This window comes from Rhinolophus hipposideros (assembly GCF_964194185.1).
Source record: "Rhinolophus hipposideros genome assembly, chromosome: 13".
Classification (NCBI taxonomy): Eukaryota; Metazoa; Chordata; class Mammalia; order Chiroptera; family Rhinolophidae; genus Rhinolophus; species Rhinolophus hipposideros.
Genome location: NC_138059.1, coordinates 37,587,606 through 37,864,094, shown reverse-complemented (window position 1 = coordinate 37,864,094; position 276,489 = coordinate 37,587,606). Strand labels below are relative to the sequence as shown.

At 40.9% G+C, this 276,489-nt stretch overlaps 2 protein-coding genes and 3 pseudogenes across 12 annotated transcripts; 1 reads left to right on the top strand and 4 right to left on the bottom strand.

Annotated features, from left to right (window-relative positions):
• Positions 1 to 71,072: 71,072 nt before the first annotated feature.
• Positions 71,073 to 71,792, bottom strand: LOC308506650 (small ribosomal subunit protein eS6-like; annotated as a pseudogene). The gene has a single exon. The product of its transcript is annotated as a small ribosomal subunit protein eS6-like (transcript).
• Positions 71,793 to 78,046: 6,254 nt separating this feature from the next.
• PLEKHF2 (pleckstrin homology and FYVE domain containing 2) lies at positions 78,047 to 214,374 on the top strand. Of its 3 annotated transcripts, XR_013994733.1 has the most exons (3): positions 78,047 to 78,282; positions 207,819 to 207,952; positions 212,125 to 214,374. XR_013994733.1 is itself a non-coding variant. In XM_081070087.1 (2 exons), the coding sequence occupies exon 2, from the start codon at positions 105,172 to 105,174 to the stop codon at positions 105,919 to 105,921; it is 750 nt and encodes a 249-aa protein (XP_080926213.1). In that variant the 5' UTR covers positions 78,148 to 78,282; positions 105,158 to 105,171; the 3' UTR covers positions 105,922 to 107,770. The 3 variants fall into 3 exon arrangements, 2 of the variants coding, with proteins under 2 accessions (XP_080926213.1, XP_080926214.1); XM_081070087.1 differs by lacking the exons at positions 207,819 to 207,952; positions 212,125 to 214,374 and adding an exon at positions 105,158 to 107,770 and having other exon boundaries at positions 78,148 to 78,282; XM_081070088.1 differs by lacking the exons at positions 78,047 to 78,282; positions 207,819 to 207,952; positions 212,125 to 214,374 and adding exons at positions 78,442 to 78,559; positions 105,158 to 107,770.
• Positions 214,375 to 217,778: 3,404 nt separating this feature from the next.
• Positions 217,779 to 219,608, bottom strand: LOC308506489 (maternal embryonic leucine zipper kinase-like; annotated as a pseudogene). The gene is made up of 3 exons: positions 219,561 to 219,608; positions 219,359 to 219,474; positions 217,779 to 219,226 (listed from the first exon to the last, which is right to left on the bottom strand). The product of its transcript is annotated as a maternal embryonic leucine zipper kinase-like (transcript).
• Positions 219,609 to 228,902: 9,294 nt separating this feature from the next.
• Positions 228,903 to 252,129, bottom strand: CFAP418 (cilia and flagella associated protein 418). Of its 6 annotated transcripts, none has more exons than XM_081070947.1 (7): positions 251,630 to 252,129; positions 246,807 to 246,894; positions 244,048 to 244,112; positions 243,436 to 243,501; positions 236,011 to 236,124; positions 230,951 to 231,093; positions 228,903 to 229,537 (listed from the first exon to the last, which is right to left on the bottom strand). In XM_081070947.1, the coding sequence occupies exons 1-7, from the start codon at positions 251,788 to 251,790 to the stop codon at positions 229,533 to 229,535; spliced, it is 642 nt and encodes a 213-aa protein (XP_080927073.1). In that variant the 5' UTR covers positions 251,791 to 252,129; the 3' UTR covers positions 228,903 to 229,532. The 6 variants fall into 6 exon arrangements, with proteins under 6 accessions (XP_080927073.1, XP_080927075.1, XP_080927070.1 ...); XM_081070949.1 differs by having other exon boundaries at positions 236,011 to 236,106; XM_081070944.1 differs by lacking the exon at positions 228,903 to 229,537 and adding an exon at positions 249,875 to 249,935 and having other exon boundaries at positions 229,736 to 231,093; positions 251,630 to 251,812.
• A 14,757-nt stretch (positions 252,130 to 266,886) lies between these two features.
• On the bottom strand, positions 266,887 to 268,429 carry LOC308506545 (large ribosomal subunit protein uL1-like; annotated as a pseudogene). The gene is made up of 2 exons: positions 268,384 to 268,429; positions 266,887 to 267,528 (listed from the first exon to the last, which is right to left on the bottom strand). The product of its transcript is annotated as a large ribosomal subunit protein uL1-like (transcript).
• Between the last annotated feature and the right edge of the window lie 8,060 nt (positions 268,430 to 276,489).

Sequence of the window (276,489 nt, the reverse complement as noted above, 5' to 3'; positions counted from 1 at the left end):
CTGGGTACCATTTGCTTGGAGTGTCAATTTCCACCCTTTCACTTTGAGTCTATGCTTGTCCTTGTAGCTGAGATGTGTCTCTTGTAGGCAGCATATGGTTGGGTTTAGTTTTTTGATCCAATCTGCTAGTCTGTGCCTTTTTATTGGTGAGTTCAGTCCATTTACATTTAGGGTGATTATTGATACGTGAGGATTTCCTGTCATTCTATCTTTAGTTTTCTGTTAAGGCTGTGTCTCCATTGTTTCTTTGCCTTTTTGTTGTTGTCTATTATTTCTGTATGGTGGTATTCTATGATGTTTCCCTTTGTTTCTTTTTTTATTACTGTATATATTTCAGTTCTGGATTTTTTTTGAGTGGTTACTCTTAAGATTATGTAAAAGAAAGTTTGATATTTAGAGTATTCCAGTTTCTTCAGCACGCTTACTTTCTCCATTCGCATATTCCGGTTCAGGCCTTTACGCTCCCCCTTTTTATGTTTCGGTTGCCACAAATTGTCCCTGTTGATGGTGGTCGAATAGCCTCCTTTAGTATTTCTTGTAGTGCAGGTCGTGTATTAGAAAATTCCCTCAGCTTCTGGATGTCTGGAAAGGTCTTTATTCCTCCTTCATATCTAAAGGATATCTTTGCTGGATATATTATTCTTGGCTCATGATTTCTCTCTTTCAATAGTTTGAATATTTGGTTCCACTCCCTCCTAGCTTGTAGAGTTTCTGCTGAAAAATCTGATGATAATCTAATGGGCTTTCCTTTGTAGGTTACCGTCTTCTTTTTCATGGCTGCCTTGAGGATTCTTTCTTTGGTGTTAATTTTAGACAGCTTCAATAGAATGTGCCCTGGAGAAGGCCTGTTGGGATTGAGGTGATTAGGTGTTCTATTTGCTTCTTGGATTCAAGGTTCCAATTCTGTCCACAAATTCGGGAAGTTCTCATTAACAATTTCTTTGAGTATATTCTCTGTTCCCTTCTCTCTTTGTTCTTCTGGTATGCCCATTATTCTTGTATTGCTCTTTCTGATGGAGTCAGAAAGTTCTTGTAGAGTTCTTTCATTTCTTTTAAGTCTCAAGTCTCTTTCTTCTTCCATCTGTGTAAATTCCAGGTTTCTATCTTCGATGTCACTGATTCTTTCCTCCATCTGGTCAACTCTACTACCTAAGCTGGTTATTTCATTCTCAATTTCTTCTATTGAGTTCTTAATCTCCAGAAATTCCATTTGGTTCTTTTTCAAAATTTCAATCTCTTTCGTAAAATGCTCATGTTGTTCTTTGATTTCGTTTCTGAGTTCATTAAATTGCCTTTCTGTGTTTTCTTGCATCTCTTTGAAGTTTTTCAGAACTGCAATCTTAAATTCTCTATCATTTAAGTCACATATTTCCATATCTTTAAGTTCCTTTTCTGGAGACTTTTCACTTTCTTTCTGAGCTGTCTTGCTGCCTTGGTTATTCATGGCAATTACTGATTTATTATTTCTCTTCCTAGACATCTACAGGAGTGGCTTCTGCAATAGGTTGATAGGAAGAGGTCTTTCTTTTGTTTTCCAGTACTTGTTGGAAGAATGTTTTATTTTATTCTGACTGCAGCCTTTTTTTTCCTCTCTCTCACAGTAGTGCTATATTTTCTCTGCACTTTTCCGGCTTCTCACACAATGGGGGGATTCCCTTGGAGACGGGTCTCTCCTCTGTTAACAGTTCACCTGGGTCATAGGGCACCACGTCCCTGTGGGGGTGCGGAGAGCTTTTGATGTTCCAAAGCTCTTTCTGCACCCGATTCAGAGCCCGTATATTTCAGCAGTTCTGTTTACTCCTGCAGGGATCCACCCAGATAGGTGGGGCCAGGGGCGGGGTGAGTTGTGAGAGGTGGCCCAGAGTAATGGCGGCGACCACCACCACAGCCGGACCTGCTTCCACAGCTCCCTCCCCTTTGCCGGAACTAGTTGGGCTGCGAATCTGTTTCTGCGATCCACAGTTCTCAGAACAGCAAAAATCTTGTCCTTTGATCTGACACTGCTACTTTATCGCTTCTAGCACCGGGCAGGTGGGGGTGGGGCGAGCTCTGGGAGGGGAGGGAGGGGCGGCTAGCCTCAGTGCCTAAGGCTTCCGTTCTCTGCTCGGCAGTGAGGGCTCAAACCACAGTTTTCAGCCTTCTTCCCTCAGACTTTGCTCCGAGGTGTCTGCCGGGAGCTTTGGGTTCAGCCGTGTTATATGCTGCCCCCTCAGCCCTGTGGGCCGTAAGCGGAGCCCTAGCTGTCCGAGTCCTTCCCTCTCCCGCAGCTGCGGTAGTTCCGGGATGCAGTGAGCTCGGAGCACTGAGCTAGGTCTGCGTCCTGCGCCCGTGCGGCTCCGTCCTTGCACTTCTCCCTTCTCACCTCCCCGGCTCGCGCTTTTCGCCCACCTGGAGATGAATTCAGTAGTGGACCTGTTCGTCTTGCCTGTCTGCTGTGCAGGGAGTCCTTTGTGGAGTTATTGTTGTCCGATTAGTTGTAAATTCCAGGAGAGCTTTACAAAGGCTCACCTCACGCCGCCATTTTGATCCGGAATCCCAATGCACTCTTGTTGGAACTTTGGAGACAGTTGTGTCTGGAACAGCAATTCTGATGAAGCCTAAAGAAGTCTGGAAAAGTGTGACCCGTGTCCCTCCAGGACTTCATGTGGCCGCTTGAGGCCGAATCTTTTCAGCTTGATTAGGGGTGGGGCCGAGGTACCCAGTCAGAGGGGACAAGTGGGGACCGGAGGGGACACGTGGAACTGTCCGTACTTTGGTCCCCTTCTAATGTGCAGAGGGTTTTGGCCCTAGTTGACACTGGTCAGACTGCAGTCTTGTTTATGGAAATGCTGACTGTGCCCAGGAAGTCTGGCTGTGCCCAGAAAGACTGGTGGTACCCTGAAAACCCTGTGGTGCCCTGGGAGCTTTGGCTGTACCCAGAAAGTAGATGGACATCGAAGAACACCCCCTGGGACATTACTTGAACCGGAGTTAAAGTTTTTCTCATGACTGGGTTCCTGACACCAGGCCCCTCGCAGAAGACGCTCGTTGTGTAGATTGTTAGGCAAGACCCTGGAGGAGTGGAGTGTGGGGACAGGGTCCCAGAGGGCAGTTTCCAGGCTCTCAGCTTCATGTGGAAAGGTACTGGCTTGGGTAGTAGATAGCCATCAGCTGTGACTGGTTGACTATCAGCTGTAACCAGTTAGCCAATTAGCCACTGGTATAATTGCTGTGGCTGCGTTGGTTGGTTGGTTGGCAGGTAGAAGAGTGAATGGCGGATTGCAAATAATGTGGATCCTACTTCCTTCCTGTGTCTCGCCCGGCCACCAGAGAGACTGGGGTGCAGGACAACCTCTTTGTTGGGGTACTGGCGGATGTTTGCTTTTGTATCTCCAACCCAGCTGCCAGCGAGAATATAGTGGTATGACTCCCCTATCTATGGCTCTGTTGGTGTTCCTTTTTGGCCTCACCGTATCCTGCGTTCTTATGCATGGAGCAGGAGCTGAGACCCCACATGACACTCTGCATGACATATGCTTATGTTGTTTATGTGGTGTACATGTCAATTGTTTTGTGGATATTGGGCCAACCTTGCTTCCCAGGAATAAGTCCCACTTGATTATAGGGTATGTATTGCTGAATTTGGTTTGCTAACATTTTGTTGAGTATTTTTGTATCTATGTTCATCAGGGATATTGGCCTATTTTTGTTTTTTGTTAATGTCTTTGTCTGGTTTTGGAATTAGGGTAATGGTGACCTCATAAATTGAGCTTGGGAGCTTCTCCTCCTCTTGAACTTTTTTGAATAATTTGAGAAGGATAGTTGTTAATTCTCTGAATGTTTGGTAAAATTCACCTGTGAAGTCAGTCAGTCCAGGACGTTTGTTGGGAGTTTTTTGATTACTGGTTCGACTTTGTTAGTAGTAATCAGTATGTTCAGGTTTTCTATTTCTTCTTGATTCAGTATTGGAAGATTGTGTGTTCTAGAAATTGATCCATTTCTTCCAGAGTGTCCAATTTGTTAGCATATCGTTTTTTTTTAGTATTTTCTTCTAATCCTTTGCATTTTTGTGTGTCAGGTGTCACTTGTCCTCTTTCATTTCTGATTTTATTTATCTGGATCCTGTCTCTTCTTTTTTTTTTTTTTTTGATGAGTGTTGTTAAAGATTTATCAATTTTGTTTATTTTTTCAAAGAACCAGCTCTTAGTGTCATTGATCTTTTGTATTGTTTTTTTAGAGTATTTCATTTATTTGTACTCTGATCTTTATTATTCCTTCCTTCTACTCACTTTGGGCTTTGTTTGCTGTTCTTTTTCTAATTCCTTTAAGTGTAAGATTAGATTGTTTATTTGAGATTTCTCTTGATTCTTGATGTAGGCTTGTATGCTAGGAATTTCCCTCGTAGAACTGCTTTCACAGTGTCTCAGATTTTTGGGTGTTGTGTTTTTATTTTCATTTTTCTCAAGGTATATTTTGGTTTCTTCCTTGATCTCATTGTTGACCTATGTATTGTTTAGTAGTGTGTTATTTAGCCTCCATGTTTTTGTGTGTTTTCCCCCCTTTTATCCTTGTAATTGATTTCTAATTTCATACCACTGTGGTCAGAGAAGACGCTTGATATAATTTCAATGTCTTTAAATTTATTGAAACTTGTTTTGTGGCATAATGTGGTCTGTTTTGGAAAAAGAATGTATATTCTGCTCCTTTGGGATGGAATGCTCTAAAAATGTCAATTAAACTTATCTGATCTAATGTGTCATTTAAGGCCATTGTTTACTTTTTGATCTTCAGTTTGAGAAATCTGTCCATTGGTGTCAATGGGATGTTAAAATTCTCTATTATGACTGTATTACTGTCAATCTCTCCCTTTATGTCCATCAATATTTATTTTATATGTTTAGGTCCTTTTATGTTGGGTGCATAAATGTTTACAAAGGTTATATCCCCTTGTTGGATTGATCCATTTATCGTTATGAAATGTCTTTCTTTGTCTTTTATTATAGACTTTGTTTTAAAGTCTGTTTTGTCTGATATAAATATTGCCATCCCAGCATTTTTTCGTCTCTACTTGCATGAAATACTTTTTTCCATCCTTTTACTTTTAGTTTCTGTGTGTGTTTCAATCTTAAATGGGTCTTTTATAAGATAGCATATTCATGGGTCTTATTTTCTTATCCATTCAGCCACCTTATTTTTTTGATTGGAGCATTTAATCCATTTACATTTAAAGTGATTATTGATAGTTATATAATTATTGCCATTTTATTATTCACATTTATGTTCTTTTTTCCTTCCTTCTTCTTCTTAATGAAATCCCTTTAACATTTTCCATAATACTGGTTTGGTGGTGATGAACTCCTTTAGCTTATTCTTGTCTAAGAAACTCTTTATCTCTCTATCAATTTTAAGTTATAACTTTGGTTGGTAGAGTAATCTTGGTTGTAGTACTTTCTTTTTCATCACTTAGAATATTTTGTACCAATCCCTTCTAGCCTGAAAACTTTCTGTTGAGAAATCAGCAGACAGTTTCATTGGAGCTCCCTTGTAGGTGACTAAGTGATTTTCTCTTGCTACTTTTAAGATTCTCCATTTGGGAGTGGAGTCATAGGAATGGCAGCAGTGAGGTGGGCTTCTTGAATTCTCCTCTGGAACTTACCACAAATTGAACATCTGTAACCCATCAAAGGATTCTCAGCTCATCACATAGAACAGGTAAGAGACTCACAGGTGGATTACTTGGAGGTGGGCAAACTGGGCGAACAGGGGAAGAAGTAAGCAAGCAGTGTGGAGAAGCGGCCCACATCCACAGCTGCGGGGGATGTGGGGCTCCAGGATGCAGACCAGAGATTGCAGCAGCCAGGCTCTGGGCACTTTCCCTGTGTCCCACAACTGATCTCTCCTGCCGAGAGAGCAGCGTATACAGCATTTGAGGCATTAACCTCAGCTGAGATCTCCAGCTGGGTGCTAGGTCAGATAAAAGGACAAAAAGCAAACTCCATACCTGGACCCCTCCCCCCACTCTCCCACAGCAATCCTATCCCCACCCTTCCAGAGTCTCAAGCTAGTCCCTGAACTGAGGAGTAATATCAGATGACAGAGTTGCTGTAGTGCTCAGGATCTGTAAAAAGCCAGTGTGGGGACAGAGTCCCAGAGAAGAGTTTCCAGGCTCTTGGCCTCATGTGGAAAGGTGCTGGCTCAGGTAGTAAATGGCTATCACCTGCGATCAGATGGCCATCAGCTGTAACCAGTTAGCCATTAGCCACTAATATAACTGTCATGGCTACACTGGAAGGGGGGTTGGTTGGTTGGCAAAGAAGCGGATGGCAGATTGCGGATCGTGCAGCTCCTGCTTTCTGTGTCTCCAACCCAGCTTCCATAGAGAATATAGTGGTATGACTCCCCTATCTGTGGCTCTTTTATTCCTTTTTGGCCTCACCGTATCCTGCGGGAAGCGGGAGCTGGGACCCGGGATTACAGCCGGTTTGCAGCTGTGACCTAGGGAAGAAGCCGGCCAGGAGACAGAGGGCACCTGCCTTCCCAGCCCCCACCTTTTCTGGGTTGCTCATGGGCAGAGCAATTACAGCTGCGGAGACACACACAGCGGTCAGCAGCGGGTGACATAGGCAGTTCTGGGCTTTCAGCAGCTCAGATATTTTAAGCTCTCCAAAACCCCCGATGGAAGAAGTGCCCTCAGACCCAGGAGACTGAGTCACAGGGAATAAACCAACCTCTCAGTGGCTCACTGTGGTGCTGCAAGCACACGTTTGGGCAGATGAGAGCAGAAACTGCACTGACTTTGTAAAAACTACCAACAACACCCTATAGCCCCACTCATCTAGAAATACAGTGCCAGGATTACCAGGTGGCCAGCTCTGTCTCCACAAGATGCAGAGGAGTCTTTGTACAGCAGAGGACAATATGGAGATAGACTGGTGGGCTTAAGCCAAGACCGGCGCTGCTTGTTAAGATTTTTTTTTATTTTTCACTTTAGCATTATTATCATTTTTAGCATATATATTTTTGGTAGTTTTGATATTTTTGTCTGGGTTGAGTGTTGCTATTCGTTTTTTTACATGTGAGTGTATTTGTTTTTTTCTTTGTTGTTGTTGCTGCTGTTGTGCTTGGTTGATTTGTTTTGTTCTGAAAGCACCCTACACCAGAGTCCAACCCAAGAGGCACAAGATTCAACACACCCAGAGGCCAACTCCAGACCAAACCAGAGTGTTATTGCGTTTGACCTACAAGTGACACACACAGAGGGAATTCTCTACAGGCACAAGTGCCCATAGGGGTGAAACCTCATCTGAGGGGACCAACCCTCATACAGCAGCTCATCCAGTGTGGGAATAGCCAATTCTCACAACTAGTCAGCCTAGGAGTCAATCCCTCCTAGCTAACAAGCCAAAAGCAATTGAAGCTCAACTTTAATAGGCGAATACACACAAAACAAGGGTCACCTCTGGAGCACATGCACAGGAGATTAGGGAAGTGGTGCACTTCAAATATAAAGAACACATACTACATAAGACCACCCAGCAAAGACTGAGAACCGTCGGGGATCTACTTAATACATCAAAAAGAAAAAACACAGAGTTAACCAGAATGGGAAAACAAAGAAAAATGTCCCAAATAAAAGAACAGAAGAAATCTCCAGAATTGGAACTAAATGAAACAGAGGTAACCCAGCTATCAGAGACAGTTTAGAACACTGATGGTAAGAATGTTTAAGGAGCTTAGTGACGTCATAAAGAAGGACAGAGAAATCATAAAGAACAACCACTTAGAATTAAAGAATACAATAACTGAAATAAAGAACACATTTGAAGGAATTACCAGCAGGTTAGATTAGGCAGAGGATCAAATCAGTGATTTAGAAGACAAGTTAGCAGAGATCACCCAAGCAAAACAACAAAATGAAAAAAGAATAAAAACAATGAAAATATTTTAAGAGCCCTGTGGGATAACATCAAGAGCAATAACATGTACATCATAGGAATACCAGAAGGAGGAGAGACGGAGCAAGGGATCGAGAACATATTTGAAGTAATAATGACCAAAAACTTCCCTAACCTGGTGAAAGAAATCAACATAGAAGCCCAGGAAGTTCAGTGTTCCAACCGAGATGAACCCAAACAGGCCCACACCAAGACACATTATAGTTAAAATGGCAAAAGTAAAGACAAAGAGAGAATCCTAAAAGCAGCAAGAGAAAGACAGTGGGTTACATACATGGGAACTCCTATAAGACTATCAAATGACTTTTCTACAGAAACTTTGCAGGCCAGAAGGGAATGGCAGGAATATTCAAAGTGATGAAAAACAAAGGCCTACAACCTAGATTGCTTTATCCAGCAAGGCTATCATTTAAAATTGAAGGAGTTTCTTGATCACTGCACTATACACCTGAAGCTGAACAATAATTAATGAATGTCAACTATAATTATATACATATACAAGAAGTAGAGTACAGCATTAGGAATAGAGAGAGTGGAAATGTAATGGCTGTATGCGATGTCAGAGGGGTAGTAGATGGGGGGAGGGGAGTTATCACTGTGTGAGGGATATAAATGATAAATGTCTATTACATTGTTTTGTACACCTTAAATTAATAAAAAAATAAAACAAACTGAAGGAGGGATAAAGAGCTTCTCAGAAAAGAATAAGCTAAAGGAATTTATTACCACCAAGCCAGCAATGCAAGAGATGTTAAAAGGGCTTCTGTAAGCAGAAGAAAGATGAAAACAATCTAATTAATGAAGACTAGAAACACAAATAACGAAATGGCAATAACTAAGTACCTATCAATAATCACTTTAAATGCAAATGGATTAAATGTTCCAATCAAAAGACATCGGGTGGCTGAGTGGATACGAAAACAAGACCCTTACATATGCTGTATACAAGAGACTCAGCTCAGATCAAAAGACACACACAGGCTGAAAGTGAAGGGATGGAGTAAGATATTTCATGCAAATGGCAATGAGAAAAATCTGGAGTAGCAATACTTATATCTGACAAAACAGACTTTAAAATGAAGAATATGTTAAAAGACAAAGATGGGCACTATATAATAATAAAGGGAGCGATCCAACAAGTGGACATAACCCTGGTAAACATCTATGCACCCAACATAGGAGCACCTAATATATAAAACAGATACTGACTGACATAAAGAAAGAGATCAACAGTAACACTATCATAGTAGGGGAGTTCAACACACCACTGACAACAAGGGACAGTTCCTCCAGACAGAAAATCAATATGGAAACAGCAGCCTTAAATGACACACTGGACCAATTGGATTTAATCACTATGTTTAGAGCATTTCACCACAGAGCTGCAGAATACACATTCTTCTCACGTGTACATGGAACATTTTTCAAGATAGATCACATGTTAGGCCACAAAACAAGTCTCAATAAATTTAAGAAAATTGAAATCATATTGAGTGTCTTCTCTGACCAGAGTGCTATGAAATTAGAAATCAATTACAAGAAAAAAACCTGAAGACATACAAATATATGGAGGCTGAATAACATGTTACTAAATAATGAATGAGTCAACAATGAGATCAAAGAAGAAATCAAAAGATATCTCAAAATAAATGAAAATGAAAACACAATGAACCAAAATCTATGGGATGCAGCAAAAGCAGTCACAAGAAGGAAATTCATAGCAATTCAGGCCTACCTAAAGAAACAAGAAAAACCTCAAATCAATAGATTATCCTTACACTTAGGGGATATGGAAAAAGAACAGCAAAATAATCCCAAAGGGAGTACAAGGAAAGAGATAATAAAGATCAGAGCAGAAATAAATGAAATACAGGCCAAAAAAGCAATACAAAAGATCAATGAAACCAAGAGCTGGTTTTTTGAGAAGATAAACAAAATCAACAACTTTTAGACAGAATTATCGAGAGAGAGAGAGAGAGAGAGAGAGAGAGAGAGAGAGAGAGAGAGAGAGAGGACCCAAATTAATAAAATCAGAAATGAAAGAGGAGAAGTGACAATAGACATCACAGAAATACAAAAAATTTTAAGGAATTACTATGAGCAACTATACACCAACAAATCAGACAATCTGGAAGAAATGGATAGCATATAACCTTCTAAGGCTAACTAAAGAAGAAATGGAAAACCTGAATAGATTGATTACCACCAGGGAAACTGAATCAGTAATCAACAAGCTTCCAATAAACAAAAGCCATGTATATACCAATAATAAACTATCAGAAGGAGAAATTAAGAAAACAGTTCCATTTACAATAGTTTCAAAAACTATAAAATACTTAGGAATAAATTTAACCAAAGAAGTAAAAGACCTATATTCAGAAAATTATCAAATACTGAAGAGAGAAATTAAAGAGGATACAAATAGATGGAAACACATACCATGGTCATGGATAAGAAGAATTAATATAGTTAAAATGTTCATACTGCCTAAGGCAATATACAGATTCAATGCAATTCCTATCAAACTACCAAGGACATTTTTCACAGAAATAGAACATATAATCATATAATCCTAAAATTTATATGGAACCATAAAAGACCCCGGACAGCATCGGCAATCTTGAGAAATAAGAATGAAGTGGGAGGTATAATGATACCTGACATCAAATTATACTACAAGCCTACAGTAATCAAAACAGCATGGTACTGGCATAAAAACAGACATATAGATCAATGGAACAGAATAGAGAGCCCAGAAATAAATCCATGCCTATATGGTCATTTAATCTACGACAATGAAGCAAGAATTTACACTGAGGTAAAGACATTCTATTCAATAAATGGTTCTGGGAAACCTGGACAGACACATGCAAAAAAATGAAGCTGGGTCACCTCCTTACACCATATACAAGAATAAATTTAAAATGGATTAAAGACTTAAATGTAAGATCTGAAACCATAAACTCCTAGAAGAAAATATAGGAAGAAAGTTTGCAGACATTACCCTTAGTAATATTTTTACTGATATTCCCTCAGGCAAGGGAAGTAAGAGAAAAAATAAACATATGGGATTGCGTCAAACTAAAAATTTTTTTCACAGCAAAGGAAACCATCAATAACACAAAAAAAGGCATCCTACTGAAAGGGATAAGATATTTGTCAATGATATATCTGATAAGGGGTTAATATCCAAAATTTATTAAAAAAAAACTCATTCAACTCCACACCAAAAAACCCCCAAACAACCCAATTAAAAAGTGGGCAGAGGACATGAAGAGAAATTTTTCTAAAAAGGACATATAGATGGCAAACAGACATATGAAAAAATGCTCAACTTCACTAACCATCAGAGAAATGCAAATAAAAACCACAATGAGATACCACCTCACTCCAGTCAGGATGGTTATCATCAATAAATCAACAAACAGCAAGTGCTGGCAAAGGATGTGGAGGAAAGGGATCCCTCATGCACTGCTGGTGGGATTGTAGATTGGTGCAGCCAGTATGGAAATCAGTATGGAGGTATCTCAAAAAACTGGAAATGGAATTACCTTATGACCCATCATTTCCTCTACTGGGTATCTATCCAGAGAAATTCAAAACACTAATTTATGTTTATTGCAGCAGTACTCATAATAACCAAGACATGAAAACAACCAAAATGCCCATCGGTAGATGACTGGGTTAAAAAACTGTGGTACACTTATACAATGGAGTATTACTGTGCCATAAAAAGAATAAAATCTTACCATTTGCAATGATATGGATGGACCTAGAGAACATTATGCTAAGTGAAATAAGTCAGACAGAAAAAGACAAATACTATATGATCTCACTTACATGTGGAATCTAAATAAAAGAATAAATGAACAACAGTCATTTATTATCTATGAGAAACAGTCTCATAGATATAGAGGAAAAACTGAGGGTTGCTAGATGGTGGTGGGGATGAGGGAGAAGGTGAGGGGATTAGAAAGCACAATTGGTAACCACAAGATTGCTATGGGGATAGGACAGTTTAGAGAATATAATCAATAACATACTGGTTTTGTAGGGTATCCAATGGACACTTGTCTTATGAGAGAGACCACTTCATGGATGGTGTAGGTGCCTGACCACTGCAGTGTACATCTGAAGCTGAATAATAATGAATGTCAACTATTATATATATATATATATATATATATATATATATATATATATATATATACACACACACACACACACACACACACACACACACACACACATATATATTCACAGGAAGTGGAATACAGCATAAGGAATAGAGACAGTGGAAATGTAATGGCTGTGTGTGATGTCAGAGGTGTAGTTGATTGGGAAAGGGGGTTAACACTTTGTGAGAGGTATAAATGTCTAATACATTGTTTTATACACCTGAAACTAATAATAATAATAATAATAATAATAATAATAATAATAATAATAATAAAGGAAACCTAACTTAAAAAAAAAAGATTCCCTTTTTGTCTTTAACTTTTGTCATTTTAATTCTGATGTGTCTTGTTCTGGACCTCTTTGAATTCATCTTGTTTGAAACTCTCTGTGCTTTCTGGACTTGTATGTCTCTTTACTTCTCCAGGTTATGGATGTTTTCAGTCATTATTATTTTCAAATGTGTTCTCAATCTCTTGCTTTCTTTTTTCTTCTGGTACTCCTATAATGCAAATGTTTTTGTGCCTGATGTAGTCCCAGAGGTCCCTTAAATTATCTTCATTTTTAAATTCTTTTTACTTTTTGCTGTTCTGATTATGTATTTTCTGGTAACTTGTCTTCTAAATCACTGATTTGATCCTTTGCTTCATCTGTTGTTGATTCCTTCTAGTGTATTCTTCACTTCAGTTATTGTATTCTTCATTCTGACTGGTTCTTTTTTATGGTTTCTATGTCTTTTTTTTATGCTTTCCATCTCTTTATTGAAGTTCTCACTAAGTTTCTTGAGCATCCTTATTAGCAGTGTTTGAACTTTGTATCTGGTCAGTTGCTGGCCTCCATTTTACTTAGTTCTTTTTCTGGAGTTTTCTTCTGTTCTTTTATTTGGGACATATTTCTTCGTCTTGTCATTTTGGCTGTCTCTCTGTGTTTGTTTTTATGTATTAGGTAGACCTGTAAGTTCCATTCATGGTAAATGCTCTATATAGGTATACTATTTTTTATCTTTTATATTGCATTTTACTTCACCTTTTCTATGTTTAGATACACAAATACTTAACATTGTGTTACAGTTGCTTACAGTATGCACTACAGTAACATGCTGCATAGATTAATAAGCTATACCATATATAGCCTACGTGTGTAGTAGGCTATACCATCTGAGTTTGTACACGTGCACTCTATGATATTCACACAATAACGAAATCACCTAACAATGCATTTCACAGAACATATCCCTATCAGTAAGTGATGCATGGCTGATTGTATTTACTCATAATTTTTACTCTTTCTGTTGTTCTTCCTGATAGTCCAAGATTCCTTCCTTTTTCATTTTCTTTCTCTCAAGTTTGCTAATGACAAATTCTCTTAGTTTTTCTTCAGCTAATAATGTCTTTATTTCCCCTTCATTCTTGAAGGATATTCTCACTGGACGTATCATTCTGGGTCAACAGTTCTTTTATTTCAGCACTAGAAAATTGTTGTGCTTCTTTCTTCTGGTCTCCATGGTTTCTGATGGGAAATTGCTATCATTCAAGTTGTTTTCTTCTAAATGTAAGGTGTTGTTTCTCTCTGATTTCAAGATTTTTTCTTTGTCTTTAGTTTTTATTTTTATGAGCTCCAAATTTTATTATAATATCAGCAGTCATAAAATTACATTTAAAGAAATATAAGAACAAGTTCTGTCTTTAGTTTTTAGAAGTTTGACTTGGTATGGATTTCTTTGGGTTTGTCTTCTTTGTGATTTCTTCAATTTGTAGATTTATGTCTTTTGCCAAATTTGGCAAGTTTTCAGCCATTATTTCTTCAAGTATTTTGTTCAGCCTTGCTCTTTTCCTCCTCTCCTACTGGGATTCAGATGACATGAATGTCAGTTTTTTGTTGTTGTTGTTATGGGCCTATACCTCCATGAGACTCTGTTCATTTTTATTTTTCAGTCTATTTTCTCTGTTGTTCTGATTGGGCAGTTTGTATTGCTCTATATTCCAGTGCACAGATTTTTCTCTCTCACCCCTCCATTGTGCTGTTGAACCCATCCACTGAGTTTAAAACATTAGTTATTACATTTTTCATTTCTTAAATTTCCATTTGGTTCTTCTTTATAACTTGTATTTCTGTGCTGAGACTTTATATTTCTTTGTTGAAAATATCAATTTTTTTATGTTTCAAATATGTTTGTAATTATTGAAACGTTTTTAAGATGGCTGCTTTAATCCAAAAATAAAACAAATAAAGCAAAAACAGACTCACAGAAACCGAGACCAAAGGAAGGGATGGTTACCAGAAGAGAAGGAGTGGGGGGATGGGTGAAAAGAGGAAGGGGAATATAGTAAATTATATTTTGATAAGTTTTGATAAGTTTACACAGTGACAGATGATTACTAGAATTAGTAGGTTGGTCACATTGAAAGGTATAAGAATGTTGAATCACTACATTGTACACCTGAAACTAATATAACCAATATAAGATTGTATAACAACTATATTTAAGTAAAAAATAAATTAAAAAAATTATATCTTAGAAAAAATGGCTGCGTTAGAATATTTGTCAGATAATTCTAACATCTCTGTCATTTTAGTATTGGCATTGATGATGTTTTCTCCTTCAAGTTGAGATTTTCCTGATTCTCAGTGTGATGTTTGATTTTCAGTTGAAACCTGAGCATTTTGGATATTATGACTCTGGATCTTACTTAAACCTTCTATTTTAACTGGCTTTTCTGATACCAACCTGGCAGTGGAAGGGAGGAATGCTGCCTCATTACTGCTAGGTGGAGGTAGAGATCCAGTTGGCCTCTGTTGACCCTGGAGAGGGAAGGGGTAGGAATCTGTATCCTACGAGGCATCCACTAATACCACTCTGGCTGGAAGAGGTAGGAGCACCTTGTGGCCCATGTGGCCTACTGACACCACAGGAAAGTGACCTTATTACCTCTGAGCAGTGGGTGAAAATTCAGACTCCCCATGTGGTCCCTGCTGACACGAGGGTGTAGGAGCCTTGCTACTATAAGTTGAGGGTAAAAGTTATTTGAAGGCAGGCTTCACCAGCACAGTGCCCTACCATCAGGCCAGGCTTGCAGACTCACACACCACCAAGGGCTGTCCTAGGGGCTTCTGGCCTGCAGGGGGATTTAAGAGGTTTGTCATTCACCAGGTTTGGCCTAGTAACCTTTGCAGCTTCTCTTGAGGGCTTCAAAGGACCTTCATCCTGTTCAATGGGCATGGGGAAAATGGCTCATGTTCCGGAAATAGCCAGCCTGGCTCTGTTTGGCACTAAATAGTTCCCGGCAGAATTCCTCGTCATGAGTTTGGATGGTGATGGACACGTGTCTCTCCTACTTTCAGATGTTGACTGAGTAGCCTGTGGGAATCTTAAACGCAGTGGCCTGAAGTCATTCCTGGCTCTGGGCTCAGCTCCAGCAATGCCCCAGCGGACCTCATAACCCACTGCATCAACAGTGCCAGCCCTATGCCCTGTGCCTTGTTGGAGGCTGAAATCCTATTAGGGGGCTTTGGTGAGGAAATGAGTTGCATGGCAGAGCGTTTGGTGCCAATTAGAGGGGGATTTCCTGCTGCTTATGCCCACTTCTTCCAAGTCTTTTTTCATTCTGTACAGACTGGTTTTATCTTCGAAGGAAAAGAGTAACAGAAGATGCTGCTTCACATCTCAATAATTTTTAACTGCCCTCCCACCCCCAAAGTTGATCTTTGCATGTATCTCTGAACCAGCACAAGGCCTGTCTCAATGATCAATAAAATGATAGTTTCCTTCCACCATCCTAGCCATTTACTAAGACCCAGGACCTTCATGTTGGGGTGCCCTACATTGCAACCGCATTTAGACCTGTCCAGGGCTGCTCCCCATGCTAGAGCACTCTCCACTCCCATCAGAACCTAACTATTCTTTGTTCCATTCCCTAAAAGTCTTAATTTTCATGGTTGAAGCTACGGTATCCTTTATACTAATCTACATTTTGTAGTTAATGAATAGCATTGGGTATCTCTTGATACTGAGTTAACCTTGTTTCTGGGGCCTTAGATGCCAAAGCAAAGCAGTAATTGATGCTGAGTTTTGGGTATCTGGGCAGTTAGAGAAGGGAAGGGTGCTTCTCAGCTCACAGGTTTCCTATTAGGGTTCAGAAGCCCTGACCAGCATTTCCTTCTGAAGGGAGACCTTTGTGATGGTCTTGCCTCTTTGCAGTACTTTTCAGAACTGCGGGCGCAGGGGGCACTGCTTACTACGCCGTCTCACCTGCTACAGAAGACAACAGGGTGCCCCGCCTCTCCTCTCCAGGAGCTCTGGCAGTCTGGGGAGAGAAAGCGGGCAGAAACACTGCCCGGGATGTGTGACAGGGCAGGAGACTCAACGAGCCCACTGGGGACTGAACACGCAGAGCGGCTGGAATTCATCCCGCATCCCTCCCTTGGCAGGACACACGCACCCCTCCGCTCCCCCAGAGAAGGATTTGTTGCTCCTGGCTCTGCAGTGAGGCTGGACAAAGAAGCCAAATGGGCATGCGGGGGTACAGGTGGCCAAACTGGCCTGACCCACCGACCTGAGACCAGGTGTGTCTCTGTGGTGGTGCAACTCACTGCTTTTTCAGGCTGGTACTGCAGGATGGGAGAGTCCAAAAGTTATATTATTGAAGGCCCAGAACAAGGGTGACTACAAAAGCCTCTACAGGCAGCAAGAAAGTGGAATACGGCAGTGAGGACAGTGTACCTGTAGTGAGGACACTTTGAAGAAGAGCAGGGCCCCAAGTAATGAGGGAAAGCAGGCCAATCACTAGGCTCTCTCCAGCATCTGAAAGCAAAGGCCAGGAACAGCGGGAGACACATGAGCCCTCTGCAGGGAGGAGAACCAAGGACCCGAGTGGGCGAAGGTGTAATTGCAAAGGTAGCTTTGGTAACTGTTTCAAGGGATGGACACGCTGAGGACCAGGAGGACATGGCCTAGCCTCGCCAGACCAGTGGGCATCCAGCCGCTAGGTACCTCAGTCTCGGGACTGGGGTCGGGGGCGTCGGGCCAAGGGATGCGTGATGGATTGCAGCGACTGTGCGTGTTCATTCCTCAGTCAGCTCTTTGAGTTTCGTCCCCTCGCGCACGCATCACCCGCAGTGGTTCCGCGCAGTTTTTTCTCCCCAGACTGCCAGAACCTCTGGAGAAGAGAGGCGGGGCGCCGGGTTGCCTTCTGTGGCTGGTGAGGCGGGGTAAGCCGCGCCCCCTGCGCGGGCAGTTGGGAGGGACCGGGTGAAAGAGGCTCGCTTGATTCCCAGAGAAGGCAGGGTCTGCGATCCAGCCTCAGCCTCGCCCTGACTGCTCTTCGCCTCTCCTGCTCAGGTGGCTTTTTCTCTGCTTGCACCTAGAATGTCTCCCTTTTCCTGGGGTCCGTTCTCAGAGCCCTCTCACTTTATACTCTTTCGTGCTGATCCTATTCACTGCAGTAGCTCCTTTAACACCTTCATTGGGCATTTTTTTGTATAACATTTAATATAAAAATGGGTCTGGATTTGATCAGGACTCCCAATTTACAGGACATATAAAGGACAGAGGAATGTGTTAAAGTATACGAAGGGAGTGCAACTAGCAAAACCCAGAGTGTGAGGAACTCTATAGGCAAACATCTCCATTTCTTCAAAAATAAATCACAAGGGAGAGGGGGAGCGGAGTGGAGAGGGAAAATCCACAGAGTAAAAGATCCTTAAAAGCCAGTCAGCCAAACTCCAACCTGTGGTCTAATATGAATCCTGATTCAAAGAAACTTTTTTTTAAAATGGAAATTTAAATCTGACTTGATATTAATATATCACTGTTAATTTTTAAGGTGTGATAATAGTATTGTGTTTCTGTTAAAAAATAGTCCTTGTCTTTTGAAATTCATAGTGAAATATTTATTGTGAAAGATGATGTCTGGAATTTGCTTCAAGATAATAATGCAGGGAGAAGTGGGTGTGGGTTGGAATGAAACAAGATTGGCCAGTATTTGATCATTGTTGAAGCTGGGTGATGGGAATATGGGGGTTCATCATATACTTTCTACATTTTTTTTTATTTTTAAAATTCTCCATTATAAGAAGTTAAAAGAAAGAGAAATAAAAGGAAAGAAAAAAGAATATATTCCAACTGATTAGTCTCAACATTGTCAGGACTGCCTGCAATTATATGAAGATAACCAGGGAGACCTTTATGCTACGCACTTGTATGGCTCCTCTGCTGCTTTCTGACCCCTAGCTGGATTGATCTTTGACTTGGGACTGGAGTTTCTACCTCTCTGCATTCCCCTCCTGAACATTAATTAAAAGTGGTCCTTAGTTTCCAGCACCTGAAAGTGGCTTTTTATCTCCTCTAATCTCAATATGTCTAAAAGTGGTCAGCTCCAACCTCTCACTCCAAATTCTCCATTTCTGTTAATGGCTGAGCATTTCTTCTGCCTCTACAACAAACTAGAAACTATTTAACTATCTTTTTGACTTCCCTCCTTTCTGTACATCCATTTAGTCAGCAGGTTCTACAGATTATTTTTTCACAGTGTTTCTCAGACTCATCTCTTCCTTTCCACTCATAGCTATCATCTAATCCCAGGTGTGGATTCTCTCCTGTATGCATTTCCTGACCATTAGAGAGTACCATTAGATCAAGAGCCTCCTGTTTAATCTGAAGCCAAAAATGGGGGAATCATGATTTAGGCTTTGCCAACCCCAAATTCCTTTCCTGCAATCTCAAAGGAGTCTCATTCAAAGAAAGTTGGGATGATGATTATCAGGCAGTCAGCAAAAAGGGCTATTGTGGAAAACATTATTTCTCTATTGTTAAGCAAATTACATCCTTCACAAGTTGTCGGTAGGTCAACACCCCAGATCTAGATGATAAACAAACAGAATCAAAGGTAACAAGGATGCCATTCAAGTGGGTCACTAGACAAACAAAAGAGCTCAAACAACAAAAGGAAGATTGAGAGAGTTCTGCTCTCCAGTGTGCTCTATGGTAGAGCAATAATATATCAAGATTTCTAAACCCAGGACACAAGATTTGACAAATGACTTTCAGATTTGTTCATTCATATGAAGTTGTAAACAGAACAACTAAATCATATTTAGAAATACACTTAAAAATAATCTTTTTTTATGGCAAAATTACATTAAATGAAATTGGGACCATCCAGGGAAATTTGGGCTCTCAGATCACACAGCCTTAAAATGGTTGGAAATAAAAACAATTTATTTGAGGCCCCCCCAGACAGACGTTCATTATTTTACCAGCCTAGATTAGCATCCTTGTTTTTGAGGAGGGATTTTTCTCCTCCTCAGGTCAACCATAAGCATCTCTTGGGGCAGGGGTGGATAAATGACCCAATCAGTGTTTACCTAGAATTTATTTTCTAGGTTTTTCTGGTAAGGAAGCTCTTTCCTTTTTGGGAGGAATTAAAGATGTACCATTCATGATGTGAGTTTTGCACAGCCAGCCAGCCAGCCTGAAAGAATAAAGCCAACAGAAGAGAGATTTGAAGGACTGGCGTCCCTGGTTCCAGGAATGACTGAGGCCAGCTGCACCCCTACCTGTCCAGTTACTTGAGATTAGAAAGCTTTTTGCTTAGCTAGCTCTAGGGCGTTTTGTCAATTACCATAAGAGGCTCTTTGACAAACTCAGATCAGTGATAGTGTGAGCAGGACAAGGTAACTGCAGGAAATCAAAACAATAAGAAAGAGCCACTTGCTGGGGTATCACAGAGGGCTGGTGGGATGACCCCCACCCTTGTTAAAAGCTCTAAACAAGGGTGGTGACTCACCCCTCCTAGAAACTGACATAAAACAGGTCAAATTTTAAATGAGGTCTCAATGGTCCTGTTACCTAATGTCATTACATCATTAGAAAAATCAACCTTTGACCAGAAAGAGGCAGTTTTATCCCCCCTGCACAATTCATGATTTTCTGGAATTCTTAATAAAAAATGCCTATCTCTAGGCAGAAGCTCTCTAATGCCAGATTTTTCACTACATTCAAATGTCATTTCCCTCAAGTTCTTCCTCTGCTCATGACCTCTCAGGGAAGCTGTGTTGCTTTCAGAGTAAATTCCAAGTGCTCAGCTGGATACTCAGGGCTTCAAGAATTGGACCTGAACTTGAACTTCATTTCCCACAGCTCAACAAAATAAAGATTTTGCCCTGGTCATGGCATTCTCTGTATTCCTTCACACTGGTCATGCTCACTCCTATTCCACAAGTTGGTTTAAGCTGCTGATTCTGCACCACCCCTTCCATACGTGTTCTTTCCCTTCATCTTTCTCCCTTTTCCTTTTTTCAAAAAAATTGAGTGCCCACTGCGCACCAGTTGCAGTCGTGAGTTCTGAATATAAAATGACTCCTAGCATATGGTTTTGTCCTTGAGGGATATTTTGGGCTGAATCACATCCCCCACAAATCACATGTTAAAATTCTAATCTCCAGTACTTCAAAATGTGTATTTGGAGAAAGACTTTTAAAGAAGTAATTTAGGTAAAATGAAGTTATACAAGATCTGACAATTAAGTTAGTGAACTCATCCCAGAGAAAGTGCTACATACCTCATTGCTGAATATCACTATGGTCACCTTCAAAGTACTCCCCTAGGGAAGCTATGCATTAATGCCAGTGTCTAGTCCATCCTTCAAAGAAATTTTGGAACTCTTTTTCTGGAATGGCCATCAGAGCTGTCGTCGTATTACCCTTTATGTCCTGAATGTCATCAAAATGTCTTCCTTTCAATATTTCCTTTATCTTTGGGTAAAGAAAGAAGTCATTGGGGGCCAGATCAGGTGAGTAGGGAGGGTGTTCCAATACAGTTATTTGTTTACTGGCTAAAAACTCCCTCATAGCCAGTGCCGTGTGAGCTGGTGCATTGTCGTGATGTGAGAGCCATGAATTTTTGGCAAAAAGTTCAGGTTGTCTAATTTTTTTCATGCAGCCTTTTCAGCACTTCTAAATAGTAAACTTGGTTAACTGTTTGTCCAGTTGATACAATTTCATAATGAATAATCCTTCTGATATCAAAAAAGATTAGCAACATCATTGCAACAAGGCTGTGAACTTAATTGTCAGACCTCCTATGGGTGAGCCATAATCCAATATTACTTGAGTTCTTAAAAGAAGAGATTAGGACACAGACACTTTACAGAGAGAAGACTTTGTGAAGACACCTGAAAAAGACAACCATCAACAAGACCAAGGGAGAGGTCACAAGAAAACAAACCCTGCCAACACCTTGATTTCAGACTTCCAGCCTTCAGAACTTTCCCGAGGGAAAGTTATTTTGGGTTGTAAAGCTCTTGAGAAGTGCCTGTTCCTCCAAGTGTGCAAAGATGCTCAGAGGCAGGCCTCAAACTCAAGCGGTCTTTTTTTTTTTTTTTTTTTTTTTTTTTTTTTTAATTAATTTATTTATTAGTTTCAGGTGTACAAAACAAGGTAATACTTAGACGTTCATCATTTATATCCCTCATACTGTGAACCCCCCTCCCCCCATCCACTATCCCTCCGACCTCACACTGAACCATCACATTATATATATACAATTATAGTTGGCATTCATTAATGTTTAGCTTCTGATGTACAATGCCATGATCAGGTATCCACAGTATCCCTGAGGTGGTCTCCCAAATAGGACACATGTCCATCGGATACCCAACAAAATCTTTACAACATTATAGAATACCTTCCCCAAATTAATTTTCAAAAGAAAAACCCTGAGGCCATCTTGTGGTTACCAGCTGCTTCCAAATCCCTTCACCTTTCCCTTTATCTCCAACCCCCTCCCACACACCCATCTAACCACTCTCGGTTTTTTCTCTGCGTCCCCAAAACTGACTCTGATTAGTTCATTCACATAGTCTTTTCTTTAGATTCCATATATAAGTGAGATCATATGGTACTTGTCTTTCTCTTTCTGACTTATTTCACTTAACATAATGTTCTCTAGATCCATCCATGTTGCTGCAAATGATAAGATTTCTTTCTTCTTTATGGCTGCGTAATACTCCATTGTATAAATGTACCACAGCTTCTTAATCCAGTCATCTACCGATGGGCATTTTGGTTGTTTCCATATCTTGGCTATTGTGTAAAGTGCTGCAATAAACATAGGAGTGCATACAGATTTTTGAATTGGAGTTTTGGATTTCTCCGGGTAGATGCCTAGGAGTGGAATTACTGGATCATAGGGTAGTTCCATTTTCAGATTCCTGAGATACCTCCATACTGTTTTCCATAGTGGCTGCACTAATCTGCAGTCCCACCAACAGTGCACTAGCGTTCCCTTTTCTCCACATCCGCGCCAGCATTTGTTGTTTGTTGATTTATTGATAATAGCCATTTTGACTGGAGTGAGGTGGTATCTCATTGTGGTTTTTATTTGCATTTCTCTGATGGTTAGTGAGGTTGAGCATTTCTTCATATGTCTTCTTGCCTTCTGTATGTCCTTTTTAGAGAAATGTCTCCCCAAGTCCTCTGCCCATTTTTTAATTGGGTTGTTTGTTTTTTTGGAGTTGAGTTGAGTAAGTTTTTTATAGATTTGTGATATTAATCCCTTATCAGATATATCATTGGCAAATATCTTTTCCCATAGAGTAGGATCCCTTTTTGTTTTATTGATGGTTTCCTTTGCTGTGAAAAAACTTTTTAGTTTGATGTAATCCCACATGTTTATTTTTTCTCTTACTTCGCTCGCGCGAGGGGATATATCAGTGAAAATCTTACTCCGGGTAATGTCCATGAAGTTTCTTCCTATATTTTCTTCTAGATATTTTATGGTTTCAGATCTTACATTTAAGTCTTTAAGCCATTTTGAATTTGTTTTTGTATATGGTGTAAGGAGGTGGTCCAGCTTCATTTTCTTGCATGTGTCCGTCCAGGTTTCCCAACACCACTTATTGAACAGACTATCTTTACCCCATCGTACATTCTTGCTTCCATTGTCATAGATTAGATGGGCATATAGGCATGGATTTACGTCTGGACTCTCTATTCTGTTCCATTGATCTATGTATCTATTTTTATGCCAGTACCATGTTGTTTTGATTACTGTAGCCTTGTAGTATAGTTTGAAATCAGGTATCGTTATACCTCCCACTTTGTTCTTATTTCTCAAGATTGCTGAGGCTATCCGGGGTCTTTTATGGTCCCATATAAATTTTAGGATTATATGTTCTATTTCTGTGAAAAACGTCGTTGGTATCAAACTCAAGCGGTCTTGATGTGCATCTCACTTTCCTGATTTTACCTGAGCTAAATGCAGCCACTACAGCCAGTCCACGTCCTGTAAGCCAGTTTCAAGTGCATGCCTGATTTGGGGCCTTGAGCTTATGGAGAGGGATCATTTGAGCCAAGCACATCTCTGTCAGTGGGTGGAGCCAGTAGGATAGGAAGAAGCTGAGAGCCACTGAAAGGTGGCAGTGAATAGCTGCCCTGAGATCACAGAGGCCACTCATAAACCAAAGTGGTGAGATACAGAAAAGGTCAGAATAAGCACTCAGCAGGGCAGAAGGAGCCAGTGGAGAAAATCAGAGGCAGAGGCGGCAACCACAAGCACTGTGGGGCTGATGCAGTGGACAGCTCTCTGAGGATTCCTATTGGGACAGTTTCCACGCAGTTGGCTCTGCTGCTGACAAGTCTGTTTGGATGGAAAGAAAGGATTTCCAGTGTGGCTAATTAAACTTGAGACTCTTGTCTCTTTTCTCAAACTCAGCACATCAGGGGACCTAACTAGATGATAGGAGAACTGGAGAGTAGGCAGAGGCCAGGTATAGCAGTTTCCAGGCTCTCAGCCTCCCGTGGAAAGATGCTGGCTTGGTTATTAGATGGCCATCACCTGTAATCACATGGCCATCTGCTGTGACTAATTGGCCATCAACTGTAACCGGTTAGCCATTAGCCACTAACATAACTGCCTTGGCTACGCTGGCAAGGTGGTCACTTGGCACAGAAGTGGGCGGCGGATTGCGGATCGTGTGGCTCTTGCTTCCTGTGTCTCCAACCCAGCTTCCAGCGAGACTATAGTGGTATGACGCCCCTATCTATGTTTCCATTGGTGTTCCTTTTTGGCCTCACCATATCCTGCATTCTTATGTGGGGAGCGGGAGCAGAGACCCTGTGTCATGCAGGCGGCCTGCGGGGTCTCTGGTCCCGCTCCCCACATAAGAACGCAGGACACAGTGAGGCCAAAAAGGAACACCCACGGAACCATAGATAGGGGAGTCATACCACTATATTTTTGCTTTTGGCTGAGTTGGAGACACGGGAAACAGGAACCACACCATCTGCAACCTGCTGTCCACTTCTCTGCAATCTGCAACGCGCACTCTGCCGTGCTAACTGCAGTCCGTGCTTGCTAGCTCAGCTACCATTTTCTTGCTAGCCCCCATTTTTTCTGCTCTTGTAGCCACAGCAGTTATATTAGTGGCCAATGGCTTGTTGGTTACAGCTGACAGCCAACTAGCCACAGCTGATGGCCATCCAATCACAGTTGATGGCCATTTACTATCTGAGCCAGCACCTTTCTATGTGAGGCCGAGAGCCTGGAAACTGCTTTCTGGGGCTCTGTCCCCACACCCTGCATGTCACCAGGCCACCTTGCTCATCATGTTTCCCTGGGCACAGGGCCTCACGTGTCTTCCCTACACTTGGCAGGTCTTTTTTTCCCATCCTTTGACTGCTGCAGAGCACCACTTTCCCCTGGGCAACTTCCCAGACCTCAGGGCAGCACACACCCTCCCTTGTTCCTTGGTAGTGTGTGTCTCAATTATTTTTCTTTTGTTTATTAAATAATTTGATTAATTAATTAATTATTGCAGAGTGTAGGGACAGAGTCCCAGAAAGCAGTTTCCAGGCTCTTGGCACCAGGCTCTTGGCTCTTGGAAAGGCTCTTAGAAAGGCTCAGGTAGTAGATAGATAGCCATCAGCTGTAACTAGTTGGCCATTACCTGTGGCCAGTTAGCCATTGGCAACTGATAACTGCTGGGACTGAGTTAGCAAGCGTGGATTGCAGTTAGCAAAGGGTTTGTTGGTTGGCAGAGAAGCGAATGGCAGACTGCGGATCGTGTGGCTCCTGCTTCCTATGTCTCCATCCCAGCTGCCAGCGAGACTATAGTGGTGATTCCCCTATCTATGACTTTGTTGGTGTTCCTTTTTGGCTTCACCATATGTCGTGCGGGGTGTCCGGCGGGGCGGCCTGCGGGGTCTCTGTTCCCGCTCCCCACATAAGAACGCAGGACATGGTGAGGCCAAAAAGGAACACCCACGGAGCCATAGGTAGGGAAGTCATACCACTATGGTCTCCCTGGAGGCTGGGTTTACATGACGTGCGATCTGCTGTCCGCTTTGCTGCCAACCGACCAACTGTCCTCGACTCTCCTTACTCTCCTTCAGTCTCCTCCTTCACTCTCCTCGGCTCCCCTCCGTAACCGCGGCAGTTATATCAGTGCCCAATGGCATAATGGCTACAGCTGATGGCCAACCAGCCACAGCTGACGGCCATCCACTATCTGAGCCAGCACCTCTCCACATGAGGCCGAGAGCCTGGAAACTGCTTTCTGGGGCTCTGTCCCCACACCATATCCTGCATTTTGGTGCGGGGAGTGGGAGCTGAGACTCCTCATGACACAGACCATAAGGTTCGTGGGCACAGAGCCCACTTTGCGCTTCTTTGTATGTGGGGAGCCATGATTCCTTGTTTCTCAGGAGTCTTGTGGTCTGGCTTCTAAAACATTATCTCTGCAAAACACCTGGGGAGCTTGCAAGTTGCTGAGGAATGAGGTGGGAGTGGCCGGTTTCCCGGGACACAGATAACTGATGGCTATCAGGGCAAATGGTAGTCTCTTTCATATGTTAATTACTTTGGGGAGTTTTGTAGTGACTCTGTAGTTTCTTTGAAGTTAGAAATTTACCTTCTGTGAGGTAATGCACACATGTGATTGTTAAACTGCATGTACCCATAGGGTATATATTGGTGAAGGTAATTAAATCAAGTGCTCCAGCATCTCTGGAGACCAGCCGCATCATCATTTGTGTGAGTGTCTCTTTCTTACATTCCCACTCCCCCTTCCAGGAACCTTTCGACTCGTGGCGGCTGGCCCGTCACATTTGTATGCCCAGGACTTAGCAGAATGCCTAGCACACAGTAGATTTTCAGTACATATTCACGGAGTGAAGAACTACATTCCAATTGTGCATATAAGGGAAAGTTAAGTAATTTGCTCAAAGTCGTACATCTAACCTGTGACCTGAGGGGAAAGTCAGATGAATACTACTTAACCAGCACTTAGGCACACACACACACACCCAAGCAACACCTCAGCTCCAAAACCCCACTCAAAAGAATGGAAGGCATTAAGATTAAAGTAATTAACTGACAAATGGAGGCGAAGGGATCCATTTGTGGCAAATGCTGCTCTTAATTTTTAACTAACGATGATGTAAAGCTTTGACAGTTTAATCATATAAACCCTAGATGAAAACGTTCTAAGTTGAAATTAATCAGGAAAAAACTGTCTTCAAATGTGCTGGTGGAAGTGAAGTAAAGCAGGGGTTTTCAGCCCCCCTTTTTTTTTTTGGAAAGGAGGGAGCAGAAACCCCCTTTAAAATAATAAGTTTTAATTACCATATTTTGCCATGTATAATGCACACTGTTTTGCCCAAATTTGTGAGGGAAAAATAAGGATGCACATTATACATGGGTGGTACTAATTCTGTATGTATATAAATGTTTTTAATTATTTTACTTATGCTTATGAGTTAAAATTGTAACTCTAGAAATCAATAATGATATCCATATGCAAAATAATACCCTGGAATACAATAGTTGTTTTTTTTTTTTCTTTAATTAATTTTATTGGGGTGACAATTGTTAGTAAATTTACATAGATTTCAGGTGTACAATTCTGTATTACATTGTCTATAAATCCCACTCCGTGTTCACCACCCAGAGTCAGTTCTCCTTCCATCACCATATATTTGATCCCCTTTACCCTCATCACCCACCCCCCACCCCCTTACCCTCTGGTAACCACTAAATTATTGTCTGTGTCTATGAGTTTTTGTTTCTCATTTGTTTGTCTTGTTCTTTTTGGTTTATATACCACATATCAGTGAAATCATAGGGTTCTCTGCTTTTTCTGTCTGACTTATTTCACTTAGCATTATTCTCTCGAGATCCATCCATGTTGTCACAAATGCTCCTATATCATCTTTCCTTAACGCCGAATAGTATTCCATTGTGTATATGTACCACAACTTCTTTATCCATTCATCTATCGAAGGACATTTTGGTTGTTTCCATGTCTTGGCCACCGTAAACAAAGCTGCAATGAACATTGGAGTACACGTGTCTCTATAGAGAAATGCTTTTATATTTTTGGGGTAGATACCCAGGAGAGCGATTGCTGGGTCATATGGTAATTCTATTCGTAATTTCTTGAGGAACCTCCACACTGCCTTCCATAGCGGCTGCACCAGTCTGCATTCCCACCAACAGTGTATGAGAGTTCCTTTTTCTCCACAGCCTCTCCAACACTTGTTACTATTTGTTTTGTTGATGAAAGCCATTCTGACTGGGGTGAGGTGATATCTCATTGTGGTTTTCATTTGCATTTCTCTGATGATTAGCGATGTTGAGCATTTTTTCATATGTCTATTTGCCATTTGTATATCCTCTTTGGAGAAATGTCTCTTCAGGTCCTCTGTCCATTTTTCAATTGGGTTGTTTGTTTTTTTGTTGTTGAGTTTCATGAGTTCCTTGTATATTTTGGATATTAGCCCCTTATCAGAGGAACTGTTTGCGAAAATCTTCTCCCATTCAGTTGGTTGCCTCATTATTTTGTCAATAGTTTCTTTTGCTGTGCAGAAGCTTTTCAGTTTCATATAATCCCATTTGTTTATTTTAGTTTTTACTTCCATTGCCTTTGGAGTCAAATTCATAAAATGCTCTTTGAACCCAAGGTCCATAAGTTTAGTACCTATGTTTTCTTCAATGCAGTTTATTGTGTCAGGTCTTATGCTTAAGTCTTTGATCCATTTTGAATTAATTTTGGTACATGGTGACAGATAGCAGTCCAGTTTCATTCTTTTGCACGTAGCTATCCAATTCTGCCAGCACCATTTATTGAAGAGGCTGTCTTTTCTCCATTGTATGTTTTTAGCTTCTTTGTCAAAAATTATCTGTCCATATTTATGTGGTTTTATTTCTGGGTTCTCAATTCTATTCCATTGGTCTATGTGTCTGTTTTTCCGCCAATACCAAGCTGTTTTGATTATTGTAGCCCTGTAGTACAAGGAAAAATCAGGGAGTGTGATACCTCCAGTATTGTTCTTTTTTTTTAATATTGCTATGGCTATTCGGGGTCTTTTGTGGTTCCAAACAAATCTGATGATTTTTTGTTCTATTTCTTTAAAGAATGCCATTGGGATTTTAATGGGGATTGCATTAAATCTGTATATGGCTTTGGGTAATATGGCCATTTTAACTATGTTGATTCTTCCAATCCATGAGCACGGAATGTCTTTCCATTTCTTTGTGTCTTCTTCAATTTCTTTCAAAAATGTCTTATAGTTTTCAGCATATAAATCCTTCACATCCTTGGTTAAGTTTATTCCTAGGTATTTTATTCTTTTTGCTGCAATTGCAAAAGGAATTGTTTTTTCTATCTCTTTTTCTGAGATTTCATTGTTGGTATATAGGAAAGCAATGGACTTTTGTACGTTGATTTTGTAGCCAGCAACTTTACTGTATTCATTGATTGTTTCTAATAGCTTTTTGGTGGAGTCTTTAGGGTTTTCTATATATAGCATCATGTCATCTGCAAAGAGTGACAATTTAACTTCTTCATTCCCAATTTGGATGCCTTTTATTTCTTTCTCTTGCCTGATAGCTCTGGCGAGGACTTCCAACACTATGTTGAAAAGCAGAGGTGATAGGGGACAACCTTGTCGTGTTCCTGAACGTAGAGCAAAGGGCTTCAGCTTTTCACCATTAATTATGAGATTAGCTGAGGGCTTGTAGTATATGGCCTTTATTATGTTGAGGTATTTTCCTTCTATACCAATTTTAGTAAGTGTTTTAATCATAAATGGATGTTGTATCTTATCAAATGCTTTTTCTGCATCAATTGATAGAATCATGTGATTTTTGTCCTTTATTTTGTTTATGTGATGTATCACATTGATGGATTTGCGAATGTTGAACCATCCTTGTGCCCCGGGGATGAACCCCACTTGGTCGTGATGAATAATCTTTTTAATGCATTGTTGTATTCGATTTGCTAGAATTTTGTTTAGGATTTTAGCATCTGTATTCATCAGAGATATAGGTCTGTAGTTTTCTTTTTTTGTGTTGTCCTTACCAGGTTTTGGTATCAGGGTAATGTTGGCCTCATAAAATGAGTTAGGGAGTACTGACTCTTCTTCAATTTTTTGAAAGAGTTTGAGCAGGATTTGTATTAGATCCTCTTTGAAGGTTTGGTAGAATTCACTGGTGAAGCCATCTGGTCCAGGACTTTTGATTTTGGGAAGGTTTTTGATGACTGATTCAATTTCGTTACTGGTGATCGTCCTGTTAAGATTTTCCAGTTCTTCATGATTCAGCCTTGGAAGGCTATATGTTTCTAAGAACTTGTCCATTTCTTCTAAGTTATTAAATTTGGCGGCATATAGTCCTTCATAGTATTCTTGGATAATCCTTTGTATTTCTGTGGTGTCCGTGATAACTTCCACTTTTTCATTTCTGATTTTCTTAATTAGTGTCTTCTCTCTTTTTATCTTAGTGAGTCTAACCAAGGGTTTGTCGATTTTGTTAATCTTTTCAAAGAACCAGCTTTTTGTCACATTAATTTTTTCTATTGTCTTTTTGTTCTCTATTTCATTTAGTTCTGCTCTGATTTTTGTTATTTCCTTTCTTCTGCTGACCTTGGGTTTCGCTTGTTCTTCTTTTTCTAGTTTTTTAAGGTGTAACATGAGGTTATTTATTTGGGATTTTTCTTGTTTCTTGAGATAGGCCTGTAATGATATAAATTTCCCTCTTAAAACTGCTTTTGCGGCATCCCAAAAATTTTGGTAGGATGTATTTTCATTGTCATTTGTTTCTATGTATCTTTTGAGCTCACCTCTAATTTCTTCTTTGACCCAGTCGTTCTTTAAAAGTATGTTGTTTAATCTCCATGTATTTGTGTTTTTTTCTGCTTTCTTTTTGCAGTTGATATCCAATTTCAAAGCTTTGTGATCAGAGAATATGCTTGGTATGATTTCAATCTTCTTAAATTTGCTGAGGCTGATTTTGTGTCCCAATATATGGTCTATCCTTGAGAATGTTCCATGTACACTAGAAAAGAATGTATAGTCTGATGTTTTAGGATGAAGTGCTCTATATATGTCAATTATGTCCAATTCATCTAATGTGTCATTTAGGGCTGCGATTTCGTTATTTATCTTCTGTTTGGATGATTTATCCATAGCTGTCAATGATGTATTTAAGTCCCCTAGTATAATTGTGTTTTGGTCAATTTCTCCCTTTAGTTCTGTTAGTAGTTGCTTGGTATATTTCGGTGCTCCCTGATTGGGGGCACAAATATTGAAGACTGTTATGTCTTCTTGTTGTATAGTCCCCTTTACCATTATAAAATGTCCATCTTTGTCTCTTGTTATCTTTTTCACCCTGAAGTCTGTTTCATTGGAAATCATTATGGCTACACCTGATTTTCTCTGCGTACCATTTGCTTGGAGTGTCAATTTCCACCCTTTCACTTTGAGTCTATGCTTGTCCTTGTAGCTGAGATGTGTCTCTTGTAGGCAGCATATGGTTGGGTTTAGTTTTTTGATCCAATCTTCTACTCTGTGTCTCTTTATTGGTGAGTTCAGTCCGTTTACATTTAGGGTGATTATTGATATGTGAGGATTTCCTGTCATTCTGTCTTTAGTTTTCTGGTAAGGCTGTGTCTCCATTGTTTCTTTGCCTTTTTGTTGTTGTCTGTTATTTCTGTGCCGTGGTATTCTATGATGTTTCCCTCTGTTTCTTCTTTTATTACAGTATATATTTCAGATTTGGATGTTTTTTGAGTGGTTACCCTTGAGTTTATGTAAAAGAAAGTTTGATATTTAGAGTATTCCAGTTTCTTCAGTACGCTTACTTTCTCTATTCCCATATTCCAGTTCAGGCCTTTACGCTCCCCCTTTTTATGTTTCGGTTGCCATAAGTTGTTCCTGTTGATGGTGGTCTAATAGCCTCCTTTAGTATTTCTTGTAGTGCAGGTCGTGTATTAGAAAATTCCCTCAGCTTCTGGATGTCTGGAAAGGTCTTTATTCCTCCTTCATATCTAAAAGAGATCTTTGCTGGATATATTATTCTTGGCTCATGATTTCTCTCTTTCAATAGTTTGAATATTTGGTTCCATTCCCTCCTAGCTTGTAGAGTTTCTGCTGAAAAATCTGATGATAATCGAATGGGCTTTCCTTTGTAAGTTACTGTCTTCTTTTCCCTGGCTGCCTTGAGGATTCTTTCTTTGTCATTGATTTTAGACAGCTTCAATACAATGTGCCTTGGTGAAGGCCTGTTGGGATTGAGGTAATTAGGTGTTCTATTTGCTTCTTGGATTCGAGGATCCAGTTCTGTCCACAAGTTTGGGAAGTTCTCATCGACGATTTGTTTGAATATATTCTCTGTTCCCTTCCCTCTTTCTTCTCCTTCTGGTATGCCCATTATTCTTATATTGCTCTTTCTGATGGAGTCAGAAAGTTCTTGTAGAGTTCTTTCATTTCTTTTAAGTCTCAAGTCTCTTTCTTCTTCCCTCTGTGTAAATTCCAGGTTCCTATCTTCGATGTCACTGATTCTTTCCTCCATCTGGTCAACTCTACTACCTAAGCTGGATATTTTATTGTTAATTTCTTCTATTGAGTTCTTAATCTCCAGAAATTCTATTTGGTTCTTTTTCAAGATTTCAATCTCTTTTGTGAAATGCTCATGGTGTTCTTTGATTGTGTTTCTGAGTTCATTAAACTGCCTTTCTGTGTTTTCTTGCATCTCGTTCAGTTTTTTCAGAATTGCGATCTTGAATTCTCTGTCATTTAAATCACAAAGGTCCATATCTGTAAGTTCCTTTTCTGGAGACTTTTCACTTTCTTTCTGAGCTATCTTGTTGCCTTGGTTATTCATGGCAATCACTGATTTACTATTTCTCTTCCTAGACATCTACAGGAGTGTCTTCTGCAACAGGTTGATAGGTATGCGAAGAGCTTTTGGAGTTCCAAAGCTCTTTCTGCACCAGATTCAGAGCCCATTTGTTTCAGCAGTTCTGTTTACTCCTGCAGGGATCCGCCCAGATAGGTGGGGCTAGGGGCGGGGTGAGTTGTGAGAGGTGGCCCAGAGCAATGGCGGCGACCACCACCACAGCCAGTCCTGCTTCCACAGCTCCCTCCCCTTTGCCGGAACTAGTTGAGCTTCGAATCTGTGTCTGCAGTCCACAGTTCTCAGAGCAGCAAATATTCTGTCCTTTGATCCGACACTGCTACTTTATCGCTTCTAGCACCGGGCAGGTGGGGGCGGGGCGAGCTCTGGGAGGGTAGGGAGGGGGCGGCTAGTCTCCGATCCTAAGGCTTCCGTTCTCTGCTCGGCAGTGAGGGCTTAAACCACCGATTTCAGCCCTCTTCCCTCAGTCTTTGCTCCGAGGTCTGCCGTGAGCGAGCGTTGGGTTCAGCGGTTTTGTATGCTGCCCCCTCAGCCCTGTGGGCCGTAAGCGGAGCCCTAGCAGTTCGAGTCCTTCCGTCTCCCGCAGCTGCGGAAGATCGGGCTCCGAGCACTGAGCTAGGTCTGTGTCCTGCGCTCGCGCGGCTCCGTCTCTGTGCTTCTCCTCTCCCTCCCCCCCGCTCGCGCGATTCACCCACCTGGAGGTGAATTCAGTAGTCGGCCTCTTCGTCTTGCCTGTCTGCTGTGTAAGGAGTCCTTTGTGGAGTTATTGTTGTCCGATTCGTTGTTAATTCCAGGGGAGCGTTACAGAGGCTCACCTCACGCCGCCATTTTTTTTTTATCTCTCCAATAGTTGGTTTTGTTGAACTGACTTGCAACAACAAAGAGTTCTTGGCCTTCTATGATGCATAAATACTGTGAATTTGTTACTGGTACATAAAATTTCTTGTACCTTGTATCTGTTCTTGTGTTTTACAATCATTTGTTACATAAAATTTCTTGTACCATAATTGTTAAGAATAAATGTGATAAAAGTGAACTGGCATCTTAAGATGATTAACCATAGAGCTGGGAGGACCATGGGTGGAGCTGGGCCCCTTGTTAACTCTTTAGTCCTGACTTCCTGTTAAACTTCGTGGTAACTTCTGGAGGAGAGATGCTAATAGAGAAGCCATCTTGGAATCGGAGCTTTTTTGCATGTGTGTGGCCAGTTGGAGCATTGGTCGGAAGTCTGCATTCACACACTACTTGGGTGACCTCGTTTCTTTTTTCTTTTCCCAAATAAACTGCTCTTTTGGTGGATTTTCTGGAGAGTTATTTTGGCCAGTCGACAAATGCTAAAATTCCTTTATAACACACAAAACAAGTACTTAAATGTAAACAAAAATTTGAATTAAAAAATTAAAATGAAAGACATTTTTCCCTGAAAGTTTGGGCCAAAAACATGGGTGCACATTATACACGGGAGTGCATTATACATGGCAAAATATGGTACATTGTTATTAACTAAAGTCCATAGTTGATTGATATTTCCTGATTTTTTACCTAACGTCTTTTTATTTTCCAGAATCCCATCCAGGATACATTACATTTAGTCATCACATCTCCTTAGACTCCTCTTGGCTATGACAGTTTCTCAGACTTTTCTTGTTTTTGGTGATTTTTACAGTTTTGAAGAGTTCTGTATTTTGTAGAATGTGCCTCCATTGAGATTTATCTGATATTTTTCTCATGATTAGATTAGGGTTATGGGTTTTCAGGAGGAAGATCACAGGAGTAAAGTACCATTCCCACCATTTCATATTAAGGGTATATCAATATGACTTACCACTGTTGATGTGGAACCTGATCACCTGGCTGAAATTTCTTTGTCAGGTGTCTCCACTGTAAGGTTACTCCCCTCACCCCTCTTTTCATTCTGTACTCTTGGAAGGATGTCACTATGCACAACTCACATTTCAGGAGTAGGAGTTACATTCTACCTCTTCATGTAGAGTAACGTTCTATATCTTCATTTGAAATCCTTCTGCATCAGAGATTTGTCTATTCTCTCCCATTTTTTTATTTATTCAGTCATTTATTTATATCAGGACCTTTTTCTCATCCCATCATTTGGCTATGAAAATTATTCTCTGCATTTTTCTAGCTGCTGTTTCATTTCTCTATTTTTGTCCCCTTGAATTATGCTTTCCATTTAAACTTTGTGCAGCCAAGAAATCTATTTGCTGTTTAAAACGTTTCTTTGACTTTCTCTTTTTCTTAAAAACATTTCTCCTTTTATTTTAAAAACATTTCTCACCATTCTGTGCCTCCTTGAAAAGAGATCCAAATTCCCTTCCCTGTCCTTTTATTTTACTTTGCTTTTCATTTCCTTCTAACATACAGTTGCTAAATGCTGGATGAAGTTGACCCATCACTTGTCTTTTCAGACCTTCCACTCTTACCACAGAATTGCAGTGCCCACAAGTCTTCCAAGTTGCATTTCACAACTTCCAGTCTTTCTTGCACATTTGACTCAGGGCCAGGAAGTGGCACACACATGATTACAATAAAACCCACTGTTTCTCAAGCTCTTCCTCCCCATAGCAAACTGTGGAAACCTCAGCCTCCACCCAGGGCACTGGGAAAGGAGGGTGGACTCTCATAAACTCTCCTTGGCAGTGCCTAGTAATTAATCTTGCAGGTGCCATGTGGGGCCTGGCACCTTGGGCCAGCTGCTCACCATCACCAGAGGGGCTCCACTTAGGTGCCTGCACTCCAGGCCCTAAGGTATGCAGCACCATCTGTAGCCCTGTTGCTACAAGGACAGTAGATTCCTACAGCTGCTACTACTTCTCCCACCTTTGCTGCAGACTCGCCCAACTTGGACCCCTGGCAGGATTAGAGAGGGCCATGCATGTCCATTAGATGGAGTCCTAATGTGAGGCTGCTCCTTGCCCACTCTAGATTCCTTCCAGATTCCTTCTGGAAACTGGAATTGGAAGAATCAGTCTTTTTTGGCCCCATGTTGGGCAAGAGTCGATGTTCTTCCATTGTCCATTGCCTGGCTGGATTCTGCTCCCTTCTATCCCGACTTCGCTTATTCCCACTCCCAACACTCAACTACTCCCTGGGCAGTTTCCTACACTTTGTAAACCTACCACAGTGGATCTGCAGGGGTGGCTCCTATGTAACTTCCTTTTTTGATGTGTACATTGGAAGTTTTGACTTCTGTATTCTCACATATGACTTGTCACTTAAAATTTACTGCCACCAGTCCAATGCTAACAGGAGTCCTCTATCTGGAGTGTGGTAAAAGGAGAAACTTTATTCAGATGAACAGTTTGCAAGCTGGGAAAACACAACCTCCGTAGAAATCTAAAGTGCTCTCCAGTGAGACAAAGGGGAGGCCGCTTTATAGAGAATGTGCCCATCCTAGTCCCTGATTGGTCCATTTCTATGCAAATGAGGAATCCAAATTTGCACAGTGTGATTAATCCAAATTCACTGTCTTAATTGGTCAGGATCACATGTCCTAATTGGTTGTTATGAAGCCGTTCTGATTGGTTGGCAAAGATGCAAATTACTGTGCAGTTCCTATTGGACAGGGCAGGTCTCCGCCCATTGATTAAAAGATGATTCCAGGAACCCTTTATAAAAGGTGTCTCAGCCAGCAGGAACACAGTGCAAGAGGCTTGGCAGCTTAGTCTTTGGCTTTTCCCTGGCATGCAGCATGAGAGGACCCTGTAAACAATGGCTGCTAGACACTGGTTATGAATTTGGGGCCTGTTAACCTCAAGGAGTCTTTTTTGGCAGGTATACTCCTTCTCAGGGACAACAGACCTTCTTTGGCTTCATAAGTCAGCTATAGGTTATTTTCAGCTGAATCACTTTTCTCAAGATTCCTTTCAGTATCACTTTTTACAGAAGTGTATATTCAGTATAAACTGTATTTAGAAAAAGACAGGGGGAATTGTCAATATTCTTACTTTTCATATTTCACAATAGTATTTTTCCCTCCACAATTTATATCTTCAACCATTTTTTTTAAATATCAGAGCTTTAGCATATTTATAGTGGATGGAAGTAGTAATTCTCCAGGAAGTTACTCTCTGACTGTACCAGCCGCTCACACTCTCAAACCCAGTGAAACCCTCCATAAAGTGACCTGAGATATGCCACAATGGCAATGGGTGCCTCTCTCCCAAGCAGGCCAGAGTTCCTATAGTGGGGGTGAGGCTAGGTGAGTGGCTCATTGCCTAGGGATCATTTGCATTTGCTCAGTTCAGTGTGTGGTTAGTTGGACTCAGAATAATCTTCTGTATTTCATGTGCTTTTGTGAAAGCCCAAATTGAAACATTATTCTTAATTAACTTCATAACAGTGGGGCCCATGTTTTGTGTTTAAATATTGGATTAATATTATTAATATTATTAATATTATTAATGTGATTAATGGTAATCACATTATTGTGGGCCTTTACTGTACTTTCCTACTGGTTGGGTAAATATCTGCCACCCTGAGTGTCCTCCTTACCTCAGACATTTCCAAGTCCTTCCCCTGGACTGCCTTCCCCCACCTTTGTGTCCTTGCATATCATGAAGGCTCCAGGACCTTGTACCTTAGTAGGTGTCTCTTCTAATTGGTGTGGGAGGTACTACTTGTTAAATATTTCAGGTTGCACCTGGTTTTATCCAATGTGCCCCCTTTTCCCAAATAATTCACTGTGGGAAGAACACTTTAGCTGTCTGTGCACAGAAAGTGGCCCTCTGTGCATCATATCGGAGTCCTCTCCTTTTGAAGCTCTGTCTCTAGAATTTCCCATTCCTAGTCCACTTAAGTAGCATGGCCCCACCTGCTACTTAAGTGTTATAGTGTTTACTTTTTCTGTAGTTCGTGCTCTGGATTTCTCTTCTGTATTTAACTTATCCTCTTCTGCCTTTATCTCATGTTCTACTCATGTCTCCAGCTCTGTACTCTAACATCTCTTTTCTTGGAGACTTGAAAGTCCTACAGTGAACCACTTATTCTTATCCTACCTCATCTTTTCCTTATTACTTCCTCTAGGTGGTATTCCCTCCCCCTTTTTCTAGTTGTGAGACAAAGTTAAGTAACGGTCTTCTCATTTCCTCTCAAGAGCTTTCTTCTCCCACTTACTATTTTTTGCTGCTGCTGTTGTTCATTGCTTAACATTATTAAAGTCATCTGTTTCATTCTCCAAACATTTCACTGCAAGCTGAAATTTATCTTTTTTATTTTCTTCTGGAAGCTTTTCCAGAAAACCTCCTATTCTCTTATGCACTTCCTCCCTACCCCCAAAACTCTTCCCTGCATTCATTTAGACCAATGAAAATAATTCATTTGTTTTTCTTCCCCTGTTATACGCTCTTAAAGTAAGCCCAACTCTGTCTATCTTCTTACTATTATGTCATGCTCTTGGGCAATTGGCCTAACTATATGTTAACTGTAGCCATTGATGTTCACCTTTCATATTTACACGTTTCTCATTTATATCTGGACTGGTGTTACCTCTTGAGTGCACCTCCATATTGCACTCAAGACTTTTGAATCAAACCTGTGTGTCTTCCACTGTCTTTATATGGAATTATCTAGCATGTGGTTAACCCCAAGTTCTCCTCTGACATAATTTGATTCCACACTTGTCCCCTCCAGGCCAGACTCCAAAATGGTGAGCATTTTTGCTCTGGTTATTTAATACCTCATGAAGCCTTTTAAAATAAATAACAAAGTCTCCTATATCCAACCTTACATGCAGAAATAGTATCCAAATAAATCCATTTTCTCTGCTGATCTGCAACTTTATGAGAACACTACTAAACACCTGAGTTATAGAAAACATATGTTGAGTTTACTGAGTTTGTTCTAACTAAATTCTTAACCATCGTGCCCATTCTATACTTCTCACTGGGTAGCTCTCCTTATCCCTGGTACAGCCAACTGGGAAGTGTGATGTGGGGGCAGAAATAGGTGTTGCTTAGGTTCTAGTTGGCCTTGGTGGGCTAGCATTCTGGCCCTCTACTAGCTGCAGGACCTTGAACAATCAACTTCGTTTATGCTTCCGTTTCCTCATCAGTAAAATCAGGATGATAAAATGTCTATCCTTTGGGGTTTGTTGGGAGGTTTGAATGAGAAAATATATACACTGTCTTTAAAACAATTCTTAACACATAGTAAGTGTTCATTAGATGTCAGCTAGTGTTACTATTGCCACACATCTTCCCTTCAAAGAGTTGACATATTGTTCTTCCCTCACTTAATTAGCCTAAGTTATTTTCTTCCGTTTTTCATTTCTCAAGTCCTTCTTTAGATCTTACAAAAATACCTCTTTTCCTCTTCCTCCTCCAGTTCCTTCTGGTCACCCTGCCTCTTCTTTCCCACATCTTTCCATAAATTTTCTCCTAAAGTTGTTTTCACCTGACAGGCAGCAACCACCATCCAATTAGACAAAGTCTGGGGAGAAGAAAAAAGTAAACTATGTGGACTCCAAATGTCTGATGTTGACTCACTATTGTAGAGGATTCCCTCTCTCTTGCATGCAAGCGTCTATGTTTAATTTGCATAATATGCCTTGGGATGAATGAGGAGAAAGTCAGGTGCTTTGACAAACACAGAAACTTAGGGTGGAGTGGACCAGAAGATTGGCACCAGGGAAGGAAGGACTTCAGGGTTGGGTGGAACATGGCCATCTTAATGGGGAAAGGGACCAGGGTCAGTACCTCCTCTACCCTCCAGACCACTTCCTGTGCCCAGTGGCCTCATTCTCTTAACTAAATGACAATCTAAAGGTGAGTAACCTTTGAGCTGGGAGTGGAGATTCAGGGCAGGCAGGGGCCATGGAAGTTCAGTTCACCAAGACTGTCCCAGCCTCTGGTCCCAGGCAGGTAAATCCCCTGGGGCTGACTGCTTCTCAATCCCTCCTATTTTCCTTCCAAATTCTGTGTGATTTGTGTTCCTCCTTCCCTCACCCCGCCAACTTTACAGTCAATGTAAGGATTTCTTGTGTGTCTGCAAAAAGCCTATTTAGTCTTTTAAATTTAAAATGGACATTCTGTGTATTATAGTATAATACGATATAGTATATTATATTATACTATATAATATATAGTATAACAACTCCTAAAACCTAGCTCCTCAAGTTTTTAAGTTTAGCTTACAAATCATTATATAAGTATAGCAGATTTTTGCAATCACTTTTAAGGGGTCTTTGATAGTTGGCACAATTTTCAAATATTTTAATTCTAATAATCAGTCAAATCAGGAGGCAAGTGTTCCTTATTTAGAAGAGTGTAATGCAGAGACTTAGCTCCCGCTCCCTGCATAAGAACACAAGATATGGTGAGGCCAAAAAAGAACAACAACGGAGCCATGGGTAGGGGGTTCATACCACTATATTCTCACAGGTGACTGGGTTGGAGATACAGGAAGCAGGCTCCACACAATGCGCAATCCACCACTCAATCCACCATCCGTTTCTCTGCCAATCAACCAACTCCCTAACATAGCCATGGTAGTTATATTAGTGGCTAATGGCTAACTGGTTACAGCTGATGGCCAGCTAGTCACAGCTGATGGCCATCTACTACCTGAGCCAGCACCTTTCCACAAGAGGTCGAGAGCCTGGAAACTGTTCTATGGGACTCTGTCCTCACAAAGAGTATGAAAATTTGGGAGCAGTGGGCACAGAAACTTGGGATGGGAGAGGGAAGGGTGCTGCAGCCAGGACTTGGAATTACTGGACCTCACAGTGGGTCAGGCAAAGCAGCTCTGTTCTTCAGCCACCAGCAACATAATAGCTCAATGCCTGGGGTCACATGCGCAGACCTGAATCACCTGGGAGTTTATAAACAATCCAAGTGACCAAAATGAAGAGATGAAAAGGAGTCCTTAGTTACCAGACCAAGAAATAATAGCTGATGAAATAATAGCTGAGAATTAACATTATTGAGCATACGTTGTTATTAGGCCTCCTAATGCTGCGAAGTCAACATTAATCTTTATTTTATGGGTGTGGAAACTGCACCTCAAACCATAAAGCTACTAAGTAGTGGGGACTGGATTCATTCTGTATCATAAATATTTATATATGTTTTGTTAAAAACTACTTATAAATTTTCATGCAGGCTCTCAGTTCCTACTCCCCACACAAGAATGCAGGGTATAGTGAGGCTAAAAAGAAACACCAACGGAGCCATGGATAGGGGGTTTGTGGGGACAAAGCCCCCAAAAAAACAGTTTCCAGGCTCTCGGCCTCACATAGAAAGGTGCTGGCTCGGGTAGTAAATGGCCATCAACTGTGATCAGATGGCCAGCAGCTGTGGCTAGTTGGCTGTCAGCTGTAACCCGTAGGCCATTGGCCACTAATATAACGGCTGTGGCTATGCTAGCAGGAAAGAAATGGGGGCTACAAGAAGATGGTGGCTGGCAAGCGCAGACTGCTGTTAGGCAGATTATGTAGATCCTGCTTCCTGTGTCTCCAGCCCAGCCACCAGCGAGAATATATTGGTTTGATTCCCCTACTTATGGCTCCATGGGTGTTCCTTTTTGGCCTTACCATGTCCTGCGTTCTTGGGCGGGGAGTGGGAGCTGAGACCCTGCACGACAAATGGCGCAGTGAGCAGGGTCACCTGCGTGACAGGGTTCATACTACTATATTCTCACTGGTGGCTGTGTTGGAGACACAGGAAGCAGGAGCCATACCTGATCCTCAATCTGCCATCTGCTTCTCTGCCAACCAACCAACGCCCCCTTGCTAGAATAGCCATGGCAGTTATATTAGTGGCTAATGGCTAACCGGTAACAGCTGATGGCCACCCAGCCACAGCGGATGGCCATGTGATTATAGCTGATGGCCATCTAATAACCGAGCCGACACCTTTTCACGTGAGGCCGAGAGCCTGGAAACTGCTCTCTGGGACGCTGTCCCCACATAAACGTCTTGCAAAAGTGTTGCAACTATCTAATCTGAATTCGATCATATGGTGACTTTTTACCTTATCATCTTGTGGCTTTTTACCTTTATCATCTTCTCTGCCCCTAGTCCACAACAACTTTTTCCCAAACTGCCAAATCAGGCTTATTATTGGAGTCTCCACAGAGCAAAAACAGGCAAGTCTAATTTGAGAATTTCTTACGAGGGAAACTACAGGAAGGAGCTGGTTCTGCTATCACTATTGTTACTGCAGTTGTGGAAGTAAAAGCAGAGATGTGCACACGTGGAGATGGAGGCGGCCTCCAGTGCTCAGCTGGGATCCTGGTACTAGCTCATCAGTGGCAATGCTGATGGAGTCCTACCAAATGAAGCCCAACAGGGAGGGAAGAACATGTAAGCTTGGCAAGTCCCAGCGCCCCTGGGTCCATGAACAAACCCATTTGTCCATTTTTATCTTTAGCTGGCTGTGTTGTCCCTTCTAAAAGCACTTTATGAACTTAGAGAGAATGTCTCTTCTTTTCAAGCATCCATGGGGAATTACCAAAATATATGATGCATTAGCCCTCAAATTTCCAAATAGAGACTAGGCCACATTTCTTGACTACAAATGAAACAAACCTAAGAATGAATAACAAAAAATTAAAATAAGACATCTCAATTTGAAAAATTTAAAGTATTTCCCATATTGGTAATGGATTAATTGGTAAAAGAAAAAAATTGGAAGCAACCTAAATATTCAACAATAGAGGACTACTATGCAGTCATTAACATAATGCAGAATCCATCTTCTGCCTATATTGTTGACTCCTGAGTTGAAAATTAAGCTTTTAGAAGTTGGTGTGCCCCTGAAAGAACTAACTTCTAAAGTTGTAAAGCACAGACTGGGGAGCTTAGGATCTGGTAACACTAAAATACTCTGGAAATTCCTCCTAAGTGGTGACTCATCTGTTGCTAGTTAGGGATCTCTGGGCCAACTATATATCCATTACCAAGGTGTACTTTGTTTTCTGAAGTCAAGTGCTGGATTGGATTAAAGACTGATATGTTTTGGTGTTTGGGGGAGATTTCAACAGTTGGTTCTGAATCCCTTTGTCTGTGGTTGTTATGTAACATTAAAAAGATAAGAGGAAGCTCCTTGTTTGTCAAGGGTGTCAGGTGAGTGCAGTTCATCCTTAGTGGTGATGTTCTAATTTGCAGTCTCTTCTGCATCGCAAAAATTTTCTTATCAGATTTTTAAAAAATGAATGCCTGTTGCTACATCTCGAGTGCTCAGAATTGGGGAGAGACATCTAGAGCGCTGGACAGTGGGGAGAGATATATAGAGCACTAGACATTGCAACAATGAAATAGACTACAACATAGTGGAAGGTTGGAAACCTCATCTATTACTCTCTGCTACCACTTCTTACCCCACTAAGAGCCGAGATGGCGGAAAAATGCAGAGAAAATTAGCTGGGCAATAGCCCATGGGGAAACTGAAAAACCTTATAGGTATAGCGACAAAACTTTTAGAATTAAATATTGATGTTACAAGAATGACAGTGAAACTGGACTCTCTTGGATTATTTGGGATATATGGTTTCCTCATTCCATGAAATCCTAATGGGAAATTAGATTGTGTCCCAGAGAGAAGAAAGCTTACTAGCTGTGTGTCGTGCGGGAGACCCTGCTCTCTCCGCCATTTGTCACGCGGGGCGGCCTGTGGGCCCTTTAGTCCTGCTCCCCACATAAGAACGCAGGATATGGCTAGGCCAAAAAGGAACACCCACAGAGCCATAGGTAGGGGAGTCAGACCACTGTAGTCTCACTGGAGGCTGGAGTCACACGACCTGCAACCTGCTGTCCGCTTCTCTGCCTGCCAACCAACCAACTGACCAACCAATGCAGCCATGGCAGTTATATCAGGGGCTAATTGGTTAACTGGTTACAGCTGATGGTCAATTAGCCACAGCTGACCGTTATCTAGTACCCGAGCCAGTACCTTTCCACGTGACGCAGAAAGCCTGGAAACTGCTTTCTGGGACTCTGTCCCCACACTGTGCTTGGAAAATCTTGAGGAAGTTGAAAAGTAGACTAATTGTTTGAGAAATCTAAGAAAACTTAGGTGCTTAAAATTATTTTTTTATTAAAATATTTATTGTAGAATGTTTAGAATATACAAAATAGTATAAAGAAAATAAACTACCTGTAATCCCACCACTGTGAAGTAACATCCTGGGATTTTGTTGTATTTTCTTCTAATCTTTTAATATTGAATATATAAAATTATTGTAAAAAATACATAAAGTTGATCATTTTAACCATTTTTAACTGTGTAGTTCAGTGAAATTAAGTACATTCACACTGTTGTGCAGACATCATGAGCATCCATCTCTGGAACTCTGTACCCATTAAACACTAATTCCACATTCTCCCCATCCCCCCAGCCCCTGGCAACCACCATTCTACTTACTGTCTGTAATTTTAATTGAACACATTTGGGGATAGAGTCCCAGAGAGCAGTTCCTAGGCTCTTGGCCTCACTGGAAAGGTGCTGGCTCAGGTAGTAGATGGCCATCAGCTGTAATCAAATGGCCATCAGCTGTGACTGGTTGACCATCAGCTGTAACCAGTTAGCCAATTGGCCACTGATATAACTGCCGTGGCTACGTTGGTGGGTTGGATGGTTGGCAGGCAGAGAAGCGGACGCTGGGTTGCACATTGTGTGGATCCTACTTCCTATGTCTCGCCCAGCCACTAGCGAGACTGGAGTACAGGAAGACCCTTGTTGGGGTACTGGCGGATGTTTGCTCCTTGTGTCTCCAACCCAGCCTCCAGCAAGAATATAGTGGGATGACTCCCCTATCTATGGCTCCATTGGTGTTCCTTTTTGGCCTTATCATATCCTGCGTTCTTGTGCTAGGAGTGGGAGCTGAGACCCTACATGACAATATCATTTTTATTTAAAACTGAAATTATACCTTAAATAAGGTTTTGTGCCCTGCTTGTTAAAATTAATATTATATCCCTCATTTCATTAAATGTCTTGCCAGCATAATTTTGCATTATAATCTGCTACATGGATGCTCCTTTTTTTAATATCTTTTTCTTTTAAAATTGTCCATATGTATACTTACACACAAAGTTTTGTGAGTAAGGGAAATTCTGTAGAATGTAGTGACTCCATGAAATTAACAGCTGTTGAAACATGTTTGACAAAAAAGATAAATTCTGTCACAGAGCTTCTTATTTTTTTATTTTGGTAGAGAACCTACTTGTCACGCAGGGGACCCTGCTCGTTGCGCCATTTGTCGTGCAGGGTCTCAGCATCCACTCCCCGCCCAAGAACGCAGGACACGGTAAGGCCAAACAGGAACACCCACGGAGCCATAGATAGGGGAGTCAAACCAATATATTCTCACTGGCGGCTGGGCTGGAGACACAGGAAGCAGGATCTACATAATCTGCCCAACAGCAGTCCGTGCTTGCCAGCCACCACCTTCTTGCTAGCCCCCATTCCTTTTTGCTAGCATAGCCACAGCCGTTATATTAGTGGCCAGTGGCTTACGGGTTACAGCTGATGGCCAACTAGCCACAGCTGCTGGCATCTGATCACAGTTGATGGCCATTTACTACCCGAGCCAGCACCTTTCTATGTGAGGCCGAGAGCCTGGAAACTGCTTTTTGGGGCTTTGTCCCCACACTACTCTTGTTAGAATAGAAACAAAAGGAAAATACTTAACTAATCTATTACTTAGTCAATTTTCTCAGACCATCTTAACATGATAAATATGTGTGCCATCATTGTATAAATTTTCTTGTATGATTGTTTAAATAGTAAAATAGTGCACTATTTCCTAGAAGAGTTATAAGATTTTTGTCCTTACCTCCACCATTTCTTGTTTGGACCATATTTAGACTAAATGCAGAAATACCTGGGTGATAGGGGGCAGCTGGTTGGCTCAGTTGGTTAGAGTGCAAGCTCTGAACAACAGGGTTGCCATTTCGATTCCCAAATGGGCCAGTGAGCTGAGCCCTTAGAGCGCGAGCTCTCAACAACAAGGTTGCCTGTTGAATTCCCGCATGGGATGGTGGGCTGCACCCCCTGCAACTAAAATATTGAACAAAACAAAACAAAACAAAATAAACTTAAATACCTGGGTGGTGGTTGCTTTTACACTAAAACACGTACCGAGAAGAAAACTTTTTGCTTGTGACCTGAGAACAGGAACACAGGAAAGTCTTTCTTCAGAGGCTCTGGCTACAAGGCAGAGGCCTGTTTTGGCCCTGCCCCACTCCCAAAACCCCTGGCTCAACTGTTAAGATGTTAACATGCCGTTCTGTGTGGTATCGGGATCTCTGTGTGGCAGGCACCAGGATGCTTGGTACCTGGGACCTGGGACTGGAGTGCCTCTCCAGAGGGAAAGAGCCAAGCTTACAGCTGTGGCGAAGGTGGGATAGAATCCCTACTCTAAAAATCCCTTTATATGTCAATACCACAACATTGCCAATTTGTGGGGGCACCACCACAATCCAGAGAGATCAGTTTTACTTGAATACTGGCTTTCCTCTCGATATCTGTTCTTATGAGCCATCGCCAGCCACCACCAGTTTTCCTGGGTTTCTGGCTAGCCGACAAAAATGGCTGTGCTTATCGTACCAGCCTCCACATCCTCTCTACTCCCTCACTTCCCCTGCCTGGCCAAAACTTCTATGGTTCATGAAAAGGGTTGACTGTGACAAGTTCCTAGTACTTTCCCTATCCTAAACAGAGAGGAGAGCTCTTCTAACAATTGTGTCCGGAAACCAGCCTCTTGAATGTTCCACCTTTTCCATTTCTTCACTCCTTGTTACAGAGCCCAAACCTTCTCACTGGGTCTTTCTGGAAGCACACACTCACTCCTGCAGTTCAGTTCTACTCATTCCTAACAACCCCATCTCTACTATCTCATCTCCAAAGCATTTCCTATAAAAGAGCATATCCAAGTGCCTATAAAATATGAGTAGAAGTGTGGCCTCTAATGCTCTTTTTGGTGCTCCTTTCACTGTTCCAGGCTTCAGGAGAACATCTGCAAATGTGTTTTCCCAAACCTTTTCCTTGAGCTGGAAAGTGTTGAGGCTCTTTTGTGTTGGTCTGGGCTGCAGATAATGGTCCCTAAGTCATACACGAGGCTTTGGAATTCGAATATGGATGGGTCTATCCGATTTAGAAACTGATTTTAGCCCACCAGGGAAGTCAAACTCTAAAGACTCAATTCCAGGGTAGTCCTTAACCTTCTTGGCGCCTCATCAAATCCTGCCTGCCCTTACTCTGTGTAAGGAATAAACAAGCAGTCACAAAACATCCCTCAGATGAGGATATCCGTAAGAATTAGGTTTAAAAATGATTTCCTCCTCAGAAGGCAATCTGCATATAAAAAAATAAATAAATAGAATAATAGCAAGTAGAAAGACAAAGCAAGTGATTAAACTTGAAAGCAAGTTTTGCTCCACAAAAACTGTGATGGCGCTGAGTTTGGATTTTTTTCCTCATAAAGAAAAGAAAAATTATATTGGTAGTGAAAAGGAAATTATCTAATTTGCTCAAATGTTTGGTCTAGAGGACTACCCCATATAAAGTCAGATGTAATGTTGCCTCTGAGTTCCTGAATATATTATGGTTTTGAATAAACTGTTACTGATTTTCTATAGGTTTTAGTTTCACTTGCTATGTTTTTTTGGTATATGTTAAACCAACTTATTCTGTATGCTAGAACTAGCTAGTTTTCGATTGGATATCTTTAGAAGTTATATTAATTAAGAGGGTGTTGGGAAATAATTGGCTAAATAATGCAAATTTTAGTATAATTTATGCCTAGAAACCTTTGCATTAAAACATTTTGACTCAAAATATCTATTATGTACATAGACAAATACATTGTTTCCTATTGTTGTAGGCATTTCATGTTTAACTTTTACAAACTCTGTGATGTAGGTGTGACTATTTTGTTGATTCTTGTACTAGGACAAGCCAAAGCTCAGCAAAATCAAGTTCTTGTTCTTTTTCCCACCCACCTTGCCCCAAGGTCACTATAAAAAGCAGGAATAGAATCGATGTTGGCTGCCTTCTAGCTTAATGTTCCATACTTTGGGTAAAGCCGGATCTTGGAGCACTTTTCGTTTACCTACTCATTTAAGCAATCTAATTCTGAGTCAGGTAAATATGCTTGAGTCAAATTAAAACCAAGTGTTTAATGTGCTTTTTTTCAGAATGATTTTATTTACAAGAACTGCTTTCCTGTTTTCTGTGAAATACATCGTGTTCTTAGCAGGGCAAAGAAGTCTATTTAAACACCTCTATCTGATGACAGTCCATTTTCTTTGCATCTGATGATAACATTTGGCAGTACCCCAAATTCTAATCCCGAGTGACTCACATGATGCACAATGTCGCCTTTGTCTGTCTTTCTTTTAGCTGGGACTATCTAATAGGATTTGGGCTAAGGAATGTCCATAAACCTAATAGTAGAATCTTAGATTTGGGAGGAACTTAATAGGTCATTTAGTTGTATTTCCCACCAAATGCAATAATCTCTTCCATAGCATACCAGTGACTGTCACTCCTTGTCCCCCAACACCACCAGGGACAGGACCCTCACAATGTGAGACGTAGTTCATTCTACCTGTAAAAACACTAAATTTCTGGAAAGTTCTTCCTTATGCTGTCATGATGAACTGAAATTTTGCCTCTCTATAACTTTTACCCATTGGTCCTATTTTGATTATCAGATGAGAAATTATATTATGGTGATACAATTCAAATTGACTATAACACTCGAATTCTTTCACACAATGAAAATGTAAGTAGTTTTCATACTGCCTTCTAAGAAGATTACTTTTTTATGGGTAAACATTTCTTGTTCCTTTAACTGTTCCTTCTCCTTTTGTAGTTTATGTAATTGAGATTCTGCCAGAGGCAGAAACCCAAATCAAAATGGCTCAACTAAAGAAAAAGTAGTATTGGCTTATGTAACTGAAAAGTCCAGAAAAAGAGGTGGCTTCTGGCCCAGCCAATGACATCAGGGCCTGGTCTCACTTGCCATCTGTGTCACTCACAGTCCTATCAAGGAGAAGCCACATGATCATTTGAACAGGGCAAGTTTAATCTAAAGAATTATTAAGTATAACAAGGGATAGGAGTAATGAAGGATTGGCTAGCAAGATGTAAAGTGAGTTTTAAACAATCCAAGAATAGCAGATATAAGGAGCAATACTCCCCTTGGGGCCAAGATAGAGTACCCAAGAAAGAGCCAGGCACTCCCATCCAGCCACCCCAAGTTGAGATCCAGACTTTGTGGGAGATGGCACAGCTGTGTCTCACTGATTGACAGACAAGGCACTGTCAGGCCATTTCAGTGGAACTTGCTGGGAATTCATCCCCTAGGATGCTGGGAAAAGCTGTTCATGAGAAAGTGTACCCAAGGGAAGTGCCAGGTTAAGCTGCTGGCCACTAGGTGCTTCTGGCACTGAAGGAGTCAGATGCTAGAGAAGCCATTGATGTTGCAAGAGCCAGACTTTGGAGAAGTGACCAGCATTCCCAACAAACACAGTGGAACCAGGAAGCAAAAACCCTTTTCTTGTGCTGTTTCTCCAGTGCCCCCTACTGACAAAACGTGACATCATGACAGCTAGTAAAGAAAAATATTTAAGGGCCCACTGAATTTTTGCAGAACAGACAATAAAGGGTAAGTTTGGAGCTAAGAGATACTTAATTAATAACTAACACACCACCTTTATATTTCATTCCTCTCTCTAGGCTCTATACACACTCTCCTTATGGTGGCAAGATGGCTGTCAGCAGCTCCAGGCTTTTATCCCTTCCTTTTGGTGACTTCACTGGGAAGAGAATACTTCTCTCCCCCAATATTGTAACCAGATTAAGTTTAATTGACTCTAGTTTGTCAAGCATGTATCACGTGTTTATTTCTGAACTAATCACGGTATCCAGGCGGCTCTGTTGCGCTGATTGTAAAACGCTGAAGTATCCTACCCCTGGAAGCAGGAATGAGTCAACCTCACCCCTATCAAATATAAAGTGAAAATTCCTAGTGAAATGAGGCTGTTGATGCCAAAAGAAGGAGGAATGGTTGATAAGAAGGTAAAAATAACACTGGTATTGTTAGGAGCAGAGAGTTTGGGACCAGAGAGATCTCACTTGATTGCCTTCCTTTTCTCACCTCTAAAATGAAAATAATATTACCTATTTGAGTTGGAAGGGATACATAAATGCCACACCTTTATTCCTGCCCAAATTTGGAAACAATTGAGAAATAAATTCAAGAATCTGTAGGATGGAGAATAACATGTCAGCTTTATTACTGAGGAAGGTTGATATTGAATAACACTCGGGGGCTGACATAGTCTCTGGTAGTGCTAAACAGCCCATGGACTCTGTTCTTCCACCCCACCTGTGATTTAGCTGCTAGAAAACTTATGGCATAGACATTGAGGAGTAGAGAAAATCTTGTGTTTTTTGTAGGTAGACAAATCTCAAAGAGAAGAAAGGAGTGAGTTGATCCAGACATGCACAATTCCTTTTTCTAAACTTCCTCCCAAATTCCTTTCCTGGGAAAGAATAAGTGAGGGTGAGGCAAGAGGACACAAATGTGATTCTAGCAGAACGCCACTCACGTTTCCTAGCTTTTTGTTCTCAACCCATTGGATTTACTCATTAAGACTATGGTCAACCAAAATATTAGCTACCCCCTTGAAGGAGGAAATCAGGTGTCTATTAGAGCTGTCTCTTGCTTTCATGAGGCTCCCTCAGTTCCAGCCACAGCTCATTTGGGTTATTTCCTGGGTACTTGTACTATTTTAAGTTTGAATTATTTGCCAACATTTAAGGAGTGAGTGATATCATATAAAAATCCCATTTCCAAGTTCTTTTGGGGGAAAAAAATCAAGCAATTGTGACCCTCATTATCACATGGAAATGATTAGTTGGAGCTGAGTAGTGGCTGCCAACTTCAGATAGAGCAGGGTCTCTTCTATTTGCTGTGGTCCCCACTACTCCCAATTATTACAACTGGCTATCTCACTCATTTACCTACCTGCCTGGCCAATGTAGGCATTTAAATTTGTAACCCCCAGTGCTAGACCCCCTGTGATTGGTGCCTTCCCTGCCATTCTGGGTAGTTTGGTTCAACCAGGTGGACACCTATCTGTATACTTTTATGTGAGGCTGGTCAATACTTACCAAGTAGAGCCTAGAAAGGCCCAGGCAATGGCTGGTTTTTTCTATGACCCTAAAAGAAGAAAATGACAATAGGCATCTTACTTTTGCGTTTAAGCATTACTGCAACGGTCTATTATAACCCAAAGTAATTTATAATGTATATTCACATTCATGAACATCAGATCACAATAAAATGCTATGATCCTCATAATATTTATACAAAAAGGTGAGAAAGGGAATTTGTTGGTAACTACTGTTGGGAGATAATTCTCTATGGATCTTTTGTGTTTTTCCATGGCTTGCAAGCAAAAATTCTGACTTCCCTTTATTCTGGATTATCTTCCTTAGCCTCATTTAAGGATGTTTATATAGTGTACAGCCTTGGAAGATATAGTGTCTCCCTGCTGAGCAAAGGCATCTTACTGAACTGTATAAGATGCAAAGTATAAGATGCAAAGGCATCTTATACTGGATTGTAAGCAAAGGGTAGGTATGCTTACAGTCCAGTATAATAAAGATAATGTCTGCTCTGGTGCTAAAGGGAATTATCACTGCCTATTATAAATGATTTGTGCTTCCTAAGCTTAGGCTTCTCATCCTGCAAATCACCCCACTGTGTGTGCAGTTGCCATCAGGCCCTCTTCTCATCACCCTGACAGCTGTGTTTCTTTATTATGTGACCTCAGTCCACTCATGGCAAAGTAAAATGGGCCAGGCTGGGCACCTGATCCTAGGGCAGCATTACATTGATTGGTCAGGACTTATTATGTGGCCCAGCTGGTAAAGATAAGCTGGGTCAGTCAGAATTTCTCTCTGAGAGAATGAAGTTGTTAGCAGTGGGAGAGGAAAGGAAAGCATGCCTACAAAGAAGGAAGAAGAGTTCAAATTGCGGCCATGAACAGCAAGAACAATTCAAATTTTGAGTAGAACAGATGCACACAGAAAAGCAATGATGTTGTGAGAAACAGAGAGACAAAGATAGTATAGCCCAAGAAAAAGAGAGAAAAGGTAGATTTGATTTTCAATAGTAGATTTGATTCTCAATTTTCTGTTCACAAAGATTTTTTTTATCATAAATGCCACTTTTCTAAGGACCCGAGTCTTTGTTTTAATCAATCAAAAGAGCCTGACCAAAACAGCTGGCCATGCTTGTAAGTAGATGTCCAGCTGAGGAATGGTATTCTATTGCTTTATCACAAAATACTTCTCTTCCAAAAAGTGACCATGAATTTAGGGCAACCATCTTAATCCCCCTAGGAACCAGAAAGTTGCCTTCAAAAATATTTTACTTTAATGGGTGAATTTTTATAGTGTGAATTATACCTAAATAAAGCTATCATATAAAAATATTTTTTTAAAGTGTAAGTACAGATTATTGTATTTTTTTCAAGGTATCAGGGAAGTCATTAAGGACATAATGTGTGGGACAGATAGAGCCTGCTTTTCAGGAGCAAGAGGAGCTTGGGAGGGTATAAGCGAATGCTGTGGAGTCATTTGGATCTGTGACCTAAGACCTTGGATAGTACCAGAAGTAGATAGATGGTGGATGCCTGAGGTGGGTTTGAGGGGCACTTTCTGACTGTAGCATTAAACAGTCTGGGAAGCAGGTGTCTGGTTAGGTTGTGTTGGCAAGCCATCCCACCCAAATTATCTGCTGGCATTTCCCATTCATTACGACGACTATTAAAAGAAATAAGCACACAACAAATGTGGGTGTGTGTGTGAAGAAAGTGGAACTCTTGTGCATTGCTGGTTTGAATGTAAAATGGTACAGCCACTGTGGAGGAATCACTATACTGTTTTCTGTAGAGAAGGAAATCCAGTAGCACCGAGGCAATTCTCCTGAGCAGTGATGGTGCTGGAGGTAGGGTGGGGATGCAGAATGCCTGAGAGGGAATGCAGTGAGATTAATCCAGAAAGGGCATTAAATATCCCAGAGACCATCACCCAGGTTGTGTCAAGATAAAGGACCCAGAAGAATTGAGTGGAGGCTTAAGATGAATTCCAAACCAATATGGAACACTTAGGGGCTCTCCTCTCTCTGCCTCCAAGCTTATTCATAAATATTCATATTCATAATGTATGTAGAGTCTGTAAATTGGAATAGCCTAAATGGACATAACACCTAGACCCAAGGGCATAAAGAAGGGCTGAGGGGAGGTAGTGCTCCTTGAGACTTGGAAAGGAAACCTTTGTCTGAGCCTAGTGAGTAGCTGCTGATGCCCTGGGGGCATAGTAAACGAGACATTCCTCATTACAGATCCTCTAGGATAGTGTTTCTAATGTGTCATGTGAGATTCTGGATGTTCCATGTAAGAAAGGATTTGCTCTTCCAATAAGGCTGATCTAGCTCACTATCTGTCTCCCTCCCTACTTTGCTGATAAGGAAACTGAAACCTCGATTGATGTAGTGAAAATAACTTATCCAAGGTTATGCAGGTGGGCCTATCTCTGACTCTTTTTATGAAATATTTTGCTACACTTCCAAACAATTTGAAGTTGTGCATCAGTATGCCCTTATAGAGATTCTTTTTCCTCTCTGTCTTCTTTGAAGTACATTTATTCAATTGTGTGGATGATAGTAAAATGAATTCTTATTAATTCAGGAAGGGGATCCTAATGACCCATTATATGTTGTCCATGAAGCTGTGGCAATTACTTTAATAATAGTGCCCTTAGTGCAAAAATAGCTAATAAGGCATCCTTAGGGCCAGTGATATACCTCAGAGATGGTTGAGAAGCAAAAACTTCAGTTTGGGGTCATAGAATAAAATGAATGAGTATATTTAACTCTATAGCTGTGGTCTCATTAGCACCTTGCCTCACCAACAAACTATGTACCAGACAAAGTATGTTTCAGCCTCCTACCCAGCAACCACCTAGATACTTTGCAGAGCTCTGTATCGACAGACACAATTTCATTGCTCCGTGAGGATCAATTCATGGGTGCCACTTGCTTAAGAAGCCGATGGGCTATATAAGCAGTTTCCAATAGCAGTGATGTACAGAGTTGGACACATTCCAGTAAAAATGATAGTAGTTAACACACACTGAAAGCTTGCTGCATCCCAAGCACTGTTCTAAGTGCTTTTTATATGTTTATTCATTTACTATTCAAAACAACCTAATAAGGTAGGTACTATTATTATCCCGACAGAGCAGATGTAGAAACAAAGATGAAGAGCAGTTAAGTGACTTATCCAAAAGCACCAGGCCATAAATGGCAGAGATGGGGTTTGAGCCCAGAAAATCTGGATCCAGAATCTGTGTTTTAAAATCGTTATGCTATTCTGCCCTCCCCTGATCCCACACTGTATAGTTTTATATAATGGATATTATACATCAGAACCGTGTTGTCTTCCAGGCTCCTGAAGGACATGGTTGTTTGTTTGTTTGTTTGTTTTTCTCCATCAAAGTGTCATTGGATAATATCCTTTCCGAATCACAACATTTAGTGTCAGCTCTAAGATTTCTGTTGCTGTGAAAAATTTCTGACCGAATGCAGTTTTTCTTATGCTGATTGGTAAATAACTTGTAACGTTTTCAGGCAATGTGTTTATGGAAAGAAATGATCATCCGTTTTCTATGATACCCTACTTGGAGTTGAAGCCTGGTGGGCTGGTCTGGCTTGTCTGACCCTGGTGGGCTGGCCTGATTTGTCTGACCCTGAGCAACCTGGGCAGAAAGTCTGAGCTTTTTACCCACAGCTCTGAAGGGGGAACCAAGACTTCCAGATTGGCTGGGACTGCCAGTGAACACTGGAATTTTATTTTAACAGGTCAACTGAACAAGGTAGCAATGGGGTAGGTAAATAGAGCTGAAGATGAGAGGAATGGGATCAGAAATCCAGTGAAGACAGGAGCAGAAAGAGGCAAGCCAAAAGTAGTCAGTGGAGGAGTTCTGAGCAACTCTGTTCAAGATCAGAGACAGGAAGCTGTTGCCAGAAGCACAAGCATGTTTGAATAAACTTCACAGACTTCGTAGAAAACTTAGAACTCTATCCAATTCTTCATTAATTTATTATCCCTTAAATAACATGTAATCAGTACGAACAATTCTGTGTACTCTTTCTACTTAGTGTTGTGAATAAAGCCTTTCCAGGAATCAGCATAGTCCATATTCTTAGATTTCTGATACTTTTATGATATTTCTTCCTATTGCCATTTGGCATTTCCTTATTCTTGAATTGGTATTCTGGTATCTTTCTCTACTGGGTGATGCTTTGGTAAGGTGTAAAACTGTGCCAGCTAAAGCAGCATTCCCTCAGGTACACATACGATTATCTGGGTGGGGTCAATGTAATCAAAAGGGTCCTTATAAAAGGAAGGGAAGATGTGATGACTTAAGCAGAGGTGGGAGTGAGGTGGTGGGGGGAAAGGGACAGGCATGAGCCAAGGAATGTAGCAGCCTCTAGAAGCTGAAAAATACAGGTTCCACCTGTCAGGTTCCACAGGAGCCAGAGCAATAGAATGGTGCTGAGGAACATTTCTGGGTAAATACCAAGCCTCCCACATTATTCTTTTCAATGTAGGATTAGTCTTCTGAAAATCATCAAGCATAATGAAGACATGTGACAGCCACAGTATTCATTAAGTGCCCTCTGTGTGCAAAGGCCTCTGTTTTTATGTATTATTGTATTGGGTTGATACAGAATAGTGGTCCCCCAAAAGATATCTTCAAGTCTTAACCTCTAGAACCTGTAAATTTGACCTTATTTTGAAAAAAGTTCTTTTCAGATGTAATTACATTATAGATCTTAAGATGACATCGTCTTAGACTTAGGGTGGGCCCTAACTCCAATGACAGATGTCTTTATAAGAGAAAAGCAGAGGGAGATTTGAGGCACAGAGACTCAAAGGGGCAAGAGCATGTGAAGACGGATGCAGAGATTGGAGTTATGCTGCCACAAGCCAATGAATGCCTGGAACCACCAGGTATTAGAAGAGACAAGGAGAGTTTTCAGTGGGAGCATGGCCCTGCCAACACTTTCAGAGGGAGTTCAGATGTCTGGCTTCTCAAATTGTGAGAGAATAAATTTCTTTTGTTTTTAAGCCCAGTGTGTGGCATTGTTATGGCAGCCACAGAAAACTAACACAACAATCTTCCCTTCATTTGTCTGTTGTGTCATAAGCCATTAGGATCCTGTTTTCCTATCATGTTACAGACAAAAGACACCACTTGCCATTCTGTACCCTCCCAACCCTCCATGCTTTTTCTTGTGATTCCTGTCTCACCCCCCTGTGCTTTAATGACCCAATACACACACTTCTCTGTGTGACTTTGCTTTCAGTACACATAGTACAACCAACATTAAGATTAAAAATGTTTAGCAACCAGGATAGCACAGGTGCTGAGCAATTGGAATTGATGCTGGCTGTGCTGATGGAGCAAAGTCCAGGAGGCCCCTGCCGTGCCAGGCATCACCCCTTTAGGTGCTGGATTGTGGCTACCAGATGTTGGCAAGAGTCCTGATGTTAATTCTTACTATGTACTGAGAACTTTGCTAAGTGGACTATGTCTCTTAAACCTCACCACAACCTGATGGGTGAGGAAATTGAGGCTTAAAGGGGTTCAGTAATGTGTCCAAGGTCACATAGGTGGTAAAACAAATGCAGGGAAGAGGTGAGCTCCATGCTCATGATACAATCCAGCACTCTTGAGTTCTAGAGAACTTAAGAGTATGCGGAGGCCCTGGACTTCCGAGAGTCAGGGATTTCGGCCAGGACCCAGAAAGTGAGAGCCTGGTAAGATTTCTTGAGCCCTGAGGCTCCCCCCATACTTGTTGCTCTTTCCCTGCCCACTTCCATGAGTTGATCCACAATAAAGCCTTGGCATGGAAAGGACACATGTGCTTATGTGAGGAACAGAGACTAGGGAAAGCAAAAAATCCTGTATCTCCAGCCCTGGAGGGGAGAAGTGAAGCCAGAGAGAAAATGAGTGGTGCTGGCTTGTAAGATGAAAGGGCCCTCAGCAGCCTGAGGCCTGCAGAAGACAAGAAAGGTGAACCAGGGAGATTTGCCTCAGCCTCAGCCAGAGACATGGCCCCAGGGCCTTAACCACTGAATACTTGTGCTCCCCAGAAAGGCAGGGGATGGATTAAAGCAAGGGGGCAGGGAACTCATTAAAGAAGGGGCAGGTGGTGCTGCGGAATTTACCGGTGGCTGACCTCCTTGCTTTTCCCCCTGTACGTTGATAGTCATGTTCGCTGAAATTCAGTGTCATTTTCTGGTACTACATATGTAGGTGTACTTTGTAGAAACTTTTAAATAAATTTAGTCCCAAGTGAATCATTATTCTATTACATTAGTCGTTGGCAGATCTGTCACACATATACAAAGCTGAGCTATTTCAGGGCTTGTGCTTATGAGTCATTTGCCTACTTTCTGTATATATTTTCAGCACTATTCTATAATTACATTCTTCATTTAGTGTATACAAGTAACAGTTACATTCTTTTTTTTTCTGAGATAAAATAGCACCATCAATAAAAAAGGCAGATGTGGTTTTCATTAATATTTCATGGAGATTTATAAAACTAACTTTGACACTAGTTTCAACTTAGATTTGAAATTACAAATTAGCTAATATAAATGCTCTTCTGAGATTTGCAATAAGCAAAAGTACACATGAAGATAGCTTGCATTTGAAGTGTTTATCAAATTGTATGCCAATTTTGCCAAATTGCCAACTCCAAAATTTTTTTTTATGTTTAATCAATCTACTTCATCCATCATTGCTACTGAAGTCTAAAAAGTTCATGTTGAACACCTCAGTTTTTGTCAACACCAAGAGGGCTGAAGGAGAGAGCGGGGAAAAAGATAGTGACCCAAGAAAAATCGATTGTTATGACTGAGAACACCAAGTGTTTCATTTACTACACTATTTCTGGAAGATCTCCCTTGGTAATTTTTAAATGTTGTTATATTACTTTTCTTGGAGGTTTCTCTAGCTGTTTGATTGTGGTGAGACGATAAGAGAATTATAATACAAAGGGAGAGTCTGGCTCCCCTGATTGAAAATGTTTCTCTGTTACCTTGAAACCCTTTCCAGTTAACTCAGCCACACTGTTTGGAGCTGTGTTGAGCTGGGGAAGTGACACACACTTCCCCATTCATATGACCACATCAGGAAGTTAGAAGTGTAACTTTGACTCAACAGGAGTTTTTCTATCCACATGCTTTCCATGCAGGGTCTGTCAGGCTGCTGATGAGTGTTTTTATACTTCCAACGGGTGCCCAACCTGATTGCTTAGCAGATAGTTTTGAGAGAAGCTTGGACCTCAGAGAGCTGCCCACGTACATTTATCAACTCAGATGCCCTAAAATTACAGATATCTACAAGTTAACACTTAAGGATTGACATTTCTCAACAGCTGCAGTGTTCTCAATTTTCAAAAATTTTCCTAGATGCTGCCGATGGTGATTTTGTTCTTCAGTTGTGACAACAGGTTCCCAGATCATGCCTTTTATGGTGATCATTCTCCATATTTGGGCTGGGTTTAAGCATATTTTGAAATGAAAACACATGTATTTTAGAAAATTGAAAGTGATTCAAGGTGGCTGGAACAGAGTGTTGGTATTATGCATTAGGAGTTTTTTGGTTGAAATCAACAGAAAACCCAACTTACATTGACTTAAACAATGAAGGGAATTCATCATCACACCTAAAAGTCCAGAGATTGTTCAGGCTATAGGTAAGTCTTGATGGCGTTAAGCTCTCGTTTCTCTTCCTCTCTCTTTTCTGGCTTCTATTATATGAGCTGCCTCCGAGGGCAGACTTCCTTCATGGTCCTGAGGTGGCTGCCAACTGTCCTGGGGTTATGTGGTTCCAATATTTCACAATTAAAAAGTGAAAGTAACATAAAGCCATGGTAGACATTATCAGTGTTCACCAGTACATCATTTTTTTCTCCTTCCTGGATGCACAAGAGACTATACTTCCTAGCTCACCTGGTGCTGACCATTAGGCTGTGAGCAAAAATGACATGTGTACCTTCTGAGCTGAGGCAGTGAAAAGTCCTGCGTGAACTTTCAGCTCTCCCTTCCCCTTCAGTATGATAGTGGGGGCCAGGTACTGAGACAGTGTAGCCACAAAGAGTAAGGCAGCCTGGATCCCTCAGTCAGTGCACAGATGTCGGCTGTCTTGGAGAGTCGTCAGATGTTCTGGTTACTGATTTCTGTGTGTCAAATCACTTCAAAACTTACTGGCTTGAAATAACAATTTACTATTATTTCTATGGTTCTGTGTGAACTGACTGGGCTCAGTGGTGCAGTTCTCACTAGGGGTGTCTCATACTATTGCAGTTGGTTGTGGGCTGGAGCTGTAGTCATCTAACAACTCACCTGAGCTAGGTGTCCAAATGTCTCACTTGGCTGGCTAGAACTGATGCTGGTTATTGACTGGGTGCTCTAGAGCTGTTAACCAGAGCACCTATGTGGCGTAGGCTTCTCATTGCATGGGTCCTAGGCTCTAAGAGGAAGCATCCTAAGAGAGTGTGTTCCAAGAGACCCAGGAGGAATTGAAAGGAGGCTTCTTCTTCTTCTTCTTCTTCTTCTTCTTCTTCTTCTTCTTCTTCTTCTTCTTCTTCTTCTTCTTCTTCTTCTTCTTCTTCTTCTTCTTCTTCCTCTTCCTCTTCCTCTTCCTCTTCCTCTTCCTCTTCCTCTTCCCCTTCCTCTTCCTCTTCCTCTTCCTCATTAGGTAACGGTGTTTTTTTTTTCCCAGGGCCCATCAGCTCCAAGTCAAGTTGTTGTCCTTCAATCTAGTTGTGGAGGGTGCAGCTCAGCTCCAAGTCCAGTCACAGTGTTCAATCTAGTTGCAGGGGGCACAGCCCAACATACCATATGGGAATTGAACCGACAACCTTGTTGTCAAGAGCATGCGTTCTAACTAACTGAGCTAACTGGCTGCTCCTTGAAAGGCTTCTTATGATATGGATGTCTTGAACCATCATTGCTGCCATATTCTGTTGGTCAAGGCAAGTCACCAACACCAGTACAGTTTCCAAGGGGGGGGAATTACACTCCTACTCTTGATGCAGAGAGTAGCATATGGTACAGGGACAGAAAGTATTGATAGTGGCCATTTTTATCATCTACTATACCTGACCTATAGCAGACTGTGGGTGAACAAGAAACAAATTTTATGTGTTAATCTATTGAAATTCTGGAGGCTATTTGTTGCTTTAGCATAAGCCTCGCCGAAGCTGACTAATAGAATAGGAATTGCAGAAAAAATGGAAAAGACTGAAAATAATAATGACTATGATTAACCTTTCCTATATTCCCTTTTTGTCTTTTGTATATATTTTTGTATAGTTATCATGCCATGTACACATATTTGTAGTGTTTTTTCCCCACTTAGAATTATAATATAAACATATCTCTTTCTTATCAAGAAGTTTTAGTAAAGACATTTTTTCTTGGTTTCTTTTTATTTATTTTTCAATTATAGTGAACATTCAACATTATTTTATATTAGTTGCAGGTGTACAGTGTAGTGTTTAAACATTTATATAATTTATGAAGGGATCCACCCGATAAGTCTAGTACCCACCTGGGACTATGCATAGTTTTTGCAATATTATTGACTATATTTCCTATACTGGACTTTACATCCCCAAGATTTTTAATTATTGAATAATATTTCATTGTGACAAAATACTCAACTGATCCCAAATAGACATTTAGTATTTCTCCATTTATTTATATTCTAAATTATACTGTAATAAATATCTTTGTGCATAAAGCACTATCTTTATTAGATTGTATTCATTTATCTTTAGATCCTTGGTTTTGGAAGGTTTTATTCTAATAAATTTCTTTTTTTTTAAATTTATTGGGGTGACAATTGTCAATGAAATTACATAATTTCAGGTGTAAAATTCTGTATTACATCATCTACAAATCCCATTGTGTATTCACCACCCAGTCAGTTCTCCTGCCATCACCATATATTTGATCCCCCTTCTCATCTCCCTTTTTTTGTGTTGTCCTTACCAGGTTTTGGTCTCAGGGTATTGTTGGCCTCATAAAATGAGTTAGGGAGTACTGACTCTTCTTCGATTTTTTGGAAGAGTTTGAGCAGGATTGGTATTAGATCCTCTTTGAAGGTTTGGTAGAATTCACTAGCGAAGCCATCTGCTCACGGACTTTTGCTTTTGGGAAGGTTTGGATGACTGATTCAATTTCTTTACTGGTGATCAGTCTGTTTAGATTTTCCAGTTCATCTTGGTTCAGCCTTGGAAGACTACATGTTTCTAAGAACTTGTCCATTTCTTTTAGGTTATTGAATTTGGTGGCATAGTATCCTTGCATGATCCTTTGTATTTCTGTGGTGTCCGTGATAACTTCCCTTTTTTCATTTCTGATTTTGTTGATGAGAGTCTTCTCTCTTTTTATCTTAATGAGTCTAGCCAAGGGTTTGTCGATTTTATTAATTTTTTCAAAGAACCAGCTCTTTGTCACATTAATTTTTTCTATTGTCTTTTTGTTCTCTATTTCATTGAGCTCTGCTCTGATTTTTGTTATTTCCTTTCTTCTGCTGACCTTGGGTTTCACTTGTTCTTCCTTTTCTGGTTCTTTAAGGTGTAACATGAGGTTATTTATTGGGGATTTTTCTTGTTTCTTGAGATAGGCCTGTAATGATATAAATTTCCCTCTTAAAACTGCTTTCGCGGCATCCCAAAAATTTTGGTAGGATGTATTTTCATTGTCATTTGTTTCTATGTATCTTTTGATCTCTCCTCTAATTTCCTCTTTGACCCAGTCATTCTTTAAAAGTATGTTGTTTAATCTCCATGTATTTGTGTTTTTTCCTGCTTTCTTTTCGCAGTTGATATCCAATTTCAAAGCCTTGTGATCAGAGAATATGCTTGGTATGATTTCAATCTTCTTAAATTTGCTGAGGCTGCTTTTATGCCCCAATATATGGTCTATCCTTGAGAATGTTCCATATACACTCAAAAAGAATGTATAGTCTGATGTTTTAGGATGAAGTGCTCTATATATGTCAATGATGTCCATTTCATCTAATGTGTCATTTAGGGCTGCAATTTCGTTATTTATTTTCTGTTTGGATGATCTATCCATAGCTGTCAATGGTGTATTTAAGTCCCCTAGTATAATTGGTTTTGGTCAATTTCTCCCTTTAGTTCTGTTAGTAGTTGCCTGGTATATTTTGGTTCTCCCTGATTGTTGGCATAAATATTGATGACTGTTATGTCTTCTTGTTGTATAGTCCCCTTTACCATTATGAAATGTCCATCTTTGTCTCTTGTTATCTTTTTCACCGTGAGGTCTGTTTCATCTGATATCATTATGGGTACACCAGATTTTTTCTGGGTATCATTTGCTTGGAGTGTCAATTTCCACCCTTTCACTTTGAGTCTATGCTTGTCCTTGTAGGTGATATGTGTCTCTTGGAGACAGCATATGGTTGGGTTTAGTTTTTTGATCCAATCTGCTACTCTGTGCCTTTTTATTGGTGAGTTCAGTCCATTTACATTTAGGGTGATTATTGATACGTGAGGATTTCCTCTCATTCTATCTTTAGTTTTCTGGTAAGGCTGTGTCTCCATTGTTTCTTTGCCTTTTTGTTGTTGTCTATTATTTCTGTGTGGTGGTATTCTATGGTGTTTCCCTCTGTTTCTTCTTTTATTACAGTATATATTTCAGTTTTGAATTTTTTTTGAGTGGTTACCCTTATGTTTTTTTTTTAATATTTAAATTTATTTATTGGGGTGACAATTGTTAATGAAATTACATAATTCAGGTGTACCATTCTGTATTACATCAACTATAAATCCCATTGTGTGTTCACCACCCAGAGTCAGTTCTCCTTCCATCACCATATATTTGATCCCCCTTACCCTCATCTCCCTCCCCCCACCCCCCTTACCCTCTGGTAACCACTAAACTATTGTCTGTGTCTATGAGTTTTTGTTTCTCTTTGTTTGTCTTGTTTTTGGTTTATATACCACATATCAGTGAAATCATACGGTTCTCTGCTTTTTCTGTCTGACTTATTTCACTTAGCATTATACTCTCAAGATCCATCCATGTTGTCACAAATGCTCCTATATCATCTTTCCTTAACGCCGAATAGTATTCCATTGTATATATATATACCACAACTTCTTTATCCATTCGTCTATCGAAGGACATTTTGGTTGTTTCCATGTCTTGGCCACTGTAAACAAAGCTGCAATGAACATTGGAACACACGTGTCTCTATAGAGAAATGCTTTAAATTTTTTGGGTAGATACCCAGGAGAGCGATTGCTGGGTCATATGGTAATTCTCTTCGTAATTTCTTGAGGAACCTCCACACTGCCTTCCATAGCGGCTGCACCAGTCTGCATTCCCACCAACAGTGTATCAGGGTTTCTTTTTCTCCACAGAGTCTCCAACACTTGTTGCTATTTGTCTTGTTGATGATAGCCATTCTGACTGGGGTGAGGTGATATCTCATTGTGGTTTTTATTTGCATTTCTCTGATGATAGTGATGTTGAGCATTTTTTCATATGTCTATTTGCCATTTGTAAGTCCTCTTTGGAGAAATGTCTCTTCAGGTCCTGTGCCCATTTTTCAATTGGGTTGTTTGTTTTTTTGTTGTTGAATTTCATGAGTTCCTTGTATATTTTGGATATTAGACCCTTATCGGAGGAACTGTTTGCAAAAATCTTCTCCCATTCACACGGTTGCCTTTTTATTTTGTCCACAGTTTCTTTTGCTGTGCAGAAACTTTTAAGTTTCATATAGTCCCATTTGTTTAATTTAGCTTTTACTTCCATTGCCTTTGGAGTCAAATTCATAAAATGCTCTTTGAACCCAAGGTCCATAAGTTTAGTACCTATATTTTCTTCTATGCAGTATATTGTGTCACGTCTTATGCTTAAGTATTTGATCCATTTTGAATTAATTTTGGTACATGGTGACAGATAACAGTCCAGCTTTATTCTTTTGCACATGGCTATCCAATTCTCCCAGCACCATTTATTGAAGAGGCTGTCTTTCCTCCATTGTATGTTTTTAGCTTCTTTGTCAAAAATTATCTGTCCATATTTATGTGGTTTTATTTCTGGGTTCTCAATTCTATTCCATTGGTCTATGTGTCTGTTTTTGTGCCATTGCCATGCTGTTTTGATTGTTGTAGCCCTGTAGTACAAGCTAAACTCAGGGAGTGTGATACCTCCAGTATTGTTCTTGTTTCTTAAGATTGCTTTGGCTATTCGTGGTCTTTTGTGGTTTGAAACAAATCTGATGATTTTTTGTTTTATTTCTGTAAAAAAATGTCATTGAGATTTTGATGGGGATTGCATTTAATCTGTATATTGCTTTCGTAATATTATCATTTTTACTATGTTGACTCTTCCAATCAATGACCGTGAAATGTCTTTCCATTTCTTTGTGTCTTCTTCAATTTCTTTCAAAAATGTCTTTTAGTTTTCACCATATAGATCCTTCACATACTTGGCTAAGTTTATTGTTGGGTATTTTATTCTTTTTGCTACAGTTGCAAAAGGAATTTTTTTTTGTATTTCTTTTTCTGAGATTTCATTGTTAGTATCCAGGAATGCAATGGACAATTGTACTTTGATTTTGTAGCCAGCAGCTTTACTGTATTCGTTGATTGTTTCTAATACCTTTTTGGTGGAGTCTACCGTTTTGTATATACAGCATCATGTCATCTGCAAAGAGTGATATTTTAACTTCTTCATTCCCAATTTGGATGCCTTTTATTTCTTTCTCTTGCCTGATTGCTCTGGCAATGACTTCCACACTATGTTGAAAAGCAGAATGATAGGGGACAACCCTGTCGTGTTCCTGAATGTAGAGCAAAGGGCTTCAGTTTTTCACCATTAATTATGACATTAGCTGAGTTCTTGTCTTAGATGGCCATTGTTATGTTAAGGTATTTTTCTTCTATACCTATTTTATTAAGTGTTTTAATCATACATGGATGTTGTATCTTGTCAAATGCTTTTTCTGCATCAATTGATATAATCATATGATTTTTGTCCTTTATTTTGTTTATGTGATGTATCACATTGATGGATTTGTGGATGTTGAACCATCCTTGTACCCTGGGGATGAACCCCACTTGGTCGTGATGAATAATCTTTTTAATGCATTGTTGTATTCGATTTCCCATAAGTTTGTTTAGGATTTTTGCATCTGTATTCATCAGAGATATTGGTCTGTGGTTTCCTTTTTTGTGTTGTCCTTACCAGATTTTGGTATCAGGGTAATGTTGGCCTCATAAAATGAGTTAGGAAGTACTGACTCTTCTTCAATTTTTCATAAGAGTTTGAGCAGGATTGGTGTTAAATCCTCTTTGAAGGTTTGGTAGAATTCACTACTGAAGTCAGTTGGTCCCTGACTTTTGCTTTTGGGAAGATTTTGGATGACTGATTCAATTTCGTTACTGGTGATCGGTTTGTTTAGATTTTCTTCACGGTTCATCCTTGGAAGGCTATATGTTTCTAAGAACTTGTCCATTTCTCCTAGGTTATTGAATTTGGTGGCATATAGTTCCTGATAGTATTCTTGGATGGTCCTTTGTGTTTCTGTGGTGTCCGTGATAAATTCCCCTTTTTCATTTCTGATTTTGTTTGTTAGTGTCTTCTCTCTTTTATCTTAGTCAGACTACCCGAGGGTTTGTCAATTTTGTTAATCTTTTCAAAGAACCAGCTCTATGTCACATTCATGTTTTTCTATTGTCTTTTTGTTCTCTATTTCATTGAGCTCTGGTCTGATTTTTGTTATTTCCTTTCTTCTGCTGACCTTGGGTTTCATTTGTTCTTTTTTTTCTAGGTCTTTAAGGAGTAACATGAGGTTATTTATTTGGGATTTTTCTTGTTTCTTGAAATAGGCCTATAATGATATAAATTTCCCTCTTAAAACTGCTATCACTTCATCCCAAAAATTTTGGTAGGATGTATTTTCATTGTCATTTGTTTCTATGTATCTTTTCACCTCTCCTCTAATTTCTTCTTTGACGTGGTCGTTCTTTAAAATTATGTTGTTTAATCTCCATGTATTTGTGTTTTTTCCTGCTTTCTCTTTGCAGTTGATATCCAATTTGAAAGCCTTGTGATCAGAGAGTATGCTTGGTATGATTTCAATCTTCTTAAATTTGCTGAGGCTGATTTTACGTTCCAATATATGGTCTCTGCTTGAGAATGTTCCTTGTACACTAGAGAAAAATATATAGTCTGATGTTTTAGGATGAAGTGCTCTATATATGTCAATGATGTCCATTTCATCTAATGTGTCATTTAGAGCTGCTATTTCGTTATTTATTTTCTGTTTGGATGATCTATCCATAGCTGTCAATGGTGTATTTAAGTCCCCTAGTATAATTGGTTTTGGTAAATTTCTCCCTTTAATTCTGTTAGTAGTTGCTTGGTATATTTTGGTGCTCCCTGATTGTTGGCATAAATACTGATGACTGTTATTTCTTCTTGTTGTATAGTCCCTTTTACCATTATGAAATGTCCATCTTTGTCCCTTGTTATCTTTTTCACCCTGAGGTCTGTTTCATCTGATATCATTATGGCTACACCTGATTTTCTCTGGGTACCATTTGCTTGGAGTGTCAATTTTCACCCTTTCACTTTGAGTCAATGCTTGTCCTTATAGCTGAGATGTGTCTCTTGGAGACAATATACGGTTGGATTTAGTTTTTTGATCCAATCTGCTACTCTGTGCCTTTTTATTGGTGAGTTCAGTCCCTTTACATTTAGGGTGATTATTGATACGTGAGGATTTCCTCTCATTCTATCTTTAGTTTTCTGGTAAGGCTGTGTCTCCATTGTTTCTTTGCCTTTTTGTTGTTGTCTATTATTTCTGTGTGGTGGTATTCTATGGTGTTTTTCTCTGTTTCTTCTTTTATTACAGTATATATTTCAGTTCTGGATTGTTTTTGATTGGTTACCCTTAAGTTTATGTAAAAGAAAGTTTGATATTTACAGTATTCCATTTTCTTCAGCATGCTTACTTTCTCCATTCCCATATTCCTGTTCAGGCCTTTACGCTCCCCTTTTTTATGTTTCGGTTGCCACAAATTGTCCCTGTTGATGGTGGTCGAATAGCCTCCTTTAGTATTTCTTATAGTGCAGATCGTGTATTAGAAAATTCCCTCAGCTTCTGTATGTCTGGAAAGGTCTTTATTCCTCCTTCATATCTAAAGGATATCTTTGCTGGATATATTATTCTTGGCTCATGATTTCTCTCTTTCAATAGTTTGAATATTTGGTTCCACTCCCTCCTGGCTTGTAGAGTTTTTACTGAAAAGTCTGATAATAATCTAATGGGCTTTCCTTTGTAGGTTACTGTCTTCTTTTCCCTGGCTGCCTTGAGGATTCTTTCTTTGGTGTTAATTTTAGACAGCTTCAATACAATGTGCCTTGGAGAAGGCCTGTTGGGATTGAGGTAATTAGGTGTTCTCTTTGCTTCTTGGATTCCAGGATCCATTTCTGTCCACAAGTTTGGGAAGTTCTCATCAACTATTTGTTTGAATATATTCTCTGTTCCCTTCTCTCTTTCTTCTCCTGCTGGTATGCCCATCATTCTTATATTGCTCTTTTTGTGGAGTCAGAAAGTTCTTGTAGAGATCTTTCATTTCTTTTAAGTCTCAAGTCTTTTTTTTCTTCCATGTATGTAATTTTTAGGTTTCTATCTTCAATGTCATTGATTCTTTTCTCCATCTGGTCAACTCTACTACCTAAGCTGTTCATTTCATTCTTGATTTCTTCTATTGAGTTTTTAATCTCCAGAAATTCTATTTGGTTCTTTTTTTAAAATGTCAGTCTCTTTCGTAAAATGCTCATGGTGTTCTTTGATTGTGTTTCTGAGTTTATTAAATTGCCTTTCTGTGTTTTCTTGCATCTCGTTGAGTTTTTTTCAGAACTGCAATCTTGAATTCTCTATCATTTAAGTCACATATTTCCATATCTTTAAGTTCCTTTTCTGGAGACTTCTCACTTTCTTTCTGAGCTGTCTTGTTGCCTTGGTTTTTCATGGCAATTAGTGATTTATGATTTCTTTTCCTAGACATCTACAGGAGTGGCTTTTTCTACAGGTTGATAGGAAGACTTCTTTCTTTTGTTTTCCAGTACTTGTTGGTAGAATATTTTATTTTTTCTCTGACTGTAGTCTTTTATTTCTCTCTCACACGGTAGTCCTATGTTTTCTCTGCACTATTCCAGCTTCTCACACAATGGGGGGATTCCCTGGGAGACGGGCTTTTTCTCTGTTAAAAGTTCGCCTGGGTCACAGGGCGCAGTGTCCTTGTGGGTATGCGGAGAGCTTTTGAAATTCCAAAGCTCTTTCTGCACCAGATTGAGCCCATATGTTTCAGCAGTTCTGTTTATTCCTGTAGGGATCTGCCCAGATAAGTGGGACCAGGGGCGGGGTGTGTTTTGAGAGGTGTCCCAGAGCAATGGCAGGGACCACCACCACAGCCCTCCCTGCTTCCACAGCTCCCTCCCCTTTGCTGGAACTAGTTGTGCTGTGAATCTGTGTCTTCTGTCCATAGTTCTCAGAACAGCAAATGTTCTGTTCTTTTGATTTGACAGTGCTACTGTTACACTTCTAGCACCGGGCAGGTGGGGGTAGGGTGAGCTCTGGGAGGGTAGGGAGGGGGGGCTAGTCTCAGTGTCTCAGGCTTCCATTCTCCGCTCGGCAGTGAGGGCTTAAACCACCATTTTCAGCCTTCTTCCCTCAGTGTTTTCTCCGAGGTGTCTGCCGTAAGCATTGGGTTCAGCCGTGTCATATGCTGCCCCCTCAGACCTGTGGGTCATAAGCGGATCCCTAGCAGTTTGAGTTTTTCCCTCTCCCGTAGCTGCGGTAGTTCCGGGATTCACCGAGTTCAGAGCACTGAGGTAGGTCTGCGTCCTGTGCCCTACCTCAGGTGCTGCTCCATCTTCGCACTTTTCCCTTCCCACCTCTCCTCCCACCCTCACGCTTGCACGATTTGCCCACCTTTAGGTGAATTCAGTAGTGGGCCTGTTCGTCTTGCCTGTCTGCTGTGCAGGGAGTTTTTTGTGGAGTTATTGTTGTTCAATTAGTTGTAAATTCCAGGGTAGCTTTACAGAGGCTCACCTCACACCGCCATTTTGATGACCCAATTTTATTTTTACCTCTCTTGCCCATTTCTCTTTTTTTTCAAAGCTGCCACCCTGGTCCCAGCTATCATAATCTTCCCGTGTGCTACTAAAGTGACCTATTGCGAGATCTTCCTGCTTCTACTTTTGCATTCCATTCTGAGTTCAATTTGTTCAAACTGTGGATCAAATAGAATCATGCTCCTGCTTAAACCTTTTAATTCAAGCCCTTCTGGTTCAGGCCAGAACTATTCTGGTCTCTGCCTACCTCACTCAGATTTTTATAACTGCTCCTCCCTCAGCCACATTGATCTTTATTGTCCACGTTCACTATAGAGTCTTTCTGCCTCAGGGCCTTCACATGTTCTTTTCTTGGACTAGAACAATTTTCTCTAGCTCTTCCAAGAGTCCCCTCTCTCAGTTTTCTATTGAATTTCTATTGAGAGGCTGTATAAAGAGTCCTATTTAAAATAGACAGTTACTGTCCATTCAATACCCTGTGATGGCTACAGAACTTTTATAGGAGAGTAGTTTAGGGTCAATTATCTGGTTGAGAGTATGTGATAGTGGAAGGGGCTGGTGGCTAGGATACTTGTCTTGAAGATGTATTTGCATAGCAATTTACATGAGATGGAGAGACTGCCAATTGTCCTTCTCAAAGACTAGTAGTGGTGGTGGGATTGATGAATATTATGGGGCTAAATTACCTCTCACCCTAAACAGCCCTAAGTGATGTCATGGTATTTACCATGTTTATTTCCTTTATTGCACTCATCACTGTCTGCAATTATCTTGTTTATTATCTGTGTTTTCTCCTCTTACTAGAATCTGGGCTCCATGAAGACATGGTTCTTGTCTGTCTTCCTACAACTCTGTCATCCCCAACTCTAAAAACAATACCTGGCTCATAGCAGTCGATAGATATTTTTTGAATAAATGAGTGAATTGATATATAAAGAAATAAGACTAATTCACACTATCTTTTCTTTCCACCCTAAACTTATCCTTAAGTGGAAGATTTCCAGTCTTCATATCCACAATGTACATATTTTTATTTCTATACATATACATCATACTCCATTTCTTGGAAAGTAGAATGTGTATCAGGAGTCTCCTGCAGGAAAGGAGAGGTTAGGAGAAAATAAGGTGAAGATATGCTAGAAATGATATGGGAAAAAAATAAGAGGAAAACAGTTTAGTACTTGGAGAAAGTGGGAAGAAGGTGTTACATGGCAGGAAGAGGCCATTTATAACTTCAAGTCACCACCAAAAAGCTATTCAATGTTTTCCAGGTCTACTTGTCCTTTCCAACCCTTAGGAGTTTGACCGTAGCTTTAGAAACAGTTCCCTGCACCAAGTCCTACGGTCTCTGCAAGCTCATGTCTCTTGCCTCTGTTCCCCATTTCTTGGCTGCTTTGGCTGCTTTGCCACTCAGTTTCATTTCCAAATTTAGGTTTCCTAATGTGTGAGTCATAATGCAATAAATAGTGATTATATGTGCTGAGGCCCAGTTGAGATGGAGCAGGGAAACTGCTCTGCAAGTTTGGACCTTTTCTCCAGGGTACTCTTGTTCCACCCACCTTGCCCCTCTTCTAGAACCAGGTGCTTTGTTCTATCTGGCCATGCCTACCTGTCCTGGTGCCCACCAGTCTTAGTGGCTGCACTTATGTGGGTGGGTTTGGGTAGAATCTGGGCTGGGGATGGGTGTCAGGGAAGGCTCCATACAGAGTCAGAGGAAGATCAGGTGAGGAGTGCTGTTGGGTGGTAGCAGCTGAATGACAGCTTGTTTATATAGGGTTTATCTTGCTTGTGAACATTTCTTATTTGTTCTCAACTTAAAGTGTGTAAAGAGTCATTAGAAAAGCACAAACATGGAGGAAGAATCTTTGCAAGAATTGGCCAGGGAACTGGAATCAGGCATATCCAGTTTCAGTTTACTATTTCCTGCTTTTTCACATAAGTGGTAAAAATTTATATTTTATTAATAATTTCAATAACTGCAACATGTACTACTACAACTATTACCACCACATTCACTGTTTATTAAGCACCTACTATTTGCTACATGCTTTACTTATATTATCCCTAATATTCATAATTCTAGGGAGTGGGAGTTATTTTTCCCATTTTACAAATTTTACTAGTAACAAAATTGAAGCACATTTACACAAGACTGTACAACTAACAAATTGCAGAATCAGAATATGAATTCAAGTCTATCTGGCTCTAAACTATAAATGTTTTTATTTTAATTTTAATTTTTAAATTAAATCATGCTTAAATTTCTTCTCTTTACATCAAAGTACAAATGACCTCTGTATACCAATATTTTAGAAAAATATATTGCTTTTAAAAATAGATTCTCTTGATAATATTTGGATTTAAAATTTCTGTTGAATTTTATTTAATCTGGCACCAACTTTTAAAAACTTTATCCAGTGTTCTAATTTTGCAGGTTGTAAACTTATTTGAGTTAGTTTTATAGAAGGCCAGCTCTTTTTATTTTTAATGTCAGATCTTATTTATATGTTACTCTTAGAAAATCTCATTTTTGACTGGACTCAGAGGTAGAAGCTCTCAGAGAAGACAGCCTGTTTCTCTTAGCAATCTGTTCCTTGGCATTTTTCTTTGGCCTCCTTCATTTTCTTGGTCAAAAGTGAGCATAGTCCCCGGCCTCTTTCTTATTTTTCTTAGTATGCTGTTTCTTCAGAGCAATATGCCGACATTTGTGCTGCAGGATGCGTGGAGTAACAAGACGCTGAATCTTGGGTGCTTTGGTCCTAGGAGTCTTACAGGCTTTCTTAAAATATATTATCAGACATCATCCTCTTTTGAGGCACTGAAAAGTTTGCGGATTCTGCTAGCTCTTTTGGGCCCTAGGCGATGAGGCACAGTATTATCAGTGAGATCAGAAATATCTTTCTACCCTTTTTTTACAGTGACCAAGTTGAGAATACTCAGATTGGCATCCACAATGCAACCCCGAAAAAGGTTTGTGCTTTCTTTATGCAGTCCTCCTTGGTCTACAACAGGAATGCCCCTTATTCAGTAGCAGGTAGACATGGCCATGGTCAAGATTCCATGAGGAAAACTTGTCATCCCCACCACTGATTCGAACCACATAACCCTTCCGTTCTTCACCCAGAGCAGCAGCAGCAACTTCTGTGGCCATACATGTCTCACAAAATGTATGAAGTTTGTATTTATTGTCCACTTCAATGAGTTTCTGGCAACCAGTGACTGGGAAAGAGATGGTCAGCTTCATCCTAAGGCAGCTGACCTCCTCCGCGCCACAAAAAAGAGCCAAGGTAGGCTTTTAAGATAACTGCTTGTTGAGGTTAATATTTTATTTGTCATTTACAGGAGTTAATGTTGAGGAATAAGGCATTTGTTGTATTTCCCTCTGCTGGCAGGGAAGGTTCTATGCAAATAATTTAGGAATTTTCTACAGAATAAAGCAGCCATTGTGTCCTTTTGTGTATGAGTACTTGAATATTTCTACTTCATTGAAAAAGTTACCCATGATTGTGCCTTTTTTAAAAAACAAAACAATACGTACTTATTATAGAAGATTGGTAAAATACAGAGAAGAAAAAGGGTCATGGATAATCCAATCAAAGATAAAATATTAATATAGTTATGTGTTTTATATGTCTTTTTTATATAAAAGTTTATATATTTTACATGTAATTCATAAATCTACCTGGAATTTATTTTAGCGTGGGTGTTAAGCCTTATGTTTCTGAAAAGACAAAGATGAGCATGAAACTAGTTTATTGGTTTTCAATATGACAAATAAATTATGTTCCTGTTAGAAATATATAAACTTAGTTTGTAGTGAGGTAAATCGTGATCAATTTATGTCCATTATTGGGCAAATACACAGGATTCTTGATGTATACTAGGTTTATATGTTAAAACTCCCAAGATTAAGATAAAATTTCTGCCAAGAAAATTTCATTTTGTAAAATATGGATAAGCTTCTCTGTTCAAATTTAAATGTCATTTTTTGATTCTAAGGTAAGATAGCTTCACAGATGGTTAAAAGAGCAGTAGCATGAGAAATACGATTTACAATAAATCTTTCAAGAAATGAATTAAAATGCCTGCCAAAAAGCTTTTCAAATAACTCCCCAACCTTAAATTCCAACCTCTCCAAGAGACATATGCAATAATTTTTTCCCTTTGCTTTTTGAATCAACTTTATTTTTTAGAGCAGTTTTAGGTTCACAGCAAAATTGAGTAGAAAAGTACAGAGTTCCCATATACCCCTGCCCCCACACATGCACAGCCTCCCTCACTATGAATACCCTGAACTGGAATGGTACATTTGTTACAACCAATAAACCTACATTAACATGTAAATATTACCTAAAGTCCATAGCTTACATTAGGGTTCACTTGTGGTGTTGTATATTCTGAGTTTTAGCAAATGTAAAATTACATGTATCCACCATTAGATAGTATCATACAGAATAATTCAATTGCCCTAAATACCTACTGTTTTCTTCTTATTCATCCCCCCCACCCTCCAACACCTGGCAACTACTGATCATTTTACTGTTTTGCAATATTTTTAATGTAATCTTCTATGTCATTTAATTGGGAAACTTTTCTAAGTGATCTTCTAAGAAGTGAGTACTTGAACATGGATTTATAAGGCACTTTGATAAAACATCATTGAACTGTATTTCCATGAGCCCTTCTTGTTTCAAAGCAAAAAGTGTGCAATACTGCAATTTAGGGATGTGGTTATAACTTGGTTTATTCTCTTTAGATATTGAATTTTTATAGAGTATACAGTATCTGTTCCCACTTCCTGCAGACCAGCATCTGCAGCAAAAATAATTATGCCAAACTGGTTTGTAGGACACAGTGGCCAGCAAAGCCACAAATGTCTGCATCTAAATGTTTAGGAAGACACCCTCTGTATGATAGGTTGTTTTCTCGTAGCCAGGGCGCATCTTGTTCTTCTGCAAGAAGAGTAAAATCACTTTTTATTTAGAAAAAAGTATAAAATGTATTGTTTTTAATCATGTAGCTGTCAGTCTAGAACTATTTTGTGACTGGATATTTAACTTTCATGGGAGGGGGGATAATTTCAAGTTTACAGTTTTCAAGAATAGAAATAGCACCAAAAACATCCATATACTCTTTACCCAGATTCACCTACTAACATTTTACACCATTTGCTTTATCATTTATGTAGATGGTTTCTCTCTTTTATATATTATATTTAAATTATATGTTACATGTGAAATTTTTTTCTGAATCATTCGAAGGTGAATTATATACATCATGGTCCTTTACCTCAATTACTTTAGTGTGTATATTCTAAGAATAGGGATATTCTTTTACATAACCAGAACAGTAAATTTAACTTTGGTACAACACTTTTACCTAATTTTCTGTTTACATTCTAGCTTTGACAATTCACCTAATAAATCATTTGTAGCATTCTCACCTTCTATTACAGGATCCAGTCTCGGGTTTGGGATTGCATTTAGCTGTTTCTTTCATCTCTTTTAATCTGGAACATTTCCACTGCCCTTCTTAAGAATATAACACTCATCCCCCTTTTAAAAATAGAATATTCATTTTTTCAGGTTTGTCTGATACTTTCCCAGAAGTCTAGAGAAAACAGTCCCCTGTGATCTGAGCTGCTTGTTTGAAGCTATCCTGGAGAGTATAATTTCTTTTCATCTGTCTTTTGAATCTCACATATGTGTCTCCACTGGCAGAATTTAACCTGAAACCATTCAGGGAAAAGTCTTCTGGAAAATAGAGTTCTAAACTTTCTCCCCACAGTGAGAAGGAGAATATAGAAAGGGGTGGCAATAATGCTGACAAGCTGGCACGCACTCCTGTGAGGATCTCAGGATAGAAAGGAGAACAAGACAGTAAGCTGCCTGCCCTCATGGAGCTTACAGTTTTCAGGGAGATCTGGAAACACTGTGGAAATACATAGGGCTGTGATCTAGAATAACAGTGGCACTCTCTCAGGATACAGCGGCCTGAAAGATGACAAGGAGCCACAGCTCTGTGAAGGGCAGGGAGCGGTGTGACTGTCTTGGTAGAGAAGTGGCGAGGGCAGTGGGACACATAACAAAAAAGAGCTTGGTATATTTTAAAACTGACCAAAGGTCCACACAACTGAAATTTGGTGGAGCTTGGCATCATTTTAAGGTGGAGAGGATGGCAGAGACTGGATTGTGCTGGTCTTTATAGGTCCTGGTGAAGAGCTGGCATTTTGTTTCCAAGTGAAATAGAAACATTCCTACCCTATGTGGCACCTTTGGGCAAATTAGCAAAAGGCATCCACTCCTCAAGACATTTCCATTTTGTTGGAAAATTGTAAAATACTTTTATTAGAACAAATCACTTCACCAGAGAATATTTGTAATAAACATAAAATTTACAATGCTCCAATGTGAAAGGCACTCTTGCATAGGGTTGTTTTACTACAACCTGTTCAACTGTATATGGCAGCCTCCGTGGGGAACTACGGAACAGTTTCTGCAGAGGAATGACATGATCCTGTGTAGAGGTGAGAAAGGAGAGCAGCAGTGTTTTGGAGGTAAATTCTACAATATTTTGGAGGCAAAGGGATTGGATGAAGGAGATGGGAAAGAGGACAAGATAGCAATTCAGTGAGATAGGCATGACTGGGAAAAGACCAGGCTCTATGGGTTAGGGAGTGCAAGGGACAGAGAAATCAAGGAGTAATTAAAATCCAGGTATTTGCCATTTTCCCTTGAATGCTCTGTTTTCAACTAAAAGTTAACCAAATTCTTGTCTTTTCCAAAATCGGTATTCTTGACAAACTTAGCCAGTAAAGGACAATAACAAGATTTTTGCCTTTTAGGCTTTTAGAATTGGGTTGATTTAAACTCAAATTTTACTAACATTTTCAAGTTCCTCTACATTTTCTGCACTCTGCCAGAGACTTTACACACCTTATCTCATTTCCTCTGCTCAGCCGTCCATGAGGTAGTTACTATTTTTACCTTCATTTTACAGAGGAGATGTGAGGCTCAGAGAGAGATCTTATCACTTGATTTGGACAAGGTACCACAGTACCTGCAGGTCTGAATCAGGAGTTGCTCCTACTGCCTGTGTCCCCCTCCCCCCTTTTTGTTTTTACCAGCTGTGTCAGTGCTGTCCAATAGAACTTTCTGCAATGATGGAAATATTTTGTATCTGCACTATCCAGTAGTCATGTGGCTATTACGCATTTGAAATGTTGTCAGTGTGACTGAGGAACTGAATTTTTAATTTAGATAATTACATGTGGCTAGTGGCTACTGTATTTGTCAGCACAGCTCTAAATCAATGGTCCCCAAATAGGGTTTCACACAGCCCAGGGATGGTACAGAATATACAGAGAGCAGAAAGAAAACACATGCGTGCAGGCACACACACACACACATTATAAATAATTATTTCTGATTTTGTGGATGTTTTGTAATGTACCTAACATATTCAGTGTAAGAGATGTGTATATACACAGAGGATGCTAAAAAAAATATACACATTTCAAGAAAGGAAAAACTATTAAAATTGTAATACTCAATATATACCAATAACAAGATGAATACAAGTCATGTTTAATTTCTGCAATTAAGAGATGCTCAAAGTGGTTACCATCAGTGTCCAGACACTTCTCATTACAGCGAACTACTGTTTGAGCAACGTTGACCAAAGTGTCCCACTTGTATACATTTTTTGGCACCCCCAGTATATATCTACTATACATATAAATTATAGGGTATATATAAATTATATATATTTAATTGATTATAGATATATTTAAATAATTTTTATTTAACACTTATATAGCACTTACCATGTGCCAGACTCTTTGCTTTATAAATATTAACTCATTTAATGTTCATAATGACATTGTTGGGTAGATACTTCTATTAACCTCATTTTATAAATGAAAAAAAACCAAGGCAATACTTGGATATGGCTAAGCACACAGAAAGTTGGTGGCAAAGCCAAGATTTGAGTACATTTTAGCTTCTAAATCCATCTACTTTAGGGTAAGCTAGATAAGTATATAGCAAGCCGGAAGAGGGCAAACAGTTTTACTGATGGGTGAGTGACCAAAAATGTTTGGTGTCTAATGCTCTATAGACCTTAACTAATGAGAAATACCAATTCCTAATCTCAAAATTTAAAAGGATTTTTGAGATGATCAAATCCATCCTTTTTTCCACTGATAGATGTTGCTCTACCTGTAGAGAGGTATGAGGATGAATGAAGGTGGGATAGGGTGATGGTTGAGTCAAGAGTCCTGGGAACATCTGTAACTTGTTTACAGAGACAACTATAGCTAACATGAGTAAAGAATTGTGTGATCATAATTCTTTAAGTTTCCTTATTTAAAAAAAAGAGTTCATCCTTGCCAGTTTTGTTCTAGTTATTAATAAAAAAAAAAGATTTGCTTATTTCTGAGACATTGATGTAAGGGAGAATGGGGGTCCGAAGATCTGGAGGGTCTAGAATCTCAGACCTAAGATCAGGTGGCAAGAAGGCGGGTTGGAATCTGCTCCTGTTCTCTCATGGGGCTTGTTACTCTCATTCAAGAGTAATCAAAGGGAAAACATCTCTGAAATAACAGATCAATGAGGAAGATAAATTTACCCAAGTCTAATTTCCACCTACACAGTTTTTATTTTCAGTGAGTATGTCCCCCGCCACACCAACACCACCAATTCTTTGTCTATCCTAGAAATCTTCGTCATCTCTCCAGGTACCCACCAACGGGTTTAGCAAACAACTGCTATGGTATAAATGAAAAAAAAAAAAAAGGGCAGGATTAACCTTACATACTATCATTACAGTTTCCAGGTATGTGAAGTACCTAGATGAGGTTTTGCGTCGTCAGAGAAAAGTTTTACAAAGAGCAAAGTTCTAAGGCAGGTAATAAAGCCACGCACTTAAAGGGCTGTGAAGAGTACGTGGGGGTTATATGTGTTGTAGCAGCCGCTCTCCTGGTTTCAAACCTAGGAGTTTTAGGGAAAGCAAATGGAAGACGTGCCGAGCAGTATCTCCTTGCTAAGTGGGGAGCAGCAAAAAAATGTCCCCCCCGGGGACCTCTGGGCACTTAAATCCAAAGCCTTTCTTTCCCTGCTGCAGAAAGTTCTTGGGTTCTGTTTGATGGTGGGAGACGGGGACCCAGCCTTCCTTCCATTGTTCCAGTCTCCCTAAGAACTTCGTAGTGAGAACAAACCTTTTCAAAGGCTTGCGCAAGCCCAGATGGCCAGGTAAGACGTTCCAGGTTCGCCCAAACCCATCCTGGGCCGCGCTCCCCACAGGGGGAGGAGGAACCAATTCGAGGCCGGGTTGCCTAGGTGGGTGTGGCCTCCGCTCGGCCCCGCCCCCTAGAGCGCGTCGCGCGGGGCCGCCAGAGCTGGGCGAAGGAACTGACAGGAAAGGGCGGGGAGCAACCAGTGTGGGTGTGCTCGTGCCCGCGCGCTCGCGCCTGGAGTGTGGGCGGCGGCGCGCCTCTGCGCGCGCAGGGGAAAGGCCAGTCTAGGCTGCGGTGGTGGGGTTCGACTGGAGGGGCGGGGGTGTCACCTGCGAGCGGCAGCGCCGGCTGCCCGCCCGCCACGTCCGGATCGCGCCAGCTGCCCGGGGCTGCTGGCCGCACACACCCTGGGAGGCCGGGGCAGGGGAGTGGGCAGAGTCCGCGCTCGGGCCCCGGGACGAGGAGAAGTCGGATTTCGCCGCTGCCCGCGCCCGACCGGGTAAGAGAAGCCCGAGTTAGTTGTCCGCCGGCCTCTGGCGGGCCGGGAGGAGAGAAGCGAAACTTTTCGGCGCTCCTCCGCGCGGTCTCTAGGCCGTCCGCAGCGCGGGGAGGTGTCGTCGTCGCGGGCGGCGGCGGCGGACGCCATGTTGGGGTCTGTGAAAAACGGGGCGCTCCCAGGCCTCGCCCCTCGTGCTGGGGCCAGCCCGCGGTCCGTCGGAGTGGGTCGCGCTCCCGGCAGGATGCCGCCGCCGCCAGGCTCGAGGGCCGCCGGAAGGGTCAGCGCCAATTTGTGGCTGGTTCGCGGGGCGGTGGCCGGGCGGACACGCCAAGGGAGTCCCGAGGTCGGGTTACAATGTGCGGGGCTTGAGGACCCTGGTCCCAGTCGTGGCCAGGACTTTTTAGGGCCCCAACATCTTTCACTCCAAAAGTTTTCGGAGTCTTGGGCATTAGGGACGTTGTAACTTAAACAGCATATTTTTATGTGACCTGGGGCAAAAAATGGCATCGTAAAATTTGCTCTGATAGAAGCGATGGCTCTTACACATTATTTATTTGGAGTCTTTTAAAGTTTTGTGGTCTTTTGCCAAATATGTTTTTCTTTTAAAAATTTTATTGAAGGCCGACAGCTTGCTGCTCGTGTTGCTTGAATAACATGTGTGCTGCTCTTGGTACATGATAGCAACTTGTGTGTACTCTGGAAGTAATAGTATTAAGGTTGTGGATAACTAAGTCCTTTTCTGTAATTCATGGACTCATAAAGTATGTAAGTTGATAAATGCCTTTTTGTACGTGACTAAAGAAGCTCATTAAAGAAAGACTTAGACAGGAACATAGACTGAGAGACTTGAAGGCATATGTTGTTCTGTTAAGAACAAGGTGAAGTGATCTGACCTCTCCCCCCACTTTGTTTCTTTAAAGATGCATGCCTACCATGTTTTGAGCGTTTACTTTATTCTGTATTCTGGTAGCTCATGGGGTCCTCAGATTAATTCAGTATTAACGAAGGCTTCTATTTTTAATCTCTTCTGGTCCTGACAACACTGGAGGTGGTGAATGGTATTAAGTTACTTATTTGGAAAGCACATATAATCGCCTCAAAAAATAAAACTTGTACCGAGCAAGGCATTAAAAAAGATTCAGCTTGACTTACCTCAATAAATGAATGTGAATTGCAAATTAAAAAAAATAAAGGTATCTTAGCGTTAGAATTCTTTTAAATTAACTGACAGGACTCAACCACAAATAAGATAAACCCTAAAACGTGTCTTGAAGAATTTCTTAATCTATAGGTAAAAATATTTGATTGCTAATTTTCTTTTTAAAATTTCCTTTTGTTTTGCTTCACTGTCAAGTAAATGCCATTATACAGATTTGTTTTTCTGGATGAAGAATTATCTATAAATGAGGTGACTTAACTAACTTAACAAATCTAGCAGCCAAACTGGTATTTAACTTAAGTCTTATGACTGAAGCCTTCTCATTTTTCCTGTAGCATAACTTTGTAGGGTGCATATCACATTCCTGACTACCATGTTTCCTGTGTCTTCACTGCTCTTTCTTATTTTAATTTAGTTTCTCGGTATAAATACTTATTTCCTAGAGAGCTGATTAACAAGGAAGGGTTCTTGTACTGAAATTTTTCCTCTTAAAAATATATTCACTTAAGCCTGTATACTCTTTGAAGCCTTTTCTGCCCTTTTTTCCTTAACCCCACACACCTATTATCCCAAAGAATAATTCACTTATCCCATGGCATCCTCATAAATATTACATTGACCTGTCATGGCCCCTCCTTTACAGCATGCTTTGTGGATCTGATTTGATTCTTTATCCCCAGTGTGGTGAGAGCATAGCAGATGTCCAGGAAATGTATGAATGGATGAGTATACATGTTCCTAGTAAATATATTTTATGGATTTCTTCTTGAATTGCAATTTCCGTGAGCATAGTACTTAAATATTCTTTCTTTCCTTTTTTTTTTTCTTTTTTTTTTTTTTTGAGAATTTACCTTAATAACTCAAATTTGGCCTGGGAATACAGAACTTGAATGTTTATGAAATTTCCAAGTAGAGAATGGACTGAAGTATAATCGAAGAAGAAGCCATGGTTCAACAAAAAGATAATCATAATCTAATAATCATAATCTTAAAGTATGATTGAATTTATTTGTGCTGGATGGAAATAGAGTTAATGCCTAAACATTCTGAGGCAAGTTTATACATTTAAGCTCTTTGATAGAGCAAATCTCAGTTGTTGTCAGAATTGTCTTAAAATTTGTTTTAGAATGTCTTGCTGAATAGAAAGCATGTAAAAATTTCTTTTCTATAGATAAATTTATTTTTGAGAACCGGCTTTCTACACCAGCTGCATGCTAATAGCAATGTGCATGTTGGCTTAACTGAATAAAATGTACTTCATAGATACACTTTCAGAGTGCTATTTTAAAAGTTGCAAGACCTCTATAGTGAAGGTGTTTTTGTAATTTTTTAATGACATTACTAGGTTGGTCCAAAGTAATTGTGGTTTAAAAGGTTAAAAATAGGGCTGCCAGTTAGCTCAGTTGGTTAGAGCCCCGTTGCTTCTAACACCAAGGTTGCTGGTTCTATCCCTGCATGGGCCACTTTGAGCTGTGCCAAAGGGGAAAGGTTAAAAATAATTGCAAAAACCGCAATTACTTTTGCACCAACCTAATACTATAGAATTTGGGGTTAATTCTATGCCTCCACCCCTGGTATCTTTCTCTTCAGTGAATCCATAAACACAAACTGGTGTGCTCAATTTGGGAGGTCCTGGGAAGAGAATAGAAGACATTCAGGTAGTTTCTGTGAGTGCTGGAGAAAGCAAGTTGCGTGTAGGGTGGACTTGAACCAAAAAACAAACCTGAATCCTGGCTCTGCTCCTTTTTAGCTTGTGACTATTGAACAAGTCCCTTTACTTCTCTAAGCTTCACTGGATTCATTTGTGAAATGGACACAAATATTTGCCTCACAGTGTTGTGAGGATTTACTAAGGTGTTGATGGAAGTGCCTGGTGTATGATATGCAGTATGTTACATTAATGAATTAATAGAGTGGTCTTGATCTTTGCTGTTTATAACTGGTCAATTCTCAACTTGTAAATATCACCATTTACTTTTCTACTTCTGTTTCTGCCTAGCACCCTGAAAATCACAACTGGTGACTGTTAAGTACTTGTTTTCCAGTTACCTGTGTATGTGTACTTAGTTGCTTTCTAATCCTTTTCTCCCCAAGTTAACTCCTTTTTTCTATTGCTTTTCCATTCTAATTCAGGTTGCTAACCCCAATCTTGAAACACTTGACTGTCAGTAGATGATCTTACTTCCTTCTAAAATAATTTCATGATGTGAATTTTCTGTTTTCTTCTTTGCATCAACTTTTTCTTTCCATTTTCATAAGGAGAACTATGCTTAGTTCTTTATATTTGTTTCATTTAAACAGTAGTTGGGGAAAAATCAAAATGATTTTTGTATTCTTTGTTCATATTTTGATTAATTGTACCTATAACTTTGTATTTGCTTATTACACTTATATTTTTCTACACATTCTTCTTTGCATTTTGTTACTTATTTAAAAAGCTTTTTTATTTGTCTGTGAGAGACTATGTGATCATTATAAAATTAGGCAGTATCAAAATACTTCACCCTAATACATAGATATAACCAGTACTAAATTTTTGGTGTGTATCTTTGCAGACTAAGAAAAGTGTTTATATATACTTTTTAGAAACCTTTATTTAATAATACATTGCCTCATTTAACAGTTTTCCACATTAAATATTAATCTGTGTTCTCTCAAAAACTGTCTAAAAATCCATTATATGGACATGCCATACTTTACTTAACCCATCTTCTATTGTTGAACATTTAGGTTATTTCTGGATTTTTAGCATTATAGACAAAGCTACAGTGAACTTCTTTATGTGAATAACTTTTACAGTGGTCTAATTATTTTTTGCATGCATTCTTGGAAATAGAATTGAAGTGTAAATGGTCTAAAGTGCTTATTATATAACCAAAAATGGCATTTGGAAACATTCCAGTGTATACTCTTAAGAATATGAGTGCCTCCACCTGAAGCTGAATAATACTAAATGTCAACTATAATTTAAAAAAAAAATATATATGTATATATATAATAAATATATATAAAAAATTTATTATATATATTATTAATGTTTATATATTTATTATATATATTATATATTATTAATATATATAATTATATATATTATATATATTATTAAAATTTATATATATATTATTAAAATATATATATATGTATATATATGTATATATACATATATATGTATATATGTATATAGTCACAGGATGTGGAGTACAGCATAGGGAATAGAGTCAATTGAATTGTAACAGCTGTATAGGATGTCAGAGGGGTAGTAGTTCCCGGGAGGGGCGTTATCACTTTGTGAGAGGTGTAAATGTCTTAACTATTACATTGTTTTGTACACCTGAAACTAATAATAACAACAAAAAAAAGAATATGAATGCCCATTTTCCCCACATCTTACGTGAATAATATATCTTTTTACTTTTTATTTCTTTGATTAGCATGGAGAGCCAACATTTTTCTATTTATTAGTCATTTTCATTTGTTCTTTTGGAATTGCCATTTGTATCTTACCCATTTTTCTTTTGGGATATTCCCCCCTTTTTAATTGATTTACAGGAACCCTTTATATATTAAAAATATCGACCCTTTGTCATATGTTGCAAATATTTTTGTTTAATGCTTTCCTCCCCCCTTGATGTTGAAGTTTAAAATTTTTATGTGGTAAAATGTTTTCTCTTATGATATTTGATTTTTTCATGTTATATTTAACCTTTCCTCTCCATGGCTAGAAATTTAGGTTCTGTTTTTCACTCTTAGAATTAATGCCAGAGGGAAAACTTTTTATATACAGCTCTCCCCCCAATAGTTTATTTCTCAGGATAAATTTCTGTGGTTAAAAATTGCATGGTCAAAGGACAGTGCTTTCTGAAATATTTTATTATACATTACCATTATTTTTCAGTTTTTTAAAATGTATTTCACTGTTTATTGTGACCTTTTGGCATAGTAAGGTTATTTAGTCTCCGAGACTTGTGAAACAATGTTGAAAAAGTGCTTTGTGCTCTCTTATCTCCCCTTCTCTCTTCTCTTGCTTCTCCTCCTGCTTTCTAAACTAGGTGTTCCCCAAACTTTAGTCCTCTGCCCTCTCTTTTTCACAGCATCAATAGGCATCTCCACTTGGATGACCACTAAGTGGTCATTTCTGTCCTGGAGCTCTCTGTTCATCCTGGCATTTCTATTTGTCTGACAAATGCCTGCTTTGTAGATGCCCTGAAGGTACTTCAAGAGAAATATGTTCCAAGCTGATTTCTTCTGCCTCCTAGCATCTGACCGATGGCTTATACTTAAACCTTTGAATTCATCTTACACTCATTTTTATCCACATATTCAGTTGGTTCCTAAATCCTATCTGTTGTACCTCAGTGACCTCTTAACTTCTATCTTCCTCTTTTTATTTCTGTTGTCATTTATTGTGACTCAGGCTTTCGTTACCTTTCACATAGAGACTGTTGTCATACCTTTCTGATTATTATTTTTTCCTTCAATTTTACTTCTTCTGTAGTCTCTCCAGTGTACTGCTTCTTTGTACTAATTAATATTTTCCTATTTAAAAATCTTTGTCTTCCCGTTGCCTATATAATAAAATCTAAACTCTTCAATCTGATGCTTACTTTCCTTTGTTGTTTGGCCTTTCCCCATCTTACCAAATTTCTGTTCTGAACTGCTATACTTATTCCTGGTCCTGCCTCTTCCAGTTTGGGTTCAACTCTTTCTTCTCTGGAATGTGTTTGTATATCATCATCCACTCTCCCTCTTCCTCTCCCCCACAGTCTGACCTACTGCTTTTGCTATAAGGCCCAGCTTGAACTTCTAGTCATTTAACAGTTGTTCCTAGATCTAGTTCCCCCTGGTCAAAATTACCTCCCAACTAAACCTTTTGGTCCTAGGCTGCATCACTTTTTTAAATTAAAAAATATATGTACATTTTTGGTTTGTTTTTCCTGTGCTCTCTTAAACTTTGAGTCCACACATTTGAGTTAATCATATTCCTTGGTCCATAACACTACATGGGTACCAAACCCTTTTCTTGTTTTGTTTTTTCCTTATCAGTCACTTCTGTAATACTCTTTCCGACAGAAACACACTTTAATGTATAATACATGAATTATACGTGGGGGAGGTGCCAAAAAAACGTATACACATGATTTGTATTCATCTTTTGTTATCAGTATGTGTTGATTATTACAATTTTAATACAGTTTTTTTCCTTTCTTAAAATGTGTATACATTTTCTTTGGTACCCTCTGTATGTACTTGTGTGTATAAACTTCGGAATATAGCCATCTTTCTCCTTCACAAAGATGGTTAGTTTTGAGTGCTTCTGTCTTTTAATCCTACTTTGTAAAACAGTAAATAGTAAATGGCCAATAAATGTTTAGTACTTTAAAGTTATTGAAAATTATTACTGGTTTTACTAACTTCTATATTGCTTAAACTGAAACCTGGGGATTTAATTTCAGTTTTACTCTTCCACATCTAGTTATGGAAATTCTGAATCTGACCTATTCTTTCTTTTCCTGTTGCAAACTAAAGACTCTAATCAACTACCCCCCCCCACCTTTTCAATAATTTTTCAACTGTATTCTGCTTTTAGTCTCCCTTCTCAGTTTATTTTTCATGGTTTCTACAGTTATCTTAGAAAAATTCAGATCAAATCAGGCCACTCCTTCCAAAGCTTCAGAAAGAACTCTTAGGAACCAACAAGATCTCGTCTTACTTTTTTCTCCCCTGGTTTTCTACTAAATAATTCCCTACAGCCTCAACTGCAGCTACACGTGACATTTTTCTTAACACATTTTTACTTGCAGAGCTTTGGGCCTTTACTTAACCATTTTTTGCCTTTGAAGTTTCACTTATTGTTAACAACCTTTTTCAAGTATTCAAATGCTACATTCTCCTAGCTGTCCCTTCACCTTTTCCTTTTTTAGCTTCCTTACCACTTTGTTAATACTTTTATAATAGTACTTATCTCATTGTGCTTTGTATTAAAATCTTGTGATACGTGTCTTAATTCCCAGTGTCTGGTTCATTTGTTTTTCTCTCTAACACAAAACATAAAGCCTTGAATGTAGTGAGCAGATTGTAACTGCTTTGAAAAATACTAAAGAAAATTTGTTAGGGATGTGATGGGTAACCAGTTCTACAGTAGTATTTCATTTAAGCTGTGCCAGCTTTATTTTTCAGGTATTACACAATGATTTCTTACAGCTATCAGCACTGTACAGCTGTACAAATACTTTTTGAAATGATGCAGTTTTTATCTGAATTTTGTTGATAATGAAAATATGTACACATTATCGTTTTTTATTTGCTAACTTAACAGCCGTGCTTTTTGGCTAGAGGAGAAGAAATCATTTTTATACATTATCATGAGATTGAGGCTTTCTTAAAAACAAGATCTACCATGCTAAATACATAGGGTTTATAACTAGCTACTATAGTTAAATGGGCCAGACCTTTGCAAATTTAAATTCTGTGTGTCTAATGAAGCAGTTGATGTAAGTGTGGGGGGTGGTGTAGTTCCTGTTTTCTGTGAAAATTAGTATAGACATCAAAAATAAAGAGTTTGATTTTTGTCAAACTCCAGCAGTGGAGAAGATGCTGCCACTTTTAACTACTGGTCCTTCAGCTCAGTGCACACTGATGGCATGTATATGCAAGCATTTTTGTAGGTGCTGTTGGGAATACAAAGTTGTAGGAAATAATACTGTTTTCAGGAACCTTCAGATCTGTTGGCAATAAGCAGGTACACAAATCTTTATAAAGCATAATAGAATGTAAATGCCATGAAGTTGTATGAGGATTTAAAGATAAAACAATATCTAGCTGTGACGCTGCTGAACTGACTGCATTTTGGAGGACTGGTAGGATTTCAAAATAGCAAAGGAGAGAGGACATACTGAGCTCAGGGAGGTAAGGTGGGAAGCCTAGAGCATATTCTGGGGAATAGCTAGTCGTCTGGTTTGACTGTAACAAAGAGAAAGTATAGAAAGAGGTAAAACTGGAGAGAAGACTGGGTCAGGCTAGGGCTGGACTGTGTAGGGCATTGAATACCAGGTTAAGAATTTGGGATTTAATTTGGCCAGGGAACCTTTGGTTTTCGAATAGAGAATTACCTGATCATAGTTGTAGTTAAAGAATATTAATCTTGGGCCAGCCCGGTGGCCCAAGTGGTTGGAGCGCCGTGCTTTTAATGCCGAGGACGCTGGTTTGATTCCCACATGGGCCAGTGAGCTGCGCCCTCTATTGCTAAGATTGTGAATAACAGCTCTCCGTGGGCTGCCGTGAGTGGTCCACCGACTGCCTCAGCCGGGAGAGCGCAAGGCTCATAATACAGCATGGGCCAGGGAGCTGTTTCCAACACAACTAGACTGAGAAACAACGGCTTGAACCGGAGTGGGGTGGTGGGGAAGAGGTGGAAGAATGGGGGAAGAAAAAAGAATATTAATCTTGCATTGTGTGTAACTAGAGAGGACTTGTTTAAAACTCGAGGTCCATATTCTTCCCTTCTCTAAAGAAAGACCTTTTGTAACTCCCAGTGTGGCTCTTCTGGTTTTCCAAATTAATTTTCTTAAATCCTCAACTATGGCTTAGTTGTTCTTAAATACCTTGGTGAGTTTCTCTGTCAAGCCTAACCTATTTGAAACTGCCTGTACTGACACCCTAAATTAATCACAGCTTTACTCTCATTTCCTTCAGTATTCGAAGAATCATTTTGAGTATATTTTATACTTATTATTATTACCATATGTTTTAATTTTTTTTCTCATTTTTCAATGGTTTTCCCAAAATACGTAATAAAGTCCACGAGTGAACTGGTTCTAGAATATTTCTGAGGTAGCAAAATATAATGGAAAGAGCATGCATGCATTTTTACAAAAACTAGCTGTGAGACCATGAGAAAATTGCTGAACTAGCCCATGACTCAATACACTTTTTTGTAAAATGGATCACTTAACAAATTTGAAATTATTTAACAGAATAGTAAAATATGGACGTGCTTAGCACATGTGTAGGTGTTGAGTAAATGTTAGTTTTTCCTTTCTTGTCTAAGACTAGAATAATGCATGTGAATCTACTTTTCAGTAATAGGCACATTTGGTTTTTTGGAGAGATTTTTAAAAAATTACTATGGGTTCTCTCTAAATGTGATTCAAAATTTGAAGTTTCAATTCTTCTCAGTCCAGATTTACATGAATTTAAAATTAAAATATAAAAGCTTTTTTTCCCCCCTAAGAAATGAACTTGTTAACAGCGATCCTTTATCACTGTTAATTTCTGCAATGCATGTTGTATGGTTGATTTGCTACAGTGGCCAAAATCCTAGTGGAAAGGGGAGGAAATAATTTTGTTATCAATGGAATAAGTAAAATTTACTAAAATTTCAAATTTAATTTGCTGAACTTTCAAGTATTTTTTCTTTATTACCCTACTATGTTATTGAAAGTCTTACCTAGAATTCCCTGATTATTATCGTGCTTACTAAACTATAGAATTTTTGAAATTAAGAACTGTCTTGTCCTGTGCATATGTATGGTAGGCACTCAGAATGGTTGTTCATTTGACTTAGATGCATTAGGAGAGGGTGTCATTTGCTCTAATACTTACATAATTATTGTGTTTCCCTAAAATAAGACCTAGCCGAACCATCAGCTCTAATGCGTCTTTTGGAGCAAAAATTAATATAAGACCTGGTCTTAATATAATGTAAGACTGGATATAATATAATACCGCCTCTTACATTAATTTTTGCTCTAAAAGACACATTAGAGCCGATGGTCAGGCTAGGTCTTATTTTCGGGGAAACACGGTACCCAGGAAGGGTGTACCTCTGATAGTTTATTACTGTTTGGTTTTACCTCTTCTTTCCCCATTTTTAAGGTACCCAGGAAGGGTGTACTTCTGATTGTTACTGTTTGTTTTTACCTCTTCTTTCTCCACTTTGTTGCTCCCTTTCCTTTTACAATTTCTGAGAAGTCTCAATTCATCAGTAACACAGATTTTAAAATCTTGATTCCTATTAAGACAGTAAAAAGTTTGATTGAAAATTAATTGTAGGCAAGTATGGCTTGCTGCTGCTGCTTCTCCTCCTCCTCCCCTGCCTCTTCTCCCTTTTTTCCCCTCCTCCTGTCATTTGTGTGAAATCTATTCAGTGCCTGAGCTGAGATTAGAATCCAGCTCTTGTGGTTCATAGTTCATTAGTTTTTCCAGTATAATGCACAGTTGAATACTAAAGCTCACTGATACCAGATGTCATGGGTACATGTAAGAAATTAATTGATGATTTTTTGTTTTAAACTCACCTTCAAGGATGAGATAAGGAGTATTGATTTTCAGTAAGAAGAACTGGGCCATAATATTTTGTGACAGTTGGGCTCTCTTCTCAATTGTAAAAAGTATTCTTTCTCTTTTTAAAAAGAATTTTCACCTCTTCTAGTATTACATTTTTAACAGGTGGTATACACTCCACTGAAGAACATACTACTTTAGAAACAAGATGTTACTAAAAGACTAGGGTGGAACATGGACAATTCAAATGCAGTTCTTGTCTATAGTTGTGAAGGAAATAACTTGAAACTTTAGATTGTTTAATTTTTTAAAATTGATATATAACGCTGGCTTTATGAAAGTTAAGAGATTTGGGGCGGGGTGTGCTTTTGCTGTGTTTGTTACATCTTTAACTATGAATTAAGACTTCCAGACACTATTTGCTGGAAAAGAAAACAAAGGAAGCGAATTGGAAAACTGTTAGAATTTATAGAGTCCTGTGAAGAAGAAAAAAACAAAAACCAGAAATGTCAATAGTTTTCTTATTAATAGTAACAAATTAATTTAAAAATATAATGTGAAAAGAGATAGATTCAAAATAGCAACAGAAAGTATAAAATATCTGGGAACCTACTTACAAAATGTAACACTCTTTCTGAGATGAAACCTACAAATTTAACTGGACCATAAAAGATTTGAAACCTTGAGAAGAGATGCTGTCAGCCTGACTAGGAGCACTCAAAACTATAAAGGTGTTAATTTATTCTAAATTGATTTATGGGTGTAATGTAAGTTCCATCAAAAGTTCAGTGGATCTTGTTTATTCTTTCCTTTATTCATTGTAATTGAAAAATGGTTCTAAACCTTAGCTGCACATTACAATTACCTGAGGAGTTTTAAAATATTCCAGTGCCCAAACCATATACCACATACCCCAGACCAATAAAATCAGACTATCTGGTGGAGGACTCTAGGTATCAGCTTAAATCTTTATATTTATTATCAGAGTCCATTGGTTTCAATATTGGTTTTTGAATATCTGTTTTAAGCAGTTTTAATTGTAGTAATTGATGTGTTATAACTTTTATTATTTCTTAGATCTTCAAAACAAAAAGGAAATTTGCTATTTTTTAAAAAAATAGAATAAAACTCATTCTAACCAGCAATTACCATGGGTTAATTGGACATGTGTAAATCTAAGATATATTGTGGGATCTTAGTGATCTTGTTTTTGTTTTTCCTATATCTTGAAGCATTTTGGTATTTCATTCTTAGGAATTATTTAACCAAAAAAAAGAAAAATGCAAGAGTGATGTAATTGCCTGGATGGCGATGCAATAATGAAATAAATCATCACTTTTGCATAATTTTTCAGTTATATTATTGCATTGTCCAAAGCATTTCATCATCTTCAAGAAGATAAAAAAGCAATTTGGAGATATCCTTCTTAGTCTTTTTTATTCAAGCTTTCATTTAACATATTTGAGAATTTAGATTTCTTCATTTTCAATTTTCCATCTTTAATGGGAAAGAAAAAATTGGCAAAGGTAGACATTTCAAAATTGTTAGACAAGTCAGAAGATGAGTGCAAAGAAACAACAGCACTTAAACTAATGGTGGTAAATCATTATAAGTGAAATCTCATAGACTGAGTCTTCAGATGATGATTTTCTAGCTGAGTTTTCTCAAAACTCAGAATTAGGAAGTAAACAATATTCCTAAAGACAGAAATGGAAATACAGTTGACCCTTGAACAACATGGGTTCAAACGGCTTGTGTCCACTTATACAAAGATTTTTTTTTTCAATGAATAACCTGTACTGTTTTCAGTCTGAGGTTGGGACTCAAATGCGTTGATCTATGACATTTTATATAAGGGACTTGAGCATGGATTTTGGGATCTGGCGGGGGGGGGGGGTCCTGAAATCAGTCCCCCTTGGATACTGAGCAACAACTTAAGCTTTTGGGGAGTCAAAAGTTATATGCTGATTTTTGACTGTGCAGGGGATTGGTGCTCCAACCTCTGCGTCATTCAAGGTTAATTGTATTACAGGTTCATGCATGATAGCTTATGAGCAGTTAGTTGCATTCAAAGGGTGCTGCTATTTTGGATATACGTACCTTCAATACAAGAGAAATATGAAATTATATGTTTAAAGTTTTATATTTAGATTGCTCTTAAAGATGTATTTTTTGCTATCCTTTTATTTCTGTAAATTAGTCATAAAATGGCTTAAAATATTAAAAATAGGTAGATTTTATCTATTAAAAATAGATAAAAAGGGTATTTTGGACCCAGATAGTAAATTGGGATGACTGTTTTTTTCTGGTATAATGAAGATGAACACTTCCCTCTGTTCCCAGTGTTTAGCTAAGGTTGAGAACCATTGTTCTTAGTAGACTTCTTCCTGAGAAAAAAAGAGATTAGGTAAAACAGTTTTGAAAGTTAAGTAATGGGGGATAGTCTAGACTAGTTCTACCAGGTGCATGGTACTGACACAAGAATTACAAAACAGATTAATGTATTAGACTAGACAGCCCAGAAGCAAATGTTAGAATATATACAATTTATTATGCTAAATAATTAGGTTTGATTATTGTCCCGACCCGCGGGACACTACACGAGGGACCCCGAAGCACCTAGAAGGGAGGAAAATGGGAGACACAAAGACCGGAGACAAGACAGGAGTTCTGATCAAGTCTCTCTTTATTGCAGCTCAATCATGGGTTATATACATTTTTTTTGCTGGGTGGAGGGGCATTAATGTAAGCAGAGTTGCCGCAGGATAACGGTCTTAAGCCATCTGGACACACCCTACAGAATGTGGGTGTTATCTAAAGACCCAAGTAACTTCCTCTATCTCATGCTTCTCAGTCATGTGATGGTGCCTTACAGGCACCTGCCCTCTACAGGTCCCCCTTTTCTGTTTTATAAAAAGGAGCTCTGAGCCCCTAGGGAACTGTGCCTGTCTTAGGTTGGGACAGTCCATCTCTGTGAAACCTGGTACAGCGACAGGTTTTTGATTTTTTTATGTTACTTAGAGAGCTGTCCTCTTACCCGTCATTGGCTATCCAGTTCATCTCACAGGGGAGGAGTCCTGTTTTATGACTTCTGTTATTGGAGATAGGGATCTCCTCGCTCTTGCATCTCCAGTCGGGTGTAATGGACCTGTATGGGGTTGGCCTGCAAGGCCTCTGTTTGTTGTCTGAGAAAACACATGAGTTTATTGAGGAGGATGGGTCCCAGTGATAGTAGGATAAAGCACCCGAGTATGGGGCCAAGCAGGGGTAGGAAGTAGGGTAAAAGTCCATTGAATCCGGTCCAGAGAGGGTTGGAAAGGAGGTCTCTTCTTCTTTTTTCAAGGTCTTCTTGTCATTTTTGATTCTGTCACGAACAATTCCAGATTTGTTAGCATAAAAACAACATTTTTCTCTGAGGGCCAGGCAGATGCCCCCTTTTTCTGCAATAAGTAAATCTAATCCCCTCCTGTTTTGGAGGACAACTTCTTGTAGAGAATCAACCTGATCTTGAAGATCTTGGATAGTTTCTGAGAGTACCTGGACATCTGATATGAGTTGCCCAGATAATTTATGGTATTGTACTAGGGAATGTCCTATCCCCGCGGACCCGGTGGCAAGTGCGGTGGTGATGCCTAGACCCGCTAATGAGGGAATAAAATGGACTGCACGTTTAGTGCGTCCTGCAATATGTTTGAAAGTCGGGATAGGGACTGGCTCATCTCCTGGAATGATGGATACATCTGGGAGGAGGGAGCCTAGGGTACAAACTCCTGTCCAGTTTTGTGGTAAATAGGTGTAGGCATAATTATTTCCACAAATATATACCGATCCATTGGGTGCACACATAGAAGAGGATACATTAATGAAGGAGGAGCAATTTGTAAAGGAGAGGCTTCCTAAAATAACCTCTGTAGTATCGTTTTGAGTGGGAGAGAGGATGCACGGGGTATTGTTAAAGCCAAGGGGTTGGACTAAAAAAGGGAGAGCTATGTTGCATGAATTATTGGTATTAGAGGTGACAAAGGGGTAGGATATAGCTAATGGTAAAGGGGTGCCTTGTAGTAAACACAGCCAGCAGTCTGTGGCATAGGATGAATTAACAGAAAGCAATAACTTGTGGGTAGGACTAAGAATGTCAAAAGTCTGAGGATCAATGTCCATGTGACCCGGTTTTTTAGGGTGGGCCAAAGGGTGATAGGTAAGTTTAGGGTTAAGGGTCTTTTGTATTTCAGCAAATTTTTTAATGCGTTTTTCATTGGATTGGAGATCGGCTGGACCCCCGCCGTCAGAAACATATGGTATAGGGGATTCGATCTGCCAGCAAATATTTTTTCCTAACATATTAGATGCCGCGCAGGGTGCGGGTTTATAGGAGCCAATGCCAACCGCAGCAGGGGTATTGGGGAGAGGAAGTACAGACCCATTTGGTTGTGGATGCAGTCTCAGATGTGATGAGGTATGCTATTTTGTCTTGACAACTTACGGTTTTGAGGACCGAGGTAGATGGTGCCCCCCGAAGGTTACCTCCGTCGCAGTCACATGGGGGTCGTTGTCCCGTTAGCTGTCTGAGCTTGTTGATGTCAACTTTTCCAGGGTCAAGACCAGAACGGACGAGAGGCAAGACCAGTAGCAGGAGCCAGAGTGTAGCAGTCATTTTTGTGCCTGTCGTGAAAGATGGCTTCTCAGGGAGCGGGGCTGTCCCTGGAATGGGGGTTAACATCTATTTGTTTTATAAGTCTCTCGGGAAGTCACCGGGCAGCTTGGGTTTTATTATCGAAAATGCAGACTGATCCTCGTCCCCAAATGAGGACGGGATCTGGGCCTGACCATCGATTTGTTATGGGGTCTCGCCACAAAACGGAGGCGAAATTGTCAGCTGTGGTTGGATGCCAGAGGCGCTCAGCGGCAGTTTTTGAGTTTTGGTCGAGTTGCAGGAAGTTTAGAATAAAAAGTGCATGAGCAACAACATTTTTGGGGGAATTTTTTATAGTGTACAATTCTCCACTTTTTAACTTATTTATAGTGATTTTGAGTGTTTGGTGAGCGCGTTCAACAATGCCTTGGCCCTGAGGATTATAAGGGATGCCAGTAATGTGATGGATCTGTAAAGTGGAGCAAAAGGATTGGAAATTTTTTCCTGTGTAGCCTGGCCCATTGTCTGTTTTGATAGTCTTAGGCTTGCCCATTACTGATAGGCAAGTGAGGACATGAGAAATAACATGTTTGTTGGCTTCACCTGTTTGTGTGGATGCAAAAATACGCTGAAGGTATCAACTGTAACATGAAGATATTTAAGTTTGCCAAATTCAGGGACATGGGTAATGTCCATTTGCCAGATTTCATTGGGAACAAGGCCTCTAGGGTTTACTCCTAAGTGAGGGGTAGGTAGATTTGTGACACAAGCAGGGCATTGTTTTACTATTTGTCGGGCTTGTTCACGTGTGATCTTAAACATTAATCGTAATGTCTGAGCGTTGAGGTGGTGTATAGAGTGAGCTTGTTGAGCCTGATCAACAGTGGAGACGAAGGAAACAGTTGTTTTGTGGGTGGCTATATCTGATAGATTTCCTGTAGAAAGGGGGCCTGGAAGCCCGGTGTGGGCTCTAAGGTGACCTATAAAAAATGGATAAGATCGGGCATGGATGGCCTTTTGAACCTGTAAGAAAAGGTGTATGGCGGTGGAGGTGGGTTTAATGAATGCAGTAGTTTCTAGTAAAGGAAGTGACTGTGCAATATAAGCGCTGTCTGTGTAAATATTAATTGGATTGTTAGAGAATTTTTGCATAACTGAGAGGACAGCGAAAAGCTCCACAATCTGGGCTGATTTATAAGGGGTTTGAATGGCCTGAGTTTGATTGTTAACAGTGAAGGCAGCTATGCCTGTAGAAGATCCATCAGTAAAAACTGTAAGAGCATTTGGTAATGGTTTTTGAGAAGTATTTTTTGGAAATATAAAGGGATGAAACCTAAGAAAATGTAAGAGCTTATTAGAGGGATAATGGTTGTCAATGTGCCCTAAGAAGGAGGCGCAGGCTAATAACCACTGGTCTGTTGTTTGTAAGAGCCAATTAATTTCTGTTTTTGTATAAGGTTGAATGATTATGTCGGGCTCCTTACTGAAGTATCGGCGTCTGTTTTCTCTGCCAATTGTGATAAGTTTTGCAACTAACAAATAATATGGTATTATAGTTTTTTCGGGGGAGGCAGGGAGATGCGACCACATCAAAGGTGCTGTTTGCCAAAAGACACCGGTGGGTGTGTGTGGCGTGGCACAGATGATAAACCTAAGGGGCTGAGTATAGTCGATAAAGGTGATAAATTGTTGACTGATGGCCTCTTCTACTCTTTTTATCGCAAGCAGACCTTCCTTAGTTAGCTTGCGTGGGGAGGTTGGGTTTGAGTCTCCTTGTAATATATCAAAGAGAGGTTTTAGTTCTCCTGTAGTAAGTTTTAAGTATGGACGGATCCAATTTATATCACCTAATAATTTTTGGAAATCGTTTAAAGAGTTTAAATGGGTGGTTTTGAGTTGAATTTTTTGAGTTTTAATATATTTATCCTGGAGTTCAAAACCAAGATAGGTGTAGGGATCTTTTAACTGAATTTTATTGGGAGCTATTTGTAAGCCTTTGTTTTGTAGGCTTATTGACAAGAGCGTCACAGCATAAAAGGAGGTCAGATCCATTCTTGCCAGCTATTAAGATATCATCCATATAATGAATAATATAAAGAGGGGGCCACTGAGTTCGAATGGGATCGATGGCCAGAGCAACAAATTTTTGACAGAGTGTCGGGCTGTTGGCCATGCCCTGAGGTAAGACCTTCCACTGAAATCTCTGCATGGGCCCTTGGAAATTAGTTACAGGTATGCTGAAAGCAAAACGTTGTCGATCTTGAGGGTGTAGAGGGATAGTGAAGAAGCAGTCTTTGAGGTCAATAATGATTTTTAAGGATCCCGAGGGAATAGCTACAGGGGTAGTTAGGCCTGGTTGAAGGGCGCCCATAATTATCATCGTTTTATTGACTTCCCTAAGGTCTTGGAGAAGTCTCCAATTTCCAGATTTCTTTTTTATGACAAAGATAGGTGTGTTCCAGGGGGAGTTACTGGGCTCTAGATGCCCTGCCGCCAATTGTTCCTGCACTAACTGATTGGCAGCATTTAGTTTTTTTGAACTTAGTGGCCACTGATCCACCCATATGGGCGAGTTGTCTTTCCAGGATATAGGGTCAGCATGGGGTGCAGGTTGGTCAGAGGCCACTAGTGAAAATGTCCTAAGCCTAATCGAGGCAGGCGCTGGGCAGTAGACAGGAGTCTTTTAATTCCCTGTCCTTGTTTTCCTAATCCCTGACCTGGGAGAAACCCTTGTTTTAACATCTGGGTGGTTATCTTGGAATTGGGGCTGAACATGATTACTCCCATTTGGGATAATATGTCACGGCCCCACAGATTTACTGGGAGGTTGGGTACAACGTAAGGTTGTACTGTGCCAGAGTTATTTTCTTTATCTAGCCATGTTAGGAACTTGGCACTTTGTTTGGGGTTAGTTGTTTGTCCTATGCCTTGTAGGTGAGTAAGTGTGTCAGAAAGGGGCCAAGAAAGCGGCCAGTCTTCTTGTCTAATAATGGTTGCATCAGCACCAGTGTCAATAAGGCCTTTAAAGGTTTTTCCATCAAGTTTTAAATCTAGCATGGGCTTATTGGGGGAGAGATTTTGAATCCAATAAGCATCTGAGGATCCAAAATTCTTTTTGTTTCTAGGCTCATTGCTGGCAGATTTATGGGTGGTCTGGAGTGGGAGAAGGAGTAGCTGAGCTATTCTCTGTCCCGGTTGTATAGAAATGAGAGAGGAAGTGGAGGAGGCTACAGTCTGTATTTCTCCCGTAAAATCATTATCTATAACACCAGGGTAAATATATAGGCCTTGTAGGCTCGAATTACCTCTTCCGATTATTAGACCAAAAGTGTTTGGTGGTAGGGGTCCGGTGACACCCGTAGGTAGTATCTGAGGTCCCATGTCAGGAGTTAATATTGATTTGGAGGAGGGACTGAGGTCCAGTCCTGCACTGCCAGGGGTTGCTCGGAGGAGAATTGAGACGGGACAAAGTTTTGTTGTGGATGAACAAACCGAGTCGCCCCAAGGTTTGGATTCTCTGTAGGGGCCTGGGGCTGGCCCCTCAGGAAGTTTCCCTGCTGGGGCAGGAGAGGATTGCCGTGGGCATCTATTTTTGATATACATTGATTGGCCCAATGTTTGCCTCTCCTGCATCTGGGACATACTCGTGGGGGCAATATGGGTGTGGGAGTGGGTTGGCCTAATGGTGTCTGACGAGGGGTTGGGCATTGTTTGGCGAAATGTCCGGGCTTGCCACATGAAAAACAATTGTTTTTGCCTTTAGACGGATTAAATAATGAATCTTTTAAAGCTGCCCCGATAGCGAGGCCCATTTGGTGACCAGGACCAATATCAGTGCATAGGCGAATGTAATCAGAGAGTGAACCCTTTTTTCTGGGGCGGATGGCTGCCTGACAGGCAGAATTGGCATTTTCAAAAGCTAATTTGAAAAAATCACTATCAGTTTCTGTGCTACCAAGGAGTCTTTCAGTGGCGTTGGTTAGGCGACTGATGAAGTCAGCATAAGGTTCATCTGGCCTCTGGCTAATACTAGTGAGTTGAGTTGTGGCCGGCCCCTTAGGGAGACGTTTTTTCCATGCCTTAGTAGCGGCAAGGTGAATTTGAGAAAAAAGGCCAGATGGATATTGTAGTTGAGCTTCATTTGTATCGTAGGGCTTAAAGCCCCTGAGCTTATCATAGGTCCAATCAGTGCACTCGCCTCCCGCTTCTGCGTTGCGGCGTGCAGTTTCTTTACAGGCCTCAGTAAACTCAGATTTCCAGAGAACATAATCGCCCCCCGATAGGGTGGCATGGGCCAAATAGTGCCAATCGTGGGTGGTTAACCAGAGGTCATCTAGGGATTGTAAAATTGAGAGTGTAAAGGGGGCCGTGGGGCCATATTCGTCCACCGCTTTTTTGAGTTCTTTTGTGGTTTTTAAATCAAGGCGCTTATCGTGTCTGGCAGGTTCTTTATTGTCTCTGTTGGGGTCTTCATCACTATCTGCACTGCCTCCTTCAGTTTTTATTGGGGGGAATTCAATAACAGGGAAAAGATTAAGAGGGGTTTTTTTATTTGAGATGGGAAATTTTTTTGTAGGATTTATGGAAAGGGGGGGGAATTTTTTGAGTAGCAGCAGAGGAGAGTTGTAAATCTAACTGTTGAAGTCGTTTAAGGAGAGTTAGATGTTGTTTTTTGAGTTGAACGGTTCTTTGTAATTGTTGGACTTGGTGGGAGAGGAGAGTTTGATCAGGATCGTGGATAGGAGCTAAAGGCATTTGGGGATTATAAGGAGGGGGCAATTGATTAGAGGCCAGAGACTGCCAGTCAGGATTATGATATTTAGCGGCAGCTTCCTCTAAATCAGCCTCGTCCTCAGGGCTTAACTGATCGTCCTCAGGTGGGCTAGAATTTACATTAAGATCAGGACAATTAGGTGGTAGGGGAGGATATAAGGGCTTACTAGGATCTTTTTTGGTGGTCTCAGGATCTTCAGGAGGCATTGAAATAGAAATAGAATCTGAATTGTGGGGGGACTTAGAAGAGGGGTCCTGTAAGGAGGAGGAGGGGCGGGAAGCGTTTTGTAAAAATGTGTTTCCTTCTTGTAACACTCGGTCGATGTCAGGGGTGTAGCGATCTACCATAAGTAGCTCATTAGTGCAATTCCAATAAGTGAAAGCAGTGATGGGGATTTTTTCAGGGCCAAAAGTTTTATAAAAGTCATTAAGGGCATCTCCAACCCTTTTCCATCTTTTGTGGTCTATGGTTCCTTCCTGAGGGAGCCAAGGGCAAACATCTTTTAAGAAATTAAAAAAGATAACTAAATTTTTTTCTTGACTTTAACTCTCCTTATTTGTAAGGACTCTTTTAGTCCTGAGATAAACTTGTCATGAACACTAACCTCTTGTCCCATTATGAGAAGGAATAAAGACTCTCCTCACGTAGGCAGTCGGTTGGTACAATCCGCCAACACGGACCCAAACGAGACGGCACGGATGGTAACGACCCGCAGACGAATGTCTTTTGGGACTCACCCGGCCGGAGCGACGGGGGTGTTGGGGTGAGAGGAGAGAAAGCCCTTACGTGAGCAATCGGTTGGTATAATCCGCCAACACGGATCCCGAGAGGCGTCGCGGCTGGTAACGACCCTGAGGCGAAAGCCAGTAGGGACTCAACCGGTCGGGAAATCCTCTGGGTGGACGATTGGAGCTCAAAGTAAGCAGGCCAAATCTCGCTCAAACGGTCCCAAACACCTAGAAAACTGTCTTGTTGGTGAACGACTAAAACCCAAAGTGAGCTGAGAGCAGATAAAAAGGGAGGCTGGGACAACAGGTGTCTAAGTGTCTGAGGGGAAGCCTGTAGACTATACATAAGACTAGAACACAAATATATGTCCCATTTTTTGAAGGAGTCGTCCGCTTACCTGTACAGATCTCCCACAAGTTGGGTAGTCTTATGGTGATCAAAGAAGAAATATGCTGCAGCTCCTTAGACCAGACGAACTCAGGTGTCTCGTCTTCTAGGAGACTTCAGGCCCCACGTTGGGCGCCTGTTGTCTCGACCCGCGGTACACTACACGAGGGACCCCGAAGCACCTAGAAGGGAGGAAAATGGGAGACACAAAGACCGGAGACAAGACAGGAGTTCTGATCAAGTCTCTCTTTATTGCAGCTCAATCATGGGTTATATACATTTTTTTTGCTGGGTGGAGGGGCATTAACGTAAGCAGGGTTGCCGCAGGATAACGGTCTTAAGCCATCTGGACACACCCTACAGAAGAATGTGGGTGTTATCTAAAGACCCAAGTAACTTCCTCTATCTCATGCTTCTCAGTCATGTGATGGTGCCTTACAGGCACCTGCCCTCTACAGATTATTAATACTTTTAATAAGAGCTACCCTTGTTCACTACTTGTTGAACATTTTATATGCATTATCTCATTTAATCTTTTATGTGCATTATCTAATTACTCCTTTCCCTGGCATAACTGCTATTATTATTTCCATTTATAAGTGAGAAAACTTGAGGTCATATATAGTGCTTAATGAATCTGGGCCAGTTAATTAGTTCTTTTGTGATGCAAATATTTGAAAAGAAAAAGGAATTTTTTTCCTATGCCAGAGTAAGTTTCAGATGGATGCAAGAATTAAATGTGAAATTCATATCATAAGACATGGATAATAAATAGGTATATCTGAGATCTGGATAAGGGAAGCTTAGGAGTAATGGAAGAAAATCACAAGAGGAAAAGATCTATAAGTTTAACTACTTAAGAAATAAAACTGCCTCTGTCAAACACCATAAACAAAATTATAGATTAATATAGGAGGGAAAGTAAAGAAATAAATGGTTAATAGTCTTTATATGTAAAGTAGTCATACAGATTAATAACCCTTAAATAATGATCTTAGAAATATAAGTGGATATTAAACACATTAGAAAGTGGTTTTAAAAAAAAAAGGAAAGTGGTTGACCTTACTAGTAGCTATGAAATAAAAAATTCAATTAAATTGAAAGTACTATTCTTTGCTGTCTTAGGACCTTTGTCCATAGTGTTAGTTACCTTTGTATGACTGGCTGACTCTTCATACTTTAAGACGTAGTATAGACCATGTTTCCTCAAAAATAAGACCTAGCCGGACCATCAGCTCTAATGTGTCTTTTGGAGCAAAAATTAATATAAGGACCGGTCTTATATAATAACCGGTCTTATAGGTCTTATAGTAAAATAAGACCGGGTCTTGTATTAATTCTTGCTCCAAAAAACGCATTAGGGATGATTGTCCGGTTAGGCCTTATTGTCTGGGAAACACAGTAGAACCACCTCAGTGAGGCCTTTTTGAACTATAGCAGGTGCATTTCGTTATAATGTTGATGAGATTAGTGTCCTAGGAACTAAACTCTTGTTTATGATAAAATTGGTTTCACTTAAAGTCACAGAAGTGTACTCAATAACTTTTTCCCTGTATCTTGGCACCTTGCTGATTTCCTTCTTTGCACTAACCTTTCAGAATCACCTATTTGTTTACTTATTGTCTTTCTCCTCCACTAGACTGTATGCTCTGAGAGGAAAAGAATAATATCTGGTATGTAGAAAGTGTTCAATATATAATTGTTGAATAAACAAACAGAATGAATAAAAGAGAAGTGAATGATATGAATAAAATGAGATACCATTTTTAAAATCCCGTTTGTCTAAATTTTTAAAGAAAAATACTTGCTGAGGCGATGGGATAGGTACAGTGATTGTGCTGCTTGGTAAATTGGTGTTACCTTTCAGAATGGAAATTTTGTAAAAGATAGCAAAAGCCTTAAACATTCATGCCTTTTGACCCAGTAATTTTACTTCTTGGAATCTGTCCTAAAGAAGTTATCGCTCCCAGAGGGTGGGAAACTTTCTTCCTAGCTCTTCCTATATTCCTTCCTCAGAAAAGTAGACAGCTCCTATTGGACCACTTTTATAGTTGTCCTCTGCTTCCTCTTTATTGTGTGGCTCAGTGAGTAAGATATGCAAATCTTTGGCTAAGTCTGGTAATCTTGTATTCTAGCACTCTCACAAAAGTCTTTGACATTCTTAACTGCTTGGGGCATCTCAGTGTGCTGGTGGTAAATTTTGATTTGGGCTTTGGGAGAAGGCCCAGAGACTCTGCTTAAAGGGTAAAGCCCTAATCCAGTTTACCAATTTATTGCCTGGGGTTATCAAGCAATAATCCAACTAAAAGTGGTGCATTAATTTCCCTTTTGATAACCTCCACCCATTCACCCCTTCCCTCACTGTACCCCCGACCCCCAACCTTACATTCTTGCCAGTAAGAGACATATATTTTTATATGGGTCACGGTCAGAGTTTGAAAGCTATTCTAGCCAAATACCAGTTAATAATGCCCCAGATTTCTCTTACGTTGAATCATTCTTAAATGGGGGAAAGATTTATGAACAGAGATGCAGGCTTAATATATTGCAAAATTTGAACAATGAAACATTATCAGGAGACTCACTAAATCATGAAAACCTGTCCTTTCAGGTTGTTTACTTAAGATTGTATCCTCTTATCTTTCTTCAGTATTTTTAGGGTTTGCAGTGAAGGTTCAGAGGTTAGCAATAGGTTTCTTAGTTCTTGTGGAGTCAATGGAGCCTTGGGGAATAATTAGCATATTGTAATCAACTAGTAACAGCATAAAGGAATCAGATTTTAGCCCCGGTTCTTTTTGGGCAAGTTACTTAACTCCTTTGTCACTGTTTACATATCTATAAAATGGAGCTAATAGTGTATAATTATTTATAAGGCTACCCTGACTAGGAAATACGGTAATGCATGCAAAGAGCTCAGCTCCTAGCTTGGGCTCCCAGTGAATAAAGTTAATTCCAGGCTGTTTTGCCTTAGTTCCTCCTTCAGCTCACATTTCAATTAATATTATTAGATACATCTTGGGGAGATAATAAAAACTTCTTTAGTTACTTCACAGGAGTTTGAGACAGTTAAAATCAGGATATAATACATGTGAAAAGCACTGCACAAATTTGTGGTGGTATATTATTCCAGTAGTAGCAATAATAAGTAAACCTATTTGCATTGCATATGAGCTGATTAATAATTGTCCAAATGAGTAGAATCAGCAGTTGATTCAGATGGGAAAGATACTTTCAGTTCTATAAAAGTACCAACCAACCTCTTTTCTGCCTTTGGACCTTTGCAGTTATTTCTTTTGCCTGGAATATTCTTACTCTCCCCACCCTTCATGTCTGCATGTCTAGTTCTTTCTTATCAGGTAAAATAGTACCATTTAAGAAAGGCCTTCCCTAACCATCCAATCTGAGTAGCTTTCAGTTGATTTTTTTAAAAATCACTTTAAAAAATCATAACATTAATTACTACTTGGTTCTTGATTTTGTTTTCTGTTTGCCCCTCACCCAACTAGGATGGAAGCCTTGAAGAAGGGGGACCTTGCCTGTGTCATTCATTTTTTTCCCTGCACTTAGATTAGTGCCTAACAGAATTAAAACTTGTTGAATGTTTGAATATAAAGTACGAAAAATTACCCATAATTGTACTTCCCAGAGATAAATAACCATTGTTGGTATTATGTTATATAGTTTTCTAATTTTATTTTCTGTACGTGTGCTTACATATTTACAAGTGTGTATGATTATGCATTTATACCATATTTCATTGAGTCTAAAGAGGAACATTGTTTTACTATATTTTATGTCTGAAATTGTGATTCATATAATAAAGGGTATGCTGTGATTTAACTGGCAGCATTTTTTTTTTTGGTGGCACATAAAATGAGGATGTGTCTTAAAATGTAAAGCATCTTAGATTTGATGAAATATGGTATATATTTAAAACAAAACTGATATAATGATGTTTAGTTCTTTCCACACCTAAATGTCTTGAGTATTTCCCCATATTGCTATATTTAGAACTCATTCTTAACAGATATGCAGCATCTCATTCAGGGTGTATCATAAATTGTTCAACCAATTCCTGTTGATGGACATTTGGACCTTTCTGATTTTTTTTCCTGTTATAAACAGTGCTGTGTTGAATATCCATGCACATATTTTTATGTACTTGAGTGAAATTTCTTTTGGTTAAATACTTAGATCAGTTTTTCTATGCACATATTTTCTATAGTTATGAGGGTGCCTGTTTCCCTATACCCTCAGTATGGTATCTTTGGAAATTTAAAATGTTTTGTTAATCTAGTAAATGAAAAAATATCCTAATGTTTTAATATAATTTCTTTAATTATGAATGACATTGCACCTCTTTTCGTGTTTATTAGCTGTTTTTATTTCCTCTTCTATGATGCACTTGTGCATAGGATAGTAGACTTTTAATTGGCTGGCAGATTTGTCTTAAATAGAAAGAGAAGGCATCGCAGTTTGGAGCCATGTATTATCATATTAATTCTTAGGAACAACTTTCAGGGCAAAACCCACTGTTGTGGAGGGCAAGAGGACTTACAAGATTAGGGTGAGACAGAATTCAAAAATAATTAGAATTGTTTCCTTTATAATGGAGACCAAGAAGGGTTACAGTATCATCAATTTGTGAGCCGAATACTGGAATTTAGACTATGCTGTTAGTCTATAAACTTTAAATGCTCCTCTTCTCTTTAATATGACTTGGTTGTAGTATAGTAGTACTAGTTAGTAGGTCTGAAATAGGGCACGACTCTGGGACTTGAGTGAAGTCAGTATTGGATCTAGAGATTAAATCTACGCTTGTTTAAGATTAGATTAATATGGGTGGTTTTTTTTTTTTTTTTTTTTTTTTGCACATTGCCAAAATGTTCTTGTCAACATTTTTGAGCACCTTTGCTATGCCAGAGTTTCAAAGATAGATATTGGATGGTCTCTGCCTCTTAGGTTCCACGGTAGCCTGTGGAGGAAACAGATTTCAGTCTTTTGGTAGGACTGAAGCTAGAAGGTACATAGAATATGAAGGACACAGAGAAAGGTGTTTAGTCTAATAGGGTTTAAGGAAGGGCTCCTGGAGTAGATATGGTAAGCTAACCTGAATATTGAAAGATGAGTAAGAATTAGCTGCGGGGTAGTAAGTAGTAAAGGATACAACAGCAGCATGGAAGAAGACATGCATGGATGAAATGGACTACAAGTAGTGGGATATTCTTAAGAACATAAAGTCTGAAGTGAAGAGTGACTATGATGAGTCTGGGGAGACAAACAAGAAGCAGATAATGAAAGGCCTTAAATGCCATGCTAAAGATTCTGCATTTTATAGGTTAATGGGAGTCATATTGAGTAATGGCATTGTCAAGTTTGCGTTTAAGAGATCATTGCCTGAAGACTGATTGAGGGGCAAGACCAAAGGCAAGGAGACTTGTCGGGAAACAGTTCTGGTAATCCATGTGAGAGAATTAAGGCCTTAGCTCAATATAATAGCTTATTAGAAAAATTATAGTCATTTCTCTTAGTCTATATAATATTTGACCCTCTTGTTCAGAAGCCCTCTGAGATTAAATTTTATGGAACTGGGTTTATTATTTTGCAGAAATGACTTATAGTCATTGTTCAATTGTTTGTTCCTTTATGTCTGGAAGAATTTTATATTTTTATAAATACCTAACTGGTATGGTGCTATGTGGAGATAGTTAATAAATGTTTCTTATGATTATAAAAATTGGGAAGTGTTAGCCCTTTTGGTATGCTTAGTGGTTATCTTAGAGGGAAACAATTTTGGAGAATTTTGCCTTTTGGGTAAAAGTAATGATTTGTTAGATAAAATTTAGGTTACATAATTTCTTATATTAATTTACAACTTGTGTTCTAATTTTCTTTTTCTTTTTTTTTAAAGGCTATTAGCAAAACATGGTGGATCGCTTGGCAAATAGTGAAGCAAATACCAGACGTATAAATATAGTAGAAAACTGTTTTGGAGCAGCTGGTCAACCCTTAACTATACCTGGACGGGTTCTTATTGGAGAAGGAGTATTGACTAAGTTGTGCAGAAAAAAGCCCAAAGCAAGGCAGTTTTTCTTATTTAATGATATTCTTGTATATGGAAATATTGTAATCCAGAAGAAAAAATATAACAAGCAACATATTATTCCGTTGGAAAATGTCACTATTGATTCCATCAAAGATGAGGGAGACTTGAGGAATGGATGGCTTATCAAGACACCAACTAAATCATTTGCCGTTTATGCTGCCACTGCCACTGAGAAATCAGAATGGATGAATCATATTAATAAATGTGTTACTGATTTGCTCTCCAAAAGTGGGAAGACACCCAGTAATGACCATGCTGCTGTCTGGGTTCCTGATTCTGAGGCAACTGTATGTATGCGTTGTCAGAAAGCAAAATTCACACCTGTTAATCGTCGTCACCATTGCCGCAAATGTGGTTTTGTTGTCTGTGGGCCCTGCTCTGAAAAGAGATTTCTTCTTCCCAGTCAGTCCTCTAAGCCTGTGCGGATTTGTGACTTCTGCTATGACCTTCTTTCTACTGGGGACATGGCCACATGCCAGCCTACTAGATCGGACTCTTACAGTCAATCATTGAAGTCTCCTTTAAATGATGTATCTGATGATGATGACGATGATGATAGCAGTGACTAAGGACATATTTTGAAATATTTAAAATATTTCAAAATTTTAAAAAATTTTGTGACTATCTGAGAAATCAGCTTTGGGGGGAATGTAGAATTAATTCTGAGTTCTCTTTCAGTTTTACTCTAGCCATGAATTAGCCTGAGAAACTTTTAACCTTCGTGCCTCAATATATTCTATAGAAAATAGGTCCTATTATCATCCCTCCCAACCCCACTGCTGCCACCACTCCCTCTCTCCCCCCGAACTCTCCACTCTTCTACAGGGATAGCCTATTACAAGTATAACAGATAAATTTTTGGTTTCTTATTCTTGTTTAATTCTAGATTATTTTCTTGGAAGGTTGGGAAAAGATGTTTATTTAACAGATCATGTATCATCTTGTTGTTTATTATATGTTCTGTTATATGGAAAAACTAAAAGCAAAGAATGATGGAAAAAGGAGTATAAGGTGGTTGGTTAACATTATTAGCTTTTTTTCTAACCATTCTATCTGATGGTTAAGACACCAATAATACAAATACATGATTTGGAAATACTTTTTGGCTTTTTCATACACCACGTGGTGCCTTATTGTAGCGCTGTTACATGAAATAAGTCCCTACCTTCTCACTTTATAGTATGTTTTAAAAATACACTGGTGCTCTTTGAGGTGATAAAATGAGTGTTTATGATTGGGTATAGTTAGAAAATACTAGTCATCTGATAACTACAAATAACTAAATTTAGAGGTTCTTCATTCTATATGAATAAATATTTTTCCATAAAATAGTTGTGATTATATTTTTACATTTTATAGTTACCAAATTATAATTGTCAAATATAAATTTCAAATTAATAGGTTATTCTTAAGAGTTTAGTTTGAAATTTATCAAATACAGAATTGCATTGCATTAGTTTCTATTTTTAGTAAGACATTTGTAGGTATAAATTCATCTGCTGTAATATTATTTCCAGAATGTAAAAATCTTATAAAGTTGTTGAAATTAATCTGTTATAAAAATCCTGTGGTAGAGCACAAATCTACTTAAGCTGAGATTTGGAAGAAATAATATGTAAGAATGGTCAAGACAGACCAGTTAAGTTTGACTAGACTTCATATCTGTGGGAGTATTGTCTATTTCGGTGTGAAACTATCTTGGATTTACAAATATAGTGTTATATTTTATTAAGTTTTGTAAAGTCCCAAACAATATTTCTATTTTTGTAAAACAATTGTTGATCTAATTCATTTTGCAATGTATGGAAATAGAGTAGCAATTGATCTTTCTAAATTGTGAACTTTACTGAGTCAGTCTAGATTGCTTTTGAGAAGTGGTAATTTTTCACTCTGTTTTTGAGGCAGCCATTAGGTTGATATTATTTATCATATAAAACTTGATGCATTTTGCACTACTTTCTCCATTTGTATGCTGCAAATAACGAGTCTTTCAAATACAAAAAAAAATCAATCTATAAAGATTGTTTTAAATTCTAAATTCTTTTGTTTTTAAACCTTTAAATCTGGATATATTGTATATGTTATGAGAAGTTTGATTCAGTAACTTGTGTTGTAGGATTCTTTGGTTTGGTTAAGGCACTAGCTTTACTGTTAAATTGTGAAAGCATCTGAGACATGTAGGAGATGTGAAAGAAAAGGACAACAGGTTTTTTTTGTTTGTTTGTTTAACTATCAGGACTTTGTGTCCAAGCAATAGATCATATAATGAACATATCTGAAAAGGACCATGAAGTGCTAATGGAGACTTGCTGGTACATAGAAACTTAGCAAATTCAGGAACCAAGGGGAAATGTTCTGCGATAACATTTGCATTGTCAACCTGTATTGACTTTTTTTTTAACAATAAAAAATACTTTACTACTTACCTTCTGTTTTGTGCGTATTGTAACTTGAAGATTTTTTCCCTCTTGCTAAGGTAATGGAGAGGTTATGCATTTTTCCCCTCATTCAACAGCTGTGAGTACCTTCTGTGTGCCAGACATTGTTCTAGGCCCTCAGGGTAGAGCAGCGAACAAAAATTCCTTTTTCATGGAGTTTACACGCAAATAGAATCCAAGATGTGTTTTCTTCCATAATTTTTTCTTGTAATTTTTAAAGATTTTGTAAATCTTAATTATATATAAAGTTCAAATGATTTTGGTGCTGATTTTTCATGCCATTTCTCATGAATGAAATTTACATGGACTGTACTGGATTCCTAGTGCATTAACCAAATTGGTAACTATTGGCATAAAGATTCTGTAGATGCCAAGGAAAAGTATGAAGATGAATACACCTTATACAGGAAGGAATTCATGCCTTTGGGTCAAGTGCATATAATGGCCATAATTAATGTAATTTGTTTATATATCTGTATCATTTTATGCTGAAATTCTTAGGTATCATTAAATTATATACCTTATAATTCTTGAAAGGTCCCAGTACTTGAGCTAGCTGCAGTTTCCTTTCTCTCGGATATGGTAATTTTGTTCTCAAATATATGTTGTAACTTTAAACAATATATTAGCAGTTATCTACATGTTCACATGTGTTAGATTGCTATACATTTTACAAGATAAATAAAATTTAATAGTGAAGTCTAGGATGTAAATACATGAAATTTTGTTTATTGATAGTAATTTTAAAGTTTCTTTAAAAGCTAAATCATTTTAGGGCTGGCCCGGTGGCTCAGGCAGTTAGAGCTCCATGCTCCTAACTCCGAAGGCTGCTGGTTCGATTCCCACATGGGCCAGTGGGCTCTCAACCGCAAGGTTGCCAGTATAATTCCTCGAGTCCCGCAAGGGATGGTGGGCTCCGCCCCCTGCAACTAAGATTGAACATGGCACCTTGAGCTGAGCTGCCTCCAGATGTCTCAGTTGGTTGGAGCGTGTCCTCTCAACCCCAAGGTTGCCAGTTTCGATTCCCAGAAGGGATGGTGGGCTGTGCCCCCACAACTAGCAACGGCAACTGGACCTGTAGCCGAGCTGCACCCTCCACAACTAAGATTGAAAGGAAAACAACTTGACTTGGAAAACGTCCTGGAAGTACACACTGTTCCCCAATAAAATCTTAAAACAAAACAAAAAAGCTAAATCATTTTAGATTCATTCAACATTTATTGAGTATCTTATGTCAGACTTTAGTGCTGGTGTTGGGTGTTTTAAACTTTTTAAAGGTACATTTCTACTGTAGTTATTATCAATGGCATTCCCTTATATATCACAATTTCTTAAAAATTACTTTGTACTTGAAAATTTTTTTTACAACTATATACCTCATATATCAAATTTCAGCTATAGAAAGCAGAACTTTAAACCATATAACCAACAGTATTTCTCATTGTGTCCACTCTAAGTTCAGTAGTTGGCAAACACAAAAACGCAACAGTAGAATTGCTTGGCTTGATAATTCTATCAATTTATCAAGAACAGAAAGGTACAGAAACTTAGTTGATAATACTGCTAACACTATCTTATCTTTACCATCCAAGCTGTTATTGTATTTAATTATTCACACTAGTTAAAATGATTGCTGTAAAGCTTTGATGGTATTATCTAAGTTTATGAAAAAAAGTGTATAGTAAGTACCACTTCAATCAGATTTTATGTCTGCATGCTTCTGTCAGCTTATTGTTTAGAGGTAAATATATGCTTTACCATTTAGTTTTTAGCATCTTTATTGGGATAAATTTATGAATCATACAATTCACCCATATAAAGTGTACAATTCAGTGGTTTTCAGTATAGTCGCTAAAACCATCGCCACCATTTCCAGAACATTTTCATCGCTCCCAAAAGAAACCCTGCACCCATTAGCAATCACTCTCCAATCCCCTGACCCTAGGCAACAATCTGCTTTCTATCGCTGTAGATTTGCCTTATCTGGACATTTCACAAATGAAATCATATTATGTGGTCTTTGGTGACTGGCTTCTTTCACTTAGTATGTCTTTAAGGTACATTCATGTACAAAAAGAAGCATGAGTACTTCTATTTATTGCCAAATTATATGGATGTCCTACATTTTATTTATTCATCAGTTGATGTTTGGATTGTTTATACTTTTGGCTTTTATGAATAATATTGCTATGAACATTTATGTACAACTTTTTGTGTATACGTGTTTTCATTCCTCTTGGGTATATACCAGGAGTGGAATTGTTGGATTATATATGTTACCTCTATGTAACTTTGAGGGACTGCCAAACTTTTCCAAAATGGCTGCACCAATTTACTTTCCCACCAGCGATGTTGGAGAGCTCCAATTTCTCCACAACTTTCCCAACACTTAACTATCTTTGATGAGGACATGTGGAATATCTCGTAGTTTTGATTTGCATTTTCCTAGTGGCTAATGATGTTGAGGGTCTTTTCAAGTGCTAATTGGTTATTTGCCTATCTAATTGGAGAAATGTCTATTAGGATCCTATGCCCACTTTTAAATTAAGTTTTCTTTTTATCATTGAGTTGTAAGAATTCTTTATATAACCTGGATACAAGACCTTTATCACATACATGATTTAAAAGTATTTTCTTCCATTCTATGAATTATCTTTTCACTTTCTTGATGGTATTGTTTGAAGCACAAAAGGGTAATTTTGATGAAGTCTAGTTTATCAATTTTTTCTTTTGTTGCTTGTGCTTTTGATGTCATATCTAAGAAAACCATTGCCTAACTCACAAAGATTTTATGTTTTCTGAGTTTAATGAGGACTCTTGATTTGATATGCAGAACATATCATTAATAATTACCTCCAGAATTAGAGTTGGAAACTATTTTCTAATAAATTAGATAACTCATTAGCAAGATTTCCAGTCAAGTAAAACATCAATGTGTTCACATCAGCCATTTCTTTCAAATCAGTAGGGTAAAACTATACTTTTGGTTATACTGCAGGCATGTTCAGAAAACAAACATTCTTCCATATGCTAAAGACATGGTTTACTGTTATTGGAAGCTGCTTTAATATAACTTGGTTTTGTAGTTCAATTACTGTCAGAAAGAATGATTCAAGATAAACTATTCTGACTTAAGATCAACTGTTATAAAAGTAATAGAGTAAAATTGTAAGTTTAGATTTTATGTATGTCACGCTTTTTTATAGGAACATTCTAATAATAACTTGAAGAAAAAATTCCAGAGCTACTTAAGGCAAACTTTTTATTCCATAAATATTTATTGAGTGCTTCTAATGTGTCTGCTACTGTTGGAAAGAATGAATTGGAACAGCAACTCATTCATTCCTCGCTTTTCATGACCTTGATATTTTTAAAAATAAAATTTTACAGAATGGGATTTTGTCAAATGACCTTCAGTAGGGGTTTGTCTAATGTTACCTCATTATTAAATTCAGGGTATACGTCAATGTAACAGGAGTATCTTAGAAGTTAGGATGTTTTTTTATCACATCTTATAAGGTGATGCTCAATTTCAGTTTGTACCGTTATTTATGTTCACTTTGATCAGTTGATTAAGGTGGTGTATCCCAGACTTTTTCATTGTAAAGTTACTCTTTTTTCTGTTTACAATATTTTGTGAAGTGGTATTTTGGAGACTGTAGACATATTATTTCTATCAAACTTTTACTTGTTTCTTCTATGGAATTTTGGTTTCCTAGCGCAGTGGTTCTCACACTTAAGTGTGCATGAGAATCTCTTGAAGGACTTGTTAAAACATGGACTGCTGGGTCTTATCTCCAGAGTTCCTGATCCTGTAGTTTTGGGGTGGGACCTGAGAATTCGTATTTCTAACAAATTTCCAGGTGATGCTATTGCTGCTATCCCAGGGACCGTACTTTGTCACTCGTTATTTTCATAGTTTATTTTGATGCTCAAATTTTCCCTAGTTTGGCCAGTGGTAAGCTGGCTTCTGTGGCCTACTGACAGATTTTCATTGTTTGAGTCCTCCTTGACTTCTTTGCTACAAAGGGTGTTCTAGACTTACCTTGAATTTTCCCTTCCCCAACGCAGGAATTGGCTATTTCTCCAAAGAACCCTGTTTTCTTTTAGTGGAGAGTGGTATTTAGAAGCAAAGATATGGGCACTAGGTGTGTTTGTTGCTTTGGGGAAAGTACTACTCCTGGGCCCTTTCACAAGACACATCTAGGGAACATATATATGTACATAAATGTATACACACATTTGTATCCAAACTTCTACACCTATTTCTATTGAAATCCATGACTTCATACTCATACCTTCAATTCTAAGAACACTATAGGCTTCCTTCTCTGACAGTGAAAAATTAGGTCTCATTAGCTTTAATATGTTTAAATTATTTGATCAGTTTCCTGTATGTAACCTACCTCTTATCACCACTGCTGCCTCTCTCCCACATGGATACCCCCTCACCCCACTCAGGCTCTGATACTTCATACCAGGCTGCTTCTATCATGGGTACCCTCCTTACCCCACTTAGGCATCAACACTCCATGCTGTACCTTCCCTGTGGATATATTGTTCTCATCCTGTTTGGTCTCCAGCACCTCATTCTGGGCTGCCCTCATACATGGATAGCCTACCCTCCATGGCTCACTTGGGATCCAGCATTCAGCAGTGGACCCCTTCTGTGAGGATGCTTTCCTCATCCTGCCCAGCTCTGACATCCCACTCTGGACCACCCACACGCAAAGACACTTTACCCTGCTTGGTTTCTAACTCTCCTCACGGGGTTAGTCCTGTACCTGAGCAACCTCCTTACCCTGCTTGAGCTTTGACACCAGGCCCCAAGCTTTACCCATGTGGGTGCCCTCCTCACTGTGCTTGGGATATAGAACTGTACTCTGAGCTGCCCACATGGGAGGATGCCCTCTCCTCACTCTGCTCATGCTCCGACTACCCATGCCAGGCCGCTGTCCCATTTGAACACATTGCCCTCTTTGGGCCCTGACTCACTTCACCAGGCTGGCTAGCTTCCCCCACAGTGGTTCCCCCCCCCCCCCCCCCGCGCCGCAACCTCTGGTTCTGAAACCCCACACCAGGCCACTCCTCTGCACTGACTCCTATCTTTCTCTAGGCCACTTAATGGTTTTAGGACTGAATTGTTTAGATGGAGAAGGGAAGGGCTATGCACATGATATTAATTTATAGAAAACGAAATTGGGATGGAGGCAGAGACAGAAAAGCAAGCAAGCAAGCAAGCAGGGGAATGTTTTTTTTTTTTTTAAAACAAACTCACCTGGTGTCATGTACAAATAAGAGATAAAGCCAGAGCTCTGAGCTGCTCTGGCTGAAGGGAGGGTTGGAGCACCAAGAACCAGGCCAGACTCTTGCTTGTCCTCACTCCACCTTGCTAAGACCCCCAGGGGTTTGAAAACCACTGCTCTCAATCAAGTCAGTTAACATTGGCCATAGCACCCAAGTTCTAAGTGGCCCAAGATAACCCAAATGGTTTCCAGTTTTTATTTAATGATGATTTGAAAACAAAAGTGTAAAGTTATTTTTAGACTTAGCATAACTTATAAATAAATCATAAATCAACTTGTTTTAACAGTGGTGTGACCCTAACACAGAGTAAACTTGAGGAAGGAGACAGAACCTCAATATGAATGAGGAATTCACGAATGGAATTTATTGGATTTTAAGAGAGTTTTAGTAAAAGAAGTCAAAAGTAATGGGTTTGAAATATACATTTCTCCAGAAATTTTAAAATTTATTTCTGTATATGAAAAATAAGCGAGCACTATTATCTACATTTGTTTGAGCCAATATGGCAAATTATATTTCAGAAAAATAAGATATGTAAACAGAAACTTTGATATTCACACTTACAAAGAAACTATTGCTAATTAAATAAAAATAATCACACAGTAATGTGTCATCAAGAAACAGAAAAAGTAAAGCAAACTGTTAGAGGTAAGACAATGGGTTTAAAAGAGATTACATTTTTTGAATACCTGTTTCTTTTGAAAACCAGTTTACTTTTAAATTGGTACAGTAAAGCAGATTTTGGGGTGTACTGATTCTTAATTTCATAAGCTTTTAGCTTTTAAAAGCATTTCTTGGGGATATTTTTATCTAAATCTCTGGGCATAGAAGCTGAAACCTGTGCTAATAAAACTGAAAATTTTCCTCGTTGCTTTGCATGAATAAAACTAAAAAACATGCTTGATGTATAAACATAAGCAAATGACTTATAACAATTTTTAGTGGTTTCCTGTAATTTCTTTTTCATAATAGTGAAACTTTAATGGTAACGTCATTAAGCTTACAGTGATAATTTGACATTTTTACATCTAATGGTTTAGAAATAGCTTCTGTGATTTAGACTATTTAGTAGTAGCTTTTAAGGACTTAAAAGCAGAAACAATGACAAAATGTTAAAAGTAGCTTGCACTTGGTCAGTTACTAAGACACCAACTTATCTTAATTCCAACCAAAGCAAGTTGTAGAGTCTGGGCTGAATATTATAAATTCATATAATTCCTTACTTCCATTGGGAGCCTCCCTTCTATGTAATGTCTATTATCTGAACTCATGGTGTATATGTGTGAATAACTCAATTAGATTTCCCTTTATATTAAAAGCTGTGCTGTGTGTGTTAGGGGCAAGATTTAGCTGAACTGTTAAAATTGGCCCATACCTCATCTGGTATGGGCCCAGTTGACCTTACTGCCTAGGGTGGAAACTAGAATTGCCTTTAAATCATAATTATTTCATCCTTAGGCATGGTATTTCGTTCATAACAATAACAACAGTGATAGTTATTCCTTTAGTAACAATAATAAAAATAATTACAACATTTGATGTTACTCTGCATGATAGGCCCTGACCTAAGTACATTTATTAAGTCAATTCTCCTGTTAAACCTGTGAGGGAGGTATAAATATTATCCACAACTTGTAGGGATAACAAGGTAGGTCACACATGTAATAAGTGGCAGGCCCGGATGTCAACTCAGGCAGTCTGGTTCAGAATTCCTGCTTTTACGTCTAACATAAAGAGGCTATACAAAGTTGGGGAAGTCTTATGAGTGTTTGAGAGAACTACTGAAGATTTTTGCAAATGGGGAACACTGACAAATTCCCACTCTTACAGTAAGCCTCTGCGCGTATGTCCTCATCTGTCTTCCTCATTTTGTTGTTGATTTTCTTGGGCTTCTCTAACACTTTATGTATGTTTGCATCCACCAGGTTTGTCATATCTGTTCACCCTATCAAATGTGACTTCTGAAGGGAAAATATCTGTGTAGGGATGGAGTCCCAGAGAGCAGTTTCCAGGCTCTCGGCCTCACGTGGAAAGGTGCTGGCTCAGTTATTAGAAGGCTGTCAACTGTAACCAGCTGGCCATAGGCTGTAACCAGTTGGCCATTAGCCACTATTGTTTTGTATATAACTGCCGTGGCTACGCTAGCAAGTGCAGATTGGTTAGCAAGTGTGGATTGCAGATCGTGTGGATCCTACTTCCTATGTCTCGCCTGGCCACCAGCGAGATGGTGGTGCAGAAAGATCCCTTGTTGGAATATTGGCAGATGTTTGCTTCTTGTGTCTCCACCGGCCGCCATCGAGAATATAGTGGCCCTACCTGTGGCTCTGTTGGTATTCCTTTTTGGCCTCACCATATCCTGCATTCCCTGCCAGGAGTGGGAGCTGAGACCCTGCGTGACATTTGGTGCAATGAGCAGGGTATGGTGCTGGCCAAAGCCCTCCAAAGGGCAGTGGAGCAGTTTTTGCACATGGACACTCAGTCTCAGGAAGCTTGAGAGGAGCTGCGCCAGGAGCAGGAAATGTGATCTGCCTGGGAGAAACATGACCCATCAGTGAATTGGTGGTCCTCTTGAGCCTCCAGATGGCACACCACCCTATTGGCCATAGCAGGCATCGCCTGCTTTTTGGTAGTCCGCTGCTGCCGTAGGCTCCCAGAGTCATGGACACCCTACATTGGGGCCTCCACCTACTTGGACACCTGGCACAGTGAGCAGGGTTCTGGACAGGTAAGAATGATGTCTGACTCTAGGCAGGAGGACATGTGGCCCCCACACAGTGTGTGGTACCTGGTAGCCAATGTTCTCAGGAGTTAGATCCCCATGGAGGGGTGGGGAAGATTTGGATGGCTCTCCAGCCAGCATAGAAAGGGCCCTGGAGGTTTTAACTGAGCAGTTGCCAGAGAAGGTGAGAAGCGCAGCCGCCGTTTGGGCTGGATGTTCCTCATCGCGTTGCATCATAACTTGGAGGAAGTGCTTACTGAAACAACCCACGTACAGGACCTGCAGTCCCAGGGGGAGGTGCTGAAAGCTCTGTCTGTCAGTTAGAGGAGGAGCTCCATGGTGGAGACTCTGAGACAGAGGCGGATGACGCGAGTGGAAGCGATGTAGCTCCCCACCCCCACGCCCAGCCCATCCTGCAGCAAAAGGTAAAGCATGAGCAACTTTTGTGCCACGAGGGCATTGCTGCCAGCAACCCAGCAGTGACTGAGTTGACAACCTATACCCCTTACACTCCCACTGAGTTGCGGGAGCTGGGGAGGCAGTGCCGACAGTGCCCTGGAGAGGCACTCCCAGCTTGGCTGCTGCATTTATGGGATGTGGGGGCAGACAGCATTGTGTACTCCCCAAGTGAAATGGAAAAGCCAGCCTCCATGACGGGGCATCTGTCCCTGTGACAGTTGTTGGCGAACTGCCGTAGGTTGGCCCAAGGCCAGGGCAACCACATTCTAATGGAGTGGTTCAACACTGCAGTGTACACGGTGTGGGGAGTGGCTTGTGAACTGCCAGAAACTGTGAGTAAATGGCAATCTTATGCTGAACTTGCTCAAATCATCTGTGAAATGGGTATGAGACATGTTATGTTCAACTCTAATATGTGGGGGCCGGATGACGAGCGTTTTACAACCAGCATGAGAGATCTGGTTTTGGATACTGCAAGTGCTTTTGGATCCTTGGTTGCCATTCTTGCGCCATACATGGGACGGCGGATCCATGAAGTTACCACCGCCATGGCTACCCTGGGGGAGGTTGAAAGTCGGTGGCGGGAAAAGTTATGATGTGAGATCCAAGAAGCCAAGACCAGGAAGCCCAAATCATAGGCAAGGGGACAAGGTCACGGGCCTCAGAAAGTAACGCACATGCATACGTGGTATGATCTCGCGGCAGCAAGGGTTGATCAGAAAAAAATAGACCGACAACCCAATGCAATCTAGAGCTTTGGAAACAGTTGCATTTGAAACAGCAATTCTTTCAAAGCCCCAAGGGGAAGTCGGAAAGTGCGACTCGTGTCCCTCTAGAACTTCATGGGGCTGCCTGAGGCCGGCTCCTTCCAGTTAGATTGGGGAGAGGGCGGGGGCAAGGTACCCAGTTGGAGGGGATGACAAGGGACCAAGGCCCCATGTGGAACTGTCCATACATTGGTCCCCTTCTAATGTGCAGAGGGTTTTAGCTCTAGTGGACACTGGCGCAGACTGCAGTCTTATTTATGGGAACCCAGAACTCTTCCCTGAACAAGCAATCTGCATTGGTAGCTACGGGGAAAAGACTGTGACGGTAAAAGCTGTTTTCTTACCACTGGGTATAGGAAGGCTTCCCCCGTACCTACATGGTGTATGTCTCCCCCATCCTGTAATATATTCTAGGGGTGCATGTGCTGCATGGCCTCAGTTTACAGACGACGGTCGACGGTTGGAGAGTTCTGCCTTTGGATCCAGGTGGTGAAAGTGGTGATACGCGGGCATGCTCACCACCCTCCTCAAGGGTTGCCCCAGCCCCAGCGCATGATTACAGTGCGACAGTAATGCCTGCCAGGAGGGCAGGAGGAGATTGGTCGTACAATTTTGGAATTGGAAAAGGCACATATTGTGAGGCCGACGCATAGTCCCTTTAACTCCCCAGTATGGTTTTTCAAGAAGCCAGATGGGACCTGGCGAATGACTGTGGACTATAGGGAGTTAAATAAGGTGACGCCACCTTTGCCCGCTGCAGTGCCTTCAATTCATGATTTGATGGATCATCTGACTGTCCTCCTAGGAACGTATCACTATATAGTGGACTTGGCAAATGGCTTTTTCTGCATTGACACTGCACCTGAGTGTTAAGAGCAGTTTGCTTTCACTTGGGATGGGCGGCAATGAACTTTTCAAATCCTTCCGCAAGGATACTTACAATCCCCCACTGTCTTCCACAAGCTTGTAGCCCAGGACCTGGCACAGTGGGATCACCCGCCCTCTGTGGCCTTGTTTCACTATGTTGATGATGTTTTACTAACATCTGATTCTTTTTCAGATTTAGAGCAAGCAGCTCCCTCTCTTCTCTGCCACCTGAAGTCACTAGGCTGGGCGGTGAATGAGGAAAAGGTCCAAGGCCCTGGCTTATCTGCCAAGTTTTTGGGTGTTGTGTGGTCGGGTAAGACAAAGGTCATACCTAAAGCTGTTATTGATGAGATACAAGCATTTCCCTGGCCAACCTAGGTCTCCCAACTGCACACGTATTTGGGTTGGCTGGGATATCGGTGGGTGTTTAGCACAGATAGCACAGATAGCAAGGCTCCTGTGTTCCACGGTAAAAAACGGGGCCTCATGGGATTGGACAGAAACTATAGAGCAAGGTTTTGTTGCCGCAAAGCGGGTAACGTAGCAAGCACAGGCTGTACAAGTAGTAGACCCTGGTCGCCCGTTTGAACTTGATGTTCATGTAACCCAAGAAGGCCTCTTGGTCACTGCAGGAGCGTCTTTGGTCGCCAGTGGGATTTTGGTCCCAACTGGGGACAAGAGCAGATGTCCGCTACTCTCTAATAGAGAAACAACCTGCTGCTGTGTACGCAACCCTAGTGGCCACAGAAGCCATCACAGGGATGGCATGGGTGTTGGTTCACACAACCTATCCCGTCCAGGGATGGGTGCATACATGGTCCCAGGGACCCAAAACGGGGGTGGAACAGACCACCACCCTCACCAAGTGGGGTGCCTACTTGGAGCAACATCACACCCTCAGTTCAAGCCCTTTGAGCACAGAGCAACAACAGGTCCTGGGGCCTGTGGAGGTTGTAGCCCAGGCCTTGCCAAATGATCCACCTAGAGGGGAGGACTTGGAGCCGTCACCCTACAAAGGACAGCCCCCAGTTCCTGAGGATGCCTGGTGTACTGATAGCTCTAGCCGGGGAGCTGCAGTCATTTGGATGGCTATTGGCATGCAGCTCAAAACAGACACCATTTGGTTTGATACTGGGATAGGCCAGAGTAGACAGTGGACTGATCTACGAGCTGTGTGGATGGTAATCAGCCATGAGCCCCGGCCGGTGATTATTTGTACTGACAGCTGGGCGGTGTTCCGGGGCCTAACCTTGTGGCTCCCTACATGGAAACACCAAAACTGGTTGGTAGGACACCGTCCACTGTGGGGTCAAGCCATGTGGCAGGACCTCTGGGACCTAGGGCAGAGAAAGGAGGTGACCCTAATACATGTCACAGGTCACTCCCCCTTAGTGTCCCCAGGTAATGATGAAACAGATGCTCTAGCACGGGTCCGATGGTTAGAACGGGCTCTTGCCACTGATGTGGCCCATTGGTTGCATGGGAAACTGTGGCACGTTGGACGCCGAACCATGTGGCAGGTGAGCAGATGCTGGGGTCTGCCTTTAAAATGGCAGGAGATAGCAGATACCTGCTGTGACTGTGCCATCTGTGCCCAGGACAGCCCCAAACAGTAGAAGATCTCCTGGGAGACACAGCAGATTACGCGAGGGAGGGTGCCCCTCACTTGCTGGCAAGTGGATTACTCTGGACCCCTGCCTAAGGCCCGCAATGCTGTGTAGCATTCACAGCAGTGGACACTGCTGTGGGGTTGATGTTTGCTTGGTCGTGTCTTGTTGCAGATTAGCAACATACAGAAGTCGCTCTTACACGGCTGTGTGCCCTCTATGGGCGCCCCCAAGTCATTGAAAGTGACAGGGGTACTCATTTTACGGGGCAAGAAGTGCAGCGCTGGGCTGTCAGGACAGATGTACAATGGTTGTTTCATACCCCGTACAATCCACATGCAGCTGGCATGATTGAACACTACAACGGTCTTTTGAAGTAAGTCCTCCAGGTGTCAAAACACCCTCCCATGATGCGCAACTGGGCCTCACGTCTGTGGGATGTCCTGAGAATTCTGAATGAGAGATCACGGAAGGGAGGCCCTGCACTAGTAGAAGCTCTGCTGCATCGAAAGGCTGCTCCCATTCAATTACAAGTTACCACAAGTGAGACTCTGTTAAAGCCAGGCTACGGCAGGAATGGAAACATTTTGCTGCCAGCACCCACATGCTTGACAGCAGAGGAACGCAATGGACTTGGCCCTGGCAGGTCAAAAGCCCCCACTGTCAGTGGTTGGGTCTGATATCCCCATGGGGGGCTGGTTTGACCCATGATTTGCCAGTGATGCCAGGGGTGGTGGCCGAGTGGCCACTGCAAATGACTGTGGTATATGGAGATCCCAATGCCGGGACAATTTTGCGGGTAACCTTTGATCTCTTGCTATGGCCTATTATGGGGTCCCCTGTTTTGTTACATGTTGAAACCGTGCAAAGGACCCCAAGCACTGCCACAAAGGTCTGGTACCACAAACCGGGAAAGGTGCTGGTGGCAGCAACCCTTCTTTCCCAGGACATAAAGCTAGCATGTATCCTTCCAGGTGGAAGGGATTTGCCATTGTTGGTTCCTATGACTACTACCATGTTTCCCCGAAAATAAGACCTATCTGGACCATCAGCTCTAATGCATCTTTTGGACAAAAATTAAGACCGTGTCTTAATTTAAAATAAGACCGTGTCTTATTCTTGGCTCCAAAAGACGCATTAGAGCTGATTGTCTGGCTAGGTCTTATTTTTAGGGAAACACAGTATTTCTTTCTGCCCATAGGTGCCTATGCATTAATACGATAGTGGATTGGGCCCACACTTATACTGATGTGGCGAATCAGTCATCTTGTCAGACCAGCATGGAACTGCCCATTAGTTTAGCTCCTGGGTTGCCGCTCCAGGTGGCAATGACTGTACAGGTGGGCATCAAGGGACACCCCCTGGCACATTACTTGGACTGCACTGAAACTTTTTCTTGCGGGCTGGGTGAATCAAACCCACCCTGCTTGAGGTACTGAGGGTGGATGATGGTGGTTTGGTGCAGCAATTGTTACTATTGTGACTTGTGGCTATTGTATTCACCTTTAGGTTCCTGGCAGAGGGCCCCTAATAGAAGATGCTTGCCACGTAGACTGTGAGGGGAAACCCTGGAGGGGTGAAGTTTAGGGATGGAGTCCCAGAGAGCAGTTTCCAGGCTCTTGGCCTCACGTGGAAAGGTGCTGGCTCAGTTATTAGATGGTTATCTGCTGTAACCAGTTGCCCTACTGCTGTAAGTAGTTGGCCATTAGCTACTATTGTTTTGTATATAACTGCTGTGGCTATGCTAGCAAACAGGGATTGCGGATTGTGCAGATCATGTGGATCCTACTTTCTCTGTCTTGCCTGGCTGTGAGTGAGACTGTGGTGCTGGAAGACCCCTTGTTGGGGTATTGGCAGATGTTTGCATTTTGTGTCTCGATGGGCCGCCATCGAGAATGTAGTGGTATGAACCCCTTACCTGTGGCTCCATTGGTGTTCTTTTTGGCTTCATCATAGCTTGCATTCACCTGCTGGGAGCGGGAGCTGAGACCCTGCATTACAGCCTGCTATGGCCAATAGGGTGGTGTGCCATCGGGAGGCTTGAGAGGTCATGTTTCTCCCAGGCAGATCACATTTCCTGCTCCTGGTGCAGCTCCTCACGGGCTTCTTGAGACTGCATATTCATGCACAGAAATTGCTCCACCACCCTTTAGAGAGCTTTGGCTGGCACGATAGCCTGCTCGTTGTGCCAAGTGTCATGCAGGGTTTTAGCTCCTGCTTCTGACAGGTGAATGCAGGATATGGTGAGGCCGAAAAGGAACACTAACCAAGTCACAGGTAGGGGGTTCATACCACTATATTCTCGATAGCGGCTGGTGAGACACAAGAAGCAAACATCTGCCAATATCCCAACAAGGGGTCTTCCTGAACCACAATCTTGCTGATGGCCGGGCGAGACACAGGAAGTGGGATCCACATGATCTGCACCATCCACAATCCATGCTTGCTAACTGCAATCTGCACTTGCTAGCTTAGCCACAGCAGTTATATACAAAACAATAGTAGCCAATGGCCAACTAGTTACAGCTGATGGCCAACTGGTTACAGCTGATGGCCATCTAATAACTGAGCCAGTACCTTTCCACATGAGGCTGAGAGCCCGGAAACTGCTTTCTGGGACTCTGTCCCCACAGATGGCATGCATGGAACAAGATAACAATGAGGGGTTCTGTGGTCTCCTGCTCTGATGGGAGGTTGTGCCCTGAGGTGTCTGGAGAAGGAAATTACTCTGACATTTCAAAGGTATGTTATCTTAGAAGCAAAAAGACAATAAACAGGCTCACTTAAGGTAAAGTCAGACCTTTGTCAAGGAAACTACAGGCCAAGGATGTGACTATTCTTCATGACCCACTTTTAGTTAAGAATTTTTATGTTCAGACCATCCTCTGAGGTTAATTTCAGTCTCTGAGTTTGTAGGGCCCGCCATCCTGGCCTCCCCTGAGCTTGTCAGGGTAACTATGTAGCCCCTTTTTCATCTGTGTTTGCATCTTTTAATTAATGAATTTGTTAATATTTCCCTTTGAGGACTTGTGGGGACAGAGTCCCAGAGAGCAGTTTCCAGGCTCTCTGCCTCACGTGGGAGGGTGCTGGCTTGGGTGGTTGTTGGCCGTTGACTGTAGCCAGTTGGCCAATTGGCTGCTGATGTAACTGCCGTGACTGCGTTGGTTGGTTAGTTGGTTGGCAGGCAGAAAAGCGATCGGCGGATTGCGGATCATATGGATCCTACTTTGTGTGTCTCACCCGGCCGCCAGCGAGAAGATAGTGGTATGACTCCCCTATCTATGGCTCCGTGGGTGTTCATTTTTGTCCTCACCATATCCTGTGTTCTTATATGGGGAGTGGGAGCTGAGACCCTGCATGACACCCCGCATGACAGGACTACTCAAGAAAGATTTATCTTGGGATGACAAAGAGAAAAAGAATTATGAGGGAATGAATTAGTCATGCCAGCAATGGTGATAATTGTGGTGCTAGCAAAATGTAGTGCAGCCAGAGTTTATTCTCATTTGAAGTCATTCTGTGTCCTAGTCTGTCGTCAGATGAAAGGCTTTGAAGTCTGTTGCCCAGCCACCCTGTTTGGCTTTGGAGGACAGCCACTAATTAGGACTTTATGTATTTAAAAAATGTAGCTCTTTCCAAGTCTTTGTGAGTTCTTAGAACAATGAACTTTGAAAGATTGGGATTTGCTTCCTCACTCTGGAAGTTTGGAGAAAACCCAGTTCAAATGTGACCACTTCTGAGCAGCTTTCCCAGCACTCTTCACCCCTCACTTTCTCCACAACCCACCTCCCAGAGAACTGTAATTCATCCACTAGTCCTATCTCACAGTTGCTTTATCGGTGCCTGTTTCTTAGGCTAGTTTGGGACCGATTTGGGGCTGGGGACTGCCTTGTTCATCCTTTTATCCTCAGCACCTGACACAATGCCTGACATATGGTAGGTGCTCAATAATTGCTTGTTGAATTGAATGTGATAAAAGTGCCAAATTGAGCATCCTCCCTGAGGAGAAAGATAAATGCCTTCTGAGTCTGCATACATACACTATTCTCTTTAAGCAACTCTTGAAAGCTTAAATGAAGTGCTGCTGCTTGTTGATGATTTAATTCATATAGTGCAAGTGTGCCAAAGAATGCCAGGCCACCTGTTCCTGTTTAACGGGATGGTGGCTTGCCCTGCCAAGTGCCAGAAGGAGAAGCCCACTGCAGGGATTTCCCTTTGAAAAGGCGTCTGTGTCACTTCACCATTCTGTGCTCAGCCTTTGCTGAGCAAGGGCCTTTTTTTGATTTTCACATATATGCAAAAGAAGGTTCAGCAGGTTTTTCCTTTTCAAAGTCAGATTTGGAAATGACAGAATCTGCTCTAGCAAATGTGAAGAATGTCTCCTCCTCAACTCATCCAACATTTTCTTACTCTCTTACTTAGTTACTCAAATCCTTTCTCGAACAAGTCTAAGAATACTAAGCTTTCAGCAGACTTCTAATTGGTATCCACTTCCTCTCAGGAGGAAAAGCTTTTTTACTAACTTTTCTCTGGGAACAAATTGAATCTGTTTATCTAAATTTAGAGGACTCACTACTATGCTTCCTATGAAGTAAAAAAAACCCAAAGTTGCCTCTTTTGAAGCTTGTGGCGGGTTTTTAAGTCAGCAGAGGCCAGGACTATGATCAACTGGCAACTTCAAAAAAATATGCACATTATAGGGATATGGAAGAGAGAAATACAATTTTTTCCCAGCGACTACTAAAGTTTTTGTCAATATTCTTTTTTTCTTTTTATTTGTTTATTTATTTATTTTTAAATTTATTTATTGGAGTGACAGTTGTTAATGAAATTACATAATTTCTGGTGTACAATTCTGTATTACATCATCTATAAATCCCATTGTGTGTTCACCACCCAGAGTCAGTTCTCCTTCCATCACCATATATTTGATCCCCCTTAGCCTCTTCTCACTCCCCCCAACCCCCTTACCCTCTGGTAACCACTAAACTATTGTCTGTGTCTATGAGTTTTTGTTTCTCATTTGTTTGTCTTGTTTTTGGTTTATATACCACATATCAGTGAAATCATAGGGTTCTCTGCTTTTTCTGTCTGACTTATTTCACTTAGCATTATACTCTCAAGATCCATCCATGTTGTCACAAATGTTCCTATATCATCTTTCCTTAATGCCGAATAGTATTCCATTGTGTATATATACCACAACTTCTTTATCCATTCGTCTATCGAAGGACATTTTGGTTGTTTCCATGTCTTGGCCACTGTAAACAAAGCTGCAATGAACATTGGAGCACACGTGTCTTTATGTATAAGTGATTTCAAATTCTTTGGGTAGATACCCAGGAGAGGAATTGCTGGGTCATATGGTAATTCTATTTGTAATTTTTTTTGAGGAACCTCCACACTGCCTTCCATAGCGGCTGCACCAGTCTGCATTCCCACTAACTGTGTATGAGGGTTCCTTTTTCTCCACAGCCTCTCCAACACTTGTTACTATTTGTCTTGTTGATGATAGCCTTTCTGACTGGGGTGAGGTGATATCTCATTGTGGGTTTTATTTGCATTTCTCTGATGATTAGTGATGTTGAGCATTTTTTCATATGTCTATTTGCCATTTGTATGTCCTCTTTGGAGAAATGGCTCTTTAGGTCCTCTGCCCATTTTTCAATTGGGTTGTTTGTTTTTTTGTTGTTGAGTTTCATGAGTTCCTTGTATATTTTGGATATTAGCCCGTTATCGGAGGAACTGTTTGCAAAAATCTTCTCCCATTCAGTTGGTTGCCTCTTTATTTTGTCGATGGTTTCTTTTGCTGTGCAGAAACTTTTAAGTTTCATATAGTCCCATTTGTTTATTTTAGCTTTTACTTCCATTGCCTTTGGAGTCAAATTCATAAAATGCTCTTTGAACCCAAGGTCCATAAGTTTAGTACCTATGTTTTCTTCTATGCAGTTTATTGTGTCAGGTCTTATGCTTAAGTATTTGATCCATTTTGAATTAATTTTGGTACATGGTGACAGATAGCAGTCCAGTTTCATTCTTTTGCATGTGGCTATCCAATTCTTCCAGCACCATTTATTGAAGAGGCTGTCTTTCCTCCATTGTATGTTTTTAGCTTCTTTGTCAAAAATTATCTGTCCATATTTATATGGTTTTATTTCTGGGTTCTCAATTCTATTCCATTGGTCTATGTGTCTGTTTTTCTGCCAATACCATGCGGTTTTGATTATTGTAGCCCTGTAGTACAAGCTAAAGTCAGGCAGTGTGATACCTCCAGCACTGTTCTTTTTTCTTAAGATTGCTTTGGCTATTCGGGGTCTTTTTTGGTTCCAAACAAATCTGATGATTTTTTGTTCTATTTCTTTAAAAAACGCCATTGGGATTTTGATGGGGATTGCATTAAATCTGTGTATTGCTTTGGGTAATATGGCCATTTTAACTATGTTGATTCTTCCAATCCATGAGCATGGAATGTCTTTCCATTTCTTTGTGTCATCTTCAGTTTCTTTCAAAAATGTCTTATAGTTTTCAGCATACAGGTCTTTCACATCCTTGGTTAAGTTTATTCCTAGGTATTTTATTCTTTTTGCTGCAATTGCAAAGGGAATTGTTTTTTGTATTTCTTTTTCTGAGATTTCATTGTTAGTATATAGGAATGCAATGGACTTTTGTACGTTGATTTTGTAGCCAGCAACTTTACTGTATTCGTTGATTGTTTCTAACAGCTTTTTGGTGGAGTCTTTAGGGTTTTATATATATAGCATCATGTCATCTGCAAAGAGTGATATTTTAACTTCTTCATTCCCAATTTGGATGCCTTTTATTTTTTTCTCTTGCCTGATGGCTCTGGCAAGGACTTCCAACACTATGTTGAAAAGCAGAGGTGATAGGGGACAGCCCTTTCGTGATCCTGAACGTAGAGCAAAGGGCTTCAGTTTTTCACCATTAATTATGAGATTAGCTGAGGGCTTGTTATAGATGGCCTTTATTATGTTAAGGTATTTTCCTTCTATACCTATTTTATTAAGAGTTTTAATCATAATTGGATATTGTATCTTGTCAAATGCTTTTTCTGTATCAATTGATATAATCATATGAGTTTTGTCCTTTATTTTGTTTACGTGATGTATTACATTGATGGATTTGCGGATGTTGAACCATCCTTGTGCCCCAGGGATGAACCCCACTTGGTCATGATGAATAATCTTTTTAATGCATTGTTGTATTCGATTTGCTAAAATTTTGTTTAGGATTTTTGCATCAGTATTCATCAGAGATATAGGTCTGTAGTTTTTTTTTTTTGTGTTGTCCTTACCAGGTTTTGGTCTCAGGGTAATGTTGGCCCCATAAAATGAGTTAGGGAGTACTGACTCTTCTTCAATTTTTTGGAAGAGTTTGAGCAGGATTGGTATTAGATCCTCTTTTAAGGTTTGGTAGAATTCACTAGTGAAGTCATCTGGTCCCGGACCTTTGCTTTTGTGAAGGTTTTGGATGACTGATTCAATTTCTTTACTGGTGATTGGTCTGTTTAGATTTTCCAGTTCTTCATGGTTCAGCCTTGGAAGGCTATATGTTTCTAAGAACTTGTCCATTTCTTCTAGGTTATTGAATTTGGTGGCATATAGTCCTTCATAGTATTCTTGAATGATCCTTTGTATTTCTGTGGTGTCCGTGATAACTTCCCCTTTCTCATTTCTGATTTTGTTAATGAGAGTCTTCTCTCTTTTTAGCTTAGTGAGTCCAGCCAAGGGTTTGTCGATTTTATTAATTGGTTCAAAGAACCAGCTCTTTGTCACATTAAGTTTTTCAATTGTCTTTTTGTTCTTTATTTCATTGAGCTCTGCTCTGATTTTTGTTATTTCCTTTCTTCTGCTGACCTTGGGTTTCACTTGTTCTTCTTTTTCTAGTTCTTTGAGGTGTAACAGTTATTTATTTGGGATTTTTCTTGTTTCTTGAGATAGGCCTGTAATGATATAAATTTCCCTCTTAAAACTGCTTTCGCCGCATCCCAAAAATTTTGGTAGGATGTATTTTCATTGTCATTTGTTTCTATGTATCTTTTGATCTCGCCTCTAATTTTTTCTTTGGCCCAGTCATTCTTTAAAAGTAAGTGGTTTAATCTCCATTGATTTGTGTTTTTTCCTGCTTTCCTTTCACAGTTGATATCCAATTTCAAAGCCTTGTGATCAGAGAATATGCTTGGTATAATTTCAATCTTCTTAAATTTGCTGAGGCTGCTTTTATGCCCCAATATATGGTCTATCCTTGAGAATGTTCCATGTACACTCGAAAAGAATGTATAGTCTGATGTTTTAGGATGAAGTGCTCTATATATGTCAATGATGTCCATTTCATCTAATGTGTCATTTAGGGCTGCAATTTCGTTATTTATTTTCTGTTTGGATGATCTATCCATAGCTGTCAATGATGTATTTAAGTCCCTAGTATAATTGTGTTTTGGTCAATTTCTCCCTTTTGTTCTGTTAGTAGTTGCTTGGTATATTTTGGTGCTTCCTGATTGTTGGCATAAACACTGATGACTGTTATGTCTTCTTGTTGTATAGTCCCCTTTACCATTATGAAATGTCCATCTTTGTCTCTTGTTATCTTTTTCACCCTGAAGTCTGTTTCATCTGATATCAGTATGGGTACACCTGATTTTTTCTGGGTACCATTTGCTTGGAGTGTCAATTTCCACCCTTTCACTTTGTTTCTATGCTTGTCCTTGTAGCTGAGATGTGTCTCTTGGAGACAGTATATGGTTGGGTTTAGTTTTTTGATCCCATCTGCTACTCTGCCTTTTTATTGGTGAGTTCAGTCCATTTACATTTAGGGTGATTATTGATATGTGAGGATTTCCTTTCATTCTATCTTTAGTTTTCTTGTAAGGCTGTGTCTCCACTGTTTCTTTGCCTTTTTGTTGTTGTCTATTATCTCTGTGTTGTGCTATTGTATGATGTTTCCCTCTGTTTCTTCTTTTGTTACAGTATATATTTCAGTTCTGGATTTATCTTGGTGGCTACCCTTAAGTTTATGTAAAAGAAAGTTTGATATTTAGAGTTTTCCATTTTCTTCAGCATGCTTACATTTTCCATTCCCATATTCTGGTTCAGGCCTTTACTCTCCCCTTTTTTATGTTTTTGTTGCTAGAAATTTTCCCTGTTGATGGTGGTGAAATACTTCCTTTTTTATTTCTTATAGTGCAGGTCGTGTACTAGAAAATTCCCTCAGTTGTGTATGTCTGAAAAGGTCTTTATTACTCCTTCATATCTAAAAGACATCATTGCTGTATATATTATTCTTGGGTCATAATTTCTCTCTTTCAATAGTTTGAATATTTGGTTCCACTCCCTACTGGCTAGTAGAGTGTCTGCTGAAAAATCTGATGATAATCTAATGGGCTTTTCTTTGTAGGTTACCGTCTTCTTTTCCCTGGCTGACTTGAGGATTCTTTCTTTGTTATTGATTTTAGATAGCTTGAATACAATGTGCCTTGGAGAAGGCCTGTTGGGATTCAGGTAATTAGGTGTTCTATTTGCTTCTTGGATTTGAGAATCCAGTTCTGTCCACAAGTTTGTGATGTTCTCATTGACAATTTGTTAGAATATATTCTCTGTTCCCTTCTCACTTTCTTCTCCTTCTGGTATGCCCATTATTCTTATATTGCTCTTTCTGATGGAGTCAGAAAGTTCTTGTGGAGTTCTTTCATTTCTTTTAAGTCTCAAGTCTCTTTCTTCATCCATCCGTGTAATTTCCAGGTTTCTACTTCGATGTTACTGATTCTTTCCTCCATCTGGTCAACTCTAATACCTAAGCTGTCTATTTCATTCTTAATTTCTTCTGCTGAGTTCTTAATCTCCAGAAATTCTTTTTGCTTCTTTTTTAAAATTTCAATCGCCTTCATAAAATGCTCATGTTGTTCTTTGATTGTGTTTCTGAGTTCATTAAACTGCCTTTCTGTGTTTCTTTGTATGTCATTGAGTTTTTTCTGAACTGCAATCTTGAATTCTCTGTCATTTAGTCACATATTTCCATATCTTTAAGTTCTTTTTTTGGAGACTTTTCACTTTCTTTCTGAGCTGTCTGTTGCCTTGGTTATCATGGCAATTACGGATTTTTATTTCTCTTCCTAGTCATCCACAGGAGTGGCTTCTGCTATAGGTTGATAGGAAGAGGTCTTTCTTTTGTTTTCCAGTACTTGTTGGTAGAATGTTTTATTTTATCTCTGACTGCAGCCTTTTTCTCTCTCTCACATGGTAGTGCTGTGTTTTCTCTGCACTTTTCCAGCTTCTCACACAATGGGGGGATTCCCTGGGAGATGGGTTTCTCCTCTTAATAATTCGCCTGATCACAGAGCTCAGTGTCTGTGTGGGTATGCGGAGAGCTTTTGAAGTTCCAAAGCTCTTCCTGCACCAGATCTGAGCTTGTATGTTTCAGCAGTTCTGATTAGTCCTCCAGGGATCCACCCAGATAGGTGGAACCAGGGGTGGGGTGAGTTGTGAGAGGTGGCCCAGAGCAATGTAGATGACCACCAGCACAGCTGGTCCTACTTCCACATCTCCTTCCTCTTTTCCAGAACTAGTTGGGCTGTGAATCTGTGTCTGCAGTCCACAGTTCTCAGAACAGCAAATATTTTGTTCTTTTGATCTGACAGTTCTACTGTTCTGCTTCTAGCTCTGGGTAGGTGGGGGCAGGGCGAGCTCTGAGAGGGTAGGGATGGAGCGGCTAGTCTCAGTGCCTAGGGCTTCCATTCTGTGGCAGTGAGGGCTTAAACCACTGTTTTCAGCCTTCTTCCCTCAGTCTTTCCTCCGAGGTCTCTGCCGTCAGCACTGCGTTCAGCTGTGTTATATCCTTTCCCCTCAGCCTTGTGGGCCATAAACGGAGCCCTAGCAGTCCGAGTTCTTCCCTCTCCCACAGCTGTGGTAGTTCTGGGATGCAGCGAGCTCGGAGCACTGAGCTAGGTCTGTGTCCTGCACCCACTCGGCTCCGTCTCCGCACTTCTCCCTTCCCTTCTTCCCCGCTCACGTGATTCTCCCACCTTTAGGTGAATTCAGTAGAGGGCCTCTTCGTCTTGCCTGTCTGCTGTGCAGGGAATCCTTTGTGGAGTTATACTTGTTTGATTAGTTGTAAATTCCAGGGGAGCTATACAGAGGCTCACCTCACGCCGCCATTTTGGTGACGTGTCCCAGCCTGGCATTTTAAATATCCAAAAATAAGGATCATTGTTTAATATCTGAAAGTGGCAGAAGTGTTTTGGGATCTTCCAAATATATTGTCCCCGGTGGGGAAGAGAGAACCAAAAGCAAATGTTTGAAAGGCATGGTGGGAGGACAAGTCAAGGAGATGCTGAGTTATACCAGCCCAGTCAATAAACTGGTTATAATCTCTTTACCCAATCATTGCTCTCTCCTCTTTAATTGCACCCATCATTTCTGGGAAGAGTGACTCCCGTACCATAATTTTACTAGATTTCTTTATTCCCTTGGGCCAGAAAAGATGACCATGCCCCACAGTGAGGGGAGAGAGTGAGGAAAGGGGCAGGAATTCCAGAGGGTGCCTCAGGAATAAGAAGGGCCACATGTAAACTTGATGACCTTTCGGGGCCTGGCCATCTCTTAAGAGTGCCTGAGCAGCTTTGGTGAACCAGTGCCAAATTCTACCATCAAAAAGGAAAATATGGTGAAGTGCAGTGTTATATGCTTGGAATTTTCTGGACAGGTCTTGAGAAAATTTCCCAGAGCAGGGCTCTCGCCAGAATTCACTGTGCTGGCGGCAGTGAACTGCTTAGACCATTTATCCCCACCTGAGTTTTCTTCACCTAAGCAGATGTGAATGGCTTCTGAGCCTGACCTATTTGTGAAATGCTTTCTCTACAAAAAGCTGGAGAAAAGTACTGAGAATTATACGTTTATAATTCTAGCATAGACAGGATTGTCTGACCCTCTCATTTTAGCTGCTCCCTATCTGGCAATGGTAGGTGAATGCTGCAAATGTTGGCAAGTGTCTAATGGCCTAAACTATTTGCTCCAACAGTAATTGCCAGGAAGGTGGGGTGGGGTAGGAGATAGAGAGTGGGGAAAGGGCATGCAAGTGCCAGAGTGGAGGACTGGGGGAGGCTGTGAGGGCCCCAGGTATCCATTTCTAATTCTGCCTCTACTTCATGGTACACCAGAAACCTCTTATGGACAAGTGGGCTGCGATGAGGTACCAGCACAGCAGGGCATTGGCTTCGTAAAGGGGGAAGAATTGGGACTTTGCATTCAGATCGGGGTTTGGATTTTTTCTGCCATTTTCCTTGCTGTGTGATAATAGTGGCTTTTCATCCTGTCTTCCAGAACCTGTTTCGTCACCTACACAGGGACATAGTGATCTGCCTTTCATGCCTCTCAGATTTCATATAAGAGTAAATGAAATATTACACTGCAAAGTGCTCTACAGAATTTATTGAAAGTACTTGGAGAGCATTAAACAGGGTTTCTGAAAATTTGCCTTTTTCATGGATAGAAGGAGGAGAGGGGGCTGAATTAATTCCAAATGAGGGCTGACGCTCACATGATTTGGACTGGCTGGGTCAGCCTGAAACCTCCAGTCTGCCCAGACTCTCCCACTTGACACCCTGTCAGGGTTAGGGCACGGGAACCCAGTGGGCCCTGGGTCACTCTGCGCAATAATTAGAACTGCCACTAGTAATATTGAGAGCTGCTGGTATAGTGCCCCTGAGAAAGTCCCCATTTCCATCTCTGCACCCACAGATGAGGAGGAGGGAGCCCTCTGGCGCTGAGTAGAAATGGTGGTAAAGAGAAACTTGGTGGGTTCTGCCATGGCCACCCACCCTCTTTTGCCTGTCAGCAGTTACTGAACATGGAGCCTTGAGGGGGATTTGGAGGCAACCTTGTTCAGATGACACACTTGTTCCGGAGTAGCTACCTACAAGGGAAAGTATGGGCCTTTACTATGGCAGAGGTTGGGGTTGTAGCTCTCTCCTAAAGCTCCCTTTAGCTCCATCTGTGAAAAGAGAAGATGTGATATGGTGACTGAGTCATGTACTTGGATTCTAGCTTGTTTCCTTAAAGATTTAACTTGTCACCAACTGAACCTTGGGCAGAGGTGGAGCTGGCCTCCTCTGCATCTGATCTTCTCAACTCCTGATGTTACCAGGATGCCTGAATTACAGGGACTTCCCAGGACTAGCTGGACCAGTTCAGATAATGCCCAGTATCTGCAGTTAGGCCAGCAGGCAGGTCAGGGAATATATAGGCCATGGAAGGCACAAGGTGAGGAGGTAGACCCAGCCTCAGCCAGAAACGTGCAACATGCTTTCTGCTACGCTCTGCTACCTGTCCCAGGGGTGCCCGGCCTGGGCCTGCAGATGAGCTGCTGTGAGGTTGTGGAAAGTGGGGAAACTGGCCTCATTGAGTAGGAGAACCAGAGCCAGGTGCACTCACTGGCTGAAGCAGCTAAGGCCTTCAGATAATAGTCTCTTAGGATGTTATAAGTCATCTTTATTGACATTTGACATACAAAATTATAAAGCCATTTTCATCTTTGTCTTTTGCTATGATCATTACCTGAAAACACCCCCAGCACATGAACAGGATCAACATAGGATAGTGGTATTTAATTATGCAAGTTTTGGACCCAGACTGCCTAGATTCAAATCCTGACTTTACTCCTTACTACCTGGACAGCAGTGTTGAGAAGGATTCTGAGGCTGCAGTCAATTCCAGCAAGGGGGAATTATGTGTCCCACTAGCAGGGTCTGCCTCAGTGAGGGAATAAGGAAAAAACCAGCTCTTCATTGTCTCTGGATAGAATTCAGGGGGTTTTGTGACCTTGAATGGGGAAAAAAGGTAGATCTTTCATTTTCAGTAATAGGGCATGAGTGTCATGTTGCTTGTCCTGCTTTTAGGGTTTTTTTCCTACCTCTGTCCCAGTCCTCCCTCTCCCTCCCTATCTCTGCAAGGCATCCTGGTCTTTGGATGGGCTTTCCTGCCAATAGCCACTGTAGAATCTAGAGTCCATTCCAAGTAGGCACCTTCTGAAAATTTTTCCTTGGGAGAAAGCAAAGCCCACCTGGGCTGGTATTGAGGATGCTGCTAGTAGCTCAGTGGGGAGCCTATAAGTTCCTCTGTATATAAACAAGGGCTTTCTTAGAGAAACAGGAGGAGGTTAGTCTTTTGTGACCCCCGTGGTTCTAGAATCTGAACACTAATATTTAGCACGAGAAATTCTTCATGGCCTCAGCAATCATTGACTTGTTAATCCAGGCAGGACTTTATGCTGAATTATCTCCATTTCCATTCAGTGGTCAGTTTTTCTACCTGAACACAGGAGAACCACTGTGGTAAAGCCATGCAGTGGAACGAACCTCTATGGCCACCTTTCTTGGCAGAGTGCCATTTTGCCATTATTTTGTGAGCTATGCTCATGAGTCAAAGACTTGGAGTTCTTATTCTATGAATTAGTAGCATTATAATTTGAGTAAGTTGCTTAAACTCTCTAAGCCTCACTCTCCTTGTCTGTAAAATGGGAAGAAGAATAGACCCACCTAATCAACATTTACATGAGGCCTAAAGGAAGAATGCGTTGAAAGTACTTGGCATGAACCTGATCCATATAAAGCATACCAAAAGAGGTAGCTGTTATTTTTTTTAACCAGAAAGCTTATCTTCATTAAGTGATATAAAAATAATGGTTCAAATTTGTATGAAATTTCTACATTTATTATGCCTAGCACAAAGCAAGTGTTCAGTATTAACCACCGTGTTTCCCCGAAAATGAGACCTAGCCGGACCATCAGCTCTAATGTGTCTTTTAGAGCAAAAATTAAGACCCAGTCCTATTTTACTATAAGACTGGGTCTATAATATAATATAATATAATATAATATAATATAATATAATATAATATACCAGTTCTTATATTAATTTTTGCTCCAAAAGACACATTAGAGTTGATTGTCCAGCTAGGTCTTATTTTCGGGGAAACAAAATATTATTATTTATAATACTGACATCAGCAGCTCTACTCAAAGAGCTATAAAGGGTGAGATTATTGTCTAAGCCATTATCCAGTCTCCTCAATCTGGGACCCATGGACCCCTCAATGGTGTGTGGATAGAATTTATGGGGTCTTGGATGGGAAAAAAATTAGACCTTTTATTTTATTAATTTTATTTTAGACCTTTTATTAACCTCTAACTGAAATTTAAAATCTACTCCAATTATAAATGTAAGCAACAAAATTCTTTAGTAGTAACAATACCTGTGACTTGACACGACTAAAATAACACATTTCTATATAGTTTCAGATATCTTAAAATATTAGCTACACTTGACACTACTTCAAAACTAGATGTTAAATCTGCTGTCAGAAGTTGTTATTTAACATGTTAAAGAAGCGCATATTTTGGTACTTACACTTCAACAAAATGATTTTCTTTGAACTTTATATTTCATTTTATTTATTTAAGAACATTATCCTGAGAAAAGGTCCATAGGCTTCACCAAAGTGCCAGAGAAGTCCATGACACAAAAAAGGTTAAGAACTTACAGAGTGTGGAGGCAGTCCCCAAGACCACCCTCTTGGTTATGATAAATTACTAGATAAATTATGATAAATTTATGATAATGAATTTGATAAATTACTAGAAGGACTTACAACATTTACTGAAAGTTATTATGCTTATGGTTACAGTTTATTACAGTGAAAAGCATCAGCCAAGGGAGAGACATGGAGCAGAAAGTTCCAAGGGTGAAGCGTCTGGCTGTCCTCTCCCAGTCGTGCCATGAATAGCACCACCTTTTCCTGGCAATGCTCTGTGACAATACACGTGAAGTCTTGACAATCAGGGAAGCTCACCTGAGTTTTGGTGTCCACAGTTTTTACTGGGAACTCAGTCAGGTAGCCACAGCGGACTACCTGCTTGGCTGAACTTTAGTCTCCAGCCCTTCTGGGGGTCAAGCTGATACCATGTGGCAAAAGCCCCACCATAAATAACATTGTTAGACTATCCAGTGTGGTCCAAGGACCCCAGATAAATCTTATCAGGCAGGACATTCCAAGGGCTTAGGGATACCTTGCAGGAGTCAAGGGCAAGGGCCACACCTCTCTTCAGGTAAGGCTTTCCATGTTAACACAAAGACTGACTGTGTGTAATTTACACCTTCAGGGTAAGGTCATAACTGGGCTTGCTTTAGATGAGTCAAAACAGGGTGGGCCTCAGAGATTCCATACCCTGTCTTTCCCACATGTAATTGGTCACATGGGATAGGCAGTGACCTCATGGGATAATCTTGACTCCACAGGGCTCCACTCTGGACACTGCCATGGAGCTTCAAGCTTAGAGGTGGGGTGGGGCTGGAAGGGTAGGGGGTTTGGGAATCAGCTAACACACACTGAGGTGGCTGAAACACACTTTAGAGGATATTTTTATTTTTGTGCTCTCCAAAGATAACATCAGATTTATTGTTACTAGAGATAACTAAATAATGCCAATAATTAAAAACATCGCTTGACCATGGCTTCACACTTAACACTTTTCAAAGTGTTGCCTCATTTAAACCTCAAAAGAAATGGAAAGGAAAAGTATTGTTAAGCCTCTGAGATGAGGGAGGCATGGGAGGTTGGGCAGAATGTGGACTGTCTTGGTCTCCTCCCTCCTCCCTCACCTGACGTTGCTCCATGCCTCCTCCTGGGTTGTTCAGACAGGGTGAGTCCTGTGGTCATTGAGCAGAATTTTGCAGAATCTGTTATCTGGTAATGCCAGGGTGGTGCTAGGAGCTTAACCAGCTTTGGAAATGGCCCATTCTGGAGCATACCACCTAAGGTGATTATATGAGGTCACTGCCTGCCCCACATGACAAATTACACGTGGGAAAGCCAATACATGGAGTCACTGAGGCCCAACGTGTTTTGACTTATCTAAAGCGAGTCAAGTCATGACCTTACCCTGAAATCGGGTGTAAATTACATACAATCAGTCTCTGTGTTAACATGAAAAAGCCACTCTCTCCGGGCACTTTCCACTGTGTCTTCCCCAGGGCTAAGCTGTTTCTGTGGGCCTGCCAGTGGCTGTATCCTGGCTCTCTCTGCAGGAGTAAGTGCATTGAGTGGGGCCTCCCACCAGTCCCCTCGGACTGCACTGTCCCCGCAGGAACCGGATGCTTTCGGGGGACCTAGAGAGCTTTGTGTTTTTCTTGAAGAGCACATTTGTTCTCATAGGTATACTTGTATACACGTATAATTTGTGCAGAAATTGCTGCTATTTTATGGAGTTAAAATACCATACATAAAATGTGTAGGATTTTTTAAAGCTACTTTAAAAAAAAATAATTTAAAACAACATTCTCTCCTCCTCGTCTGTGATTTTGTCATAATTATTAGGAGCAAGCACTTTCAGGTGATCGTCTGCACGCCCTTAGGCCCCCGCCTTAGCTGGACTGCAGCGCCACAGGTCAGGCTCGGCCCATCCCGTTCATGGATGCTTCTCAGCAGCAACAACAATGCCTGGCATATAGCACTGTGTTTCCCCGAAAATACGACCTAGCTGGGCCATCAGCTCTAATGCGACTTTTGGAGGAAAAATTAATATAAGACCAGGTCTTATATTATAATAAAATAAGACTGGGTCTTATATTAGTTTTTGCACCAAAAGACGCATTAGAGCTGATGGTCCAGCTAGGTCTTATTTTTGGGGAAACACAGTAGGCACTTGGTAGATGTTTGTTGAATGAATAATAGAAATGAATCCTATGAGGTTAAGACAGGATAGGTAGCCTAGGAAATAGACAGCCCCCTCCAGGATACAACTTGAGGTGCCTCACTGGTTACACAAGTAACAAGTGACTGTATCCAGTACCTACAGCTTGAGAAAAACAAAAACCGGTTTCATCCAGCAAGGCTGATCCCTATGACCAGAACCTGATCTTTAGCTAATTATAATGTTATTTGCATTATGGTTATTATGACTCCCATCATGCATCTGATGCCACGATAGTTTCAGAAGAACCAAATAAGGAAGAAAAAACGAGAAACAGAATCCTGTCCAGCAGGAGGAGATGAATGAACCATGTCAATGGGATGTCGTCAATTCCCACCCAGGAGGGATACATACCCCTGATTGTGACTTACTCTGCATGACTAGTTCTCTGAGTTCGCCTGCACTTTCCTTTCTAGTATGTACTTTCATTTTAATAAACTTTCTGTGCTTTCCTGCATGTTTTGCTCTTGAATCCTTTCTTGTGTTGAGACAAGAACCTGCCCACTGATGCTCCAGGTTGAGTCCTCTCTTGGACCTCCCTGTGAGCCTCCAGCGACAAGGTCACTCACTATATTAATTTCCTGTGGTTCCTGTCACAAATTGCCAGAAATTGGGTGGCTTAAAAAAAATAGACATTTGTTCTCTCCAGTTCTAGAGGCCAGAAGTGAAAAATCAGTGTAACTGGGCTGAAATCAAGGTGTCAGCAGGGCCACACTCTCTCTGGAGGCTCTAGGAGAGAATCTGTTCCTGTTTCTTCCAGCCTCTGGTGGCCGTGGCACTGTTGGCTTATGGGTGCATCACTCCAATCTCTGCCTCTATAGTCACATCTCCTCTTCCGTGTGTGGCAAATCTCCATTTTCCTCCTTGTAAGGATACATGTGATTGCATTTGGAGCCCACTAGGAAATCCAGGATAATCTCCCCATCTGGAGATCCTTAATCACCCCCACAAACTCCTCCTTCCCGCCCCCTTTTTATTATGTAAGGTAGCACTCACATGCTCTAGGATTAGGACATGGAAATCTTTTGGGGGCCTATAAGTGTTCAGAGGATATAAACATGAAGAAGGTTTGGGCAGTATCTCTCTGAGAGACATGCTCCTAAACACTGCTGATTTAGGGAGAGGGTCAACAGAGGACTCTGGTTCATGAGGAAAGCCATCATGCCCATATTTTGGAGCCTATATTACTATGGAAATCATAAGAACCAGGAATAACTATCTCTTTACGCCCTCAAAGTTCAAGCTTTCAGCAGACCTGCACTCACCCTCCCCAAAGCAGATTCCTGGACTTGAACCTCAGGGAGCAGAGGCACATGTCCTGAAAAGCAGGAGGAGAAAACCCTTCCTGGGGTCCACCCTCAGGAGGGCTCCTTGGGTGTATCTGGGAGCCCATTTCTTCCCCTTTGGTGTAAATTAGTCACTCTTCCCCTTGGCTGCAACCTGCTACTGAGACCTGCCAGTTGGTAAGTGAGGGAAGCAGATAAAGGATAGTGAAAGTTTGGAAAGGTCAGATACCAGATAAGGAAGATCAGATAAGGAGGACTCCTCTCACGCAGTCCCCACAGTCCCTGATAATCCTGCAGCAAGTGTGGTAAGATTTACTGTTTGTGCTCCTGTAGATGCTGCTGCTGCCCTCTCCCCAGACAGATCATGAAAAAGAAAGACTAAAACAATGGAAAGGGGCTGATGCCTGAATTGAGCAGGTTTATCTAACCCTATGCTCACACCTCCCGCACATCACCCTCTTGCTGGATGCCCCTGCCCCCAATCGTTCTGAATAATTTTTCAACCTATTCTAGGGCCCTTCGTAATTGAGATCTTTTGTTCTCCATTCTCCAAACTTTCTCTAAAATTGCCCTAATCTCACTGTTCCTGACCTGCCAGAGTGAGTCCTCAGGTAAAGGTGGGAATAAAGCAGATTGTAATTCCAGGAGCTCTCTGTTTGGGTCCCTGTTACCACCCAGCTGGATGGAACTGAAGTGAGGGGTAGGGTGGGCACAGATTCCGGTTCCTTCCTGCAGGTCTTGTCTGTCTCCACCTGGATGGGCTGCCCTCTCTGGGAGCCTTGCCTCTGATGAGCCCTGGTCAAAGTCTTCATCCATTTTTGCATAACTCTGTTTCATCTGATTCATCCCCTGTGGTCACTAAGAGTTAATGGAGAATCAGGTGGCCTCAGGTGTACTTCTGCCCTAAATTGCTGAGTCTTCACAGACAGGAAAGCATCTCTGGATCTCTATTTGCTGGTCTAAAATGGGACAGGCTGAAACGGGCTGATCATCAAGGATCTTTTCAGGGATGCCACTCTGGGCCTCTGTGGTATTAGAATTGGCTCAAGGACCCAGCCTGGATCTCATAGCCTAGGTTTTATTCTGTCTGTCTCTGTGGCTTTCTTTAAAGGGCCAGGGGTGAACTAACTAATTTAGCGGCACATGGCTCTGTGCCTGTCTGAATTTGTAGCCACTATGTTTCATTTGTTCCAGGACCAGTGAAGGATGGCCTTGGTCTTGCATTTTTAGAGACAGGGGAGCAGGCTCTCTGGGCACACTGAGTGGGGAGGGGCAGGCAGTGGCACTGAGGAAGGAGGCATAGTTGGAAGTCTGCCTGCATCCTCCCCTTCTACAGCACCCTCGTTAGCTGGATACGTACATTCTTTTGCTGGGGAGAAGAACCTGAAGGGTATGGCAGGAGGTGGCTGCTATAACAAAATACTACAGACCAGGTGGCTTAAACAACAGAAATATATTTTGCACAGTTCTGGAGGCTGGAAGTTGAGATTAGGATGCCAGTCTGTTCAGGTTCTGGTGAGAGCTTTCATCCTGGCTTGCAGAGGATCTCCTCTCTGTGTCCTCACATGGTGAAGAGAAAGAGTATCTTTTCTGTCTCTTTCTATAAGGGCACTAATCCTATTCATGAGGGCTCCACCCACATGACTTCATCTAAACCTGAACACCTTCCAATGGCCCCACCTCCAAATGCCATCCCATTGGGGATTAGGTATCCATATATAAATTTGGGGGAACACAGATATAGCACTGTTTTTGGAGGGCAGTGATGGCAGAATCACTCCTGCTGCCCATAGGGCAAGTCTGGGCATGGACATGAGAATAGGTACAAAAGGGGCTTTTTTTGTACCCACTGTATCCCCAACCCCTTTCCTGGGGATAAGCTTGCCTGGACAGAGAGGCTCCAGCCTGCATGTGACACCTTTGTCAGATCCGTTGGCTTCTTCGTTCACCTGAAATCCCCTGAGCTACTCCTGGGTGCTGCATCCTGCAGCAGTAAGAGATGGAGGTGAGTTGGATGTGGAGTCCACCATCTAGGGGCTTTTCCCAGTGAGAAAAGACCAGCAGGTGAACCTGGTGTGTGTATGCGTGTGTGTTTGTGTGTGGCGGAGGGTTGTCCAGTAAGAGAAACTAAACCCCCTCTCCCATTTGAGCTCCTATTTATCCCTCAGGTGCCCATGCACATCTTCCCTGAGGCTGTTCCCTCTTTATTTCAATTCTTCTTGGTATCTCATAACTTTGTTTCTTTTTTCTCTTTCTCCTGTAGGGCAGGGACTATATCTATTGTGTTCCTTGTTGTACCCCAGTGTCTGGCATATAGCAAATGCTCAATAAATGTTTATTAGGTCATTGAAGGAAGCTGTTGCACAGAGGAGGCGCTGATTAACTTTATCAGGAAGCAATCAGTGAAGAATTTCTGAAGGAGGTGATGACTATGCAGGGGTTTAAATGAACAACAGAAATTTGCTGGATGTTCCAGTCAGTGGGAACGTATGTGCAAAGATGAGGTGACATCAGATGGAAGGTCAATATTGTTGGGATGCAGAGTCAGGGGAGAATGAGGTGAGATGAAAATGCAGCATAGCCTAGCAGGTGTGTTCAGAAGCTGGGGGATGTGGACAGGCATAATGTGACTGCTCTGGTAGCTGTGTCAGAAAGATTGAGGACTCACAGACTAAAGCAAGGAGGCCAGTTAGAAAGCTATGGTGGTGTAGCAGGAGAGAAATGATGAGGCCTGAACGCAGGCAGTAGCTGTGAGGATGGGGAAGATGGATGCATTTGAGTTTTCAGTCTAGAGTCCCAGAGTTTGATGACCAATTTGATACCGTAGAAGTCGTAGTGGAGAGCGGAAGGTGATTCCCCTTACCTGAACCACAGTGCCAAGAAGAAAACAACTTTGAAAAAGTTGGTAGGGAAGGTCTAGATCAATTCTGTTTTAGACACATTGAGTTTGAGAATCCCTTAGGACTTCATGTAGCAGTTTTATATTTGGGTATAGAGCTCAAGAGAGAGTTCAGAGCAGGAAATGTAGCTTTGGACTCCCAGGTATATATGTGAAAATTAAAATCATAGGGATAAATGAGACTGCTGGGGAAAGGGTATGGAGGAAGGCCAGAAATCTGGGCATAAAACCTTTAAGGAAATAAAAATTCAGGGTACCTTCAGAGGAAAAGGATCCAGGAGAGGGCACCATCAAAGAGTGTCAGAGTAGAAGGAGAACCAGGGAGAGGACATGGAAATTCCTGCAGGGGTTCTGGACTGCCTACCCAACATCTGTGCTTCTGTCCTCCTTGACAGAGGATGTGGATCTTCCTGTTCCAGAGACTGGATTGTGATAGTGGAAGCAAGTAGTTGTAATCCCATTCTCCTTGAAGTGATTGTTTTAGGAATAGATATGTGGTCTAGTCTTACCAATGAAACTTGAGAGGAAGAATTCTAAAGAGCTTCTGGGCAAGGTTTTCCATTCTTAAGAGAGAGACAAGGATTCTACCAGGTGTGATTAAAAAAAAATATGGTTAATGTTTAAATTTAACAAAATTATTACTGTAAAAGACACATTGCCGTCAATCCCCCTCAAAATATTCCCCCTTGCTTCAAACACACTTATCCCATCATTCTTGCCACTTTCTGAAGCAGTTCGCGGAAGTCCTCTTTCATAAGTGTCTTTAGTTGTGCTGTCATGGCTGCCTTGATGTCCTGAATCATCTTGACTTTGGGGAAGAGCCAGAAGTCACATGGTGCCAGATCCAGTGAATAAGGTGGGTGAGGACACACTGTAATGTTTTTATTTGACAGAAATTGCCCTATACCAGAAACAATGTATGATGTGGAGCATTGTCATAATGGAGGATGATTTATGGCACACTTTAAAACACACCTTCTCTCAACTGTAGCTCACACGCAACTGACTGCTCCGAACAAGTTGAAACTTGTCACACATTGTTACTAAGGTTCATCACACTGCTTCCCATATTGAAGATCCTGCCTTTCTGTTGGATGGCACTCGCAACAGCATTCACCGTATTTTGCAATCACAACAGAAAGGCTCCATGTCACACATTGCTTCTGGTATGGCAATTTCTGTGCAACTTCTGGCTCTTCCCCAAAGTCAAAATGACCGTGAAAGATAAACGTTTTGAATCAATTTAGGACACTGATGCAGCTATGACAGCGCAACTAAAGACACTCGTGAAAGAGGACTTCCAGAACTGCTTCAGAAAGTGGCAAGAACGATGGGATAAGTGTGTTCAAAGCAAAGGGGAGTATTTTGAGGGATATTAATGGTAATGTGTCTTTTACTGTAATAAAATATTTTTTATTTAAACAGTTACCGTATTGTTCGATCATACCTTGTATTTCACCTCTGTATTTCATCGAATCTGTGTATGATATCTCAAACAGTTGCAGCTTTCTTGTGGCCATAATGAAAAATAACCTAGGGATAAAGTCAGTACATCAAAACTGGCAGAGAGGAGAAATGGGAAGAACTGGGGTCTCTGAAGGCATTGGTGATCCACTGCAGCAACCATCCCTGGAATCCACTCTCTCACTGAGCCTTTTTAAAATGTGATATAATGAATTGAATTTTTGTTTTAGCCAGTTTGGATCAGGTTTTCTGTTACTTTCAATTAGAGTAACCAAAAGAGGAAAATATTTCAACAGAGTCACACTCCTCATAAATTTAGTTACAAAAAAAATCTAACGCTGTTGATTGGATTTTGCAATATGGTGGTCACAAAACAAATTCAGTAGAGAGATGGGCTAGAAGGCTGACGGAAGAGACTGAAAAGTGAATGGGAGGTGAGTAAAGACAGTAAAGGTGGACAACTATAAGAAGCTTGGCTGAGAAAGGATGATGGAAAAACACTTGCTTATAAGACCTAGAGTTTTAAGGACAGGCTATGCTGTGCTTATAAGAAAACTCCAGATCACAGGGGCCCAACACACACAAGTTTTGCATTTTGATTTTGTTTTTTAACTTGTATGAAGTCCTCTGTGGATCAGACAATTCTCTTCCAATGATGACTCAGGGATGTGGGTTGTTTCTATATTGTGGTTATGCCGTCTCAGTGTGAGACCTGCATAGTCGCCATGGCAGGTAAAGGAGAGCTGAGGTTATTCCTTGATAATGAGACTTATCACTTTCTTTTATAGTTCATTGGAGAGAACTGATCACAGGGGCCCTCCTAGTTGCAGGCGAGCTAGGAAATTTGGGGGGGCACATATGGATATCTGGTGAGTGTCAACTGTATCTGGTGGATCTTAACTTTCTGAGCTTTACTTTTTCCTTGGTAAAATATCATCCAACTCACAGAGTGGTTGAGATAATCAAACAAGATATGGAGAAACTCTTTTCCATTGGTGTCCATGATCCTGTTTTGTCTTAGTTTTTCTATGCCTACATGGCCTGGGTGTTAAAAACAAATCCCACCTACTGAACACGTCCTATCTAATAATAATAGTAACAGCCAGAATTTATTGAGCATTTACTATGTATCAGGCACAATTTCAGGCACTGCCCCGTACATCAACCATATTGAATGCACTGTTTTTTCCACTTCTCGGGCAAAGGAACTATCTCATGCCTAGCGTAGTTCCTGGCACACACAAGGCATTCAACAAATGTTTGGATAAACTAAGCAACCCATTCAAGTCACAGATTTAGCAGGGGGCAAAGTGACATTAAAGACTAAAACTCTCATCCCAGTGCTCTTTACTCTATGTCACCATCTCTTTTCTCCATTCATCCAACTGTGACAGATTCTCTGAGGTGGCTGAGAGTATGGATTTAGGGCTGGGGAGGGTTTAGATCTTCCCGCATTCGGAATTTCTGCATGGCCAGGTATAGTACACTAAATAATGCCCTCTTCCCCTAAAATCTGTGAATATCACCTTATATGGCAAAAAAGGACTTTGCCATAATCCAGATGTGATTAAGTTAAATTTAATTCAGATGTGGTTAAGAATCTCAAATGGCAAAATTATCCTGGATTATGCAGGTGGGTGCTAAATGCAATCACATGTATCTTATAAGAGGAAGGTAGAGGGAGGTATAATCCGCACAGAGGAGAAGGCGATGTAACCACAGAGGCAGAGATTGAAGTGATGTGGCCACAAGCCAAAGAATGCTGCCACCAGAAGTTGGAAGAGGCAAGAATGCATTCTTCTCTTCTAGAAGCTTCTGGAAGGAGGTGCATCCCTCCCAATTCCTTGATTTCAGCCCAGGGATTTCAGATACTGATTTCAGACAGAGAGCTGTGGTTGTGGGCACTCACAGCAGGCCCTCTCCAGGGACAGAGATGGGACTCAACTGGAGGTGTGGTTTGCAGTCGCTTTTGTGCCTTCTTGGCCTGAGGGAAGGAGTGGATGTTGCAGGAGGACAGAGTGGCCTCTGGACTTCATCACTGGTGGGCATGCTGGGTGACCCAGCCCAGGGATTTCAGATACTGATTTCAGACTTCTGGCCTTTAGAATTGTGAAAAAATAAATTTCTGTTGCTTGAAGTGCTTCAGTTTATGGTAATGTTTTATGGCAGCAAAAGAAACTGACACACTAGGTTTGGGGTATTGCCCAAGAAGCTGAGGCTGCAGTTCTCTGACCTCTCCCATCTGGAAAGTCAAGAAGGGGTTCCTATGGGCCTGTGTGCCCATGGCAGAAATGGAGGGAGAAGATGAGCTGCACTGATGTTGGACTGAAAGATTTTTAGGAAAATGATCTATTGATTCCCAGGAATCAGAAGTTGAAAGCCATCCATCCAAGAATTCTTATTATGTACCTGCTGTGTGGTAGACCTGCTAGCAATACAGATATAATACTAAGCCTTGGGATGGGGTGTGGAGTCTGTAGCGAGTCTCCTCGAGGCTGGGATTAGGCTGAAGTTATTGGGGCACAGGAATTCCCAGCCTGCTGGCTTTGCTAAGGGGTCAGGCACTTGGGCAGGAAGGGAGTGGAATGTGAAATCTCCTCCACCGGAAAGTAAATGTGAGGAGGATGCTAGTCCCATGGATGGGTGTTTATTTCAGATTTCTCTAGGACTCAAGACATGGGTAGTGAGGAACCCAGCCTGGAGTCCTTCCTAATCTGGAAGGAAGTTCACAGGGTGAAGTGTGAAGCTGCCAAGCTCCAGGGGCCCTGGGAGGCCTGCAGCCGAGGAATGGAGTGTGGGGGCTGGAAATAGCAGCTCAGAGAGCTGTGATTGTGGGCACTCACAGCAGGCCCTCTCCAGGGACAGAGATGGGACTCAACTGGAGGTGTGGTTTGCAGTCGCTTTTGTGCCTTCTTGGCCTGAGGGAAGGAGTGGATGTTGCAGGAGGACAGAGTGGCCTCTGGACTTCATCACTGGTGGGCATGCTGGGTGACCCTGACCTTGGATTTGAGGGTTTCTGGACCTTGGTTTTCATGTGACACTGCAACATGGGGTTGGGAATGCATATGAACTTTTCTTGGAGGCTATTCATGTGCACGCTGTACCAGAAAACTCCACCTGCCTGACTCGAGTGAGCTGAGAGGGGGACATGACAGCATCTTTTATTCAACTTTATGGAAGAAACAGAGCTCAGGGAAGGTGCCCTATCAAATCAGGGAGAGAAAGGAAGGGGGAGAGTAGCCAGGAACAAGGGCTGGGGATGCTTGTCAGCACCCAGCAACTGGAACATTCCAGCACTTTCCTGAAAGAGTCCCCTCAGGGTGAGAAGTTGCTGTTCTGTTCTGTTTTGTTTTTGTTTTTTTAGAATCTGACACTTTAAGATTCTGACATGGTGAACAGTCACAGCTTCTGTGGTACTGTGTGGCTTTAGTTTCTCTTTATCTTTCTTCCCTTCCCCTGTCTCCTGTCCATCCTCTCTTTTTTCTGTATGTGTCTCTTTGACTCTTCCTGTCTCTCTTTCTGTCCACCACTTCTCTCTCTCTCTCTCTCTCCCTCTCTCTCTGCCTCCTCAGGGTGAGAAGTTGCTGAATCTGAGAGAGAGAGAGAGAGAGAGAGAGAGAGAGAGAGAGAGAGAGAGAGAGAGAGAGAGAGAGAGAGAGAGAGAACCTGGCTTTATTTGGATCACTTCAGCTGAAGGGCCAAGATGTAACAGGAAGCACCTGTGCTCTGAGATTGCCCAAGCATATTTTTTCTATTTTCTCACTTATACTTCCTCATTCATCCTTTCGTTTATAAATACTTGCTCACAATGTCATCTGTGCCTTTCTGGTCCCCCCACATATCTTCACCTATTTTTATCACAAAACAAAAACACAAACATCTTCCTAGTATTCCCCCACCCCATCCCTTTGGCCTGGACCAAGTCTGGCAGAGAAGTCTCAGCTGCTTGGGGCCCAGGTGGGGTCAGGAGCTGCTGGGGGATGGGCAGCAGCAGGAATGCCCAGAAAAGTCTGCTTTCTCACCTTGACTCCTGAGAAGCCACTCAAACAGGAGGAGATGATTATAGCTTCCCCTCAGCTCTTAGCACCCAAGGGTTGCTCCCCTGTGAAACCTAGGAGACCTTGGAGAACCAGAGAAGGGCACACAGGTGAAGGCTAAAGAGCTTACCCGTTAACACATGATGTAGACCTGGGATACAGGAGGGGGCATCTGGTCCTGCCTCTACTATGGTCTCCTCTGACAAGTCATGTAATCCCTTGGAGCCTCAGTATTTTTAATCTGGAAAATGGGTATTTTATTTGCTCTACCTATTGCACAATGGTTCTGCAGTGTTAGTTATCTCTACAGGTGATGATAATGAGGATAAGAATGATGTGGAAGACAGCAACTCATGGGCTGTAATGCCAGGCCTTAACGTATAAACCTAATCCTACAACAACCTCATGAGTAGGTACTATTATCACCTTTGTTTTACATGTGAGGAAATGGAAATGCAAAGATGTTAAGTTACTTGTCCAAGGTTGCAGAGCTGGTAAACAGTAAAGCTGAGGTTCAAACCCAGTAGTCTGGACCCAGATCTCATATTCTTACTATTGAATGTTTTCCTGATGGTCTGGGGAATGCTCCCTACTTGCTATAATTCTGTGGCCTGGGAGAACACTGTTGGTGCCCCTCTCCATCTGAGAAACTGTATTTATAGGCCTGCTTCTATGGATTAGGCCCCAGGGAAAGGTGATCCAGTCTGCAGAAGCAATTGTCCAGGTCTTGAGAGCATGTGGTCATTTCCACCTAGATCTTCTGAGGAATTTGGGGTCACCGGGAGGAAGGAAGTCTGCTCCAGGGCTTCAGCGACCATCTGTGTTTTTCAGGGAGGTCTCTTCAGGCTTTGCTACCACGTTTATTTTTGGAGAATTACTATTCCCAGGTCAGCACATCAGGCCTTTTATTTGTCAGCTGCATTCGTTCTGGTTTCTGATTAATGTGTTGAATATTGACTTTGCTGCTGCTATCTTAGTTTCCCTTCTAAAAACAGTATCTGAGTGTGAAGCACTGTGTATTCACTCACTTCTTCAACAAACATGATTTCTGCATATAAGACACTGTGCTGATCCCTCTGGGGGACATGACAGATGAAATCACTGTGGCCTTTGCCTCAAGAATCATATAGTCCATTAGTAATATAACATGCATAGAGGTCGCTGGAATGACACTTGGATGCTGTATGAGTACTGCCACCTAAGTCACGACAGGACTTCAGACAGATCTCTCAGGGAAGCTTTCACAGAGGAGATAGTAGATAATTCAAAAGTTACAGTGCAGAGAGCTCCAAACATAGTGATTTATATAAGGTCACTCTTAAAATATAATTTTACCTCTCTCTCTTCTAATAGTGCAGATGTGGGTGGCAGTCTAGGCTAGTGGGACAGCTAAGCTCCACAGGGTCATTCAGAGACCCAGTTCTGCTCTATCCTGTCGCTTTGTTCCATTCTCCTGCTGGTTGTTGTCTTTATCTATATAGCTAAAGTTTGGTCATTGCCACATTGGTGCTCCAGCTTGTGGCAAATGAGAAGAGAGGATGGCGGAACATACACTAGATGCTTTAAGGCACATACCCAGAAATGGCTCACATAGCCTGTTGGCCAGAAGTTGGTCTTTGGCCAATCTAGTTACAAAGGAGGTTGGAAAATGTAGTCTATAGGCAAGAGGCCAAGTGTCCAGCCAAAAGTTTAATGTGGAAGAAAAGGATAATAGGGGGATTATTATCTTTATCACAATGACTTGGCCTTGGCATATGGGTAAAGTGTTGTTAGGTAGAAATTAGAGGAGGCAGGTATTCCGGGTGGAGAAAACAGAGGAGGTGTTAGAAGGTGCATGATGGATTTGGAGGAAGTAAATATACAGCATAACTGGAGAGCAGGGTTTATGTAGGCGAGGGTTTGACCCACTTCTGGGTGGAGATTGGGCAGGCCTCATCTCTTTAATAGGCTGCTCAGCCTTCCCACAAAATGTGACCCTTTTTACCTGCTATCCAAAAACTCGAATATTTTTTAATCAACCATACAGGATATGTGCACTATAGGCCCTACTCAGGAAATTTAATCTTGAACTGATAACAATCTAGATCCTATCAAAATCTTGGCTCCCAAAGGGTATGCTAGTTTCAACAGTAATTCTTATATTTATGCTAATTGCCAGAAAGTTCTATAAAGGACTACATTAATCCAGTATTCTAGCAAAAGACCTTCAATGTGTTGGATTTTATATCAAGCCCTTGGAAGAAATGGCCCCAAGAAGAACACTTTGGTATGTTCCAATAAAACATTAAGGGTGTTGCTCACTATTTTGTTCACTGTATAATGTGGTATTTTTCTTTGTATAAGAATCAACCAGTCATATGTTGATCATATTTCAATAAAGCTGGGAAAAAAGCTAAAAAATATTTAAATGTATTTATAGAGACTCTATGTGCATATCACAGACAATAATTGGGTTTTTTTCATTAAATTTTATGTGGGTTTGTGGTCTTGGAATATACATATTTTAATGTTATTGTTTTAGCTTATACCTTGTCTATCTTTTTTGTCCTGCTTTTCTAAAATGACTATGTTGTCCTTCAGAGTTTTCATGATTTCTGCTGGATTTTTGTGTGATTTACTAAACAAAGGCATTTTTTCCCCCCACACATAGAAATCTCTTCTTCTGATGTGGAATGCTTAAAACATGCAAATAAACAAACAAATCATAAAAAAATCAACCAGATATATCTCTTAATATCATGCTACTCTGTCCTTGGCATTCAACACTTCAACAAATTTTTAAGACACTGACTATTGACAAGTACTGTGCTAGGTGCTGGAACTATAGAGAGGAGCTCACAGTCTGGGGCACACACACACAGTCTGTGTGACCGTGGCATGTGGTTGTGGCATGTGGAGTGGACAGATAAGCAAAAGTCATTTATTATATAATTTGTAAGTGTTACAAGAGACATGGGACAAGTGCTATGGGAGCCTGGAGAGGGAAGGTCGAAGAAGGCCTTCTGAAGGAGCTGAGTTTTGAAGGTTGACTAAGGGTTAATGATGTGAATGGGTAAAAGAATGTTCTTAGCAAAGGCAACAATGTATGCAAAGACATGGAGAAACAGGAGAGGGTAAGGTGGAGGTGGCTGGGGAATTGCAAGTAGTTTGCAGGGTGCTGGTTTAAGGGAGGATGTGAGTATGAGAGGTAACTGGGAGAAGTGGCAGGGGCTGGTCACATGGGCCCTGCAGCCACGCTGAGGAGGTTGGTCTTTAACCTAAAGTCTCTGTGCAGCCCTGGCACATGACTAGATCAGTGTCTTAGAAATGTCAGCCTTGTCAACATAAACTGGGCAAGGAAGGGATTAAGAAGGGAAGCTGTTGCAATATTTCAGGTGAAAAATGATGTGGCTTTAAGTGTGTGAAGACTGGTAGGTGAGGGTGAAAGGGATCAACTACATGGTGATGGAAGGAGAACTGACTCCGGGTGGTGAACACACAATGGGATATATAGATGATGTGATACGGAATTGTACACCTGAAACCTGTACACTTTACTAACAAGTGTCACCCCAATAAATTTTAATTAAAAAAAATGTGTGAAGACAAGGTGGACATATAAAGGTAGAGATAGATCAAGGAATATTAAGGAAGAATCAATAGCACTTGGAGACTGTTTTGAGGGTAAAGGAAAGGTGCCTGTTAGGTGTTTGGATTGGGTTGTGTTACTCAGGCAGATGAAGATAACAGGAGGAGCAGGTGAGCAGTAGGAGATGCAGAGTTTAACCATGGACACTTTGAGATATGGGTCAGGTAGTCAGACATACAGGAGGAAGGTAGAGATTTAGTAGTTACCAATGTGCAGGTGCTAGTTAAAGATAGGAATATTTGGTGAACATTGAGTGATGCACTTGCTGTGTTGTGAGACAATTTTACTCAATAAAAACAAAATGGTTATGGAATGCCTACCGTGGTCCTGGAACCTTCACAATTATTCATTCAGTACTCTGTGTAAGCTTGTAAGGAAGCGTTTGTTTATTGATACCTAGCATGGTTGGAGAAAGGACTTAAATCTGTAGGTATCATTATCAGTCTGATTTGACAGTGAGGTTCAGAGAAGTGAAATGAGCGGCTCAAGTTCAGACAGCATGACAGGTGTGTGTGTGTGTGGCATGTGTGTGTTAGGGAGGTGGTATTTGGAGCAGGTCTTTTGCAGCCTTGTGTTCACCACAACTGCCTTTTATGATGTGGGTGACCTTTGAGGAAGAGATGCTTAGATTGGGGTAGAACAAGATGTTCACAGGGGGTTCCAGGAGTCAGTGGGGGAAGGCTAACTTGACCATGGCCTTGACCCAGCCAGGTTCATACTGTGGGTTCTGTATCTGGAATACACTGTAGAAGACTCAGCACAGTGATCTGGTAATGGTCAGAGAGGGCTTGGCACTCATGTTATTATCCTTGTGGGAGTGGAAGGCTTTCTGATTCTCTCAGTCCTCAGCCTCCCCTGCTGTCCTAGCTGCAGGAGGGGAGGCATGCAGTGAGCCAAACCTGACACCAGAGCAGGCTTGTCCCTGGTAGGAGAGGTTCACCAGCATCACATGCTGAAAGGTTTGCACAGGGACGTGGAAGGTGGGCAAAAAGCAGGGAGGGAGTACATAATCACTGACATTTATTTAATACAAGGCTGGTGTACTGGGTTGAATTGTGTTCTCCCCAAAATATGTCCACATCCTAACCCCTGGAACCTGTGACTGTGACCTTATTTGGAAAAGGGGTCTTTGCAGATATAATTAAGAAACTCGAGATGAGATCATCTTGCATTTAGGGTGGGCCTTATACTCCTAAAAACTGGATCCCTAAAACCAGTTTATTTTTTTATTTTTTTCAGCATCAACAGTTTTTACTGAACTGCACTCCCACCTTCACACAGAGTATTTCAAAGAGCTGGGACAAGTGTGAAGTGGGGGTTTGGGAGGGACAGGTGTTCCTCATAAAGAATAGATACAGGTGTCCTTATAAAAGAAAGGAGAGGGAAACCTGACACACATAGAACACATGTAAACACAGTGGCAGAGATTGGAATTATGCAGCCACAAATCAAGGAATGCCTGGGGTCACCAGAGGCTGGAAGACAAGGGAGCCTTTAGAGGGAGCTCAATCTTGTGGACACCTTGTCTTTGAAACAATGATACTAATGTCCAACTCCTGGCCTCCAGAACTGTGAGAGAATAAATTTGTATTGTTGTAAGACACCAACTTTGTGGTAATTTGTTGTGGCAGCTCCAGGAAACAAATGTAACTGGCAAACAAGTGGCAGGCAAGTGCCTTCTGTGCCCAACGCAGACATCAGGAATTACTCAGCGTGCTTTCCCATGGTACCTGACAGCACCTCTCACCCCATCCACAGAGCCCCCAGACAGCCACTACCCAAAAACTGTAGATGACAAGCTCCAGGAGAACTATTGGCATCCTTGATTAGTGCCTACCATGTACCTACCACTGTGCTCAAGGGGCTGGGAGTCTTGACCTGGGTGTGAGTGTGGGGGTGAGGGAGTATCACCTCTGTAGCATTAACAGCTTTGGTTAGCCTTTGAAAAGCTACTCAACAGCTTGGCTTCCTTTAGCTCCCTGGTCATCTAGCTGTAGCTCAGCAGACAGCAGCCAGGGAGTTGTGGTTTCACCCCTGCAAGGGGAATAAGTCACTCACAAAGCACTAAGCAGTGAAAACCACCCCTTGAGCCAATCTGATAAAGTAAATGCACTAGTGCTTAGACTTAAGGGCTATGAAATTCCTGAGGATGTAGGAATATTTCCATGAGTATGCTGGGATCATATCTCGGGAAACTGAAGAATGGAAGCACAGACTGAGGAGAGGTGAGGTGTCGTAAAAGAGGATGGTTTACTGAAAGTAAAGAGTCACAGCTCTCAGAAGGGAAGGGGTCCTGACCAGGTTGCCCAACATGGGACAAAGGCTCTGGTTTTTATATCTTCTCTTACCTGCTTGGAGAAGGGAGTGCCTTCTGATGGAGTTTGTCAATCAGGTTTGTTCTGTTTGCCCACCCTAAAGGGATTAATGAACCCATTCCTATCTATCAGGTCTGCTCCAAAAGGGATTTGCAAGATAATTTATTAGCCTCAAGGTACATTCTTATACCTTTGCCCTGGAGTGAAAGAGCCATTCTAGAACCAGGAGTTTCAGAATATGACTGCCTTTTGTTTATCCTACCAAGGACCTTCCTGTCTACCTAACAGCGTGCTAGCTAACCTGTTTCCATCACCCCTTTGAAGATGTAACACTAACTACCGTTAGGGAATGGGGCGATAACTGCTTTGGCTACTTCAGGCTGAGGAGGGACGTAGAAAAAGACTGGCAACTAGGGCTTGTCCAAAGGTCTATCTAAGGGTCCCCAGTAGATGGGCAGGTCTTGCAGGTCCTTACGTGTCTCCACGTTGAGTACCATTTGCAACTTAATGGCTTCTAAGCAAAAAGAAATAAACCGAGTGAGTATGTTGAGGATGCAGGACCCCAATAAAAGTAGAAGGAGGAGGATTATGAGAGGGGCTATGAGGGGCCACAGCCATTGTAGGAGTCTGGGTTTAAGGGATGCCCACCAGCCTGAGACATTTTCAATGGACGTTATTAGTTCATCAGCAGTGTCTAAAGGGGTAAATATGGACCCAGTATGATTTATGTAAAAATAGCATTCCTCTTTAAGATAGACACAGGTCCCTCCCGCATAGGAGGTTAACAAATCTGGGACCCGTCTAACCCTGCTATGGAGTCTACTTGTTGGGCAAGCTATTGCATTCTGGCAATTGTTTCTTTTAATGCCTTTGCCAGCTGGACAGATAGATGCACGGAAGTTCCCTCTAAGGCTGCACCAGATGCTCCCACAACTCCGGTCAGGAGCAGGATCAAAACTGGTGCCACTACAGCCTTTGGCACCATAGGGCATGATCATTTTAAAACATGTGGCATATTGCTGGTTCCAGGAGCATAGTCTGCCATGGGAGCTATGAAAGCAAGGCTACAGCGACCTGTTCAGCCAGGGGGTAAAGTAATATAGGCCTTAGTACCGCAGAAGTAAAAAAGACCCTCTTCAGGTATTAAATTAAGATTAAACCTATAGGTGTAAAGGGTCTTGGGTCTGGCCGAACAAGAGGAGTATGTCCCGGTTAATTTTTGCCAGATTATATCCCAATCTGTCTTGGCTCTTTCTATGAGTATGGGGAGAAAATTACTGGAAGGGTAGATTTTTAGGGAGAATTGGTGTGCAGAGAGGAGCAGTCCTGAGGCTAGATTGAGCTGAGAGGTACTGCAGACTATATGTGACCATCCTGCTGAACAGGATTGGTTTGAGATAGTGTAAATGGATGCCCTCCCTGGGGTGGGTAGGGTGTTCTAATGAACATGTGATATCTAGTGCGGTCCTGTATGTTCTTATGGTGGGGTGTCTTGAGAAATTACTTTCCATATCTTCTTTCCAGGCAGCTAGGAACCGCTTCTCAACGTACCCATTGGGGAAGGGGTGAGTGTAAGAAATTGAGGGAGTAATGGTATAATTAGCCTGTAATCAGGTAGGATAGAAGCAGGGATAACTGTCCCTAGAGACTCCTTCTCACCTATCCAGCAGTCAGTTAGGTTAAAGGAGGTTGTGTGGGGAGCTGACTCATAAAGAGTTAAACTAAATGAGTCAAGCACAACTTAGCAGTAGTAAATCCCAAGGGGAGCTTATCTAAACAGAAGAAACAGATAGAAAACATCTGTTCAGGGGAGAAGGATTTGTCTAAAGGTGGGAGAACAGTCAGGGCCAAACATCAAAATACAACAAGGTTACTTTGTATTTGCTGTGTCAGCCTTCTGCTGTAATCTTACTGTCTTTGTGAGCATAAAAGAGAACTGTAAAATAAAACAGGTGCGGCAGTCTAATGAGAACTGCTTGCCCTCCCGATCCCATCTTTGTCTCTTGTCTTCTTTTTTCTCAATCCTCTCTCCCCACTTCAGGACCGTTCGTCTCATTGGCAGGCTCCTACAAGGTTGCCATTAGTTGGACCCATTCTAAGATTCCCTCTGAAGAGTATGTGTGAGCTAAGAAGATGAGTCGTGTAGCCATCTTAAATCTCGGGGGAATTGTGTAGCACCAACAGAGTGAGTCCTAGGAACACAGCACAGAATAGCCCTAAATTTAAGCCTGCCCACAAGAGACCCTGAAGGCAGAAGAGGGGAGTGGGATCTAAAGTCCTGCAAAAGAGGGAAGCAGCTATAAAAGGAGGAAGGCCAATAATAGAAAAATGTAACCTCCGATTATTGCCGTCTTGGGGTCAAGTCCCACCACCTGAACACTTACCTGAGTGATGTAGGATCAGCTTTAGATCTCCCTGGGGATGGCTGGAGTATCCAGGGCTTCGATCTAGGCGTGTCCAAAGCTTGACTTGGGAGTGGTGGATCCAGGAGTCAAATTCTGGTACTTTCATTGCAGTGGGAGTGGAAAGGATTACCATGTAGGGGCCTTTCCACACTGGATCTAACGTTGGAGATAGAGAAGGAAGAGATTTAATAAGAAATTCATCGCTTGGGTTAATAGGGGTTTTTGATCTGCGCATGGTTGAGCTTCTGACAATTGTTGGATGGCCTGTTGAAATAGTGCTAGTGAGGTTATATGTTGGGTTAATTCCATAGCCTCACGATTGACTAGGAAGTCATTGGTTAAAAAAGATCTACCATACAACGTTTCAAAAGGGCTTAGGCCACACTTAATTGGAGTATTTTGAATGCAAAGGAGAGCTATGGGAAGTAAAGTTATTCGACTGGTTTCTTGTGACAGCTTTCAAAGATGTCTCTTGATGATGTCATTGGTCTTTTCTACCTTGCCTGAGGATTGTGGCCTCCAAGCACAATGGAGGTGATAGTTTATCACTACCCAGGGCTTTGGATATACCTTTGGTGACTGAAGACTTGAAAGAAGGTCCATTGTCACTTTGAAGAGACCTGGGGAGGCCAAACCTAGGTATAATTGCCATGATTAGGACTTTAACTACTTCCATTGCCTTTTCTGTCTTACAAGGAAAGGCTTCGACCCAGTGTGTGAAAGTGTCTACCCACACTAGGAAATATTTATATCCTTTGGCCTTGGGCATATGGGTGAAGTCTAATTGCTAATCTTCTCCTGGGTATTTACCTTGTCTTTGTGCCCCTATGGGTGTCTGAGGGTGTGTTAGAGGGTTATTCTTATGGCAGACTTCACAGCATGTAAGATGTTGTATAGTCTTTTGAAGATTTTTCCTGTGAATAATCTTTGGGCCATTTGGAAAGTTTTGTCCCTTCTTAGGTAGAAGGTTTGGTGAAGAGTTTTAAGAATTTTCCATTGATTGGCAGCTGCGAGGTGCAAACAACCATCCTTCCCTTGTAACCAACCTGTGGGTTGGGCAGTGTAGCCCCTTGTTTTGGCCTAATCTTGTTCTTTTTGAGTATATTGAGTATATTGTTCTTTTTGAGTATTGTTCTTTTTGAGTATATTGGGGCTTAATTTGAGTTATGGATCCATGCCAAACTGGAGGAGCTAGTATATGGTTGAGATCCATTTTGGGAGCGTTTTTAGCTGCTTAGTCTGCTAATCTATTGCCTTCAGAAATCTCATCACTTCCCTTTTGGTGTCCCTTGCAGTGTATGACTGCTACTTCCTGAGGAGAATGTACTGCTGGCAGCAGTTGGTTGATCTCCTGGTGATATTTGATGGGTGACCCATTGGCTGTTAGGAAGCATCTTTCTTTCCAAATGCTTCCATGGGCACGTAATACTAAAAGGCATATTTTGAATCAGTATATATATTGGCTTTTTCCTTTGCTTAGCGCTAGTGCTTGGGTGAGAGCTATTAATTCAGTCAGTTGTGTGCTGGCCCCCGAGGGGAGGCTTGCATTTTTTAATATATTATGTAAAGTAACTACAGCATATCCAGCCTTTTGTATGCTATTTTCTATTAAAGAGCTCCCATCAGTGAAGTGTGTCCAATCTGGGTTGTCTAGGGGTATTTCTTGTAAATCTGCTCTAGCAGCATAGGGTTGCATTAAAACTTGTTGACAGTTATGAGTTAATTCTTCCTCTGTCTCTGGGAGGAATGTGGCAGGATTAGAGTTGAAGCAGGTTCGTTTTTGGATTATAGGATCTTCCAATAAGAGGGCCTGATACCGCAGGAGGCAGCTATCCTTAAGCCAGTGACTATTATCAGCACTTAAAAAGTCCTTGTTCATCAACAAGACAAATAGTAACAAGTGTTGGAGAGGCTGTGGAGAAAAAGGAACCCTCATACACTGTTGGTGGGAATGCAGATTGGTGTAGCCACTATGGAAGGCAGTGTGGAGGTTCCTCAAAAAAATTACTAATAGAATTATCGTATGATCCAGCAATCCCTCTCCTGGGTATCTACCCAAAAAATCTGAAAACATGTATCCATAAAGACACGTGTGCTCCAATGTTCATTGCAGTTTTGTTTACGGTGGCCCAGACACGGAAACAACCAAAATGTCCTTCGATAGATGAATGGATAAAGAAGTTGTGGTTTATATACACAATGGAATACTATTTGGCGGTAAGAAAAGATGAAATAGGGCCATTTGTGACAACATGGATGGATCTTGAGATTATAATGCTAAGCAAAATAAGTCAGGCAGAAAAAGTAGAGAACCATATGATTTCACTGATATGTGGTATATAAACCAAAAACAACAAAAGAACAAGACAAACAAATGAGAAACAAAAACTCATAGACACAGACAATAGTTTAGTGGTTACCAGAGGGTAAGGGGAGAGGGAGGTGGTAGATGAGGGTAACGGGGATCAAATATATGGTGATGGAAGGAGAACTGACTTTGGGTGGTGAACACACAATGGGATTTATAGATGATGTCATACAGAATTGTACACCTGAAATCTATATAACTTTACTAACAATTGTCACCCCAATAAACTTTAATTTAAAAAAAAAAGTCCTTGAATGTGGTGTGGGGCAAAAACGGTTAAGTCTTGTCCCATTGTGAGCTTGGAGGCTTTTTGGTATGATTAAGAAAGAATGTGAGAACATTGGGTGATTCCATATGCAGCCTAAGAGCTGGGAGAAATATTAAGTGATTGGCTTGTCTATTATTCCGTGGACAGTAACACGTCGATTGGGGAGGATCCCTTATATTTTTGAAGTGACTGTTGAACTTCTTAAGTTAACATGAAATAACAGAATTGAGGTTAGAATTTACAAGCAACGGGCAGTAATTAGGGCTAGGGCTTTAGAGGTCTCCTGATCGAGCTTTTCTAGAGTATTTTTCTAGGGTCTCTATCTTTACAACCAAGCAGCTTTTAGAGGAAAAAGGTCTAGAGTGAGCAGTTGAGCAGAATAAATGGCTTCTATATCAATTAGGAAATTAACAGGCTTACCTGTCACGTCAGGGTCACCAGCAGTATTACCCCTTTGATGAGAATAGCTTGGCAGCCGCTGGGAACTTCAAGCCCAACAGTGATTGCAGCTATCTGTAGGGAAGGTGTTGGTCCCTGTTCTCTTCAGAATAGGGGGCAATCTCTCTTCCTGTGCCCTTTAGTTTGCACAGGGGACATGGCTGTTTCGGAGGACTAGGACACTCCTTATTCCAGTGGTCTGGGCTTGCACATCCAAAGCAAGCTCCTTTATCTGCCGTTTTCTCTCTGGGGCTTTTGGGATGCCTTGAGGTGGCTTCAGCCCTGTGTTGTCTATAACTGTGGCCGAAAGTCTGGCCTGTCTCTGATCTCATCTTCTGGTCTCACTGTTCCTTTATTTCTCGTTTTCCTGTCTTGGTTGTTAAAGATGTTTTAACAAATTCCTGGCCTTCTCTGGAATCTAGCCTCTTAATCAGGGAGGTAACAGTGGGCCAGAACCATTAGAATTCTTTGCCAGTTAGGGGAAAACATTAGGATAAGCTTCCTTATATTGGCCTATAGCTGATACCAAGGAGGGCACATGAACTCTATGTTCTAAAATACAGAAATTTACTTAACTATTAGCAAAACTTAGTTCTTAGATTTAATTTTCTGAGTAACAAAGGATCTGATTGAGACAATATAAAACAGATTATTTTGTACCAGCTTACTTTTGAGATTTAAATTTACTTACCGTATTTGCCAGCGTATAAGACGATTTCTTGGCCCCGAAAAATATGCCTCCAAGTGGGGGGGTCGTCTTATACGCCAGGTACACTTCAGATAGACTGCCCATAGTGCTTGCCCCGTGCCATAGTGGCCTCCCGATGCCCGCCCACTTCATTCCACATACCGTTCAGGCATCAGCAGCGCTGCTGGGTGTATGCTAGGCTGTTATGCGATTTTGCTGTTATGCGATTTTACCACACTCGCAAAATCGCACACAGCCGAGCATACACCCAGTATGATAGCGCAAAATCGCGAATCGCGATACCATACTGGGTGTATGGTCGGCTGTGTGCGATTTTGCGAGTGTGGTAAATTCGGGTTACCGTATATTTCTTTACATATGCATTGAAGATTCGCGATTTTGCGCTATCATGGTGCCTGTTAGAATGTTGAAGAGCTCGCACTTGCGCACTAGTGAGGTCCCAGGGAGATGCTGATGCAAGGGTGGACCAGACTGCTATAGTGACAGGGCGGGCAAACAGGGAGCAGGGACCAATCAAATCAGGCTTTGCATACAGCCAACAGCCAACCACAATACTGCACCATTGTACAGTACAGCATAGAAAATGTCGACCAGTCAAACCCCTATCATCCCTATCATGGCACCAGCCAAAAGAAAGAAGTATGATGCAAATTTTAAACTGAAAGTTATTTGGTGTGTGGAAGGTGTGCGGAAGAGGGGGTAGTCTTATACGGTGAGTATATAACAAACTCTGTATTTTGAGTGGAAATGTTAGGGGGTCATCTTATACGCCCAGTCGTCTTATACGCCGGCAAATACGGTAGTTAATTATATTTAGTTTAACCGTATATAAAATTTTCTCAAGATTTTCCTTCACAAACCTTCTATAACTTTCCTATTCCCTCTTAGTTTGTCTCTTCTCATTCGTTCAGAAATAACATTTTTAGGACAAACTACTTTCTTTCAGTACCTTCAAAAATGTATTTCTATACCTATACCTTCCTTGAAAACACACATCATTTCACCTTAATTTACTACTTTCTTTCAGTACCTTCAAAAATGCATTTCCATACATTATACCTTCCTTGAAAACACACATCATTTCACCTTAATTTCTACTGACAACTAAAAGCAAGTAACCAATATTTAATTATTAGCAATTGCAGAGAGATCTGGAGATTTAATAATTATTCCTACAATTGCAAAGAGGCTGGAACAAAGGGTTGGAGGTCTGGCTTGAGAATTAGCAGCTTGGTTTTAAAAGTGCCACTTTTTTCCTTCTGTTACCTTAGCCTCAAACATTCCTGTTTATAGATGAATTAGAAGATGGGTGGAGCTCCTTTTTTTCCTGAACTATCAATTTAGTTCCTCTTTCTATGTCCCCAATGAGGGTTTCTAGAAACCTGGCATGTCTGGCCATCACTTTTACAAAATAAATATAACTGTAAGATAGTATTATAGTTGTTGCTTCCCTCAGGAGGCTAGGTTTCCCTATCTTCTAACTTGTACTGAGGCCAAACCTCAGAGCAAAAGATCAGGCATCATTTTTTTCAGAGTCAGAGGGTCAAATTTGTCCCAGTGTTTCAAGATGCAATTCAGGGGGGAGAGGGGAGGTGTGTGTGAAGGCACATGAGGGCTGATTGGCCATCTGAAATGGAGGGAACAGGCGTCCTTTTGCAATTCATCTCCCAACAACCTTGTCTAGGGTGTCTCCTAGAAGTCCGGGCCACGGAGACCACAAGACTGGTTCCCGGACGAGTGGGGACATATGGTGTGCCAGGATTAGTTGTGCTTACCTGGGTTTGATGGGGGAACTGACCTAAAATGGTGGCCCAAGCAAAGAGAAAAGTCCCCAGCCTAAGCCCCAGCCCACTTCCACATAACACCCTCCAAGCCACACCTCGAGCCAATCACCAGACAACACCTACCCCTTCCCTGACTCAAGGAAGTCCCCAACCCATAAAAACCTGCTCAAAACCTTACTAGAGGCTCAGTCTTTGGGAAGGATCCCGCTGAGCCAGCCAGCCTAGTAAAGCTGACCTTCCTAACTCTCTGAGTGCCGCTTGGGTTTTTTCCGGTCCTGGTGTCCGTAACATTCTTGGTTCTCTGACCAGGAAACCCAACTGTGCTGGCCACTTGAGCCACTGGTTTGGGCGAGAGAGGGCTGTAGGGTGGCAGGAGAGCCTAGACGGGTCTAGGAGCGCCCTGCTGATTTCGGCAGGCCCGGGATCGGCGACCTCCAACCAGCTATGGCCCGTGACTCCCTGCTGGACCCCTAGTAGAGAGAAAGGACAGTCAACCAGGACATCGGACATGGTAAGACCCCGGGTCCCGGACCCAAGTAGGCCTGTCTAGGGCAGAAGGGGAGCCTGATCACCTCCCGCTGAGTCCTACTTCGGACCCTAGTTAGAGCCATTCAGGGGGAGGGCGTCTTTCCTCCCTGAATGAATGTGTGTGTGCTTGGTCCTGAACGGGATTCTGTGTGGATCCACGGCCCGTCGGCTATGGAACCAAAGTGAGCCCCAACCTGCGTTCCGTGGTAGCGTTGTACGTCTTAATGATTATTTGCACTCACTTAGTGCGACCTGGTTCAGGGCTTATATGGGCACACCTTAGTCAAGACACATCCAAAGTTCCTGCAAGGGACACGGCCAGGCAGGTGCCTGATTGAGACCCTTCCCTTGTCTATGTGACACTGAACATCATGGGAGGGAGTCACGGGAAGCCCACGGTTCTAGACTGCATGTTAAGAAATTTCAAGAAGCAGAGGTGACTATGGGGTCAAAATGACCCCCGGACATTTCCGCACTTTATGTGAACTGGTGTGGCCAAGTTTTGATGTGGGGTGGCCCTCCAAAGGCACTCTTGACCTCCCCATGATTCGCCAAGTCTACATAGTCATCACCGGGATCCCAGGACATCCAGACCAATTCCTTTACATTGACTCGTGGTTGGAAATAGCCTGAACCTTTCCTCCTTGGGTACGGTTCTGCTCCAATATTAAGGGACAGTCCAGGATCCTCGTTACACAGAACCCACGAGGCCTCCCCCAGAAAGACATGACTAAGACCACTTACCAGGGAGACCCCGACGAAGAGCTACCACCACCTCTCTACACACCATGGCCAACGGCTGGCGTGGCACCGCTGCTTCCAGACACCCTGCTTCCAGCCTCGGCCTCCCTGTGGTCCCAACCCAACCAGCCTGGAGCCCGACTTCATAGGATTAGCGGGAATCAAGTCAAACTGAAGAGGACCGGGCTCGTTTGAACTCGGTCCCCACGAGCCCACGGTTGACTTAGATGTAGGGGGCCAAACAGTGACTTTTATGGTAGATACTGAAGCAGAACACTCAGTAGTCACCACGCTGGTGGCACTGCTTGGGGACCGCGGAGTCACCATAATGGGAGCCACTGGGGATCAAGCTAAGGGCTGACCGTTCTGCCAAGCTTGGACTTGTAAATTAGGAGGACACACTGTGTTGCACGAGTTCCCCTACTTACCAGACTGCCCAATCCTGCTCCTGGGACATGACCTCCTTACCAAGTTAGGGGCGCAGATCTCCTTCGAACCATCAGGCCAAGCCACCATGTCACTGCAGCCCCCGTCAGAGGGACTTATTCTGTCTATCACCACCCCAAGGGAAGAAGAATGGAAGCTTTATGGGACCAGCAGTGTAGAACAGAACCCAGAAGCCTACAGGGACGATATCCCGGAGGTTTGGGCTGAAGATAACCCTCCTGGGATAGCAAAATATAAGGCCCCGATTTTGGTGGAACTGAGACCCGGAGCCCAACCCCAATGGCTACGCCAATAGCCCATCTCCAGGGAAGCTCGGGCAAGAATTCAGGAACACCTTGCCTGTCTCAGAGCATCAGGGATACTCGTAGAATGCCAGTCACCATGGAATACGCCCCTCCTGCCGGTAAGGAAGTCCAGTGGAGAATACCTGCCAGTACAAGATTTAAGAGTGGTAAACCAAGCCACAGTCTCCCTACACCCCGTAGTCCCAAATCCGTATACACTCCTCAGTCAGCTGCCCCCAGAGGCCGGATGGTTCGCCCGCCTGGACCTGAAAGATGCATTCTTTAGCATTTGGTTGGCACCCCAGAGCCAAGCACTGTTGGCCTTCGAATGGACTGAACCTGATACTGGCCGGCAGTTCCAGCTGACATGGACTCAGCTCCCGCAGGGCTTCAAAAACTCCCCAACCCTCGTTGGGGAAGCGCTAGCCTCAGATGTAGCCACCTTCTCTTGAGAAGAATACCGCTGCACTCTATTGCAATATGTGGATGATCTGCTCCTAGCCTGTGCCACCGAGACCGAGTGCCAAACCACAACATGGGCACTCCTGTTCCACTTAGCCGAGACAGGGTATAGAGTCTCCTGGAAGAAAGTCCAGCTCTGCAGAGAACAAGTACAATACTTGGGCTGTGTCATCTCCAAAGGACAGCGGGCCCTCAGCACCAAGCAGAAGAGAGTCATCACTTCCGTCCCCTGGCCCACCAACCGGAGAGCGCTCCGTGAGTTCCTCGGAGCCGCCAGCTTCTGCCGAATCTGGATCCCTGCCTTTTCAGCAATAGCCCGGCCCTTATATGAGGCTCTAACTGGTCAAGAGAAAGCCCCCATGCTATGGACAGAAGATCAAGAACATACCTTCCAGCAACTCAAGAGCTCACTTGGACAAGCCCCAGCCCTCAGGTTACCTGATGCTGCGAGGCCATTCCACTTATTCGTCCATTAAACAGACAAAATAGCCTTAAGATTGCTGGCACAAACAGTTGGACTGTGGTTCCGTCCCATCGCCTACCTCTCAAAGAAACTAGACCCGGTAGCAGCGTGTTGCCGACATGCCTGCGGGCCCTAGCAGCCACTGTGATTCTCATCAAAGAGGCAGATAAGCTCACCTTAGGGCAGAGACTCAGAGTTAAGGTACACCACTTGGTCACCACTTTAATAAACAGTCAAGGACCCTGACGGCTGTCAAATGCACGGCTGACTCAATATCAAGGGCTACTCCTGGAAAACCCTCGGATCTTGTTAGAAACTGCGCGCCTTGAACCCAGCCACTTTCCTGCCAACCGAGGAAGGGGATCCAGAACATGACTGTATAGAAGTTATCAATGAGGTCTACGCCACCAGACTCAACATCCGGGACAGTCCACACCTTAACCCGGACCTTACTCTGTATAGTGACAGCAGCAGCTTCCTGAGGGACCAAAAACGTCATGTGGGGTATGTGGTAACTACCACAGATGAGGTACTCGAGGCAGGGGCACTTCCATTGGGATGGTCAGCCCAACAGGCAGAACTATGGGTACTAATAAGAGCCCTTACTCTATCTGAGGGCCGAAAAGTCAACATCTATACCGACTCTCGGTATGCCTTTGCAACCGTCCATATCCATGGGTCTATATAGAAAGAAAGAGGCCTTCTGACCGAGGAAGGAAAAACTATTAAAAATAAACAAGAAATGCTTAAACTCCTACAAGCCATTTGGCTTCCCCAGCAGGTTACAGTTATCCATTGTCGGGGCCACCAGAGAGGCAATGAGACCTCAGCAGTCGGGAACAGGTTTGCTGACACCACGGGTAAATCAGCGGTGATGGGAACCTTAGTAAACTACTCTTGGTCACTAATACTACCACCACGTCCCTCCCGCAGTACACAAAAGAAGAACTCAGATGGGTAAAGTCAAAAGGGTCTACCAGATTGCCACAAGCATGGTGGCAACTGCCCGACGGAAGACTCTTCATCTCAGCCCTGCTGAGTCCTCAAGTAACTGCTGAATATCACAAGTTAACCCACTTAGGAAAAACTGCTCTCGAAGGCTTCCTAGCCAAAAACTTCTACATAAGCCGGCTGTCAGCTTTTTGCAAGTCCATTGGAAAATGCTACCTCACTTGTGCAAAGAACAATCCAAAGTCTGGCCCTAGCCCCATCTCCGGGATTCAGAGAAGTGGTACTGCACCTTTTAAGGACCTCGAAGTTGACTTCACTGACATGACAAACTGCTGCGGTACTAAGTACTTGCTGGTCCTGGTCTGTACCTACTCCGGGTGGGTCGAAGCTTTTCCCACTCAGACTGAGAAGAGGTGCAAAGTAGCCAAGGTCCTCCTCAGGGAGATTATCCCCTGCTACGGGATTCCACTTTCTATCCACAGTGACAATGAGCCAGCTTTCATAGCAGAACTCCTCCAGACGGTAACCAGAGCCATGGGCATCAACTGGAGACTCCATACAACATACCGACCACAAAGCTCTGGGAAAGTTGATCGCATGAACCGTACCCTTAAGGAGACATTAGATAAACTCCACCAGGAGACCTCCCTAGGATGGGTGGACCTCCTACCGCTAGCCATCCTTCAGGTGCGCTGCACCCCTGGCAAATCTGGATTCTCTCCCTTCGAAATTATGTTCAGGAGGCCTCCTCCCCTGCTAACCAGCCTCCCTGGCAACATTCACCAGCTGAGGTTCTCCAGCCTCCAAAACCAGATGACTGCACTAGGCAAGGTCCTCACAGAAATACATGCTTACATTCTGGAAAGGGCCCCCATTTCCCTTGGGGCCCCAGTACACCCCTTTACCCCTGGAGATCAAGTCTGGGTCAAAGATTGGAAGCACGAGCCCCTCTGACTCCAGTGGACAGGCCCTCACACTGTCATGCTTGTTACTCCCACCGCTCTTAAAGTTTCAGGCATCGTTCTGTGGATCCATCATACTCGGGTTAAAAGAGCCCAGCCGCTGGAGTACGACGCCTGGATCACCCAATCTGACCCAGCCCGTCCACTCCATCTGATCCTCAAGAAACAGCCCGGATGAGTCTCCCTGTCATCTGCCTGGCCTCCGTCTTCGCTGTCATTGGACTCCTACTATTTCTAGCCTTTGCTGGTCCTCTTGGCTCCTACCCCTAGCCGGCCCACTCCTCATGATCCTCCTCCTTGCTACCATTGGGCCATGCATAGTTAATGCTGTCATACATTTCATAGAGGCCTCCGTCACCCGTTGGGCTACAGCCCGGATCCTTGCCCTACGGGGTTATCATCCTCTTAGCCAATATGATGATCTCTAAGTTGTTACCACTTAGGATCATTAACAGGGGGGACATGACATGATGGGGAAACTGACCTTAAAATGGTTCCCTGCCACATGGAACTGAGCTAAAATGGTGGCCCCAGCAGAGAGAGAAGTCCCCAGCCTAAGCCCCAGCCCACTTTCACATAACCCCCTCCAAGCCACACCTCGAGCCAATCACCAGATGACACCTACCCCTTCCCCGACTCAAGGAAGTCCCCAACCCATAAAAACCTGCTCAAAACCTTGCTAGGGGCTCAGTCTTTTGGAAAGGATCCCGCTAAGCCCGCAGGCGTAATAAAGCTGTGTTTTCCCTGATCTCTGCGTGCCGCTAGAGTTTCTCAGTTCTTGCCGTTTTTCTGCAACAACCTCATCTAAGCATCAATACTATATTATACATAAAACACAGACAAGCAGAGATATCAGAGATCATATATATATATATATGTATATATATATATATAAACATAATTATTATTTTTTATTTATTTTTTTATTTTTCCCACCGTTTATTGGCACTGTCTTTCTTTTTTTCTTTCTTTTCTTTTTTTATTAGTTTCAGGTGTACAAGACAAGGTAATACTTAGACGCCCACCATCTACATCCCTCACACTGTGAACCCCCCTCCCCCCACCAATACAAACAGAATTATTAACAATTGTAGAGAGGTCCTAAGATCTTACAATTATCCCTACAATCGCAAAGAGGCTGGAATAAAGTGTGGGAGGTCTGGCTTGAGAATTAGCGGCTTGGTTTTAAAAAGTCCTCTTTTTCCTTCAGTTACCTCGGCCTCAGGAATTCCTGGTTATAAGTGGATTACAGATGGGTGGAGCTCCCTTTTCTCTAAACTATCAATTTAGTTCCCTCAGGAGGCCAGGTTTCCTCATCTTCTAGTTGTATTTAGGCCAAACCTCAGAAGAAAAGAAGACCAGGCAACATGATTTTTAGAGTCTGAGGGTCAAATTTGTCTCAATGTTTCAAGATGCAATCCAGGTGAGTGGAGGCACATGAGGGCTGACTGACCATTCTGTAGGTGAGAAGAAAGGAAAACAGTGTTCCTCTTACTGTTTGTCTCTCAACAAACTTGTCTGGAGTGTCCCCCAGAAGCCTGAGCCATAGAGACCGGTTCTGAGGTGTGTGTGGAGCCGTGCGGGCCAGGGTTAGTCGCATTTACCTGGGCTGCCCGCCCGTGTCTCCAGTGAGTGCCTGTCCATATCTGTGTGTCCTTATCTGGATGTTTGGCACTGGCCCACAGGCCAATAAAGGCAGTGGCCAATGATGGGGTGTTTTAAAGCAGAAGGCTGTATGGCCTGACTCTGGGTGTCTCGAAAATTGATGGAGACAGCTATGTAGAAGCGACTCTGTTTGAAAGGAGTTGTAGATAAGGCAGCACATGGCCCCAATCTGGAGGGGCGAGGGGGACTGCCGGTGGGAAGCTACATGGCTAAGATGTGTAGTCAGTGGAAGCCTTTTTTCTTACATTGACTGCAGGACCATCGGGTTAGGCAAAAGAAAAGATGACATAGAACTGCAAGCTAGAAAAATGGATTTAGAGGTGGAGACAGGAGCTTGGGCGCCACTCCCGGGGGCCTGGAGGTGGCTGCAGTATGCCAAAGGAGCTACCCTCTTGCGGCACCTCCCTCCTGGCTGCTGCTGCTGCCTCACTGAGGTGGGGGCGGAGCCAAGTGGTAGAAAAGCGGCAGGCTGAGGTCCCCAGGAGTTCAGCGAGAGAGACAGTGAAAGAGCAGAGGGTGTGAAAAATCAAGCCTCCAGAGAGACATTATGCCATACAAACACAGACTTCACTGGTGCTTGGATTTGTCTTGAGCCGGGCAGGTCCTAAATGACTTGTTTCAAGATCAGGTTATCCTGTCACAGGAGTCTTCAAGCAGCAGACACCCTAATGACCTTTTAAGTGTTTGACCCGGGCCCACAAAGGTCGGCAAACACAAGCAGTCACAGAAGAATGAGCAAGAGGTTTTGGGGTCCCTTAAAAGGGGCTTACCTCCTGGATGGCTCACCAAAATATGTTACTGGAGAGTGCTGAGGAAGTCTCACAGGGAAGGGACCCCAGACCAGCATCTCAAGAGGTGGGGAGAAATAGTGACAGGATGAAAAGAGCAGCATGGTTGGAGAAGACATTCAACCAGCATCCTTGTAGGCTGTTAGGACCTTATGCATGGGGAGGGACATATGAGACCTTTGGAACCCACAATAGAGCAGCCACGACCAGAGCTCCTCAGTTGCCTGCAAAGTCCCACAACCCCAGTCACACGCCAGTATTCAGTCTCCTTGCAGAAGGGAAAAAAAGGCAGCAGAGGATAGGAGAAAATAGCAGGGAGCGGGAGGGAGCCTCCTTGTCATGCAGGGTCTCTGCTCCTGCTCCCAGCACAAGAATGCAGGATATGGCGAGGCCAAAAAGGAATCTCAACAGAGCCATGGATAGGGGAGTCATACCATTATAGTTTCGCTGGCGCTTGGGTTGGAGACACAGGAAGCAGGAACCACACTATCCGCCAGCTGCTATCTGCTTTTCTGCCAACCAACCTCACTTGCCAACTGCAATCTGCGCGTTAACTGCAATCCGCGCTTGCTAGCTCAGCCACCATCTTCTTGCTAGCCCCTGTTTTCTGCTAACGTAGCCACAGCAGTTATATTAGTGGCCAATGGCTCACTGGTTACAGCTGATGGCCAACTAGCCACAGCTGATGGCCATTTACTACCTGAGCCAGCACCTTTCCACGTGAAGCTGAGAGCCTGGAAACTGCACTCCTGGCTCTGTCCCCACCCCCCATGTGGGGACAGAGACCCAGAAAGCAGTTTGCAGGCTCTCGGCCTCACATAGAAAGGTGCTGGCTCAGGTAGTAAATGGCCATCAGCTGTGGCTAGTTGGCCATCAGCTGTAACCAGTGAGCCATTGGCCACTAATATAACTGCTGTGGCTACGTTAGCAGAAAAATGGGGGCTAGCAAGAAGATGGTGGCTGAGCCTGCAAGCAGAGCAGTGAGGGTAGCGAACAGTGTGGCTCCTGCTTCCTGTGTCTCCAACCCAGCCTCCAGTGAGACCATAGTGGTATGACTACCCCATCTATGGCCCCGTGGGTGTTCCTTTTTGGCCTCACCATGTCCTGCGTTCTTCTGTGGGGAGCGGGAGCAGAGACCCCGCAGGCCACCCCGCATGACACCTCCCCAAATCCAACCCCACCCCACCTCACCCAAGCCCTTTGCCCAAGTCTCACACAGGGTGGTGTGTGTGTATAAGGGGGTGGGGTGGAGGGACTCAAGGTAGCTCAATAGTGTGTGTCACAAGCAAGAATTCCTGGCTGTTAATCCACCCAACTCTATGCTATATTCCTTAAACCAGCTTTTGAACTTTGTCCTGGGTCTGCACTATGGACCTCCTTAAGGTTCTACTCAGGTCATCAGGAACGCTGCCTCTTTCTCACATGTGGCCCCTGCATTTCACTTAGGGAGGGGCAAGTCTCACTTCTGTCTCTGATCCTTGTAGTTGCCCATTTATAATTGTAGTACCTGGTTCCTGTCCTGCCACCATTCCTGAGTAGGTCTCCCTTGGTCTAGTTTTGTGCTGGTTTCCCTTGGAGACCTGGCAAGCTGTTTCCTATAAAATGGTCCCTGTAAAGACCCACACACTTGCACACAATCTACATCTTCAACTGTTTAAAGGTCTGCCCTTCAAAATAGAGATGCACAGTTGAATCATCTGAAGTTAATATGGAAATTAGGTTAGAAACACAGTTAAAAGAAAATGAGAAAACTGAGCCTGAGAATATAACGCCCCACCTCAGGACCTCTCAATGGTGGGCTACTCCCCTTCGCAGGCAGGGCAGGAGAGCCTCTCCCCTGCCCTGCCAACCCTGGGCTGGCTTCTTTCCCACCTCCACCATCAGGAGGCAGTGGCAGGAAAGAACTAGCATCTCCCCAAACTTGACAAGTTCGGCAGGAAATTGGCTAAACTCTACTGAAAAATGTGAACCTGATTATGTTACTGGAGAATGGGCTCTTCTTGGCGCAGTGTCTGGGTTCTTGGCATCTCGAGCAAAGAATTGAATGAGACACAGAAATAAAGTGGTGAAAGACTAGTTTATTAGAAAAGATAGTACACTCCAAAGAATAGGAGTGGACCCAAGCAGCAGAAAATGGCTCAAGGGCTCATTATTAAAAGAAAAAGTATACCCCAAAGGGTTTGGAGCAGGCCCCTGAGCAAATAGCAATGCTCAAAAGGTGCTGACTGGCTAGAACTTGGAGTTTTTATCCCTTTTTCCTGTAGAATGGGCTGGTTTTTTCTGGGCGTGGGACAACTTGATTGACACCTGTGACTGACAAGAGGCTATTACCTCATCTTTTTAGACCAAGCATGTTCCTTCCCAGAATTCAGTCTGTTATAATAATATTAATGAACTTCCGGGCATATGTACGATATTATAATGATGGTATAATGAGGCCCAGGTGAAATGAAGGTCGTTGTGGCCTTTACTACACAGGTATGAGTGGTCGGTTTAATCTAGTTGGGTATTTTGTACCCATTTGTTCCTCATAGGGGTAGATAATTACAATAAAAAGGGGAAGTTTTCGGTGGAGAGGGGAGGTCTTTTGGGCAGTCGCATTCTGTGGGTTGTGTTGGATGTGCAGGAATGCAGAGACCCGATGCCTATCTCTAACTGCCTGCCTTGTTTTCCCCTTGAGAGACATGATCCCCATAAAATCTCTATGGGAAGTTGAAGGACAGAAGGTCTTTTCTTCTGTAACTGTTTCTTGCTGGGCAGAGGCGTAGAGCTATCCCTACCTATTGAGGGAATTCATGGAACTCGCGCCCTGTCTGATCTTAGATGAGAGGAAGGGGTCTCCAGATCCACCTGGAGGACCGCATTGGCTTCTTTGGTTGTGACCGGCAATCTTGCTGGGATATCCTCTGTATCCTCAAGACCCCTGAATGAGGAAAAATAGATTTTAATGAATAAATCCATTAGCTCTACAGAGCCTGTGGCCATTCAAGAAGTCATTCAGGTGTCATTAATTGTCCAGGAGTTAGGCCCAGAATGGGTAGGAGAGAACATTAGGCTTCAATGATTACAATCAACAAGTATGAATCACAAGTTTTAGGGTTATTATCTAAAGCAAGTGTAGGAGCTAAAAAGTTGGGGAAAAGGAAACTTAAGGAGAAAGAAACTTAACATTTCTTTAGGAAAGAAAATTTAAAAGTTTTTCAGTGAGGGGGCAGTGACTACTCGTTGGCCCATATCAGTTAGACCTTTGGCTCACATTGTTGACAAATCCCTCTTGTGGTGGCCACATAATACTCTGATCTGACAGCTCACTGCTGAATTCCTCAAGCCTTTCAGTTTTGCCATTTAGAAACCCTGTTCCATTGACAACACCCTTCCCCATGGCCACAAGCTCTTTGCAGAAGCTCCCTTTTCTTTTTCACTTGAGCTAAGAAACGTTAATTGCCTGGAGCCCTTGTGAGTGGAGGTGGTTTATTCTCACAGCCCTAATTTTCCTTGGGTCTGGAAGCCAGTGTTGACATTCTTGTAGCTTCTTATTGGTGTTTGTAGACAAATATGTTTCACCCTCCTCTGAGATCTGTGCCATCCTCCTATACCATCTACAACATTTAGGATTAGTTCTCTGCTGACAGAAAACCTAAAATAATGGTGTCTCAAACACAAAAGATTTTATTTTCAAGTTAAAGATGTCTCAGTAGACAGTCCAGAGCAGGTAAGTTGGCTTCATGAAATCCTCAGGGACTCAGGCTTCTTCCTGCTCACTGCTCTGCCGTTCTAGGATGGGACCCTCCTTTTCATGACCCAAGATGCAACTCAAGCATCAGTCATCGCACTGGACTTCTAAGTCAGCCACAGAGAGAAGGAAACAAGAAGGCTTCCAGAAGTACCAGAGAGAAGTTACCTTGCCACTGCAAGCTGCTAGGCTAGGCAATGTGAATTTAAAATGTCTGGGTGGCAATGGTTCCAGCTAAAATTTTAATTTTTATTGCTGAGGAAAAAGGGCTGGATGGCTGTTGGGGGACAACTCTCATTCTTCCCCATGCCCTTCTCTGTCATCTTTATCACTGCCTTCAACACCTGTTAATGAGCATGCTTCTAGGCATTGGTGGGGGGGAGGGTCAGTAGGATACAAAATAGACCAAATTCTGGTCTTCATGGAGACGGACATAAACAAGATGAACGTGTTAGATGTTGTGAGAAGTGCTAAGAAGAAAAATTAAACAGGGTGAAGGGATAGGAAATGTGTGTGTGTAAGAGTGTTAACATTTGAGGTAGGGTAATCACTGAGATGGTGAGCAGAGACTAAAGACACATGATATGTGGCCATGTGTGGGGAGAGTATTCCAGGTTGAGGGAACAGAAAGTGCAAAAGTCCTGAGAGGATAACAAAGATCCTTTGCTTGAAGACTGAAAGGAGCACAGTGAATAAGGAGGAGCAGCCTAGACAAAAGGTCAGAGCATCATGGGGTATGTGTGTGAGAGGGGTGTTAAGCCTGACAGCAGAGGGCTTTGTAAGGACTCTGGAGGGCGGGGACAGAAAAGTATTTTGAGCAGGGGAGTAAAATTATTGATGTTTTAAATGGTTCACTCAGGCTACTATGTTAAGAATAAGCTGAAGAGCAGAAACAGAAAGACAAGTTAGGAAGCTGTTGCAATAATTCAGGCAAGAGATAATGGTGGCTGGGTCAGGCTGGGAACAATAGAGGTGATGAGGATTGGTTAGGATTTGCATGGGTTTTGAGGGTACCACCACCAGAGTTTACTAATGGTGAACCCACATATGATGCTTTTAAGACCGAATGATCCAGACTCTAGGTACTGATTATAGTCTACTTGGGCTACTATTGCACAGTGTGGGTGGGGTTAGGGTTTCTTTTTTAAAATTTTTTTATTCCACATGTAAGTGAGGTCATATGGTATATCTTTCTCTGATTTATTTCACTTTTCTTTTTTTTTTTTAAATTAATTATATTAGGGTGACAATTGTTAGTAAATTTACATAGATTTCAGGTGTACAATTCTGTATTACATCGTCTATAAATCCCATTGCGTGTTCACCACCCACAGTCAGTTCTCCTTCCATCACCATATATTTGATCCCCTTTACCCTCATCACCCACCCCCCACCCCCTTACCCTCTGGTAACCACTAAATTATTGTCTGTGTCTATGAGTTTTTGTTTCTCATTTGTTTGTCTTGTTCTTTTTGGTTTATATACCACATATCAGTGAAATCATAGGGTTCTCTGCTTTTTCTGTCTGACTTATTTCACTTAGCATTATTCTCTCGAGATCCATCCATGTTGTCACAAATGCTCCTATATCATCTTTCCTTAACGCCGAATAGTATTCCATTGTGTATATGTACCACAACTTCTTTATCCATTCATCTATCGAAGGACATTTTGGTTGTTTCCATGTCTTGGCCACCGTAAACAAAGCTGCAATGAACATTGGAGTACACGTGTCTCTATAGAGAAATGCTTTTATATTTTTGGGGTAGATACCCAGGAGAGCGATTGCTGGGTCATATGGTAATTCTATTCGTAATTTCTTGAGGAACCTCCACACTGCCTTCCATAGCGGCTGCACCAGTCTGCATTCCCACCAACAGTGTATGAGAGTTCCTTTTTCTCCACAGCCTCTCCAACACTTGTTGCTATTTGTTTTGTTGATGAAAGCCATTCTGACTGGGGTGAGGTGATATCTCATTGTGGTTTTCATTTGCATTTCTCTGATGATTAGCGATGTTGAGCATTTTTTCATATGTCTATTTGCCATTTGTATATCCTCTTTGGAGAAATGTCTCTTCAGGTCCTCTGTCCATTTTTCAATTGGGTTGTTTGTTTTTTTGTTGTTGAGTTTCATGAGTTCCTTGCATATTTTGGATATTAGCCCCTTATCAGAGGAACTGTTTGCGAAAATCTTCTCCCATTCAGTTGGTTGCCTCATTATTTTGTCAATAGTTTCTTTTGCTGTGCAGAAGCTTTTCAGTTTCATATAATCCCATTTGTTTCTTTTAGTTTTTACTTCCATTGCCTTTGGAGTCAAATTCATAAAATGCTCTTTGAACCCAAGGTCCATAAGTTTAGTACCTATGTTTTCTTCAATGCAGTTTATTGTGTCAGGTCTTATGCTTAAGTCTTTGATCCATTTTGAATTAATTTTGGTACATGGTGACAGATAGCAGTCCAGTTTCATTCTTTTGCACGTAGCTATCCAATTCTGCCAGCACCATTTATTGAAGAGGCTGTCTTTTCTCCATTGTATGTTTTTAGCTTCTTTGTCAAAAATTATCTGTCCATATTTATGTGGTTTTATTTCTGGGTTCTCAATTCTATTCCATTGGTCTATGTGTCTGTTTTTCCGCCAATACCAAGCTGTTTTGATTATTGTAGCCCTGTAGTACCAGGAAAAATCAGGGAGTGTGATACCTCCAGTAATGTTCTTTTTTTTAAATATTGCTTTGGCTATTCGGGGTCTTTTGTGGTTCCAAACAAATCTGATGATTTTTTGTTCTATTTCTTTAAAAAATGCCATTGGGATTTTAATGGGGATTGCATTAAATCTATATATGGCTTTGTGTAATATGGCCATTTTAACTATGTTGATTCTTCCAATCCATGAGCACGGAATGTCTTTCCATTTCTTTGTGTCTTCTTCAATTTCTTTCAAAAATGTCTTATAGTTTTCAGCATATAAATCCTTCACATCCTTGGTTAAGTTTATTCCTAGGTATTTTATTCTTTTTGCTGCAATTGCAAAAGGAATTGTTTTTTCTATCTCTTTTTCTGAGATTTCATTGTTGGTATATAAGAAAGCAATGGACTTTTGTACATTGATTTTGTAGCCAGCAACTTTACTGTATTCATTGATTGTTTCTAATAGCTTTTTGGTGGAGTCTTTAGGGTTTTCTATATATAGCATCATGTCATCTGCAAAGAGTGACAATTTAACTTCTTCATTCCCAATTTGGATGCCTTTTATTTCTTTCTCTTGCCTGATAGCTCTGGCGAGGACTTCCAACACTATGTTGAAAAGCAGAGGTGATAGGGGACAACCTTGTCGTGTTCCTGAACGTAGAGCAAAGGGCTTCAGCTTTTCACCATTAATTATGAGATTAGCTGAGGGCTTGTAGTATATGGCCTTTATTATGTTGAGGTATTTTCCTTCTATACCAATTTTAGTAAGTGTTTTAATCATAAATGGATGTTGTATCTTATCAAATGCTTTTTCTGCATCAATTGATAGAATCATATGATTTTTGTCCTTTATTTTGTTTATGTGATGTATCACATTGATGGATTTGCGAATGTTGAACCATCCTTGTGCCCCGGGGATGAACCCCACTTGGTCGTGATGAATAATCTTTTTAATGCATTGTTGTATTCGATTTGCTAGAATTTTGTTTAGGATTTTAGCATCTGTATTCATCAGAGATATAGGTCTGTAGTTTTCTTTTTTTGTGTTGTCCTTACCAGGTTTTGGTATCAGGGTAATGTTGGCCTCATAAAATGAGTTAGGGAGTACTGACTCTTCTTCAATTTTTTGGAAGAGTTTGAGCAGGATTGGTATTAGATCCTCTTTGAAGGTTTGGTAGAATTCACTGGTAAAGCCATCTGGTCCAGGACTTTTGATTTTGGGAAGGTTTTTGATGACTGATTCAATTTCCTTACTGGTGATCGGCCTGTTAAGATTTTCCAGTTCTTCATGATTCAGCCTTGGAAGGCTATATGTTTCTAAGAACTTGTCCATTTCTTCTAAGTTATTAAATTTGGTGGCATATAGTCCTTCATAGTATTCTTGGATAACCCTTTGTATTTCTGTGGTGTCCGTGATAACTTCCCCTTTTTCATTTCTGATTTTGTTAATTAGTGTCTTCTCTCTTTTTATCTTAGTGAGTCTAGCCAAAGGTTTGTCGATTTTGTTAATCTTTTCAAAGAACCAGCTTTTTGTCACATTAATTTTTTCTATTGTCTTTTTGTTCTCTATTTCATTTAGTTCTGCTCTGATTTTTGTTATTTCCTTTCTTCTGCTGACCTTGGGTTTCGCTTGTTCTTCTTTTTCTAGTTTTTTAAGGTGTGACATGAGGTTATTTATTTGGGATTTTTCTTGTTTCTTGAGATAGGCCTGTAATGATATAAATTTCCCTCTTAAAACTGCTTTTGCGGCATCCCAAAAATTTTGGTAGGATGTATTTTCATTGTCATTTGTTTCTATGTATCTTTTGAGCTCTCCTCTAATTTCTTCTTTGACCCAGTCGTTCTTTAAAAGTATGTTGTTTAATCTCCATGTATTTGTGTTTTTTCCTGCTTTCTTTTTGCAGTTGATATCCAATTTCAAAGCTTTGTGATCAGAGAATATGCTTGGTATGATTTCAATCTTCTTAAATTTGCTGAGGCTGATTTTGTGTCCCAGTATGTGGTCTATCCTTGAGAATGTTCCATGTACACTAGAAAAGAATGTATAGTCTGATGTTTTAGGATGAAGTGCTCTATATATGTCAATTATGTCCAATTCATCTAACGTGTCATTTAGGGCTGCGATTTCGTTATTTATCTTCTGTTTGGATGATCTATCCATAGCTGTCAATGATGTATTTAAGTCCCCTAGTATAATTGTGTTTTGGTCAATTTCTCCCTTTAGTTCTGTTAGCAGTTGCTTGGTATATTTCGGTGCTCCCTGATTGGGGGCATAAATATTGATGACTGTTATGTCTTCTTGTTGTATAGTCCCCTTTACCATTATTAAATGTCCATCTTTGTCTCTTGTTATCTTTTTCACCCTGAAGTCTGTTTCATCGGAAATCATTATGGCTACACCTGATTTTCTCTGGGTACCATTTGCTTGGAGTGTCAATTTCCACCCTTTCACTTTGAGTCTATGCTTGTCCTTGTAGCTGAGATGTGTCTCTTGTAGGCAGCATATGGTTGGGTTTAGTTTTTTGATCCAATCTGCTACTCTGTGTCTCTTTATTGGTGAGTTCAGTCCATTTACATTCAGGGTGATTATTGATATGTGAGGATTTCCTGTCATTCTGTCTTTAGTTTTCTGGTAAGGCTGTGTCTCCATTGTTTCTTTGCCTTTTTGTTGTTGTCTGTTATTTCTGTGTGGTAGTATTCTATGATGTTTCCCTCTGTTTCTTCTTTTATTACAGTATATATTTCAGATTTGGATGTTTTTTGAGTGGTTACCCTTGAGTTTATGTAAAAGAAAGTTTGATATTTAGAGTATTCCAGTTTCTTCAGTACGTTTACTTTCTCTATTCCCATATTCCAGTTCAGGCCTTTACGCTCCCCCTTTTTATGTTTCGGTTGCCACAAGTTGTCCCTGTTGATGGTGGTCTGATAGCCTCCTTTAGTATTGTAGTGCAGGTCGTGTATTAGAAAATTCCCTCAGCTTCTGGATGTCTGGAAAGGTCTTTATTCCTCCTTCATATCTAAAGGAGATCTTTGCTGGATATATTATTCTTGGCTCATGATTTCTCTCTTTCAATAGTTTGAATATTTGGTTCCATTCCCTCCTAGCTTGTAGAGTTTCTGCTGAAAAATCTGATGATAATCTAATGGGCTTTCCTTTGTAAGTTACCGTCTTCTTTTCCCTGGCTGCCTTGAGGATTCTTTCTTTGTCATTGATTTTAGACAGCTTCAATACAATGTGCCTTGGTGAAGGCCTTTTGGGATTGAGGCAATTAGGTGTTCTATTTGCTTCTTGGATTCGAGGATCCAGTTCTGTCCACAAGTTTGGGAAGTTCTCATCGACGATTTGTTTGAATATATTCTCTGTTCCCTTCCCTCTTTCTTCTCCTTCTGGTATGCCCATTATTCTTATATTGCTCTTTCTGATGGAGTCAGAAAGTTCTTGTAGAGTTCTTTCATTTCTTTTAAGTCTCAAGTCTCTTTCTTCTTCCCTCTGTGTAAATTCCAGGTTCCTATCTTCGATGTCACTGATTCTTTCCTCCATCTGGTCAACTCTACTACCTAAGCTGGATATTTTATTGTTAATTTCTTCTATTGAGTTCTTAATCTCCAGAAATTCTATTTGGTTCTTTTTCAAGATTTCAATCTCTTTTGTAAAATGCTCATGGTGTTCTTTGATTGTGTTTCTGAGTTCATTAAACTGCCTTTCTGTGTTTTCTTGCATCTCGTTCAGTTTTTTCAGAATTGCGATCTTGAATTCTCTGTCATTTAAATCACAAAGGTCCATATCTCTAAGTTCCTTTTCTGGAGACTTTTCACTTTCTTTCTGAGCTATCTTGTTGCCTTGGTTATTCATGGCAATCACTGATTTACTATTTCTCTTCCTAGACATCTACAGGAGTGTCTTCTGCAACAGGTTGATAGGAATGAGAAGAGCTTTTGGAGTTCCAAAACTCTTTCTGCACCAGATTCAGAGCCCATTTGTTTCAGCAGTTCTGTTTACTCCTGCAGGGATCCGCCCAGATAGGTGGGGCCAGGGGCGGGGTGAGTTGTGAGAGGTGGCCCAGAGCAATGGCGGCGACCACCACCACAGCCAGTCCTGCTTCCACAGCTCCCTCCCCTTTGCCCGAACTAGTTGAGCTGCGAATCTGTGTCTGCGGTCCACAGTTCTCAGAGCAGCAAATATTCTGTCCTTTGATCCGACACTGCTACTTTATCGCTTCTAGCACCGGGCAGGTGGTGGCAGGGCGATCTCTGGGAGGGTAGGGAGGGGGCGGCTAGTCTCCGTGCCTAAGGCTTCCGTTCTCCGCTTGGCAGTGAGGGCTTAAACCACCGATTTCAGCCCTCTTCCCTCAGTCTTTGCTCCGAGGTCTGCCGTGAGCGAGCGTTGTGTTCAGCGGTTTTGTATGCTGCCCCCTCAGCCCTGTGGGCCGTAAGCGGAGCCCTAGCAGTCCGAGTCCTTCCCTCTCCCGCAGCTGCGGAAGATCGGGCTCCGAGCACTGAGCTAGGTCTGTGTCCTGCGCCCGCGCGGCTCCGTCTCCGCACTTCTCCTCTCCCTCCTCCCCCGCTGGCGCGATTCACCCACCTGGAGGTGAATTCAGTAGTCGGCCTCTTCGTCTTGCCTGTCTGCTGTGCAAGGAGTCCTTTGTGGAGTTATTGTTGTCCGATTCGTTGTAAATTCCAGGGGAGCGTTACAGAGGCTCACCTCACGCCGCCATTTTTTTTGATCTCTCCTCTATTTCACTTTTCTTAAGGCCCTCAAGTTTCATCTATGTTGTCACAAATGGCAAGATTTCCTTTTTTTTTAATGGCTGAATGATATTCCAGTGTGTGTGTGTGTGTGTGTGTGTGTGTGTTTGTGTGTGTGTGTGTGTGTATGTGACATCTTCTTTATCCGTTTGTCTATTGATGAACACCAAGGTTGCTTCCACATCTTAGCAATTGCAAATAATGCTGTAATGAACATGGGGGTACAGATAACTTTGCAAATTAGTGTTATTGTTTCCTTCAGATAAATACCTAGAGTGGAATTGCTGGATCGTAGGATTTTTTTTTTTCCTGAAGCAAATTGATTTCCCAATGTCAATAATTGTGGAAAGATGCTGATCCTGGGGTAAGAAGGGAAGAAGGCTTGGACTGGGGCCACAGTGTCAGTGGGGCTTGGATCCCAAGGTGTGGAGATGCTGGGGACATTCCTGGTGATGATAGTGGGGGGAAGGGGCTGAGTGAGTCAGCCTTAACCTGGATTAAGTTAGCCCTAACCTAGACAGGGCCTGGCCTGCTGAAGGACTAAGGTACAATTGGTTTTCAGAGAAGCCACTTTTAATAGTGGTCATACTTCACCTGCTTATTGTACATTTGTTCCTTTTCAATGCAGACATCAATGACCTTGATGGTGGGTACTGGCTACAGTAGTATGTCAGAGCCTGAGTCATGGCTCTTGGAGTGGGCCTTAGGACCAAGGCATGGCTCTGAGTCCTGGGTGGTCCACAATGAGCAGGAGAATGAAATGGGAAATCCTGGCAACAGAGGTCTAGTTCAAAAAGAAAGTTCACGTATGCTATTCCAACCCCCTTCACACACACGACGGGTCCCCAGAATTTCCTGGGATGTGTTTGAGAGGGGCTGGAGTTCCCAAGAGTGGGAGAGACCAAGGCAGAGAAAGACCTCCTGGGTGACTCACTGTCATGCTATTTTTCCACTCCAGGCATCTGTTGCCTGGGAAATGTGCCTTCTCCTAGTTGTCTGACTCTTGCATTCTCTGTCTCTCCAGGCTGGCATTCTGTCCTGACATCCACATCTCCTGGACATTTTGACTTCTGAGATCCATAATCTCAAACCCAACATGTCCCAGAGTAAGCTCTTCATCCCCTGCCAACACTCTCTCTACTATTCTCTCAGTCTCCAAAGTGACACCAGCCCCAGGCAGCTGTCCCATCAGAGCCCTGGAGGGCAACTCGACTCCATCTTTTCTTTTGTCTGTCATACCCAATTAATCATTCAACCCTACATGTCACCTCCTCAACCCTCTTGATTCCCTTGCTTTTTTTCATCCTTGCTGCTCTGGCCGGAGTTCTGGGGTGACCCCTCACAAGTTGTGTCCTCCTCTCTACCCTCCTCACCCCCACAGCTGCCAGAGTGGCCTTCTAGTGCTATCACTGTACTGTTCACCATTGTTAGGTGGCTCTCTGTCACCTTTGGGAGTAAATCTCACCGCACTGTACAGCATACAAGGCTCTTGGTGGTGTGGCCAGGGCTGCCTGTTCAGCCTTCAGCACTCCCTCCCCCACACTGCCCATCCCTCACAGCACTTTCCTGAACATTGCAGGCAATTGGGCTGGGGGCACTATTCCCAATGTCTTCTGTGTGTATAGACTGTAGGGACTTTCAGACTCCCCAGAGGGAATGGTATAGAAGAAACAGCCTCCTCTCTCTTCCTTTGTGGTAGAGGTGGGGTATTTGATAATTTGAAAGGAGAAACTGAACACCCTCAGCTGGTGTCTTGCTTCCTGTCTTGCAGAAAGATACATTCAGGTCTATTTTCCAGTGTTCTGTTGACTGGGGTGTACTTTGCTTTGGAAAGGGGGGATTTTTGAGTGGGAGGAGTTCAATTTATGGGGACACCTTGGAAGGCCCATTCCTTACTGAGTGCTATTTATTATTCCTCTAAAACTCCAGCCAACCAGGCTCTCTCAAACGCTCTGCTTTTCCCTTCCTGAAATGTCCCAGCCTTATGGCCAATTTCTCTGTCAGCTCTCATTCAGGGTATGGATGAGATGTTGTGGTCACCCCCTGCCCCATCTCCCTCACTCCAGTGCTCCTTCCCCATGCTTCCACCATACTTGGTGTGTTCCTTTGTTCTTACAAGTACTTAATTCTATTGCAATGTCTGATGCACATTATTTTTTCTCTCTTTTCATTTTTGTAGCTCTTTGTTTCCAGCACAAGGTCTGGCACACAGTATTTTGCTTGGCAAATTTGCTGAATAATTCAGTTCAACATGGTCTATTCAACATATATCATGTTCTAGGCACTGTGCTAAGTAAGCATTGGATACAGGAGTGAAAAAGATGCAGACCTCTGGAGGAGTATGGTCTAGTAGAAATGGCACACACACTTGCAATTAAATAATTATCAAGTAATATAATCTCCTACACTAAAGCTGTGAAGGATGCATGTGGGGACAGAGGCAGGAATGCAGTTTCCAGGCTCTCAGCCTCACGTGGAAAGGTGCTCACTCAGGTAGTAAATGACCATGAACTGTGATTGGATGGCCACCAGTGAGAATATAGTGGCATGACTTCCCCATCTATGCTCTGTGGGTGTTCCTTTTTGGCCTCACCATATCCTGTGTTCTTATGTGGGGAGCGGAAGCAGAGACCCCACAGGCTGTCCCGCATGACAAATGGCGCAGAAAGCAGGGTACAGTGCCGGCCAAAGCTCTCCGAAGGGCAGTGGAGCAGTTTATGCATGTGAACACTCAGTCTCAGGAAGACCAGGAGGAGCCGCTGCTGGAGAGCTTGAGCCCCATGGAGGGGTGGGAAGACGTGGATGGTTCCCCCACCAACATAGGTGGGAGAAAGCGAAGGTCATTGCAGCCCTGTAGGCTGGGAAGTTCTTGCTGAGGCAGCCTGGATGCAGGACTTGTAGTCCCAGGAGGAAATGCTTGCTGAGTCCTCCCTGGGAAATGAGGGTGAGGACAAGGTCATCCCTCACCCCAAGGACAGCCCTGGCGAATGACTATGGACTATGGGGAATTGCCTCTATCCCTAATTTAATGGACCATTTGACTGTTTGCTTGGGAACATACCACCATGTAGTGGAACTGGCGGATGTTTGCTTTTGTGTCTTGTCCGGCCGCCATCGAGAATATTAAGCACCTTGACTGTGAGTCGCTGTTTTTCCAGCATGGTACCCTGAGAGGCCCAGAGAGAGAGTGGCAGTGCCCTGAGAGTCCTGGCTGTGCCCGGGGAGACTGGTGGTACCCTAAGAAGCCCAGGAAGTCTGCCTGTGCCCAGAACAACTGGTGGTGTCCTGAGGAACACTGGCTGTGCCCAGAGAGCCTGGCTGTGTCCAGGATATTGCATTCACCTCCAGGTTCCTCACACAGGGTCCCTTGCGGAAGACGCTTATCACGTAGATTGTGAGGCGAGACCCTGTTGGGGTGGAGTGTGGGGACAGAGCCAGGAGTGCAGCTTCCAGCCTCTCAGCTTCACGTTGGAAAGGTGCTGGCTCAGGTAGTAAATGGCCATCAGCTGTGGCTAGTTGGCCATCAGCTGTAACCAGTGAGCCATTGGCCACTAATGTAACTGCTGTGGCTATGCTAGCAGAAGATGGGGGCTAGCAAGAATATGGTGGCTGAGCTAGCAAGAGCGGATTGCAGAGAGGCAGATGCTGCCAACGAGAATATAGTGGCATGACTCCCCCATCTATGGCTCCATGGATGTTCCTTTTTGGCCTCACCATATCCTGCATTCTTATGTGGGGAGCGGGAGCTGAGACCCCGCAGGCCACCCCGCATGACAATGCAGTTCTTGTATGGTTAAGAAGTACTGGATTTGGTGTTAGGACCCGGGTTTAAATCCTAGCTCCATAATCCACTAACCTCTGTTTTCATTGCTGTGAAATGGGAATAATAGTGCTTATCTCCGTAGGTTAAGGACAAAATGAGACAGTATGTAAAAGCACCCAGCAGGGTTACTAGGCACATAATATATGACCAACGAATGTTTGCAAAAATTCTCTGTGCTACAACTTGTGAAAGCCTAGAGCCTTTGCTTTTGCCTGGGGCAGTTGGGCACAGAGGAGTGACACTGGTCTTGGATCCAGAGAAAGCAGATGTACATTGCATTTCTGGAGAGAGGCCTCACAACTAGGGCTGGATCTTGGTGAAGCTGCAGAAAGGTAGCTCCCACAGGAGCGGCGGTGAGCTCATAGGAGCAGCCATGAGATCTGTGGTAAATTGTCCACCACCCACCCCAGAAGCTGTTGAGTCAGCAGGCTGGCTGAGGCCCAAAGAGCTGTGTTTTGTTCCCAGGGAGCTTGCGGCTGAAGGACAGGCCTGGACAAGGTCTGGGTGCTGGGACTTTTTGCCCAGCTGTTTCACTGGAGCAGCTGGGAGCGCTGCCTCGCCTCTCCGATGGAGACTCAGCCGAGATTCCTAAAGTGAGTTCCAGCTCAAATTTATAGTGCATGGGTTTTTTGTTTGGGGCTTGGTTTCAGGCACAGTCTCAAAGCAAAGAATTCCTGCTTCACTGGCAGGTTTAGAAGTAGAGCAGTCCCCAGGTGAAATCCCAGCTCTTTAAGTTTGTAAACTTGGGCAAGTTCCTTTACCTGTAAAATGGGATAACAGTACCTACCTCCCAGTGTTGTTACCGAATTAAGAAAAGGTATGTTTTCTTACTTTGCACAATGAAGACTTTAGTATCTGGCATTTATTGCTCACAGTAGCCATATGGAAAAGTTTTAGAAACCGCGTGGAGATTCATCTCTGATATAATCAGTCATGAGCCCTATAGGATTCAGTGCTTCTCAAACTTTCACAGCACCCAGGGGTCTGTAAAATGCAGTTTTTGATCCAACAGGCCTGGGGTGGGAACTGTTGGCCTGAATATCCAACAAGCTCCCAAGTGGTGCCCAACTGTTCTGTCAGTACCACATGTGAGCAGCAGGCTGCAGGAGCTCCCCTCTCTCTGCCCCTGCTCCACCTAGCAGACTCCTCCTTATCCTTGCCCTGTTTTCCTAGCTCGTCTGGCTGCCTCCAGCCTTCCCAACTGTCTGCAGGAGCTCACTGTCTGTCACCAGATGAATCTTCTGAAGTAGAGGAGATGATTGCTGGTGGATAACCATGAATAATTAATTGCAGGAGCGGCTGCTTTTGCTGGGAGAGGGGAGGACAGAGTTATCTCAAGAGTGGATGGCCTTTTATCTAGCAAAACACCTCTGAGGAGGCTTGCTGTGTGGGAGGCAGCTATCTAGGGCTTGTTTTTAAAGAGACCTTAAGTGATGTGAGGCTTAGCAAGAAAGATGGCTGATTCAGAACTGACCTCCCTCGGTTTGTGGGATGGTTGCTGTTAGGCTCCTTGCTGGGACTAAGGATCTGTTGGGAAAGGGGTTAGCAGGTTCCTGTAAGCCTGGCCGATTTGGGAAGGAGGCCAGGTGAAAGGCCTAAAGCCATGCTCTCCACCCATCCTGGCTCAGTTCCAGTGTCGGGGAAGGAGGAAGGAGGGTTGGTTTAGTCCCTTTGAAGAAAAATGGTTGCACCTACATTCAGACAGTTTAAGTCCTGCTTTAAAGAGCTCAAAGCCATCTCTATAATGTGCCTGAAGATACTCTGGAGAAAAGAGGGCATATGGGTGCTGAGGAATAGTGTTGATGTCTCAGTTGAGTGGCTCCCAGCATTGCCAAGGTTTGGATCCTGCACGGGCCTTCATTTCTGCTGGGAGAGCTTCTCCACAGCTTTCTGGTAGCTGTAGCTCCAGCCAGCAAGAAGCACTATGCTGGCTTCCCATAGTTGTAATGTCAAGAAATATGAAATTGAGATTTACTAAATTGTGCAAAGCTGAAGAGCAGTGTACTCAGAGAGTCTAGAGTTATAGCCAGAGATTCATCCACCAGGGGTGGGAGGTGTTGATCTCTAAGGTCAGATTCTAAGAGTAGATTGGTGGAGTGTAATTTTCTAACTGACCAATGAGAAAATGCAGAAGGCAATTCCTGCACATAAACTACATTGAAGAGGACACTGGGACCCCTGTGAGGCTTTATGTACTTTTTCGTTCTTTTTGCATAAAAGGGATGATTGGCCTGAGCCTGGTCATATGTTACCTAACACAGATGTGTGCTTGCAGCTGTAGTTACACTTGTTGGTCTGGCAGGAGGAAATTGTATGCTGTGCATTAACAAGCAACTAATTAAATAGAGGAAGCTGTCCACCAGTGGTAGCTATTTCCACTTTGACAGCATAAATGTAAGATAAGGAAATGTTTTACAATCTGGGAAGACCCAGAGTTGATCTATAGAAAATTATTTTACACCTATAGTGGTTCCGTGGAATTAAAAAAAAAAAGAAAGAAAGAAAGAAAAACTACACTTTTATAATAGTCTTCTTCCATTTATTAGTCTACTTCCAGAAAGTAATGGAGGCAACTTATAATTAAAAACACATATGTAAACTGGGCAGCTTAAATATAAGTCAGAAATAGATCAGAAACCAGAAAAGAAGTAGAGAGAAAATTCTGCCCAGATCCAAGGGTAAGAAGTATTAGGCATTAAAATTAGTTCTGACCCTCTCTTTTTTTGCTCTCTCCACTTTCCTATATATATGACCTTGAAGAAGTTGCATTTCCCATGGCTCCTATCATGCTGGGTCTCTGGTCCCACTCCCCACATAAGAACGCAGAATATGGTGAGGCCAAAAAGGAACACCCATGGAGCCATAGATAGGGCTGGGTTGGAGACACAGGAAGCAGGAGCCACATGATCCGCAACCTGCCGTCCACTTCTCTCTGCCAACCAACCCCACTTGCTAGCTGCAGTTCGCCGTGTTAACTGCAATCTGCTCTTGCTAGCTCAGCCACCATCTTCTTGCTAGCCCCCATTTTCTGCTAGCGTAGCCACGGCAGTTCTGTTAGTGGCCAATGGCTCACTGGTTACAGCTGACGGCCAACTAGCCACAGCTGATGGCCATCCAATCACAGTTGATGGCCATTTACTACCTGAGCCAGCACCCTTCCATGTGAGGCCGAGAGCCTGGAAGCTGCACTCCTGGCTCTGTCCACATAGCTCCCTTCAAAAAAGTGTGAAAAATTTTACCAGGAGTTCAAAGCTAGAGTCTGGGTCAGCGTTCAGTAGCTTTTAGTGCCCAGAGATAGTGCTCAGGGTCATCATTTTTGGTCCTGTGGCTTCCTGCTCTGATGCCCTTTTCTCTCTCTTGAAGGTCAGTTCTCACTCCTCATTTGATCTTAACCCCAGATCCTGTGAAATCTGCTGTCACAATTCACACAGTGGGTGTCCAGCAGATAACCAGCATCGGTGAATACAGTGAGGCCAGATGCTGCACCTGGGAACAGGTCCTGAGGACAGGGCCCATAGCTTGTGCCCACACTGTCCTGATTCTCCTCTGAATTGGGGGTGTAGGACCAGCAGCCAGGGAGAAGCCAAGGGTGGGGACAAACAGATGGCTGGAGATTGGGCAGGGCCTTGAAGGCCATATGAATGTGGGACTCTGTTCATGTTTAAAGTAAGGAAGTGACCTGGTCAAATTTGATTCTGATACTCATGCAGCACTAGGCCTGCAGCTACCATGCTGAGTGACAAGCCTGAACACTCAGCACCAGAGAACCATTAAGAATGGAGCTCAGCAGTGAACTACGGCTTGGATTAAAGGTGACAGGTCCATCTTACAGGCTCTTGTCCCATCTGGGCTGCCTGTCTCACCTATGTCACTCCCCCTGGTCTTGGTCTCCCCCATACCTGTTCTCTGAGCTCCAATCATATTACAGATCTTTAAGTTCCTCACAAGGGCTTTGTTCTTTCTCACCTCTTGGCCTTCCCATGCCAGTTTCTCCTCTCATGAATATAAACCCACAGCCATCACTTGACTGATGTCTGCTCCTTCCTTAGGGAATATGTCCCTGACACCTCACCCCAAGTCAGACCCCTATTGGCAGTTTCTTTTTGAAATATTCACCTCACTTGCAATTATATGGGTGGGGTAGATATTCCATATTTGGGGGCCCAGCAATCTATTTTATGTGTATGTCTATAAGTACACTTGTTTTATATTGGGATATCATCCCTTCTTCACTTTGAACCTATATGTCTTGGACAAATTTGACCTCAAGAATGAAGCATGTGACCTAGGCTAGACCAGTCAGTACTGCTCATCCCCCTTAGCTTCAATGATTGGTTTAGGAATGGGTGGGTAATACAAATAAGTCAATTAGAGCCAAGGACACTCAATCCCTAAGTATGTGTTAAGAGTTTTTGAGATCACCGGCTCACTCACTTCCACTGGCCTACGGTAGTGATGATATGAGCCTGAGGTTGCCTGCCACAATTTGTGGTGTTAAAGACTAAACCACAGGCCCAACATGGCATCACTTGTTCTAAAGCTCATGACCTAAGTGCAGTTTCAACCTCCACCAGAAATGTCATCTTAACCAGCCAGACTGGAATTTTCTAGTCAACACCAGGGAGGTGTTCAATTTGTCATGTGGGCCCTCTTCATCCTTCATAAGAATAGACACAATCTGTATGATAAATTCCTTGCATTCCCTATCCCCCAAGAGAAAGGTTTTGTTTTTTTTTAAGAATTTGGAGTTATTATTAGGGCCTAAGACCCTGAGCTGCCAGATCTTTATCAGTTTGTGTACATGTTAGTAGGACTTGGGAAAGCCCAAAAATGGATGAAGAAAGTAGGATGGCAAAACCCTGAGAGTGATATTTGACATCCTCGACCAGAAAGGGCTCAGAAAGTAGCTTTTATAAGCTATAGGTGGGAGGCCAGAGGTTTGACTGAAGTCATAACTATAGCTGAGCATTTTGAAAGTAACATAGAGCAAAATTATGAACAAAAACATGGCCAAGCTAATAGTTTTACTGCTACAACAGATCCAGGGCCAGAGACCCCAAATAATACCTAGGCCCAATACACCCTCCTAGGAGATCATCAGATCATCGTGAAAACACTGGTTCAGAAATTGATGTCTCAATTGTAATCAACTGGGACAATGGAAAGAAAAAAATGTATCTGCAAATGCCCTGTGTAAATTCTTCAGCATTAACTTAAATGCCCCTATATGAGCCCCTCCCAAAGTTAACAGAACTCTGGGAAATTTCCTGGGAAACTGCTATGTTATTCCCTTAAATAGTCAGGAGAAAATAAAATCAAAATTAACAGGGTTATTCAATATTGCTGGAAATATTTACTTTTGTTCTGACTGAAATCTGAGAGGATATTTGAAAAGAATTAATAACTTCTTGATCAGAAATTTGGCCAAATTGGAAACTGATATTTAGTTGCTTTTTATTTCTTCTCTGATTTCTGTGGGTAGGATTTCCAGTGATGTTCCCATGCAGCAGCCTACCTGTCTGTCTCCTTGTATCTGCCCCTAAAGAAAGGAGAGTCTGTGAGATGGATCCTTTCAGGGACATTCCTTCTCTTTTGTGCTTGCACCTTATGTCTCCCTGTTTGTCCCCCAAAAGATGGCTGGTCAGCCAATGACGAGTAAGATTCCCCACAGGGGGGACAACTCAAGCCAGGGGCAGTCAAGTGGGGACCAACAGGAGAACTCACGGGGTTCATAGAGGTGGGCACAGCCCCTGACCTTCCCCTGGCTAAGGAAAGCCTCTGCCTCTGTGGCTGCATTGCTCCGAGCCACAACCCTCATCGCGCGGGATGCGACCTATGGCACCCAACGTGGGGCCCCCCAAATTCTGGGGTCTGATTTTAGGACTCACTTGTGGGGCTCGAGAAGGAAGGTCATCTTTGAGTTGGAATACAAAAAGGTTTCAAAGAGGTTTCATGGCACAAAGCCCAGGAGAGGTAGTGACAATTACTCCAAGAAAGTAGGGTAACTCTCGGAGAATTTAACAAAGGTAAAAGGGGAATTTTCTCTTTCTGTGTGCAAGAGTGTGAATGTGTGAGTGTGTGCTTATGCTTCACGGCCTCGGCTATGGAGCTTGTGTGGGCTCTACTCTGCGGTTCCGTGGTCTAAGTCATAAGGCAAAATGGTGACTTAGCGCCTGACGGCGTTAACCAGGCCCGGGGTTTATACGAGTGCACCATAGCCAAGACAGACCTGAAAGTCCCGCGAGGGATGTGGCCAGATGGTCATCTGAATCTGTTTAGAGTGAAAGTCTCCTTCCTTTCTATCCTTTTCTCTATACATAATGGGGAATGTTAATAACTGATATAGGCCTTATATTTGTTTTCTCAAGCACTTTCTTGAGGCTGGGGAAGTTTGAGTGTCAGATCAGAAATTAGAGGAGCTTCTCCAAATAATTGAAACTCATTGTCTTTGGTTCCCAAATTTAGGGACGTTAGATTTAAAAACATGGGAAAAAGTTGGTACTGAACTCCACGAATTATATCATATAGGAGTTTCTCTCCCAGTAACCATCTGGGATATGTGGAGATTAATCCGGTCAGTTTTAAAATCTTTACAAACTGATGAGAAAGATACAGGTAAAAAGGAAGTACAGAAATCTGAGGAAAAGGAGGAAGGATTTCTGAAAGCTCCCACAGTATATACCCGTTGGAGCCCTCAGCTCACTTCCCTGATCTGCCTCCAGCGGCTTTTACAGCATGTGAATGGGATTCACCTGCGAAGCAGGAAGAGAAAAACGCGAATCCTTTTCTTTCTGCCACTCATGTACCTCCCCCTCCTTCAGGAGGCTCTCCTGCAGTTCTCTCTTCAGTGGAGAAAGGTACACGGCAGGCGAGACTGGAAGGAGACATCGAGGCATTTGCCTTTCCTGTTGTCATTTGTGAGCGCGTCACGCCTGATGCAAATCCAGATCACCCTAACATTGTTCAGGAATTTTTACATGTGCCATTTTCATTTAAGCTTTTAAAGGAGCTTAAACAAGCTGTAACACAGTACGACCCTACTTCTCCTTACACCATGAGTCTTATACGGCGTGCAGCTGATGGCAATTGATTAATTCCCACAGATTGGAACACCCTAGCCAAAACTCGTCTTTCCTCATCCCAGTTTTTGCAATTTAAAACTTAGTGGATTGATGGTGCAGAAACCCAAGCTAGACTTAATGAGGCTCACAATATAGCTATTGTCAAACATCAATTGCTAGGGAGTGGCCATTGGAAAAACCCCCAAGATCAAATAGGAATGAATGAACAGGCTATTGAACAATTACAAAGAATTTGCCTAATGGCATGGGAAAAAGTAGAAACTGAGGGTAAAGCCCTGATGTCATTTCACAAATCTTACAAGATCCTCGAGAACCATACTCTGAATTTGTTGCCAGGTTACAGGATGCTATCAACAAACAGGTAGGCAATTTACAGGCAGCTGAGACAGTTTTACAAATAGTGGCATATGAGAATGCCAATGACTGCAAGAAGGCCATCAGGACCATGAGAGGAAAAACTGACACTATGGGTATGGGGACAGAACCCTAGAAAGCAGTTTCCAGGCTCTCGGCCTCACATAGAAAGGTGCTGGCTCAGGTAGTAAATGGCCATCAACTGTGATTGGATGGCCATCAGCTGTGGCTAGTTGGCCGTCAGCTGTAACCAGTGAGCCATTGGCCACTAATATAACTGCCGTGGCTACTCTAGCAAAAGGAATGGGGGCTAGCAAGAGGGGATTGCAGAGAGGCGGATGCTGCCAGTGAGAATATATTGGTTTGACTCCCCTACCTATGGCTCCGTGGATGTTTCTTTTTGGCCTCACCATGTCCTGTGTTCTTATGTGGGGAGCGGGAGCAGAGACCCCACAGGAGATCCCGCATGACACATGACGTAGTCAGCAGGATACAGTGCCGACCAAAGCTCCCTGAAGGGTAGTGGAGCAGTTTGTGCGTATGAACACTCAGTCTCAGGAACACCAGGAGGAGCAGCTGCTGGAGAGCTGGACCCCCGTGGAGGGGTGGAAAGACGTGGACGGTGCCCCAACCAGCGTAAGCCGGAGAAAGCGAAGGTCCTTGTGGCTCTGTAGGCTGGAAAGTGCTTGCTGAGGCAGCCCGGATGCAGGACTTGTAGTCCCAGGAGGAAATGCTTGCTGAGTCTTCCGTGGGAGATGCAGATGAGGTCAAGGTTGTCCCTCACCTCCAGGACAGCCCTGGCGAATGACTATGGACTATGGGATATTGCCTTCCATCCCTAATTTAATGGACCGCTTGACTGTTTGCTTAGGAACATACCACCGTGTAGTGGAACTGGCGGATGTTTGCTTTTGTGTCTTGACTGGCCGCCATCGAGAATATGTAAGCACCTTGACTGTGAGCTGCTTTTGTTCCAGCACGGTACCCTGAGAGGCCCAGAGAGAGTGGCAGGCCCTCAGAACCCTGGCTGAGCCTAGAAGGTCTGGCTGTGCCCAGAGACAGAGGCAGTGCCCTGAGAGCCCTGGCTGAGTCCAGGAAGCCTGGCTGTGCCCAGAGAGAGTGGCAGTGCCCTGAGAGGCCCTGACTGTGCCCAGAAATACTAGTGGTGCCCTGAGAAACCCTGGCCGTGTCCGGGAAGACTGGTGGTACCCTAAGAAGCCCAGGAAGTCTGGCTGTGCCCAGAAGTACTGGTGGTGCCCTGAAAAACCCTGGCTGTGTCCGGGGAGACTGGTGGTAACCTAAGAAGCCCAGGAAGTCTGGCTGTGCCCAGGAGTACTGGTGGTGCCCTGAGAAACCCTGGCTGTACTCACAGAGCCTGGCTTGTCCAGGATATTGCATTCACCTCCAGGCTTCTCACACAGGGTCCCTCGCGGAAGACGCTTGTCACGTAGATTGTGAGGCGAGACCCTGTAGTGGTGGAGTGTGGGGACAGAACCCTAGAAAGCAGTTTCCAGGCTCTCGGCCTCACATAGAAAGGTGCTGGCTCAGGTAGTAAATGGCCATCAACTGTGATTGAATGGCCATCAGCTGTGGCTAGTTGGCTGTCAGCTGTAACCAGTGAGCCATTGGCCACTAATATAACTGCTGTGGCTATGCTAGCAGAAAGAATGGGGGCTAGCAATAGCGGATTGTAGAGAGGCGGATGCCGCCAGCGAAAATATGTTGGTTTGACTCCCCTATCTATAGCTCCGTGGGTGTTCCTGTTTGGCCTTACAGTGTCCCGTGTTCTTATGTGGGGAGCCGGACCAGAGATCCCGCAGGAGACCCTGCACGACAATGGGATACATCCGTTTGTGTCAAGGAGTAGGGACTGAACTATTTAAAATTAATGTGTTAGCCCAAGCCATGACTTGATTAAAAATAAGTCAAAATAAATTTCCTGGTAGTTGCTACAATTGTGGGAAGCCAGGCCATATCAGAAAAGAATGCAGAAAGAAAAATAAAAACAGTTCCCATTTGCCTAATACTAATGCTCTTACGGGACCTAGCCCCCCCTGGATCATGCCCTAAATACCAAAAAGGAAATCATTGGGTTTCTGAATGCAGATCAGTTTTTCATAAAAATGGGATCACTCTTCAGGGAAAGGAGAGGTGGGGCCAACCCCAGGCTCCCATAACAAAAACTGGGCATATGTAAATCAGACTGCCTTTCAGAATTATCAGGCAGTACCTCTCCCCGAGTTTCAATTCAACAATTAAGTCCTACTACAGAAGGGAGTGCTGCTACAGATCTCTGTGCAGCACAAAATATTTTATTACTTCCTGGAGAATCTCCTTTTCATGTGTCCAGTGTCCACTTTTTGGACCAATTCCCCCAGGTACTGTTGGATTTCTCCTTGGTCAGTCTAGTTTAACATCCAAGGGAGTTACAGTTCATATAGATATTATTGATTCTGACTATAAAGGAGAAATTCAAATTATAATGTCCTCATCTGTTCCTTGGACAGCTAAAAAGGGAGAACGGATTGCACAATTACTTTTGCTTCCATACATTCTCCCAGGAAAAGGGAGAACTCAAAAAAGGGGAACTGGAAGGTTTAAACACACAGGATAGACAGGAATATTTCTAGCAGAAAAGATATCAGAAATTCACCCAGTGTGTCAAATTGAAATTCAGGGCAGGGGGCCGGTCCGGTGGCTCAGGCGGTTAGAGCTCCATGCTCCTAACTCCGAAGGCTGCCGGTTCGATTCCCACATAGGCCAGTGGGCTCTCAACCACAAGGTTGCCAGTTCAATTCCTCGAGTCCTGCAAGGGATGGTGGGCTGCGCCCCCTGCAACTAGAAAAACGGCAACTGGACCTGGAGCTGAGCTGCGCCCTTCACAACTGAGACTGAAAAGACAACAACTTGAAGCTGAACAGCACCCTCCACAACTAAGATTGAAAGGTCAACAACTTGAGTTGGGGGAAAAAAAGTCCTGAAAGTACACACTGTTCCCCCAACAAAGTCCTGTTCCCCTTCCCCAATAAAATCTTTAAAGAAAAAAAAAGAAATTCAGGGCAAAAGACAAAAGATTTATTGGAATCGTTGATACAGGAGCAGATGTGTCCATAATTAGCTCTTAGGAATGGCCAAAGAATTGGAAAGTACAAGAGCCAAACATTGATATAGTAGAAGTGGGCCGAGCTTCAGGTTTGTACCAAAGTGTCTGCATTCTTCCCTGCCTCGGGCCAGAGGGACAAAAAAATTTTTTACAGCCCTATGTTGCAGACATTCCAGTTAATTTATGGGGTCAAGATCTACTTACACAATGGAAAACAGAAATTTGGATACCACCTGGACAATACAGTCCTCGAAGTCAACAAATTATGAGTCAAATGGAATATCAACCAGGAGAAGGTTTAGGAAGATTTAATCAGGGAATTACTTAACCTATACAGTCCTCATCTCAACAAGGACATAAGGGACTAGGATTTAAATCAGAAAATCAGGAGCTTTTTATGTAGGGACCACTGTTGAACAGCTACGGACTCTGGTAGCCCTAAAATGGATAAACAATAAGCTTATATGGATAGAACAGTGGCCCCTCTCTAAAGAAAAATTAAGAGGAATTAACAGAAGGAATACAAACTCAATTAGAACAAGACCATATAGAATCTTCTACTAGCCCTTGGAATTCTCCTGTATTTGTTATTAAGAAAAAATCAGGAATATGGCGAATGCTCACAGATCTGTGAGCTATCAATGCTATAATTGAGCCCATGGGTGCTTTACAGCCTGGGCTCCCACAACCTTCAATGATTCCTAAGAATTGGTCTTTAATAGTTATAGATTTACAAGACTGTTTCTATACAATCCCTTTACATCCTCAAGATTGTCCTCAATTTGCATTTACTGTTCCTTCAATTAATAATAAGGAACCTATGAAGAGATTTCAATGGAAAGTCCTCCCACAAGGAATGCTTAATAGCCCTACAATTTGTCAGTTTTTTGTAGCTAGAACATTACAACCTATAAGAACTAATTTGCCAGATTGTTATATTATTCATTATACGGATGATATTCTATGTGCTGCCCCCTCAATAGAGTTTTTAACGGCCTGCTTTGAGTTACTTAAAAAACAGTTTGATTGTGCTGGACTTTACATTGCTCCAAATAAAATTCAAACTATAACACTGGTCCAATATTTAAGGACAGCAGTGGACCACCCGTGTATCAAGCCCCAGAAAGTCCAAATTAGAAGAGATCAAATTTCTACTTTAAATGATTTACAAAAACTATTGGGAGATATTAATTGGCTACGCCCAGCTCTGGGTATCCCCACCTATGCTCTCAGTAATTTGTTTGGCCTTTTGCTGGGCCCTCCTCAACTGGATAGCCCCCGCACCCTAACTTCTCAGGCCAACAAAGAGTTAGAATTAGTTGAAAAAAAAATTCAGGATGCTCAAATTCAATGTATTGATCCTTCTTTGCCTTTACAAATGTTAATTTTCCTTACTCCACATTGGCCTACAGCGGTAATTGTTCAACAAAATGACCTGGTGTAGTGGCTTTTTCTGCCTAATAACTTTACTAGGTCACTTCCTAGCTATGTAGAGTTAATCTCAGAACTCATATCAGGAGCTCAGATCAGAGTGCTTTATTTAAATGGACAAGAACCAAGTAAAATAGTAGTTCCTTTAAAAAAACAACAAATAATACATTTAAACATTCATTCTGATTCTTGGCAAATTGTTGTTAGTGACTTTTTTGGAACAATTGACAATCATTATCCAAAAAATAAGTTATTTTAGTTTCTTCTAAAAACTAATTGGATTTTACCTAAAAAACTTAGTCCCCTATTCCTCAAGGCCTTAACAGTTTTTACTGATGGATCTAATAATGGTAAAGCAGTAATTGTCAGTGAAAAAGGTCATCAACTTATTCACACTAATTGTACTTCAGCACAAAAGACTGAGGTAGTTGCAGTTTTAATTATGTTACAAACATTCTCAGATCCTTTAAACATTGTTTCTGATTCTGCTTATGTTGTTCATACAGTACAAAGTATTGAAACAGCATCTCTTTCCAATAATCCTAATCAATTTCTTCAGCTTTTGTTTACCTAACTCCAACAGATTATGAGAAATCGTCAACACCTTTTCTTTATCACCCACATTCGGACTCACCCTACATTACCTGGTCCTATGACTCAAGGTAATGCTATTGCAGACTCATTAGTAGGAAGTGCCCATGTTACCGAGGCAACACATTTCCATTCCTTGACCCATACCAATGCTGGTGGTCTTTGCTCTCGGTTTCCTATCACTAAAAAACATGCTTGACAGATTGTTCAAACCTGTCCAACTTGTCAGATTCTTAATGCTCCACAAGAATGCCCTGAAGGAGTAAATTCTAGAGGTCTTGTACCCAATGCTCTTTGGCAAATGGATGTAACTCATATTCCTTCCTTTGGACGTTTGTCCTTTGTACATGTCACCATAGATACAGCTTCTGGCTTCCTTGTAGCTACAGCTCAAAGTGGCGAGACAACTGCCCAAGCAGTACGCCACTTGTTTGTCTGTTTTTCAATTATGGGACTCCCTCTAGAGATCAAAACAGACAATGGCCCTGCATATACCAGTGCCAAGTTTACAAAATTCTATGCTGAATGGCACATTACTCACACCACTGGTATTCCTTACAATCCACAGGGTCAAGCCATTGTTGAATGTGCTAATGCCACATTGAAAAAAATAATTACAAAAACAAAAAGGGGGAGAAAAAGGAGAACCCCCACAGATACAATTAGCAAGAGTCATGCTTACTTTAAATTTTTTAAATTCATCTGGCTCAAATACCAAGTCTCCCCTTGGATGTACTGCAGCTGAGACATTTCAATAGTCTCCAGATTCCAAAACCTTTATAAAATGTGCCTATTTGGTGGAAGGACATTCAAACTAATCAATGGCATCTAGGAACTTTATTAACCCGGGCACGAGGCTTTGCTTGTATTTCTCCAGGTCCTGAAGAAAAACCTCTGTGGATTCCTGGTCGGTGTGTCAAACCATACCATGAAAAACAGCCCATGGAAGAGAAGACATCTCTAGATACCCATCCACGCCCATAGGGTGTGGAAAGGCTCTCACTCTTCCCAGGAGAGGAGACACTTCCCATAGCTGTGGAAGAATTATCTCATTTGAATCCACTCACATGGGTGAAAAGCCTAGGTGGAGGATTTGTTGGTGCTATTGCTATTCTGTTTATTGTTTTATGTTTATTTTGTTTACAACAAGCCCTCTGATGGGCCATAAGTGGAAGAAAAATCTACAAAGTCTGAGTTTCTCATACTTCAAAAACAAAAAGGGGGAGAAATTGCCACATAGCAGCCTACCCGTCTGTCTCCTTGTATCTGCCCCTAAAGAAAGGAGAGTCTGTGAGATGGATCCTTTCAGGGACATTCCTTCTCTTTTGTGCTTGCACCTTATGTCTCCCTGTTTGTCCCCCAAAAGATGGCTGGTCAGCCAATGACGAGTAAGATTCCCCACAGGGGGGACAACTCAAGCCAGGGGCAGTCGAGTGGGGACCAACAGGCAAACCCACGGGGTTCATAGAGGTGGGCACAGCCCCTGACCTTCCCCTGGCTAAGGAAAGCCTCTGCCTCTGTGGCTGCATTCCTCCCCACAACCCTCGTCGCGCGGGATGCTACACAGTGATATGTTGAATAAAAGTGGTGAAAGTGGACATTCTTGTCTTGTTCCTGATCTTAAGGAAAACAATTTTAGCTTTTTACCATTGAGTATGATGTTAGCTGTAAGTTTGTCATATATGGCCTTTATTAAGTTGACGTATGTTCCCTCTATTTCCACTTTGCTGAGAGTTTTTATCATAAGTGAATACTAGATTTTGTCAAATGCCTTTTCTGAATCTATTGAAATGATCATATGATTTTTTAGGTTTTTTTTATTTTTAAATTTTTTTTTATTGGAGAAGGGGAACAGGACTTTATTGGGGAAGAGTGTGTACTTCCGGGACTTTTCCAAGTCAAGTTGTTGTCCTTTCAATCTTAGTTGTGGAGTGCACAGCTCAGCTCAATGTCCAGTTGCCATTGCTGGTTGCTAGAGTCGAGGAGTAGAACCAGCAACCTTGTTGTTGAGAACGCTTGCTCCAACCAACTGAGCCATCTGGGAACTCTATCATATGATTTTTATGCTTCATGTTATTTACGTGGTGTATCACATTAATTGACTTGCAGATATTGAACCAAACTTGCATCCCAGGAATAAATCCCACTTGATCATGGTGTATGATCTTTTTAATGTATTGCTGAATTCAGTTTGCTAATGTTTTGTTGAGGATTTTTGCGTCTATGTTCATTAGGGATATTAGCTTATAATTTTCTTTTTTGGTAATGTCTGTCCGGTTTTGCTATCAGGGTAATCGTGCCCTCATAAAATGAGCTCGTGAGTCTTCCCTCCTCTTGAAATTTTTGGAATAGTATGAGGAAAATAGGAGTAAATTCTTTTTTGAATATTTGGTAAAATTCAACTGTGAGGCCATCTGGTCCAAGACTTTTGTTTGTTGGGAGCTTGTTGACTGCTGATTCAATTTCATGGGGAGTAATTGGTCTTTTCAGATTTTCTATTTCTTCTTGATTCAGTCTTGGAAGATTGTACGTTTTTAGGAATTTATCCATTTCTTCCAGATTGTTGGATTAGTTGGCATATAATTGTTTGTAATTTTTTTTATAATCCTTTGTATTTTTGTGGTGGCTGTTGCCACTTCTCTTTCATTTATGATATTATGCTCTTGGTTTCATTGATCTTTTGTATTTTCTTTTTTCAGACACTATTTCATTTTTGTTCTAATCTTTATTATTCCTACTTCTATTCACTTTGGGCTTTGTTTCCTGTTCTTTTTCTAGTTTCTTTAAGTGCTAAGTTAGATTGTTTATTTGAGACTTTTTCTGTTTCTTGAAGTAAACCTGCATTGCTATGAATTTCCCTCTTATGACAGCTTTCAGTGTGTTCCACAGACTTTGGGTTGTTGTATTTTTTTTTAATTAAGTTGTTTTTTTTTTTAAATTAAAGTTGATTAAGTTACATAGATTTCAGGTATACAATTCTGTAATACATTATCTATATCTCACATTGTGTGTTCAACACCCAGAGTCAGTTCTCTCTCCATCACCATATATTAGACCCCGTTTACTAGAACTCCCCTCTCCCTTACTTTGTGGTAACCCCTAAACCATTGTCTATGTCTAAGAGGTTTTGTTCCTTCATTTATCTTGTTCTTTTGCTCTTTTCAGTTTTATATACCACATATCAGTGAAATCATATGGTTCTCTACTTTTTCTGACTTGCTTCACTTAGCATTATAATCTCAAGATCCATCCATTTTGTCACAAATAGTACTATTTCATCTTTTCTTACCACCAAATAGTATTCCATTGTGTATATATACCACAACTTCCTTATCCATTCATCTATCAAAGGACATTTGGGTTGTTTCCATGTCTTGGCCACCTAATAAATAAAGCTGCAATGAACATTGGAGCACACATGTTTTTATGGAAAAATGTTTTCCGATTTTTTGGGTAGATACCCAGGAGAGGAATTGCTGGGTCATATGGTAATTCTATTTGTCATTTTTTTTGAGGAACCTCCACACTGCCTTCCATAGCGGCTGCACCAGTCTGCATTCCCACCAACAGTGTATGAGGGTTCCTTTTTCTCCACAGCCTCTCCAACACTTGTTACTATTTGTCTTGTTGATGATAGCCATTCTGACTGGAGTGAGGTGATATCTCATTGTGGTTTTTATTTGCATTTCTCTGATGATTAGTGATGTTGAGCATTTTTTTTCATATGTCTATTTGCCATTTGTAAGTCCTCTTTGGAGAAATGTCTCTTCAGGTCCTCTGCCCATTTTTCAATTGGGTTGTTTGTTTTTTTTTTTTGTTCTTGAGTTTCATGAGTTCCTTGTATATTTTGGATATTAGACCCTTATTGGAGGAACTGTTTGCAAAAATCTTCTCCCATTCACTCGGTTGCCTCTTTATTTTGTCGACAGTTTCTTTTGCTGTGCAGAAACTTTTAAGTTTCATATAGTCCCATTTGTTTATTTTAGCTTTTACTTCCATTGCCTTTGGAGTCAAATTCATAAAATGCTCCTTGAACCCAAGGTCCATAAGTTTAGTACGCATGTTTTCTTCTATGCAGTTTATTGTGTCAGGTCTTATGCTTAGGTCTTTGATCCATTCTGAATTAATTTTGGTACATGGTGACAGATAACAGTCCAGTTTCCTTCTTTTGCATGTGGCTTTCCAATTCTCCCAGCACCATTTATTAAAGAGGCTGTCTTTTCTCCATTGTATGTTTCTTGCTTCTTTGTTAAAAATTATCTGTCCATATTTATGTGGGTTTCTTTCTGGACTCTCAGTTCTATTCCATTGGTATATGTGTCTGTTTTTATTCTTTTTGTTGCAATTGCAAAAGGGCTTTTTTAAAAATTTCTTTTTCTGAGATTTCACTGTTAGTATATAGGAATGCAACAGACTTTTGCACATTGATTTTGTAGCCGAAAACTACTGTATTAGTTTATTGTTTCTAATAGCTTTTAGGTGGAATCTTTAGGGTTTTCTATATATAGCATCATGTCATCTGCAAAGAGTGACAATTTAACTTCTTCATTCCCAATTTGGATACCTTTTATTTCTTTCTCTTTCCTGATTACTCTGGCAAGGACGTCCAACACTGTGTTGAAAAGCAGAGGTGATAAGGGACAGCCCTGTCATGTTCCTGAACATAGGGCAAAGGGCTTCAGTTTTTCACCATTAACTATGAGATTAGCTGAGTGTTTGTCATATATGGCCTTTATTATGTTAAGGTATTTTCTGTACCTATTTTATTAAATGTTTTATTAATAAATGGATGTTGTATCTTGTCAAATGGTTTTTCTGCATCAATTGATATAACAATATGATTTTAGTCCTTTATTTTGTTTATGTGATGGATTTGCATATGTTAAACCATCCTTGTGCCCCTGGGATGAGCCCCACTTGGTTGTGATGAATAATCGTTTTAATGCATTGTTGCATTAGATTTGCTAGAATTTTGTTTAGGATTTTTGCATCTGTATTCATCAGAGATATTGATCTGTAGTTTTCTTTTTTTATGTTATCCTTACTAGGTTTTGGTATCAGGGTAATTTTGGTCTCATAAAATGAGCTAGGGAGTACTGTCTCGTCTTCAATTCTTTGGAAGAGTTTGGGTAGGATTGGTATTAGATCCTCTTTGAAGGTTTGGTAGAATTCACTAGTGAAGCCATCTGGTTCTGGACTTTTGCTTTTCAGAAGGTTTCAGATGACTGATTCAATTTCCTTACTGGTGATTGGTCTGTTTAGATTTTTCAGTTCTTCATGATTCAGCCTAGGAAGGCTATATGTTTCTAAGAACTTGTCCATTTCTTCTAGGTTATTGAATTTGGTGGCATATAGTCCTTCATAGTATTCTTGGGTGATCCTTTGTATTTGTGTGGCATCCGTGATAAGTTCCCCTCTTTCAATTCTGATTTTGTTTGTTAGTGTCTTTTCTCTTTTTATTTTAGTGAGTCTAGCCAAGGATTTGTCAATTTTGTTAATCTTTTCAAAGAACCAGCTGTTTGTCACGTTAATTTATTCTATTGTGTTTTTGTTCTCTATTTCATTTAGTTCTGCTCTGATATTTGTTATTTCCTTTCTTCTGCTGACCTTGGGTTTCATTTGTTCTTTTTCTAGTTCTTTAAGGTGAACGTGAGGTTATTTATCTGGGATTTTTCGTGTTTCTTGAGATAGGCCTGTAATGATATAAATTTCCCTCTTAAAACTGCTTTTGCTGCATCTCCAAAATTTTGGTAGGCGTATTTTCATTATCACTTGTTTCTATGTATCTTTTGATCTCTCCTCTAATTTCTTCTTTGACCCAGTCGTTCTTTAAAAATATGTTGTTTAATCTCCACATATTTGTGGTTTTTCCTGCTTTCTTTTTGCAGTTGATATTTAATTTCAAAGCCTTGTTATCAGAGAATATGCTTGGTATGATTTCAATGTTCTTAAATTTGCTGAGGCTAGTTTCATGTCCCAATATATGGTCTATCCTTGAGAATGTTCCATGTACACTAGAAAAAAATATACAGTCTGTTGTTCTAGGATGAAGTGGTCTCTAAGTGTTAATTATATCCATTTCATCTAATGTGTCATTTAGGGCTGCAATTTCCTTATTTATTTTTTGTTTGGATGATCTATCCATAGGTGTCAATGATGTGTTTAAGTCCCCTACTATAATTGTGTTTTGGTCAATTTCTCCCTTCAGTTCTGTTAGTAGTTTCTTGGTATATTTCGATGGCTCCTGAATGGGGGCATAAATATTTATGACTGTTATGTCTTCTAGTTATATAGTCCCCTTAATCATTATGAAATGTCCATGTTTGTCTCTTGTTACCTTTTTTATCCTGAAGTCTGTTTTATCAGATATCAGTATAGCTACACCTGATTTTCTCTTGATACCATTTGCTTGGAGTGTCAATTTTTACTCTTTCACTTTGAGTCTATGTTTGTCTTTATGGCTGACATGTGTCTCTTGGAGGCAGCATATGGTTGTGTTTACTTTTTTAAATCTAATCTGCTACTCTGTGCCTTTTCATTGGAGAGTTTAGTCCATTTATATTTATGGTGATTATTGATATATGAGGATTTCCTATCATTCTAGCTTTGGTTTTATGGTAAGACTGTGTCTCCATTGTTTCTTTGTCTTTTTGTTGTTGTCTAATTTTTCTGTGTGGTGGTATTCTATGATTTTTCCCTCTGTTTCTTCTTTTATTACAGTATATATTTTAGTTCTGGATTTTGTTTTGAGTGTTTACCATTAATTTTATGCAAAAGAAAGTTTCATATTTAGAGTATTCCATTTTCTTCAGCATGCTTATTCTCTCCATTCCCATATTCCAGTTCTGGCCTATACTCTCCCCCATTTTATGTTCTGGTTGCCACAGATTATCCCTATTTATGCTATCAAATAGACTCCTTCAGTATTTCGTGTGTTAGAAAATGCCCTCAGCTTCTGTATGTTTGGATATGTCTTTATTCCTCCTTCATATCTAAAGGATATCTTTGCTGAATATATTATTCTTGGCTCATAATTTCTCTCTTTCAATAGTTTGAATATTTGGTTCCACTCCCTCCTAGTTTGTAGAGTTTCTGTTGAAAAATATGATGATAACCTAATGGGTGTTCCTTTGTAGGTTACCGTCTGCTTTTCCTTGACTACCTTGAAGATTATTTCTTTGTCATTAATTTTTGACAGCTTGAATACAATGTGCCTTGGAGAAGGCCTGTTGGGGTTGAGGTAATTAGGTGTTCTATTTGCTTCTTGGATTTGAGGATCCAGTTCTTTCCACAAGTTTGGGAAGTTCTTGTTGACTATTTGTTTGAATATACTCTGTTTCCTTTTCTCTTTCTTCTTCTGGTTTGCCCATTATTCTTATATTCCTCTTCTGATGTAGTCAGAAAGTACTTGTAGAGTTCTGTCATTTCTTTTAAGTTTCAAGTCTTTCTTCTTCCATCCATGTCATTTCCAGATTTCTACCTTCTATGTCACTGATTCTTTTCTCCATCAGGTCAACTCTACTACCTAAGCTGGCTATTTCATTCTTCATTTCTTTTACTGTGTTCTTAATCTCCAGAAATTCTATTTGGTTCTTTTAAAAAATTTCAGTCTCATTGGTAAAATGTTCACTTTGTTCTTTGATTGTGTTTCTGAGTTCATTAAACTGCCTGTCTATGTTTTCTTGCATCTCGTTGAGTTTTTTAAGAAGTGCAATCTTGAATTCTCTGTCATTTAAGTCACATATTTCCATGTCTTTAAATTAATTTTTTGGAGACTTTTCATTTTTTTCCTGAGCTGTCTTGTTACCTTGGTTATTCATGGCAATTAATGACTTATTATTTCTCTTCCTAGGCATCTACAGGGATAAATTCTGCAACCGGTTGTTAGAAAGAGGTCTTTCTTTTATTTTACAGTAGGTGTTGGTAGAACGTTTTATTTTTTCTCCCGCTGCAGCCTGTTACTCTCTCTCACACCATAGTGTTATATTTTGTCTACACTATGCTAGCTTCTCACACAATGTGGGGGTTCCCTGGAATGCAGGCTTCTCTTCTGTTAACAATTTGCCTAGGTCACAGGGTGCAACCTCCATGGGGGAGATGTGGAGAGCTTCTGAAGTTCCAAACCTCTTCCTGCACCAGATTCAGAGCACTTGTGTTTCAGCAGTTCTGTTTACTCCTGCAGGGATCCACCCAGATAGGTGGGACATGGGCGGGGTTGGTTGTGAGAGGTGGTGCAGAGCAACAGTGACGACCACCACCACAACCAGTCATGCTTCCACGACTCCCTCTCTTTTGCCGGAACTAGTTGGGCTGTGAGTCTGTGTCTGTGGATCATAGTTCTCAGATCTGCAAATATTCTGTTCTTTTGATCTGACACTGCTACTGTTCCCCTTGTAGTACCTGGCAGGTGGGGGTGGGGTAAGCTCTGGTAGGGTAGGGAGGCGGTGACTAGGCTCAGTGCCTAAGGCTTCTGTTCTCTGTTGGGCAGTGAGGGCTTAAACTACCTTTTTCAGCCTTCTTCCCTTTGTCTTTGCTCTGAGGTCTCTGTCATGAGTATTGGGTTCAGCTGTGTTATATGCTGTCCTCTCAGCTCTGTGGGCCATACGTGGAGACCTAGCAGTTTATGTTTTTTTCCTCTCCCACAGGTGTGGTATTTCTGGAATGCAGCAAATTTGCAGCACCAAGTTAGGTCTGCGTCCTGTGCTTGTGTGGCCCCATCTCCCTTCCCTTCTCCCCAGTTTATGCAGTTTTCCCACCTTTAGATTATTTCAGTGGTACACCTGTTAACCTTGCCTGTCTACTGCGCAGGGAGTTCTTTGTGGAGTTATAGTTGTTCAATTTGTTGTAAATTCCTGGGGAGATTTCAAGAGGCTCACCTCACGCCACCATTTTTATGAAGTCATCCCCGAATTGTATTTTTAGTTTTATTTTTATTTGTCTCTAGGTATCTTTTGATGTATTCCTTGATCTCATTGTTAATTTGTGCATTGTTTAGTAGCATGTTATTTAGCCTCCATGTGTTTGTTTTTCAGTTTTTTTCATGTAATCAATTTCTAGTTCTATATCTTGTGATCAAAGATGATGCTTGGTAGGATTTAATCTTCTTAAATATTGAGGCTTATTTTGTGGCCTAACATGTCTGTTTTAGAGAATGCTCCATGTGCACTAGGAAACAATGTATATTCTGCTGGTTTGGGGGGAATGCTCTAAAAATATCCATTATATCTATCTGGACTAATGTGTCATTTATAGCTGCTGTTTGCTGGTTGATTTTCTGTCTGGAAGATCTGTCTATTGGTGTCAGTGGGGTGTTAAACTCCCCCACTATGATTGTGTGACTGTCAATCTCTCCCTTTATGTCAGTTAATATTTGCCTTATGTATGTAGGTGTTACTACGTTGGGTACATAAATGTTTACAAAGGTTATATCCTCATATTAAATTGATCCTTATATCATTATGAAATATCCGTCTTTGTCTCTTACTATAGTCTTTGTTTTATAGTCTATTTTGTCTGATATAAGTATTAGTACTCCAGATTTCTTTTATTTTTTTTTCTTTTGCATGGCATATCTTTTCCCATCCCTTTACTTTCAGTTTGTGTGTTTTTCAATCTGAAATGGGTCTCTTGTAGACAGCCTATGTATGCATCTTGTTTTCTTATCCTTTTAACTAACCTATGTTTTTTGATTGGAACATGTAAACCATTTACATTTAAAGTGATTATTGATAGGTACATAGTTATTGCCATTTCCTTATTTATAGTTATATTCCCCCCTCCACCCATTTCTTCAAGAGTCCATTTCATATTTCTTGTATTACTGGTTTGTTGTTGGTAATAAATTCATTACCAGTAATGAATTCATTACTGTTGTTGGTGATGAATTCCTTTAGCTTTTTCTTGTCTGAGAAGCACTGTATCTCTCCATTAATTTTAAATGATAGGCTGGCAGGGTAGGTGGTCTTGGTTGTAGTTTCTTACTTTTCATCATTTTGAATATGTCCTGTCAATCCCTCTGGCCTGCAGTTTCTGTTGAGAAATTCACTGACAGCCTTATGGGAGCTCCCTTGTAGGTAACTAACTCTCTTTCTTTTGCTGTTTTTAAGATTCTCTTTGTCTTTAACCTTTGGCATTTAATATATGATGTGTCTTGGTGTGGGCCTGTTTGGATTCATCTTGTTTGGGACTCTCTGTGGTTTCTAGATTTGTATGTCTATTTCCTTTGCCAGGTTAGGGAAGTTTTCTATCATTATTCCTACAAATAGATTCTTGATCCCTTGCTCCCTTTATTTTCTTTCTAGTATTCCTACGAATACTAGTGCAAATGTTGTTACACTTGATGTTGTCCCAGAGGTGTTTTAAAGTACCTTAAAATTTTTTTTTCTTTTTGCTGTTCTGATTGGGTATTTTCTGCTACCTTGTCTAACTTGCTGATTTGATCCTCTGCTTCATCTAATCTGCTGTTAATTCTTTCTAGTGTATTCTTCATTTCAGTTATCATATTCTTCATTTCTGACTGGTTCTTTTTTATGGTTTTTATTTCCTTTTTTTAATTTTTATTGTTGCTGTCTCTGTTGATGTTCTCACTAAGTTCCTTACATATCCTTAGAACCAGTGTTTTGAACTCTGTATCTGGTAGATTGCTTGACTACATTTCATTTAGTTCTTTTTCTGGAGTTTTCTCCTGTTCTTTCATTTGGGATTATTTTTATTATTTCCTTGTTTTGGCTGGCTTTCTGTATTTGTTTCTATGTATTAGGTAGATCTGCTATGTCTTCACTTCTTGGCAGGGTGGCTTTATGTATTAGGTGTCCTGTGAGGCCCAGTGTCACAGTCTATCTGGTCACATGAGCTGGATGGTTCAAAGGTGTCCCTTGTGTGGGTTGTGTGTGCCTTCTTGTTGCAGTTGAGCCTTGATTGTTTTTTTCTTTTTGTGTGTGTGTGCACTTCTTTTTATTTATTTATTTATTTATTTATTTATTATTTTTTTAAATTTATTAGTTTCAGGTGTACAAGACAAGGTAATACTTAGACGTTCATCATTTATATCCCTCACACTGTGAACCCTCCTCCCCCCATCCACTATCCCTCCGACCTCACACCGAGCCATCACATTATATATATAAAATTATAGTTGGCATGCATTAATGTTTAGCTTCTGGTGTACAATGCCATGATCAGGCATCCACAATATCCCTGAGGTGGTCTCCCAAATAGGACGCATGTCCATCGGATACCCAACAAAATCTTTACAACATTATTGAATACCTTCCCCAAATTAATTTTCAAAAAACCCTGAGGCCATCTTGTGGTTACTAGCTGCTTCCTAATCCCTTCACCTTTCCCCTTATCGCCAACCCCCACCCCCCGCCCATCTATCAACTCTCGGTTTTTTTTTTGTGTCCCCAAAACTGTTTCTGATTAGTTCATTCACATATTCTTTCCTTTAGATTCCACATATAAGTGAGATCATATGGTACTTGTCTTTCTCTTTCTGACTTATTTCACTTACCATAATGTTCTCTAGATCCATCCATGTTGTTGCAAATGATAAGATTTCTTTCTTCTTTATGGCTGCGCAATACTCCATTGTATAAATGTACCACAGCTTCTTAATCCAGTCATCTACTGATGGGCATTTCGGTTGTTTCCATATCTTGGCTATTGTGTAAAGTGCTGCAATAAACATAGGAGTGCATACTTGTGGGGAGCCATTATTTACTGTTGCTCTGAAGCCTAATGAGCTGGCTCAGACATTATCTCTGTAAAGAACCTTGAGAGTGTTTTTTCAAGTTGCTGAGGAATGAGGTGGGAGTGGCCGTTTTCCGGGACACAGATAAATGGTGACTATCAGGATAATTGGTAGTCTCTTTCATGTGATAATTACTTTGGAGAGTTTTGTAGTGATTTGTAGTTTCTTTGTAGAAGTTAGAAAATTTACTCTCTGTAAGATAACACAAGCCAGTGAATGTTAAACTGCACGTACCTAAAGGATATAAATTGGTGAAGGTGATTAAATCAGGCGCTCCAGCATCCCTGGAGACCGGCCGCATCATCATTTGTGTGAGTGTCTCTTTTTTCATTCCCACTCCCCCCTTTAGGGACCGTTCGATTCGTGGCGGCTGGCCTGTCACACTTGGCGCCCGAACAGGGACCTGAATACGGGGTAACAGTGAGGAACACCGTGTGGATAGGGCCCGGCTCGCAAAGAGGAGCTTATTTCATTGGATGCACGGTGAGTGAGACACGGTCCCCCTCGGTCAAATGAGTGTGTGAGTGATTGCTTTCATTGTGTGAAAGAAGGGCCAAGGTTAGGGAAAAGAGATGGGTCACGCTAGCAGCAAGGACCTTTATGTTAGAGGACTTAAGAAATTACTCGCCGCCCGTGGCAGCAGGGTGAGCAGAGAACAGTTAGATAAATTTTTAGAATTTGTAAAAGAAGTTTGCCCGTGGTTTCCAGACGAAGGTACCGTCAGCCTGGAAACCTGGGAGAAAGTTGGAGAGCGAGTGTAGAATTATTATACTGCCCACGGACCTCAGCGGGTCCCGGTAGAAACATTCGGACTATGGACATTAATAAGGGACTGCTTGGACCTTAGACATGAAGGCTGTAAGTTGGAGAAAGTAAAACAGGCAGGGAATGCGGAACTTCCCGTATCTGCCACCTCTCCGGAGGAAGGAGAGGAGGGGAAGGGAACTCCCATGCATGGTAAAGCTCCTATGCATAATAAAGAGCTTGCTAGCCAGAAATTACCTGACGAACAGCGGGAAGATTTAGATATGCAAGATCAAGAAGGCTTGGAGGAGGCTGCGGCTAAAATTGATAGAAAAAAATATCCCTCAGTAGTGGCTGCAGCTCAAGAAAGCAGAGAGCCCGCAGATCCGATTATACACTTTCTCAGCAAATGAAGATTCTTCAGGGACAGCTAGTAATACTTAAGGTTGCTAGAGAGGGAGAAGATTGCCTCGGACCCCCCCGAGTGCCTTATTCTGGGGAAGATGTTATCAGACCTCCCCTGATTGATTATACCGAACCATGGAATCCAGGGGGTAGGGATCCCCCTGTAAATAATTCCACTGCTCTGCCTCCTGAGGAGCCTCGCATATGGGATCCCCCATTTCCACCACCGATATTGTATTAACTCCTGAGATGGGAATACAAGTTTTACCCACAGGGGTTTTTGGACCTTTACCACCTAAAACTGTAGGCTTGTTATTAGGAAAAAGCAGTACTACTTTAAAAGGAATTCAGGTTTCTCCAGGAGTTATTGATGAGGATTTTACTGGAGAGATTAAGATCATGACTCATTCGCCTTTGAATATCTTGGCTATACCTGCGGGGACTCGCATTGCTCAGTTAATTATTTTGCCTCGTATTAAAGTAGGAAAAATTAGGCAAGGTCAGGAATGTGGAGATCAAGGATTTGGTTCTTCTGATGCTTATTGGGTTCAGGAAATAAAAAGAGATCGGCCAGTTTTACAACTTAAAATAAATGGAAAGAGTTTTCAAGGGCTTTTAGATACTGGAGCTGATGTATCCTGCATAGCTGCTGAGCATTGGCCTTCTAATTGGCCGACACACAGTACTAATACAAATTTACAAGGCATAGGCCAATCTCATTCCCCTCAACAGAGCAGTAATCTTTTGTCGTGGCAAGATGAGGAAGGACATCAGGCAACTTTTCAGCCATATATTATCTCTGGCCTCCCAGTTAATCTTTGGGGACGGGATATTATGATATTATGATATTATATGGGAGTTTATCTTTTTAGCCCAAGCACTCAAGTGACTCAGCAGATGTTTAATCAAGGGCTCCTCCCAGGACAAGGCTTAGGTACAGAGGGACAGGGACGACAGGAACCCATTTCGCCTAATCCTAATTTACAAAGAACAGGCTTGGGGTATTTTCCCCGGGGGTCATAGATTTACCTGTACTCCACCAAAAAACAGCAGAGGCTATGACTTGGAAATCTGATACGCCTGTGTGGATAGATCAGTGGCCCCTAACTCAAGAAAAAATATTAGCCGCTCAAGCGCTTGTACAGGAGCAGCTTAAAAAAGGCCATGTGGTTGAGTCTAATTCACCTTGGAATTCGCCTATTTTTGTCATTAAAAAAAAGTCAGGAGGATGGAGATTTCTGCAAGATTTAAAAAAAGTTAATGAGACTGTTGAGGTCATGGGTGCCCTTCAGCCAGGGTTGCCACATCCCTCCGCCATTCCTAAAGATACCTACAAAATAGTTTTAGATTTAAAAGACTGCTTTTACAATATATTACTTCATCCTCAAGATTGTAAGAGATTTGCTTTCAGCATTCCTAGCCCAAATTTTCAAGAACCTATGAAAAGATATCAGTGGCGAGTCCTTCCCCAGGGCATGGCAAATAGCCCCACCTTATGTCAAAAGTTTGTTAACAAAACAATTGATAACACCAGAAAGCAATTCCCTTCTGTTTATATCATTCATTATATGGATGACATATTGTTAGCCTGCAAAAAAGAAGGGATATTATTAGCTTGCTTTGTAAACATGAAAGAAAATCTTCTGGCCTCGGGTCTTATTATTGCACCTGAGAAAGTACAGAGAAGTGAACCTTACTCTTACTTGGGATTTCAGCTGTTTGCTCAGTATTTTTCTCCACAAAAGATAGAGCTTAGAAAAGATCATCTCAAATCTCTTAATGATTTTCAAAAGTTGTTAGGAGATATTAATTGGCTGCGCCCTTCTTTGGGTTTAACTACTGGAGATTTAAAACCGCTGTTTGAAATTTTAAAAGGGGATTCTGATCCGACTTCCCCCAGGTCTCTTACTGAGCCTGCAAGGGAGGCTCTTTCTAAGGTTGAAAAAGCCATTCAGCAACAGCGTGTTTCTTTTTTAGATTATGCTAAACCTCTGTATGTGTATATTTTACAGACCAAACACACGCCCACGGCGGTGTTATGGCAAGAAGGGCCACTTAGATGGATACATCTCCATGTGGCTGCTCAGAGAAATCTTACTCCTTATCATGAATTTGTAGCCAGTTTAATTCAAGAGAGCCGCTTAGAAGCTTGAAAATATTATGGAAAGGAGCCAGATTCAATCGTTGTTCCTTTTACAAAGGCACAGATTCAAGGCTTGATGCAGTTTACAGACAGCTTTCCTATTGCCTTGGCTCATTTTGCAGGAACTTTGGATAATCATTATCCCAAGCATAAATTGCTTCAATTTTTTCAACATCATAATCCAATTTTCCCTTCAATTGTGTCTCATATTCCTATTCCTGCTGTACCTAATGTTTTTACTGATGGATCTAGTAATGGAGTGGCTGTTTATGCGCTCAATCAACAAAATATCAGAAGGCTACAAACGCCTCCAGCATCAGCTCAAATAGTTGAGCTGCGAGCAGTTCATATGGTATTGCTTGATTTTGCTCGCCAGTCTTTTAATTTATTCTCTAACAGCCATTATGTGGTCCGTGCAGTCAGGAATTTAAAAACTGTACCTTTTATTGCCACTAGTAATCCTGTTATTCAGGACTTGTTTCTTCAGATACAACAAGCCATTCAGCTGCGTTGTAAAAAATTTTATATTGGCCATATTAGAGCTCACTCTAATCTTCCAGGACCTTTAGCTCTAGGAAATCAAATTGCAGATTCTGCTACGCAGCTCATTGCCTTAACTCAAATAGAAAAGGCACAACAGGCTCATAGCCTCCATCATCAAAATAGCCAGAGCCTGAGATTACAGTGTAAGATCCCCAGAGAAGCAGCACGCCAGATAGTGAAACAGTGTCCTAACTGTTCACATTTACAGCCTGTACCTCATTATGGAGTCAATCCTTGAGGCTTATGTCCTAATGATCTCTGGCAAATGGATGTAACTCATGTACCTGAGTTTGGAAAGTTAAAATATGTTCATGTCTCCATAGATACATTTTCTGGATTTGTTGTGGCTACTGTTCAAACAGGAGAGGCTGCTTCTCATGTTATTAGGCATTGTCTTGCTGCATTTGCTATGATTGGAACTCCTAAAAAACTTAAAACAGATAATGGCTCTGGTTATACCAGCAAAAAATTTGCTTTATTTTGCCAACAATTTTCGATTAATCATGTTACTGGCATTCCTTACAATCCCCAAGGCCAAGGAATTGTTAAACGTACTCATGGCACATTAAAAATTAATTTACAAAAAATAAAAAAGGGGGAGTTATATCCCCTGACGCCTCATAATTACCTGTCTCATTCTCTCTTTATTCAAAATTTTTTTACTTTGGATGCCTATGGTAAGAGTGCAGCAGATCGCTTTTGGCATCCTTCTGCCAGCCCTCAGGCCTTGGTTAAATGGAAGGACCCACTTACGGGTTCGTGGCAAGGCCCAGACCCGGTCCTCATATGGGGCCGAGGACATGTTTGTGTTTTTCCACAGGATGCAGACAGCCCTCGGTGGCTGCCAGAAAGATTGGTGCGACATGTGGACCCTCTACCTACTGATGATGCTGATGACCCTCAGCAATGCAACAGATGACCAGACGTATTGGGCCTATGTACCTGATCCACCTCTCCTCCACCCTGCTGTGTGGGATGGTCCTGAAATTCCAGTCTATGTCAATGATACTCATGCTTTAGGATTGCCTTCTGATGGACACATGAAATTGCATTTGGAAAAGAATTTCACTTATATTGGTAAAGGAATAGGTTTGCCTATTTGTATTGCCAAAAATAAGTCAACATCTGGGTGCCTGTGTAGTTCTCCGGTTACCATGCACCTTAATGATTCTTTAGTTGGATGGACTATTCGTCTCAACATGCTAGGCAACTGGTCTGTAGGACGCCAGGTCATTCTGCCCGTCCCCCCGTCGCGTCCATCTTGTAATAAGAGACTGAGATTGAACACAGAGACTGTTCCATGGAAAGACTGTCCAGGCAATGCTTCTTTTCGTTATGACATTCCTGGAACAAACAGATATATTATTGACTGGTTGAGAAGTAATCGGTCAGGATGGGACCGAGAATTGATTGCTGGACTCTGGATTTCTGATGCACAGTATCAGCAAAATTCTTTATGGAAACTTATGGGAGTAATAGATGAGGTTATTCAAATGGTTGAGTTTTGTAAATCAGGTACTCCTTGTACTCCTGTAACTATTTTAAAAGATGGAACTAGAGACTGGTCTATTACTAAAACTATTAATGTATCTGCTTGTGTTCCTTCCCCTTATGCTTTATTGATTGGAAATGTTAATGTAAATTTTATAGAGAATCAGTTTCATGTATCTTGCAATAATTGTTCTCTTGCAAATTGTGTCTCATGGGTACCTCAGGGAACTCAAGTTATGGTACTTAAGCAACCTTCATTTGTTATGCTTCCTGTTAATATTTCTGGTCCTTAGTATACAGAAAAAAGCTTGCAGATTTTTAAAGAAATCGAGTATGCCTTAAGCAGACAAAAACGGTTTGTTGGACTTTTAATTGCAGGAATTATGGCTTTGGTTACTATTGTTGCAACTGCTGCTACAGCAGCTGTAGCTCTTTCTCAAACTATTCAAAATGCTCATTATGCTAATACTCTTACAAAGAATGTTACTTTGGCTTTAGGAATTCAAGAAGATGTTGATGTAAAATTGGAACAAAAGGTAAATGCCCTGTATGATACAGTTCAGTACATGGGAGATGTGATTCAGAGTTTAAAAGTTAGATCTCATTTGGAGTGTCATTCAGAATATCATTGGATATGTGTCACTTCTAAAAAGTATAATCAAAGTCAATATAATTAAAATCGGGTTCGTTTTTACATCTTCAAGGAATTTGGCATGATGCTAATGTGTCTCTAGATATGCTTCAGCTTCATAATGAGATTAAAAATATAAAAAAAGCTGAGCCATTGAAATTTGATGCTGCCCAGGCTGCTTCAGAATTTATTGATGTTCTTAAGAATGTTATGCCTTCTATGCCAAATCTCACTCATTCTATTTTGATTTTTCATATGTTGAGCATCTGTGTCTGTGTGATTCTGTGCCTACTTCCCATCCTCATAAAGCATTTCATTAATCAAATGCTAGAGTTGCGAGCTGATATTTATCAGCTGAAACTTAAGACAAGGCCTTGATTCCCTCTCCCCCCTGTGCCTAATGGGACGGGTTAGCCAAAGACGGGTAAGTCTTAAGGAGCCTTTCAACACCTAAGACAGGGCTTGTATTGTGTAATACAAATACCAATGACGGGCAAGTTAATAAGGTTATCCTGAGATGCCTAAGCCAGGCACCTTCACCTTGCTTTTTGCTATATTAAATTTTTGCTGCATTAAAATAAAAAAGGGGGAGATGTGGGGAGCCATTATTTACTGTTGCTCTGAAGCCTAATGAACTGGCTCAGACATTATCTCTGTAAAGAACCTTGAGAGTATTTTTGCAAGTTGCTGAGGAATGAGGTGGGAGTGGCCGTTTTCCTGGACACAGATAAATGGTGACTATCAGGATAATTGGTAGTCTCTTTCATGTGATAATTACTTTGGAGAGTTTTGTAGTGATTTGTAGTTTCTTTGTAGAAGTTAGAAAATTTACTCTCTGTAAGATAACACAAGCCAGTGAACGTTAAACTGCACGTACCTAAAGGATATAAATTGGTGAAGGTGATTAAATCAGGCGCTCCAGCATCCCTGGAGACCGGCCGCATCATCATTTGTGTGAGTGTCTCTTTTTTCATTCCCACTCCCCCCTTTAGGGACCGTTCAATTCGTGGCGGCTGGCCCGTCACACATACTGATTTTTGAATTGCAGTTTTGGATTTCTCTGGGTAGATGCCTAGAAGTGGAATTACTGGATCATAGGGTAGTTCCATTTTCAGATTCCTGAGATACCTCCATACTGTTTTCCATAGTGAGCCTTGATTGTTTTTGGCACATCATTGGGTGGGACTGACCTTCAGGCATACTGACTGTGAGTATTGGCCATGATCACAGTGTATGAACGGCTATGCAGGGTCTGACCCCATGGAGTGGGATTTGCTCCAGCATTCTCTGGTGCCTGCTGAGATCTCCTTTTGTGTGTGCTGCTTGTGGGTTTAATTAGGTGGTGTCATGATTTGAAGCTGGCCACTGGGTGTGCTGGTTCTGGGTCTCTTGGGAGGGGCTCCTATTCAGGCCCAGGTCAGCCGCTGCCTGTGACACGTCCAGGGCTTCCTGGTAGGAGGTACAAAGTGATCCACAGTTGGTCACTACCTGTACTGGATCTGGAGGAGTGTGGGAAAGGCCAAAGTGGGATCCGAGCCTGGCCATCACCAGCAACCAGTCTGGGGCAGCTCAGCAAAAGGCTGAGGGCATCCTGAGGACTGCTGCCACCTATCTTCTACCTATAAGGCTTAGCTAGTGAAAGAAACTTGGGTGACATGGGAGTTTGGTGGGTCAGGGTCTCAGGAAGTCACCAGCATTGGGCAAATGCTCTTAAACTGGTTAATGCAGATTTTGTTCTAAGCCTGGGACCACTCTGAAAAAGGCTCAGAGCACACTGATGTCAGCTGCTGCCTCCCTGTGGCATGCAGACTCCTGAAAACTGTCCAAGGAAGACTACAGTGCAGGGCAACAATGGCTACCCACAGGCTGCCATAACAGCCTCTGGTGGCACCCAAGTTAGGTGAGGGAGTCTCAGGGAGTCACCAGTGTGGGGCAAGTGGTATTCAATGGGTTAATGCAGATTCAGATTTGACCCCAGTTGTGAGCCTGGGTCCACTCCACAAAAGTCTCAGAGCACACTGATGCTAGCTGCCACCTGTCTGAGGTCTGCTGACCCTCACTAGTTGTCCAAGAAAGGCTGCAGTGCAGGCCAACATTTGCTGCCTGTCAGCCATGAAATAGCCTCTGGCATTGTGCAAGTTAAGTGGGGTGGAGTCTCAGGGAGTTATCAGGGTGGAGTGAGAGGAACTCACCAGGCCAGTGAAAATTCAGATTTAGCTATGTGTGGGGTGGGCTCAACACAGAAAAGATGGCATCCACCTACTAGGTACACAGGAGGAGGGCTCAACACAGGGTGACTTTCCCTCTACCCATCACCCTGCAGCCACACAACTTAATCTCTTCCCGTATGTCACTGATACCTCCCACGCAGCAATCCCTCTACCAAGCCCAGGGTGAGTGCCTGAGACTGAGAATATCTGTTTGTGGGCCCTTTAAGAGGATGCTGGGGTTTCCAGCTGCCTTACATCTCACTTGGGCCAATGGAATTTCCGCTGATTTTCACAGCCAGAGGCAAGGGGGTCTCCTTTCCCTGGAACTGGTGCTCTGGGATGTGGAGCCCAGTGTAGGGCTTGGATCCCTTGCTCTTTTGGGGGGCGGGGCTCCGCAGCTGAGATGTCTCTCCCAATTCTTGACTGCAACATGTGAGTGTGGGGCCAGCCTGTTTTCTCTTTCCACCCTACTACTAGTCTTGAGGTGGCTTTTTGTTTACATCTTTAGTTACAGAAATTCTGTTCAGCTAGTGTTTGGATGGTTCTCTAGTTTGATGAGAATTTTTTTAGGCCTTCTCCTCTAAGCTAAATATTCCCAGAGAGAAAGAAACATTCCAACAATAGGTAGGTAGGGGTCTGTTAGTCCTTTTTGCCAATCCCGAAACCTTATCTATTCATCTCAAAATACTTGTAAGTATTGGGACATTAGAAACATAATTGTCTTGCTAAGTTAAATTTAATGATGGAAATTAACTATCTAGATCACTGAAAAATAAGAAAAAATACTGAAACATTAATTATCAAACATAAGTTTATCTTATTTTGGCTTCCTATTGCAGAAAAACTAAAGATAAATTTGGGTCTATTAGTAAACATGTCTTGTGCCACAGTGAGAAATTTACTTTAAGAAAGCACATTTCTAAAAATTTTGAGAAGTATTTATAAATTTGCCAAGCCCCAGAATACTAACATAAAAGACAGCTTGTAAGTGTTTACTTATCAGTTTTCATTAGAAATTAAGGTTTTTAAAGGTTAAAAATCCTAATATATGTAATTGAAGCTACTGGAAATAATAAGGGAGACAGGAGTGAGTGTATGCAAAGAAAAGAAGGATGTGTTTTGTATGAGGAATAAAGATGCATTTTGTTAAGGGAATTGAGAGTAATTTTGTTTAAACTACAACTTCTGGTTATGAAGGACAAACTAGATATATAATAAAAGGGAAAGAGAATTTTACCTTGTGTAATTAAGCTGGCTAAAAATTGAATTGTTATTACAAAGTTTTTAAAAATTAAGCTTTAATATCAATGGTGTAGTTATGTAAAACCAAAACTTAATTTCCTAAACAGTTTTTCTTTTTGAGTAATCTGCCAAGATTATGGGTTTTATCAAAATATATATTTTTTGTTTTTTATGTCGTTTTAATCATTAGAAACATAATTGTCCTGTAAATATGTCTCCCAAACTCCAACTTGGAGAAAACTTCCATACCTTCTCAGAAAACTGAATTTTCTCAGTAGTAAGAGCTAACCTTCTGTATCTGTCTTTGAAATAATTTACTGCCACTTTGGTCAAATAGATAATTAAGTATTGTTTCATAATAATCTGTGATCCTATTTAGGCAAATGTCCAAACATTAAGCCTTCTTTATGTTGTGTCAAGGTATAGGTTATGTGTTCCAGAAATTATGTTTAATTCCTGGAAGTCTGGTATGTCTTGACATGAGATATTGTCTGTCATCAAGACTGAAGCTCGGCCGGCCCAGTGGCTCAGGTGGTTGGAACACTGCTGAGGTAGCCGGTTTGATTCCCACATGGGCCAGTGAGTTGCGCCCTCTACAGCTAAGACTGAAAGGACAACAACTTGAAGCTGAATGGCACCCTCCACAAATAAGATTGAAAGGACAACAATTTGACTTGGAAAAAAAGTTCTGGAAGTACACACTGTTCCCCAATAAAGTCCTGTACCCCTTCCCCAATTAAAAAAAAATCTTAAAAACAAAAAGATACTGGTCTTTAAGATAGTTCTTCAGAAACAAGTTTGTCGTTCCAGTGGACCTGAACAATCAAACCAAATGTACCAGTCTCCACATAGGCTGTATCACACCCATACTCATCCAGCAGGATGGAAAGCATCCATCAATTATACCTTGCAGCTAGATAGGATGTCTTCTACTAATCTCTTGTAAACCCAGGCATCACCCTTAAGCCTCCCCCTCCTGATACCCACCACATTGGGTTTTTGAAGCTGGCATACTTCTATTTCAAACTGCATTGTCACTTTGCCAAAATCTGACTGTGTTTGACACTTCACTGTATAGCCCTTTTGCACAAAGTCAACATGCTTCTTTGGAAGAATAGATATTTCATTCAAGAATTGATCTGGATTCACTAATTTGGTTGTGGGCACATTATAGTGAAGCTTTCGTCTTTTTGGCCCATCTTTGGCAGAGCCCTTTCTTTTGCTCCTGGTAAGCACAGTGATAACTTTATCCAACTCCTTTTCAAGGCTCCCAAACACTTTGGTTCCTTTTCTTTTAGGAGTATCCTCTACATGTGCTTGGTTGAGATCCAGTTCCACTGAGTGACACTGCCTCTCAGGACAAATGACACCCGTGATTAAGTTCTCTGTTCCTGCTGAATTGACTGGCATTTTAATTGGGGTTTCTTTCAGGCACTGGTTTCTAATTTTCGAGGGTGCAGTGTAATGATTTGGGGTAGTATTTCTCTTTTATGCTGGTTTTTATTAACTGGAGTCTGGCTCAGGAAATACAAAACACTCTTCATTCTTTACAGCAGACTTAGGAATATATACATTCTTTTTGTTCTCTAATTTATTGGCAGATGCTCTGTATAAAACTGGAGTTACTGATTTAGATTCCGGACCATTTGATTCCGGCCAATGCTTTGCAAACTGTGGTGTTCAGGGAGTAGCCACACCTGTAGATGAACTGTCGTCACACCATTCATAGTTTATTAATCCAGCCACATTACTTTCATCACTTGTGGTCACATCTTCTAGACTTAAGTTCTTTGACTTGACATTTGTGAGTGGGGTACCATAGGAAACAGGAGGAAGCCTTAAACGAACTGGTTTTCCTCGAGCCTTCTTGGCTAGAAGCAGAAGATAGGTAGCTGTGAGGTGATCATACTGCCAAGGATTCTTACTTTCCCATTCGACAGGACAGTTGTAATCTTGCAAGATCCAGGAATGGCTCAGAAGATTTTTCACAGAAATCCATTTCTTTGGGTCCACCTGTAACATTTGTTGAAGGAGAATGCTACTGGGAGAGCCACTTAGGAACCTCACATTTCCCTCTCATAATCTTCTACAAAGCCATGACATTATCATCATCAAATGGTAGAAAGCCACACATAAGCACATATAGGAGTATGCCCATGCTCCAAACATCTGCCTCTGACCCTGGATATGATTTGCCTTGTATTAATTCAGGTGCTGCATAAGCAAGACTCCCATAGCATGTCTGGAGATGGTAATTCTTGTTACCCTTGGGTTTCACACAGAGACCAAAGTCAATCAGCTTTAATTTATGATATTCATCAAACAGAAAGTTTTCTGGTTTGAGGTCCCTGTGAACATAGCCCTGGCTGTGCACATAAGCAACCATAGACATGATCTGACGGAAGACAATTCAGGTCTCTTCCTCGGATAGGCGATCCTGGGAAATCATGTAGTCCAACAGTTTTCCTCCAGAACAATACTCAAGAACTATGAATATTTTGTTGGCTGTTTCTAACACATGGTAGAGTTGACATATATGCTGATGTCTCAGGTTCTTCAAAGCATCAATCTCCATTTTGATTCAGGGCAAATCACTCCCTAGTGCACTTTTATCCATGATTTTTATAGCTACCATTTCTCCAGTGAGGATATGACAGGCAAGTTTGAACTTTGCAGAGCCACCTGTCCCAATAGTTTCATATAATTCATAGTTTTTGAGAAGTTAATCATAATCTTTCACGGTTCTCCTAGAAGTTCACTCAAAAAGCCTGAGAGGCGGAGGGATGGAGGAGCCCACCTGGTCCGAGGTGAAACGGAGAGGGAGGAAAACACCTAGCAGACTTTTCGAGTGTGTGGTTTGGGCTCTCAAAAACATTCTGAAGTGAAACTGGTTTTTGTATTGCAGGTGCATAATGCCACTGCTTTGGATGATGTAAGGTGTCAGCAGGTTTACCTACATTTGCACTAATGGAAACACATTAGTGAAAAAGGAAACACAGTAAAAAAGGAAATAATATCTTAGTGTTATGAAAGCAGGTTTGACCATATGGATCCCTGAAAGATTCCTGGGAACTCCCCTGAGAGTGGACAACACTCTGAGAATCAATGGTGTACAAGATGAGGTATTGAAAAATAAGTTGAATTTTGATAGCAGGACGAAGAGTGGGAACATCAAGAAGGCAGTAAAACGTGAGGTGTATCTAAGGGACAGTGGGTAGGATATTTTTGTTTGGAGGGGAGAGAAGCAGAGGCAGATGAAGTTGCAAAGATACTGTGAAAGGCCTAGAACGCCTTCATGATAATCAATTAGGTTTAAACCACACAGAAGAAGCTAGGGTGAGCGGTTTTTTGTTTTGTTTTCGAAAGTTGTAATTTCAATTCATATAAAAATTAAGCTGGCCATGTTTACTAGTTATAAAATAAAAATAACAGCATAGCTGTTTTTCTCATAAGGAATTCTAGGGAATGAAAAAATAAACATGTGGTAAAATGCTTTGCTGTAAGAAACATGCTGCACTTTTATGTTAATTTAGACAGCACTACTTTCAGAAGGAAAAATAAGAACCCATGTAAGCACATATTCTGAATCTGAGTTACTTTTCATGTTATATAATTTAATCTTATTTATTTATTTATTTATTTATTTATTAGTTTCAGGTGTACAAGACAAGGTAATACTTAGACGTTCATCATTTATATCCCTCACACTGTGAACCCCCCTCCCCCCATCCACTATCCCTCCGACCTCACACTGAACCATCACATTATATATATAAAATTATAGTTGGCATTCATTAATGTTTAGCTTCTGGTGTACAATGCCATGATCAGGTATCCACAGTATCCCTGAGGTGGTCTCCCAAATAGGATGCATGTCCATCGGATACCCAACAAAATCTTTTACAACATTATTGAATACCTTCCCCAAATTAATTTTCAAAAAAACCCTGAGGCCATCTTGTGGTTACCAGCTGCTTCCAAATCCCTTCACCTTTCCCCTTATCCCCAACCCCCTCCCACACACCCATCTAACAACTCTCGGTTTTTTCTTTGTGTCCCCAAAACTGTTTCTGATTAGTTCATTCACATAGTCTTTTCTTTAGATTCCATATATAAGTGAGATCATATGGTACTTGTCTTTCTCTTTCTGACTTATTTCACTTAACATAATGTTCTCTAGATCCATCCATGTTGCTGCAAATGATAAGATTTCTTTCTTCTTTATGGCTGCGTAATACTCCATTGTATAAATGTACCACAGCTTCTTAATCCAGTCATCTACCGATGGGCATTTCAGTTGTTTCCATATCTTGGCTATTGTGTAAAGTGCTGCAATAAACATAGGAGTGCATACAGATTTTTGAATTGGAGTTTTGGATTTCTCCGGGTAGATGCCTAGGAGTGGAATTACTGGATCATAGGGTAGTTCCATTTTCAGATTCCTGAGATACCTCCATACTGTTTTCCATAGTGGCTGCACTAATCTGCAATCCCACCAACAGTGCACTAGCGTTCCCTTTTCTCCACATCCACGCCAGCATTTGTTGTTTGTTGATTTATTGATGATAGCCATTTTGACTGGAGTGAGGTGGTATCTCCTTGTGGTTTTTATTTGCATTTCTCTGATGGTTAGTGAGGTTGAGCATTTCTTCATATGTCTTCTTGCCTTCTGTATGTCCTTTTTAGAAAAATGTCTCCTCAAGTCCTCTGCCCATTTTTTAATTGGGTTGTTTGTTTTTTTGGAGTTGAGTTGAGTAAGTTTTTTGTAGATTTGTGATATTAATCCCTTATCAGATATATCATTGGCAAATATCTTTTCCCATACAGTAGGATCCCTTTTTGTTTTATTGATGGTTTCCTTTGCTGTGAAAAAACTTTTTAGTTTGATGTAATCCCCCATGTTTATTTTTTCTCTTACTTCCCTCGCGCGAGGGGATATATCAGTGAAAATCTTACTCTGGGTAATGTCCGTGAAGTTTCTTCCTATATTTTCTTCTAGATATTTTATGGTTTCAGATCTTACATTTAAGTCTTTAAGCCATTTTGAATTTGTTTTTGTATATGGTGTAAGGAGGTGGTCCAGCTTCATTTTCTTGCATGTGTCTGTCCAGGTTTCCCAACACCACTTATTGAACAGACTGTCTTTACCCCATCGTACATTCTTGCTTCCATTGTCGTAGATTAGATGGGCATATAGGCATGGATTTACGTCTGGAATCTCTATTCTGTTCCATTGATCTATGTGTCTATTTTTATGCCAGTACCATGCTGTTTTGATTACTGTAGCCTTGTAGTATAGTTTGAAATCAGGTATCGTTATACCTCCCACTTTGTTCTTATTTCTCAAGATTGCTGAGGCTATCCGGGGTCTTTTATGGTCCCATATAAATTTTAGGATTATATGTTCTATTTCTGTGAAAAACGTCGTTGGTAGTTTGATAGGAATTGCGTTGAATATGTATATTGCCTTAGGGAGTATGGACATTTTAACTATATTAATTCTTCCTATCCATGAACATGGAATGTGTTTCCATCTATTTATGTCTTCTTTCATTTCTTTCTTCAGTGTTGTATAATTTTCTGAGTACAGATCTTTTAGATCTTTGGTTAGATTTATTACCAGATATTTTATGGTCTTTGGAGCAATTGTAAATGGAATTGTTTTTTTAATTTCTCCTTCTGCTATTTTATCATTGGTATATACAAATGCAACTGATTTCCGAATATTAATTTTATATCCTGCTACTTTACTAAATTCATCTATCAGTTCTAATAGTTTCTTGGTGGAGTCTTTAGGGTTCTCTATATATAGTATCATATCATCTGAATATAATGATAATTTTACTTCCTCCTTACCAATTTGGATGCCTTTTATTTCTTTCTCTTGTCTGATTGCTGTGTCTAGAACTTCCAGCACTATGTTGAATAGAAGTGGAGAAAGTGGGCAACCTTGTCTTGTTCCTGATCTTAGGGGGAATGGTTTTAGCTTTTCCCCATTGAGTATGATGTTAGCTGTGGGTTTGTCATATATGGCCTTTATTATGTTAAGATATGATCCCTCTATTCCCACTTTCTTAAGGGTTTTTATCATAAAAGGTTGCTGTATTTTATCAAATGCTTTTTCTGCATCTATTGATATGATCATGTGATTTTTATTTTTCATTTTGTTAATGTGGTGTATCACATTAATTGATTTGCGGATGTTGAACCACCCCTGCATACCAGGGATGAATCCCACTTGATCATGGTGTATCATCTTTTTAATGTATTGCTGAATTCTGTTTGCTAATATTTTGTTGATAATTTTTGCATCTATGTTCATTAGAGATATCAGCCTGTAGTTTTTTTTTTTTGTGGTGTCTTTGTCTGCTTTTGGGATCAGGGTGATAGTGGCTTCGGAAAAAGTGTTTGGGAGTCTTCCTTCCTTCTGGATTTTTTGGAAGAGCTTGAGGAGAATAGGTGATAATTCTTTTTTGAATGTTTTGAAAAATTCACCTGTAAAGCCATCTGGTCCAGGGCTCTTGTTTGTTGGGAGATTATTGATTACTGATTCAATTTCCCTGGTGGTAATCAGACTGTTCAGGCTTTCTGTTTCTTCTTGAGTTAGCCTTGGAAGGTTGTGCGCCTCTAGAAAATTGTCCATTTTTTCAAGGTTGTCAAATTTGTTGGCATATAGTTGCTCATAGTAATTTCTTAAAATTTTTTGTATTTCTGTGGTGTCTGTTGTCACTTCTCCTCTTTCATTTCTGATTTTATTAATTTGGGTCCTCTCTCTCCTTTTTTAAATGAGTATGGCTAAAGGTTTGTCAATTTTGTTTATCTTCTCTAAGAACCAACTCTTGGATTCATTGATCTTTTGTATTGTTTTTCTGGTTTCTATTTCATTTATTTCTGCTCTGATCCTTATTATCTCCTTCTTTGTGTTCCCTTTGGGTTTATTTTGCTGTTCTTTTTCCAGATCCCTTAAGTGTGAAGATAAACTGTGAATTAGTGATGTTTCTTGTTTCTTTAGGTAGGCCTGCAGTGCTATGAACTTCCCTCTTAGGACTGCTTTCGCAGCATCCCATAGATTTTGGGTCGTCGTGTTCTCATTCTCATATGTCTCGAGATATCTTGATTTCTTCTTTGATCTGCTGCTTGACCCATTCATTATTTAGCAACATGTTATTCAGCCTCCATGAATTGGTGTATCTTCCTGGTTTTTTTCCCCTGTAGTTCATTTCTAATTTCATAGCACTGTGGTCAGAGAGGACAATTGGTATGATTTCAATTTTCTTAAATTCATCACGGCTTGTTTTGTGTCCTAACATATGATCTATCTTAGAAAATGTTCCATGTGCACTTGAGAAGAACGTGTATTCTGCAGCATTGGGGTGAAATGCTCTGAAAATATCAATTAAATCCAACTGCTCCAAAGTATCATTTAAGGCTGTTGTTTCCATATTGATTTTCTGTCTGGAGGACCTGTCCCTTGCTGTCAGAGGTGTGTTGAAGTCCCCTACTATGATAGTGTTGCTGTTGATCTCTGTCTTTATGTCCATCAGTACCTGTTTTATATATTTAGGTGGTCCTATGTTAGGTGCATAGATGTTTACTAGGGTTATGTCCTCTTGTCGGATTGATCCCTTTATTATTATGTAGTGCCCATCTTTGTCTTTTAATATGTTCTTCATTTTAAAGTCTATTTTGTCAGATATAAGTATTGCAACTCCAGCTTTTTTTTTGCTTCCATTTGCATGAAATATGTTACTCCAACCCTTCACTTTCAGCCTGTGTGTGTCTTTTGATCTGAAATGAGTCTCTTGTATACAGCACATACAAGGGTCTTGCTTCCTTATCCACTCAGCCACCCTATGTCTCTTGATTGGAGCGTTTAATCCATTTACATTTAAAGTGATTATTGATAGGTACATAGTTATTGCCATTTTTAAATTTGTAGTAAATTGTTTTCATCTTTCTTCTATTTACAGAAGTCCTTTTAGTATTTCTTGCAATGCTGGCTTGGTTGTAATAAATTCTTTCAGTTTGTTCTTTTCTGGGAAGCTCTTTATCTCTCCATCAACTTTAAATGATAGCCTTGCTGGATAAAGCAATCTAGGTTGTAGGCCTTTGTGTTCCATCACTTTGAGTATCTCCTGCCACTCCCTCCTGGCCTTCAATGTTTCTGTAGAAAAGTCATTTGATAGTCTTATGGGAGTTCCCTTGTATGTAACCTTCTGCCTTTCTCTTGCTGCTTTCAAGATTCTCTCTTTGTCTTTAAGCTTTGCCATTTTAACTATAATGTGTCTTGGTGTGGGCCTGTTTGGGTTTATCCTGGTTGGAACTCTCTGCACTTCCTGGGCTTGTATGTTGGTTTCTTTCATCAGGTTAGGGAAGTTTTCGGACATTATTACCTCAAATATGTTCTCAGTCCCTTGCTTCTTCTCTTCGCCTTCTGGTATTCCTATGATCCGCATGTTGTTGCGCTTGATGTTATCCCAGAGGTCTCTTAACCCATCTTCATTGTTTTTTATTCTTTTTTCTTTCTGTTGTTCAGTTTGAGTGATCTCTGCTAACTTGTCTTCTAAGTCGCTGATTCGATCCTCTGCTTCATCTAACCTGCTGGTCATTCCTTCAAGTGAGTTCTTAATTTCGGTAATTGTGTTCTTTAGTTCTAGCTGGTTGTTCGTTAAGATTTCTACATCCTTTTTTAGTTTTAACTGGTTGTTCTTTATGATTTCCATATCCTTCTTTATGTCTTCGCTAAGCTCCTTAAACATTCTTATCACCAGTGTTCTGAACTCTGTCTCTGACATGTTGGTTACCTCTGCTTCATTTGGTTCCAGTTGTGGAGGTTTCTTCTGTTCTTTTATTTGGGACATGTTTCTTTGTCTCCCCATTGTGACTGACTCTCTGTGCTTGCTTTGATGTAGTAGGAAGATCCCCTAGAGCTCTTAGTTCTTGCTGGATTATCTTATGTATTATTTGTCCTTTATATTTGACTTGGACTATTTCGTTCTTCACCTCTGCATGTGCTCCACAGGTGGTTCGTGTGTTTAGTATATCGTCCTGTTCAAGAAGAACTTTAATTGCTTTTTGCTTGTGAGTAGGTGGGTTTAACTCCTAGGCCGTCTAGTTGTGAAACTTGGCTCTGCCCACCGCAGGGTGTTCTGCTGGGTGAGGGTTGGCCACTTAAATGAGGTTTGGCCTCTATGGGCTCTTGTGCCTTCAGAGAATTCCCTCTGGGTGTCTGACTTGTAGGTCAAACCCGGTAGTACTCTGGTTTGGTCCAGAGTTGGCTTCTGGATATGTTGAATCTTGTGCCTCTTAAGCTGGGCCCTGTTAGGGCAGTTTCAGCACAAATCAAGTTATGAAGTACAACAACAACAACAACAACAACAAAGAAAACAAATCAAGTACATTCACATGTAAAATACAACCGACAATCCCCACTCAACATAGGCAAAGGTATCAAAGAAATAAAGACAGAACAAAGCAAATCACAACAAGCAGAAAGAAAAAAAGAAGAAAAGAAAGAAAGAAAAAAAAGAAAAAGAAAAGAAAAAAAGAGAAAAAAAGAGAAAAAAAAAGAAGAAAAAAAAAAGGGAAACAACAACAACAACAACAACAACAAAACAAAAACCACCAAGCAAAACAAAACAGAAAGCAGCACCAGTCTTGGCTTAAGCCCACCAAGTAATCTCCAGGTTGTCTTCGGCTGTGCCAGAGTTCCCTGCCTAGTGCGCAGGCAGTGCTAGTCACCTGGTGCCCAAAGTGAATTTGGGAATGTAGATTTAAATGCGAGGGGCTGAGGGGTCTGGATGACAGTTTTCAGAGAGACCGTGCAGTTTCTGTTCTTTCCTGCACAAATGCACGCTGAGAGTAGCTCCACCAGCCCTGTGCCCAGTACTCCTGAGTCTTAGGGCCCTCCTTCCGTGGGTGTGTGGGAGGGGGCGGGCGGGAGATCTCTAAGCTGCTGAAAGCCGGGAGCTGCGTCTGCAGCTTACTGCTGAACTCAGGGAGTGCTTCCGCGGTTGCCCTTGCCCCGCCCCAGGCCAGCCAGAAAGGGTGGGGGCTGGGGATAAAGGGGTCTTCTCCCTCCCAGGCCAGCCACGTCACACTCCTCCCGCAGGCCTGAAAAGGTGGTGGCTGGAGGTGTGGGAGTCTCCTCTCTCCTCGTCCAGCCTCTTCCGAAGGTCAGAGCTGGCTGCCCATCTTCCCAGCGCCTGAGCACAGACTCCCCTCTGTAATCTGACACTACTCTTCAGTTCAGGGGTCATTTTAAGTCTCTGGAAAAGCGGGGGGAGGATTCGAAAAGCGCGGTGAGGGGCCCAGGTGTGGCGTCTGAGTTCTTTGTCTGCCCTAGGGCCTACGAGCTGCCCGCCCCGGCGGGAGCGATCAGCTGTGGGACGCAGGGAAAGAGCCCACCTCTTGGACCCTGCGCTCTCCGCTGCACCCTGGGCTCCCGTGGGACTCTAGAGCCCCGGGTGCTGCCTGCTGCTGCTCCTGTGGGCACGCTCCTCTTGCCCTCCTCGCTCCTCCCCCGCTCGCCCAACTAGCGCACCTCAAAGCAAACCTTCCACGAGTCTCCGCTCAGTCCTGGGAGCCACGCAGCGCAGCGGTTGCTGTACGGCCTGGGTTCCGCTGTGGGGGGGTTAGTGTTTTCACTTCGTGCGCCTCTCTCCTCCCCCGCTTGCCTAACTAGCACACTCCAAAGCAAACCTTCCACGAGTCTGCGCTCCGTCGTCCTGGGCGCCAGCGGTGGCGGTTGCCGCTGGCCTCGGCTCCGAGGGGGTGGGGGTGGGGGGGGCGCGCTTCCACTTCGCTGTCCTGCCTCCTCCCCTGCTTGCAATCCGCGCACACCTTCAGGTAATTCCTCCATGAGTCTCCCCGCTGTTCTGCATGTTCTATATCTCCCTGTGTCTTTAGAGCTGCGGTTTACCGCCGCTGCCGCAGCCGCCGCCGCCGCCGCCGGCCTGATTCCACCACGAGACCGCGCGTTTCCACTCCGCTCCCTTCCTTCTTCCCCTGCTCGCCCAATTTGCGCACCTTCAAGTAATCCTTCCACGAGTCTCTTAGCTGTTCTGCGTGATGAGCAAAGAGTTGTTTGATGGGTTCTATGTCCCGTTTGTAGTAAGATCCGGAGGAGAACTCAGAAAATGTGCCCCGCTGCCGCCATTCCTATGAAATTGTGTTTAATATAACATCTATAATTTAATCTTTAACAAGCTTAAAAACAGATGTCACCATTCATATAGATAAGGCAAAATAAAGCCCAAAATGTTAAGTAACTTCCCAAGGGATAAAACTTTCAGCTCTGATTTTGTAACAGTTCATATTGTCATCCTTATCTGAAGGCATTTGGGGAAAGTCTGAAAACAAATTTATGTATCAACCCCATGTATATCGACATACCCCATGCAATCTTTTAAAATAGGGCACAAAAAGGTGTCATAAACCCAAATACATATAAGACGTTGAATCTCTATAAAGAGATTGCATATTTTGAATCTTTTCTTCTCTTCAAGAACTATTTTAAACAATATGTGTTACTCGGGGTAGTATGTTGGCTGGTAGATATTTTGTAAAACATGAGAAAAATCAGCATTTGAAAGTTACTGCTCAGCATCACAGTACTTATTGGATACAAAGACCTTTTTAGTTCATATTTTATTTAGTTCATATCAGATCTAAGTAAAGGAGGGAAAGTTAATTCAAAGTCATAGTCTGATGCTATCTTCTTTGGTCCAAGAAAAGAAGGATGCTAAGTTTACTGACATCAATATACAGGGTCTGGATGAATACTACATCAACATGGCTTGTTCTTATGACACTTGGGCCTGGTCCTTTAAATACCCATGTTCTGTTACACATGCATGAACACACACTTATGGCATGTTTCTCCTCCTCGATGTAAATAAATAAATTCTCTGTTCAACTGGATGGTTGGAAACTTTTTTGTTGACATTTAAAAGAAATCAAAATTATTTCAAATCAATCTCAATATGAACATTTTACTATACAAAAAAAAAGTAAATACAGAGTAAAGCTATTAATTATTTATTCATTTTTAGGTAGGACAAGGGTTGGAGAGTATAATACAGTTCAAATAAAGTAGCTACCTGGCTTGACAAAAAATAGGTACTTTCTAAAGGTAGAAAATTATAAATATTGAAAATAAATGGGCAAAACATCTTGCAAGTTTTATAGATTTTGCATTTTAAAATTACAGTTCATAAGAAATCATGCTTTTCTTCTACATTGATACTAAAGTAATTGCATTTTGGCTTAAAATACAACTGGTAATTTATTCATTGGTATATAAACATAATATTATTTCTATATTTTAGATTAAAAATTGTACAATATTAGAAAGCTGAAAAAGTAAATTGCCAACAAAAATATGAACTCATATATACATTTCTGACATTAAGGAATTATAATTACTATGTTATGGAATGCCAAACATGGGCAATATATCCAAGTTACAGGATAGTTATGGTGAAATAATAAAATATATTTTCAAATTAATGACTTAGTAAATACGTTCATTTGAATAAAAAGAAAACATGCCCATTATGACAAATTCCATGGGGTTCTGAATGTGCAGTTCTTGTTGCTGTGCCTCTTTTTGGAACAGGTGACTTTAATCCAAATCCCCGTTTCTGGATACAACTACACTGTGATAAAATTTTAGGGAGTAAAACATTATTATTGAAAAATAAGATCTGTAAACATATTCTTCATACAAAAATGTGAGCCTTTGCCACTAGGAGATTTGTTCTGTTGCAATGCTAGACTTACCAAAGTAAGTTTTACACATGTGCAAATGTGTCATGGCTAGGAAAAGGATTTGAATGACCAGATTTTTCTTCTTTGCTTAAGTAGGGTGGTTGGAATGGATTCAGCATAAGACTAAGCAGATCATAACTTTGCTTCAATTACTCCTTTTCAGCATGTCTTGTGTCACACATTTGAACTATATATTAGATACATGCAGTAAAAAGAGCTTTTGGCAGACTGGAAAGCCTCCAGAATATCTCCATTGTGGCCAGGAGCTGGTAATTTTAAGGTAACTGATTTCTGGAATGTGCTGCTATTATAAAGTTCCTCAAGTCTCAGTGATATCAAGAAGGAGCCCAACAGGTTGGTTCAGTTATACTTTATTTCTTTTCATGCACTCATCTAATAAACTGTATGTTGATCTGATTCTAGCAGAAAAATCAACAGGCTGCCTGAGAAAATATATTACTTGCTGTTCCCTTTACTTGACTGGAGTTTTAAGCATTCAAGACTAGAAAGTACTGGAAAATCCAACAACGACTTTGTATTAGGCATCTTTCCTTGTGACTTTAGATGCATCCCTCTTCCCCTCCCAAACTTTATACATAAATGGATATTTGTTAAATTGTAAACTAAATAACTTGATATCTAAATGAACAAAAGGAGAAATAAGCTAAAATTTGTCAGACTTATCATTATTGAACATAAAATTGCTTTTCAGTTGGTGATGTCAGATATAGGCAGTGTTTTCATTTACAATATACCTGTACTCCTGAAAACCCTTCAGTTAGTCACTGCTTACATAGTTTCTGCCATGTTTAAATTATGATATTTGGCATAACAGCTCTGATTAGAGGAGGGGGATGTATATACCCCTCAACGACCTCTCTGCACTGGCCGGCTTTATCTCCTTTAAATGCTATAAATGAGGAATGTTTATGCTAAGTGTATCAGCAGTCAGTAATACTGCAGTTGCTAATCAAAGGCTATATATTTGTATGAAACTCTAAAATTAAACTTCCATTTAACAGGAAATAGGATGGTAAAGAAGAATTTGGATAACTCGTTACATTACTTACAAAGTAAAATGTCCATATATCAAAAGGGAATAATTCCAAAATATTAAAGCTCATTATCTTCTCAAGTCCATTTGGTCTTCAAAAATTTGAAGTCATTACATGAAACTTCCTGTTTTTTTTCCAACGGGCATGATATTGCTATGTACCTTTACCTAAATATTATAATGATTAATGGACTGATCCCATGGATGCATTTGTCTGACGTGAAAAGTCTGCATTCTTAATGTTTACCACAAATCCAACGCAGTTGATGATCAGTCTGAAGGTCAGTCAGTTCTTCAATGGTTCTCCAGCTACACTGGCAGGCATATGCTCGTGTGCCTTTCTTCTTTACCAACTTAATTTTTAATTTGTGGAATTCTGGCATGTTGTTCCTATTAGTAAAATATGAATGTTTTATAATAGTGGCTTTGTTCAGTGCTTAATGACAAAAAAAAAAGTTCTAATTGCTTTATTTTCCTATCTTTACAACATCTGAACACTAAACAAATCTTGATCCCCTCACACAAACAATAAAAGAGAAGCTTCTGAGTTCTTTCTGATGGTATTTCCTCGGTATCCAGTCTTTTTTAATGTTAATTCTCTAGGTCTGTTTATTAAGGCTGTTTAGAACACAAGATCTAAAAGGCTGAAGAATTATTGATTTGTCTTATCAGAGGTTACATGATAGAGAACAGAGTGGAAAGGATGGTGGTTCATCTCCTAACTCAGATATTCACTATACCGTATTCTAAAAGCCTGTATTATTTGCAAATGGAGGGCATATAAGAGATATAAAAATAATACGCTTCTGATAGGTTAACTGTCGAAATTTTACATTAATAGAGAAAAAGTGCCTTTTATTTCTTTATGTTGAACTGAAATTATAGCTTTCATTTGTTTCAATGTTTATTCACTTATAGTATTAGCAACCAAATAAATGCCTATCCTACATTAAATGACAATAATGTTAAAATAACTGAATCAATGGGCAGGACCATCACAAAAATTATAACTATCTGACTTGATGCAATTATTAAAAACTAGAGAAGTTAAAGTTTAATTAATAGAAAGTCAATTATGATTTTCATGATAATCCATGTACTGAATTCATGTAACTATTCCATGGCAGAAAATGAAACAATTCAAAATGAAATGATGAAAAAATTGCAAAATAAAATGATGAAATACAGTATAAATATTTAAACAAGATATATATATATATATATAGTCCTACCGTTACTTTTTATCACTGCAATAGAAGGCAGGCTATAAAGTGCCCTCTGGTGGCCAGTGGACACCACATTCAGTACTATATTGTACAAAACCCAGGCACAATTTAGAAAGTTAGAACCTAACAAAACTTCAGAGATATTCTAGGCCAACTGTCTGATTTTGGGAAAATGAGACTTTGACCAGTTAAGTGACTTAGCTAAGGTTACAGGGGAAGAAATGAATCATCCAAGTTTTATCAGAAAGAAAAAAAAACTCCACAAAACTAAATGTGTTTAATGAAAACAAAATTGTTAAATGAAGGAAAAATGATCTTTATTCAACCTGCAATATATTTTGACAAAATTTAACATCTGATACCTGATTAAATAATGAGAGATTTTAAGAGTAGGAATCATGAAGAGCCAAGGAACTAATTAATACATTTCAAATGCTTTTTAAGCAGCACATATCTTAAAAGCTTAGAAAATAAAATAATTTCATTACTTCCCATAAAAAAAAAGATTTAATATAAAAATAAAAGCATTTAATTTAGCTATTATGGCAGGATGGTCAAATATAGATTATGCATCTTTTAGAAAGTTCTAGAACTTGTGAAAGTTAGGATACACTTATTTCCCCCATTTATAAAATAAGGACAATAAAACAAACAGCATGGCGTTTCACTGTATAATGTGCAGACTGAAAACAAATGGCTCCCCAGGTTCTGCTGGGCATTCAATGGCACTCTGCAAACCTTTTAACTCGCTTTCAGTCACCTACTTCTGGTTCCCCTATGCGATTTTTCCCTTACCTCCTCAAGTGTTTCATCTACCCTCCACTCGTTTACTTTCAGCAGACCACATCCTCACTCAAAAAGCCAGGCCATCAGATGTGAAAGGCCTTCCATCTCCTAGCTTTCTCTAAGAATGCATCAATATCTTACCTCCTTTCATCCAGTTATAGAGGATGAAACTCTTCTTCCTATCCAAGGCTCACTTTCCATCAGAACTCCAGGCCCCAAAGCCTCCAGGACCTTGTTTCTCACACACACTTTCCCTCCCATATTTCCCTTACCCGACAACATAAACATCACTGTACCTCCTATCTTAACTAAATGATCCCTTAACTCTGCATTCACTGACAGGCTTCCAAGTTGCCGGGGTCATATCATCCAATCTCATGGTTTCAACTACCATGTTACAGATTACATTTCCTACCAGAACTTAAGAGCCACAGTTTTAGCAGCTCCCATAAATGAACATCTGAGTATAGCCTCTTCCTTTAAATCTGTTCATCAATTCCCTCTATCAAATGACAATATCATCACCCATCAATGTAAACACAAAACCCAGGATACAGCCTAGACGATGTCTATCTCTCACCTTTCACAGCCAGGACTACCTCTAAAATATTACTCAAATCCATCTACTCCTCTCTACCCTCCTCACTGCCATAGTTCAGGTCCTCATTTGTTTCCCACTGGATTATCAAAACATCCTTCAATAATCCCCATGATTCTAAACTGGCCTGGTTCCCATACAGTAGTTATCTTAAAAAAAAAAAAATCACCTCTATTCAGATTGCTGTCTTGGTTAAAAAATAAAAATAAAAGCCTTCCGTTATTCACAACCTGAAAAATGAAGTCCAAATTCCTCAGTATGGCTTTCCTGGCTCTGCACTTTTTTAACTTTCTCTCCTACTTCATTCACCTCTTGCCATCTCCTGCCCTTGTATCCAACACTTTCCACAGTACACACTACTTGTAAGTCCTCAAACATGCCATGTGGTTTCACCTGTGTCTTTAAAAATACTTCCTAAAAGAATACCAGTGACCATCTTATTTGCCAGGCAAACTCCTAGTTATTATTCAAGAGTCTGAGGCTTCCCCGGATACCTCGGGGTGGAGTGTATACACCTTGTCCTGTGATACGCCTCTTTCTTTTAACTTACCTCCACTGTCACATTTATCACATTATACTATCACACGATGTTGCTCCCTCTCATAACTGCATTACTTGAGAGTAGAAACTGGGTCCTATTCATCTTGTGAGCCCAATATCTAAGAATACCACAGATTAGGTACTGAACAATGTCTGTTTGATAAAGGAACACTAATAAGCTCTACAAAATAAAAAATATCACGTTAATGATTTCTATCCTATGATGTGAACAGCCTTTTTATTTGTTCCATTCTCTTACTTCCCAAGTATTTCTAAGTATCTTGAGGGCTGAGACAATGTTTTCTACTGATATAAATAATTACTTGTTATTATTTGCTTTAAAAATATTGCATTTAGTATACTGTAGAAAGACAAATAATAAATATTATTTATTTTTAATAGTGTAATAAATCTAATTCTGTTTTATCTAAAAGTACATTTTTTTTTTAAATCAGGCTACCACTGAAATCAAATGATGTCCTTGATAACTCTTAGACACTGCAAGTTCCTCAATACCAACTAAATCACTGGTGAGTTTACTTAATGCCTGTGCTCACACCAGTTTTGATATTACATGCATTCTATTATCCTATACTAGTTTTCTAAAAATTGATGGCTCATTTTAGTGACATATAGGGGTTATTAATCACTTATTAGATTAACTGAAGTTAGTGTCTAGCAGAGGATTTAGAAAAGTCAGAAAAGGCAAAACAGACCTGAAACTAACAGCTGACTTTTTCCAACTATGGAATTAAAAATGGGCTAACCTGACCTGGAATTTTGGTACTGTACCAGACTTTATTTTGAATGGGGACTGTGAAACTTCTTAAATTTTAATTTTTCCGTGTATCTGTACATTTCAATTTTTGTGTGTGCATGTATGTGCGTGTGTATGTGTATGTGCTGTGTGTGTGTGTGTGTGTGTGTAGAAGATTCAAAGTTTTCATAAGATTTTTAAAGTAGTTCTTGATGTAAAAAAGTTTAAAAATTATTAAATTAGAGGAGACTCCCAGGGATTTACACGAGAATGGCTGCCAGAAGAGACGTGGAAGAAAGACTCACCCTTTTCTTTATGTTACATATAACATAAAGATATATGTTACATATAACATAAACATATAACATATAACATAACATACATATACATAACATATACATATACATAACATAAACATATAACATATTTATGTTACATATAACATATGCTACAATATATTCTGATTACTTGTGTCTGAAAATATAGTCTTTGTCTAGGCACAGGTTTGGGGATCCAAAAATGCATGACATATGCACAATTAATTTCTAGCTCTAAATTTTTATTTAAAAATGTGAATGCATCATTTTATTTTTATAACATAGTATTTTTAAAAACTAGGTATTCAGAAAAAGTGTAAAAATGTACAAATTGTAAAAGTATGAGTAAGACGATCCTGACCATAAAGAGGGAGGCAGACACATAAACCAACCTAAGATTTTCAATCTTATATTACAGTGAGTGTTAAAATAGGTATGAAGTACTGTGGACACATGGGAAAGAATGAATTTACTTCCAAGTTGAGAATGGTGAGGAAATCATGGAAGATGCGTAATAAATTGTTCCCTGAGGGACAGGTAGGGTTTAGGTAGAAAAATGATGAAAAGGTGTCCCAGAAGGTAGACAGCTTGCACAAAGTCACAAGGAATGGGAATGGGAGTATTAATTTGATGTAGCTAAAAACCTGTGATAGTGAAAAGTATATTGTGGAAAGACAAAGCTGGACGATAAATAGATAGGGGCTGGATTGTGGAAGGTATTAAATGCCATACTAAGAAATTTGGACATGATTCTGTAAGCAGAAGTGTTTTAGGCAGGAGAATGGCATACTTATAGTTATGCTTTAATTCTCAGCAAGGAAAGGGTGGCCTGAAAGAAGAAACTGTAGGCAGAAAACTCAGTGAGGAGGCTATTTCTGTACTGTTGTCCAGAAGTAACATGTCCTTACCCAGGCTGACAGCAGACAGAATGAAAGGGGGCGATGGATGAGACAAATACTGGAGAGGTAGAGGCCACACATTTTGCATTTTGGCCAAGTCCACCAAGAGACATTACAGCAAAATGAGAAATATAAAGTTGTACTTGGTACATTTTTCACAGAGTGAAATTCTTTAGAAACATACCTGAAAAACAGATAATCGCATGATTTGTCCCACATATAGTCATTGTAGCTTACCACCCAGAAATCACACGATATACAACGCAGATGGTCACATGCTCTGTTCAGAGAAAAAGAACTGTACATTAAAGATTATCAGTATGTTTAATTATAAAAATATGGTGATTTATTCATAGGCTATACTACATATTACATATTACAGAGCAAACAACAGAAAAGTAAAGATTAATCTGACTATAAATTTTTATAGCAAAGGACTGATTATATGTCTGAACTTTCAGGTTAAATTTCTGCACAAACCCATTTTACTACTATCTTACACACTGATACATATACAAGGTTGGACAATTAAGTTTGTGAACTCATCCTAGAAAAAGTGCTACATAACTCTTTGCTGAATATCACTATGGTCACCTTCGAAGTAATCCCCTGGGGAAGCTATGCACCGATGCCAACACCTAGTTCACCCTTCAAAGCAACTTTGGAACTCTTTTTCTGGAATGGCCATCAGAGCTGTTGTCGCATTACCCTTGATGTCCTGAATGCCATCAAAATGTCTTTCTTTCAATATTTTCTTTCTCTTCGGGTGGAAAAAAAAAGAAGTTACTGGGGGCCAGATCAGGTGAGTAGGGAGGGTGTTCCAATATAGTTATTTGTTTACTGGCTAAAACCTCCCTCACAGACAGTGAGTGCTGTGAGCTAGTGCATTCTCATGATGCAAGAGCCATGAATTGTTGGCGAAAAGTTCAGGTCGTCTAACTTTTTCACGCAGCCTTTTTAATATTTCCAAATACTAAACTTGGTTAACTGTCCAGTTGGTACAAACTCATAATGAATAATCCCTCTGATACCAAAAACGGTTAGCAACATCATTGCAACAAGTTCTTGAACTTCATTGTCAGACCTCGTATGCACACATGTATATTGGACCAATATAAAAGAAACAAAATAAATGTATAGCTCTTTTAGTTTAATGGTTTTCAAATTGTTCCCGAGGGAGATCTTCACTTAAGCTAACTTCTTTAAGTTGTTTCCTTTCCTATTGAAATTTTCAAAGATGCTGCTATCACAGAATTTGCCACGTTATATTGAAATGAATGTCTCCCCTATAAGTAACTTAAGTGCTGGTACAGTATCTTATTTGTTTCTCTTTCCCCACTATCTGGCATTTCACTCACTTAAAAATATTTACTGAAAGCCTACTCGGTGCTAGTAAGATTTTTGTCCTTATGGAGCTTCAATACTAATGAGAAAAGAAATAAATACTCATCACAACGTTAGAAGATGCAAAGTGCTTCAAATGAAATAATGAGTAAATAAAATTTGGAGTACTAGGAGGGAGTGGGTTGCAATTCTAAATAGTGGCCAGCATAGTCCTCTCTGAGAAGGTATATCTGAGCAGTTTAAATTGAAGTGGTAGCTGGTAAAGGAAGTGGGGTTAAGAAAAGGTTTTATTTAAGAAAGGAGTGAAAAAAGCATGTTTATATGTTGATGGAAAAGATGTAGTGACAGGCAAAATGCTGATGCTGCAGGAAAGAAAGAGTGCAGAATTGCTAGAATTATGCTTATCATGTTAACAGGTACTTAATGAATATCTGAGGAACTGAAATGCCAAGCAATTCTCAAAACTCATATACTACATAGGGACTTTAAGAGTAAAATGATAATATATGGCAATAATTATGAATTGCTGCTACAATTTGATTTGTATAATAATTGTGAGTACTTTAAAGAAACCTCTATTGTTTGAAGTATTTAAAAACTAGAATCAATATAGATATATTTAATCATCTAAACATTAAAAGGAAATAAGAGTTTTTAAGATACCCAAACCAAAGTGAAAAGATCAGTAACAGAGAGGAAGAAAACATCACAACAAATAAAAAAACTTAAAACGTATTTTCAATCTCACTAATACAGGTATTATAGTAGTTAAGAGTGTAGACTCAGAACATAGATTGCCTAGTTTCAACTGATTCCACTATTTACTAACTGTGTAACTGTAGTCCAGTAACTCAAGTTCTCTGTGACTCAGTTTCCCTATATGTAAAATGGGGATACTAATAATACTTACACCTCATAGAATAATTATTATGAGGACCTAATGAGTTAATATTGGTGAAGTGTTTATAACTGTGCCTAGCACCTAGTGTTTGTTAAAAAGGTAAAATATAATTAAAATTTATAGCAACCACGAAAATAAATTCTTTTACCAATTAAGTTAGCAAAAATTAGCACTCTCAGACATTTCTGGTAGGTATATGAATTGCTATAACCTTTGGGGGAAAATCTTGGCATTATTTTAAAGTTAAAATTATCCCTAGCTGTTGCATTAGCAATCCTATTTTGGGAAAGCATATAAATAAAAGTACCAAATAAGGATATATTTCAAGAATTTCTACTGCAATATTGTTGAAGTGACAAAAAAAAAGATACCACTTGGATATCTACCAAAAGGTGAAAGGACTGAATAATATATAGTACATTTATACTATGGAATATTAGGCAGCTGATAAAGAGAATTAATTTACCCACTGACCTAGAGGGATGGCCAAAGCAAGGTGCACCGTAACATATAGCATGTTCCTATTTTTGTAAAAGCAACCAAAAAAAAAAAAATCCTATATAGGTGTTTATAAGGTAAGAACATGGAGAAAAACACGGAAGGTTATATTCGTGTACTATGCAGCTCTCACTGGTTGTCTCAGGAATGGTGGGAATGGAGGGGACGGAAGGAGATTATTATCTTTCTTTTCATACATTTTTCTTTTTTTTTCGTTTTTTTAAAAATTAAATTCTTTAAAATTCCCCGCCCCCTGCCTCCCGGAGTGTCCTGCTTACTCTTCCTCTGTGCCCCTCTCCCCCCTCCCCTCCGCCTGCCTCCGAGGGTGGACCCCCCCCCCCCACTCAAGGGCTGCTACTGCTCTCTTTATACATTTTTCAAGTTTGCTTTTATTTTTTTCAATAAGGATATAATCTTTCGACAATTAAAAAAACAATAAAATAAAACCCATACTTAAGTTTTTTTTTAACCACGTATTTCAGATTTTAAAATTCAGATATAGTAACTTGAAAATTGCAATGTTTTTGGCCTAAAGTTTCCTTTGAGAATGCTTTCTATTTGTAAAATTATTATTAACCATAACAATAACTAAACATTCAAAATCCATGTTTCATAAGCAATTTCATATTTTCTTTAAACTGTTAGCAATTTATGATGTATCATATACATATGGAAATTCAACACAATTATATTCATACACATTTGAACTTGAATTTTGATTGTACAAATCAGGAAATGCAAAATGATGGTTCCCAAAGCTGCCATAACTTGCTTTCTCATGCATATGTAGTTTATTACATGATTGCACAGAGTGTTAACTTTAATGCCTTAATACATATGTGCAATTTGGCTGAATTATTGCTGTTGTGGGAACTATAATTTTGAATTTCCTGACATTCTGTATGTGTAAAATCTCAACCATAATGTTAAATACAGCCTTTTAATTTAATTTAAAATTTAGTAGTTTATTCAAATCTATTCACACTACCACATTTTCCTACAAACACTGTCCTTTGAGAAAAATAAAACTTACAGCTAAGAAATCACTCTGCTGCTACGATTCACTCTCTTAGATCATAATTAGTACCAGTCTATAGAATAATCCAGTCTTAGAAGTAGTTTAAAAAGTAATTAGGAGAGTAAAATTCAATTTGGCTTGAAAATAACACCTTGGTTTTATCTATACCTTATTAATGCCAACATGCTTCTTACTACTCTTTCTCCTTTCCACCAGCTGGGCAAGACTCAAATCTTTATACTCTAAAGTTATTCAGCATTACTCCCAAATCAGAACTCCACCCGGGAATCAAATAAAACACGCAGAAAATAGGCAGAATAGACTCAATTTCCATTGTGCCCTGGTCATGTAAATCATGCTTATTTTCAGGGTTTAAAATTATTTCTCTTTCATAACTATGTATATAGAGAGCATAGCCGAAAGTCATGATTCCAATGAAAGATAAACTGTCAGATATCTTTCTCTAAAATATGGAGGGAATAGAATATGAAGGTGTCACCAACAGCTTTGTCCCCTTGTTCAGCTAATAAGTGAAGTCTTTATTATTTTAAAGATGTTTATGGTGGGAATGCCCAAAATCCAGCCCAATATAGTCTGTGCCCAGACCCTACCCTGAGGTTCTGAGCTAACTTCTGTCAGATCTACACAGTGGACTAGGGTAATCTTAATGTTTGGACAGTTGGAAAATCACAGCAGCAAAAACAGCAAAGATTTTCCCCTTACATTAGATTTTCTAATACATTATTATATGGCCTTCTGTAAACTGGTATGCTAGAAGGAATAATGGAGTGGGAATCAAGTTACACATTTGAGTCCTTGCTTTGTAATAATATATGTAACCTTGGGTAAGGCACATTACTTGGGAATCATTCTTAATAGCATTCTCTCCTACCTCCCATAGCCATTTAATTCACTGAATTCTGTCAATTCTAGATTCTAAATAGCTCAAATATAACACCTTTTCCCTACAGCCACTGTCTCTACTCAGATCACAGCTATTATCATCATCTCTTTGCTGGACCACTGTAACTATTGCCCGCTGATTCATCTCTCTGGGTCCTCTCCTGTCTTGTCCCTCCAACTTCCAATCCATTTTCCATTCAGCAGCCAAAATGACTTTCTTTAGAAATACAAATATGATTAGGTCACTCCATTTGCTAAAAACAAACAAATAAACCACCAGTGGCTTCCACTGCATATATGACATACTTTTTCTAAAACCCTCCAGAGAACTACAGGACTTCAAACCAAATGTCCCTCGACTACCTTTCTGGCCTCATTGGGAGCCATTCTTTCCCCCACTCGTTATGCTCCAGCTCACCCGAATGGTCTCTGCTCCTCCAACACTCTTTCCCAGCTAAGGATCACCTCATATGGCATGCACTCTGACTCCAATGGTCCCCTCTCTTTGCTTAACTCCTACTCACTTTTCATATTGTAGTCTGATTAAATGTTACTTGCTGAGGGAAGCATTCTCTAACCCTTCACATGAGCTTGGGTGCCAATTATCTATGTCTATAATTATCTATGTCTATAACATATTATACATATGTTATACACATATAACATATGTGTATAACATATTATGTGGAAATTAAATACTTATTTGTAGAATTATCTATTTAGTCTCTCTCCTCAGACTGAAAACTCTTTGAGGGCAGGTAAGTGTTCATTTATTTGTTCACCACAATGTGTTTGTTCACTCAAAATTTAGGACCCAGCAAGCAGGTGGTTAATTCACATGTGTTTGATGAGTTTAACACAGTGCCTCAATTTCCTCATTTACAAAATGGAGTTAAAAATTCTTGCTTTATCTCCATCTTGTTTTTTTTTTTTTTTCCTGTGAAGCAGGTGAACCAATATGCATATATAAAAAGTGCTCTAGACAGTATAAAGTACTTCACACATAAAATGTTTTACAAGTACATGAACAGTTACGTGCTTATCTTTCTGTGGGTGTCGATCTGTGTCTAAAAAATGGCGGCTGATGACTGGTATCTTTGTTAATGGGAGAGGAAGAAGAAATCTGTGAATGCAAACATTTACTTGTGCACATATATGCAAATGGTATATGTTTTCTGCTTTTGTAGCTGTGCAGAAGAAGGTAGGAATGGGGTTTGATGGATTTTGGCATTCTCATGGGTCAATATCATGTAACAGGACCCTCAAGCTGAAAAACAGGCCATTCTTTTGTCCACTGAAATTTCACCTGGAACAAGACTCTGCTATTCTGGAACCAAATGAAAGAATGTAAAAAATACTATATAAAAGAAAATCTTAATAAAATATTTACTTTTTGGAAGTAAAACAGAGTATATTATCTTAAAGACCATTTTTAAAATCAAAAGACAGCTGTAAGTAAACACTAACACACAAATTCTGAGATAAAATGGAAAAGTAGTAGCAGGATATAGGATTCCTACTGCTGAAATATAACATAATTATTTCTTTGGAAATGGAAATGACTATGACAGTCAGTCCCACTGAGTTGACACAAATAGTCAGGATTGACAGTAACCAGACTGTATTCTTCTTAAAGGGCAGTTTGTACCTCTAATTCTCTGTATAGGCAGTCCTCAATGCATGATGACTGAAGCGCTATCAATTCTCACAACCCATATAGCAGGCAGCACCCAATGGACTGTTACCGTGTTTCCCTAAAAATAAGACCTAGCCAGACAATCAGCTCTAATGCGTCTTTTGGAGCACAAATTAATATAAGACCTGGTATTATATTATATCATATTTAGGCCCGGTCTCATATTATAGTAAAATATAATTTTTATTATATTAATTTTTGCTCCAAAAGACGCATTAGAGCTGATTGTGGGGCTAGGTCTTATTTTCGGGGAAACACGGTATTAGCCTGTCTGCTGCCTGGTGTTCCTGGTACAGGCTTCCCCAGACCCCATTTCCTTTTGTTCCTACAGCCCTTCTTTCCAGGTTTCCTAGAATCTAGACCAGCATCAACTCTTCAACAATGTCTTTTTTAGATCCCACTTCTGTTATTCAATATAACAGTTATCCCTCCTGAAATGTGGTCAACATTTAATCATACATCTTAGTCTTTTCTTTCCTAAAAAAATTATCAGAAAATAAAAAGTGTTTTAGGAATAACTAGACAAAAAAATAATAATCTAGGTAAGTAGGCCTCTGCAAAAATAGAACCAAAAGTACCAGGACAACAGAAAGATTTGCTTAAAACCAATCTGTTTCCCCATATTATGACAATGAGCATGCAATATGCTAGGAGTACGAGGCCAATATGGGCTTCAGATAGGTACTATCAGGACCATAGGACTGCCTTAAAGAGGTACTGCGTGAGACAGTGAGTATAGGAAAGGGTGGGGAAGGGATAAAGAAAGGAGGGTTTCTGGTTTTTAAATATGTAAAATCAAGCGACTATCTTGAGAACTTTTTGGGTACTGCAGATCTGCAGCTTTTCATGCTGTTTGGCCAAGTTAGTGTGGGTACCTATCATGTAGCTGCATGGCCACATAGCTTTACATGTCTTAGCCACTGGCTTCCACTACCTGGAAGGAAAAATGACAAAGTAGAAGCTCATTCTCCTGGTGTCCTGTGGAAGCCAAGCTGGGACTGGAGTGATCCAGGCACTTCAAGTGGGGCTTAGAAAAGGGCATCAACATAATGAACAACACATACTCAACATCATAGCTTTAAATAGCTATCACCCAAGAGTAACAAACATTTCCATAAAGTGTTCTTGGGTTGGCTAATAAAATATTCCTCATTATGAAACAGATTAATCATAAAATGATAAGAACTATGTCGTAACAGGGTACCAATTTGGAAAAACCTAATCAGAAGGTATATTTCTGACATCCTACCTCTGTGAAGTAGTTGTTCCAACCCCACATGGAACAGTGCTTCCACCAAGGTATACTGGGCTGCAACTAGACATGTTCAACAGACGGGAGAAAAACAAAATTACAAGAAAAATATGAGAAGTTAATTTGGCCTCATTGAATCGATAGTCTTGTAATCAAATTGCATATTTTCCTGAGCAAGCCAACTATTTTAAAGAGGTATTTATTCCAGGATCACTGTTTTATTGGACACAACGTGTACATTTAGGAACACTCAAGGAGTTAAAATGAGTCACAGAAAAATCTGCTTGCCAAATAATGTAAAGGACAAAGTAAATACTAAAGAATATAACAGAACATTAATTTTGAGAAACTGTTCACATTTACCTTTTTTTTCCCCACATGGCAGAAAACTATTTACAATAGCAATAATCTCCCGTTCAAGTTCCTTTACACTAAGAGGTCACAGACCATAAGAACACTAAAGATATTGCTATTGGTCTTTCTCCTGAAAGCCAACAGTGCTTTGTTGTAAAATGTCACTGTTTTTTAAATGGTAATAAAATCAACTAGACTATGCTCACAGTGTTTGCTCACTAGTGTGTGTAACTCACCAGAGCAATGTCAGCTTACCTTTTACCAAGGTCTTGAATGGAAGCTCTGACAGATGTGTCACCTGAAGATTTAGATTTCAATTTCTGTTAAAAAAACAAAAGGCCAAGAGTAACTTAGACAATTGTAACATGAAAACTAATATTCTTTATTTTATAACAAGAATATTTTTTAAATTACGTAAACAAAAATTTTGTATCATTTTCAAGTTTCTGAAATAAAAACAATGATCAAAACCTTTTAAAGGCAAAACGGAAGTAGACCTCCCTGAGGTATTTGCAAATTATTCTTTTAGTATAGGAAATTGATATACTGCTATTATTAGCATGCTAAGATTTAGAGTCACTTTATAACTCTTCAGTTAATACGAGAGTTTAATGATTTAATATTTAAACTTCATCCTGGAAAAATTCAATTGAGGAGGAAAAAAACCTGATTCATTTTTAAAGGCTGTGAATGGTACTCATCTGACCTAAAAAGAAACTAACCAAACTCCAGGGTAACTTCAGGAATATTAATTTTGATCAAATGGAAAGGTATCAACCAATAGGCATTCAAGGAAAACGTAGAGCTACATAGTCACAACCATACGGTAGTTCCTATATGGTTATATAAAATCATCATTAGCAGGCATTTATTGTTAACTGGTATATGGTACCAAACAATATAAGCCAACCCACATACTAGGACCACAGCCAAAGAGGGGAAGTGAGTTGGAGAAAAGGCATTTTAAACTATGCAGACATTCCTTCATTCTACCTAGTAGGTGAGGAAATTTAAGGAGGCAAAAATATTTCATTTTACTATTTCTCTTAACTCTTTTGATATTAAACAGAACTGGAAAAACTTTCGGTGCATGTCTTTTCTATTTTTCGGAGCATGTTTCATGTACCATCCAGGTTCACACTTATGACTCGAAGCTGGCATACTGTGATATTTACTGTGTTTCTGGGCTTTCCCATGTGGGTCTGAGAGCAGTTCAGAAACATAACAGAGTGGGCAAGCATCAGGGGAAGGAGCAATACTCTTAGCATGATGTGGCCTCTGAGGACAAGGTGGGCATGGACCAGCCATTCACAGACACTTTTCCTCATCCAATCAATGTTTTACAAAGACCTGTTCTCCTTCAGAAGTTTATTTGGGTTGCTTTCTCCCTTGCAGGCTGGAAAATTAGATATAACTGAAAAAAGGAGCATATAGAAGAAGTACACAAAATTATTTCTTCATGATTCTACTTCTATTTCAAATTTGTGTATCTAAAAGTCAAGCAAGAGAAGTATTTCCTTCTGCTGAAATACCTTAAGATGAAGAAACAGTGCCCCACATACAGATATGCATCCTGTAGTACTTAATAATTACTCAGATGATCCATGAATCGCATCATGTAGTTGCTCTATTAAACTAGCATTGCTTTCAGCATTTATGACGCATTCTTTTCCACAGAGTATTCAACACCATTGCCATTGTGTTGACAGGTTAAGCAACTAGGCTATCAGCTTATTAATTTATCTCAGATGAATTAAATAAAATTAAATGTGGAGACAAAAAAGATCTTAAGACCTATATTAGTAATTTTATTTTTCATCTGTCTCACAAAAATATAAGTGGCCCACATCCATATCCTTACCACCACCACTGCCTCGTGATTTTCATTCCACTGTCTTGTTTAATTTTCCCTACCTTTAAAGAAACCTTTGGTATTATATTTATTTCTTAGATTTTTTCTCTTTGTGGTCCTTGTAATTTAGACTCCCATGTGGTCTTTCTTTTAAACATAACAAATATATTTTGCAATCACCAAAATGGTAAAAATTAAAGTATATAAATTCTCATACACTGCTGGTAAGAATATAAATGATACAGCACTTTGGAAAACACTTTGGCGATGGGTAGAAAAGTTTAAAATGAGCACACCTTATAGCCTTAGCAATTCCTCTTCAAGGTTTATAAATCCTAGAGAAACTCCTGTAGATGGGCAAAAGAAGACATCTAAAGGTATCTGAAGAAGCATTGTTTGTAAGAGCAACAACTGGGTACAACCTAAATGTCCATCACCAGAGAAGTGGATAAACTATGGTAGAGTTACATGAGCTATTATACATCAATGAAAATTGTTTATGTTTACATACATATGTAATAAAAGTATAAAAGTATGGATAGAAAGAACAGTGATTACCTCTGGGAAGAAAGGCAGTAGAGTAGGATTTGGGGAGTTCTTAAACTATTATTTTTACTTCTTTAAAAAAATCCAGAGAAGCAAATATGGCAAAACATTAATATATGTTCAATATGAGTGGTAAATATGTAGGGGGCTGTTATATTATTTTATGAGCTTTTTATAAAGTTGATATAGATACATAAGCATTTAAAAATTAAAATATTAACAATTTTCTCATGGTTCATGGAATAACAGCAATGGCATTGCATGTGAGATGCTGAGCACATTCCTATAATGAAAACTGTTTTCGGTCTTTTAGAAAAGTGTTCTTAGAGTCCACAAATAAATACAGGCAACCAACTTCAACTATGAGTTGACATTTGTTCTAACAGTTTTTCTAATTTCGCATGCTTGCTGAGAAATGAATAACCAAACACATGGTGAGAATTTCTAATATTTTATTTCTTCTACAACTCTAAGTGGAATAATTTATTTAAATGATTATATTTCTCAGAATGCAAAGGACTATAGATACTTGTGCATTTTATAAGTTATCAGACTATTCTAAACATGTCTTGAAATAATGAAAAAAATTATCACACATTTATAACACTTGACTTACAAAGGGTTTTTTATCAAAGTTGGGCTCTTCAAATATTTCATTAATAAGACTGTCAAGATTATCTTCTTTTTTAAACGTTTCTGTTGATCTGAAAAACAAAATAAAACAGCTGAAGCTTAAGAGCAGATAAAGTCAGGCAGTATCAGAAGAGTTTTGTTTAAATAAAGTATATTATTACAGTTGATAATAGAATGATAAACGTGATGTTAATTAATTTTTTTCCTGCTATGGACAAAACCTGTTTGCTGAGAGAAAAATATAGTTTATCAGTTACAAATTCACACGTGTACTTTATCAATGCATACTTAAGATGTTTAAAGCATACATTATATTCAAGAAAAAGCTGGGCATGTACTTTCTTAACATCAACCACTCTATAAAGAATAAAAAATATGTACAATTTTAAGTAGAACCTGAGAATTATAAACAAAGATAATTTTAATGTCTTTCTAATTTTTCCCCTAAGAGGTTCATTGTTAATAAAAAAGAAAAAAAAAAGAAACAGAGGTAGACTCATAGATACGGGGTACAAACTGATTGTTGCCAGAGGGGAAGAGTGTTGGGAACTGGTTGAAGAATGTGATGGGATTAGGTAATACAAATGGGTAATGATGAAAAAGTCACAGGGATGTAAAGTACAGCATAGAGAATATAGTCAATAATGTTGCAACAACTATATATAGTGTTAGGTGGGTACTAGACTAACCAGGGGGTTCACTGTATAAATGTCTAACCAGTATATTGTACACCTGCAACTAACATAAAATAATATTGAATGTCAACTATAATTTAAAAAACAGTCATGGAGATGTAAAGTACAGCATAGGGAATATAGCCAATAACATTTTAATAACTATGTATACAGTGTCAGATGGGTAATGGAGTTATTGATGTTATCACTCTGTGAGATATATGAATGTCTGGTTGCTATACTTTTTGCATACCTGAAACTAATAAAAATAATTTGTAAAAATTAAAAAAAAAAAAAGAGTTTCATTGTTAAGTTACACTAAATCTTTTTACTAGAGGAGCCAAAGGTTATATACTCAATTGATCAATACAAAAAAAGAAAGAGCAATTATTTGTTTGACAATATTTTAACTACCTTTCTAACTTCTGCAGGTAAAGCCATCACAGGATTATTGATACAGACTGTTACTGCATGGAACTTCTGTTTAATAGCTAACATTTACTGAATACTTACAATATAGATGAAGAAACAGAGATAGATTCAGAAACTCATTCAAGTTCATACAAATAGTGAGAGAAACTTGGAATTGAATCTAAGGCAGTCTGTACACTCAACACATTACATTCTTTAGAGTTTATGTTACAGATGCTGTACATCAACTTCATAACTTTATTGGACCATTTGATTATATGGCCCTTGTTATTGCTTGGAGAAAGATAATTAATCTGATGTAAGAAAATCCAGAGACTGCTGCCTTAGAGTGAACGCTTGATTCCATCTATTTCCAGGGTTTGCTTCTTCAGTTGTTCCCTTTTACCCTTAATGTCTTCCACTCTGTACTGATTTCTTCCCTTGATTTATAAGCATGCTTAAGACTCTGCTTTTCAAAGAAACACTCCAAAAAGACCCTCTTGAATCTATCACCCTCTCTTACTTACTACTGAAGAGCAGTCTATATTCATTATTTCTACTTCCTTACAAGTATATTAGATTTAGCATCAAGTATATTGGATTTAGCATCAGGGTTTCTCAACCTTGGAACTACTGACATTTAGGGCCAGATAATTCTTTGGAACACGTGTGTGGGGAAGAGGAGAGGGCCACTGTGCACTGCAGGGTATTTTACCACGTCCCTGATTTCTTACCCACTGGATGCCAGTAACACATTCTTCCCTAGCTGTGACAATCCAAAATGTCAAGACATTGCCAAATGCCTCCTGAGTGGTAAAATCATCACTGGTTGAGAACTACTGACCTAGTTTAAATTAGTTAACCTCTCTGAACCTCAAACATTTTATCTGTAAAAAGGAGATCTAGACAACTCTTTAAAACTTCTTGCAGGTGTAATATTTTATTTCTGGCCTCTACATCCTTCAACTATAGTGAAACTCTTCTCTCAAAGGTCACTATTGACCTAATCACCACACTCAATGGTCTTTCTGATTTCCAATCCTTTTAAATCTTTCAGAAGCATCTGACATTGTTGGATACTAACTCCTTTTATGACAGCACGTTGCTAAGATGTCTTGAAATTTTCTTCTCCTTTGGTTTTCATGATATACTCTCTGGGTTCTGCTCTCATATAATTTCACAATTTCAAGAATCAGATGCATGCAAACTTTACCGACATAATCGGTACCTTTAGGGATTCATACTGTCAGCCTACATAAGATTTTGGTCTGTTATTAGATCACACAATTTCACGATGACTACACTTGTCTATGCTTTGCTAGAGAAATGACAAAAAAAAACAGGCCATCATTTCATTAAGAACCTATGTAAATTTTAAAGAACAGGGTAATATATTTTTATTTTTCTGGTCTTTTGATACTGTAATATAAGAATCTTAATTGAAGGTTAATAAACATTTATTGGTTCTATCTGTACCTTTGCTTCTTTTAGTCTAATCTCGATTTAATATATAGTTTTTATCAAAAATAAAAGGTATATTCTAAATAAAAGAAATACAAACACTTGAAACCCACAATTAAATGTGAAAGGTACATATAAAAGCTTAAATCAAGATCTACAATGTTCTGATGGAATTGGAAATATGACAAGGCAAGTTAAGTCTTTTTTAAGTCTTGATTTAGGTCAATGAAATGGGATGACTGTTCATCTCACAGGGTTGCGGAGATTAAATGAAATACCATATATAAAGCACGTAGCACATACAGAAGACTCAATAAATGTTAGCTATTATTATAGCTATTAACTAGGAGGTTATGATATTATCTGTAAACATTCTCATCTGTATCATCCTGAACCATTTTATTACTATTGCACTTCAAACTGCATCAGTCTTTTAAAAAATTAATCCCATATTTCTCTTTATCATTTTGAACACTTCAAAAAATTACATGTTTTGACCACTTACATTAGCAATTGTTCCTGGTATCCAGATGTAACATGGTCATTTATTATTTGCAGAACTATCACTTTAAGAGACAATTTCAGTATGTTAACTCTTATAAGGAAAAGATACAGGCTACATCCCTATACAATAATCAGCAGGCAGTCTCCTGTTAATAAATTCGTAACATAAATAGGTTTCTAACTTTTAAGTATCAGTTTTGGCTCAGGACAAAATTTTAATGTTTGACATTATATACCAGGTAGGGGCTGTATTTGGCATTCGGTTTAGGGTCTTTGTAGCTGTTTTTTGCATAATTTATCTTTACAACTACACTACCAAATGAAAACTTTGAACACATGACTGGTTTGCTACAACTTTTATAAATGTATTACTGAAAAATCTGATGTAGTAAGGCGGGATGGGGTGCTAGAAGCATTATGGATGGATTTTAGTAGTACAATAACAGGCTATGGAGAGAGGCATAAAAGGACCTGTACTTGAAGAGGATTCATCTTAGCAGCCCTTTCCATTTTAAGCTGCCTGATGGAAGATATCCTAACCCTCTGTACCAGTAGTTCTAAGATGAACAGGCTCTGGAAGGCTCTTTGATAAACTGTCTCCATTCCTTAAAGGAACAAATAAAAAGAGTAATAGAAATATCAAGGTAACATTGCTGTGGGATAAGAATAGTAGGTGTGCCGGAATGAGTATCTAAGCGTGTCCAGCATAAAGATAATAATCTACAAATTAATGAGAGTTATTTGCATAAATATCTCAACAAATGAGCATTAGCCCATTAAAAGTAGTCACTGTAGTTGGCTCTACATATATTTTTTAGAATGCTGCCCAGTACTCAATTAATTTTTAGAAATTGTTTCTGAACTTTAGAATCTTTTCAATGTATTTATGTTCTGAGGGTGAATGTTTATAAAACAAATAAACGTCATTAGAGGTAAGTCTGGTAAATTGGGTAACAACAAAGTTGAGTAATATTTCTGGGAAATCATACACATGCGCACCAAAACAAAAACCACAGATGCAGCCATAAATTAACAAGAACGCCCTTCTTGGGTTGTTCCAAAGCTACCTCTGTGTAATTCTACAAACGTTTCCAACAGGTTCTAGGAAGTTACTGTAGAGGGTTCCAAGTCTTCACTTTGAAAGGCAATTCTCATTATGACGCAAAATTTTTTTTTTTGTTTTTGGGATTGTGGGGAGAATTATAATTAGAGTATGAAAAAAATGACAAATTCGAAAGGTAATTTTTTGGATGAAAACCCAAAAGACTTCAGAAATTTCCCCAAATTCTTTGAGCTAAAGAAAAACAAAAATCAGCTAATGATGACAATAGAAAGGAATCGTTTACTTCAAAAGTTGGTCAAGGATTACTCTATGTCGGGAATGGGGTCAGAGACAATAGGTTGAGGTTCTCTGCACCGGTACCTCACAGAGCCTTCGCGGCTCAGGAGAGCGCGCCTAAACGGCACCGCTCTCTCCTCACCTCCTTCAGGACTCTCTGGGCTCTGTCTGATTGAGGCCTCGGGCTCTCAGAGGCGGGTCAGCTCTCTGGGACTTGCCCGGGGGCGGAGTCGGGCCTCGGTAAGAGATACGCCAGAATCCTCGTGGACACGGAGTTGAGGTGTGGGCGGCCCCGGAGCTCGGGAACTGAGGGTCTGGGCCCTAGCAGGGAGAAGAGCTGGAGATTTCCGACGGAAGGGCGGCTTTAGGGCTTGGAGCAGGCTTTACCAGAACAGCCCACCCCTCCCGTCCGTTAACCTGAGATTCTCTTTCGCCTCGGCTCGGTTCCAGTCGTTGCTGAGTATGCCGCCGCCGCCGCTGCAGCCTCTGGACCGCTCGACCTTGCCCAGGCAGTATGGGTCTGGTCTGCAAAACTTGGACTCGACCTCATCCAAGAGCTCGTCCAAACCCTTCGCCATCTTGAGTCATTACGTTCCTCCTCCAGTTACCAAGGGCAACGCGAGAACGCGCCGCGCGCGCCCTCACCTGCGCCCTCCGCTGCGCATGCGCGCTCCTTCCGAGGCGGCCCTGGCGTCCGCGAGGACTTTGCGCTGACAGCACTCGGGCAAAAGGGTGCTGTGGGTCAGCGAGGTCTCGTGGCGCCGGGGTCCTCGCAGGGCCGGAGGTCGGAGCTGTTCCTTCCTGAGCGACGTCAGGACACTTCGCTTTTCATCGTTCCAGGTTGTCTGACGCATTTTGGTCTCATCTCCCCCTTCTGGTTGTAACTACAATCACACTACTTCCTAGCTCCTTTATCCACTCTTCTTCCGGCTCCATTGGGGTCCTTCTGTATTCTAGCCTTTTATATAAACTCCTTAATTAATCTATGGGAAAGTTGAGAACTTTCCAAAATGAAAACAAGTATCTGCAAAAGCCTTGGTTTCCCGTAGTCGGCAGGATTCGAACCTGCGCGGGGAGACCCCAATGGATTTCTAGTCCATCGCCTTAACCACTCGGCCACGACTACTCCTGGCGTTAGATTTTGCAGTAAAATCTATATAGAGTATATACACAAGTGTCTACAGTAACAATGGATCGGGAGAAAAATATTGCAAAGCTGTCAGGTAAGAGAATAATTTCAGATTTTTGAAAGGACTCAGAGCACATCCCGTCCAACTTTTTTTTTTTATCAGAAAAAACTGATTTAGTCAAAATTTTAAAGTTAGAATTAGAAAACAGAAGAAAGGGAGTAAAATCCAGTACTACTGTACACCTGCTTGCGTTTTGAAGGAATTATTTCCCGGAGGGAATCTGGAACCTTGAGGCGCCTGATCAGCCTTGGGTTTCCTTGCGTTGATCCCAGCTCCATTCCCGCATTCCCGGTATTCGCTCTTAGACGAACAGCTCCCAGAACTCTTTTTTTTTTTTTTCATCCACTGGGGACTATAATGCTATTACCAACCAATTTAAATTTATTATGTAGGGTCATACTGTCCCACCATTCCATAAGAGCTCTGCTTTGAAAAGTGTAATGCGTGATAAAAATGTAAGGTGTTGTCATCTAATGGCATTCCTATAGATGCTATGCACGGTGTAACCTGAACTTTGAATACTTTTAAAGTGGGGTAGCAAAGAGTTTGGTACTTTTGGAAACTGGAGATAGTTTGACCCAGATGATTTAGTAACTTCATTTATTTGGTTTGTTTTTGTTCAAAATATTTTTAATGTCCCTGAAGAGCAGAGTGCTGTGTTGTGCTGGAGCGAATGTTACCTGTTCATTAGAGCTCACCTTTAAATTTTCACGAATTTTGGGAACCAGTTGTTAAATGCAACCATTCTTAAAAATTAAATTATATAAACTTAAAATTAAATTAACTATATTAAAAACAAAATAACACTCAAAAATCACTATGGTCTACTTATTTCACTACATTTTACTATAATTTATGCTGTTGATGTTATTTACATCTATTGTATCTGAAACACTATACAATGGGTTGCTCTTAACTTCCCATTCAGTGATGTCACTTGGGTAGCTTGAAATCAGCCTTTGTGGATGTATTTACACCGGAGAAATTGTGAATGCTACAAAATACAGCTTTTTCTCCCTAAGAGTTGCATATGAAACATTTACCAGCACATCACTAATGTTACCATCAGACAAACTTCCCTGCAAGGTAACACTCCTTTTCTGTAGGGCTCCTCGGGTTATTCTCCCCGCAGCTTTGTTTTAACGATTAGAATCCTGGCATGTTGTATTTCTCACTCAATTAAAAAAAATTTTTTTTCCTCCAAGTTGCCTTGCAGGGTGATTGTATTTGGAATTGTCCTCCAGCCGAGAGACAGGAATAAGCCATTTGATATAGAAGTTGCCTTTGCAACATGGTTCCAGGGGGAGCAGTTCATCATTGCCATCCAGTTTAACTGGCTTAAATTAATGATTTGATTTTTCTTTAGAAAAGATGAAATCTAAGATGGTATGTGCCAGTATAAGTGACTGTTGAACAACACAGAGGTTTAGGGGTGCAGACCTCTGTGCAGTCAAAAATCCTCTGTAAATTTTGACTTACCTAAAACTTAGTTGTTCTTTGGTATCCACAGGGGATTACTTCCAGGACCCCCTATAGATACCCAAATCAGTGGATGCTCAAGTCCCCCAATATAAAATGGTGTAGGTAGAGTAATGCATACAGGTGGCCAATTGCAACTGCAACTCCCAACCATAGATGGAAACAGCACAGGTATTACTTGAAAAAAATCCCTCCTTAAGTGGGCCAGTTGAGTTCAAACCTACTTTGTTTAAGGGTAAACTGTAGTTGAAAGAATCGATTAGCATGTAGATTTGCATAAAGTGAAAAGATAAAAAAGGAAATGTTTCTAGTTGTGTGTTTTGTTTGTATGAATATTAGAAAAAAATGGAGCTTATTTCCTTCTTCTTCCACTCCCATTCCCATTTTAAGAAAATACCACATATACATCATCCAGAAGTCGATGTTTTCAGAATTTCGTTTATAGCTCATCGAATTCTCCATTGGGTCTCTTGACTTTAGTCGTGTTGTATTTCTGCTGTGTGTTAGAGAGAGAAAAGTCTGTGTCTACAAAGAAAAATGCCACATATCACATATGTGGATGGCTGTGTGATAAACTGTAAAACTGATAGCTAGTGCACTATTAAAAATCTCCAGATGTCAGGAGTAATACTAGTTGTGCTTCGGTGGACTCTAAACAATGGAAGTGTAAGTATGTGACATGTATACAGAAGATTCTGCATTCATGAAAATCACATTAGAAAATAATTTTTAAAAACCATATTACAGTACCCCCCCAAATTATCTGTGGGGATATGTTCCAAGACCCCCAATGGATTCCTGAAACTGCAAATAGTACTGAACCCTATATATACTATGTTTTTTGTTAGGCATACATATCTATGATTTCGGACAATTAAGTTCATGAACTTGTTGCAACGATGTTGCTAACCTTTTGATATCAGAGGGATTATTCATTATGAATTTGTACCAACTAGACAAACAGTTAACCAAGTTTACTATTTGGAAGTGCTGAAAAGGCTGGATGAAAAGTTAGATGACCTGAACTTTCCGCCAACAAGTCATGGCTCTTGCATCATGACAATGCACCAGCTCACATGGCACTGTCTGTGAGGGAGTTTTTATCCAGTAAACAAATAACTGTATTGGAATACCCTCCCTACTCACATGATCTGGCCTCCAATGACTTGTTTCTTTACCTGAAGATATAGGAAATATTGAAAGAAAGACATTTTGATGACATTCAGGACATCAAGGGTAATATGACAACAGCTCTGATGGCTATTCCAGAAAAAGAGTTTCGAAATTGCTTTGAAGGGTGGACTAGGTGCTGGCATCAGTGCATAGCTTCCCAAGGGGAGTACTTCGAAGGTGACTGTAGTGATATTCAGCAATGAGTTATGTAGCACCTTTTCTCGGATGAGTTCACAAATTTAATTGTCCAATCTCATATGATAAAGTTTAATTTATAAATTGGGCACAGCAAGAGACTAACAACAATAATAAATTAGTTATAATTATAACAATATACTGTAATAAAAGTTATGTGACTATGATCTCTCTCTATTTCTCAAAATATTGTACTGTACTCACCCTTCTTCTTGTGAAGATATGAAGTGATAAAATGAGAACTGAGTTGAGAACTTTCACATTTTCACATACAGGAAGCACTTTATGGCTTCTCTTTGGCATATCAGAATTATCAATACTCAGAGTAGCATCAATACTCTTGGGCTTTATTAAGAAAAATAAGGATTACTTGAATACAAACACTGCTATACCACGACAGTCAAAGTCAACTGATAACTGAGATAGCTGCTAAGTGACTAATGATAGGTAGTGTTTACAGTGTGGATATACTGGACAAAGGGATGATTCACATCCTGGGTGGACAGAGCCTGTTGGCCTGAGGTTTCATCACACTACTCAGAACAGTGTGCAGTTTAACCCTTATGAATTATTTATTTCTGGAATTTTCCATTTAATAGTTTTGGACCACTGCTGACTGCAGGTAATGGAACCATGGAAAGTGAAACTGCGGATAAGGGGAAACTACCTAATATATTCCTTTGGTATTTTTTTTTTCCAAATTGAGGAATCTTTATCTCCATAGTTGTTAATATGTGTAGATGATAATGTGAGTCTTTGTCGCCTAAGTCTTTACCAGTCTTGGAAAGCATGCGGAGCGTCAGATGTTTCATAAAGGAGTTTAACCAAAGTGTTTTCAAATGATACAATTATTAAACATGGTAAAAGGTAAAACATGTCATGTACTATTACATTTATTAGTATTCCAAGGAAGTATTTTAGAGAAAGCGTATCCAAAATAAGAAAACAAAGCCCTGCTGACTCTTCCAAGTAACTGCAGAATGCTCCAAGCCTGCCTTCTTGCTAGCACCATTCTAAATGAGTTAGAGGTGGTGATACAGCTGGTTTTATTGTCCGTTATAGCTCTAGGCCAACCCCTTTATTTAGAAGGTGTTTTATAATCCTTCTTGCTCTTCACAGAATGAATTACAAGGCCTCTTTGAATTCTCAGGTACTTAGGTTTAATTTTCCCGACCCTGCTTTTCTCCACACACATCACGCAGACCCTCTAAATAAATAGGCACTGCTGAGTAGTGACAGTGGTGTGAGGGGAGGCATCCTCCCAGAATAGTTGCCAGCCTCCCAGCAGCTGATGCTATGGAAGAAATGGAACAGCATTGAGGCAGCTCTGGTTCTTTTAAGTAGTCCCTGAGTGAGGCCCCAATGTCATGTAGGTAAATTCAGTCCAGAACATGCAGAATCTTTATTGGAATTTGTACATTCATCTCTCACAGCTGTGGAGAGTTTAGACTAATCACAACTCTCACTGGGATACTATCATCTTCATAATTTGAAAAAGGATCAGGAGCCTGCAGGCTTGGAACATCTTGAGAAAACTCTGGCCTTGAAATATATCATCACACGTGGGGGACACCACTTGCGGCATCATCGCAGAGAGGTTAAAAATGCTGAAATCAAGTATTTCTCTGGCGTGATTTCAAATAGTCTGAGAAATCTGAGAACATTTTTCTTTTTTTAAACTGCAAAACAGATTCTTTCTTCTTCCATCAACCCTGTTGCTGTCAATGTGTCCAATGTTAGGTGCCAGAAATGAGCATAGCCTTTTAATGATAACAATGCCAAGGTTAACACAGTCACCAGGGATTCTCTCAATAATCTGTTAGGGTGTATTTTGATCCACAGACACGTTCCAAAGGCGTGCACCTCCTTAGTCTTTCTAGCCTCAGTACATTTCTCTTCAGCAGCCTGGATAATACCTGTCACTTTTGCCAGAACTTCTCATGCTTTGGGACCCCTTGGACACGATTTTTCATTGACCCCATGTGTCCATATGGTAGGAATAGGTTCAAAGTTGGTATTTGGGAAGCAGCCTCTCACAGCACAGAGGCCTAGTGAACTATAGTCATTTGTTCAAAAGGCCAGTATTCACAGATGTGCTATCTGAGTGTAATACAATTTTTGACCCCACCCAAATGGATATTTTATCACCATCCACATAGCAACCAACAAACAGATAAGCTTGAGGAGGCAAATGCTAGTGTATGTCTCTCAAAACAGTCAAACCTCTGAGGAGTCAGTAATCCAGCTCTTTTTTGAGGCTTTGTCATTAAAATGTTCCTTTCATTTCTACAGTTCTGTGAGTATAGTTCCCTCTTCCCTTTTCCTTTTCCCATATTATTTTTTGCTTCATGATTTTTATCTTCAGAAAGTTAAACCTGATTCAAGGGAAAAAAAAGAATCAGTTTGGGGACTATGGTGTGTGTGTGTGTGTGTGTGTGTGTGTGTGTGTGCATGTGTGTGAATTTCAGCTAGGTGTTATAATAAGAGTAAAGTGAGGACCAAATTGGTAGAAGCAATTGGAAATGTCACACAGCCTTGGGCTTAGGCTCAGTGCCTATCAGTCTTCCATTCCCTTGATTGGCCATGTTGCCTCTTAGGGAAGAATCCAGGGTTTTAAGTAGATAAGTTTGCTCTGTTTCCTTGGTCACATTTCCATATGTCAACCAATCTTTATGGCTTTAAAAAAGATACCTCTAGGTTTCTGAAATCTAAAAGCTCTCGACCTACACAAAAAGCTCATGGAAGTCCCTAAGGATAAAGCCAACAGAGCTATCTCTCTTACAATGAACTTCCCAAGTAATATATAAGGGCTGGAAAGGACTTTAGTGATTATGTATAAATCTTTTTCATTTTACAGATGAAGCAATCATGGCTAGAGAAGTGAAACAATTTAGAAATTCTTTCCTAATTAAGAAATATTCATTACCAGAGGGTAAGGGGGGTGGGGGGTGGAAGATGAGGGTAAGGGAGATCAAATATATGGTGATGGAAGGAGAACTGACTCTGGGTGGTGAACACACAATGGGATTTATAGATGATGTAATACAGAATTGTACACCTGAAATCTATGTAATTTTACTAACAAATGTCACCCCAATAAATTAAAAAAGAAGAGGTATTCATTGCAACCGTTCATTACATTGTCTTACTTCATTATCATGTTGGTTATTCTCGATAAGATTATTTCTAATGGCCATAAGTTTGATGATATAAATTTAATGTCAGATTGCCACATTTTGGAATCCTTTCATGACTGGATTGACATATCAATTAAGAGATAGCTCATCTCATCAAGTTTTTAAAATCTCTGTCTATATCACGGTAATGTTCCCATAGCCCTAGTGATTATGTCTAGACCTTATATTACATGTAAGCGTGATCGAACAATACAGTGAATGTTTAAATAAAATAATTATTATAGTAAAAGACACATTTGCTATTAATCTCCCTCAAAATACTCCCCCTCGCTTTGAGCACACTTATCTCATCATTCTTGCCATTTTCTGAAGCAGTTCTGGAAGTCCTTTTTCATGAATGTCTTTAATTGTGCTTTCTTAACTGCCTCGATGTCCTGAATCATTCTGACTTTGGGGAAGAGCCAGAAGTAGCATGGTGCCAGATCTGTTAAATAAGGTGGATGAGGACACACCGTAATGTTTTTATTTGACAGAAATTGTCGTATACCAGAAGCGATGTATGACACGGAGCGTTGTCATGATAGAGGATGATTTACAGCACACTTTAAAACACACCTTCTCTCAACCATAGCTCACACCCAACTGACTGCACTGAACAAGTTGAAACTTGTCACACTCTGTTACTAAGGTTTGATGTGCTACTTCCTGTGTTGAAGATCCTTGCCTTTCTGTTGTTTGGCACTCAGCAGTAGCATTCACCATATTTTGTGGTCCCAAATGGAAAGGCTCCAGGTTACACATCACTTCTGGTATGGAAATTTCTGTCAAATAAAAATATTATGATGTGTCCTCATCCACCTTATTCACCATATCTGGCACTATGTGACTTATGGCTCTTCCCCAAGGTCAAAATGACCATTAAAGGTAAACATTTTGAATCGATTCAGGACATCGAAGCAGCTACAACAGCACAACTGAAAACACTCACGAAAGAGGACTTCCAGAACTGCTTCAAAAAGCTGCAAGAATGGTGGGATAAATGTATTTGAAGTGAGGGGGAGTAGTTTGAGGGGGATTAATGATAATGTGTGTTTTACTGTGATACTTTTTTTTTTTTAAATTTCAACATTCACTGTAATTTTTGATCACAGTCATTTAACGACAGGGACTATAACTGATGTATATTTGTTTCTTCTATAGTGCCTAGGAAGGGAGAGAGAAGTATATCTTTTGAGAATATCTACATTGAAATTCTATTGTGATACTGCTATTGGGAGCAGGGAACCCCCATTGTATTGTAACAGTGAGGCTGATTCTATGACCTGTGAGTTGGAAGCCTGTAGAGATGGTAAGTTCTAACTGATATGGGTGCAGTATGGTTTTTCAAGCCAAAGAAGCTCTTGGCTGAAGGAGAATGAGTTTCCCTGAGCACACAGGGAGGTCTCAGTTCTGGGAGAGGCTGTGGGGCTACAGAAGAGGGCCAGAGCAGCATGTGAGCTCCAGAACAGCAAGACCTGGGTTCATTTCTGTACCCTCAGTGCTAACATGTGACTGGCCTATGAAGGAATGCCCAGATTCCTTCCATAACAGGAGCAGCATATTTTCTGGCCTTTTGTTTTTTTATTCTGAAACCAACATCATCTCAGACTATATGCAGCCAGGTTCTACAAGACATTATCATTTATTGGCAGAATGTCACTGATTGCTATGTCAGTTCCTGTTTGCCCTACTTGCTGTGGATACTGAAATATTCTACCTATAGGATGAATCCCACCAGCACCTAGGCTAACCCAGGATTTTCTCATTCTTCTCCATCATGGTTGGATCTGGATCAATCTGGACGGCCTAAGTCTGGTATCCAATGAACAAAGAGCAACATTGCTGTCTTCACCATGCACCCCAAGGATGGACTTCAACTCTACTTTTAGATGGAACTCCACTTCTGTTCTTGGGCTGAAACTGTGTCCAAACCCCAAAATCTTGTCCAGGCTGAAGTAGTTTCCTAAGGTTGCCAATAATAAATTGCCATAAACTTGGTGTCTTAAAACAACAGAAATGGATTCTTTCAGTTCTGGAGGCCAGAAACCTGAAATGAAGATGTAGGCAGGACTACACTCCTTTTGAAGGTTCCAAGGGACCTCCTTGCCTCTTTCAACTTCTAGTGACTATTAACATTCCTTGGCTTGTAGCCTCATCACTCTAATCTCTGCCTCTGTCTTCATATTCACTTTTCCTCTATATGTCATCTCAGTGTGTTCATTTTATACGGATACATGTGATTGCGCTTCGGGCCTACCTAGATTATCTAGGATAAATGTCTCTTTTCAAGATCCTTAACTTAATCACATGGGCAAAGGCCCTTTCCCCAAATTATGTAACAGTCCAGGGATTTGACATGGATATCTTTTCATAGGGTAATTTCTTAGCTTGTCACTAGGACCCTGACAAACTCTGGGCCTGTGCTGGTCCCTCTTCCTGGGAGATCAGCTCCTTGTCTCTCTTGGTTCTGGCTAAGGATATGTTTTAACATGATGAGTCTGTCTGGAATCAAATTCTGTCACCAACTTGACTATGAGTATCTCCATAGCTCACACATTCTTACTGACTTCCCAGGCCTCCATTTCCAGCCACTTGGGTATAAGTGTCAGGCTGTATCAGATCCAAGCTTGCCTTTAAATACTGTGACTTTGCTTGATGGACTCCTTTCCCACAAATGAGCCCAAGGTCATGTCAGTTCTCTTAACCTGAGCCATACTGGAGTGGTTTCCATCCTTTTGTCAGCCTGGTCTTGAGGTCTCAGCATCCCTCATGGCAATGATTGTGTTGTCAGGTATAGTGTTCTCGTATCTATAATATAATTTATTGGATACCTACCATATTCTGAGCTCTTTATATAACTTATTTGATGTCACAGCTGAAGAAATAGGGACAGAGACAAACTTGCTTGCATAAGGTCATACAATGTGAGTTTTGAAATTGGGTCTAACTGTAAAACTCATATTCATTTTACCATGCATACTATATTTTTATATGTTTTTAATATTTATCTGAAGGTTATCTTCTCTCTTCCATCTCATTAAAACAAAACAAAACAAAACAAAACACAAAACAAAACAAAAAAACAGGTGGGGGTAGGAACTCAGTTTAATTCGATTTTCTAATTATTTGTAAGGACTTGGCAGACAAATGTACTCAACTGATAACTTAATTCTTACATTCTTGTCTGTGGGGGATCTTTCCAGCCCAGGATCTTTAAGTGCATATAAGTCTACACTAATCTTGCCAGTTTGTATTATTTTATAGTTATTGCAATTCCCCACCATGTGCAGAATCTGTCTGTACTCTTAATATTCTCATTCTCCAGCAACCATCCTTCATTAACAGAGAAGAAGAGATGCAAGTGTGAAGGAAAATGCCAAGTTCAGTCAGCGAGGAAAAGTTTAAAAGTTATATTCCAAGGAAGAAGTCATGCAATGAATTTACAAACTGGCCTCTGACTGAAATCCAGACCAATATCCATGCTTCTAAGTACAGTTAGACTAAAAGCCTTAGAACCAACAGAGATGTGTCACTTGGCCTTGCTAGCTTTGGTTTTACTTTTAGCTCTGTTACTGTATTATGGTCTTGGATGAGACATTGACCCTTCTTGTTTTTCAGTCTCCTTATGTGTAACTGTGGCTAGTAAATACTTATGTTTTCCACACTTTCTATAGTATAATAAACTAAAATAAATTTTTAAAAAGATAGCTTTCTTAATCTAAAAGAAACATAATTTAATGAAAGGCAATGTACTAATAGTGGTGAACACATGGCTTTAGAACTCATAGGACCTGAGTTTCAAACTCACTTCCCCTATTTACTAGCTTGAGGGTGGGAGGTACTTGGAGGCATTGTTTATCTTCTCTGACTGTCAGTTTCTCCATCTATCAAAAAAAAAGGAGGGGGGGTTAGTAATACAGTGCATATCTTGCAGGAATGTTGTGAGAGCTGAATGAGATCCCAAGCTAAAGGCAGCCAAAGTATGGAGCTACTGAGAGAGCCAGACTGGCCTCTAATGATGACCCCGAGAACAAAAGACCATCCTTGCTTCCTCGCACCTCTCTGGGCTTGTCTAAAATTTTCTCTCCAAAGTCAGGATGCTGCTTTGTAATAGATAGACTACTGGACCAAGCCAAGAGGAGTTAATTTCATTACTTTAAAACAAACCCAAACATCAAAGACGACTTTGTCTGATCCCTGAGGAGGGGATACAAGATGGAAGTTAAGCCTCCTGATAAAAAGGAAGTAGGTAGGCAAGTCAGAAAGGACCTTTGAGGGATCCTTCTTGAGGGCAGAGAGAACAGGTGAATGATGTTCCAGGGTAGATTAAGTCAGAGAAAACATATCTGTTGCACAAAACCCTTTTTGTTGAATCCTACCACCCCAGTTCACACTGTTGTCCCTTATGGAAATCTGTAAATATCCTCTAACTGGCTTCCCTGTATACATACATATATGTAAAAGATAGCCCACTGTGTACATACATTCCTGGCAATCTTCTTAGAGCTCAGGCTTTCAGGTTTTTTGTCCAGGACTCACAGTGAGAAATACATTTTAGAAGACAGGACAGTATACACATATGTGTCTCTACTATTTCTCTCTCTCACTCTCTCCTCCCCCATTATCTATCTATCTATCTATCTATCTATCTATCTATCTATCTATCATCTATCTATCATATATCTAATCTATCTATCTACCTGTATGTTATCTATGTAAAGTGAAACAAAAATTTAATGAAATTGTATTTTAATGTATGTGAGATGCATTCTGATATTTTCTGTTTTATTCTATTCTATCCTTTTATTTGAAAAAACAGTGCTAGTCAAAACCTACTTAAATAGATTCCATGACCCACTTAAATAGATTCCAACACCTACTTAAATAGATTGCAGGAGGAAGAAGAGGAGGAGGAGGAGGAGGAGAGGAGGAAGAGGAGGAGGAAGAGGAAGAGGAGGAGGAGTGACACCCAGTTTGAAGTATTCTGTTCTTAAAGCATTGCTCTGATTTTGTCCTTAGTTTCTTAGTAAATCTCTGATGGCCTTCCTTTGCCTTCCATATGAAGTCCAAATTCCTTAGCTGGAAGGCTCTTAATTCCCCCTCAGATCCATTTTCTTGGCAAGAGGCAGCAATAGTGGGGGCTTTGGAGTCAGATGGGCCAAAATTGAAGGCTGTTCTGTGGCACTTACCAGTGCTGTGGCCTTGGACAAGTTAACTTAATTTTTTAGATCCCTGCACCCTCACCTGGATGGGAGGAACATTTTTCTGAGGATGCAGGAGTCCAGTTCTTTTCCTGTTGCCTTTCAGAGGAGACAATTTCTTCTAGCCCTTCCAAACAGCCTTGTCATCCTATCTTCCAATTAACCACATATGAATAATATTCCTGGTTGCTTGTCTGCAACTGCTGGGAGTATTTGTCTTCTTAAACTTCATTTCAGCCAGAAACTTATTTTTTGACATCCTCTTGTTTGACATCTTGTTTTGGATGCTGAACTTTGAACAAAATAATTCAAGATGGTGATGTAGAGAAAAGCTGATTGTTGGCTCTTCCAAAAATCTGCCTTTAGGGACCACAAATTGAGCATTTAAAATTTAAACACTGTAGCACAGCCTAACTTGAGATTTCAGTCCTAAGACAGACAGACTCTCACCATTACTGAGATGGATGGTGTAATAATTAAACTACTGTTTAGTGTAATCACTTTTACCTGAAGGTTCCAAAGCCTCGAGAACATCTGGTGGCAATTCGTAGTTAACGCAACATTATTTTGCATTTATTAAGTATTGATAGTGCACTAAGTGTTGTAGAGAATACAATCCCTGTTCAGAGGTCGAGGGAGAGGGCAAATATGTCCACCTTCCTCCCGCCAAAAAGATAAAGCTTTTATAATAGTTAAGGAGTTTTCCCTAAAACCCCTTCTATCGAAGTTAGTTGAAACTTTATGATTTTGTAAAAAGCTGTCATTTTTATAAAACTTCTACAGTTTGCAAAATGTTTTTACATGGATTATCTAATTTAATCTTCGCTTTAGCCTTGCTGCATTGTGATTTAGTCAGCAGCAAGCAACAGAAAACCTGACTCAAAATGCATTCAATAATAAGGAAAGTTACACTTGTCTTAACTCTAAACCCTGGAGTGCAGTGGTCTCAGATATTAATCCAGCAGGTTGGTGAGGACTCAGGTAATTCTCTCTCTTTCTACTCCATCATCTAGAGCATCAGCTCTAGCGAAGGCTATTGCCCCTCATGGTAGTAAGAATTTTGTCAGTAGCACTGGAACTACCCACATCATTATTCATGTCTAGTTCAAAAGAAGAAAAATCTGTCACCTAACCATGGAAGAGAAGTCCTTCTCTTCTCCTGATTAGTCATTTTAGGTAATGTATCCACTCCATGGGGGTGAGGTGGTGACCTACAGTGACTGGCTTGGGTTCCTGAACTAATTACTGGCTAGGAAGGGTGTGATTACTGTGTTTGGCATAGACCTATTAGGATCCACTCTTAAAGCTGGGCATGGAGCTAGTTCCTCTGCGTCACATGAAGGGAATGGATGAAAGAACAAAGTCAGGAAATAAGAAGAGGGGAATGGATGCTGTTAGCATTCAACAGGGTTTACTCCAAGTATTTGGTGCTAATTTACAGAGGAAAACCCAGGGCTTATGGAAGCTGAATGACTGCCAATGATCTTACAGTTAAGTGGATGGCCAAAAGGAGACTTCTAATTACAAATCTGTTGTCCACCTTAGCAGTAGAACCAACCCATGACTACAAAAAGCAGAGGTTTGTCTGCAGTACCTCCCTTTCCTCCTCCTCCCTCATCCTCTTTCCTTTACATTTTAGTAAAAAAGCACTTACTGCCATTGTTGTGTCATCCCAGTCTATAGATAGTGATGCTCTCAGGAATGCTTGAGGTACTTTCCAGGACCTACCAGTATTACTCATAGGGAGCCAGCCCTCACAGACATTTACCCAAGCTGGGGCAGTATTGTGGCTGGATTAGCCTTTGTGATTCTTATTATTATTGCAGGATGCACTCCAGCAAAATCATCAGGGAACTTTGAAGATCAAGATTTATTACTCATGCATCCTGGAGGGTACATGGCACACCTGAAGGCCACACAGTGAAGTTGAGGGGAGAAGGAGAGGCAGAGAGAGAAAAGGAGAGAGGGAGGGAGGGAGGGAAGAAGAGAGAGAGAGAGAGAGAGAGAGAGAGAGAGAGAGAGAGAGAGAGAGAGAGAGAGAGAAAGAGGAGGCCTAGGGCTGTGCCTTTGTTAGGATCCAAGGGTGGCATGTATCAGGTTGGTGCAAAAGTAACTGCAGTTTTTGCAATTATTTTTAACCTTTTAAACTGCAATTATGTTTGCACCAACCTAATATGTCTAGGGTTTTGCAGGTTCACTCTTCATTGGCTCAGTTAAAGCGTAAAAGTGGAAATTAGGGTGTGGAAAAGGGAGATGTGGTCAATTATTTAGGTTATCTAGGGCTTTCTGAAAGGGACTTCATGGATGGGGCCAGGAAGATAAGGAATTAGGATTCCTTATCTGGTTGTTTTGCTGGTAGCTGTGATTTACAGCTGGCAATATGTTTATTCAAGATGGATGACTTTTGAAATGGATGCCTCAACAATCAGAAAGCTTAATGTGAGGCATTTACACTTCAGGCATGAAGATAACCAGTTTCTTCACTGTCCTGAACCCAAGAAACTTGGGCATATTATTTTGTTTCTTTGGCTTCCATTTTTCAATGAGGGCCTTAGAACTGTTATGGCACTTGCTAAGAACTCAAATTTTCCTGATTTTCACAGCTTTATATTTCCCCTGGAGCCTCTGCTTATCAGTGGTTTTAGACTCTTTTGTTAAATACACATGGTAAGATGTGTATTTGTACAATGACCCAATGCATATGTGTGCACACGTACTTTCATTTCATTGAATAATATTTATCTTTAGTACAGAATGTAATGCACTCTTCTACTATAGTCTGCTATAGTCTATTTTATATTTTATTCTATCTCAACTTATTTTATTTTTAAAAATTCTGGAAGAAAATGGACTACATTGATTTCCTGACCCTTCCATGGATCTCAACCCTTATTAAAGCTTTCAGGGTCGAACTTCAACTGAATTTTTGGGCTCTAGTTGGCAAGCTTGTATTTGCCCAATCTCCTCATCCACTACCTTACACCCAGTAAAATCTTATATTTCAACAATCTTACATTTCATCAATCTTACACTTCATCTCTTTGGGATCCTGGCTTCTACTTTCTCCTGTGACAATTGGTCAGTAAGATACACTGACATTTAGCTCACCAGTGTGCTAACAATCTTTATTCTGCCCAATCCTCCCTGGCCCAAGCTTTTATGACATCCAGTGGTTAGATCTGGTTAAGTCCTTATACGGCCTTTAGACACAGTTAGGTCTCTTTTTTTTTTGGTAGCACTATGGTTTATTAAGCTCTGCCTTAGTACAGGCATTGGGCTTTCCCATCGAGCTCTTGATATATAAAACCCAGATGTTCTGCCAGTGCTTTTTGAGCAACGAGACCAGGAAATTGACAGCTAAGTGGATGTTGTACACAAGCCCATCAGCTGTCATTTTCTCTTGGCCAACTGCCACTGCCGGACACAGCACCTTCTTCACCTGGAACTTGATGGTGGATTTCACTTCACTGACTTTGGCCACCCTCTTCTCATTGTGGAAGGGAGGAAAGGGAAGGGAACTTGTCAGGCTTTTTCAGGCCTGGGCCCAGGATTTATGGGATCTGCTTGATCAAGAGACTCTGAAGCCCAAAAGGCATCATACTTCTTGGCTAGCTTTTTGACCAGTTTCTTATTCTTGTTGAATTTCTTCAGTGCCTCAATGTCCATGTGGGAGACATCCACAGCCTGGGCTTCGTCAGAGTGCTGCTGGTTCCCCAGAACACATACGGAGAACTTGGGGCGGGGTGTGGCTTTAAGCCTGATGGTGCCTGAGAAGCATTTGTCCTTCTGAGGGTCATAGTTCTTCAAGTTGATCGGCAGCTCTACCGTCTCCTTCCAGTGCTTGCACTGGTCTCCTTGCAGGACTTCCCGCACCACCTCATAGAGGGTGTCAGGGGATTCTGCTGCTCATGTTGCCTCACGCTTCAAAAACCAGAAAAGTGGGTCTCTCGACTTTTGATAGCCATAAATAATAAATAAGACTGAAAGTATTCTTTTCTGGAACAGAGATAAAAGACTAGACTAGATCATTTAAAAAGTGAGCCACTTCTTTCCTCAGATTTCTGTACAATCAGATTCTCTCATTTCTTTCTACCTGTCCCCCTCTGTTCCTGCCTCTTCTCCATCTTTTCCTCTTCTCAGAGTGAGGTGCTAAACCTCGTTATCACGAATGTTTGACGTTTGCTCTGCCTATAGAACTGTAGCTCTGGCCCAGAATTCCTGCAGAAATGCTAGATTCATGCAGGTTCACCAGTGACTTTCACTCTCAGAAATCAAGTCCAGTCTAGCTATTTGTAAGTAAATAAATCATTTTAGGGAAGGTGAAAGTTCATCTGGCCCAATATTTCTCCTCTGTTTTTGGTTTATCTTAATTCCATTTTGCTATTTTTTCACCACACCCTCAATCTTCTCTGTCTCCAAAAGAAGCATAACTGCCCCTGCTCAACTTTTATAAACTCTGTTATAACCACTTTCTTCAATAACTAATTCCATATGTTGCATACATGAGCTCCATGAGGATCCTTCCTCCCCTCTCTTCTCTCTCATTTTTGCGTGGCATCACTCAGTGTTTGAATCATTACAAGTAAAAGGAGAAAACACTCTCCAATCCCACACCAGCAGCGCCTTCTGTATGGTGTGTTCCGTGTGTTTCATCATTTAAAAGGTTTTGTGGAAGTTTTTCTAACTCAGTGAGAAACACTGCAGTGGGAAGTTATATACTGTTAGGAAGCTGCTTTAAGGTATTTGCCATACCTCACAGGCATGGAACTCTGTGGAAAGGTCAGCCTGTAGAAGCTGTGCCATGGTTCATGAAAGGAAGAGTGATGCATGGTGAATATTTTTTTCACAGCACCAATTTCTTCCTCCCTGCCCCTTCCCAATATTTTAAAGATGTAATTGGATTTGCTCCACAGGTTCAAATGACTGCCTCTTTCTAAACACTGGCCTTATATGTGCTGACACCCGTTGTTGGAGGCACTTGTAAGCCAAAGGGGACTTGATAGATCCTATGTCTCTCATTTGACCCCATAGTGCATTATTTAAGGGGCATCTTTTGTTTGACTCCATAATATAATATTCAAGTAAATAAGCTGATGCCAGTCTGCCTCAATAAAATATCCAAGCTCTGCTGCTTATTCACTGTGGCTCTTAGGGAAGTTATTTAAACTTTCTGTGCCCAGTTTCCTCACCTGTAAAATGGAGTTCATAAAACTACTTTCCTGAGAATTAAATCAGTTCATGCATGAGAGTGCCTAGCACGTAAGTAACAACCCAATATATATAGGCTATTATTATTTGGCATTTCTGTGTTCTAGCTCCATTCTCCAAAACCCTACCCTAGGAACACTTCCATGAATGGATAGTTAGTAGAGTTCTACTAGGTCACATTGGTCCTTGGAACTGTATTCTTTCTGTTTTTCATTTTTTTTTAATCTCTGGTTTTACTTTGCAAACTTCTGAGATCTTACATTTATAAATAGTATGGACATAAGATTTTTGCATATGGAGCTCTTCTAAGGGGCATGGTGACTCTCAGCAGAGAAAACAAGAGATTTTCAGACATGTCTGTGTCTCTCCAGGGAAACAGCAGTGTCACTTCCCCAGTTGACCTCAAGGAATGAGTAGGAACCAGTCCCATCCAGTTTTCCCTGCCTAATTATCCCTATTACCTTCTCTGTCTCAGCTGTTCCTTTGGTATTTATTAATTATTCTGTAACAGGCCTTTAAGGCATGTCTTTTCTTTATGCAGTTTAGCCAAAATCACATTGTGGGGCAACACTAATTTTAATGATACTGGCAGGTGCTATTGCTTGACTTTCTAAGCTCTTTCTATACCTAATTTTTAGTTTGTATTGGTAATTTCATGAAATGGTGTAATCACTTTCTTATATCTTTCCCTGGGTTAACAGCCATTTTTATTTTTTTAGGTAAGTGAGCTTTAGATAAAGGGTGTGGTTTGACAGGATTGAACACAAAGTTAACTGAATCTTTTATTAAATTGGCAAGTTAATTGAATGAATTAATTCATTTATTAGTTCCTTCAATCAACTTTCTTGAATAGTTGGTCGGTTATCATATAAATAGAGCCTGCAACAGTTTCACTTCCCCCCAACCCCATGCAAACACATAAATTGCCGTGGTTCTCTTTAAGCAGTGCTTGTTCTCAACACCCTGCACTGGAGATGTTTTCAGGTAACATTACATAGGTTGTCTTTGCAACTCCTCTTCTTCCATGTGTGAATCAGTTCAGAAGAATAACAGATTGGTACGAACTACCAGGTTGTTTCTGTCTTGAATCACTTATCAAATGGCTTTGACCTTGAAGGGCAAACTCAGCATTGGTTTGTGTCCTTTCTTTATCACCAAGTGGATCAACCACCTATTCTATACGGACTTGGGGGCAAGAGAACTCTCAGTGGCTGGCTTATTTCTCAGCCTTGGTCTAGTGTGGCAGTGCTTGTCAGTAACTCAGTTCTTATAGTTACAGGGTCTGTCTCTTAGTTTTATAGGCCTCAAAATTTATTTTATTAATTTCCAGGCAGTAATAATAACTAATACATAATCCTTAAAGTGTGGAGGCATAGCTCTAAGTACTTTAGATATGTTACTCTACTTAATGCTTTCAATAGTCCTATGACATAAGTTCTATTATAACACCCACTTTATAGATGAGGAAATAAAAATGTCTCAGAAGGATGAGGTTCTTGCCTGAGGTCCCATAGCAAGTAAATGGTGATATACAAGTCCCAGAGCTGGTGAGGGTAGAGCCAGGATTTAAACTCAAGCAGCCTGGCTGTGGAGTCATAACTACTATACCAAGGGACTGACTTAATTCCTGCTGAAACCAGAATGGAAATTGATTTATTTACAAACAGAGATGTAATAACTATGATAATAAATGTAGGTTATTTTCTTTGGTCACTCCCTCCCAGTGAGCAAATTCACCTGAAAGTCCAAATCATGATCAATTATTCCCAGGTGAGCATAAAATCACAATAATGACATTAAAAAATTCATCAGATTGGACAGGTGGGAAACTAGGAAACATCACTGCTCCCTCTGAGCTCCAGCTTTCTTTTCAGAGACACATTCATGTTTGGAGATGAGAGGTGATGACTAGGTCTTGGTTTACAAAGTCTTAGGGTAGTGCCAAGAGTCTGGGGCACCATTACCAGCTCCATTCTGGGAAACAAGCAGAGAGCAAGCCAAGGTGAGGTGCCAAGAGAACAGAGAACAATGTGTGATGTGTGGGAAGGCTCCAAGCATACTATGGGGAGGCATTCTGGAAGAATTTCCTGAACCAGAGTCCAGTGTTTGCCATGGACTTTTATGTGTGCCTCTGGTATGGGTGTCCTGGGAAGAGTTAAAGGAACTACCAAGGAGGAGACTTGATTTTGAGGAAGCTGCACGGATCCCCCTTCCTTCTTCCAGGGATGTGCTTAGAACTCTGACAGTGGTCCCAGAATCAGGGTGGATCAGAGTCACAATAACACTCCTTACTCTCAAATTCCTTTTTAAAAAACTTTTATTTTGAAATAATTATAGAATCAATAGATTCATAAGAAGTTGTAAAAATAGTACAGAGGGGTCCTTTATCCAGTTTCCTTGGGTGATAACATTTTACCTAACTACAGTATAATATCAACCCCCATTGGTACAATCCACAGACCTTTTTCAGATTTCACTAATTTTATATGTACTTATTTTTGTGTGTGTAAATTTTTCTGTGCAGTTTTATCACATGTATGTGTAAACACCACCGTAATCAAGATACAGCACTCTTCTATCACCAAGAAATTCAAGATCCTTGAATTTCTTTTAAAGAGGAAAAATTAACTCCTGAAAGACACTCTTAGCTCATGCTGCTACAACATAATTGAGCAGGTTAGTGTTTCCTTTATATCCTTTACATTTTATTAATATTTTTGTGTTAATACATATTATTCATATCTGAGGACCTAACAACACATGGATCTTTTTGACTGGATTGGGAAGTCAAGTTGCTGCCATTTTCAACACACCCTTAGGTCAGCCACCTGAGGAGGCGGGAAATTGGCTTGTGTTGTTTAGCCCAGCACCCAGCACCTAGAACAGGGCCTCGGACCCAAGCAGACACACAATAAACATTTCTGAAATGAATTAACTCATGCTATCTGGATTCTTAACTACTAATGCTGTCAGTGAGGGGGCCTCCACCAGCCCTGTATACTTCTATTCCAGCTCCTTGACGGACCTTGATTTGGGGTCTGTTTCAATCATAGAAATTTTATTACACTGTTATTTAATGAATTATTGCCTATAATGGACTACTATGCACTCTTAACATTTTTTAAAAACATAACTGCCATTAAAAATTGTTTGGTTTAGAGTAAATGTGTTTGACAAATATACAATGGATACTGCTCATGCCTGCCCTCTCCCTCCACATCTGCCTGCTAGACTTTTTCTTCTGGCAGCTCTTCATTTCATTGGGCTAAAACACCTACCAACTTGTTGATATTCATGCCCCCCCTAACCCTCCAAATATAAGTTCTCATGAAAATCACATTAACAGAGCAGTGGAGCAAATTACATTTTTTTTTTTTTGAGTCCCAACTGTTTGAGTTTCATTTTATCTGCTGCATAACTCTTGTTACAGTGATGCACATCCAATCACTGGCCACATAGATTGGAGCTTTTTTTAATGACTGGACTAGGGTTGTTTCATGGTTATTGAGTGTCCCAGTGCGAGAAATTGTTAGTTACAAAGGGAAACCCGCAGGTGGAAAGTGATAGAGTGAGGAGGAGGTGGAAAGCTAGGATAGAATATAAGCAGAAGGGCAGATATTTTCTTTGACTACTGAGATAGACACCTGACTCCTCTCACTGATACTGAAAATTCAGGCAATTTGTTCATGTGCCAACAAAGTATAGGCCTCAGATATTCAAATGGATATTGATTAAACTGCCATTTGAGCTAGCTTTTCTTTCCAATATTCTCAGGTTGTACAGCAGCATTACCTTTTCTTGCTCTAATGTTTGATATTTATTTGAAATTCTTTATGCTATTAGTATGTTAATTCCTCTGACACTGTCTTTCCATAGTGTCTGGACTCTTGAAACTAAGTGTCTAAATGGTATCCTGACTTCAGAAACCACCTCTCCTTGCTTATACTCCCATCCATACTGCCAATTATTTCCAGTTTAGCTGTTAAAAATCCGTGCTTTAACAAGGAGCCTATGACTTACGACTGAATTAAATCAAGTCAAAACAGCTCTTGTCTTTAACCTGACCCCTCTATCCCTGTGTCCTTGAGGACTGTACACTCCTTTGCTGGCCCCCTTCACACAACATCTAATTCCTATTGATATATACAACAAGAACGCACACAGTAGGTAGTGATTAAACTCATAGTATTAATTTTCTAAGCATGCCATAACAAAGTATACAAACTTGGTGGCTTAAAACAACAGAAATTTATTCTCTCACGTTTCTGGAGGCCAAAAGTCTGAAATCAAGGTTTCTGTAGGGTTGCGCTCCCTCTGAAGGCTCTAGGAAAGAATAGTTCCTTACCTCTTTCAGCTTCTGGGGGCTCCATGTGTTTCTTGGTTTGTGGCTGTATAAATCCAGTCTCTGTTGCTGTCTTCACATGGACTTCTCCTGTCCTTGTGTCTTCCCTGGGTGTCTCTTATTAAGATACTTGTCATTGGATTTAGGGTCCACCTAGGTAATCCAAGATGATCTCATCTTGAAATCCTTAATTACATCTGTAAAGACCCTTTTCCCAAATAAGATCACATTCACAGGTTCCAGGGGCTATGATGTGGACATGAGGTGTGATCAAACAACATGGTGACTGTTTAAATAATAAAAAAAATTATTACAGTAAAAGATATGTTGCTATTAATCCCCATTAAAATACTTCCCCCCCTTCTCTTTGAACACACTTATCCCATCGTTCTTGATACTTTCTGAAGCAGTTCTGGAAGTCCTCTTTCGTAAGTGTCTTTGTGCTGTCATGGCTGCTTGGATGTTTTGAATCATTTTGACTTTGGGGAAGAGCCAGAAGTCACATGGTGTCAGGTCTGGTGAATAAGATGGATGAGGACACACTGTAATGTTTTTATTTGACAGAAATTGCCATATCAGAAGCTATGTGTGACATAGAATTTTTTCGTTGTGATCACAAAATATGGTGACTGCTTCTGAAAAGTGCCATCCAATGGAAAGACAAGGTTCTTCAATATGGGAAGCGGCACGTTGAACCTTAATAACAGTGTGTGACAAGCTTAAACTTGTTCAGTGCAGTCAGTTGGGTGTGAGCTATGGTTGAGAGAAGGTGTGTTTTAAAGTGTGCTGTAAATCATCCTCTATCATGACAACGCTCCGTGTCACACATCGCTTCTCATACACAGCAATTTCTGTCAAACAAAAACATTGCGGTGTGTCCTCATCTACCTTATTCGCTGGATCTGGCACCATGCGACTTCTGGCTGTTCCCCAAAATCAAAATGATTGACGACATTGAGGCAGCCATGACAGTGCAACTAAAGATACTCACGAAAGGGGACTTCTAGAACTGCTTCAGAAAGTGGCAAGAATGATGGGATAAGTGTGTTCCAAGTGAGGGGGAGTATTTTGAGGGGGATTAATGGCGATGTGTCTTTTACTGTAATAATTTTTAAAAATTGAAACATTCATTGTATGTTTTGATCACACCTCATATATCTTTTTGGGACCACTGTTAAACCTGCTGTCGTGCGGGGTGTCCGGCAGGGCGGCCTGTGGGGTCTCTGCTCCCGCTCCCCACATAAGAACGCAGGACATGGTGAGGCCAAAAAGGAACACCCACGGAGCCACAGAGAGGGAAGTCATACCACTATGGTCTCACTGGAGGCTGGGTTTACAAGCCAGGGCCTCATTCACTGCCCAGCCGCGTGACTTCAGGTGGCGGAGAAGAGAGGGAGGTGCTTGCTCTAAATCTGAAAGAGAATCTGATGTTAATAGAATATCATCGACATAATGAAACAAGGCCACAGAGGACGGGCGATCCCACTGTGCCAAATCCTGGGCCACGAGCCCGTGGCAGATAGTGGGGCTGTGCAAGTATCCTTGCGGAAGGACTTGAAAAGTCCACTGCCGCCCATCCCAAGTAAAAGCAAACTGCTCTTGACACTCGGGTGCAATGTCAATGGAGAAAAAAGCATTGGCCAAGTCCACTACATAGTGATATGTCCCCAGGCTGACAGTCAGCCGATCCATTAAATTATGTACTGAAGGCACTGCAGCATGCAAGGGTGGTGTCACCTTATTTAACTCCCTATAGTCCACAGTCATTCGCCAGGTCCCATCTGGCTTCTTGACAAGCCATACTGGGGAGTTAAAAGGACTGTGCGTTGGCCTCACAATATGTGCCTTCTCCAACTCCAATATTGTACGACCTATCTCCTCCTGCCCTCCTGGCAGGCGGTACTGTCACACTGTAACCACGCGCCAGGGCTGTGGCAACACTTGAGGAGGGTGGTGAGCATGCCCACGTGTCACCGCTTTCACCACCCAGATCCGGAGACGGAACTCTCCTACCGACGTCTGTAAGCTGAGGCCATGTAGCACATCCACCCCTAGAATATACTCCGGAACAGGGGAGACATAAACCTTGTAGGTACGAGGGGGAAGCCTTCCTATACCCAGTGGCAAGAAAACGGCTTTCACAGTCACAGTCTTTCCCCCATAGCCATCAATGCAGATTGCTGGTCCAGGGAACAGTTCTGGTTCCCATAAACAAGACTGCAGTCTGCGCCAGTGTCAATTAGGGCCAAAACCCTCTGCACATTAGAAGGGGACCAATGTATGGACAGTTCCATGTGGGGCCTTCGGTCCCTGCTCGTCCCCTCAGACCTGGTACCTTGGCCCCGCCCCTAATCAAGCTGAATGGAGTCGTCCTCAAGCGGAGGCATAAAGTCCTGGAAGGACACGGGTCGTGCTTTCCCAGACTTCTCCTTTAGGCTTCGGAATTGCTGTTCTGGACACAACTGTTTCCAAAGTTCCAACAACAGTGCATTGGGTTGTTGGTCTATTTTCTCCTGATCAACCCCTGCTGCCACGAGATCACGCCACATCTGTGCGCGTGTTACTCTCTGAGGCCCGCGACCTTGCCCCTTTACCTTTGGTTTGGGCTTCCAGGTCTCACCTGTGCCGACCTCCTGTCTTAACTTTCTTCACCTCCGGTTTTCAACATCCCCTAAGGTGGCCATGGCAGATGTAAATTCATGGATCCGTCGCCCTACATAAGGTGTTAGAATAGCAACCAAGGATCCAAAAACACTCTCAGGTGCAGTATCCAAAACCAGATCTCTCATGCTGGCTGTAAAAAGCTCGTCATCTGGCCCCTGCATGTTAAGGTTAAAAATAGCATTTCTTATACCCATTTCAAGGATAATTTGCATGAGTTCTGTATATGAATGCCATTGACTCACAGTGTCTGGCAGTCCGCTAGCCTGTCCCCATACTGTGCGTACCGCAGCAGTGAGCCACTCCATTAGAGAGTGGTTGCCCTGGTCGTGGGTCAACCTATGGCAGTTCTGTAACCTTTGTCGCAGGGATGGATGCACTGTCACAAAGGCTAGCTTTTCCATCTCGCCTGGGAACAGAGAATGTTGTCTGCTCCCTCATCCCATAAACGTAGTAGCCAAGCCGAGACTGGCTCTCCAGGGCGCTGTCGGCACCGCCCCCCCAGCTCCTGCAACTCAGTGGGAGTGTAAGGGGTATAGGTTGTGAACTCAGTTACAGCTGGGTTGCCGGCAGCAACGCCCCCGGGGCCCAAAGGTTGCTCACGTTTTACCCTTTGCTTCAAGATTGGCGGGGCTTGGGGGTTGGGAGCTAC

Excerpts from the sequence above, each read along its gene's own strand:
- PLEKHF2 (XM_081070087.1), top strand. The coding sequence starts at position 105,172 with ATGGTGGATCGCTTGGCAAATAGTGAAGCAAATACCAGACGTATAAAT.
- CFAP418 (XM_081070944.1), bottom strand. The coding sequence starts at position 251,762 with ATGAGGTCGAGTCCAAGTTTTGCAGACCAGACCCATACTGCCTGGGCA. Across the intron at positions 236,125-243,435 it reads GGAACAACTACTTCACAGAG|TTCTTTTTCTCTGAACAGAG; the intron begins GTAGGATGTCAG and ends TTTAATGTACAG. Across the intron at positions 231,094-236,010 it reads TGCGATTATCTGTTTTTCAG|GAACAACATGCCAGAATTCC; the intron begins GTATGTTTCTAA and ends TTTTACTAATAG.